General features: G+C 37.9%; 2 protein-coding genes across 3 annotated transcripts; one reads left to right on the top strand and one right to left on the bottom strand.

Annotated features, from left to right (window-relative positions):
* Positions 1-10,110: 10,110 nt before the first annotated feature.
* SEC24D (SEC24 homolog D, COPII coat complex component) lies at positions 10,111-125,706 on the top strand. Of its 2 annotated transcripts, none has more exons than XM_080796043.1 (23): positions 10,111-10,344; positions 12,515-12,673; positions 21,207-21,336; positions 27,833-27,981; positions 29,445-29,720; positions 30,230-30,357; positions 39,080-39,191; positions 44,736-44,863; positions 68,931-69,069; positions 72,566-72,681; positions 79,799-79,923; positions 84,877-85,068; positions 85,861-85,954; positions 99,713-99,829; positions 100,627-100,797; positions 101,788-101,884; positions 101,989-102,134; positions 103,170-103,308; positions 104,121-104,239; positions 108,860-109,039; positions 111,353-111,544; positions 113,862-113,951; positions 124,870-125,706. In XM_080796043.1, the coding sequence occupies exons 2-23, from the start codon at positions 12,556-12,558 to the stop codon at positions 125,008-125,010; spliced, it is 3,099 nt and encodes a 1,032-aa protein (XP_080652169.1). In that variant the 5' UTR covers positions 10,111-10,344; positions 12,515-12,555; the 3' UTR covers positions 125,011-125,706. The 2 variants fall into 2 exon arrangements, with proteins under 2 accessions (XP_080652169.1, XP_080652170.1); XM_080796044.1 differs by lacking the exon at positions 10,111-10,344 and adding an exon at positions 11,282-11,395.
* Positions 125,707-131,545: 5,839 nt separating this feature from the next.
* METTL14 (methyltransferase 14, N6-adenosine-methyltransferase non-catalytic subunit) lies at positions 131,546-160,507 on the bottom strand. Its single transcript, XM_080796042.1, has 11 exons — positions 160,284-160,507; positions 155,349-155,437; positions 154,182-154,269; positions 152,267-152,347; positions 151,807-151,894; positions 147,606-147,696; positions 146,247-146,388; positions 141,145-141,237; positions 138,256-138,372; positions 136,928-137,138; positions 131,546-133,913 (listed from the first exon to the last, which is right to left on the bottom strand). Exons 1-11 carry the CDS (start codon positions 160,347-160,349, stop codon positions 133,609-133,611), a joined length of 1,371 nt encoding a protein of 456 aa, XP_080652168.1. The 5' UTR covers positions 160,350-160,507; the 3' UTR covers positions 131,546-133,608.
* Between the last annotated feature and the right edge of the window lie 60,582 nt (positions 160,508-221,089).

The raw sequence follows: 221,089 nt of genomic DNA, 5'->3' as shown, positions 1-221,089 counted from the left end.
GATTTTCACTGATTTTATCAATTATTTTCTATTTTCCATCTCACCAGTTTCCCTACTCTGATATTTATTATTTCCTTTTTACAGTTTATTTTGGGTCTCATTTGTTCTTTTTTTCTATTACCTTATGATGTAAAGCTGGTGTCACTAATGCAGTGATCTTTCTTCTTTTTTTTTTTCTTCTTTTTTAATACAGCATTTTAGTGCTATAGATTTTTTCCCCTCTAAATAATGCTTTTGCCTCATCCCACAAAGTTTGACATGCCACATTTTCATTTGGCTTTCATTATTGGAAATAATTTTTAATTTCCCTTTTGAGTTTTTACTGACCCATGGGTATATAGAAATATAACATTTAGTTTTCAAATATCTGGGATTGTCCCAGATTGTAATTTATTTCTAATTAAATTAAATTAGGATCAGAGAATAAATTTTGTATGACAAAATCATTTTAAATTTATTGGGATTTGTTTCATGGCCCAGAATAATCTATCTTCATAAATTAACTTTAAATGGATCACAGACAAATGAAAAACCTAAAATTATAAGATTTCTAGAAGAAAAATGTAGGAGATGTCTTGGCAATCTTGAATTAGACAAAGATTTCTTAGATACAATGCCAAAACCTTGATTTATAAAAGAAAAGTTTTATGAATTTTTGAATTTTGAATTTTGAAATTTATGAATTTTATCAGCATTAAGAACTTCTCTTCAAAAGACACAAAGAATAAAAAATCCAAGTCATCGTCTGGGGAAAAATATTTGCAAATAGCATATCTAATAAAGGATTTGTGAAGAAATATGTGAAGAAATCCTCAAAACTCAGTAATAAGAAATAAAGCAACTCAATAAAGATGGGCATAATATTTGAACAGATAATTTATCAAGTAGGATGTATAGATAGATGACAAATAAACATATGAAAAGATGCTTCACGACCTTAGCCATTGGAGAAATGCAAATTAACACTACCTTGAAATACTACTACACAATTTTAGACTCTAAAATCAAAAACACTCACCATATCAAGTGCTGGAGAGGATATGGAGCAACTATAATTCTCATTCACTGTTGGTAACGTGAAACGGTACTCCATTTTGGAAAAGAATCTGGTAATATCTTAAAAAATTAAATATACATCAACCATGTGACCTAACCATTCCACTAATAGGTATTTTCTGAAACAAATGAAAGGATATGTCCATAGAAAGATGTGTACATAAATGGTTATATCAGCTTTATTTGTAAAAGCCTCAAATTGGATAATCCAAAGTCCATCAGCTGATGATTGATAACCAAATTCTGATATATTCATTCAATGGAAAACTACTCAACAATAAAGAGGAGTGAAATACCAGTGTGCACACACAAAATAGATGAATCTTTGAATAATTAAGAAAGCCAACCTCCTCCCCCCAAAACAGTACAGGCAATATGATTCCACTTCTTTTTTTTTTTTTTTTAAGATTTTATTTATTTATTTGACAGAGAGAGAGAGATCACAAGTAGGCAGAGAGACAGGCACAGAGAGAGGGGGAGGCAGGCTCCCTGCTGAGCAGAGAGCCCGATGCGGGGCTTGATCCCAGGACCCTAAGACCATGACCTGAGCTGAAGGCAGAGGCTTAACCCACTGAGCCACCCGGGCACCGCATTATGATTCCGCTTCTATAAAATTCTAGACAATGCAAGCAAATCTTTGACAGAAAGCAGATCAGTGATTTCTTGGGAGTGGAAGGGTAGGGAGAGGAAAGACAAAGTGACTACAAAGGAGCACAAGGAAACTTTTAGATGTGGTGGATTTATTTTAATTATGATGATCTCATGGGTGAATATATGTCAAAAACATCAAACCAAACACTTCAAGTATGTGCAGCTCATTGTATGCCAATTATATGTCAACAAAAATGTTAAAAATTAATACAGGTGCTATACCTAAAGTTCAATACTGGCAACGTGAATTTAATATTTATTATCTTATAAGTTATCTTTTAGGTGTTGTTTCAATTCCAGAAAACATTAATTTAGTCAAAACTTTATTCTCTGAACAATGGCATTTTTATATGAAAGCGTTAATTAAAATTGGCTTTCTGACATAAAATAAAAGACCCAAAATATTAAAAAATTATAAATTTGTTTTCATCCCTGATATTCATATAGTATATCTAAAATTACAACCAGTTAAAAAATGAACCATTGAATGAATTATTTCAACTTAGAACAATTCACTACTGTACTCTGAATTAAAGCCTAAACCTTTATTCAATCTAAGATGTATGCATTTTATTTCACCTCAAAATACTCTTCAAATAGTAACATTTTAATTAGCCAAATATTAATATCAATTTTTAATAAAAATTAAGTACAAGTGCACTTTAAAAGCCGAGAAGTAAAAAAAAAATGCAAAACAAATATAATTTTCTGCCTTCAGAAAACAACTTTTGCTTTTGCTTTACCGAGATGATATTGTCTTAGAACAACTTTTATGTATCTACTCAGCTGACTCTGCTTTGACATCACTCTTAAATGTTGGCATACCCAGGGCTGCATTCTTTACCAACTACTCAATTCTTTCCTGAACTCCAGATCTGTGTATCTAGTCACTTAAATGTGAAATAAACTAGTTATTCCATGATCCTAAACTAGATTTGTTAAATATTACAGGCAGAACTTCCTATTCAGATGATTATTCCCACATTTGGTATTTCCAGACCAGACTTCACCTCTGAAATATTGAAATATTGAAATATTGGAATATTCCAATTTATATCTATTTTTAACAATTGATAGCTCATATATACTCAAATATAACTTGTCCCAACCTAAACCCAATTCCCTACCCTCATCGCTCCCCACATAGTTTTCCCCATCTCAGTAAAGTGTACTATTGCTCAAATGAGTTACCTATAAATCTGCAGCAGATAGATAGAAGTTCCAAAGAAAGATTATAGGTAATTATTATGTTCCTTTATGATGTCTGTTAAAATAATGAACATAAAATAATGCCCTCACATTAGTTCTTCAGCAAAGACATTACTTCAGCATCTTTAGCCATTTAAAATCAATTCCACTTTTCCCAATTTCTGAGGCAATTCACAACCCCCATATCATTCTATAGTTATACCAGGTGAAAAAACTCTCAACTTATAAACAAGTCTTGAAAACCTTAGTCTTAAAAGACGGTGTTTTCCTAGGAGGCAATATCATTTGTTAGTGAAACAAACACATAAGTTGTTGGCTCATTCCTGGCAGAGTACACAGAGGGCAAGGAGAGACCGAAGAAAGAGTGGCCAGTCCAAATTGGGAAGTGGTGGGTTTAATAAGCAAGGGAACTTACTTACAAGGCTTATCTTCAGCGGCGGCTAGATGAGTAGATCTCCACACTGGCTGACAGAATCTTTAAAGGTTATATAGAGACCTTCATGGGGTTTAGTCACATATACCATCCAGATAGTTCAACAACAGTCTCTTACAAGGCTGCATTCCTGAAAATGGATCCCATGGTGGTAATGGTGGGCAGAACGTACATCTAAGGATGGGGGTGGGAATGGGGAGCTTCCCATTGCCCATATCCCAGCCCCAGGGTCAACTGGCGGTCACATCCTCTGGACGACCTTCTCCAACGTAATTATATATGTGTATATAAAAATCTTAGAAGCCTGTGATTACAATATAAAGTTACACTTTAAAAAAATAACCCAATTTATTATGGGACAAGACACCAGTTCACTAAATTCAGTCCCCATTCAGGGTGTTGCAGATGCTCCTGAAGTCTCCTCACAGTGATGATATTCCATGTGCTTCTGAACTCAGTCCTCAGAGTCTTCCACTCTGACTGGGTCTTGTCGCCATGCTCAGTCTCCTCCACTCTTCAGATCTAAAGTGAAAAAGAACCCTGCCCTCCTCACTTCTAAACAATGGCTCTTGGCTCATATTTGTGGAGATGGGACTCAGAAGTCCTCGTGGGAGGGTGAAGAGTGCTCCAGAGGAAACAGACTCACTCTCACTGTTGCTGTCAGCACAGAACCTTTGTGAGGTCAGGAGAAGCTCTCTAGACCTACTCCCAGATCAATTAGCATATTTGTAGAATTCTCTCTGTCTCTAAGTTTAGAAACGACTCTTAGATCTAGGAAGAAGGAGAAAGTCCAAAAAGTCACCTTAGTTCTTGGCCAGTGAAACACTATTCATTTTGGTGAACAATAGAAACACTGGTTCCTTTCAAAAGAAAATTCCACCCTACCCATGAGGGTAAGTTTTTAATGTGAAGTCCCATTAAAACAATAGAATTGCTAAATTATCTACCAACTTGCTCCTCAGTGGTTAAATTATTCTTATTTCTAGTCTTTTGTTATTCTAGTATATATGCTGTTCTTCTTGTTGGCTATGGTAGATTTACTCTGATAAGTAAAATTTACAAGTATTTTGGTAAAATAGTAAGCCAAGATTAGTAAACTTAGAATGTGTACTCATTGCAGAATTCCCTGGGGTTTCATCCTTTATCTCCTTAATTCCATTGTCACAGATAATGCTGTTAATAATGATAATTATGATGATGGTACCATAACAACATTGTTGAGCATTTATTATGTGCCAAACTGTACAAAGTACCTTACCTGCATTATTTCATTTAATCCCCACAAATTTTTGTGATTAGGATTTTAATTACTGCCATTTTTATTGGTGAGGATAACTGAAGGGTAGAGAGGGAACAAACAGCTTGTTAAGTGGCAGAAACAGAAATCATGACTTGGTCTGACTGCAGAGCCCTATCTCTGTCTGCCAGACTGATTTCTGGGGAAAAAAAAAAAATCAATTCAATCCTTTGCTTAACAGTTTTCATTGCCTCTCCAGTGCCTTTGAGGGACCCCAAGAGCTAGCTTAGCCACTTGCCTGATCTCATTCCTCTCCTCATTCCTCTGGAACTCCACCTTTGAGCTGTACGGGACCACCTCACATCTGAATGCCTCAGGTTCCTTGTCTTCCCTCTTCCACTCCTGCTAGTCCTGCTATCCCTCGCTCCTTTTTTTGCCCAACTTATTATCTTCGGGGACTCAGTTCGGATGCCCCCTCCACCAGGGATATCTCTCCCACTTTCCAAGTATGGGTCCAATGTCTCTTCTTAGATTTTCCCATGGCAACCTGGTCTTCTCACCAAATGCTAATCCACTGGACTGTACTTGAAGCTCCTACCAGACCAAGTGTTGGCAAACTTTTTCTGTAAAGGGCCAGGTAGTATATGTTTGAGGTTTTTTTGAGCCTCGTGGCCAATGTCACGACTACTCAACTGTGCTGCTGTAGTGCAGAAGCTACCACAGAGAGTATGATAATGAAGAGCATGGCTCTGTTGCAATAAAACTTTATTTATGGACATTGAAATTTGAATTTTATAGAATTTTTATGTGTCACGAAACATTATTCTTCTTTTGATTTTCCAACCATCCAAAAATATAAAAACCATTCTCAGCTTGCAGAATGTACAAAAACAGGCAGGTGAGTCACATTTTGCAGTTTGCCAATCCCTGTACTCTTCCATGAACTCTTAACAGCCACAGAAGTGTCTCCTCCAACTATATGTCCACAGTGCCTAGTACAGCACCCAGCTTATAGTGAGTGCTTAATAAACACTTGTTAAATAAGTAAAACTCACACAGCTAGTAGTGAGTGATAGTGCTAGGATTCCAACCTGAGTCAACTTCACCTGGCGTGTGATATCACACTGCTCAATCTGTGGCTAAAACCATAAATGATATACTAGAGTCAGAGCAAAATATTCAAAATATTTAAAAGTGTAATTTATTACTTTATTAATATTTTTATATTTAAAAATTTAAATATTTTCTATACTTATATATTTTTAATTTAAATATTAAAGCATGGTGCTGTAACTTTATATTTAACTTTAAAAAATTTCTTCTAGAATCGGTTTTGGTAAGTTACATTGTCACCAGAGATTTCAATTTTAATTAGTTTGTTGTTGTCTCTTGGGGGGGGTAACGTTGCCTATTTTATTTTAAAAATAAAATCTCATACAGAGTGGCAACATTGCCTAATTGCTAAGAGCACAGTCTTTGTAACCAGACTGGTTTTTTTTGACACCACATTGCTTATTTGAAGTTCCCAAGAAAAATAAAAACATATATCTAAACAAGAATTTGAACGAGAATGTTCATGGCAACATTGTTCATAACAGCCCAAAAGGGGAAGCAACCTAACTTCCCATCAAATGATGAATGGGTAATGAAATGTGCTATATCCCTACAATGGAGTATTATTTGGCAATAAGAAGTACTGATACATACTGCATCATGGGTGAACCTTGAAAATATTATGCTAAGTGAAAGGATACTCACAAAGGATTACATATTGTAGGATTCCATTTAAATGAAGTATCTAGAATAGGAAACCTGTACAGATAAAAAGTAGACCCATGGTTGCCTAGGGCTGTAGAATGGGAGAGTAGGGGAGAAAGGGGAGTGACTACTAACAGGCAGAATCTATTTGGGAGGGATGAAAATATTCTAAAATTGACTGTGGTGACGGCTATACAACTCTGCAAACATACTAAAAATCACTGGATCATATACTTTAAATGGATAAATTTATTAATCATGTCTCAATAAAGTTGTTATTAAAAAATAGAAAAAAGTAATTTCAGAAACACCTTGTGTAGGGCCTTGTACACCTTGGTGTAGAGCCTTGTTGAACACTTGAACTGTATTATTACTGGTATTGTTTTTTTCTCAACTTAGTCTACCATATACCCTTTTCCCCACCACCATTTAACTTGGCCTTATTTACTGTGCTTTCAGATATTTAACATAGTCCAAGTCTTGGTTATTTCAATTTTTTTAAAAGATTTTATTTATTTATTTGACAGACAGAGATCACAGGTAGGCAGAGAGGCAGGCAGAGAGAGAGGAAGGGAAGCAGGCTCCCCACTGAGCAGAGAGCCCGACTCAGGGCTTGATCCTGGGACCCTGGGATCATGACCTGAGCCGAAGGCAGAGGCTTTAACCCACTGAGCCACCCAGGCACCCCGGTTATTTCAATTTTTTAAAATATAAACCCTCTTCAAAATGTAGCTTTTGAACCAAACATAAGTTACATAAATAATCAGAGAGAGGGGTACCGGTTGGCTCAGTTGGTTGGGTGTCCAACTCCTGGTTTTGGCTCAGGTCTTGATCTCAGGGTTGATAGATCTAGCCCAGCATTGGGATCCACACTCAGTGGGAGTCTGTATGAGATTCTTTCTCTCCCCCTTCCTCTGTCGCCCCCACCACTCTGCTCTCTCACTCTCTCTCATACAAATTATTTAAAAAATTAAAAAATAAATGTTTAGAGCATCATTGTTCTTTTCTTCCAAAACATACATATCAGAAAGAACCCTGAGTATTGTCTGGAAATTCATTTTCTTTCTATATAGTCTTGTGCAGTTGTTCTCTTCTTTCATTTCCTTTCAAACTTAGAACAGAGCGGGGCCTGGCTGGCTCAGTCAGTGGAGTATGTGACTCTTAATCTCAGGGCTGTGAGTTCAAGCTCCACACTGGCCACAGAGATTACTTAAAAAATAAAATAAATATAAAGTTGGAACAGAAAGACCATAAAGAGCACAGAACCCCAGCACATGCACATTCCCTGTGACTTCACCTTTCAATTAGTATATGGTTACCAAGGTGACCACATAGTGTTAATTATACATGGAACATCAGAGGCTGGCATCAGGTGGCAGTGGGATAGGTCGGACCAAGGAAGGCTGGGAATCCAGGCTAACCTTCCTGTCTGCTGAGACTCAGCAACCCTACCACAAGAATAAGGTCAGAAATTAGTCACTAAAGGGTTTGTTACTTAAGGTCACAAGAAGGGAAGCAGGACTGAAACTAGAAGTCTATTTTATAAGACAAAGAAATTTGTGATTACTAACTCTAATTACTGGTGGAACTGTATGGTCTATTAATATTGTATTTATTTGAAAGCTTAAATATAAGGCAGATATAGGAGAGAAAGGCAAAACCATTTACTAGAGCTAATCAGAGTCATATTAAGAGGAAGAAAAATGAGGTAAAAATGCTTTGAAATTAAAATCAGAAGGCATGACTTCCAACTAAAAGACTAGTAAGTTATTTTCATTATTTTGAAATTCGGCTTTTTAATCTATAAAATTGAATTCCATCCTCACTGAATATTGAGTTATCTATAGTTCTAATCCCTTCCAACTTCAAGTATTTAGGAATTCAACACTGTCTTAGAACTGAAATCACAAATTGTTTGTCCTGGTGCCCCTGAACAAGAGGTAAGAAAGAATTTACAAACTCAAACTCAGTGGTTTTATAGAGACAACAAGCTAACTGGCTAATTGCATAGTGTTCCTATCTCCAAGTGAATACTCTCTCCTACATTGTGACATAACTGTGCTATAACAACTTTTTTTTTTTTTTTGCTCTTACAAGCTGTGCTGCTTTAATGCAGACCAGAGCTTCCTAAACTCCATCAAACATTTTCATTATACTGAGAATACGAGAAACAAATTTAAGACAATTTTTTCACTGTGGATTCTCAAATCTGACCAGTGTTGAAGCTGGATGTAGGCCAGGCACCACACCTTAAAACTGTAAAAAAGGAGAAGGGGGAAAGGTGACCATTAGGTTTTCACCATGCTGGAATAACTTAAAATACCTGCAAAACTACTGTAGCATTTCAGCCATAGTATCATCCCCATGCAATTTTTGCTCAGGGATTTTGTCAGTAAAGGGATTTGTCAAGTATTCTTTTAATCTTCTTGTACCCCAGAAGAAAGTGTATATATCTATATCTATATCTATATCTATATCTATAGATCTATAGATAGATCTATAGATCTATAGATAGATCTATAGATCTATCTATAGATCTATAGATCTATAGATCTATATCTCTATATATAGATATAGAGATATATCTATATATAGAGATATAGATATATCGATATATATACACACATATACATATATACATATATATTTTAATATTTTATTTGACACAGAGAGAGAGAGAGAGAGAGAGCACAAGCAGGGGGAGAAGCAGGCTGAGGGAGAGGGGAAAGCAGATTCTGTGCTGAGTAAGGAGAATGACTGATGTGGAACTTGATCCCAGCACCCTAGGATCATGACCTGAGCCGAAGGCAGACACTTGACTGAGCCACCCAGGAGTCCCAGAAGAAAGTATATTTTGGAAACAAAACACTGACCTGGTTTGCTTTTGTAAGTTGGAGCAAAGTGGTAGCTATGCCAAACCTAGAGTTGGTTGAAGGTCTATCTATCTAGGAGTGGGGCATTGTGAGAAACCAGCCAGATGGTCCTAGTTTTTAAGGCTAGATAGAGAAAAGATGTAAAGTTCCAGCTGTCACATATGTTGCCTTTCTCAGTGGTTCCTCACAATACAATGAGCTAAACACTGGGTCTCTCTCTATACACGTATTGACCCCCGTTTGGGATGGGTTCAGTCATCCTCCTTCACAATCAATCTGTAGGCATTCCTAAAAGGAATTCACAGACGTCTAGCAATTTCAGATTCAGTGAAGACATTCCTTCCCATACTTTTCAGTTGGGACATCTTTCCCTTCCTATTTTACACGTTGCTAGGCTGCCTTGGGCGTTCCTTCCTCTGTAGAGCATTGTACGAATACGTCATCAAATTGTTTGTGTACACGTGCCAGATTCGCCTTTAAGTTCCAGATTCGCCTCTAAATGCTAATCCCCTCGGGGTCTTGAATCGTGCACCTTCCCGTATCCGCAAGCAACACCTGGAATATCACAGTTATGTAATATGTAATGAATGAATAGCTGAAGCCGCAACCTGTTGAATGAAAGAATGAATGAACCCTCATTAAGCACTCCCGCCTTCCTGTGGGGATCCACTGTGAAAACGTTGCTCTGATTTAACAACAGCGTTAAGATTTTTTGACCTGTTGTAGGGAAACAAACAAAACAGACGGGAAGAAGCGAAGAGGGGGAAAAAGGGGAAGGATGGGCGGCCAATACGCTCGCCGCGCTCCGGGCCCGGCCCCGCCCCCGGCCCGGCCCCGCCCCGGCCCGGCCCCGCCCCGCCCGGTCTGGTCTGTGCGCGTGCGCCGGCGGGAGCGCGGCAGCTGGTCTGAGCCCCGGCGCTGGGGCGCGCGGCCGGGAGAGTGTTTGACGTGGCAGTTCCCAGCCCGGCTGCAACTCTGTGAGCGAGACCAGACTGTGGGGACACAGGGCCGGGGGAAAGGCGCGGCGGGACGAGCGGCCGCAGCGGGAGCTGGGTCACCGGGGGCACCCGGTGCTAGAAGCTGAGCGCAGGCTCTCGGAAGTCCAGCGGCGTGCGGGAGCCGACCAGGTAATGCCTCACCCTGCATGGCTCTGGCGGGACAGCCCCTCCCCAGCCACAGCTAGAGTGGGGTGCAGTGCCCGGCCTAGGATGGGCGAGAGGCTGGATGCTCACCTGTGGCAGGTCGGCGGAGGTGACCTCATACTTTGCTCCTTTAGCCTTTTCGTGCAGTTTAATAATGGGGGGTGGGGTGGGTGGGCGTGGGCATTCTTTTACCCGCCCCCGCCCCCATCTTTTTGTCTTGGGATGCAGGAACTGCGTGGTTAGGGTCCTCAGCAGCCACAATATTACAGTGGCACGGCCAGCGGTTTTCTTGTCTCTGTATCAACTTAATTTCCTCTTCGGAGGTAGGCAATATTGGAAATAGAGTAAAAATGGCAACTGTATCTTCAAGCTTCGGGACATCCTATCCGATAGCGAAACCAATTTGTCCAAATCCGAACTTGGTCCAGGGTGAGAAGCACACCTTGGCTCTCGTTGTCCAGTGACAGTGGCCTGGGGCTTGTTCTGTGATGGAAGCTCCCCAGATTTTGATCCTAGGCCTTCTCTTGCCAAGTGGCTTTGTGCCATGTCGCCGCTTGAAGCTGAGTCAGGTTTCTGTAACTTGGTGCTGTGTGAGGAAGTTTGACGTGGCAAACTGGGTTGCATGAGGAAGCAAATTCCTGTCAGGACCAGTTAAGAGGGACCCGACTGCTTGCTTCCTGCTGTTTGGAGTGAACATCCCTGCCTTTCCTCTCCGTCACTCAGCAACAGGCTGCTACGTAGGTGTGTGCTCCTGCTGACTTCCTAACTGTGCCTGCCTGGTTGGATGAGCTTGACCAAAGCTCAGGCTGCCACGTCTCTCTCTGTTAAAGTGGGAGGAGGGTAAAATTTGTTGTCAGGAACAAAGTGGACCGGCAGGCTTTTGCCTATCTCTCCTCTCTTCAGTTCTCTCCTTCCAAGAAGAAGATGATCTTGTAACATTTTCTTTTAATTTTGGAAACTTCAGGGTTTAATAGGAAAATGAAACCAAATGAAGAATGAGATTTCCTGAATATAGATCTATTTCAAGTCTTAGCAGGTATCACCCAACTTTTACCTTAAAAGGTAGCATCCTAAAACAACAAAAGGAAAAATTCCTATGCCGGATGAAGAAACTGGAGAGAAACTGTAGGATCAGTGTTTTATGTCTGCAAAGCCTTTAGAAGCTTCATTTTGTAAGAGAGAACTGAGGCCCAAAGAGGTTCTTCACCTTATTCCATGTCAGACAGCTAAGTGTTGGTAGATTTGTAGTGAAAAACTACTTCCTTTACCAGGATTCAGAGCTTTTTTTTTTTTTTTTCATTATAAAAATTCTTTGAGCATAGTTCTATGAAATGTGTCTTATTTTGTGAAACCTGGAGAAATGGTAAATTTAAAACAAATTGATGTTTGGCTTCTGAGTAGAATCAAGATGGGTATGTTGTACTGTGAGGTGTGTGCGCATGCCTGAACATATATGAAATTGCTTTTTTCCCCTTCTTTCCTTAAATATATGTGTATATGTTCTTAGAGGTGTGATATTTAAATTAGAGAGTCTGTCATCTTTGAATGAGAAACCACCGATAACTCTCAAATGTTTGCAGGCTGCAACCTGGCTTAGACATTTTATGACTCATAAAATAAGTCCATTACCAACTTCTTTATCTTCTGCTATATTTGTTGGACTTTTGATTTTCTCTTTATCCTAGCTGCCTGACTAAAATTACTAATTAGGATAGCACTGAAATGACTCAAGTCCTAAAACATCTGATTGAAGAGTACTGGCAGCTCTGCTGGTCAGTCAATTGAATGACTTGTGATTATTGCCATTGGCATGCTTGTTCTGAAACGGGGCCATGGAAACCAAAGGCACAAAAATAGTGGATACATTATGAAAGACTATCTGGGAAATAGCTCATTCTTTCAGTGAAAAAGTGATTGGCAGTTGTTTAGATTTTGTGCCTGAGAACTTGCCTATAGAAGTGAGTTACTGAGTTCCATAGAGCTATGATTAGAGCCTTTTTAGAAGATAATGTGGTATGTTGTATGATATGAAGATGTCTCTCACACCTGATATTTTCCTCAAACAATCATAGATATTTATTAGCAGTGTTCATATTTTGAATAGCATTAAGTAACTCAAACTCTCTTGTTGACATTTGTTTTCCTTCTGTTGCAGAGTCCTTTTGTAAAGCTATCCCTTGGAATGATATTTTCATAATGAGTCAACAAGGATATGTGGCTACACCTCCCTATTCTCAGTCCCAGCCTGGAATAGGCCTTTCTCCACCCCATTACGGACACTATGGGGACCCCTCTCATGCAGGTTCTCCACCAGGTAAAGTGCATTATTTTGACTTGCATGTGATTATTGATTCTCAGGCTCAGAGACATAAGATATTCTGAAAGAGCAGCTTTAGAAGTGTTGAATGGTCATTATGTGATGCTGTGGTTTGAGTGTATAGGCTTACTTGGAGAAGTCTCTTATGGAAGAAGCCTACATCATCAGTTTGGTTATTGCTTGGAATATGACTAGTTTGGTTTTTAAATAGATTTAAAAAATAATCAGTTTGGTTATTGCTTGGAATATGACTAGTTTGGTTTTTAAATAGATTAAAAAAAAAGAAGCTTCCTGAGTGTTTTGTTTTTACCGTTAGACTTGTTCTTGCTACTAGTCAGTATTGTAAGGTTATTTGAAAATGTAATAAAAAAACAAATTAAATGTATATCAATATATATACTATACATTATATATATATATATATACATATACATATATGTGTATTTTATATATTTTGGCAATAAGATAAAAAATCAGGTTTGAAATTGGAAAAATACGATTAGGTTCATATACCAAAGATTCCTCCATGATAATAACAAGAAAAACATGGCCTTACCTTGAAATCATTATTGAACGATATTGTAAGACTACCAGTCCTTTGCTTTGGCACCATAAGACCACATTTATCAAGGGGCTGCTTGGAGGGACCACATTTCAGGGTTGGAGGGAAGCAAATAAGAGCTTGTTTCAGGTCTAATGGTCCCAAATTTCCTAAAAATATTTGTGTAAGACAGTTCTTGGGAATTCTGAGAGAATGCTGAGGAATTCAACTCAATCATTGGTGGAAATTGGCTGTGTATAAATTAGTATCTCTTGGGGCTCATGAGGACTGACTCAGATATGTAGGATCTGGGCTCTGCTGGATAGCAAGTATGGGGTGCAGAGCCACTGAGGGGCGAGGAAAGCCCTGTGGTGAGGCTGTGTTGTAGCAACCACACACAGTTTGTTGCAGAAGATGCTTGAAGACTGGGGACTTCCTGTGGAAAGTCACCCTTGTGATTTAGTGTGCCCCTAATTTTAAAAAACCTTCAGATGAAGCATCCTCCTTTTGTCCAGACCCAGTCTTCCCCACAATACTTAAAGATCTGGATCCTATAAGAACCATCTTTTTCCAGTTTCTCTCTATCTGGTGGTTTATTCCTCCTCTGCATTTGTATATGGTGAAAATTATAACTTGTTCTTTTTGAGTGCTTCCCATGTATCAAAAACTGGTCCTGAAAGCTGTACAAGCATTATCTAATTTAATCTTCACACAATGCTATGCAGTGGATTATTAGCTCTATTTTGCAGCTAAGAAAACTGACTAGTGTTACTGTGACTTATTCGAGGTCCCAGGATTCATACCAAAGTCCCTTAAGAAAATAAACAACAAACTCTAATACACACCTAAGTAGAACATTCAGTATTCTTCGCTCGTCCTTCCTCTCTTCACAGCTGTCTTCTTAAGCAAGTACTCTCTTCCTTCAGTGACCCACCATCCTTGCCTCTCTGTCCCTCCATGGCTCAGTATAGTCTCTGCTCCATAGGTTGGTCCCCCTCCACCCTTCCCACACCAAGGTCACCAGTGGCCCTATTACCAGAGGCAGTAGACACTGTCCTGTCCTCTTTTGAATTTGCCACTGTTTACAGCTCTTGTTTGTACAAAATTCTCTTCTCCTTTGGTTCCAGTGACACTATCTTTTGTTATTTTTCTTGAGGGCTTTCTGTACATTTTTTTCTAAGGAGCCCCCTACCCATTCTCAATGACCCTAGGCATTGCTATTTCTCCTTCATTGTTCTATCATCACCCCTCTTTTCCTCTCTATAGATTTTTTCCCCTAGTCTGTAACATTCCATATGACATACTAGTCTCTCAAATCTATTTCTCTAGCCCATATGCCTCTCCTAAGCTCCAGAGCCATATTTTCAATTGCCCACCTGTTTACATGGGCACATTAAACTCATCATGTCCAAAATAATTCAGAATTTTTTTCATGAAACCTATTTTTTTCTGGCATTCCATATCTCACCCAGTGTTATCATCATTCACCCAGTTATTCAAGAGAAACTTACATATTAAAAACAATCTCTTCCTTTTACCTTCTTCAATGCAGTTGTCCTCCCAAATTCTTTCGAGGTGATTGTGAACCTCTTTCCTACCGGCTTCCTCCCCTCTATCCTCTTGTCACTCTTCTTGTTCAAGCCATTCATCTTTCACCTGGATTACTAAAGTGATCTCTTACCCATTCTCTCTCTCTCTAGTACTGCCATTCTCCAACCATCCAGTTCTGTGCTGGAGGGATTTTTATGGCATGCAAATCTAATTTTTTACTTCTTTTGCTTAAAATCTTTTATGGCTTCCCACAGCCACCAATTATATTTTAAGCTCATTAGACCTTCATTGATTTACTCATTTTCTTTTTTCAGCTTGTCTGCCATGTTACCATGCCTGTTCCAACAGTAGCACTAAGCCATTAGTCACTGGGAGGCTGGTTTGTGCTCTGATTTGCGCCCCACACTACTAGAAGGCCTGTCCATGCCTTCACATTGTCATCCCGGTAGGGTTTATCTCCACACTTCTCCTTCAGATTTATTTCAAGTGTTGTGCCTGCAGGCCTTTCTGACCACTGTTCTCTTTCAAGCCTGTCTATAAATACTTTCTTCTTTTTGTGTTCTCCTAACACCTGTGCAGGCCTCTCTGCTATTTACTACACTGTATTTTAATGGATGGGCCTAAAGCAGAGAAATTAGTCCATAAATGAGTGTGTGAATGACGAGCTGCTTCATTCATCAGCAACACTCTGGTATTTACTGATATTAAAACAACAACAAGGAAACTGTCTCTGTTGTACTAAATCCTTCACACTTTAATTTAAACCTCTTTCTCCTTATTTAATTCTTAAATGGATACCAGGCTATTAGACTCTGTAAATATACCTTTCTGTAAAATAAGGTGTTTTGTTTAATTATTTAAGGTTGTCACTACATTACCCTAGCGTTTATTTTTCTGTGCTGAGTGACCCTAGGTTTCCTAATCTTCTCTGTCTTCTTTTCTAGTCTTTTGACGATCCTTTTGTTGTTTCTGTGATGGACACAGGCAACCTGGCTGTGATTCCTTGAAGTATCTATTCTTACATAGATCTGGGCAGTGTTAACGCTTGTTTTGCGTTTCTCACAGACCATACCTCCGTTTGTGCCTATCATGTGGTGCTAATGCTATGTAGTAACAAATTTTACAGATTTATTGAGTGAGCAAATTTTTTTTTTCTGGCATTCCATATCTCACCCAGTGTTATCATCATTCACTCAGTATTCAAATTAGAAACTTACTTGTGCCAAATAACGATGAATGAAATAAATCTAATCTCAGCCCTTCTAAAACTTATCTAGTGGGACATGCATTAACTAAATTGACAGTGACAATACGGGGGTAGTACCAAGATAAAGGAGATAGAAGGTGCCATGGTAGCACATGGCAGGGCACATAACCAAGACTTACAGATCAAGGGAATCTTCCTGGAAGAAATGACCTGGAAGATGAGTAAAAGTTGGCCACGTAGGGAGGCAGCTTGCTGGGGTGGGGGATGGGGTGGCACTTTGGAGCCACCTGCAAGAGGTTCAGCCTGGCTAACACAGAGTGCCAGCACTGAGAGGTATGCCTGTAATGGAAAGTGGGATCATCTTAAGACTTTATTTAGGCTTTAAGGTCAGTAGGGCACCACTGAAGCATTTTAAACTGGGAAGGGTCATGATCCCATGTATATTTTAGAAAGAGTTACACTCAACATTAGAAAGTATAGAGAAGGCATCAGACCTGGACACACTGGTTTCTGGAACAGGGTGTCTCATCCTCAGCACTGGTGACATATGGGGCCAATTAATCCTTTTTGTGGGAGGCTGTGCTGTGTGGTATAGGGTGTTTAATAGCATTCTTCACCCCTACACAGTGGAGTACAAACCATACTATACCTACCAGGCCCATGCCCGCCATCCCTAGGCTGTGGCAACCAGAAACCTTAGACATTGCCAAATGTCCCTTCAGGGGCAAGATAAGCCCTGCTTGAGGACCACTGGTATGGAAGCTAAGAGGCAAGAACTGTTGATGTCCTTGATCTAGGGTAGGGCAGTGGAAGAGGTGAGGCTCATAATAAATAGCAGCTTATATATGTACACCACCAGGCACAGTGCCTTAGGAACAGTGATCATTATGATTATGTCCATATGTTAGGGAATTTGTCTTTATTTTATTTTATTTATGGAATCATGATAAGTGCATTTATTATCTCCATCACCTATTTCACCCATCCTCCCACCCACTTCCCCTCTGGTAATCATCTGTTTGTTTTCTATAGTTAAGAGTGTGTTTCTTGGTTTGCCTCTCTCTCCCCCACCCTTTGCTCATTTGTTTTCTTTCTTAAATTCCACATATGAAAAGATCATATGACATTTGTCTTTCCCTGACTGAGTTGTTTTGCTAGACTTAATACCTTCTTAAACTATACCAAAAAAATAGAAGAGGAAGGAAAACTTCCAAATTCATCCTGTGAGGCCAGCATTACCCTGATGCCAAAGCCAAATAAAGACAGCACAAAAAGGAGAACGGTAGGCCAATATTTCTCATGAATATAGATGCAAAAATCCTTAGCAACATATTAGGAAACTGAATTCAACAATACATTAAAAAAAATCATACATCCACAATCAAGTAGGATTTATTCCCGGGATGAAAATGTGGTTCAGTGTTCGCAGAACAATCAGTATGATACATCTCATCAACAGGAGAAAGGATAAAAACAGTATGATCATTTCAATAGATGCAGAAAAAGCATTTGACAAAGTACAACATCCATTCATGATTAAAAAAACTCTGCAAAGTAGTTCTAAAGAGAATATACCTCAACCTAATGAAGGCCTTCTATGAAAAACCCACAGCTAATATCATACTCAATGGTGAAAAACTGAGAGCTTTTCCCCTAAGGTGAGGAATAAGACAAAGATGTCCATTCTCACCGCTTTTATTCAATATAGGACTGGAAGTCCTAGCCACAATAATTAGACAACTTAAAGCAGTATAAGGCATCTTTATTCATTTTATAAACTTCTTTTTTCCACAAATGATTTTTAATTCTCGTTTTAGTTTGTCAGATCCAGGGCCAAATCCAAGATATGCTTTTCTGTGATGTTGTTTTCAGCAGGGTGTTTTTGTGGATCACAGAAACCAGGGTAGCAGAAAGCGATTTGTTAGAAGGTATCCAGAAGCCAAGAGAGTGCTAGAGAAAGCCAGAACCAAGCTTGGGACTCCGTGGTCCGTGGTAATGCACACGCCACACAGGACTATTCCTTCAGTAGCCAGTGCCTTTCTACCCCAGAACTACCATCTCTCCCTGCTATTCAGGGTCTCCCAGAGGAGTGTTGTTTTGCTGAATTTAGAGAACGTGGCAACCCTAATTTGTAAGAGAATTTATGCAGTGGAGATTCCATCTTTCCAGCTCAGAACCACACAGAAAGGTAACTCAGAAAGGAAATGGAATAACTATTGAGTAAGCTAGTCTATAATATCTGCCACTGTGTTGAAGACCAGTTTGTGATTTTAGAGATTTTTTTTTTTTTTTTGGCATAAGTATAGTTAGTTCTTTCTCATGCTCTGGTTTTCCTTTCCTATTAAAATCCTCATACTATAAAGAACCCAATTTCTTTTTATCTCTGATCACTTTTGAAAATACCTGTAATGAGGAGAAGACTATGACTTTGCAGATAACAATGATACTGATTTCTCTTTGCCCCGAGGATAGAGTCCAAATGGCACACAGGACTTTGCAGCCTGACCCGACCAACCATGATAACTTCTGTTCCAGCCCCTTTTCCCCATAACCTCTCTGCCCTGCACCTTCTACCAGTCTCTTATCATGTTATGCCCTCTTATATCTTTGTACAAGTTTTCCCTTCTGCCTGAAATCCTCTATCCTGTTTCTATACTAAGAATCCTGCTTGTCTGGCAAGATTCAGCTCAAGCAGTCCTTCCTCTTTGAACTTTTTATTGATTCCTCTAGGGAGAGAGAGCTTGTCCATCTGCGTATTGCAGTACTGATCACATATTGCAGTACTGATCACAAGGCACTGTCATTGTTTGTTTACATGGTTGTGACTTCCGTAAGAGCTCTCAGTGTCTCAAAGGCCCATTGAATGTACCTTGAACAAGAATGAGTTTGAAATGTTGCCATAGAGTTGATTTTCAAAAATAAAAGGTAAAGAACATTTTAGTGAAATTGGTGTATAACAGTTCTGCTTGAGTATGTATAAACTGGGTTTTTTTTCCCCAATTTTGTTTTTGAAAATAGGGAAATTTATAAACTTGCATCCCATGGATACACATGGGAATACCCAGACAAGAGTAATTCCAAAAACTGTTTTTTGATTCTCTGGACATATTTATGAGGGTTGTTGATGAAATTGGGATTTACTTATCTAAGAAATTAAAACATCTTTGGTTTCTTACAGTATGTGTAATTATTATTTTAGCACTCGTGTTGTGGATTTTCTATTCTTGTCCAAAATAATGTTTCAAAAATGAAAATACAAGTGTGCATATAATTATTGTGTATATATACTGTTAGGATATAAATCCTTGAAAAAAGGAGGGCAGGAGATATGGTCGAGAGGAAACCAAGATTTGTTGATTGATTGCCTTATATATCAGACATTTCGATATGCTCTCATATCTATTGCCTTAATTCTCAGAACTGTTCTTAGAGATAGGGGACATTACTTCTATGACACAGTGTTAAAAGTCAAGTTTTCAGAAGATAGAAGTATCCTTGTCAGGGTCATAGCTGTTAAATGGTGGAGAAAGAATTCAAGCCCAAGTCTGTGTGACTACAAGTCTCATGTTTTTCTAACTTGCTGGCTTTGGAGTTTAGAACATCATATAAAAATGTAGTGTTGTAAGAAAAATATTTTTTTCTTAGTATATGAAAAATTGCTAAATAAGACTGTGACTATAAAGTTAATATAAGATTTTTCTTAAGTTTTTAAGGAAAAAAAAACTTTGTGATCAGTTTCAGTATTATTCACGAATACAGCCATTTCCCTGGTTGTATTACATTCTGTATTACCCAAGCATCTGAAAGCATGCTCTTGGCCGTATGATGATGATGATAATGTAAGAAACTTTTCTTTGGCAACTGCAAGGTCATCCAGTCAATCTCTTGTTACCTGAGAGAATAAACTCTCTAGAGGAAGGCATAAAAAGAAAAGAGATATTGGGTGTGAAATATCACTATGAGGTCAAGTGGAGGAGTGCACACAAGGCACTAGGAGGTCATTGATGATGGTGCCAGAGAGGAAGGTGGGGTCAAAAGTAAGTTGAATGAGCTGGAACAAAATAAGCAGATTGGAAGTGGAGAGAGATCAAATAGAAGACTTTTTTTTTTTCTTTTAAAAGACTAGAAGGAGAGTCACAAGTGATCTAGTCCAAGCCTTTCCTTTTGCAACGAGGGGAAGGAAACAGGTATTTGAATGTAAACTTCCCTCCCAACACCATACTTCTATCTGCTAGTAAATGGCCAGGCGGGGCCTTGAACTCCTCTGACCCATGTTCAGTGACTTTTCTTCTATACCGCAGTTTCTCCAGAAGAGAAAGATGTCTGCAAACAGTTCTAAAGAGAGACCTTGAAATATCTTTTGAGAAGGAACTCTTTTAAAGGAAAACAGTTATTGCCAGGAGCATCTCCTAATCACATGATTCCACATTTTTTTAAAAGATTTTATTTATTTATTTGACAGACAGAGATCACAAGTAGGCAAAGAGCCAGGCAGAGAGAGAGAGGGGAAGCAGGCTCCCCGCTGAGCAGAGAGCCTGATGCGGGGCTCGATCCCAGGACCCTGAGATCATGGCCTGAGCCAAAAGCAGAGGCTTAACCCACTGAGCCACCCAGGCGCCCCATGATTCCACATTTTATATGAGTGAATATGATGGGTTTAGGAGTCCCTCGATTGTTTATCACCCAATTATTTGGAATCCTAGAAGAATTATTAACTCTGAAACTTGCTTTGCATTTGTTGGAAAAACAGATGCTACTTTCCACTTGTTTCCTCATGCTGTAACTCAAAAGACATTTTCAGAGGGTTGTTTTTTTTTCCCTCTCCATAGTTACAGTTAGGATCTTGATGATGCTTCATACTGTTTTTTTTTCCAGTTATTTTCTGATATCCAGAATGGCATTTTCCACTGTGTATTCTAGCATTCTTAGTGTGATAGTATGTTCTATCAGGTGCTTCTACCAAATGCAAGATAATTTCTTCTGTTTTTGTTCTGTTTGATATTGAAATGGTTCTTTCCTTTTCTGTTCTCCTATCAATATGATGATCAAATAACTGTGCTGGAGACTGGCATTGTTAGGTCTGTGGTGGTTAATGCAAGTTTAAAGGAGAACTTGTCTTAACCCTTTTTTCCCCCTCCCACTCCTCCTAGTTTTCATTTTCAACCTAATGGCATTGCATCCTCGCTCTTTGCACATTCATACTCTTCTAAATTCATGCCCTTCTATTGCAGGTATGATGAAGCCAGCAGGGCCTTTGGGGGCTGCTGCCCCTGGGGGCATGTTGCCTCAGGGTCCTTCACCTCCTGGACCCCATCAGTTTGGCCAGAATGGAGCTCATGCCCAAGGGCATCTTCCCCAAAGGTGAGCTAGGTAGATTCCAACCCACATTTTTGTATATTCTACTAAAATTGTCTCACAAGTGCTTTCTAAACTAGCATGTTTATTGATTGAAAGTTTGACCTCTTGATACTGCCCACACCCTTGAAAAAGGATTTGCTAGATTGTCCTAGGAAACAAACATTTAGAAAAGTTAAGAGGGAAAAAAACAAGACCAGTACATATTAAAAAATATATAAAAAATTACTTATGTCAATACCACACATTTTAATTTTAGATTATATTCATCTCATTTTAGAGTTCTGTATTAATCTCTGATTTCTTCAGATGTCTATGCCCTGTTTGCCCCAGTACATTTTAAATCATCTATCGTGTTGAATCCTTTGCAGGACTGAGCTCAGTGCCAGCAGGTGCTTAATAAATATTTTAAAATTAAATCAGATTGTGGCTAATGGTAAAAACTGGATTTGATGTGAAAGGTACACAGATGCCAGGGAGGGATTTTTGAAAGGTAGATCGATAGTAAAAACAACACAGGAAATAAATCCTCTGTTTGTGTTTATAATAAATTAAGAAAGGGAAAAGTTGGAGGCAGGCCTGAAGAAGCCAATGTATGAGCTATATGAGATGTGTAGGCTCTGTATCCCACTGGGGACTATCCCCTGGGAAGGAAGCCAACATCACACCTGCCCTGCTGGAAGTCCCATTATTGTTTTTCTGGTGAGCTACTGCCATTGAGAATCCCAGTGCCAAAGCTATTTATAGTGTTTACTTTGGAATTTCTCCAAGGAGTACCTGGAGGCTTCATTTCCTAGGTTCCTTTTCCAGGCTGTTAGGCTATAGGGTTGGTGAGGGGAGGATTTACCCCTCGGTGTGAAATCTGGACCTGCTGTTCTGAAGCCATTCAGTCACCCTTTCAAGGGACCTGTGAGTAGTCCCTGTTAGTGGGAAAACTCTCTGGACTTTTAAATGTCATCGAGTTAATGCTCCTATAGGACGTTTGTGAAGTTGACACTTCCTGGCTCTTATTTGTCAGGGTAACATTTACCATTGACATGGTTGCTGTGAGAGACAGAGTGAAGGAAACAGAGGATGAGTGAGTCTAAGTAATCTGGTTTACATGTGGTTGTGGTTTGAACAAGGAGCACAAAGTCAAAGAAAGGGCCTGACTGGGGACCTGACCTGATGACCCCTACCTAGTGTATTAGCCTGGTGGTGGGGTACAAGGATTAGAGTAGAAACACTGAAAACAAAGATGCCTCTTCTGGCTCAAAAATGAATTGTGTGGTGCTGGTGGAGTTCCTGGGCCTCTAGGCCTCCTCATTTTGCTCACTTGTAAAATGAGGAAATAGAACTCTCTGTCCAGAGCACAGGGGAGAAAATCTGGAAAAGTTCATTGTTGTAAACTGCCACGCATTTTAGATTTTTTTTTTTAAGAAGAAATGCTAAAATTAAACAGCTGGTTTGAAGTTAAGAAAGCTTTTGGTCTTAGCCTAGATTGTATTGATCTTTTTGCTTCTTTCCATTTCTTTCCCTTCACTTAGGTTCCTTAGAAATAAGTAAACCACGGACTTTATCATCAGATAGACCTTGGCTGTGTGGTTGTGAGTGAGCTCAGCGCAAAGTCTGAAGATTGTAGACCATAGAGTCAAGATGTGTTTACTATTCTTGGCTCAGGCAGCTGTGACTTCACTTCTGTGTTCCTTAGTTCCCTCATCACAGTTTTAACCATAGTGATGTGGTTGTGAGGATTTTGATGGCTAACACATGCCGAGAATTTTGCATACTGCAGAATGCCCATGAAAGACTCAATACGTGTTAGCAGTTGTCGGTACCATTTTCAGGGCATGTAGAGAGTCTACTGTCTGTAGCTTGTCCTCCTTACTGGTTCAGTCTAGCTACTCATGACAGCTCAATCTAGAAATCTACTTTCATTCTAATTACCAAGGAAACCCTGACAGATTCTGCCCCATCTCCCCTACTATTGACTTTCTTCAACTTGAACTGTGAATTAAAGGTTGGAAATGGATTTAAAAATTAAAACATCAAGGAGAAATCTAGTATTCATGCTAAGCATCCATGGTTACCACACTACTTTGCCCTCATGGGACATATTTCTGTGTATATAGTTCAGTGCCAGGGCAAAGGGCACAGTGATTGTGCAGGTGAATCACACAGTCTGATGACGGGTTGTCAGAGAGCATAAGTGGCTCATGAAATTTCTTTGATGATTATAGCACTTCATTGGTACTGTTTATCCTTAGAGAACCCATCAAAAAATTTCTTAACTTTTACAATATCTGAACTGTTGAATGAAAACAAGATATAATTCAGAGTCATTATGTTGAATGAAATTTTAAAATTTATCATTTTTATTTTTAAAATATTGCTCCTTCCCAGGCACCATTTCATAAAATTTAAAAATCGTACCTAGCCATTTTTCTCTTTCATCTTGGCTGAAGCAGAATGTCTTAAACTTATAAGTGGTTTTGAAGTTATCTACAAAGTGTTATTGCTGGATGGGATTAATTTAGTAAATAAAAGCTGTAACTATAAATTATATAAATTATCTGTTTTAATCAAGAAATGAATTGGAGGGAAAGAGGGTGGAAAGTGGAGATTCATCTTCCCAAATTGAAGTTGATGGGGTGAAATCTGCTGACTAAGAACTTGGTTGCAAAGAAAAAGAGGGAATAGGAAAAATAAGAGTTATTTAAAAAAAAGAAAGAAGAAAATAAGAGGAATAGTTGGAATAGTTGTTTTCTCTTTATTTTTTTAATTTTTATTATTTATTTATTTATTTTTGTGGAAAGCAATGATATTGGGTAGAGGTTTTGTTTTCTCTACTCCATGGATTGAGTATTTAAAATCCAGATTTTAGGGGCGCCTGGGTGTCTCAGTGAGTTAGGGCCGCTGCCTTCGGCTCAGGTCATGATCCCAGTGTCCTGGGATCCAGCCCCGCATCGGGCTCTCTGCTTGGCGAGGAGCCTGCTTCCTCCCTTCTCTCTCTGCCTGCCTCTCTGCCTACTTGTGATCTGTCTGTCAAATAAATAAATAAAATCTTAAAAAAAAAAAATCCAGATTTTACTTCAGTCCCATCTTGACAAATTTGGTACCATGTCTCCACACTCCAGCAAACTTCAGCATACAGCTCACTACTTGAGCAATTTGTTACAAACTTAGAAATAAGAAATATTTGAGGTTGAGCAGGCCACAGACAATTGAGTCAGCTCTCTAGAGGTTTAGGACTAAACAGAAGCTAAATTTTCATGTTTTATTAATCCTCTGGTATTAATTCTTTATTGACTGCTGTGTTTTATGGCAGATCTGCCCTTTTCTGACATTCAGTGAAACAGTAAATTAAAATATAAAATTGAATGTTTTCTCTGCCCAGAAACCTGTTAAGTGAAGGAATCAACATGGGAAATATTTAAATCATATGATTCTTAATTTTAACCGTTGTGTATATAGCACAGAAAGGGATTGTTCCATTCTGTCTGCTCATTTTTTCATTTGAAAGCTGAGAGCTATGGAGATTAAGTGGTTTGCCCATAGTCACATACCAGGGTCTCCAGACTGGGAGCCTTTAGACCTGGATTCATATCTAAACTCTACCTACATATACCTACATGCTGTGTAACCTCAGATTAACTAATTTAGTAGAGTAATGAAACTGAAAATTTTTATACAATATCTTCTTTTTTTTTTAAAGATTTTATTTATTTATTCGAGAGATAGACACTGAGAGAGAGCATGAGCAAGGAGAAGGTGAGAGGGAGAAGCAGACTCCCCATGGAGTTGGGAGCCCGATGCGGGACTGGATCCCAGGACTCCAGGATCATGACCTGAGCAGAAGGCAGTCACTTAACTGACTGAGCCACGCAGGCGCCCTGAAACTGAAAATTTTTAAGTCACTTTGCATGTTTAAAAATGTTCTGTTAATCTTTTATCTAAATGAAAGTTTTTGTGAGCTCTTTACTACTACTTCATTCTTAAATTAATAAAATTGCTTTTAAAATTCAAATCTGTTTAAGATCTGCAACATTTAAGTTGGTTAGGAAAAAAAATTGTGAATTTCTAAAGCCTAATTCCCAGGACATATATTAAGCAATGAAGGATAAGTAGGCATTTATGGGTCAAAAAGTAATGGCTTAATGGTTGTATATTTTCATATTCTGTATTTTAAATAATTAACCTTTTGTTAAGTTGAAAAAAATACTGGAGGCATCTTATGTCATAACTTCCATTTGAAACATATTTCATCCTATTTGTGGTATGTAATAAATTATTCATACAATTTCATATTTTAAAAGTGTTATTAACATTTGTGAAATATCTGTGAGAATGTTTTAGAGAATTTTTTTCTTAAACAATTGAATAATCTCCCTTTCCCCCAATTTAACTGCTGGTTCCCAATTCCTGCTTATTAGATCCAAACCCTATAACAATACCACATGCTACACCCACTAATGTATTCTTTTTTTTTTTTTTAAAGATTTTATTTATTTATTTGACAAACAGAGATCACAAGCAGGCAGAGAAGCAGGCAGAGAGAGAGGAGGAAGCAGGCTCCCCGCTGAGCAGAGAGCCCAATGCGGGACTCGATCCCAGGACCCTGGGATCATGACCTGAGCCGAAAGGAGAGACTTTAACCCACTGAGCCACCCAGGTTCCCCCCACTAATGTATTCTTATAGAGCATGTACCTTCTGCCTGTGTGCGATTATTGCATGTATCTATCTCTTGTGACTTTCTAAAAAGGCAAAAGCAGGGCGCCTGGGTGGCTCAGTTGGTTGGGCGACTGCTTTCCGCTCAGGTCGTGGTCTTGGAGTCCTGGGATCGAGTCCCACATCTTGCTCCCTGCTTGGGGAGGAGTCTGCTTTCCCCACTGACCTCTCCCCTCTCATGCTCATTCTCTCTCTCTCTCAAATAAATAAATAAAATCTTTTTTTTAAAAAGGCAAAAGTGTCATTTCTTAAAAAAAGAAATGCTTTTATGAAACAATGTATTGACAAAACATATCATTGACATAATTGTTGAACTCATTTCTAAGTGGGCAACAATATTTTAAATGTGTCAATTAAGGCTAGAGTTATATTTTGCCTTGCCTTTCTTTTTCCTAGTGTCATTAATAAATTAGAGATATAAACAAAACTTCTGTGAAAGTTAACTTTTATATTTTATATTTTCTCTCTTTATTCAGTTTGTTCCAAAAAGTATTCCAAAATACTTTTGGAATACTGAATATATTCAGTTTATTCCAAAAAGTATTCCAAAAATTATTTAAATCAAAAGATGTTTAGTGTGACTGTGTTGGTCTTGTTTCAGTTTTTGACAGGAGAGGAAATCAACAGCTTTGCTAAGCAGTATTCTTTGGGTTAAAATGTTATTCATTCTAACTTTAAAACCCTTTATAACCAAGTATCTGCTATAGGATAGCTTGTAATTTTACAAAGAAAAAGCATTTGATCATTCATCCATTTAACTTAAAGTGTGGGATATCATCATTCTGAAATATGCTTAAATACCATACAGCATAACAGTTCGAAGGTTAATTTTAAGTTTTGTTTACAGTAATCATTCAATTTAAGATACATGGAGAAAAATGACAAGAGAAAATGTTTTGGAAGGTGTGATCGGTTAAGACCTGGGAAGAGGATAGTCCCGATTTTGTCACACATAAGTTGTGGGACTTCAAGCAAGCCACTGGCCTTTCTCAGGCTCTGCTCCTAACCTCTCAAGTGGCAGTGAAAGATGGAAGGCAGGAGTGTGCGCCACTAGGGACATAGTTTCCAGTTCATGGAGAAATTGAATTCAGAGTATACCATCTTGGACAATTTCATTTTTTATTAGTAAGAAGTCATAATGTAACTAGAAGGCAAAGCTTTAACTTCATTCTGCAGATTAATTACAATAGGAACACTGTTTCTATCCTATTCTATGGTGGCCACTGTTTCATTCAAAATAAGGAAAAATAAATATACAATAAGTTCAAGCTAAATTAAAGGTAAAGCATGATGAAATTTTTAGATTAAAATGAATGAACGATTTCAAAACTTTTTACTGAGTTGTTCACCCTCAAGTACCATTTGCAGGGCACTGAAATTATAGTGCAGGTAATGTTTTATTTTAAAAGCTGGGTAAGAAAAAGGAGAATGATCATAAAGATAGAGCCACAAAGCATTTTATTTTTCTTGGTTCTGTTCTATTAATCATTAACCCTGGTATAGATAAGGCTGTGGTGGACTCCGCTTTTCAAACTTGATTTCCAAAGCTGGTTCTGTGCTTACATTAGGAATTTTTTACTAAGTATCTTGACATGTTGAGCTTGTGAGCATAGTTATGTGATGATGCTACATGGTTCATTTTGAGCTCACATTAATATTAAAGACAGGATAAAATATCAGTCATTTTCCTGGTGCCCACTAGATGGGATTAAATTTAGCAGGTTATTAACGTTTGTTGTATATCATTGGCACATGAAACTATGATATTGTTTAACAACCCTTTTTCCCTCTTAGATTTCCAGGTCCTCCACCTGTCAACAGTGCGGCACCCTCCTACGCACCATATTCACCATCTACACAATCATCTTATCCAAGTCCTGCATCCACTGCATCGGTCACCCAACTGGCCAGTCAGCTCAATGCTATGCACATTAACAGCTATGGTAACAGTTTCATTATTAGTGTTCACTGACTACGTGTTTCACGAGTATTTTTAATGAAGGTGGTTTTTTCCCATTTTTAAAATAGACATAGGGGCGCCTGGGTGGCTTAGTGGGTTAAAGCCTCTGCCTTCAGCTCAGGTCATGATCCCAGGTTCCTGGGATCAAGCCCCGCATCAGGCTGTCTGCTCGGCAGGGAACCTGCTTCCCTCTCTCTCTGCCTGCCTCTCTGCCTATCTCTATCTGTGAAATAAATAAATTAAATAAAATAAAATAGACATAAGTCAAAAAAAATAGGCATAATTCTGGCACACCATATTGAAGTGGTTTTTTAGACATTTTTATATAAATCATCTGTATTATGTATGGCTGTAATTAATTTTTTTCCTGATTATACTGCCATTTATTTCAGGATATTGAAAGACCCTCAGTATACCTAACATTCAATATTAGAATATTCTAATATTCAATATTAGAATGATAAAAAAAAAACAAAAAACAAAAAAATGCTGACTTCACAAATAAGCATTAGAACAGTGAAATTATTTTGAGAAATGTGGAGGGTAGTTTTAACGTTGTGTTGTTTATAATGGAGCCCTAAAATAGAAAATATAGTACTCATTGTTTCACAGTGTGCTTTGATTCTGTATTTACATCATGAAAAGAATGGAAGCTTAGATGTTTGAGGCAGAAAAGAGAATAATAGGAGAGAAAACAGTTACAGTACTGAGATTTGTATCAATAGAAATGCTGTATATTCTAAGGGTCAAAGGAACCTTCACTGTAATAACAGCATAGTCAGCCATTTATCTTGATGAAGAATGTTTCCATTACTTTAAGTGGTTTCTTAGATACATCTCTAAAAATAAACCAACCCTCTATTTTCTGTCTTTTACTGATTTCAAGATGGGTAAGTCTCCAGGAAGCAAATAAATTTCACATAATCAGAGTTAGAACAATCTGGTTTTATAACTATTTCCCATATGATTAGAAAGCACATTAGTGACCCTTGTTATTTCTACCTAGCTCTGAGATCTAGTTGATCAAGTTAAGCACAGGACACAAAATACTTATTTATTGAATGTGTAAGTTATGTGAATAATTCCTGTTACAGAACATTTTCCTCTATATGATTTTCTAGATTTTGTACCACATACAATTTCTTAACTAGTGACATGTATCATGTAAAGTTAATGCAACTGAGTTAAAATTTATCCTATTAATTTTCTCACCAAAATTATACATATTGCTTTTACCCTTTAAAAATTCTCCTGTTTTATAAAATGCCCCAAATAGCATTTGTATAACTTTCTGAATGAAGATTCATCTTGTGGGGAAAAAAAATTGATTTGTAGGGATGCCTTCTTGTTTTATGTCAGGGAAAAAAATGTCCCTGTGTGTACTTCGTAGAATTTAGAGAGTTGAGAAGTGCAACATTTATTGGTCTGGTCTTCTTTCTTGCACAGGTACAGGCATGGCTCCCCCTGGCCAGGGGCCCCCTGGCCCTCCATCAGCGCCTTTGTTCCAGGGTCTTCCCCGACCTCCGCAGCCATCCATTATGCAGCCTGGATCTCAGGTTCTCCCACCACCACCCACTGCACTAAACGGCCCTGGTGCCTCGCCCTTGCCTCCATCAACACACAGGCAGGATGCGCTCCCTGGGCCTGCTCCTCTGAATGCCCAGTACCAGCCCCCGCCTCTTCCAGGACAGACGCTGGGCACGGGATATTCACCACAGCAGGGTAAGGCAGGCCGGGCTAGGGGAAGGTCTTGGGTTACCTAGGAAATCAGCTTTGTTCTACTAGGCATCTAGTAGATGCCTAGTAGATGCCTTTGTTTTACTAGGCATCTATCACTTACTCTTAAGGAAAGCTAGTTTTAGAATAGCGTGGCAAGTGCAAAGAAAAGGGGAATCATAGATATTCACACTTAACTCTCTGCCTTACATAAATAAGATGAAAAAATGCAGCATACTTGACTGAACAGCATAATATTGTCAGTGAGCTCTACATCTAGGACCTTGGGTCCTAGTCATTTCTTTTTTTTTTTTTTAATTAAATTAAAAATTTTTTTCAACGTTCCAGGTTTCATTGTTTATGCACCACACCAGTGCTCCACATAATACGTGCCCTCCTTAATACCCACCACCAGGCTCACCCATCCCCCCATCTCCCTCTCCTCCAAAACCCTGTTTGTTTCTCAGAGTCCACAGTCTCTCATGGTTTTCTTTTTAAACTTTTTTCCCAAGCAGCCAGCTATGGTCCCCAGATGGCAGGTGGGCAGCTCTCCTACCCGGGAGGCTTCCCGGGAGGTCCTGCACAGATGGCTGGTCCACCACAACTCCAGAAGAAGCTGGATCCTGACTCGATCCCCAGCCCAGTAAGTGTTCTCTCTCACTCCCATCGTCCCCCTCACAAAGGACCATTCTTCATTCACTGTCTCAGAAACTTCAGTTTGTTAGCATTTTCCTGTCCTTTATTGTTGGAGCACTATATCCATCACATAGAGGCTCCTCCTTTCTATGTCTGGGGAAGGGAGGCTAGGTTATGGCATAGTAGGGGTCTCTATGACAGAAAGCCTATGGAGATTTTTTTTTAGGACATAAACTTGGCAGTACTATTGACATTTATATTCGCCTATATTAGCAGTATTTATTGATTGTTCAATGAGTAAGTAGTAGTCAGAGTATACAAACATACTAGTTTAGATAAATAAAGGACACTTTTCAATAAGGATAAGATACCCACTGAAAGTAAAAACAAGTATTTTACGTTTTGCCTGTGAAAAAAACTTTCATATAAATTAGAGCTATAACTTAATTCTCCATTCAGGTTATTTTCTTTGGAAGATTACTCTTTAGTAACTCTATCAGTCAGCTTTTATTAGGTTATTCTGCATAATGCACAATCCCCAGTTTGCTTACAACCATGAAGATTTATCTATCCCTTAGATTACAGGAAGGCTGTAGCAGCTGCCGCTTGTCTTTAGGTGCTGCTGTGTGTGCCCTTATCATTCCAGAAGCCAGTGTGAAGGGACAGCCTGTACTTGGGACATGTTGTTATCATGAGAAAGGGAGAAAAGAGAGCTGACCAAAAGGTGCGATAGCTCTTAAGGTTTTCACTCAGATGTGGTACATGTCACGACCACTCACATGCCCTCCGCCAAAGCAAGTCATGATAAAGCCCCGGGTTGTTCGGGCAGGGATATATACCCCTGCTTCAGGAGAAGCTGCAAGTCTTTAGCAATGAGCAGAGATCTATAGTCCTTTTGGAATAATAATGAAATTGATATAGTTAACCTAGGTCTTTGTCGTGGTTCTATGAACGTGAGTACAAGGAGTTAGAGATAGCCCAAAGAGCTACTGTATTTGCTAACTTTTGCTGTGTAACAAACTACCACCAACTTTAGTAATTTATAGCTACTATTTATTAATCCTCATTAGTCAGTGGGTTCTCTGCGCAGTTCTGCTAATCTGCGCCAGGCTCAATGGATTTGGTTTGGGTTTGCTTGTACATCTGGGGTTAGCTGGAAGTTTGCCTGGAGTCTGAATGGCCTAGGATGTTATATTAATTCTCTGTGGCTACCATGCCAAATTTACCACAAACTGGGTGACTTATAACAATAGGAGTTTATTCTCTTATGGTTCTGGGGGCCAGAAGTCTGAAGTCAATGTGTTGGCAGGGCTGTACTCCCTTGAAAGTCTCTCTAGTGGAATCCATTCCTTGTCTCTTCCAGCTTCTGGTGGCTACAGGCACTCTTTGGCTTGTGGCTGTATGACTAATCTCTGCCTGTGTCATCACATTGCCTCTTCTGCTTCTCTGTGTCTTCTCTTCTGGGCATCCATCTCAAAACTCCTTCTGTCTTTCTATTATGAAGTTATACGTGATTCCATTCAGGGCTCACCCAGATAATCCAGGCTGAGGGCCTTCTTTCAAGACTTTTAATTTAATTAGTTTTCTTACTTTGTAAGGTAATAGTCACAGATTGCAAGGATTAGAACATGGATATACCTTTGGTTTGGTGGGGGGGGGTACCACCAAGCCCACTACAGATGGTATAATTCATGTCTGCTATTTGGTTACCCATGTGTTAGGTGGGAATGATTGGGCCATGTCACTGAGCAGGCTAGCCTGGGTTTGTTCACTCGGCTGTGGCAGAGATCTAAAACAGAAAGTAGGAATCTCCAAGGCCTCTTGAGCCATGGCTTGGAACTAAAACGTTGCCGATTCTGTGACATTCTCTGAGCCAAGGCAAGTTACAAGATCTCCCCACAGTCCAGGAGTAGAAAGATAAGACTCTGGCTCTGGATGGGAGGAGCTGCAAAGTCCTTGAAAAAAGCACAGAGAGGGTAGAGGATTTTAGTTATTTTTGTGATCTACCCACTTATTCTATATTTATTTGAACATAAACTTGAAGGCTTCTCATAGAGCTTCCTATAACATGTTAGAAATTAAGTTTTAGTAACTCTTAGTGCCTTTATTGATAATTATATTACCAGCCATTACTTTTATAGCTTAATATTATGTCATTATTCTAGTTAAAGGAATATAATATTTTTACATTGAATCCATCATTTTCATTTCTTGTTTCTTTCCTCTCTGTAACATCTACAGACCCTCTGGGTCATTCCACTTCATTCTCTGAAGTTTTTAGCTCCAGGTTCACCATTAATTTCTCCAGTACTATTTTTGTACTATTTTAGAAGCTTTCATTTCCCTGCTTTTTCAGTTCTTGATCTTTTTGTCCTCAGTGTTCTTTTTATCCAACCCACCTCAGTTATCCGTAGTCTTACCATAGATCCTGAGATTACCCATTATTGAACACTTCAGAATCTCAGTTGAAAGCATCTCATTTTCCAACCACTGCCTCCTATCTTTTTAGCTCATTCCTTTTAGGACTCAAAGGTGAATATGATTCAGCCACCAGGACTTATAACTTAACTACTTTATCTCTTATATTGCCTTCATCTTCTCACTTCTCTTATGCAGCTTTGATTATTTGATCCATGATAATAAATCTGTCCCTTACATCCTCTATTCTCAATTCCTTTGCCCCACTCCCTCCACTGAATTCACTTAGAAAAATCCCATTTGGGGATGCCTGGGTGGCTCAGTGGGTTAAGCCTCTGCCTTTGGCTCAGATCATGATCCCAGGAGCCTGAGATTGAACCCCACATCAGGCTCTCTGCTCAGCCGGGAGCCTGCTTCCCCCTTTCTCTCTGCCTGCCTCTCTGCCTACTTGTGATCTCTCTCTGTCTCAGTCAAATAAATAAAAAAATCTTAAAAAAAAAAAAAGAAAAGAGAAGAAAAATCCCATTTGTTGTTAAACCAGCTCTCTAGCTGCTCCATGCCTATACCCCAGATGCCACCTGTGACTTGAGAACAATCACACCATGCATACTGGTCTCACTTTTAATTCATGACACTAAACTAAGGTGAACCTATAGTTGTGTGATTCTAAAACCCGTCTGCACAAAAGAATCACTGCTGAAGCTATACAGATATTGGTGCCTGCTCCCACCAGCCAGTTTGATTCAATTAGGCTGGGATGTGGACTGGACATTGGGATTTTTCAAAACTTCCCTGCTAAGTCTAATGTGTAGCAAGTTTGAAGGCCATCACCCAGCTCCACTGTCTCTCCCATTTTCCTGGTGACTATTATTTCTTCTCTCTTCAAACTCCTTGCACTGCCTTCCCCTTTCTGACTCTCTAATGATAATTGTGCTTCTTATTTCATGGAGAGAATAGAAGCAATCCAAAGAGAACCTCTGCATGCTGTACCATCACATCTCCCTGCATTTATGCCCATTCATCCCCCTTCCCTTCTGTTAACAGTGGATGAGCTGCTCCATACTCCCAACCAAGGCCATCACCTTGTAGATCCCTTATGGCCTCTCAAGGACAACCCTTCAGCAAATATCCCCTGTATTAAAGTATTCAAGTTCTGCAAACAAAAACAAAAACAAAAACAGAACCAACAGGATATATGTGTATATATCTCTATCATCTATCTTTCTTTTTTTAAAAAAATATTTTTATTAACATATAATGTATTATTTGCCCCAGGGGTACAGGTCTGTGAATCATCAGGCTTCCCCATTTCACAGCACTCACCATAGCATATACCCTCCCCAATGTCCATCATCCAACAACCCTATCCCTACCCCCCTACCCCCCCCCCCCAGCAACCCTGTTTGTTTTGTGAGATTAAGAGTCTCTTATAGTTTGTCTCCCTCCCAATCCCATCTTGTTTCATTTTTTCCTTCCCTACCCTCAATCTGTCTTTCTATCAAAAGAGTTATCTTACGGTGCCCGGCTGGCTCAGTGGGTTAAGCCTCTGCCTTCGGCTCAGGTCATGATCTCAGGGTCCTGGGATCAAGCCCTACATGGGGCTCTCTGCTCAGCAGGGTGCCTGTTTCCCCTCTCCCTCTGCTGCTCCCCCTGCTTGTGCTCTCTCACTCTCTCTGTCAAATAAATAAAATCTTAAAAAAAAAAAAAAAAAGAATTCACTCACTCTGTTGTGATGGTTGGCAAATCTGAAATCTGCAGGGCAGGCCAGCAAGCTGGAGACATAGAGAAGAGTTGATTTTGCAGCCCAAGTCTGAAGGCATCTGGACGCAGAATTCTCTCTTCCTCAGGATCCCTCAGTCTTTTTCTCTGAAAGGCTTCAAACAATTGGATGAGTTCCATTCACATTATGAAGGGTCTACTTTACTCAGAGTCTACTGATTAAATGTCAGACACTTAAGAAAATACTTTTCCAGCAACATCGAGACTGGTGTTTGACCAAAAACCGGGTACCACAGCCTAGCCACTTTGACATATTTTAATTGGCCATCACATCGCCTCTCTCCTGCATCATCTATACTTGCTTGAAGTTAACTTTTTCACTGTCGAGATCATTTTCAGCAGACTAGAAACATCCTGTAATAACTTTCCTCATGAATTTAAAAGAGGCCTCCTCTGGCCCTTCCCAAATTCTCTGTCCAGTTTCCTCTCATTTATTCGCTCTTTTATAGCAAAAAAAAAAAAAAAAAATCTCCAGCAGAGTTCCTTGTACTCGATGTCTTCAGTTTATCCCCTCCACTCCCCTGCTGTACCTATCCCAGTTTAGATCTCATCAGCACAATCCCACCAACACTATGTTTGTCGAGGTGGCCAGTGACCTCCCTTTACCAAATCTAATGGTCAGTTCTCAGATCTCATGTAGCTCAATAGATCAGCAGCAATTTGATACATCTGCTCCTTCCATCCTCCTCGAAACACTTTCATTTGGCTTCTGGGATGCCACCACTTATTTACATCTCTGGTTATCTTTTTCTTATTAACTTTGGTGGTTCCACCTCTTCTCTCTGACCTCCAGGTGTTAGAAGCGTCCCAAAGTGTAAGTCTTTGGATCTGTCCCTTTCTCTGTTGACATTTACTCTGTAGATCAACACTCCACAAAGTGCGCTGCTCCCAGGATGGTACCATCAGCATCAGCTGGAAGCTCCCTAGCAATTCGTGTTTGCAGGCTCCACCCAGACGTACAGACTCAGAATCTTTAGGGAAGGGGCCGTGGAATCTGTGTTTTAACAAGCTCTCCAGATGATTCATAGGCACACTAAGAGATGCTGCTATAGGTGATCCCATCCATTCTCATGGCTTTAAATGAAAATGCAGATATTCCTATTCAAGATGTTTCCCTGAAATCTAGATTCCAACCCCATCCTTCCAGTTCCTCAGGCCCTAAATCCTGGAGTCATCCTTGTTTCTTTCTTGCACAGTGTCCTTTAGCTAATTCTATTGGTTCTGGTCCTGCCTTCTGTGCTCATCCTGGTCCAAGCCGCAGCCATCTGTCTACCTTGATTATTGTAAGAGTCTCCTGTCTCCCTGGTCTTCCAGCCTGCACCCAGCAGCCAGGATGATCCATTCAAATTAGAAGTCAGCTCATACTACAACTCAGAACAAAACCCTCCAGTATTCCTCTAGTTAAACACCAGTTCTTACAGTGGCCTGTTAGAGCCTACATTATTTGTCACCCAGGCTCTGCCATGCCTCTCATCATTCACACACACACACACACACACACACACACACACACATACACACACACATACAAGCTCTCTGACTCGTTCTCCATCACTTTGCTTCAGCCACACCAGCCTCCTTATTATTCCTTAGTCATGCTCAGTGTACTCTTGCCCCAAGACCTTTGCACTTGATATTTCCTCTGCCTGATATATGCAGGGCATGGCTCATATCCTCATTTCCTTCCTGTCCTCATTCATCCCAGTCTCCCTGGTCCTTATACATATCACTCCGTATCCACAGTACTTAGTATTACTTGACATAGATGTGTCCTATTTATACATTTATTGATTGCCTGTCTTTCATACTATAATGTCAGCTTCTTGAGGTCAAGAATTTGGTTTTGTTCACTACTGTGTCTCCAACAGCTACAACACAGCCTGGTGCATAGTGTACATTCATATATTTGTTGAATGAATGAATGAGTGAGGGTTAACAACAAAACCAACAAGCAGTATTGCTGTGATTCATCCAAGACCCTTAAAATGCACACATACAGATTCAGTCCAGTGTTATTTTTGTAATAAAAGTAATTAAATAGCCATGCCAGATGGAGCCTGTTTATGTTCTATCAAAGTGACATGCTTTAACTGACTAAATAATTTCTTCCTTCTGGAAAGAAAGCTGTAAAATCATGTTTAGTGAACTCCTGTTACATGCCAGTCCTGAGTTAAGTGCTCGCTCCAACCCTTTCAGGTGGTGGTATTATCCATATTGTGAGAATGATAAAACTGGTATCACCATTGAAACTCTTCCTCACTCTCGTCCTGTATCTGCAGGAGGACCATTCAGAAATGGAGCTCTTCCTGTCCCCCCATTCTCACCACCTGAAGCTAGATAATTCTGCTTTAAGCAACCTGTCTTAAAGCAGATGTGTGCACACATCTCCTGACCTTGCTCCTCCCTTACTCTTCTTGTTCCTTTATCTCAAGAGAATCTTTTTTTCTTTCCTGATTTTATTTTATGGTTCCATAATACTCTTTTCATAGCAGAAAAGTACAAAAGTAAGTCTAGTTGCACGTCTTCTGAAGGAAAAATAATCTATATGTTTTGAGGTAGCTTTGGCATTATCAAGAGTCACTGCCATCAAATCGAAATCCCATGTGTACTGAGTCATTGTAAAAATCTCTTTTGAAATTTCTGTGTATTGTTAAATCTCCAAGCCTGTTTTTGAGAATATCCATTTGAGGTAAATTTTAAAAACTTAATAACCTATATTTTAAAAAATTACTGGAAGTGTTTTAATATTTCTTACTCCCTTTATAGTATTACAGCCAAAATGTGAACTAGTTTAGAAATATAATTACCACATACAACATTGTTTCTTTGGAGGCTGTGCTTTGTAAGTTGCAAACAAACTAATTTAAAAAATAAATTTTTAGGAAATATAGTCTATTTGAAGTCTGGAAACTATGTTCAATATGCAGATTATTACGGCTTTTAATTTGGTTTCATATTTGACACTTCATTGGTTGAAATGATTACCCTAAATGTTGATTATATAAAAAGTTCTCCAGGGCGCCTGGGTGGCTCAGTGGGTTAAGCCTCTGCCTTCGGCTCAGGTCATGATCTCAGGGTCCTGGGATCAAGTCCCGCATCGGGCTCTCTGCTCAGCAGGGAGCCTGCTTCCTCCTCTCTCTCTCTGCCTGCCTCTCTGCCTACTTGTGATCTCTCTCTGTCAAATAAACAAATAAATTCTAAAAAAAAAAAAAAAAAAAGTTCTCCAATTTTGAAGGAACCAGATTAAGCTTAGGATAAAAATATAGGATATAATAGTAGTGTTTTGATTTTTCTGTTTGTGTCTTGTCTGTGTCCATGGTAGCTTTTGGTCTCATCTGCATTTATAGTAGTTATGGTTGGAGCATATTCTGTATATTTTAATTTAATAAATTCAAATCCTATGAAATTAGAAATAACAGAAATGTGTGGATATAAAGGCAGGTTAAATCTACCTCTGATATGCCAAAAAACCAATGATATCAGTGCCCATTAGGCCTGGATTGGATGAGATGGGAGGGCAAAATGGAGAAGGTAACATTTCAGAGTTTGGGGGAAGACAATTTTCATATTACTAGTTTCTTTAGGAGTATAAAAAACGACATATCCTCCAAAGCTGGGTAGTGTATTCTGGGCACTTGCTCATTTATCTCTTTCTTTTTTCTCTTTTTACTTTCTTCTTCTTCTTTTTTTTTTTTTTTTAACCCCCTTGCCTCTGATCTCTTCTATTTGATGACAGAGAAATGAGAGCAAGGAGGAGATAAAGGGAAAGAGGAAGATAATTATTAGGATGCCTTCTTATTTTCTTCTTAACTCCATGCTACTAGATTTTATTACTTTCATCCCTAGGCAACTACAAAAAAAGATAAATTTTTATCTTTTTTTTTAAGACAAATTGTTATCTTTACATTATTTACCAATAGATATTTTAGTGGAGAAATACGAAGTGTTTCCAAATTAGATGACAAAACTCTTAGGGACTTTTTTCTTCTGATATCTATACAATAGACAACTTCCCCGTGGGAACACTGTATTGTTTGTTTTTTTACTGTCTCATGGAGCAGGGGTGAGGTAGAAGAACTTGAAAGGCAAATTGAGGGTCAAGAGGAATTTAAAGAGAAAAGTTAAGGTGTTTTAGGCTGTATTGTAAATCATTTCTTCTGAATTTAATGATTTTTAGCTTTGTATATTTTCCTTTAATTATAAAAGGTATTTTCTTTAAGAGCTATTTTTAATTTCTTTTTCTACCAGAATCTTTTTTTTAATGCTTATCTATGGTTCCAATAAAAAAAATGAATAAAAATGAAGTTCTCTGAAGGGTCAGAACTCAGAGTATGACAGAAGAGAATTTAGCAGCTGCTGCTCTAAAATTGTATGTTTCAAAAGTAGGTTCTCAGTGAGAATTTGGTCTGAAATGAACTAAAAGGATTTAGAAAATGCCTATTTGTGTGTATGTGAATAATGAAAGGGGGGAGAGAGGAGATGTTTGGAAGAGTCTTAACTTATTTTAACTTGTTCTTGATATCTTATATCAGATTCAGGTGATCGAGAATGACAGAGCCACCAGAGGAGGACAAGTCTATGCCACCAATTCCAGAGGCCAGGTCCCTCCCCTGGTCACTACAGATTGTGTGATACAAGACCAAGGTATTTATTGTCAATAGTATTTTTCATTGAGGTTTTAAAAGTCTTCACCATTTTTTAAAAAAATACACTGACACCCTTCAGTAATGCTGTCATTGATGGGGAACCTCTGTAAAGGTGATAATGGGGATCAATTTGCCATCGATCACTCAAGCACTGAGAATGTATTATCAACTGCATTCTATTTTCTGCTTGCAGCAGTCTAGAGGGTGTCTGGTTAGGTAGAGCTCAATATACCAGTTTAAGAAAATTATTTTAGTTTATGGGGTTAAATTAGCACATGCCCTACTTTGGTTTAACTTATTTACTACATTAGAAACCTAGCCAAGATAGCATGAATAGAGCAGTAGTGGATTGAACACTTGAGAAACTGGCATACCTGGTTCTAGCCCCAGTGATTTTTTTTTTTTCAGCAGATTCTTTAACATGTGGGTTCTGTTTTTCCAATTTTGAGCTGGGATGAGGAAAGGCTGAGCTTTATTTCTACTAGCGATCCTCTGTGTGCTGCTGGTTTAATATATCTGTCCTGGTACAGGTTTGCTCTTTCCAGGAATATATGATTATTCCATTCTTTATGGCAAGCTAAATCACACCTGATGAAATCATTATTACTTATTTCCTGAACTTTTTATCATCCTATACTGAAACTCTGTGCGCATTAAACGATAACTCCCTCTTCCTTCAGTCCCACAGCCCCTGTATCCTCTACCCTATTTTCTGTCTCTGAAGTTGCCTATTCTAGGTACCTCATGTGAGTGGAATCATACAATATTCATCTTTTTTTGTGTCTGGCTTATTTCACCTGGCATAATATTTTCAAGGTTCATCCATGGTATAGAATGTATCAGAATTTCATTCTTCCTTAAGGCTGAATAATATTCACTTTTACATATATAGACATTGTGTTTATCCATTCATCTGTTGAAGGATATTTTGCTATTATGAGTAGCCATAGCAGCCACGTGGCTGCTGTGAACACTGGTGTACATGCATCTGTTTGAGTCCCTGCTTTCAGTTCTTTTGGGTGTATCCCTAGAAGTGGAATTACTGGATCATCGGGCAGATGTAAAGAAAGAGCATGGAAGGCTCAGGAAGAGAAAGGAAGGACCAGTGAAGTGGCAAGGTCCAGATCATCATCATTTCTCCTGAAGTCCAGCCCTTGGCAAGGAGAGAGAGCTGCCTGCTGTTGAGCCCTGAAATTGGCCCTGTGCTGTGAAGCCCCTTTGTCTGGCCTGGCTAACCAGCTGATACTTACTAGTGAAATTTTCAGGATGTAGCCTAAATCTCATACATGTGCAGAAATTCACAGACATAAGTAGAACACAGAGGCAGAAGGTACCTTGGCCTTCATTGGTTTATCTCTCCCACTTTACAGATGTGAGGGCCCTAAGGCCCAAGGAGCTTAAGTGACTTGCCCAAAGCTACACAGCTAGTTAGGAGTGACTCCAATAAAGAAAAACACCTACTTAAAAAATAATGTTTTTGTTGCCTACAAAAATTATGTACATATTATTTCTTTGGCTACGGGATCTAATTTGAGACTCAGTTTGTCCCTTGATTCTGTACTTCTATCTATCCTGCAAGACCCTGTTCAAGTACCATATATTTTGTGTAGTCACCTCTGATCCACGTGGCTGACTCATTGCCTCCCTGGGCTACTTAGTGGATTTGCTCCTCTGTGATACTTACCATGCCATTTTCCAGTTATCTGCTTTTATTATCACTTTCTCCTACCAGACCTTGAAGCCTGAGGCTTCACTTGCCTCTGTCCCTAAGCCTCTAGCAGGGGCATAGCTTCCTAGATACTTGTTGGAAGATTAATTTATTGAATGTTTTCCAGTCAGATTTCCCATAATGCTCTTTATTAAGCATCGCAAAGAGTTTTGATTCTTAATTACTGAGATTGCTAAGTTATCTACTGTAGCCATATCTTTCATGCCCCATATTTGCATACCTGTTTATAAAAACAAATTCTCAGTGCCTTTTTAAAAAAAGATTTTATGTATCTATGCATTTATTTATTTGAGACAGAGGGAGAGAGAGAGCATGAGTGGGGGGAGGAAGAGGGACAAGCAGACTCCAAACTGAGCGTGGAACCCACTTGGGGCTTAATCCCAGGACCCTGAGATCAGGATCTGAGCGGAAAATCAAGAGTCAGATGCTTAACTAATTGAGCCAGTCGGGTGCCCCAAACAAATTCTCAATGGCTTTTAAAAAATCTTATCTTTGTGTGTATTATCTTCTTGAAACTGAAGTTTGTTTTGTCCCTTATGAGCTCATCCATATGCATATTTCACTGTCAAGAGCTAAAAACCCTTTAAAGAACAAACACTCAGTTTCAATATATTGTCAGTAATTTTGGCTAGTAAAAATTGAGTACAAAGAAAAATTAAAATACACTTTAAAATATTCAAAAATTCTTATTTCACAGTCTGTGTAAAGTTCTAATTTTATAGTCTTGTGTGATTTAATGAGGAAGAGCTTGTCTAAGCTTTTTTTGGTCTAAGTTATGTGAAATGTTTAACAATAACAGGGGTTCAAGCATATTTACATTTATTGCCTAATATTTGTTTTTCTTTTATTTCTGCTGCCAAGACTCTTGTTTTACCCCATGTTAGTATTTACCTGGACTCTAACTGTAATGACCAGTCTACCTGTCTCTAATGTTTTCCTGCCCCCAGATGCTGTCAGTGTCTGGTAGTTTAGTTTTTTCAAGTGTTTATGTGATTATATTGCCCTTGCTAAAAAAAAATGTCCTGTCATTGCCCATGGGCAAAAGGATTGATCTTAACTCCTCCTCCTTCAGAACCTGGACCCAACTTATCTGGGATATAGCAAAGAATTATAATGTGTTCTAATACCACTTTTGTCATTTACTCTAAACCCCTTAAGCTTTGGCATGTCACTTAACCTCCTGATGTCTCAGTTTTCTCCTCTGTAAAATGTGGTCTTAAGGGTATCAGTCTCATAGGGCAATTGTGAGACTAAAGTGAGTTCACATGTAACCTCTTAAAATGATGCCTAATACGCTGGCAATTACTGTCATAATTATGAATGCAGTTTTGGGCTCTGCTGCAGAGGCTCTGACAGACAACAGCAGAAACATGGTACCAACAACAACTGGATTCAGCCTGTATTCATGTCAATTTGTCGTGCACAATATTTTGTTTTGTTTCTATTTGAAGTAGTTGCCATTATATAAAATTGGAATATCTTATGTAAAAATGCAGATTTCTAGCTGGTCTTAAAAAGTAGAATCTGGCAGTAATAGGTTAAAGCTGAACAGAGGAAACTGAGCTTTCTGAGGTCCAACTTTCCACTCATTCTAGGCCCACCCATGCGGCAAAACCTGGCCAGAGGAAGGCTCCCAGCCCAGCCTGCTGCCCACCCTGTAAACTCAGGACCATGCGCTTCCCAGCACACTGTACTTCCCCGAGTCCTTTCACTTTTCCTCTCTCTTTAGTAACTGTTTCACATTCCTTCCTGAAACCTGCAACCTCTCCCAACTTTTCTTTTAACTGCTCATATGTCCTCCTTTCTAAGAAAATTGTGCAGTCGGAAGAGAGCTTCCACAGATTCTCACCCTCCTGTCAGCCCTGCCCTAATGTGCACCTGTGCTCTGTCTTTCTGCTTTTGGCCATAAAGGAATGATCTGTGCTCCAGTCAGAAGCCAGCCTCTCCTGCTGTGCACTGCTCTAGTATGTTGCTACAATAAGTCTTCCCTCTTTCTCTTATGTCATCATTATCTCTCTTTTTATACTCTCCTATCTTAAATAATAAAAAAAATTTTTGACCTGTTTTCCTTACCAGCTAGCCTTCTTTTCTTTGCTCCCCAATGCAACACAACTTGAAAGGCTTATTGCCAATTCTTTTTCTCTCAAACTCACTGTAGGCAGGCTTCCCACCCGAGGCCCTATTCCACCAAAACTCTGTCTTCTGGGTCTCTAGCAAACTCCATATTGTTAAATCCAGTGGGGGGGGGGGGTTTGTTTTTTTTTACATTTTTATTTAAAGCCCAGTTAGTTAACATACAGTGTAATATTAGTTTCAGGTGTACAGTATAGTGATTCAACACTTCCATTCAACACCCGGTGCTCATCATGACAAGTGCCCTCCTTAATCCCCATCACCTATTTCACCCGTTGTCTCTTCCCCCCCTCCTCTGGCAACCATCAGTTCGTTCTCTATAGTTAAGAATCTGTCTTGGTTTGCCCCTCTCTCTTTTTTCCCTTTGCTCATTTATTTTGTTTCTTAACTCTCACATTTTACTGAAATCATACAGTGTTTGTCTTTGTCTGATTGATTTGTTTTGCTTAGCGTAATGCTCTCTAGCTCCATCTTTGTCACTGCAAATGGCACGTACATCCCGTGGTCTTGCTGATCTAGCAGTACAGCACAGAGGGTCATGCTTTTCCTTGGTGTACTTTCTTCACCTCCCGGACACCAGATGCTCCTTGTTTTAACCTTCTCAGTCCTTTAACTGGTTTCTTCTTTTCCCCTGACTTCTTTATGTTAGAGGACCCAGGGCTTAGTTCTTGGTCATCCTCTCTGGTCACAGTTACTTCGTTGGTGGTTTCAAGGTAGTTTCATGGCTTTAGTTTGTTCTTTATAGAAAATTCCCAAATGTGTATCTTCAGCCCAGTGCCCAGACTAACGTATCTAGTTGTTTACAGAGTTCCCAAGGTGGACATGTCTGAAGCCAGATTCCTGATCTCTGCCCACAATCCCATTAACACACCCCTTCCCTTCTTGCAGCTTTTCTCTTGTCAATTAGTGGCAACTTCATGCTTCTGGTATCTCAGGCCAAAAACCTGGGAGCCATTCTCGATCTTCTCTTTCTTTCCCACCTCCCATTTTCACACCCCATACATCACTCCCATCAACAATCAGTGTACTTCCAAAATATGTCCAGGATATGGCCATTTGTCAGTAACTCCGGTTATTGGTCCCTGGTCCCTGCCACCACCATTTCTCCTCTGGTTACTGCACAACGTTTGTTACTTCTCTGAACTCTTCACCGGCTGCTGTACCCAGCATGTGCTCCATTCTAGCCACACAGGCCTCTCCTGACTCCTCCACCAGGTTGGACATGCCCTGCCCCCAGCCACCTGCCTGAGTAAATATGCCTTGCTTCCTGGGAGTCTACTCAAATGTTACCTTTTAAATAAAGCCTACTCTGTAACTGTTTAAAGTTGCAGTCAGCCTCCTCCTACCCCTTAACCAGATATGCTTTTTTCATAGCACTTTTCATCTTGTCATGACCTGTGCAATTTATTCATTTATTTGGTTTAATAGTTATTGTCTGTATCTTCTATAAGAACATAAACTCTACAAGGAAGCAACTAGGACAGTGTCTAAAACTTAGTAGACATTCAATAAATATAAATATAAACATAGATTGTAGCATTGCATAATACTGTTTTTAGAAATCATGAAGAAAGTTATACAAATAAGGGAATGTGTTATCTAGAATTATAAATATTTAAATATTATAGGGCAGATTTTCTTTCTCAGCAAATTTTAAGTGTGTTCCTTTAAACATTTCAGGCAATGCTAGTCCTCGATACATTCGTTGCACAACATACTGTTTCCCATGCACGTCAGATATGGCCAAGCAAGCTCAGATTCCATTAGCTGCTGTCATCAAACCCTTTGCCACAATTCCTTCAAATGAGGTAAGAATGATAAAAACAGCAATTCAAGGGGCACCTGGCTGGCTCAGTTGGTGGAACATGTGACTTGATCTCGGGGTTGTGAGTTCGAGTCCCACGCTGGGTGTAGGGATTACTTAAAATCTTAAAGAAAATAGCAACTCAGTAATTTAGCAGTTCTAAAATTCTTCTTTCATTATTGTTTTCTTATACATTATTATTATAAACAGAAAACTGGAGACTATTTATATAATGTAGAAACATCTAATCATTCAATTCACTAGGAAAACCCAAATCTGACAAGCTGTGTTTTTTGACAAACCATATAACAAACACTGAAGAAAAGGGTCACTTTGGGGTCTGTTTTAACAATCTGCAGATTCAGGAAATATGGAATGTCACATAGTGACAAATACTAAGACTTATCATGTGACCTTTATACCTAGTTTCAGGCTACAACATTCAGCATCCAGATGTTCTGGTGAAGGAAGCTAACAGAGCCTGAGGTGTGTGGTCTTACTAAGCTGCTTTAATAGGGGCAAAGGGTTAGCATTAACCCTAACCCTAAGTCTGTTTGATTAGAAAGCATTTGTTTTGACTTGGAAGGAGGTACTCAATATATGATTCATTGGGAAAAAATATAAGAAGTGGTGTTTATTTAAAATTTCTGATATTAGGATGGTGTTAATGGATGTTGTGATTGAGACATCCCCCCAACATGGCTGCCATTCCTTCTTTTCATGCCCTGAATGGTGGATACTCACATACATGCAGAGACACAAGGTACTATAGTAGAGCTAGTCAAATAGGTGAAGAAAAGCTTGAATTCTAGCTGGAACTTTGAGCATTATCCCATTGTAGTATTCCAGTAAACTGTACTGAACCCTGGATTCCTTTTGCTCCACCCAGATTCTCTTCCCAACTTCCCAACTTCCCAAGAACGTCAGCTTGGCTGTAATGACCCTTTGAGGTTGGCTGACCTAATGAATACCTAACAGCACCTGAACTGAAGGCAGAGTATCTGCACCAGAGAGCAGATTTGTCCCCTTTCATGGGCTGGCCATCAGCCAATACAGGCGGTACAATGGCCTGGGGGAGGGGACGAAGGGTTCCCACCTCAGGGAAGGAAGAAACAGAAGAGAGACAGTGTGCATATGGACAGTGGTTTTCATACCCTTTGAGATGTCCACTCATTCTCCTTATAGTGTGGCAGAATGCTGCCTTCTCTTTGAGGGTAGAGTGAACAGGGTAGAGTGGGGCAGAGAAGAGGCTGTTCCTAGAAGCCGGTCTTGTATGCAGTATAGTCTCATATTTGTAAGTCAAGAAGTACGCTCAGTATTTACTTATTTTAAGTATGGTCTCTTAGAGGATGGTCCCAGAAATTTAATATTAATGTCCATAAAATCCTCTTTAAAATCTCTGTGCTTAATAAGGATAAGGTGAACTGATGTGTAATGACAGAGATCCATGCTAAATATAATGTGTATGTGTGTTTTAAATAATAGCTAGAAGTAATTTTTAACTATTTTTCAACAATTTTATTATGAAAAATTTCAAGCATACAGAAAATTTAAAAGAATTTTATAGTGAACACCTAGATTCTATCATTAACATTTAACTATACTTGTTTTTATCACCTTTTATTTCATCTGTTCATCAATCCATCTTTTTCTTTATGCATTTCAAAGTACATTGCGGGCAATAATTAGTAATACTGCCCACTAAATATTCCAGCATGCATATCATTAATGAGAATTCACTATTTTCTTACAGATTATTTTTCCTTTTATGTCAAAATTGATTTACAATAAAGTGCATATATCCTAAGTAACCACTCACTGAATTTTGACAAATGGATACACCTGGGCAACCCTAATCTCTCTCAAGATGAAAAACATTACTGTCAGCCTTAGAAGTAGTTCATCCCTTTCTGTCAGCCTCCCACCCCTTCTAACATCCTTCTTTCCCTGGCAACCATTGTTCTGATTTTTTTTTCCACCATAGATTTGTTTTGCTTGTTGTAGGTCCGCATATAAATAGATTTCCAGAGTATGCAGTCCTCTGTGTAAGGTTTCTATCATCAGCGTCATGTTTTAGAGTGCTGTCAACATGGAATTGCATGTATTAGTAGTTTTCTCCCTTTTTTATTGCTGAATGGTATTTGATTATATGGATATACTAGTTTGTTTATCTGTTTTTTTACTGATAGACATCTGGGCTCTTTCCAGTTTTTGGCTCTTATGAATAAAGCTTCCATAAATATTCTTGTACAAGTCTTTCTGTGGACATATATTCATTTCTCTTGGATTAATAACTGTGAGTAATTTTCTGGCTCATGAAATACATGTTTCTTTTTAGTTTTATAAGAAACTGCCAGACCATTTTCTTAAATGGTTATACCGCTTCATTGTCCTTCTGATGTTGTATTTAGAGAGCCAGTTGCTCGTTATCTCCTCTGTTTGGTATTGTTGTTTTTTATAATTTTAGAAGTTTTTTTTTTTTTAAGATTTTATTTATTTATTTGAGATAGATTGCATGCATTAGTGGGGAGCCTAGGACTCCTGGGACTCTGGGATCATCACCTGAGCTGAAGGAAATGCTAGCTAAGTAAGCCACCCAGGCACCCATAATTTTAGAAGTTCTGATGGCTCTGGAGTAGTATCCATGAGATGTGTTTTTATTTCAATTTTTATACTTTGAACAAAATTTAAAGAAGTACCAGTGAATAGCATCACACTCACATACATACCACCCATCACTAACAAAATGTTAACATATTATCTTATTTGCTTAAAAAATTTTATGAGAATTAAAACTTCATAGCTACATATGATATCTCCTTTATCAGGCCATTCCTCTCCCTCCCTCCCTTTTAGGGGCAGACACTATAACGAATTTGGTATGCATCCTCCCTGTATGTGACTTTATATATTGACTTCATGCTCATGAATCCACAGTAATATGTAGTATCATTTTGCTTTTTGATGACTCAATTAATTTTAAACAAGTAAAATACAAACTTAGATAAAAGCGGTATACAATTTAAAAAAACGATCCCTTCCTACCCTTCTACCCTCTCCCTTATAGACAATCTTTACCTATTCTTTGTGATTCCTTCTAGAAATGAAAAATGCCTATACTAGCATATAAGCATACATCCTTTAAAAAATAAATATATAAATGGTAGTATAGCATACACTCTCTCCTTTCAACTAACTTGTCTGGGACTCCTACCATGTCACTACCTACAGAGCTGCCTTATTCTTTCCAACAGCTGTGTAGCATGATGTATTAGTAAGACAAACACTATTATAACTGATATATCCACTTTAAGATGTGTAAGATTCCAGAGATGTGGAAGTTTAAAATATGAATCCTAAAATTGAAGGAAATATAATAACAGTGTGCCTGAGAGAAGTTAAAGCAAACCCTTGACACATCTCGGAGGGGATGGGATTGCTGCAGATGTACACTCTCTACTTTACTCATTCCTATGCTATCTGAATCATTTTACAGTAATTTGTTACTTTTATAAGCAGAAGGTAACACTTCTACCTTGAAAGAAAGCCAGGTAGCAACTTTACTCTGTATCAATATGGGATACATGGGATTTCTGCCCCTAGACAGTGTTAGCTTGAGTGTACCTTGTTCACCTCAATGAATTTGCACAGTTTTCAACTGCACACTAGCAGAAACCTTTCCTCCCTGCTCCTCCCCATGAGACAGCTGCCTGGGGGGCCAACCACCAATGAACAGAACAAAATTCAGCAGTTATTCATACCCCAAACTAGAATCTATAACCACCTTCTTGTTATCACCATTTACTATTAACAGTGAAATTTTTCAGTAACGTGTTCCTGAAAATAAAAATATTGAGAAAAGCTTTCAGATGTTAGTGCAAGCCCACCCCCATCCCCATCTAAGCATATATACATTTCATACACAGACTAAATGTGTATATTTTCTATTTAACAAAGTTGTTTGATCTAACCAAACACCATCTCCCGACGAGCATGAAGTTTTTTTCCCTTTGGTGAAAACTTAGGCTGCGTTTTAGTCTTTGTGCTTCCCAAAGTCATAAATGTGTGAGTTCAGAGTGGTGGCTTATTTTTGGAATCTGACTTAGGGAGAAGCTCTACTTGAGAAAATAACATTCTTTATTCTTATTGTATTGCAAGAGACTCTGCATGCTGACCAGGTAAATGTATTTTGACAGTACTATTTTTTCCTATTGCCGCTCTCTCTACAGAAGAAGCTCTTCCTTTTTCCTTAGACCCTTAAGAACAGGATTACCCTAAATATAATATACATATATATTTTATTATATATACATTTATATTTATATATTATTATATATTATATATATTATATATATTATTTATATATGTATATTATATATATATAGAGAGAGAGAGGTATAATTGACAAATGAAATTGTAGGATATTTAATGAATATACTATATTTAAGAAGGATGAGTGTCTCTTACATAGCAGTGTCTTCTGAGTTGGATAGAGATATTCTCTGGGTAAAGAAATACATTTACTTTTGGGGTGCCTGGGCGGCTCAGTGGGTTAAGCCTCTGCCTTCAGCTCAGGTCATGATCTCAGGGTCCTGGGATTGAGCCCCGCATCAGGCTCTCTGCTCAGCAGGGAGCCTGCTTCCCTTTCTCTCTGCCTGCCTCTCTGCCTACTTGTGATCTCTGTCAAATAAATAAATAAAAATCTTAAAAAAAAAAAGAAATACATTTATTTGTTGAAATAGGCTTACAGGTTAAAAAAATAATAAATATGAAAGGGATGCTAAAGCATCAGGAAGAAATTCCTAAAGTTTGTGCTCTCAGAAGGCTTGTCTCCTCTTTGGGGATTAACTGGGCCTCAGTGAGGTGAGCCGCTGGCCCTGGGGACTGTCACTGCTACCCTGTGCTGGTGAGCTGGATGAGGCAGGATTTTTAAAAAGGATTTAATAGAGTTGGTTTTTTTCAGTTGGTTCTATTTGACAGAACCTTTTAAAGCATGCCACTGTGTTAGCAACGGCCTGTAAAAATAAACCTAATCCAAGCACTTATGATTAGAGAATGTTCCCTGTGAGCGTTTGCTTTGGAGTTGTATGCTATTCCCAAGGGCATATATATGTCATCATTGTTTAAGATTTGATGTTCCTTACTGTAAATTTTAATTTTGTGTGTGTGTTTCAAGTGAAACCCATTGCACATTCAGTGAAGTTAACTATGAGGAATTTATTCAGGAGAAGTAATTGGTTATCTTGCAAGCTCTTCTGTTGAGTAATTTGTGATTTTTTTTTTTGATGCTGTATTTTAAGAACGAAGGTAGACATGAAATAGACTTCCAATGCAAAAGGATTAAAGATTATATTTAATTTTGCATTTTCTTCAAAATAGAAATCTTTATATTTTTGACAAGTGCATACATCTGATTATACTTGACATTAAGTTATTTCACCTATAAACCAGATGGCAGAAGCTTTTCCTGCATCTGTGACTAGATTCAGAAATATGTGTTTGTATTTTTTTAGATTATAAATGGATATAATAGTCAAAGTAATTTCCTTTCTTGTTGAATTAATGTAGTGCACATAAAATTTTATCCAACCCTTTACATTTCGCTTGATTTATAATCCCCTAATTACTCTGTGCTAGGAACTAAGGTGAACTTTAGGGATATGGGGGAGAAACAAGACCAGTTACTCGTGTCTATGACTTACAGAAAATTTGCAAGTACCCAGTTAATTTTGGGGGCAGTGTGGAAAAAACTCTGATGGGGACATCTTTGTTCTATGGAGTTTAGGTTCAGGGAAGTTTTACCTTACTTATGACTAAAAGAAGTTTGTCCTATTATTAAACACTGTTTAAATTATTTTTTCTTATTGAGGAGTCCTATTCTGATAGATTCAGTGGATAAGAAGAAGCCATTGGAGAGAAAAAGGAATGGATGTCAAAAAACTGACAAAGGAGGTTAAGAAAAAAGAAAAAGACTGTCAGAAGTCAAACCCAACACGAACACATTATGTCAGGGGTAGATTTTATATGTATCACCTGCAGGAGTGATTGCTTGGTCGTCATGCATCTGACTTTTCAGCCAGTCTTGCTGGTGTGAATTGACAGTCTCTGGAGTTTACACTGTGGCTTAATGCATCAGAGGGAAAAATGGTCTCACTCTAGTATTATGTCTGTATGTTATCTTTCAGTAAGATAGCAGCTTGTGAAGTAGGTGTTATCCCAGTTTTGTAGATGTAGAAGCTATACAGGTTCTGAGGCTATTAAGTTGTAGAGCTAGGAGCAATGCTGCTGGAACTTGAGATTTCAAATTCCAGCTTCTTTGGCTACATCTGCCTATAAATGATCTTATTTAAGGTTTTATTTAATTAAACTCATAGAATAGCTTTTTCTTGCTGGCAGTGGTTTTAGCAATGGGCTTCTTGCTCCTTTAAGCTTGAGAGTTATCTTGAAGTGTCTGTCTTAACCTCTTTTCTTGAAGTCTTGTGACTTTAAGCTACAGCTTACTATTCCTTAAAGGTAAAGACCATCCAAAATCCGGCCTTGGGCTGGGCATGCAGTAAAGGTCCCAGTTGAAGAAATGCACTCTCAGGGTTGGATAGAGGTTTAGAAGACAAAGATAAATCAAACTACAGAAGAGTGATTGATTTTTAGATATTTAGGCTTCTAAATTAATATTTTTCTAGCACATTAAGACTTTTTTAAAAAGAGTTTATGTATTTGAGAGAGTGAGCAAGCATGAGCGGTGGGGGGTGGTGTTGGTCAGTGGGAGAGGAAACCTAGGATCATGACCTGAGCCTAAGGCAGACACTTAACCACTTGAGCCACCCAGGTGCCCCTAGCACAGTATGTCTTAATTATTAAGTTCCTTGTTGGCAAATATGTCACTTAATGAAGTAAAGTTTTTATCTTACTTTGGCTATCCTATTTTATTTTGTACTTTTGAATGACTACAGATTTCCCTTCTAAACCCGTTCACGCCTCTAGCAAACTCTGTAATGAAAAAAATCGTTTGAGAGATTGTAGATGTATTCTAGCACATACTAATGAATACACATTTCAGTGTATTCAATCATATATTAATTAGGGGTTATATTTCATCATAAAGAGCAGAACAGTGAAACAAGTAGGAAGAAATTTTGATCATAATAACGATATTTCAGGAACCAATAAAAATTGACTATTTTCTCCAAAGTACAATAGGTAGTAACCAAATGGTGGAACACTGGGTTTGAAGCCAGGAAATGACTTTAGGTCTCTGCTGTGTCTTGTATTGTGACCTTGGGCCTTTATTCCCAAGAAGGAGCAGTCTGGCTCTGATGTCCTGTAGGTCTAGAAAGCCGCTAGTGTCTACCCTTCTTTTCCACTCTATTGTGTGTTCAGCGTGGATTACCATGAATTTATTACACATCCTATATGTTATTAGAAATTCTTGTGAACAAATTGTACAACCCATCCCAAAGTGGTTTTATCTATATTTTTAATAAAAGAAATCTGGAGTATATTATTCATTTAAAAAGCACATGAAGATTGTAAGACTATGCATTTTTTACATAGATAAATTGTAAAAATTTATAAATTGTATTTTATATATGTATATATACTTTTATATATATAAATTGTATTTTACATAGGTAAAGCTGGCCCAATTATAGCCAGCTTTAGTGAAAAACATGTCCTGAAATGGAATTGATTATGACAATATTCTGTCCTTTAAAAAACTTTAAGAATACTTATAACTTAAATTATTCTGAAATGAAAGCTTCAAGAGCCTGATCTATTTTTAATATGTGCATTATAATCTGAGGTTGTCTGCTTTAATGCAATATTTTAGAGGGTATTAACATAAAAACTTGGAAAAATAAAATACATGTACTCAAATAGAAATAGAACTATGAATATAACATTTAAAATACTTTAATTTATAAAGTTACTTTAGAAATTGAATCTTATCCCTTAACAATTTTGGTCACTGTTTATATAGTGCTATGAAAAAGTTTGGCAGCTGAAGAACAGAATGTTGTCCCTTTTTAGAATGGTGTTACCGCAGACATACAGGGGGAGTCACATTTGTCAGGGCAAAGGTTATTAGAATTCTATTTTAACTTGCAGTGTAGACGATAAATGCACCAAGCTTATTTTCTCAATCACCGAATTATTCACGGAAATCTTCATTTTTTACTAAATGGAGAATACCTTCCAGAGAAATAAGAATAAAGAAGAAAACATTCTGCTTTGATTTAATTTTCAGGGACTGTGAGTTTTATGACTTTCCATGCCTGGTGACTGAGTGTGTGGCATCTGTAACGTAGGAGCCAGGACCAGTCTCACGGGACATACAACACCCACCCTGGAGAGGAAATATTTTAGAGCCTCTTGCTACCATTTTCATCAATTCTAAGGCCCACATTTTCTCACATTTCGACATTTCTGAAATAGGAATATCTCTTATTAACAGTGACTTCTTAGCATTGTGTCCTGTTCAGTTGGAAGTTCTTATATCTCTTAAAATTGATGAGATTTTAGAATCAGTGAAAATACACTATGCCTTGCTTCATGGTTCTAACTTTACTCCAGATTTATGGATAGTTAGATAATACAAGGGCTTATAATTTTTGCAGTTGATATCCTCTTAGTGATCAAGTATGAGAGAACAAAATATTTTAAAGTTTTATATTTGAAAGTTTACTAGGCATTCCACTGATAAAAAGCCAAAAAAATTTTTTTAAACAAAATCCTATTTTGAGAAGAAAGGAAGGAGAGCAGGAGGGAAGGAGAGGGAAAAGAAAACATCATACAAACCTTTCACGTCCAAACATGACACCCAAGTTTCTCTGAAGCACAAGTGATTTTTGAAGTGATTCTTTGTTGGGAGTTGGGCATAATTATGAGTAAAGTAAGCAAATGTTTTGGAGTCAGATGCAGTTGGGTGTACAGATTAACTCCACCACTTCTGGTAGTGTGACCTTGAAAGTATTTAACTTTTAGGGCCTCATTTCTTAAATAAAATTATGATAACTCTAGTTACCTGATATCTGCTTAAAAATAGTAAGCTGGTATAAGGAATGATAGTTACTCTTGTTATCATCTTTGTCATTATTAGTATGATTATTTGCTATACAGTGTTAAATTCCTCCATGGAAAGTTTTAACTCAGCAATCATTGATTTGGAGAATAGTGCTGTATACAACGAGGAGAACTATGAACTACAGTAACTTAAGTTTACTTGAAATGTATACATTTAAGAGGACTGTTATCATATACCTTCAGTGATTCTAGCTGTACGTGTTACCTAAGAAGTAGGAAATCGACATAGCCTTCACATTTATGTTCATATGTAAGTGGAAAGAGTTAGCTGCTCATTTACATTTTTAAAAAGAAATGTTACATGGTACCTGTTTTTTGGTAGTATATCATAATTTTCTATCTGTATTGTTCAAGTAGTAAGCACTCACCATTGCATAAACATTTATATATAGCTTTTGGTTTTTCATAAGCTGCTTCATGGACCTTTGTTGGAATAATTTCCCCTTAATCTCTGACACACTATCCTGTCTTTTTAGCCTTATTAATTTCTATTCAACTTTTAGATTTCATTTCGAAGTCACCTCCTCAGGGGAGCCTCCCAGGATATCCCACGTTTAAACTCCTTGTAGCTCCTCTCATATCATGTGTCACAGTTTGCAGTTTTGTATTCGTGTATTTGTTGGATGTCTTTCTTCCAGTTAAGTTCCATGAGAGTAGGGATCCCATCTGATTTTTTCTCACTATTGCACTCTCAAGACCTAAAACAGTCCCTGGAACATTTTTGTACTAAATAAATATTTAATATGATATTTTCATTACTCAGAATCATTTATATGTGGAAGTAATTTAGAATTTTGGAGACAAGTAGTTTGATGAAAGTTTCAGAATAGAGATCTATACGCTTTAACATTTATTGAGCATCTGCTTTGTGTGTAAATGTTGTTTTTGTAGCTGAATGAGTTACAAAGTAAATAAAAGAGGAACTGACTATCTAGGAACCAAGCTAAAGCTAGGACGGGCATTTTGGAGTCCCCTCTATCCAGGCATCTGACATTTACTTGCATCTCCATGTTCTATATCAAAGAAAATATTTTCTTTCTTACACATATGTTCTTATGAAAAATCACCATTTGGATACTTCCTGGAAATTATCCTTGCTTTTAGTATTGCTGGCAAACAAAAACACCTGTGCTGACTAGGATAACAGTTGCCTAAAGGATTTCCTGGACAGTTAAATTCTTCCTAAGTTTAGCTTAAGTTTCAGTTTTATTCACCCCCCCCACCCCAAATGTTTGTTTCTTTCAAAATTATCTCACTGTAAATATGAAGATATATACTGTGTTGGTGTGTGTATATATTTATGAGAGAGTGGAAAGAGGGGGGATATATGAGACATGTAAAGAGAAGATTACAATCTTTAAAATGTTATTCATTGTTTGAGAAAATAAGAGCATCATTGGCTTTCAGGAAAAATATTTCTGCAAAATGCAGGTAAAACAGAAGAGCCAAAATTGTAAAATCTGGTGTGTATAGCTATCATGGAGCTCACCCACCAGAAGTCACTTTTCTTAATCCAAAACTGAACTACTGAGGTAAATTGAAATATTTGAACATGGGAATGAGATCTAAGTTTCTTTGGTTTACTATGTTCCATACTCCCTTTCTGGTACAGTTTTAAAATTTTTGAAAAAGTCTTATCTAAATACTCCAAACATAATTTTGTCTACATTTCTCCTTTTTTTTTTTACATTTCTCCTTTCTTAAAGAAAAGTGATAGAAAATGCATATTAGCTCGTATTCATTAATTTTTTTGTTTATATGATAAATTAAGCCATGTTTCTTCTCCCTCCAGCTTATTAATGATGTATAATAAGTATATAGATGTATTTTTTCCTCCAGATGCTTTTGAATTGGTCACATGGATTTTTAAGTGAAAATCTTTTTCTCAACTTTTTTTTAACCCTATTTTCAAGTCTTTCCTCCAAATGGCTTTGGCTATTTGCCCAAATCAAGTTAACTCACAAATGGTGATTTGCCGTATCACATGGAAGTGGTTTAAGAAGTACAGGATTTCAGTTTTGCAAAATGAAAAGAGTTCTTTGGATGGATGGTGGTGATGTTTGCACAACAATGTGAAGGTGCTTAATGTCACTGAACTGTACATTTTAAAATGTTAATTTTGTCATATATATTTTATCACAATTAAAAGATAAATATATATTTTAAAAGCAACATACACACACAGTAGAGCCATTCAGTTTGTAATCCAGAGCCTTGGCTTCCTGGAGGGTGTTAGAAGATGTCCAAGGGTGTTAGAAGATGTCCTAGAAGAGTGGCAGTGGGTACTAGTGGGTGAGCTGTCTAGATACTCTTTCTGAGTTAAAGAGGGGGCTGGTTATTGTCGCATGGGAGAAACATTCCACTTTTAGCATTGTTTCATTGCTTCATTTTCCAGTCACTGATTAGGTCCTCTGCATTCCTTGGAGACTTTAGTGCCACTGTCTTAAAAACAATAAATTCTCCAAGGAGAAAGGTCCTGCAAGGAGCAGGACAGTCTCCAGGAACACTTATATGTGGGGTACCTAAACAATATTTACATTGACAGCAGATTGGACTGAATGGATGACTATTTATTTATTTATTCTAACTTATTCCAGTAAGGATTTAATTCAACAGGTATTTATTGTTTGCCCAAAATGTGCCACTTACTGTTCTTGGTACCTCAGATATGTCAGTGAACAAAACAGATAAAGATCTCTGCCTGGCTTCTTGGAGCTTACATTTTAATGGTGAGAGACGAGACAGTGGACCTCTTAGTGAGCAAATGATGTAACATGTGGAGGAAGGGAAAAACAGAGCAGTGTTAGGGAGGTGAAGGCTGCCTGGGAAGAGGGGTAGATGGCAGGTTTCAGATTAAGTAGGGTAGTCCGTTAAGCCTGATGGAAGGTGTCATTTAGATGAAGGCTTGACTCTCTCTCTTTTTTTTTTTTTTTTAACTTTTTGAGAAACCTCCAAACTCTTTTCCAGAGCGGCTATACCAGTTTGCATTCCCACTGACAGTGCAAAAGGGTTCCCTTTTCTCCACATTCTCACCAACATCTGTTGTTTCTCGTGTTGCTGATTTTAGCCATTCTGACACGTGTAAGGTGGTTATCTTATTGTGGTTTTGATTTACGTTTCCCTAATGATAAGTGATGTTGAGCATCTTTTCACGTGTCTGTTGGCCATCTGTCTGTCTTCTTTGGAAATGAAAAACTTTTTGAGGAACCTCCATACTGTTTTCCAGAATGACTACTCCAGTTTGCATTCCCATCAGTGGTGTAAGGGAGTTCCCCTTTCTCCATGCCTCGCCAACACCTCTTTTGTCCTGTGTTGTTAATTTTACCCATTCTGATAGGTATGAGGTGGTATCTCATTGTAGTTTTGATTTGTATTTCCCTGATGCTGAGTGATGTTGAGCCTCTTTTCATGTGTCTGTTATCCATCTGGATGTCTTTGGAAAAGTGTCTGTTCATATCTTCTGCCCATTTCTTAATTGGATTATTTGTTTTTTGGGGTGTTGAGTTTGATCAGTTCTTTATAGATTTTGGATGCCAACTCTTTATCTGATATATCATTTGCAAATATCTTCCACTCCATCAGCTGCCTTTTAGTTTTGTTGGTTGTTTCCTTCTCTGTGCGGAAGCTTTTTACCTTGATGAGGTCCCAATAGTTCATTTTTGCTTTTGTTTCCCTTGCCTCAGAAGACATGTCTAACAAGAAGTTGCTGTGGCCAAGGTCAAAGAGGTTGCTGCCTGTGCTCTTCACTAGGATTTTGATGGTTTCCTGTCTTATATTTAGGTTTTTTATCCATTTTGAATGTACTTTTGTGTATAGTGTAAGAAAGTGATCCAGTTTCATTCTTCTGCATGTCACCATCCAGTTTTCCCAACACCATTTCTTGAGACATTTTTCCCATTGGATATTCTTTCCTGCTTTGTCAAAGAAAAGTTAAAAATACAACTACCCTACGACCCAGCAATTGCACTACTAGGTATTTACCCAACGGATACAAAATGTTGATTCAAAGGGGCATATGTGGTATCAATAATAGCCAGATTATGGAAAGAGCCCAAATGTCGATTGATGAATGGATAAAGAAGATGAGGTATATATGTACAATGAGATATGAAATGAAATTTCATATAATGAAACTCGGGCGATCAAAAAGAATGAAATCTTGCCATTTGCAACAACGTGATTGGAACCAGAATATATTATGCTAAGTGAAATATGTCAGTCAGAGAAAGACAAATACATGATTTCACTCATATGTAAAATTTAAGAAACAAAACAGATAAACATAGGGGAAGGGAAGGAAGAATAAAATGAGATAAAAACAGAGAGGGAGGCAAACTGTAAGAGGCTCTTAACTATAGAGAACAAACTGAGGGTTACTGGAGGGAGGTTGGTGGGTGGATGAGTTAAATTGGTGGTGGGTATTAAGGAGAGCATTCGTTGGGATGAGCACTGGATGCTGAATGTACATGATCAATCACTAAATTCTACTCCTGAAACCAATACCACACTGTATGTTAACTAACTTGAATTAAAGAAAAATAAAGAAAGGAAGAATTGACTCATGCATAGAGGAAAATGTTTTGAGGGTGTTTTCATGGCCATATAAAGAAGTGAGATAAATGGAGGGAAGACTCTCGTTAACTTACAATTCTGCCAGAGAGACAAAGGGAGTGTGCCTCTAGGCTTATTATTTTTAACACTTTCATCTTTAAAGTGTAGTATTTTACAACTTTCCTTTGAGGAACAGAAAACTGCCAATTATTTTGTTATGGAAGAAAGAAATGATTCATATGGTTTTTAAGTCTAAAATATGTTTTCATTCTCTGTGCATTCTTAGAGCAAATATGTCTTCTGCAAGTGGCCTATAATTAGACAACAAAATATAATTCTCCCTTAGGGATAAAAGATAAACTATAATAGGTCAAGGTTTAAAAGAAATGTGGGAAAATATCTCTCAACTCTAGAATTTCTCCCCTTGGAAGAAGTGTCTTACTCAAAAGTTTCCAGTAACTGTTCCAGCAAGTAAAGTGATTCTCATCTTTGCAAGTATACCTGTACCTTGAAAGACTACATCAGCATGCCCAGTCTAAACTGACCTTTTTTGCTCTAGAACCATTACCTACCATTTATAATCTAGTCATGATCTAGGACTGCCATTCAGGAAAACTGATATTATGATGGGCTCTTCTCCGATATTTATTTTCTCTTTTGAAACTGTGGATGCCCTCTAACCAGAGGGAGCCCTTTCTTAGACTTTAGCATATGGTCCAACTTGACCTTTCCACTAAAAAGCCCTCCTGGCATTAGAGGCCATGGGTAGAAGGGTTACAGCTGTGTTTGCTTTAAGACACTTTTGGCCATCGCAGGAAAAGAGTCTCCTATTTGTGCATATTTTGGGATGAACTTAGCGTATTAGGGTTTATCACATCCAGACGTAATCTTTTGTGATAGAAGAACTGGCACATATCCTCAAGTTTAAACACGACTTCCTTCATTTTCTATTTTGTTGTTGTTCAGACTTCTTTCAAACCAGTTTTTCTCTTCTTCTGTCTCTCTCTCTTTGTCAGTCATGAAACAACTACTTTTTGAGAATTTACTCTGTAATTAAGGCCCTGGGGATCAGTGGTGAACCTAAAGCTTACATATAATAATAAGGAGTGAATTTTTTTTAAAGATTTTTTTATTTATTTGAGAGAGAGCACGAGTATGTGTGCATGAGAGAGAGAGAGAAAGAGAGAGAGAGAGAGAACTCGCAGGGGGAGGGGCAGAGGGAGAAGCAGGCTCCCTGCTGAGTGAGGAGCCTGACATGGGACTCAGTCCCAGGATCCCGGTGATCGTGACCTGAGCCAAAGACAGTTGCTTAACCGACTGAGCCACCCAGGTGTCCCATGAGTTGTTTTTTTTTTTAAGTTAGAAATCTACTTTGGGACTTCTGGGTGGCTCATTTAAGTGTCCAACTCTTGATTTTGGTTCAAGTCATGATCTCAGGGTCTTAAGACTGAGCTCCACATTGGGCTGTGTGTTGGGCGTGGAGCCTGCTTGATATTCTCTGTCTCGCCCTCTCACTCCTTCCCCCACCCTAAGAAATTTACTTTAAACATTAGAACTAAAATATTCAAACATCTTTTGAGTTTATTTTTTAGAGTTTTATGAACTGGATAAAATATAGGAGATGAAACAAATTCTAGAAATCTCTCATATTAATTGTAAAACATGATAGAATTCACTAATTTAGAAGTAGGTTTCAAAACCTATGCCAAATGTATTGTTTTTCTAAAGACATCATTTATTTACTGAATGGCGCAATCTCTTAACTATCTTCTGTCAGAATTGTTACCATGTAGTATAACAACTGATTTGAGGTGTGTGTGGTTGTGTGTTTGTGTGTGTGTGTGCATGTGCACACACGCACATGTGTGTGTTAAACATGGCCATTTGGGATGTACCTGGCTTTGAAGGCTCACCACAGAATCAGTCCAGCTTTCCTCTTTATCTCCCTTCATATCAGCTGATTTAGGCTGCTTGCCTACTAGCTACCAACATACCTAAGCTTTTCCTCCTTTGTTATACTATTCTTACTGATTAGAATTGTCTTTTTCTGTCAGTCAGTGAAAATATAACTCCTCATAATTGCTCATCTCTTCCTTGAAAATAGATTTTATTGATCACCTCACCCTGTTGACCATAAGTGATTTCTTCTTTTATTAGTGCCTTTTGCTTCAGCACCTATCATGAGCTGCCATGAGATTACGGTAGTGTATTTGTGAGTACCTGATAGATATTTCGTTCATTCATTCAAAAACTGTTGACTGCCCACTCTCTCAGACATTGTGCTCTAGGAAATACAACAATAAACATGTTAGACTTGTGAGTCATGGATATGAGAATCTACTAGTGATACTGAAAAGTAAAGCAGAATGGTGAGCGCTGTCAGGCACAAGATAATATGGGAACATACAGCTGACATCACAAGGCCAGTCCTCAGGGACCAGTTTGAGACTTGCTTCCAGTTTAGGCAAGGTCTCTGCCAAATCAGTGGAGAAAGAGACACCCCTTCCCTTGTGATAGGAGAGGGAAAGAAAGGAAAATATTAAGTAGATGCTGACAAATTAGTGGAAGAAAGTCAAGAAGTTCCTCTCTGAGGTCATCTAGTTTTGAACAGGAAGACAAAATGATCTGCTAAGGAAGTGGAAAGAGAGCTTATTTGGAGGTTGGAAAGTTATGAAGTAGCTCCTATAGAGAAAGGAAGAGAAATGACAGGAGACATTTAATAGTTACCAGGGAGCAGTGAGGGCTTGGTTCAAATCATAGGCCACGAATAATGATGCCTTTCTTTGAAACCATAGGCTTTTCTTAAATAATTTGCAGTGTGCCCGGTTACCTGGTTCTCACTGCAGATTTTTTTTTAAATTTTATTTATTTATTTGACAGACAGAGATCACAAGTAGGCAGAGAGGCAGGCAGAGAGAGAGAGAGGAGGAAGCAGGCTCCCCGCGGGACAGAGAGCCCGATGCGGGGCTTGATCCCAGGACCCTGGGATCATGACCTGAACCGAAGGCAGAGGCTTTAACCCACTGAGCCACCCAGGTGCCCCCAAATCATAGGCTTTTCTATAGGAGCAATCTGCAAAGTAGTTTTGGTACCTATAGTGTAGAGAAGGCCAATAGGTGGAGTAAATGAAGGAGAATTCAAGATGCAACCCTGCAGTTTACTGGAAAAGTCACTTTTCATCACTGACCTTCCATTCTTTCTGAACCCACGGATGATAATTCCCACTTCCAAGGTTGTTAGTATCTCAACATCAAAATGGTATTTTTACGTATTTAAAAGCATTTTAAACTACAAATAATACTAGGTAATAGTTATGATCTTACCTATACGTTTGAATCAGCAACATTTTTCAGAATTTTCCATGCTGGATGTATAAAATGATACAAAACACCCCCCCCCATGAAAAAAAACCCACACCCAAATCAAAAAGATCTTCAAATCCAATGTAAGCTCTAAGCCAGCTGTAGGAATAAATAGGCTACCAATGATGTTGAAGAGAAAAAAGCTGAAAATAATCTTTGAAGTGCACTCTAACAAGAGGATGCTTTTCTGGGAATATGAAAACACAAAGGTTTAGATTTACAAAGAACAACTAAAAACATCCTTAAAAAATATAAGTATATGCTTAGAATTATTATAGTGCATTGAATGTTTTTATTATCATGTTCTGTTTCTTTTCAGAAGATGCGTAAATCATTTTTTAAAGGCATTCAAAAAATATTCTTTCATGCTATTTTTGTTATTTTAAAAAGTCAAACACAACACTACTGCTGTTTAGAAAATCTGTGTACAGTAAGTAGCCTATTACCCTGTTCCCTTTCTTTCCATGGAGGCTGACTGAATGTCATATATGGCAAGGCTAAAGATAGAAAACACATACAAGCTGCTTCTTATTTCTCTTTCCTGTGGAAATGTCTTTAATAAGTGTACTTGATACAGACTCTCTTTTTCATTCTAGCTTCTGGGCATAATCCTCTGGAATCTAGCCCTGCTTGCCTTCCAGCATGCCTAATAGTCTGAATGTTTAACATTTTTAAAGGGTAGTTGTTCATCACAGGTTCTGGATTATCTTTTCACATACCATTTCTGTGCTTCTGCTTACATCCCCCCAATTAATCCAAGTTATCAACTGACCTCTTCTTGATATAGAACCAAAAAAATGAGCAGTACTCCAATCCCAAGAAGTAGCTGCATGACAAAATGCATTTGCAGTATGAAACTATTGCTGCTAGAGATACCTATTTATTAGTGATTTATTAGAGAATATAATTGATGTTGAATATGACCCTTTATCAAGCTGGAGGACCATATTTGTTACATTTCCACAGATCATCTTACTTTGAAACTTTTGATCTGATTTAGGACCCACATAAGCAAAAATTTCCTCTCCCCTTTCCAGTAACTATTTAGCTCAGGTATTTCCTTCAGGCACTAAGTGAAATAGACTGTTGGTCATGTTGGGACAACTGCCTAGTCCAGGAGACTGATTACTTAATTTGACCTTTCTATTGAAGGACATAAAGGGAGAAAAAAGGGAGGAGAGTTCTATTTTAAAAAGGAAAATACGGGGCACCTGGGTGGCTCAGTGAGTTAAGGCCTCTGCCTTCGGCTCGGGTCGTGGTCCCAGGGTCCTGGGATCGAGCCCCGCGTCGGGCTCCCTGCTCAGCGGGAAGCCTGCTTCCTCTTCTCTCTCTGCCTGCCTCTCTGCCTGTTTGTGATCTCTGTCTGTCAAATAAATAAATAAAAATTTTAAAAAATAAATAAATAAATAAATCATTAAAAAGGAAAATAAGTTTTTTTTTTCAAAATTAGTAAATAAATATTGAAAGACAGGGGAAAGTAGGTAGTTACAGAATTTGTGTGCATGTATTAGAACTTCTAGAAATCTTACATAGAATTCTGGTGCTGAAAAATAAGGAGGCAGGTATGGGGCAGTGTGAGACAGTTTTCACCCAGCAATATCCTGGATATGGGCCAGTGTAACCTTCCTAAGTCAAGGTGTTCCTGAAGTCTTGGATTTGGCCTCGCTGTTCTGTTCCTCCCTTCATCCACACCACAGTTTGTGATTTGATGTTCTAACAGGAAGGTAGATGTTTGCTTTGGAAAATAATTTCTTGGGGAGCCTGGGTAGTGCAGTTGGTTAAGTGTCCAACACTTGGTTTTGGCTCAGGTCGTGATCTCATGGTCAGGAGATCGAGCCCTGAGTTGGCCAAGTTGGCCATGCTTAGTGAGGAATCTGCTTAGGAATCTCTCTCTCCTTCTCCCTTCCACTGCCACACTCAGATGTGTGCACTCTCCCTTTCTCTCTCTCTTAAATAAATAAAAGTCTAAATTAAAAAAAAAAAAAAAGAATTTCTCCATCACAGTGTACTGCTGAGCACCATGAGGCAAGCTTCACTGACTTTGCTTTGTTATTTTGGCCTTTGATGCGAATGTGGCAAGTAGGAAGCGGACTCTGGCCCCTCTTACCAGGTCATCTTTAGGTTGCCAGCTGCACTTTGGGGTTACATATTTTCCCACGTCAAGGGAAAATTGGTAGGGATTAGAAACTTAGAGTAAGTTTTTCTTGGCTATCATATTAAGTAATTTTGACAAATTCTGTAATTTTTTTTTTTTTAAAGATTTTATTTATTTATTTGACAGACAGAGATCACAAGTAGGCAGAGAGGCAGGCAGAGAGAGAGAGAGAGGAGGAAGTAGTCTCCCTGCCAAGCAGAGAGCCCCATGTGGGGCTCAATCCCAGGACTCTGGGATCATGACCTGAGCTGAAGGCAGAGGCTTTGACCACTGAGCCACGCAGGCACCCCAAATTCTGTAATTTCTAAACAATTTATGCTTAAAGTAGCCTATATTTCATGTTGTTTAATTTTGTTTCATCCAGGATATTTTTAACCATTAATTTTTTTTCAAGCGAAGTATAGGTTTCTTAATTTCATGACAGTAATTGCTGACATAAGTTTAGTTAAATGTTAGTAGAGTTACAGAAAATGAATGTGACATAATTATTACCTGCTGAGTAAATTATATAGTTTTAATTTTTAGTTGCACAGTGCCATCTACTGGATCTGTGCTACAAAAACACCGTCGTTGTCCTGGTTTGGTTATAATCAACTTTTAATATTGAGGTGCTTTCTGATACTCATCTTTAATTTAAAAGAGAGACTATCTAGCAAGACCTGTGTATTCAAACTTTTCTTAGTTATACAGATGCCAAAACAAAGCACATACGCTACAAATCATAACAGTTCTTCACTAGGGATCGAATTTCTACATTGTACTTCATTTTCTTTGAGTATCTATTTTTGTTTTGGGGATACAATCCAAATAGTTTAACATTGCCTTTTATGCTAAAGAGAACTTTTATTAATGATTATTGCATAACTTTTCCTTCTATTCCTGCCTTACTCTTTTAATTGCATATTTGCATGCTTGTTTATTTAATGTCTTTTCTATCCTGACAGACTGAATGCCCCACCAAGGCACATAATATACTCAGCGCCTACTGTACAGGTGTTACAGTTACCCGAGAGAATGGCAGGAATACTTGGAAAACTGATAATATATTGATATAAGAAAATTTTAAAAATTGTAGTAGTAGTATGAAGGAGTTGATTGATACATCTTGTTGTCTACTCCTTTTACTTGAAAAAATAACCCAGAAGTTTTTTGTTTTGTTTTTAAATCACTGATATCATTTTAACACTGTACCTCATTTCTCAGTGAGTTATATTCTTTCCTGTGGTCCTGTGTGGAGCATGGTATTATACATGCACAAAAAAGAGACACATTTCATTCAGTTAAAACATCTTAATTAAAATTAGTACCAATAAAGGACAAGTATACCCCCGGTAATACAAAACTACAAGTAAAAGATTCAAATATTATCCTTTCTCTTCCTTGGTCAGCTTCCCCATCACTTCCATGTTGTATAAACTCATGCCACACAGGATCAGGACCAAGAATAGCCAGATGAGGCTTTTAGAGCCAGTCTCTCCACCCTGCGCTTTTTCCATTTAAGAAAAGAACAGAAAAGAAAGAGCAGGCAGGAATATACTAGAGGCAAAAAGATTAAAGCACATTTATAAACAAAATTATAAAATCCGAAAATGTTAGTGAAGTAAATATGATATAATATACTTGGTGAGGAAAAAAAAAAACTTTGAGTTTTGGGGGAAGTAATTTGATTTTTTTTAAAAAGCTGTATACACTAAAGTTGAACTCAGAAGGAAAGTGAGATTAGCTATTTATGAGCTCATGCAGACTACTGTAGAGCAGATAAGCAGACATCTGGAGAGAGCAAAGAAAATCTCGGATAGTTTTCAGCATGGCCTGAGAGAGATGAAATAAGGCAGTGTAATTTAGAAACCCTTGTCCTGTTGCCCCAAAAGAAATGTAAACAGTTAAAAAGCTTTTAACATTCTTTACTGTCACCTCAATTGTCTGAAGACCTTACTTACCTATCCATCATCCAGTTTCGAAAAGACTGAAAATAGAAAAAAATGTATTTAATAGCCTAGATACAGTCACTATTGGAGTCCAGTTTATTACTACACATCCATTTTTGGTTCTGCAAGTTTGAATCTGCCAGGACTGGAATGCTCAGGTGTTAGTTGCCGACAGTTTCATGGTAATTTTAGGCTGGGCCTGCCTTTGGGTAAGTCATATCAGTGAAAATAAGGTTAATTTTCCTCCTATTACCTCTGCTTTGTCCGGAAAATAATGGCATCATATTTCTAAAGTCTCTCAGGGAATTGATTCTAGTCTTTGAACTCTCAAAATAAAAGGATGAGAAAAGTAAAGTTGGCTGGAGTGCAGGCAAACTGAAGACTTTATTCCTGGTTTAATTCTTGAAACCATCTTCTGATCTCAGAGGTAAAGCTAGAGAACAGAACAGCAACAAAAGCATGATAGATAATTGGAGTTTTGATCTAGAAAAAGCCATCTTATTATTACATTTTTGTTATCTTTCACTTCTTACTCTAATTCTCCATTCTCCGTCCTGAGAATTTCTGATTGGGACCTGCATCTTTTTGTTTGCTTTCTTTTTGTCCCTTCAGATTAGTTATTATTATTACCAGCTAAAGAGGACAGTCAGTCACTTGTCATTTTTTGCCTCTCAAACACACAGTTCGTATTAAAAAGTATTGTGTGTGTCCATATTTCAGTATGTGTATATTTAAGTCAAACTCATGGGGAGGGTTTTTAAAATCTTCTGTGGCTCTCAGCTTTAACCATTAGATTATATCCGTTAGATTATATCAGAATTTCCTGGAAGGTAGATTTCCTTCCTTCTAGATCATTTTAACAGTGGTAGTTTATGGTAACGAGTCAGCTAATCAAAATGTTTATATAAACAAATGCCTTTAGAAACTCAAGCCTAGGGGCGCCTGGGTGGCTCAGTGGGTTAAGCCTCTGCCTTTGGCTCAGGTGATGATCTCAGGGTCCTGGGATCGAGCCCTGCATCGGGCTCTCTGCTCAGCGGGGAGCCTGCTTCCCTTCCTCTCTCTCTACCTGCCTCTCTGCCTACTTGTGATCTCTCTCTGTCAAATAAATAAAATCTTAAAAAAAAAAACAAACTCAAGCCTATCTTAAACTTATCAAACTATAACTCTGCCATTAAATACACTCTCTCCTGAGCTCAGTGATTTTGAGAGAGGAAAGGTGGTTCTGTATAGGTATGACAGCAACAGTTACCTTTTATTCAGTAGTTTTGTGCCAGGCACAGTGCTTTGTACCACACATGAATCTCTCATTTAATCCCTGTCACAATCCTACCAGTGGGGCACCAGAGCTATGCCTATGTTAGGAATCAGAAGAGACCCTATATGAGAAATGCAATCCATTTTCTGGCTTCCTTGAGGCAAGAGGAGGGGGAGAGGGCAGTGCAGAAATGGTGGGGAGTAGTCCTGAATTTTTGTTTTATGTTCCTCGATTCTTTTATACATTATACTAGACCTGTTTTCTGTTTTTAAGATCTTATTTATTTGACAGAGAGAGAGCACAAGCAGGAGGAGCACCAGACTGAGGGAGAGGGAGAAGCAGGCTCCCCGAGGAGCAGGGAGCCTGATGGGGCTGGATCCAGGGGTCCAAGGATCATGACCTGATCCAAAGGCAGATGCTTAACCAACTGAGCCATCTAGGTGCCCCTATACCAAACCTGTTGTTGTTGTTGTTCTTATTTTTTCTGCTATGAGACCTCACAACTCATTTCTGAAACTTCAGTGTGCATTAGTTTTCACATTGAACATCTGGACAGGGACAAACAGTAAATCTCAGTTTTCTAAGTTGAGTAGAAAATGGCCTTCTGACCCTGGCTCATCCACCACCTTCCTCCTCTGCAGGTCTCCATTAAAAAGCAGTCTGCTTCATTTACATCCTTTTTATTTTTTTTTTAAAGAAAAACTTTGTTAATGTGCCAAACCCTGTAATTCTCAAGCTTTTCTAGAAATGTTATCTTTAAGGGAGCTTTATATAAGCAAGAAGAATCTTTGTGGTTTTATTCTGAAAGCCAAAAGAGTTGAGAAACAAGGCAGACTAATGCTGAGCTTTTTCACTTTCAAGCTATAAAATGGTTTCTGTATATGTTTATGAGGAAGAAGCAATTGAAACATTTATTTTTTCAGTTCTGGCAAAGCATGACCAGTGACTTTGAGAGTACATCTTGTCATGGGATAAAGAACGAGAAAAGGCAGAAAAGTGAACATTATTGTATATTTCTTCATAGAGTTGCATTTTTGAAGAAACGTTTTGTATTTTTTGATGGGACTATCTAAATAAACTAGAGCTCTATCCAGACTAGAGCTTTTAAAATCAGACCCAATTCACTCTTTTTTTTTTTTTAAAGATTTTATTTATTTATTTTAGAGAGAATGAGGGAGAGAGAGAGAGAGAGAGCACGAGAAGGGGAGGGTCAGAGGGAGAAGCAGACTTCCTGCTGAGCATGGAGCCCCATGCGAAACTCGATCCCAGGACTCCAGGATCATGACCTGAGCCGAAGGCAGTCGCTTAACCAACTGAGCCACCCAGGCGCCCCACACTTTCTTTATTTTTTACCAATAATATTACAAACTTAGCAAAATATGTGATATAAGGTGTCCAGGACATTTTTAACATATGCTTTATTAAATATTATTGGCATTGTTATATTTTCCTCTCTGTCTTTACATACAAATAAATCTATATATGGACATATGGAAAAATATACATATATACTTATGTCCTTATTAATGAGATAAAAACTCAAATTTTTGTTTGGGTATTTCTTTGAATTCAGAAGGTACCAAGAGAGTCATCTTTACACTCCTGATGAACACCAAGAATTAGGAGTTCCTTAATGAATGCCATTAAAAGACTTTTCAGATTACAATTATTGCACAGTATTCTGAAGTACCTTGAAATCTTATACCCACCTATCTCTTCATTTTACTTGCTTCTTATAGACTCCCCTTTATTTGGTAAATCATGGAGAGAATGGACCAGTCAGATGCAACAGGTGCAAAGCCTACATGTGCCCATTTATGCAGTTCATTGAAGGAGGAAGGAGGTATCAGTGTGGATTTTGCAACTGTGTGAACGACGGTAAGTGGTGCCAATAAATGCTCTTAGTAAAGCTCTTTATTAGTTGAAATATATTGTATTTCTTAGCTTAGGGGAAAAATATATATGTTAAAGCTCTTAGTTATACCTTAGCTTTTCCTAAATACTGATGAGCTCACATTCAAGAATAACTCAAGAGGAATAGCACAAACAAAACAAAAACTCAGTTTTATCATCTGTAAACATGGGAGAAAAACATGGGAGATAAAACTTTATTTTGCCTCCAAATGAGCCTTTGTGGAAGGGGATTGAGAAATAAAACTACTTACCTACTTTGGAGTTTTATAAGAAACACAGCAACTTCTGTGTAGGAAGTGGTATGCGCCACTTTATATGAGGCTGAGAGGGGCGTGGAGGTCCCAAACAGAGAATGTTCTGGTTGGTTTCCTTCCACAGATTTTATAAAGAAGAACTTTTATTTTATCTGTGTTTACAGATGATAAGTTGGAGATGTGTTTTTTTTCTCTGTCTTTATTTCTCTGAGTTATTACTGAATGTGAGCTCATCAGTATTTAGGAAAAGCTCTAGTGTGACTAAGGGCTTTAACATATGTATATATCATTTTCCCCCTCAGGTATGAATGTTGGAAGGGCTTTTCCAGATTCTTTATATTTTCACTTTCGTTCCAGTGTGAATTGACTGATGCTGAAAAAAACTGTAAACTTGCTCAAAGCAACTTACATTCATTATATTCGTAACACGTTTGTGTTTTATCTTTTTGGTGCTCAATAAAGCACATACTCAGCCTGAAACATTCCCACATTCATTTATATTTCTAGAGTTTTTCTAGAACCATGTGATGATTATGAGAGCATGAACTTTCTACATGTTTTCCTCTGTTCCTTATCTTCATAGACACGCTTCTCTGCAGGTCATTAAATCTGAAGAATGTATAGCACTCTGTCTGCCCAGGAGCCTGGTTCCTATGGCTGCTGGCTACTCCCTACTGACAAGGGAGCTAAGGCACAGCTTTCTGCCTCTGTCATTGCATTCATGGCAGCTCAACTCTGTGAGTGTTCTCTGGTGGGAGAGCTCCTTGTTTCCCTACCTCCTTATTATAGTCCATGGTGTTGTCCAACGTAGAGTGCCAGACAGTGGTATTGTGAGTCTTTCTCACCAAAACTTTGGTCAGTTCTTAAAAATGCCTTGCTATGGAGTGGAATCATTGGTTTGTAGCCTCATCTCAAAAACTGTGGTCATCTTGGGATGTCTCTGTCCTTGTTCCAGCTGTGGCATCAACTCAGTGCAAATTGGGGGGTATTCCTGTGAGACCAGATTCTGTTGGTTCTCCACCCATACATGTCTTTCTAAGGAAGATCTTATTCCTTCTTTCACCCTGGATGAAATCTGCAACCAGGTCATTAGCCAGCACTCAGTCTTGGGACCTGGATTTTAGCAGCCCTGTGACAACTCATTTCCCTATACTTTAGTTTTGTGGGGCAGAGACCACCAAGGTCACCAGCTCCTCAGTGTCTTTAGTCAAGCTCTCACCTTTCTTAGGAAGATGATCAGGAATTTATGTAGCTTTTAGATCCAGGACCCTCAGGTTGGTGTGACATCCTGGCGTCACACCTAAGTGTCAGCTCAGAGCCCAGTTACTTCCTGGTAGGAAAAAACCATTCAGAATTCTTATATCTCTACACAATAAATTCCCTTCCCTTGGTTATTCACTCCTAGGAGGCTTCCATGTTCACTTTCCAATAGGGTTATTCATACTAGGCTCAAATATTTGTCCCCAAAAGGAGCCAGACTCCTATAGATTTACACTGATACCTGCATTCTTCTTTTAATTTTAAAGAAGACAGAGGTTTATTGAAGTCAGAACCCAGCAAGCTTGGTCACATGGTTTCACTCTCTTTCCCTTCACAGTGTCCAGAGATTGCACAGTGGGAAGCATGTGAGATCAAAAGGCATGCAAGAAGACAAGTGTCATTTGGCATTGCATAATTTACCATGTGCCTTGAATTTTGTTTTATAAACATGACAGATATTAAATGCTAATGAATGTGAAATTAATTTTATTTTTTTTTTTAAAGATTTTATTTATTTATTTGTCAGAGAGAGTGAACGCAGGCAGACAGAGAGGCAGGCAGAGGCAGAGGGAGAAGCAGGCTCCCCGCTGAGCAAGGAGCCCGACGTGGGACTCGATCCCAGGACGCTGGGATCATGACCCGAGCCGAAGGCAGCCGCCCAACCAACTGAGCCACCCAGGCGTCCCGAATGTGAAATTAATTTTAAAGGGAAAAATTTCACACGTTACGTGTACATATGTGAATGAAAATGAATTATAGTTGATCCTATGTAGAAATTACCACAGCATTATCCTAAATAACCAACATAACATCACCTGCCTTGACTAAAAGTAACAAAATTGCAGGTTTAGGCCCTCATAGTTTACTTATCTTTGCTGAGACTGTCAGTTTCCCACTTCCATGATCTTTAAAGACATTGAATTTTCCGAATTCAGAGATCCATATGTACATATGAATGTTATTAAACTTGTAAAAGACATGGCCATGTTATAGTAAGAAAACAGAAAAATCAATTCTTGGTGATTGTTTTTAAGTCCTACCTACAAAAAAACAGTCTTGTAATTCATGTTGGTTACCAATGAAAAAGAAAGAATACTGAGTTGTTGGTTTTAAAAGAGAACGCGTTACTTCTGTGGTTTTACGAATGAAGATGTTGCTCTTTATAAAATGCTGAAAACCAGAGCATTGCTGGTTATTCTAAGTGCTTCTATTGTCAGTGGTTTAATAGCCAGCCCTATTAATCTCAAGGCAACAGGAGTTTGTTTTCACAGAGATACCAGGCCATATTTGTCCAAGTGTTCAGTGTGTGACTCATAAGTGTTCCTGTGCTGTTGGATGACTTCCAGGTCGTTGCCAGAACTAACCTCCTTAGACATTTGAATCAAATTAAGAGTTCTCAGCTGAGATCTTAGTGGTATAGTCTTTCCCTAATACAGTAATCCTCTCCACTCTGAAGTCCAAACATTAAAAGATTACCATGCAAACTTTCCATGGCTGAAGACATCTCTTAATTAAAGGATAATAAATATTGTAGTTAATAGTAAAGTCCAAACAACCAATGTATATTTCTGTTAGGTATATTGAAAATTTAAGTAGTTAGTAAAGTCAGAATTCCTTTTAAAGGAGGTAATTAAATAGAATTGTATTTTCTTTGTGACAATTTAAAAACACGAGCACTTTTATCTTGTTTCTTCACAATGGTCTAAACCATAAATGTTATATGTCATCGGTAACTTGCAGGAGAGTCAAGAGGATTTTTAGAAAACCTTTGTACTTTCCACACATGCTTTTTAAATAGTGGATATTTAGAATATACTGCCTTCTAGCTTTAAAATACTTTTTCCTCCTCAACTATTTCTTTTCCTCCCATAATAAATTTTAAGAACTTATTAAGTTGTCTGTGTTATGAAAACAAAAGGTTTCCTTTCTTATTTTGTTTTTATTAGTTCCACCATTCTATTTCCAACATCTGGACCACATCGGGAGAAGGCTGGACCACTATGAGAAGCCGGAGCTATCTCTAGGATCTTATGAATATGTTGCTACTTTGGATTACTGCAGAGTAAGTGTTCCCAGGACTTCCACGTGTTTATACGTTGATGTCAAATTCAAGTGAATAACTTTCATATGTAAAGAACTGAATCTTGATTCACAAACAAAGCATTTTGGTTGTGTCATGGGGATGTAGAAATGTCTCAGACACAGATCAGGGCTTCTAGGCTGTTAACATGATTAAATTGCCAAACTATTCAGAGCAGTGATTATTTTTAAAAACTAAAAAGTGGTGCCAGAAATAGAAAACAATAATTTAATTTTTATCTCCCTATCAGATAAAATATTCAGAGTTCTTAAAGCAACAGTTCTATATAGTGCCTCAACCTTATTTGTTTTGTCAGCAATCTCAGGAAATTTTCTCTTCCAAGGCAGATGCTCAGCCAGTATGGTCAATAGGACCAGAACAGGTTTCTCTACCTCCTTTCTGCACACCAGTTGTCACCATAATGATTTAAAGCTCTTAGAATTCCCCTTGGACTATGTGGGAGCCTGGGGTTCTGGCCTGTGGTTTCCTTGCTTTAAAATGTAAGCATGAGACTACTCCCCATATCCTTAATCTAAAAAATTAAATTAAAAAGTATAGCTTTCCTTATAAGACCATTAACTGTTGGCCTCTATCCTGTCACCTCAGCCATCTTTTCCGTTGTACAAAACACTCACCACATACTCTGAACTCATCACTCCTTCTTAGAACTCCATGCTTTTAGGTAAGATGGTTTGACCAGACTATCTTTGCATTCTCCTGTTACATCTCTACGTAATATACATTCTGTAATACCTGGCTGAAATTTTATTTTATGCGAGTGTGTGTGCAAGTGTGCACATGAACAACTTTCTTTGGCTTCATCATAGTGAATATTTACTAAATCTTCTGTTTGTTTTTTTCACATAGAATTTGGTCTGTATATTTGTTTTAGCAATTATCCCCATGAAATTTACATCTTGTTAAGTGTTTTCCCTCTTCATAGATTTTGACATCCTTGGTGACAAGAATCTTGTCCTGGCTGTCTTTATGGCATCCATCACAGTGTCTAGTACAGGGAAGATAGTTAATCAGTAAATGAATGAATGAATGAATGAGTGAATTGTCAGGTCTGTTACTATTCCCAGGACTGGCTATGTCCTTTTTCCAATGTCACAGTGAGAGTGACATCATTATGGGCAACTCACAAGGCTTTAACATTCTTTGGTGATTTGGAAATGTTTTCTTGGGTATCAGTTCAGATTTCAGCTTATATCTGAAGTACCACATGTAGACCTGAAGAAATAGAGTCATTCTGACTGCTTTTCTTACTTCCTCTTCCAAATACAAATGCTTACTGATGCCCAGTTCTCAGAAAGCAGCCTCCGACCCACAGAATTCTATCACAGATGTTTGCAAGGGGACCAGTCCACATCATTGAGTATAAATTATAAAGAACATGTTTCCTAAATAGAAGTTTTTTTCAATTGATTGGATTTAATTTTTTTTTAGTTAATGTAACTTTTACTTTTATTTTAGTGTTTTGTATGATTTTTCTACCACATTACATAGAGTTAGGTATTAAAGAAAAGCTAATGCTTTATTAACTCAAAATGTTACATTTAAACATATTTTGAGAAACATAAGAACATTTTTGGTGTAAATGCTTTATATCAAATGAAAAATTCCTGAAGTACCAACTACTTTTAGGCAGTTTATTTGTTCTTTATTGCTCTTGGCTGAAGGTGAATTTGGAAATGAGGGTCTAAGTAGACCATAAATATTCAAGTTCTAATTAAATATAATAAAGCCATTATAACTAGTGATGGAAAATTTATTGATTGATCTTTGCAACCACAGTATAAATATAACTATGCTGTCAGTTTCTAGTTCTCTGCCAAAAAGGCTATATTATCTTGATCTTATGTTTTTTTAGTAGAAACTCAGGCAGAGAGTCAAGTCTATTTCTGGGAACAAAAGTTTCAGTATCCTCAAACTCTGTTATCTGGAAATGTTCCAGATGTCTAATTGATGGGAAATTTCACACAACAGGCAACGAACCAAATATACAAAGAAAAAAAGTACATTTTAAAGATTTTTTTGTAAGCTTAATCTGCCTTTTATTATTCCAAGTAAGATTTAAAATAAAAGATGGTTTAAGTATCTTCAAATTTAATTATAATTCAAAATGTAAATAAAGTTTAATAATGAGTTGCCTTAGGGATTTGGACAATGAAAAAGAGCTTATTTAATTTGTACATGTGTTTTTAACACCATGCAAATTTAGAAATACAAAATTACATTTTCTCCTATTCATTTTAGTTTGTCTCGATACCAATTTTATATAATAAAATTAACATTGATATTTACTATGTGTGATGCTCTATGCTAAGTGCTTTTTATGTGTTGTATCATTTAGTTCTCAAGTGAACCCATGTGGTCAATACCACCATTACATGGGGAAACTGAAGCCCAGAGAGCTTAAGTGCCACCCTCAAATCACACACCTAGGAAGTGCTGGAGCCAGACTGCGTTGGCGTGACCATAGAACCCCTATTCTTTATCAATATACTGTGGGTATGTAGGCAGTTATTTAGAAAATCACCATGGGGTTCCCCTGGAAAAAAATACCCCAACTCTGTCATATAACTGGGAGTTTTTCACTTAGAAGTTTACAGACTGTATCTACACACAAAGTGTAACTGAAATGTGAAACCCCATTCCAAGCCAGCCTTTTTTTTTTCTAAATAAAATTATCATCTCTCCACTTAATTTTAATTCACTGTGATATCTAATGGATACCTAAAATGCCCAAGACACTTGGTTATATGCTGTGAGGGATATCAAAACTAGCAAGATAATGAACCTGATTTCAAAGTACTTCCTATGTCCAGACCCAATAAGTATATAATTATGATATAAACCCAAATATGATAAATGCCATATAAGTCCAATAAACCTAGTGCCACAAGGAAATCGACAAATGATGATGTATGGTTTAGAGGATCAGGAAGGGCTTCAAAGAGTAAGTGACTTTTGAGGTGGTTATACCATGAACAGAGTTTGGACATGTGGAAAGGGAAGGGAAAACAAAACAGTGAGTAGAAGCAGAGGATTTGCAACTTTGCTTTCTTCAGGGACTAGGCGGGTATAGTAGATGAGCGACATGGATGGAGTAAGTATGGGAACTAGGATAATTGGAGAGGGTGTTCCCTTTCCCCCAAAACACATTCATATTCAAATATTTTTTAAAAAACACTGTGCCAAACAAAATACTTCTCTGGCCAAATTCTTGGCCCAGGGCCACTAAACTGTGACTTCTGGGGAGGAAATGTTTTGAAAATGGCAAACATTTAAATTAGTTGAAGGAATGTGTATTGGGGAATAATGGGAAGTAAAGCTGGGAAATTGTCCTGAGATGCAGACTAACCACTGGGTTTGGCATCATACCTTTGATCTCCTGGTTTTTATACATGTTTGTTAAATGAGTATTATGGGGAGTTGTAAATGCCAGGCCATTGAGGAATTTGTTAATTCAGTAGGTGATGAGGACCATTAAAGGTAAAGAGGGAGTTGTTTCCTTAATCTAGTCATCCATCCAACCACACATTTATTCACTCAGTCAGCAGAACTGAGCACTCTTTTGTGCTACACGCTGTGCTTGACTCTGAGGACTCTCAGTAAACATTCTGTTTTCAGAGGCATTAGCATTGTGATCTGTATTGTATCTTTGGACCGTTTATTCTGACAGCAGTCTGTGTAGTGAGAGGAAAGAATTGGAGGCAGGGGTATATTAGAAGAATGCAGTAGTCCAACAAGAGAAACTGAAGGGAGTATAGCAGTTCCTCAAAAATTTAGAAATAGAATGACTGGATATATACCCAAAATAATTGAAAGCAGTCTCAGAGAGGTATTTGCACACTCATGTTCATAGCAGCATTATTCAAAATAGCCCAAAGGTGGAAGTAACATAAGAGTCCACACATGGATAAATGGATAACCAAAATGTGGTATATACATACGTGGAATGTTATTCAGCCTTAAGAGGAAAGAAATTTAGACAATGTTAAACATGGATGAACTTATGCCAAGTGAAATAAGCCAGTCGCATAAAAGACAAATACTATGATTTTACTTTTCTGAAGTACCTAGAGTTGTCAAATTCATGGAGATAAGAATTTGAAATGGGGAATGGTGGAATGGGGAATGGTGGTTGCCAGGGTCGGGAGAGAGAGGGGAATGGCAAGTCATTGTTTAATAGTCACAAGGTTTCAGTCTTTTCTTTCTTTCTTTCTTTCTTTTTTTTTTTTTTTTTTAGATTTTATTTATTTATTTGACAGAGAGAGAGATCACAAGTAGGCAGAGAGGCAGGCAGAGAGAGAGGGGGAAGCAGGCTCCCTGCTGAGCAGAGAGCCTGATGCAGGGCTCAATCCCAGGACCCTGAGACCATGACCTGAGCCAAAGGCAGAGACTTAACCCACTGAGCCACCCAAGTGCCCCCGAAGTTTCAGTCTTAAAAGAGAAAGCATTCTGGAGATGGATACTGGTGATGGTTGACCAACAGTGTGAATGTACTTAATACCACTGAACTATGCACTTAAAAATGGTTAAGGTGTTAAGTTTTATGTATATTTTACCACAATTAGAAATGATTTTGGAAATGAGGGTCTAAATTTGGGTGCTGGAACCATAAGGGCTTCACAGTTAACTGGTGGTGGATGGTTAAGAAAGGTGGACAATTCCATGGAGAAAATGAGATTTGAAACTCAGATTCTTTTTGAGGATCATGTTTTCTCTTAAGTTCCTTATAGGGAAGGCCAGTACAGTGGGATAAATCTTGTCTTACCTGCTAAAATTTGGAGTGAAGATCCTGGCAGGCCCTTTATGTGGAGGTGTGCTATAGTTAAATAGAATGCTGGTCTGGAGCTCAGAAAAGACATCAGGATGAGAAAGAATGTGAGGAGTCACCTATAAAGAGGCACTGGTTAAAAATGTGTAAATGAGATTTCTGTGATGAACCATGTGGTAAGAAAAGAGAAGAGGATGTCCTTTGGAGAAAGATAAGAAAATGAAAAACAGAAGCAGCAGTCAGAAAAGTGGGAGAGGAAATGACACCACAGTGCCTTGACAGCTAAAAAAGTGAAGGTGGTCTGCCATGCCTAAAATTGGAAAGATAAAAAAGATTTAGGATGAGGGCTGGATTTTACTTAAAGTCCCTCATTTGCAGTCAGGAGGTCTGTGACCCTTAACAGAGTGGTTTTGGTAAGGTGTCATGGAAAACCAGGTTTTTGTAAAATTCATACCTGTTAGGTTTGGCTGGACAAAGCAAGTTGGGTTGAAAGAGTGGAGTAATTAATTCAAGCAGCCAGTGATGAAGTCATTAGAGTCTTCTAGGCATGAGATGACAAACTTCTGGATGGTTAAGAGTAGGAACCAGGTAAAACATGTGAAAGAATCATTTCGAAAAGATAATCAATGGGACTCAGTGATGGAAAGAAAAGGAATAGTGAGGTCTAATTTCATGTTTTTAAGCTTTTGAGTTGGTGTGTAGTGATGCTATTGATAGAGATGTTGGAAGAGAATGTCATTTAGAGGAATGAGGAATTGGTTTCCCATGCATAGGAAACTAGTTACAGTGAAGGAAGCATTCCATGGAGATGTGCGTGTTGGATTTATGGAAACTATTCACTGGGGGAACTGGTAATGCTGAACTTGAGAGAGAACACAAGAATAGTAAGGCACATTTGGGTTGGTCAAAAAGAGGCTTTGGCTTAACTAATGGAAATGATTGTTATTTTTATTTGCTATAAATCAATGCAAGTCTATGTTATAAATTAGGTGGGAATCAGGAATGATTTGCAAAAAAAAAAAAAATAGAAGAAGCTAAGAAGCTAGATGGACAGCAGTAAAGCTCTTTCTTTTCTTTGTTGGTCTGATTTTGAATGTAGCAAAGCAATGAAGCATTTACATTGAAGATTTTTAAGTCCTGCAGTTTTTTTATTTCAAATGATAGACTTTTTTAGAACAGTGTTATATCTAGCCTTATAGTGGATATAGAATGAATTAGTAAGATAATTTGGAGACATTATCATCTAATTTTATAAGTAAAATACAATTTTATTATAGAACATTTTTGTGATTAATCGTAAAGTTAAAAATTGAATTAACCTGAACTCTTGTTTTAGTTTGAGTCACTAAGTTTGCCTGTGGTTCTGTTTTCTAAATATTTTGTAAGACCCAACTGAAGGTTCACTTCCTAAGAGCTCTTTGAACCCCAGCCAGTGAAGGGACCAACAGATACAAAACATTTATATAACAGCTGCTTTATGTTATAGTGATTTTTTTAAACAGATAGAGAAAAGGCCCAATATTCCATTTTTAACCATAAATATATAAGGTATAGGTAAGTATTTGACAATATAGTATAATTTTAAGGTATACAATTATATTTTATTATTTTTTAAATATTTTATTTATTTATTTGAGAGAGAGAGAGCAAGAGAGCACATGAACAGGGGGAGGGGCAGAGGGACAAGCAGATTCCCTGCTGATCAGGGAGCTTGATCCTAGGTCCCTGAGAACCTGACCTGAGCCAAAGTCAGGCGTTTAACTGACTGAGCCACCCAGGCAACCCTACAATTATATTTTAGTATATAATTTCATATCTTTAAAACTGAAAGAACTTATAAAGGAAAAGATTTGAAAATAGTGTTATCAAGTTAATGCAGTTTTACTAGTTTCAAGACAAATGCTAATTATTGTATGTACTCCTTGGGGGCACAATTTGTCAAGGGTACCAGACACATTTCTTCCGAGAAGACAAGGTTATAAGCAAGGCTGGCCACCAGACCATACTCATGCCTGGATAATTGTAGTGATAAGGTCTTTGGAGTGCTACAAAAGTGCAGCTTTTCCAATAGATATCATAATCCTGTCTAACTCAATAGTGTGCCACAGGTCATACCCTGGAAAACAAACAGCTTTTATCTTTTTTAAAGCATTAGAGACTGTTCTAGGAAACGATTTAATTCCACAGATGTTACATCCTAAAATATTAAATGAAAAGTTTGATGATCTTCAGGAGTTTCTGAATGTTTTGACTTGATTATGCAGTGTATATACTTTATAATTACATTTGTGTGATCTGTTTGCTTCCCTGTAGAAGAATAAGCCTCCCAACCCACCAGCTTTTATCTTCATGATTGATGTTTCATATAGTAACATCAAGAACGGACTCGTGAAGCTCATATGTGAAGAACTGAAGACTGTGCTGGAAAAACTACCAAAGTAAGGGAATTCCCATTATTTCCAGAATTTGTACAATATTACTGACTTAGTTTATTGGCCAGAAAACAAGTGCTGAATGACCCATGGGTATCTTTTGTTAATGAGGACATGGAACAAATATTTATAAATCAAACAGCACTATTTTTTTCTTGCGTCCTTAAAAAGTCCACAGTTATCTTTTGTACAAAGCAAAAGAAACAAACTGATAAAAATTAATGCTATGGTAAACAATATTCAAAATGCATTATAAGTTATAAGGAGAATCCCAACAGTGCTATGGGAAAGACTGGTATTCACTTTCAAAGAGGTTGATTTTCCAGCGGAAACTGGTCGTTGTTCGTTGTGGTAGAGTTCTAAGCGATGCCAGGAGATGGAACTATTGTCTTAGGGCAGAGATGGTGCTTTTTAGCCACAGTCCCTTTGCTCTTCTACACTGTCAGACCCTTTTGCCGCTTTACTGCCTCCAGGTACTAGCACAAGGCAAATCACTTTCCTTGCCACTGCAGGGGGCAATGCACAAAAGGAAAGGTGGAAAGGTATTTTAGCAAACATGGCTACTTTTTATAGTGTGCAAAGTAGTTGCTTAGGGTGGGAAGTAACATCTAGTAAAGAGATCCTTTATGAGAGGAAACGTGGTTAAGAAAAAGGCTAAGGAGTAGTGTCTGAAACCTAGTGTCTGCACCAGGCTCAACATCTTCGACCCCTCCCTGTCTCCTGAACACAAGCGATCTCTGTTCTGGAAAGGGATGCTTTGAGGGATGGGTTGTCTGTAGCCCTTAGGGCTTCCTGAGTCTTCGGGTGCCCATTCCTCAATATTCGTTCTGCATGTGGCTGCTGCATTGGTGCATGTGAGCCTCAAAGAGTGAACTCTGGACCTCCCAGGAGTAGCTTTGTTTGTATCTACGAAGCCCAAGTCATAATATTCTCAAGGATGATTTGGAAAAGCCATGGGATGTTTAAAAAACATTGAGGTGATTTCAAACTGAATTCTAAAATGAAGAATGAAATGGGAGCAATTTGAAGATGGGGCATAAGAAAGGCGTGTGATGCCTGCTAACTGTGACTATAGTTTCTGTTACCTCATTCTTAGTGATACTTGAGAAGTGTGGACTTTCTGCTGAATATCGTGTATCTTTTTTTTCTTTCTTAAAGGAGCCATCTTCTTTTTTTTTTTTTTTTTAAGATTTTCTTTATTTGTCAGAGATGTAAGCATGGGTGGGGGATGGGGCAGAGGGAGAAGCAGGCTCCACTCTGAGCAAAGAGCCTGATGTGGGGCTCCATCCCAGCATCCTGGGACCATGGCCGAAGGCAGGGCCTTAACAGACTGAGCCACCCATGTGTCCCTGGATATCATATATCTTATAGACTTCTCTCACAGGGCTGTTTTAATTCTAAATCTGAACTTGGAGCTTGAATAATATGAAAGGAAACTACTCTAATTTCTGGAAGTGATGTCTCTCTCTTTTACCTTCTCTCAAACTGGTTAGATTAGGCTCTCCTCTTCTCATAGTTACCTCACCAACCCCTTGTTCCTTTCCAGCACAGTGGTGATACGAAGTATATAGCCTGTTGATATGTCATGAAACCATGCTCCTTCCTTAGATGTCATCATGACTTTTATATCCCATTGGAGCAGATTGTGACTTTAGCAAAAGATAGGAGAAAAAAAAAGGATACTGCTAGTTATTCCCTGCTACTATTTAAGTATCTCTCTCAAAAGTTTTAATTGAAGCCAAATGCCTTTTCTTCTTTTATCTTTTAAAATAAATCCAGTTGCTCTTTTTCTTCTTCCCTGAAGTTTGTTTTGGGCTCTGTATGTGTATAACTTTATATTTTTATTAAGATTGCCAACAGTCTGATTTAGTTCTTTGAACCAGGTAATATGCCAAATAGCCCCTTTTAAGCACAGAATATGTCGTCTTGATTAATGTCTAAGGTATGTTCATCTCTTAGCTAATCTTTTGAAAAGTAAAGGCCCCATTCTTTACCATTTAACTTTGAATTTACATCTTTGATTTTGCTAGATGACATTTCTGTCTGGTTTCTCTGGAACAGGAAAGAAAAGATTTGAAGTATTTCATCTGTTGTTCAGATCAAGCAGTTGAGTTTTTTCTGGTTGTTTTTAATGCTGCTATAGCTAAAATGTTCAAAATGCTTGATTTTTGAATACTCTGATTCACCAGTAACAAATACCTTCAGTTTTGCTCTGTCAGATTCATTCCATTAAAATAATAGGGACATGTGTTGAGGGAAGTGGTAATTGAAAAGCAGAAGAAGAAACACATGTTGTTCTGTTTGATATCCCTTATGTAACTTTATTAAATTTATATAGAACTAATATGAAGGAAAGGTTGAGATTGCATTTCCTTCTGGCTATGATTTAACAAAGCAGTTATACTGTTGAACAAGAAAATTTTAAGATACTTCTTTGTTTCTCAAACAAATTTTCAAAAAAAAATGTTCCTATGAAAACACACACTAATATTTTGCAATAATGTGAGATGTTCTGATTAGATGTTTTTTAAAATGTTAATTTAGATTTTAAGTGAACCCTGTGAATCCCAGGATATGCCTTTCCCATCACTTGAAAGTGTCCAAATCCAATGGGGAATAGCAATCTAGATTCTTCTCTGCAATTTTTCTTTTGTGTCTTTTTCCTTAATTGACTCTAAATTAACTCTTAAAAGAGAATAAATGCCCTCAGGATTTGCCAGACATTTATCACCTTATGTAATAAAAGGTTTACTCAGAAATGGGAGCTTAGCCAGTGGTGTGCTGGTAAACTGCATCTCAAATAAATAAAACCTTAATTGTAGTGTTTGCTCATTCCTGTGGTGTAAAATACTTCCAGCCAGGCTGATTTTAAACTAGGAAGGCGACATCGCTAAACAGGAGTTCAGAAGAGATGCATACAATCAGTTTATCAATTTGGGCTCTAACTTGCCATCCTAAGTACAGCCTTTCACCATCATGATAATCCTCCTGAACATACCTCTAACTCCCTATGTTAGATTGGACCCTGTCAAGAGCAGAGGGCATAAACTTTGGGTCTTTATTGGTTTATAGTCAATGATTCATGATATGTTAACTATAAGGCACTATATACTAAGAGCCTAATGAGAATGATTTATAGGAATTTATAAGAAATGATGTCTCGTTGGTAGCATCCAGGGGCTTTGAGAGAAGAAGAGTATCTGTGCTTGGTCTTAAAGAGTAAAATTCTAATAAATGGTGGGGGTGGGGGGGTGGGGGGGAGGGAGAACATGGGTACAGTATAGTATAATGGTTAGTTGCATGAAATCATACAGTTTAGGATATTGGGGGGGGTATGGGGGTGTTTAAGTCAGTGTATATGCAGTTAAAAAGAATAAGGATACCATTTCTAAAAATGTTTGCAAGAGTCCAGAATATAAACATTTACCAAGTGCTTTTGGAAGGGATTGTGAGGACCTATTTAAACTGCCGACCCATTTGTGAAGGCCACAGTGAAGAATAAATATCCTCAATTAGCAAAGGAAATAAAGAAGAAATAGAGTTTAAAGTCAGTAGTTTGTCAGCCTGTACTCTGCTGAAACATCAAAGAAATTGGGAAGTCTGCAGTGGGATCAACAATTTGAACTTAAGATACTTTCATCTATGTATTTTATTTTCCTTTCTTTTGTACTCAAGTAACTTGTTATGCTATGTGCAAAGTTTAGAAACTGAGCATACTAGGTTCCTTTTTTAAAAAGTTGTCCCTAAGCAAAATAAGTTTTACTGCTATCTAAGGATCAAAGAAAATGGCAAAAATCTTTTGTGGCTGCCATGTAACCATTGAGCACTGTTATATCCACTGATGAAAATTAGTAAGAGCTTCAGTAGTATTTTAGGAGGGAGAGGGAAGGGAAAGGGAGACCAAGAGAGAGAAACTTGGGTAAATATTAACTGGGGTTTAGACCATTCAACTCTGAGTATACTTCATATGGACTTGAATAAGAACATTTATGCCTTATACTCCTTTCAGGAAGATTAAGGCCTTATCTTGGATTTCTCAAAAAAAAATTATTTTTTGTTATGGTTTTAGAGGTTTTGTTACTTTTATTGTCTTGCTGTGACCTCACCAATGACTATCTAATAAGAATTACATCATCAATTCATATATATGATTTATTTTATATATGGCTTTTATATATATATATATATATTTTATATATGGCTTTCAAAAATCTCTCAATTTCTATTGAGATTCTCTAGAATCTGTAAGAAAAGAATGACACAGAAGGAGCAAGTCCTTTCTTGGTAAAAATAGCCATCTGTTTGTAATCTGAGTGTGCCTTTGTCTTGGTTCAGATGTTCCATTTGTTCTTCTGACCTTCTGGTGACTTCTGAGAGAGCTTTGTTTATAAAGAATGTAATATGCCTACCTTTTTTGGGAAAAGAAAAACCATACCTTGTAATTGCTGTGGACTGAGAATACATATATTAAAGAAATATATTTTTATATCTGTTTGACTTTTTTTACCTAGAATTTTGATAATTTTTTTATCAACTTACTTATTTTTGTAATACCCCTATCACTTACTGCGACTCAGTATTTTTTATACCAGTAAACAATAATTAAGAACAAAACTTTTAACATGTCTTTCATGTATTTATTTATTTATTTATTTATTTATTTATTTTTAAAGATTTTATTTATTTATTTGACAGAGAGAGAGATCACAAGTAGGCAGAGGCAGGCAGAGAGAGTGAGAGGGAAGCAGGCTCCCTGCCGAGCAGAGAGCCCGATGCGGAACTCGATCCCAGGACCCTGAGATCATGACCTGAGCCGAAGGCAGCGGCTTAAACCACTGAGCCACCCAGGCGCCCCAACATGTCTTTCATATATTTAATAGAAGGTGTACTTACTGAATTTCTGATAGAAACCTCTCATAAATATGTGAAAGAACTTCAAACACGGTGTTTTCCTCATAGGGAAGAGCAAGAAGAAACTTCTGCAATCCGAGTTGGTTTTATCACATATAACAAAGTGCTGCATTTCTTTAATGTAAAGAGTAACTTGGCCCAACCTCAGATGATGGTGGTAACCGACGTTGGAGAAGTCTTTGTTCCTCTATTGGATGGTTTCCTTGTCAACTATCAAGAATCCCAATCTGTGATTCACAAGTAAATATCAAGTGTTTTACAATTTAGATACGAATGAGGTATCTGTTTTTAATTGTTTTGACTCAATCACACATTGTTTTGTCATTGACAAGGGGGTTTTAACACATGGGTTATAAAACTCCATCGTTTATGTTCTATTTTAAATGTATACCAGTATCTAAAAGTAGGCGTTTTGTTCTGTTTTGTTCTGTTTTTTAGAGAGAGAGAGACAGCAGTGGGGGGGACAGAGGGGGAGAGAGAGAGTCTTAAGCAGGCTCCATGCCCAGCATGGAGCCCAGTGTGGGGCTTAATCTCATGATCCTGAGATCATGACTTGAGCTGAGATCAAGAGTCAGATACTTAACCAACTAAGACCCCCAGGTGCCCCAAGGAGGATTTTTTTTTATTATTATTTTTTTTAATATTCATGCTCAACCATAGTGGTTCCTTCTTTTTGCTGGAGAGAGATATTTCCTGCATATAGATGAGTGTATTCAATGATGATGGTAATAACTGAAGATATAGCCACTGTTCCAAGAATTTATAGTTTAAGAGATCAAAAATGTAAATGGTGAAAAAAAATATTTACAAAGGGTATGCTTTTGTAAATGTTCCAAACAAATCATAAACTTTGGTTCCAAAACATGCCAGGATATCATTCCCTATAGAATGACCTATGAAAGTCACCCATCGGTGTTTAGTGTGAAATAAATACCAGATGTGTTTAGGCTTGAAATGCTAGTGATTTATTTCTTGAAGTTTATTACAAATATGCCAAACATTTAAAAACTTTTACTCATTCATTTCTTATAGTTTATTGGACCAGATTCCAGAGATGTTTGCAGACTCTAATGAAAATGAGACTGTCTTTGCTCCTGTCATCCAGGCTGGCATGGAAGCACTAAAGGTGAGAAGTCTTCTTTAATTGCTAGTAAATAAATTTTAAAACACACAAACACGCATATGCACACACAGGAAGTTTCATCTATGAAAAAAAATACAGCCTTTTTTAAAACATGTAGTTTGCTAGAGGCTGTTCCAGGCTTCCCTACAAATCTTAGAAGGAAATGGCCTAAATCATGGATTGCTCCCAGCATTTACATTCCAGAACTATTAGCATCTGAGCAACTGATTTTGTCAGGGTTTCCAGTTTAACCCCTCCCTTTGGCTTTTATATGAACTTTATATGATCTATTTTAAAATTACTTCAACAATATCCAAACCAGATAGGGAGGGAAGAATACCCATATCACCCTCTCCTTCCTTGGGGTTTTCAAACATGCAAGGGCAAGGCCTGTGACAGGCAGTGACAGATGTGCATGCCACACAGGGCCTTGCTGAATGCCCAGAGCAGATGCAAGGTTGGCCGTGGCTTCAGTTGGGAAGCTGAGCCCTAATGACTCTGGTCATTTTCATAGTAAAAAAGACAGAACTCTGAAAAAGACAAAATGATTGAAAAGTTCCGACTGTTGATCATTGTTACCTTAGCACCAAGAGTCAAACCACTTTGACCTGCACAGCTTAGTGCCTAAAAAATTGATTTTCAAGTTTGATTATTAAAGTTAAATTGAAATTAACTTTTAAAATAAAATGACTGGTAATAATAACAATAACAGTAGCGATAATAACAAACAGCAAGAATATTGCTAAAGAACTGAATTTATGAAATATTCTACAGAAATTTTGTGTCTAAACATTGTAGTTTTGTTTTGTTTTAGGATTTCATTTATTTATTTGACAGAGGGAGGGCCAGAGGGAGAATCAGACTCCCCTGCTGAGGAGGGAGCCCAATGCTGGGCCTGATCCCAGGTACCTGGGATCATGACCTAAGCCAAAGGCAGATGCTTAACTGACTGAGCCACCCAGGTGCCCCTGTAGCTTGGTTTTAGTACAATGAGTCTTGCTTGGGTTTTCTGATCTTCAGAGTATTTACTCATTGAACAAAAAATTACAGATGTCCCTTAAAAGTCTTCAGAATACATGTCAATTTAACATAAAATTAAAAATAAATTTTACATCGGGGGAGGAGTCAAGATGGCGGAGAAGTAGCAGGCTGAGACGACATCGGGTAGCAGGAGATCAGCTAGATAGCTTATCTAACCATTGTGAACACCTATAAATCCAACGGGAAATCGAAGAGAAGAAGAGCAACAATCCCAGAAACAGAAAATCGATCACTTTCTGAAAGGTAGGACCTGCGGAGAAGTGAATCCAAAGCGACGGGAAGATAGACCCCGGGGGGAGGGGCCGGCACCCGGCAAGCGGCGGAGCGACGGAGCACAAAATCGGGACTTTTAAAAGTCGGCTCCACTGGGAGACATCGCTCCAGAGGCTAAACTGGGGGGAAACCCAGGCGGGGTCAGCATAACCCCAGGACCCGCGGGGTCACAGAAGGACTGGGGGTGTCTGAGTGCCGCAGAGCTCCCAGGTATTAGAGCGGGGAAGCCGGCTATAGCGACAAAGCCGAGGAGTGAGCTCTAAGCCCGGGGTTACCTTGTGCCGGTCGCAGGCTGGGTGGGCTCGGAGCGCGGCCGGAGGCCACGGAGACAAAAGCGACCCGGCGCTTTTCTCCAGCTCCAACAATTGACTGCTTTCCTCGAGGCGCGACCGCAAGCCAGGGAGGCGGGGCTATTGGGCGCTTTGCTCTGAGAGCGCACTGAGGAGCGGAACCCCAAGCTCTCGGCTCCTCTGGGCCGAGAGATTGGGAGGCCGCCATCTTCATTCCCGTCCTCCGGAACTCTACGGAAAGCGCTCAGGGAACAAAAGCTCCCGAAAGCGAACCCGAGCGGATTACTTAGCCCGGCCCCTGGCAAGGGCGGTGCAATTCCGCCTGCGGCAAAGACACTTGAGAATCACTACAACAGGCCCCTCCCCCAGAAGATCAACAAGAAACCATCCAAAACCAACTTCAGTCACCAAGAACAGCGGAATTCCACAGCAGGAGAAAGCAAATCCTACCTGGACAAAATGACAAGGCGGAAAAACTCACCTCAAAAAAAAGAACAAGAGGCCGTACCGAAGGCTGGAGACCTAATCAATACAGACATAGGTAGCATGACAGATCTAGAGTTCAGAATGACAATTCTCAAGGTTCTAGCCGGGCTCGAAAAAGGCATAGAAGATATTAGAGAAACCCTCTCCGGAGAGATAAAAGCCCTTTCTGGAGAAATAAAAGAACTAAAATCTAACCAAGTTGAAATCAAAAAAGCTATTCATGAGGTGCAATCAAAAATGGAAGCTCTCACTGCCAGGATAAATGAGGCAGAAGAAAGAATTAGTGACATAGAAGACCAAATGACAGAGAATAAAGAAGCTGAGCAAAAGAGAGACAAACAACTACTGGAACACGAGGAGAGGATTCGAGAGATAAGTGACACCATAAGACGACACAACATTAGAATAATTGGGATTCCAGAAGAAGAAGAAAGAGAGAGGGGAGCAGAAGGTATATTGGAGACAATTATTGGAGAGAATTTCCCTAATATGGCAAAGGGAACAAACATCAAAATCCAGGAGATGCTAAGAACGCCCCTCAAAATCAATAAAAATAGGTCCACACCTCGTCACCTGATAGTAAAATTTACAAGTCTTAGCGACAAAGAGAAAATCCTGAAAGCAGCCCGGGAAAAGAAGTCTGTAACATACAAGGGTAAAAACATTAGATTGGCAGCGGACCTATCCACAGAGACCTGGCAGGCCAGAAAGAACTGGCATGATATATTCAGAGCACTAAACGAGAAAAACATGCAGCCAAGAATACTATATCCGGCTAGGCTATCATTGAAAATAGAAGGAGAGATAAAGAGCTTCCAGGACAAACAAAAGCTGAAAGAATTTGCAAACACCAAACCAGCTCTACAGGAAATATTGAAAGGGGTCCTCTAAGCAAAGAGAGACCCTAAAAGTAGTAGATCAGAAAGAAACAGAAACAATATACAGTAACAATCATCTTACAGGCAATACAATGGCACTAAATTCATATCTCTCAATAGTTACCCTGAATGTTAATGGGCTAAATGCCCCAATCAAAAGACACAGGGTATCAGAATGGATAAAAAAACAAAACCCATCCATATGCTGCCTCCAAGAAACTCATTTTAGACCCGAAGACACCTCCAGATTTAAAGTGAGGGGGTGGAAAACAATGTACCATGCTAATGGACATCAGAAGAAAGCTGGGGTGGCAATCCTTATATCAGATCAATTAGATTTTAAGCCAAAGACTATAATAAGAGATGAGGAAGGACACTATATCATACTCAAAGGGTCTGTCCAACAAGAAGATCTAACAATCTTAAACATCTATGCCCCTAACATGGGAGCAGCCAACTATATAAACCAATTAATAACAAAATCAAAGAAATACATCGACAGTAATACAATAATAGCAGGGGACTTTAACACTCCCCTCACTGAAATGGACAGATCATCTAAGCAAAAGATCAACAAGGAAATAAAGGCCTTAAATGACACACTGGACCAGATGGACATCACAGATATATTCAGAACATTCCATCCCAAAGCAACAGAATATACATTCTTCTCTAGTGCACATGGAACATTCTCCAGAATAGACCACATCCTGGGTCATAAATCAGGTCTCAATCGGTACCAAAAGATCGAGATCATTCCCTGCATATTTTCAGACCACAATGCTCTGAAGCTCGAACTCAATCACAAGAGGAAATTTGGAAAGAACGCAAATACATGGAGACTAAACAGCATCCTTCTAAAGAATGAATGGGTCAACCAGGAAATTAAAGAAGAATTGAAAAAATTCATGGAAACAAATGATAATGAAAACACAACAGTTCAAAATCTGTGGGACACAACAAAGGCAGTCCTGAGAGGAAAATATATAGCAGTGCAAGCCTTTCTCAAGAAACAAGAAAGGTCTCAAATACACAACCTAACCCTACACCTAAAGGAGCTGGAGAGAGAACAACAAAGAAAGCCTAAACCCAGCAGGAGAAGAGAAATTATAAAGATCAGAGCAGAAATCAATGAAATAGAAACTAAAAAAACAATAGAACAAATCAACAAAACTAGGAGCTGGTTCTTTGAAAGAATTAATAAGATTGATAAGCCCCTGGCCAGACTTATCAAAAAGAAAAGAGAAAGGACGCAAATAAATAAAATCATGAATGAAAGAGGAGAGATCACAACCAACACCAAAGAAATACAAACAATTATAAGAACATACTACGAGCAACTCTATGGCAACAAATTTGACAACCTGGAAGAAATGGATACATTTCTAGAGATGTATAAACTACCACAACTGAACCAGGAAGAAATAGATAACCTGAACAGACCCATAACCAGTAAGGAGATTGAAACAGTCATCAAAAATCTCCAAACAAACAAAAGTCCAGGACCAGACGGCTTCCCAGGGGAATTCTACCAAACATTTAAAGAAGAATTAATTCCTATTCTCCTGAAACTGTTCCAAAAAATAGAAATGGAAGGAAAACTTCCAAACTCATTCTATGAGGCCAGCATCACCTTGATCCCAAAACCAGACAAGGATCCCACCAAAAAAGAGAATTACAGACCAATATCCTTGATGAACACAGATGCGAAAATTCTCACCAAAATACTGGCCAATAGGATCCAACAGTACATTAAAAGGATTATTCACCACGACCAAGTGGGATTTATTCCAGGGCTGCAAGGTTGGTTCAACATCCGCAAATCCATCAATGTGATACAATACATTAATAAAAGAAAGAGTAAGAACCATATGATACTCTCAATAGATGCTGAAAAAGCATTTGACAAAGTGCAGCATCCCTTCCTGATTAAAACTCTTCAAAGTGTAGGGATAGAAGGCACATACCTCAACATTATCAAAGCCATCTATGAAAAACCCACCGCAAATATCATTCTCAATGGAGAAAAACTGAAAGCTTTTCCGCTAAGGTCAGGAACACGGCAGGGATGTCCGTTATCACCACTGCTGTTCAATATAGTACTAGAAGTCCTAGCCTCAGCAATCAGACAACAAAAAGAAATTAAAGGCATCCAAATCGGCAAAGAAGAAGTCAAACTATCACTCTTTGCAGATGATATGATACTATATGTGGAAAACCCAAAAGGCTCCACTCCAAAACTGCTAGAACTTATACAGGAATTCAGTAAAGTGTCAGGATATAAAGTCAATGCACAGAAATCAGTCGCATTTCTTTACACTAACAACAAGACAGAAGAAAGAGAAATTGAGGAGTCAGTCCCATTTACAATCGTACCCAAAACCATAAGATACCTAGGAATAAATCTAACCAAAGAGGCAAAGAATCTATACTCAGAAAACTATAAAGTACTCATGAAAGAAATTGAGGAAGACACAAAGAAATGGAAAAATATTCCATGCTCATGGATTGGAAGAACAAATATTGTGAAAATGTCTATTTTACCTAAAGCAATCTACACATTTAATGCAATCCCTATCAAAATCCCATCCATTTTTTTTAAAGAAATAGAACAAATAATCCTAAAATTTATATGGAACCAGAAAAGACCTCGAATAGCCAAAGGAATATTGAAAAAGAAAGCCAAAGTCGGTGGTATCACAATTCCAGACTTCAAGCTCTATTACAAAGCTGTCATCATCAAGACAGTATGGTACTGGCACAAAAACAGACATATAGACCAATGGAACAGAATAGAGAGCCCAGAAATAGACCCTCAACTCTATGGTCAACTAATCTTCGACAAAGCAGGAAAGAATATCCAATGGAAAAAAGACAGCCTCTTCAACAAATGGTGCTGGGAAAATTGGACAGCCACATGCAGAAAAATGAAATTGGACTATTTCCTTACACCACACACGAAAATAGACTCAAAGTGGATGAAGGACCTCAATGTGCGAAAGGAATCTATCAAAATCCTTGAGGACAATGCAGGCAGCAACCTCTTTGACCTCCACCGCAGCAACTTCTTCCTAGGAACATCGCCAAAGGCAACAGAAGCAAGGGCAAAAATGAACTATTGGGATTTCATCAAGATCAAAAGCTTTTGCACAGCAAAGGAAACAGTTAACAAAACCAAAAGACAACTGACAGAATGGGAGAAGATATTTGCAAACGACATATCAGATAAAGGGCTCGTATCCAAAATCTATAAAGAGCTTATCAAACTCAATACCCAAAGAACAAATAATCCAGTCAAGAAATGGGCAGAGGACATGAACAGACATTTCTGCAAGGAAGACATCCAGATGGCCAACAGACACATGAAAAAATGCTCCACATCACTCGGCATCAGGGAAATACAAATCAAAACCACAATGAGATACCACCTCACACCAGTCAGAATGGCTAAAATTAACAAGTCAAGAAATGACAGATGCTGGCGAGGATGCGGAGAGAGGGGAACCCTCCTACACTGTTGGTGGGAATGCAAGCTGGTGCAACCACTCTGGAAAACAGTGTGGAGGTTCCTCAAAAAACTGAAAATAGAGCTACCCTACGACCCAGCAATTGCACTCCTGGGTATATATCCTAAAGATACAAACGTGGTGCTCCGAAGGGGCACGTGCACCCGAATGTTTATAGCAGCAATGTCCACAATAGCCAAACTGTGGAAAGCGCCTAGATGTCCATCAACAGATGAATGGATAAAGAAGATGTGGTATATATACACAATGGAATACTATGCAGCCATCAAAAGACATGAAATCTTGCCATTTGCGACGACGTGGATGGAACTAGAGGGTATCATGCTTAGCGAAATAAGTCAATCGGAGAAAGACAACTATCATATGATCTCTTTGATATGAGGAAGTGGAGATGCAAGGTGGGGGGGTTTGGGGGGAGGTAGGAAAAGAAAAAATGAAAAGATGGGATTGGGAGGGAGACAAACCATAAAAGACTCAATCTCAAGAAACAGACTGAGGGTTGCGGGGGGGAAGGGGGATGGGAGAGGGTGGTGGGGAAATGGACATTGGGGAGGGTATGTGCTATGATGAGTGCTGTGAAATGTGTAAACCAGACGATTCACAGACCTGTACCCCTGGGGATAAAAATACATTATATGTTTATTAAAATAAAAAAAATTAAAAAAAAAAAAAAAAAAAAAAAATAAATTTTACATCATAAAGTGATATGGACAAGTTAGGGTCCATTTAGTGGAAACCAATACTAATCATTGGTTGGGCTACAGAAAGACATGGAAATTCCTATTCTATTCCACACTGCAGAAAACAAATATTTTCCATTTCTATTTGGAAGAGTTATATTATTGTTCTCTCTTCCAGTAAGGTGTCTAGAAATGCTGGGTAAATTTCCTGATATATGATCATCAATACATGAACCTATGAGTCTTTCTACTCTAAGAAATTAGTATTAGGTATAGAACTGTATTCATGTGCTCTTGCCTGAGAAGAAAGATGAGTGGATATTCATAAGCCGGCACATCATCAGTTAAGACAATAGAGTGGAAAGAGGAGTGTGGGCATGGTTTCTACCAGCCCAACCCTAATTTCATTTCTGAAAGGGAGCAATGATGGGTTCCTACTGCCAGTCCACGAGAGGCCTAGAGGCTTTTTAGTAGCTTTGAAAGACAAAATCGATAAATGAGATTTGTCCACATGCATTCCATGAGTCTGAAATGTGGTGTTACCTAGGATACATTACTGGGAAACCACTGTGTTTGGTAATAACTGTCATAGTTACTCACGCACTAATAGCTGGAGCAGTCAACATTCTCTGTGCTCATTTACCAGAGGCCAGTTCATTTCATCCAGTGTATTTTTGTATCTTTTGCATATTATTTTTTGTTATATTTGCAATTTTATTTTTAGAGTAATTAATGTACTCTTTTACACTGAAGTTTAAAAATGAGAACCAATATCTAAATGTAACAACTCAGAATAACTTCACAAATATCAAATTTAATAAGTAGTGGAATTCTTACAAAGTATAAGAACTATTGAGGTGCCTGGCTGGCTTGGTCGGTGGAACATGTGACCCTTGATCTCAGGATTTTGAGTTTGAGCACCAAGTTGAGTGTGGAGATTCCTTAAAAATAAAATCTTTTTAAAATAAAAGAACTACCTTTATAGAAGGGGAAGAACTTTCTTTTAACAAAGATAGGGAACTGCCTTTTATCAAGTGACACTGCTAAACATAAGTTGGTGGCAGTTACTGTCCTGTACCTGCTGGCCCCTGTCTTCGTGCAGAGGTGGAATGGTGTTCCACACTGTGGAAGAAGAAGCAAGATAGTCACTCCTTGATTAAGGAGTCATGGGCTCATGTGTGAAAGGGCGCCTACTTTTTAAAAATGTAGATTTCTGGCCCCTCTCCCAGAGATGCTGATTCATCAGCTCCCCAATTTGTTCTACTGATCACCCACATTTGGGAACCACCAGCAAAAGGAATTATTATTCGTTGTGCAATCCCTGAGAACAGCCTTACATTATGGTAACTCACCAGGAAATCTGTACCTGACCTGTATGACTTCGCATGTTACTTTTGCACTAGGAATGCTTTCACTTAACCATGATTTAACATCTTGCCCTAAGCTTTTCTTTTTTTTTTTTTTTTTAAAGATTTTATTTATTTATTTGACAGAGAGAGAGAGAGATTACAAGTAGGCAGAGAGGCCGGCAGAGAGAGAGAGGGGGAAGCAGGCTCCCCGCTGAGCAGAGAGCCGATGCGGGGCTCGATCCCAGGACCCTGGGATCATGACCTGAACCGAAGGCAGAGGCTTTAACCCACTGAGCCATCCAGGCGCCCCACCCTAAGCTTTTCATTAGCGATTAGATTAAGAGAAAACACCATGAGGAAAGTTTCTTTCTTGTGTGCAACACTAAATGAAGATATTATTGCATATTAATCAATTTCTTACATGTAGAAAGATTCACTAGCTAGTTTCCTAGAGTCAGTTTTTACAAGCATTATAACTCCTAATATTCCTTCTAGCCTTAACTACCAAGAAAGATACCAATAATACTTGGGGTAGATTTTCCAATTTAATTACTTCCTTTCCATGACCTTCTTGCTGTTTTTGAGTTCTTTACATTTACCTTGGTGATTCTTTTGTATGTATATCTTTAGCCGTCAGTTTCTTCCAAACTTATTTATAAGTAGGTAGTTGATAAAAAAAAAAACAAACCAACTTAATGAGAAGTTTCTCCTTCATCTGCTAGAAAGATTCTGGGTGGTTATAATTCACTGTATAAGAGCAGAGACCACTGTAGTACGGTTGGAACTTGTGTGCAGTTCATGCTTTCTGCCTTAGAGAAACCTGATTAAGTTTGGATGAAGAAAACAATTTTTCCAAATAGGATAAAAATGTGTGTGTGTGTGTGTGTGTGTGTGTGTGGTTGTTCTCTGCCTCTCACAGTGAGAGGATCTCATCGTCTCTTCAGGCCCCCTGTGGCTAAAAAGCAGTCAGGCTTACTTGTGGGTAACTTGCATACAAGGGCCCTACGATGCTTGCCTGAAGTCCTTATTAGGCAAAGAGCTAACATTTTTGAGAATTTGCAGGATAGTATCTAAATACTGAGACCACATCATTCATTCTCTTGTTCTTTCAATCAAGAAAGATCTATTAAATATATTGTTAGGCAATGTGAAGACTACTGTTTCTAGTTCTAAGTTGCTTACAGTGTGGTAGAAAAAACGTAACTCTGTAATGCTTGTATTGCCCAAAAGAAGGGGAGGAGAGGAGAGCAAAGAGTAACTTTGGAAAGACCAGGACTGTGGCTGGCCAGCTGGTGTGCTCAGGGAATTATGCACAAGAGGCCAGAGATGAGAGTCTCATCTTCTGTGGACAGGGCATAGAAACTGAAAGAACATTGAAATGCAGTGTTTTTTGTGTATCCACGTGAAGACGTTTGAAAACTGGACTCCTCCATTTGAATTATAGCTTTATCAGCTGGACGCCAAGGAAAATCTGTGTATAATTATTTGTAATAAACCTCTTGAAGCACAGAGAGTCAACAAAAACTAACACATGCTAATTTGTCACAAAGATAAAGAAGGGAAGGTCTGGAAAGTTCTTATACATATTTTCTCAAAAGTCCCTGAACTATTCAACTGCAGGCTTCAGTACACTTTTCTTGTTCTCTTAGTGCCTTTTTTCCATGTAGTCTTTCAAAATCTGCATCTCTTCTCAAAATCTGACACTCATAACTCAACTGCATGTGAATTTCTGGTGTTATCTTTTAACTTGGCCAAACAATAGTTTTCTGAGTTAGCTATTAACTTCCACCAGAAAACTAGATAAGTAGAATTAGGCAACAAATTAGAAAGAAGTGGCCTTTAATGGTTATGCTTCAAATATGTCACAAGTTGGGGAAATTTATCTTTAAGTTATCTTAATGTATTTCTACATTTGATTTCAAGGTGTGATACATCACAACATTCCTTCCATTCCTTCTAAAATTTATGGAGCACCTATAGAGTGAAAGCACTATCTAGACCCAGTAGGACTTGGAGAAACACACTGTAGAGAAATCATGGTCCTTCTTTCTTCATAAGCCTGTGACCTGTAGAAGACCGTAGGATACATAAAGTTGTGATTCGTTGTCATTAAATTTTATCTGCAAAGTAGAGTGGGGATAGAGGGAGTTGGAGTCAACCAGCGCTGTCAAGGGTGATGTTAACATGTATCTCAGAGGAATGGACATTGGAATTAAATTTTGAATAATGGGTTCTCTAGGCCAGCCTTTCTCAACCTGTTTTCCGTCATAATAAAAATGACATATGCCATTGTCATTTATCAATTCTATATGGTACATTAATGTGGACACAGTCAGATTTTGGTAAAAACATCACAGATTTATCAGTATTTAAAGCATAGAATGCCCTAGGAGCTTTTTCTTTTATTGCTTCTTACAAAAGGTTTTATAAGTATATGACTAATGAAATTATAAATCTAAAATTGTGCCATTTTAATTGGCTAATGAATTAGAAAGAAATATGACTATTTTGTTTTTCTCAATAGTGAACTTTATTTTTCCAATAGGTCCTGATTTTTTCCTTTAGAGTTTTGCTCCATGGGTAATAGTAACAAGGAAATCATGTATGTTTGTTTATGATTAACACCATATACTGGTTCATTGAATTCTCTCAACAATACTTTCATGTAGCTGCTGTTTTTCCTGTGTCACGTATTAGGTAACTAAGGCTTAGAGAAGTTAAATAATTTACCCAGTATCACTCAGCTAATAAATGGCTTGGACTCTTATCCGTGCGGATAGGAATTAGGACCCACGCTCTTACATTCTCTGGTATGCAGTAACAGTACTTGAATGAGCAGAGAATATCTAGGTGGATGGAGGTGAATGAATATCTAGATGGGTTGACAGTGCATTATTTAGGGGAACTGGGTGGGCCAGGCAAGAAAAGTTGGGGAGAAGATGGACTTTTAAAAAAGGTTTCATATCTTTTCTGCTACTCAAATTAAAATAAATAGAAAGTACTTTTATAATGATGAAAGTGATAGAAATAAAAAGTCAGTCATAGAATTTCAAAATTATTAACATGTCATTATCAGTATTACTATAAATTTTACTCAGATTTAATCATAGAAACTCATGTGTCTTAATTGGCCCAAGTGTTGACAGTGTCTTTTTCCTGTGCAGTGTTTGTGTACCTGTGCTTCTTCACTCATCCTTGCCTTATTTCTTACTTATGCTGTATCAATAATTTTTGGTAGAAGGTTAGTGCAGCAATAAGATCACTGCTCACTGCTGACCACAACAAAGATGAGATAGGGCACAGGTTATGCGCCCCTCCCCAATGTCACTTAGGGAGACACATTAGGACAAGGCTAACCTGGAATTCTCTCCATTTGTTTGTTTTATTTTGTTTTTAAGATTTTATTTATTTATTTATTTGACAGAGAGATAATGAGAGAGGGAACACAAGCAGGGGGAGTGGGAGAGGTAGAAGCAGGGTTCCCGCTGAGCAGGGAGCCTGACACAGGGCTTAATCCCAGGACCCTGGGATCATGACCTAAGCCAAAGGGAGGCGCTTAAGGACTGAGCCACCCAGGCGCGCCTCTCCATTTGTTCTTTAATGTTATTCACAAACCCACGTACCTTAATAGTCGTAGCAGATAACTTTAAACGCCTCTTAACAGCTGACCCGGGCACACCAGAGTGTGCCACTAACCCAGTCTTTGCGAACAACAGCTCCAGACCAAGAAGAGGGAGAAACGGATTCCAGGGTAAAAGAACAAAATGTGTAAAGATATGGAGGTGTGTAAAATATGTGGTGTATTCCAGGAAAGCAAAGCTTGTAGGGTGGAAACTTCCAATGCAAAGGATGGCAGGGGTTCGGAAATGGAGATTCGACTGGAAAGATAGTCTTCGAACTCCAGAGGGCCTTGAAGGGCCAGAGGGTCACTGACTCTGTGACTTGAGGCAAACTGGATGAGCCTCAGTTTTCTGAGCCTTAAAATGCAGATAACATTATCTTCTCCATGAGGTTGTATTAAATAAGTAATGTGTGTGAAGGACCTGGCATGGAGTTGCACACAGCAACTGTTGGCACCAACTCATCTCATTGTTACCCTCCCTGCTCCCACAAGGTAAAGGAATACGGACTTTATCATGTAGTAGAAAGTCTCCAGGATTCTTAAGGAGAAATGCCCCATGCACGATCCAAGCAGTTACCTTTAGTGAAGGGAGTGCTCTGGCAGCAGTATGCTGGGATCATATGGAGAAAGGCGGGATTGCAGGGCTCAATATACTGAATCATTTAATTTCAGTAAATTTTGCTCAGTAGATTACTTCTTAGGTCCTTAAATATGATTTTAAATATTTTTAATGCTGAATAGACTTTTGTGGAGCCTAAGTCATCTTTTTATTGCTTCCTGGGGACTACAGATATATAATCTCGATCATGTATTTTTCCTTTTGTCATCTTGCCTGATAGCTGGCGTCTTGTGTCTATTGTCTCCACAACACTGCTACATCATTCTTTTCTTTTTTTTTTTTTAAAGATTTTATTTATTTATTTGACAGAGATCACAAGTAGGCAGAGAGACCGGCAGAGAGAGAGGGGGGAAGCAGGCTCCCCTCTGAGCAGGGAGCCCAAAGTGGGGCTTGATTCCAGGACCCTGAGATCATGACCCAAGCTGAAGGCAGAGGCTTAACCCACTGAGCCACCCAGGCACCCTAGCACTGCTACATTCTTGTTCATTCTTCCTTGAAATACCATGTTTGGTATAATCTATGTTTACTAAAGTTTTCAAAGAGGAGCTTCTCTTGCACCACGATCCTCAGACTTCTGTTTACTTCTGCATCATGGGATTCACTTGGTCCTGAAAGAGCGCTCTGTAGGCTAAACCAGAAAGTATTTTCCCTGTAATACATCCTCTTACTAGTTTTTCAAAGCATCATGGTATAGGGACCTACGTTCAAATATTGACTATTTAATTTACAACTTGTGTGACTTTGGGCAAATCACTATCTTATCTAATCCTCAGTTTCCCAGTCTATAAAATGGAGAGAATAGTACTTGCCCAAGGACACAAAAGTTATTAAGAGGATTAAATTATACTGCTTGGCTCATAGAAAATACCTATATCTTAATTTATTAAATATTAATATTTATAAAATTATAAAATTAATTTGATTTATTTTCTGATTCCCTTAAAGTAAAACTTCCCCACCCAAGATATTTTCTATCTTTTTTTTTTTTTCTTTCAGGCAGCAGACTGTCCCGGGAAGCTGTTCATCTTCCATTCCTCCTTGCCAACTGCAGAAGCACCAGGGAAGCTCAAAAACAGAGATGACAAAAAGCTGATTAATACAGACAAAGAGAAGGTATTTGTAAACAATGGCCCTTTGAAGTGTCTCTGTGTCAGTTTTTAAAGAGGAGTAAAGAAAGAGTGAAGGTGTCCTTTGTGTAAGAAAGGGAAAGTAGCTAAATGTAATGCATAAATCCAGGACATTGTATATTATAGGAATATTTTGAATCGCACATAATTTAAGAAAATTTATATTCTTAGAAAAGCTGATTTCTGAAATATTCCTAAAATAAAATAAGGCCTCAAACTTTTTTTCATGTGTAATCTGTGTAAGAGACTAGGTGATAAGACCATTATAGAAATGGGAGAAATGAGAGGAGATGTAGGAAGAAGATAAAGGTAGAGGGAAAATGTAGACTGCACCATATAACAACATTGCTGAGACAGGAAGTAGAGGTACCCAGTGCTCAAAGTGTGCTTTGTTCAGATCCTCTGAAATATAGCCGTTGCTGGGGGTTTGGGTCAGTGGGAAGGTTAAGACCATGATGTATGCATACTAACCACATGACACCAGACAAGTTGCCCCATGTAGGTCTGTAAAGGTAAGACAAGAGTGGCCATCTCATTAGCATTGTTGGAGTATCAGATAACATTGCCTGCACACACATGTTTCATACAGCAGGAGCCCAGCACACTGTGAGTGCTCAGTGAATGGCTGCTGCTCTAATGATGACCATAATTCATTCCTTCAGGGCAGTTCACTTAACTGGAAACAGTTTCTCTTTCATTTTAAAAGAATTCAACAGAAATTAAAAATTGAAACCAAAAGCATTTTGTGGTTTTCTTTTTCCCTTTGTGCATCTTTTTCTTCAGATACTTTTCCAGCCCCAAACCAATGTCTACGACTCTCTGGCCAAAGACTGTGTGGCTCACGGGTGCTGTGTGACCCTCTTCCTCTTTCCCAGCCAGTATGTGGATGTGGCCTCTTTGGGTCTCGTGCCTCAGCTCACCGGAGGAACCCTTTACAAATACAACAATTTCCAGGTAAAAGCCAGCAACTTGTTCACCTCAGGTTTTCTACTGCTATTCGACTTTAGGCGTTTCAATCATTGGTTAAGAAACCTATGCCCCCTTGTGGGCAACTGACAAATGTAAATGCCAGAACCAATGGAGATGATGATGTATATGTGATTAAGCAATTGCTTTCCCACTCCCTAAGTGTTTGACAACAGATTGAGCTCATTTATTCTCAGAGGTGAATTTCAGTGTAAGCTTCCTTGATGGGGAAAAGTATATTCTGTATAAAATTCTAGTATTTTAAATATATTTAAGATACTGTTTTTAAAAGTGACTATGTATTTGTTTTAAATTGTTGGGATTTGGGCGGTCAATTCATGATACCCCTCTCTTCCAAGCCCCAATTAAGAGACTGAGTCACGAGATAGTAAATTAAAGCAAGGCCCAGGGTAGGCACAGTTACAAGCTTCTCTTGTGGACAACTGTACCTTTAAAACTTAACATATTGAGGGGCAAGAAATGTGTGCCTCCTACAGGCAGGCTGCCTCCCCAGAAAGAAGGTCCAGAATAGAGTAAGCTAGGCCTACGCAATTCCTTTACTCAGACTTACTAATCAGATAAGTCACCTGCTCTCACCTGAGAAGGAGGCGTTAGGGGAGTGCCTCTGACTTACGTACCTATACATGGAAACATGGAGTGCGAATGAGTGTTCCCCCACATAAATGACAAATGTTAATCATCTATTTTTATTTAGTATCAGTAAAATTATTTTTAATCACCTAGCTACATATTTATATTGTAAACTATTTAAGGGATTTGGTAAGACCAAAGATAGCAAATGAAGTAAAATTGAAAAAGCTTTAAGAATCCTTTCTAAAAAAAAAAAAAAAAAAAAAAAGAATCCTTTCTAAGATGTCTGGATAAAATGGGTTTTAATCAAGATTTTAAAAAATAAGAATTATTATTTTAAGTATTTTACTGCCATCTGGTGGACACTGATCCTACTTTATTTTTTAGATGCACATGGATAGCCAACAATTTTTGAATGATCTCAGAAATGATATTGAAAAGAAAATAGGATTCGATGCTATTATGAGGATTCGTACCAGCACAGGTAATTTTCAGTTATACTGTTTTTCAGGTCTCTGCTGTGTGATTGTTTTCTCTTCAAATTAATAATGGACCAGGAACAAAATTTCCCTTTTCCCTCATCATTAGGTTTCAGAGCTACTGATTTCTTTGGTGGAATTTTTATGAACAACACCACTGATGTAGAAATGGCGGCCATTGATTGTGACAAGGCAGTAACTGTGGAGTTCAAGCATGATGACAAACTTGCTGAAGACAGTGGAGCCTTAATCCAGGTGATTCAAAACGTATTCCCATTTTTGGTGTTTTAGTTTGTTACTGACAGCAGTCAGTGGGGAGACTAAAATACCATCAACTGAGTCATTTCTCTGTAAAGAAATTCATCTCTGTTTTTCCCAAGGCAAAAGTCATTAGATTACAGCACTCAGTTATGTATTCTCTACACCCTCATTTACACATGCTATTTGTATGAAGTCACAATCGTATGTCATGACGTGAGAGCCCAGAAAACTGTGAGCAGTGTGGTAGGCATTAACAAACTGACTGCGAGCCATATTCAATTCTTTTAGGCTTTAGCACCCATTCATTCATTTGTTGCATTTCTACCATATGGTAGATACCATGTTAAGCGCATTATTATGTTACATGCAAATATAAATAGAATTTGGTTTTGTAGTAAATAAATTTACATAGATACCATGGAGGTCTTGAATTAAAATAAGAACAATTATATCTAATGGGCATAGTTTTCAGATACTAGCATCACCCTTAAAGAGTGGAGAGGGGTTGGCAGTAAGTTGAGGAAGAACTCTAACTAATGTTTATTTTTTGATCACAGATATTTGAAGAAGTGTATACTTGTTTGCATTTTTGAAATGCGTTTATCATCAGTGTGAGACTTAAGTACATCATCAAAGTTAGCTGCATGTTTTTAAGGGAAGTGAGGCTTGAATAGGGCTATAATCATCAACATGAAAGTCTTGTTTCTGGACCTGAATCCCTGGTACTGAAATCTGAGATATGTGAAAGTAGAGTAGCAGTAAATGCAAACAGGTACTTATGTGTGAAAGCCCAGATAAAATTTAAATTAAACCCAGTGGAGAGTTACATAGAAACCCAAAGTATGAATTGTCATTATACCTCCCTTATCTGTTACTGTTCAGCCATTAGCAATAATAAAAAAAAGATCTGTGGAAGAATTTAGAGGTCCCTGAGCTGTACACACTGTTCTCTAAGTATAAATAAGGTCAGTCTAGCTTAGGTGGACATGTTGATCAGAAAAACATGTGTCCTCGATATTGCCTCTGCAGTGTGCTGTGCTTTACACGACCATTGGAGGTCAGAGAAGACTTCGGATTCACAATCTGAGCTTGAACTGCAGCTCCCAGTTGGCTGATCTCTATAAGAGCTGCGAGACAGATGCTCTTATCAACTTCTTCGCCAAGTCAGGTAAGACTCTGCTAATCCTGTAGTGCTGTGTGTCTTGCCTAGTAAGTCAGTCAAGACTTGTTGGTTAATTGAATTACTAACTGACAACTACTGTGGTAGCACAGCCTTTTGGTGGGCAGATTCAGAATTTATAAAAGCAGAGTGCCAGGGACAATAGTCAGCATCTGTAATTCCAGATTAAGAATGAGATAACTCAATTCAGGCCCACTCTATGCAGTTTTATTCAAAGTTTCTTTCGTGGGGTGGGGGTGGGCTCTGAGTTGAAATTTAGGAAGGTAATACTTAGACCGTCATTATGGTATGCGAGGATGCCCACTAGCGCCTAGGGTTAATGGAAAGGGACTCTCCCTAATGTTGGGCTGAACTTGCCTATCCATACCATGATAATTATGAAATTGGAGGGGCCAGAGTTGGAATTTTCTTTGGTTCCTTCTCCCCTCCACAACCCCCATTTGAGATTCTACCGAGGTTTAGAGGAAAGAGTAATCCAGCCCATAGGAATTCAGAACACCAGAAGATGGCAAATTGGTCTTTCCTTTCTCTGTGTGTAGAGTCTGTTTATAATATTCTGTGGAAAAATCTGGACCAATTACCTGCCTTTTGCTAGAGGTAGGCCATTGTTTCCATTGGGTATGTCGGCATACTTAGTAAAATGGAGAACATTAAAAAATGACTGTAACATTTTAACACTGTTACTCTTTGCTGGGTGGTCTGAAGATAATAGCAATTTGTTGTTTATTACTATTATCATTTGAAGGGATTGATTTCTGAGCTAAGGCTTTGATGCCATTTTCATTGTTTTGTGCAACTAGCATTTAAAGCAGTTCTCCACCAGCCCTTGAAGGTCATCCGGGAAATCCTGGTTAATCAGACTGCCCATATGTTGGCATGTTACCGAAAGAATTGTGCAAGTCCATCTGCAGCAAGCCAGGTGAGCCACCTATTCTACTTAGATCCTAAAGCATTACAAGTGATACTAAATGTGCATTCTTTCAGCATTTGGCTATGGAAGGCTCATGATGTTCCAATCACTTAGATGCTGTGCATAATAAGCTATACAACCAAGATTTGAGAATGCCATTTGGGGAAGCTATGGTCTTTTTACAGCCGACATTAAAAAACTTAGTGGCTTTACAAGATGCTTGAACCAAAAAAATGTGTGTGCACATTGGGTTGGCAGTCACTACATTATGTATAAATAACAGAATGTTATATGTAAGAAATGTCATAATATAAGTGGGATTCTCTTTTGCTTATAAAGATGAGTATATGGTTGAAAATTGTGTGTGCTTAAATATCTTTTCAGGCACGTTAATAATCACAGTTGATAAGAGCACCAATGGCAAGAATGATTTCTTTATATTTTATAAACCTAAATATAATTTCTAAATATTGGAATTCTTTATATTTAGAAGTTAATAGGTATATGGGGTTTTGAAGGAAATGTTTCTGTGTATCATCTACTAAGTTGAAAATTTTAGATCCTTCTTTAAATAAATCTCATTTAGACTCTCTTGGGTAAAAGAAAAAGTAGAACCTCATGTTCACATTTATTTTTATATCTGTTCTCTTATTCACATTTTTCCCTATGTCAGTCAAAGCTAGATGCGACTTTCCGTAGTTTTGTGTTGAATATCTGAATATAGAATTTGGATTGAAAGGGAAAACAGCAACAGATGGGAAATTTTTCTGGTTAATTCATTGTCAAAAGTAGTGGGTGCTGTGAGGATGTCTGAAACCCCACTCAGAAATAAGCCTTGGGTGCCTGGGTGGTTCACTTGGTTGAGCGCCTGCCTTTGGCTCAAGTCATGATCTCAGGGTCCTGGATCAAGCCCTGCATTGGACTCCCTGCTCAGCAGGGAGTTTGCTTCTTCTCCCTCTCCCTCTGCCTCCCCACCCTGCACATACAATTGCTTGAGCTTTCTGTCTCAAATAAATAAATAAAATCTTTTTTAAAAAAGCCTTTAGCAGCAGAGATAATGCAGATAAAATCAGGGGACCAAATTTCATCATCTGGGTAAAAGAAAATGAAATGCAGTTATTAGCTTGGACTTTTCACAAAAATTCCTTTCTCTGCTGTTCTGATTAAATTAGCCACTGATTCTTCTGTCTCCTGTATTGACAATCACATAAGCAGCTCTTGAATCTCTGTATAAGTGTCTGTCCTCTTTATTAGCCAGAAGATGTGACACTTCAGTAACTGAATTCCAATAGAAGTACGATTTCACAGTGTATTTGTTTAATTTATACAAAGCCCATCAGGTGCACCTGGATCAAGTCCAACCACGAGCATTTTATACCCCAGTTTTACTGTTAGTTTTAGAGCTCTGGATACATTATTCTGTCTCTGGACTATCTCATACTTCAGAAGGAGGTTGAAGGAGAACAGGTACAGTTAGTGTCCTCTCAGAAAGTTCATTTGCTAACGTTAAAGCAATTGGATTCAAAGACCTTAAGTTAAAAACAAATCTGTTGCCTATTTAAGGAAAGAAATCAAATCTGTTCGTTCCTTCTGGTTTAAAAATTAAAAGCTTTGTCTCTACTACTAGATCATCTTGTTATGCAGTTTAATTATTTCTGGAGGAAAAACATGATGATGCCACATTTTCTCTGAAAAAGTTTAGATAGAGATGATTCCTGTTCTTATGATGAGATTTTACTTTCTCCATGAACACATTTCAAGTGTGCATTTCAACCACTGATGCGCTTTAAGAAATGACATAATTTAGATACCTTGTGATTATCCAGCATGGAGTGGGGAAAATGTAGGGCTCATAAGACTTAGTGACAGTAGTATATTAAAATATACCATTACTTAGACACATGAAATGGCTGAACCTGGGGTTGTCTTCAGAGAATGTAACTTCAGATGTGCTGCCCTCTCATCGTTCACTTTTTTTTAAAAAAGATTTTATTTATTTATTTGACAGACAGAGATCACAAGTAGGCAGAGAGGCAGGCAGAGACAGGGAGAAGCAGGCTCCCCGTCAAGCAGAGAGCCCGATGCAGGGCTCGATCCCAGGACCGTGAAATCATGACCTGAGCCGAAGGCAGATGCTTTAACCTACTGAGCCACCCAGGCGCCCCTCATCATTCACTTACCTATAAACAATACCTATAATTCCTAAAGGAACTCACTCTTTTACTGTAGAGCTCAAAGTTTCCTTGATCTAAGTAGGACTTAAGTTGCTGTATACTTGGATTATATGACACTGGACCTCAGAAGATCTGCTTTTACTGACTCCCAGGGCCAGGACTAGCTTGAAGCAAGTGAGGCATTTAGGGTGCAAAATTTAAGGAGGCATCTATTGTGGAGGTCATATTTTGATGCTGGGTTAAGACTAAAACTGCAAACAACATGAAATCAATTCGTTAGGCTTACATGAGCAAGGTAGATTCTTTTTTATTGAATCTAGTAACTCACTCTTCTGAACTTACATGTATTACATCGTATGGGAGTACAGTGACTTCAAAAGGCAAGTCAAATGCACTTAACTGCAAAGTAATTGTTTTTTTAAGTTATTGCCATTCTGTCATTTCAAAACTCAAAGAAAAATTCTCTAAATTCAATCAAACTGGACTTGTGTGAATTTATACACCTTCCTCACCTGTACCTTTTATCCCCAAGAATGATTGTTACTCATGGAGGAGATCCAAGGAGGTGGGGAAAGGTTTATAGGGTCCATCTGTTGCCATATTTTCTTCCCCACCACAAAAACATGGGCAAAGAATGTCTCCTTGGTTTTTTTCACCCTAACTCCATTTTTCTTCCGTCTGTCGCCTCTCATCCAATCTCCTCTGATTGGACTTTTAGTCTTGTAGGGTCATTGCAGGTCAGGAGGCTCACCCCTTGGTGGCATTTAAGACAACATATTTCTAAACTGTCTTAATGTAACCTGATTAATGAGAAGCAACCGATGAAATTACAAGATAATATTTGAAAAACTGTGTGTACATGCTTCAGTATGAGAATCTAAGAATATTCTTAATTCATAATATGTAAGACGCCTAACTGGTAACTGGCCCAGAAACAGCATTAAGACCACATGGCTCTGGAATCGGATTATGATTTGGTTCCTACATCTTTTGATCATATTTTTCCTTGGTTGAAAAAGTAATGCAGTAGCATATGTTGTCAAATAAAAAGGTTTTATGCTAGAGGAAAAAAAGAAGAGTATTCTACTCTGATGAGGATACATGCATTTGACTGTCTTTGATTCTCTGAAAGGGGATTAGGAGGAGAGAGGAAATAAACCACAAAATAGAATTGTCCTGAAATATGTTTGCCTGAACCAGTTAGAAAACTGTCTTACACATTCTTTACTTAGTAGACCATGAGAAGAAACTTGCAATACGAAAGGATTTAAATGGAGGAATAAATCCTAAAGATCCTTGAGGGAAAGTTTCTTTTCAGTGTGGATTCTGATAAGCATATATTCTTTTTCCTCATTAAGTGAGAACACTAAGAAAGCAATCATGAATTTGTAGACCAGATATCCAGAAGTGCTACACTGTGTTGTTATTTGCAGCATGATAATACAGTATGTTTTTGGAACTGTAGGAGTTTGATTTTGCCTGTTACCATTCAGTAGTGACACACCTAAATCCAGGAAGTGTTTCCTTTTTTAGTTTATATCTATAGTGTTACAACCTCCTTATTATGTTTTATTGATTCACATGTCTGCCATCTCTGATGGACTTTGGCATCTTGGGACATCGACTGTCCCTTATTCCCCTGACCTATCATTGACACTTTGCACAGAACCCATGACCCGGTGGCATTTAATACGTGTTTGATGAGTTTATGGCTAACTGTGTGAGTTTGAGGTACATGAAGCACGTAAAGGAAGAGATACCTCATGGGCAGTTGAAAAAGACACTCTTCTTGAACTCAAGAGGTAGAGGTTGGTAACACAGATTAGGATCTTTTTAAAGATTAAAAATCTTGTGAAAGATTTTATTTATTTATTTATTTGACAAGACAGTGAGAGAGGGAACACAAACAGGGGGAGTGTGAAAGAGAGAAGCTGGCCTTCCGCTGAGCAGGGAGGCTGATGTGGGGCTTGATCCTAGGACCCTGGGATCATGACCTGAGCCAAAGGCAGATGCTTAACAACCGAGCCACCCAGGTGCCCCAGGAAATTATTTATTAATAAACATGTGTAATACTGTGTGCTAGGTACCCTTATAAGTGCTTCACAGATTAATAATCATTTAATCCTCCTAACAATTCCATGATCATGCAGGAGATGGGCTGTTCCAGTTTTAATTGAGAAAACGTAGGACAAGAGAGAATGGTTTGCCCAGGGTCACACACCTGTTAAGAGGCAGAGACAGAATTGGGTTCTGCCAAAGCACCTAGAGAAAACTAACTGCCGTTGTTTGAATACCTCATGGGTGTCAATTTCTGTGCTCTGTGTGCTTGTACGTGTTATCATTTAATCCTCACAATTACCTCAAAAACAAATGATGTTTTTGTCTTACAGGTAAAGCTCAGGGGTTCTTTCTCATAAAGGTCAACCGTATGAAACAAATGTCTTTCTTCTTTCAGCTTATTTTACCAGATTCCATGAAAGTATTACCAGTGTACATGAATTGTTTGTTAAAAAACTGTGTGCTGCTTAGCAGACCAGAGATCTCAACAGATGAGCGGGCGTACCAGAGACAGCTGGTCATGACCATGGGTGTGGCCGACTCTCAGCTTTTCTTCTACCCACAGCTTCTGCCAATAGTGAGTACAAGGCAGTGGTGCATTTTCTAGAGGAGTCTGGAAGGGAATCATATTTTGTCCTTTTCCATATGTTCTATCTGGAACATTTTGTTCTTAAGAAATTTAAAGTCACCAATGACTTTAGAATGTGTCATGTGGGACCGAGAGCAGAGGCTCTTTAAGCAAGTATTTTGCATCAACAAGTGTTCAGTGTGGTAATGTTGATGGTGGGAGTTTGGGGTGTTCCTACTCCAGTGAATTGCTCAGATAATTGCTTTTCTTTCCTCATGCCCAAATTGGCAGTTTGAAGAGTTAGTAACCAAGTTGGAGCCAGCCAACCTTCAGTTGCTCAAGAAATCTACCTTATAGCATCAAAGGCAACTGATACATGTGTGTATGGGATCTTATGTGCATACATGTATTTGTTTCTGTACAATGTATGAATGTCTAAAAGTCACCGCATTTAACCAGAATGGCTATGATTCGCCTTGACTAAATACAATCAAGGATTTACAAATCAGATATATTTGAGGCCGTCTACACTGTACAAGAGGCCAACTTCACTTGCCCTTGCCTTAGAGAATTTACTTCACATGTATTTCATTTATTTAAAGTCAGTCCTTAATGTCTTGTATGCCCCTGTGCTCTGCAACTAAGCTCTTTTCCCCTGAGACCTATCAAGTTCAAGTTACATATGAGGGATAAAAGAGGGGAAAGCTGGTGACTTATTTCTAATCCCTATATTGAAAGTCATACTCTGGCTCTCAGGAACAGTTCAGTCAGTATTAGAGTTAAATTAGGTTGGAAATTAAAAGCTATTAATTCTTTTGATCACTATGAACACTAGAATGCTTATAAAATGATTGGTTTTCAGATAAAAATGAATTAGCAAGAATCTATATGCCAGACAAACTAGAACTCTAAGGGATAAGAGCATCACCACTCCACTAAAATCCTCTTGCCAAGGTCACCAGTGGCCAGCATGCTGCTAAATCCAAAGGGCAGTTCTCGGGCCTCCTCTTACCATCAACAGCATCTGACACAGTTTATTTCTCCCTCTAGGAGCACCTTCTTCACTTGACTTCTGGTTTCTCTGCTTCCCTGGCCACTTCTCCTGCTGCCTTTGCTAGGTTATCCTCTTCTTCCTATCAGAGTACCCCTGGGACTCAGTCCTTGGGAAGCTTCTCTTGTCTATCTGCGCTCAACCCTGTTAGGGGCTTATCTCTCCTTTCAGATCCATTTATATACTGATTCCCACATTTGTATCTCCAGCCGGACCACTGTCCGGAACTCTAGATGTGCCTATCCTGTAGCCTACTGAGCATCTCTCTGTGGACGTGTAATGGGCACCTTAAACCAAGCCCTGAGCTCCTCTCCACACCTGCTCTCCTGCAATCTTCTCTATCCCCATTTACCTCTACTCTCTCTTGCCAGTTCTTTAGGCCAAAGCTTGTTCTCTTATCTATCACATCTCATCCACCAGTAAACATGCCAGCTCTCCTTTCCAAGAATATCTGGGTTCTGACCACTTTCTCTCCTCCTCATTTGTCACAGCTCAGATTTAAGCATAATCATCTCTCCCGTGGACTATGGCAGGACCCTCTTAACAACGCTTGAGGCTTGCACATTTGCCTCTCTGGTCTATGTTCGGCATAAAAGTTGGAGTGGTCCTGTTAAAATAATTATGAGTTCATGTCCCTACACTACTCAGAACACTCTAGAATTTCCCATTTCAGGAAACACCAAATTTCCTACTGCCTTGGCCCGGTGCCATCTATACTAACTTCTCTCCTTTTCTGTCTGACCTCGTCTTCCGTTACTGTCCACTTCCTCACTCTACTCCAGGCACCCTGGCCTCCTTGCTGATCTTGAAACATCTGAGACAGACTCTTGCCTTAGGATCTTTGCACCAACTATTCCCTCCATCCTGAATGCTCTTCCACAGATATACCCATGGCCCTGTCTCTCATCTCTTTGGGCAAAATTACCTTCCCAACTAGCCTTCTTAGACTACCCTATTTGAAGTTTTACTACCAGCACTGACATGCCCTATCCCACTTTCCTACTTCTTTTCTTCATAGCACTTGACACCATTAAAATTCAATGTATTTTACTTATTTTATTTGTTGCCTCTTATTCCTTCCAAAAAATGATTAGTGTGCTTGAATAGTTACTGTCTAATGACTAGAATAATGCCTGGCACATAGTAGCCATTCATTAAATATTCATTAGAAGGAAAGAAGGGAGGAGGGAGGTGATAGGAAAAGGGGGAGAGAGGAAGAAGGGACAGGAAGGATGGCAAACTTTCTAACTCTCCTGCCTTTGCCTGCACAGCACACATTAGATGTCAAAAGTACAGCCCTACCCACCGCTATTCGTTGCTCTGAGTCCCGTCTTTCAGAAGAAGGAATATTCTTATTGGCTAATGGTCTCAACATGTTCTTATGGTTAGGAGTTAGTAGCCCACCAGAACTGATCCAAGGAATATTTAATGTGCCATCTTTTGCACATATCAACACAGATATGGTGAGTGTTTTTTTTCATTGTTTTTGTGGTAATGTACAAATTCTTAAATGTTTTGTGTTCATGTGCAACCACATATTACAAAGTAGAGAAAACAATAAAGGATGTAGTTCTTTATAAGAAAGAGAATTTTATGTGTTAATGAATAACAATTAGCTGGTATAAAGTTATTTGTATAAAGTATTATGAGACAACCAAAACATAGACTTTAAAAAGAGATTGCTCAGCACTTCCAAAGCATTTACTGTGTGTTAATCACTGTGCTCTAAATACTTTAAACACATCATCCCATTTAATTGTCACAACAAATCAATGAGATGGATATTGTTGTCAACATTGTATAGATGAGTCAATTGAGGTTTTGGAGACAAGTTCTTTCGGGTAGTCAGTAGCAGAGATGGAAAGTGAATCCAGTTCTCATACTCTGTACTGCTCTTCCTGGTGTGGAACTGCATATTCAAAGGAATGCAGAAATCTTCCATACATGTTCAGCTGTAGTCCAAGACTGTGTCAGATTAATGGGTTGCAAAATAATAATCTTATGAAAACAGGTTATATACCCCTTTGTTATAAATAAGTTATATACTCTCCTCATTACAAAAGAGATTGTAGATTTGATATAAAATGAATACAAATGACTTTATTTTTAAAGTACTTTAGGAAAAACCAGCAATTATCATTTGTTTACAAATCAACATTAATTGCAAATTAATTATAGACCATTTTTGCATGAGCATCGTTACTATGATGGTTATTGTCTTACTCTGCTTGGTGGTGGATTTCTTATGAACGTAGATGTAGAACTCAGCAGATAGTTTGTTCCCCACGGCCTCACTTGTATGATGGTAAGATGAATTCCCCAATTTCTGTTATGAAGGTAGAGACATAATATCTTGGAAGAAGGGACAGGGTCAAAATTCCAGGCTAGGTAGGTGGTCAGTTTAGAGAGATGCATATCCATTATGAATGTTAAAAAAATATTTTTAAAAGAATTAAAGGTGTCCATATCCCATTAAGAAAATAGTTTTAAGATGAAGATTCAGAAATAGTAAGATGTTTGCATGGGTTAAAATTAAGGAATGTTTAGAAAATTAAAATTAAAATTAAAAAATTAGAAATAAAAAAATATTTAAATTAGAATTAATTTTTAAAAAATAAAAAAAAGAAAATTCAGTAGGGAAGAGCTATGAATCTGAAGAATGTTTATATAAAATTTAAGGAAGCCTCCTCATCTGTCACAGTGTATTGTTGGAGTAAATGTTAAATGCATATTTGCTGAATTGAATGTTACATATGAAATCGCCACAAAGCAGCAGATTGGTAGGTTTGTGCTTATATCATGTGCCTCCTCTCAGCCTTCTTCAAAAAAGAAAAAGAAAAAACCAAATGTCACTTTCATTTTAGAGGCAGTTGGCACTTCAAAACATGTATGTGAAGTGTATATGTTATTTGTTACAGAAAAGGATCTGCCTTAGTGTCAAAAAATACCCACCAAAAACATGAATATAAATAGTGAATTTTCTGCCCTTTTTTTTTTCTCCCAAAACTTCTGTGAAAAATATTGGCCATGATCTTTTCCTGAGACTTGTGACTTTGTGGTAAAATGTTCTACCTCGCCTTTTCAGTGGCTAAGTCACAGATAATATATTAGCTCTTGATATCTTTTTTTTTTTTTTTTGAGAAGTAATCATAAGCATTTTACTCTTGTCTTATTGGAAGAAATGAAGTCCAGATCCTTCATGTCCCCCAGAGGCCAGGGGCAGCGGGATGGTTATCTCTTATAAACCATTAGCCAAATTTCAGAGGTATCTCAGGGGCCATACCTCTTGAGAAATCAGCATTTGATGGTTTGTCTTAATTTTGAAACAGTGGTATTTGGATGGCATTTTCTAAATATGGTAACGATTCATGGTCCTGCAGTGGAGCCACTGAAGGAATAAAGTACATCTTTTCTCCCATGACAAAGCCTTGAAGTAGCCATCTTACAAAGGGATTAAACATCATGGTGAATGATCCAAAGATATCCTTTGCATAAAACATATACCTGTTGTGTCATTTCAGTGGTGTACATGTGTCAAATTCTAGAGAAGGATGTTTCTTTTCAAAAGAGAGTTAGTTGGTGGAAATGTATCCCAATAAGAATGAATAATTTTTAGTGCATTTTTTTCACACTTTTGGTTTTTAGGTAAACGAACTAAGCCAATAATCAAATATATGGTGTAGAAGGGTGTTTTCTAATATCAACATTCTAATAATTTCATTGCTGCTTCTATCTAAATGCTATCAATTACATTGAAACTTTAACTCTTCTTAAATTTAGACAACACTGCCTGAAGTTGGAAACCCATACTCTCAAACACTCAGAATGATAATGAGTATTATCCAACAAAAGAGGCCATATTCAATGAAGGTAAGAATGAGATTTTTTTTCCCTTCCTTTAAGTGTTTATTTGTATTTCATTACAGACTTTGTAAATGCATGTCCTGTATTTTTATAACATGATCTTTGGTAGAAAACTCACACTAACCTCTAATATATCTACCTACTCAACAGACGCAAACATAAAAAAAAAAAAATAAGTAAATAGGTGTCACCACAGGTTGCCCATGGGTTATATTAGTAATTATTAACTTAGTAATCCAGAACTTTATGGCTTAGTAGCAGTTGATATCATTAACAGACTATGAAATGACTGCCTTCAGGGCTTAAAATTACTTAGTTATATAGAACTATCATTCAGAACACCTTTAAAATTTTATTTTTACAACTTTAGATTTGTGATCTCTGAGAAGTTTGTTATCCTAGTCCTTTTAAGCCTTCTGAGCCTTCAAGTTTAATAAAAGAATATAAACTGTCTATAACTCGGGAAGATTATGCCTTGTTACTAAGTCTCAGCTACTCACCTATCTTCCTTCTCAAGCTCAAGGTGAGAGTCTCCTGGAGTTTGAGATGTACAAATGGTGATGGTTTATTACTGTACTACTCCCTGCAGTGGTATAGGACACTCACCTGGAGGCAGGCCTCTGCAACAGTCAGGGAATTAGGGGTCATTTTCCCCTGAAATATACACATGATATTAATGCAAGTCAACATCCTTAGCCGTGAAAGATACTCATGCATGCACACATCAACTTTAGGCAGTGCTGAGGTAAACCGAACTAATGTAGAGCTTTGTAATCTCGAGGATGACTGGGTGAACACAGAACATTTCTAGAACTGTTCTCATACCACATGGCATCTACGTGGGTTCAATTTTAGGGTAGGACTTAGAGATGGCAGAGAAGGCTCACAGTAAAATGAGAACCATTGGTATTGAGTGCAGAGCAGTGATGATCCATCTACCTTCATCCCGGCTGCGGGAGTGGCATCCCCACCACCTGCCCCGTTTACAGAGAAGAGGCTAAACATGGAGACCATCCCTGTGCTCAGGAGCCTCTCCTTCCAGGGAAAATAAAACCTGTCTCTCCTCTGCTTTCTCCCACCTGCTCTAATAGTGCATGTTAGCTTTAATAAGTCATGTTGGCTTTAATTATAAAAATATCTGGGATAAGCTCTGAACACATGTGAATAAGATACAAGCAGTTCCATGTTAAATAATTTTGGCTTGACTACTTAAACCAAATTTTCTTATGTGCCACTTGGAAATGTATCTGTTGCTAATAAGACTTCTTTGGCCTTTTCAAGGTACTATCTGTATTACAAATTTGAAAATCTAAAATCTATAGAGGTTAGAGTTGAAAGGACTCTAGAAGACACCTGGTCTAACTGCTGCCTTTCAGCACCCTCCAGCACCATCTAACAGATATGGAAGTTTCTGGGTTTCTGTCTCACAGCTGGATCGGGACAGATAAAGTCTAGTCCCCGGTGCTTAGTCCAATGCACGTAGCATTATACCTTTGGTTCTCACTTTTGGAAAATAGACCACACAGAGGAAATAAAAACACATTTATAGAGTCTTTAGATCTCTTTTAAAGAGTCAAGATCGAAGAGGAGAATAAAAAACTGGAACGGAAGGGTCAAGAACAGCAAAATCAAATCCAGAAGGCCCTGCTGCCTTCTGGGTTATGCTCATTAGCTTTTTAAACAATCCCCTTATCATTGTCTGCATGGTCTTGCATTTGTGGGGGACAAAAAGAAAGATTGGTATCACAGGATATCTGGGAAGACTACCGAAATCAGACGTCTCACTGATAAATTCTAGTCCTGCCCTGCTCCAAGTTCTCTGTGTTCCCAGTGTTTGCCATTCTCTTCTTCCCCATGTGTTTTCTAGATTAGTCCCTTCCCATTGGCTCCTTTCAGTTTATAAGCCGTTCGAATCTACCTTTTATGAAGCTCCTGATTCTCCAAGATTCTGCTTCCCTTTTCTTTGATTTCATTCTACAAATTTGTATGAAGTACTAGCAAGGTACTAGGCATTTTATCACCATGCTTCTTGAAAAAGCTATCTGTTAACTGCTTATATTCCCTTATTCCCATGTCTCCAGCTACCTGAAATGGCCAAACAGCTAAAGAAATTGATTCTCAATCCCTTTGCAACAATTGCAAAATTGAATATTACCTTTTTCCTCAAATTTTCTCTTCTGTCAGTTTTCAAAATGTCATATTCTCATGATGCTTCTTTCTCAACTGACCTTTTCTTTAGATTCTTTTCGTTTATCTGCCCCTTAAGAAGAGTTGGCATTTCCCTAAGTTGTGTCTGCTGCTCTCTTCTCATTCAGCTCATTCTTTGGGGTGATCCTAATCACTCTCATTATTTATCTGTTTCTTATGAGGCAGGCCATGAGAAACGAGAATGGCTCTTGAAGTGCAATGATTCTTTAAGGTGACTGGTACCATGACCTAGAGAATATAAACTGGGACTACTCGAGATAGTCGGTTCTTCCGTAAAGGGTACACATGAGGCTGGGAGGGACACCAGCAATGATCATTTTAATATTCTCTTCCCACTGTACAAGGCTATTTCCCTCCCTATAGAAAGGTAAAGGAAGGGGGCTGATAAAATATGGATTCCCCAGTCCATCCCACTATTTTTTCCTCTTAGTTGTATGGTTTACTCCTTAAGATCACCAGCATGTCAAGACAACTAAGATGGCTTCCCACCACTCCCATTAATCTGCTTCCTGAGACATTCCACCATACTTTCTGTGTCATTCTGGAACTAGTAGTGGGAGGTTCAACTTTGTCTGTAGAAACACAAATGGTAGAGCCAGAATTTTTTTTTTTTAAAGAATTTATTGATTTAGATCGGGACTTTTAAAAGTCTGCTCCACTGGGAGACATCGCTCCAGGGGCTAAACCGGGGGGAAACCCAGGCGGGGTCAGCATAACCCCAGGTCCCGCGGGGTCATGGAAGGACCAGGGGTGTCTGAGGGCTGCGGAGCTCGCAGGTATTGGAGCAGGGAAGCCAGTTACAGAGACAGAGGCAAGGACTGAGCTCTCAGCCCGGGGTTACCTTGTGCCCGTTGCAGCTGGGTGGGCTCGGAGGGCGGCCGGAGGCCATGGAGACGGAAGCGACCGGGCGCTTTTCTCCAGCTCCAGCAATTGACTGCTTTCCTCAAGGCGCGACCGCAGGCCAGGGAGGCAGGGCGGTTGGGCGCTTTGCTCTGAGAGCGCACTGAGGAGCGGAACCCCAAGCTCTCGGCTCCTCCGGGCCGAGAGATTGGGAGGCCGCCATCTTCATTCCCGTCCTCCGGAACTCTACGGAAAGCGCTCAGGGAACAAAAGCTCCCGAAAGCAAACCCGAGCGGATTACTTAGCCTGGCCCCTGGCAAGGGCCGTGCAATTCCGCCTGCGGCAAAGACACTTGAGAATCACTACAACAGGCCCCTCCCCCAGAAGATCAACAAGAAACCCATCCAAAACCAACTTCAGTCACCAAGAACAGCGGAATTCCACAGCAGGAGAAAGCAAATACTACCTGGACAAAATGACAAGGCGGAAAAACTCACCTCAAAAAAAAAGAACAAGAGGCCGTACCGAAGACTGGAGACCTAATCAATACGGACATTGGTAACATGACAGATCTAGAGTTCAGAATGACAATTCTCAAGGTTCTAGCCGGGCTCGAAAAAGGCATAGAAGATATTAGAGAAACCCTCTCCGGAGAGATAAAAGCCCTTTCTGGAGAAATAAAAGAACTAAAATCTAACCAAGTTGAAATCAAAAAAGCTATTGATGAGGTGCAATCAAAAATGGAAGCTCTCACTGCTAGGATAAATGAGGCAGAAGAAAGAATTAGTGACATAGAAGACCAAATGACAGAGAATAAAGAAGCTGAGCAAAAGAGAGACAAACAAATACTGGACCACGAGGAGAGAATTCGAGAGATAAGCGACACCATAAGATGACACAACATTAGAATAATTGGGATTCCAGAAGAAGAAGAGAGAGGGGAGCAGAAGGTATATTGGAGACAATTATTGGAGAGAATTTCCCTAATATGGCAAAGGGAACAAACATCAAAATCCAGGAGATGCTAAGAATGCCCCTCAAAATCAATAAAAATAGGTCCACACCTCGTCACCTGATAGTAAAATTTACAAGTCTTAGTGACAAAGAGAAAATCCTGAAAGCAGCCCGGGAAAAGAAGTCTGTAACATACAAGGGTAAAAACATTAGATTGGCAGCAGACCTATCCACAGAGACCTGGCAGGCCAGAAAGAAGTGGCATGATATATTCAGAGCACTAAACGAGAAAAACATGCAGCCAAGAATACTATATCCAGCTAGGTTATCATTGAAAATAGAAGGAGAGATAAAGAACTTCCAGGACAAACAAAAGCTGAAAGAATTTGCAAACACCAAACCAGCTCTACAGGAAATATTGAAAGGGGTCCTCTAAGCAAAGAGAGACCCTAAGAGTAGTAGATCAGAAAGAAACCGAGACAATATACAGTAACAGTCACCTTACAGGCAATACAATGGCACTCAATTCATATCTCTCAATAGTTACCCTGAATGTTAATGGGCTCAATGCCCCAATCAAAAGACACAGGGTATCAGAATGGATAAAAAAACAAAACCCATCCATATGCTGCCTACAAGAAACTCATTTTAGATCCGAAGACACCTCCAGATTTAAAGTGAGGGGGTGGAAAACAATGTACCATGCTAATGGACATCAGAAGAAAGCTGGGGTGGCCATGCTTATATCAGATCAATTAGATTTTAAGCCAAAGACTATAATAAGAGATGAGGAAGGACACTATATCATACTCAAAGGGTCTGTCCAACAAGAAGACCTAACAATCTTAAATATCTATGCCCCGAACATGGGAGCAGCCAACTATATAAACCAATTAATAACAAAATCAAAGAAATACATCGACAGTAATACAATAATAGCAGGGGACTTTAACACCCCCCTCACTGAAATGGACAGATCATCCAAGCAAAAGATCAACAAGGAAATAAAGGCCCTAAATGACACACTGGACCAGATGGACATCACAGATATATTCAGAACATTCCATCCCAAAGCAACAGAATATACATTCTTCTCTAGTGCACATGGAACATTCTCCAGAATAGGCCACATCCTGGGTCATAAATCAGGTCTCAATCGGTACCAAAAGATTGAGATCATTCCCTGCATATTTTCAGACCACAATGCTCTGAAGCTAGAACTCAATCACAAGAGGAAATTTGGAAAAAATGCAAATACATGGAGACTAAACAGCATCCTTCTAAAAAATGAATGGGTCAACCAGGAAATTAAAGAAGAATTGAAAAAATTCATGGAAACAAATGATAATGAAAACACAACGGTTCAAAATCTGTGGGACACAACAAAGGCAGTCCCGAGAGGAAAATATATAGCGGTGCAAGCCTTTCTCAAGAAACAAGAAAGGTCTCAAATACACAACCTAACCCTATACCTAAAGGAGCTGGAGAGAGAACAACAAAGAAAGCCTAAACCCAGCAGGAGAAGAGAAATCATAAAGATCAGAGCAGAAATCAATGAAATAGAAACTAAAAAAACAATAGAACAAATCAACAAAACTAGGAGCTGGTTCTTTGAAAGAATTAATAAGATTGATAAGCCCCTGGCCAGACTTATCAAAAAGAAAAGAGAAAGGACGCAAATAAATAAAATCATGAATGAAAGAGGAGAGATCACAACCAACACCAAAGAAATACAAACAATTATAAGAACATACTACGAGCAACTCTACACCAACAAATTTGACAATCTGAAAGAAATGGATACATTTCTAGAGATGTATAAACTACCACAACTGAACCAGGAAGAAATAGATAACCTGAACAGACCCATAACCAGTAAGGAGATTGAAACAGTCATCAAAAATCTCCAAACAAACAAAAGTCCAGGACCAGACGGCTTCCCAGGGGAATTCTACCAAACATTTAAAGAAGAATTAATTCCTATTCTCCTGAAACTGTTCCAAAAAATAGAAATGGAAGGAAAACTTCCAAACTCATTCTATGAGGCCAGCATCACCTTGATCCCAAAACCAGACAAGGATCCCACCAAAAAAGAGAATTACAGACCAATATCTTTGATGAACACAGATGCGAAAATTCTCACCAAAATACTGGCCAATAGCATCCAACAGTACATTAAAAGGATTATTCACCACGAACAAGTGGGATTTATTCCAGGGCTGCAAGGTTGGTTCAACATCCGCAAATCCATCAATGTGATACAATACATTAATAAAAGAAAGAGTAAGAACCATATGATACTCTCAATAGATGCTGAAAAAGCATTTGACAAAGTGCAGCATCCCTTCCTGATTAAAACTCTTCAAAGTGTAGGGATAGAAGACACATACCTCAATATTATCAAAGCCATCTATGAAAAACCCACCGCAAATATCATTCTCAATCGAGAAAAACTGAAAGCTTTTCCGCTAAGGTCAGGAACACGGCAGGGATGTCCGTTATCACCACTGCTGTTCAACATAGTACTAGAAGTCCTAGCCTCAGCAATCAGACAACAAAAAGAAATTAAAGGCATCCAAATTGGCAAAGAAGAAGTCAAACTATCACTCTTTGCAGATGATATGATACTATATGTGGAAAACCCAAAAGGCTCCACTCCAAAACTGCTAGAACTTATACAGGAATTCAGTAAAGTGTCAGGATATAAAGTCAATGCACAGAAATCAGTTGCATTTCTTTACACTAACAACAAGACAGAAGAAAGAGAAATTGAGGAGTCAGTCCCATTTACAGTCGCACCCAAAACCATAAGATACCTAGGAATAAATCTAACCAAAGAGGCAAAGAATCTATACTCAGGAAACTATAAAGTACTCATGAAAGAAATTGAGGAAGACACAAAGAAATGGAAAAATATTCCATGCTCATGGTTTGGAAGAACAAATATTGTGAAAATGTCTATTCTACCGAAAGCAATCTATACATTTAATGCAATCCCTATCAAAATCCCATCCATTTTTTTAAAGAAATAGAACAAATAATCCTAAAATTTATATGGAACCAGAAAAGACCTCGAATAGCCAAAGGAATATTGAAAAAGAAAGCCAAAGTCGGTGGCATCACAATTCCAGACTTCAAGCTCTATTACAAAGCTGTCATCATCAAGACAGTATAGTACTGGCACAAAAACAGACATATAGACCAATGGAACAGAATAGAGAGCCCAGAAATAGACCCTCAACTCTATGGTCAACTAATCTTCGACAAAGCAGGAAAAAATATCCAATGGAAAAAAGACAGCCTCTTCAACAAATGGTGCTGGGAAAATTGGACAGCCACATGCAGAAAAATGAAATTGGACTATTTCCTTACACCACACATGAAAATAGACTCAAAATGGATGAAGGACCTCAATGTGAGAAAGGAATCCATCAAAATCCTTGAGGAGAATGCAGGCAGCAACCTCTTTGACCTCAACCGCAGCAACTTCTTCCTAGGAACATCGCCAAAGGCAACAGAAGCAAGGGCAAAAATGAACTATTGGGATTTCATCAAGATCAAAAGCTTTTGCACAGCAAAGGAAACAGTGAACAAAACCAAAAGACAACTGACAGAATGGGAGAAGATATTTGCAAAGGACATATCAGATAAAGGGCTAATATCCAAAATCTATAAAGAGCTTATCAAACTCAATACCCAAAGAACAAATAATCCAGTCAAGAAATGGGCAGAGGACACGAACAGACATTTCTCCAAAGAAGACATCCAAATGGCCAACAGACACATGAAAAAATGCTCCACATCACTCGGCATCAGGGAAATACAAATCAAAACCACAATGAGATACCACCTCACACCAGTCAGAATGGCTAAAATTAACAAGTCAAGAAATGAGAGATGCTGGCGAGGATGCGGAGAGAGGGGAACCCTCCTACACTGCTGGTGGGAATGCAAACTGGTGCAACCACTCTGGAAAACAGTGTGGAGGTTCCTCAAAAAACTGAAAATAGAGCTACCCTATGACCCAGCAATTGCACTACTGGGTATATATCCTAAAGATACAAACGTGGTGCTCCGAAGGGGCACGTGCACCTGAATGTTTATAGCAGCAATGTCCACAATAGCCAAACTGTGGAAAGAGCCTAGATGTCCATCAACAGATGAATGGATAAAGAAGATGTGGTATATATACACAATGGAATACTATGCAGCCATCAAAAGACATGAAATCTTGCCATTTGCGACGACGTGGCTGGAACCAGAGGGTATCGTGCTTAGCGAAATAAGTCAATCAGAGAAAGACAACTATCATATGATCTCTTTAATATGAGGAAGTAGAGATGCAAGGTTGGGGGGGGGGGGTTGGGGAGAGGTACGAAAAGAAAAAATGAAAAGATGGGATTGGGAGGGAGACAAACCATAAAAGACTCAATCTCAAAAAACAGACTGAGGGTTGCTGGGGGAGGGGGGACGGGAGAGGGTGGTGGGGAAATGGACATTGGGGAGAGTATGTGCTATGATGAGTGCTGTGAAATGTGTAAATCTGGTGATTCACAGACCTGTACCCCTGGGGATAAAAATACATTATATGTTTATTAAAATAAAAAAATTTAAAAATTAAAAAAAATTGTAGGTAAAAAAAAAAGAATTTATTGATTTATTTGAGAGACAGAAACAGCATGAGCAGAAGGAAGGGTAGAGGGGGAGGGAGAAGCAGACTCCCTGCTGAGCAGGGGAGCCTAATGTGGGGCTCCATCCCGGGACCCCGAGATCATGACTTGAGTTGAAGTCATATGTTTAAGCGACAGAACAACCCAGGTGTCCTGAATCAGGGTATTTGTTTTTTTACCTTAAAGCTAAGTTTCTCCCTAAGGTGAAATTCATTTCCTATTCTATTTCCACCTCAGATCATAACCAGACACCCTTCATCGAAGGAGGTTTTACAGTGAGCTCCATAGAAAAATAAATAACCCAAGTGAATGGCAGCAACAGCATATGTATAATATGGACTTCCTCCCATTAATTCCCATAGACAAATTAAATTCTAAAGAAATTAGAGTCTCAAATCCTTCCCTTCACAATGTCTCATTCTGCCCAGTGTCAGCCTGGGCTGTTTCACTGAGGCCAGATGCACATTGCTCTTGCCTGTCAGGGACAGTAATAACCAGTAAAAAGAAAATGGCCTTGGCTTCAGGCTCACCAGGATGCAAGTTTTAATCTCCTTTGGAGAAGTTTTCATTGAAGGTTAGTTGTGCTTCCCTTTGTTGGGGTGGAGGTGTGCCCGTCCACACTGCTGTTCCGGTGCAGCGTCCCCGTGCCTGGCAATGACACCCAAAAAGCCAAGACACCACACCTGTCCATATCCACATAGGTTCACTGAGCTGTAGTGGTGGCAGCAGCTGTTGTATTTTTATCAGGCCAGGGGTGGTTTAAAGCTTATCAGCCTAGGGGCCAGGCCAAAATAGCATAAAGGAAAGAAAGCAAATTGTGTTGACAGTATCATTCTACTTGATAACTAAAGCAAAAGTAGGGAGGGCCAGTCCCTCCTGGCCAAAATGCAATGTACCTTCCTCCCTGCAGCCAGTAACTGCAGACCTTTCTGGTGGTTTCACTAGGTGAGAGGAAGTGAGGGGATGCCATGAAGCAGGCAGGGAGACCTTGTTTTGTGTGTGTGCTCCGTTAACTCCACTCATAGCTCAGTAGATAACAAATTCTGACCATCCATATTGTCATCTCTGACTACCTGAAAATAGGAGTGAGTGAGCGAGTAAGGACCAGGAAGGGCTCCAAGTGTTCATGCCAAGGCTTCCCCCTTCTGGGCCTTTTTCCCATGTACCTCTTCCCCAAGTCAGCATTGTCCAATAATGCAAGCTGCATATGTAATTCTGCATTTCCTAGTAGTCATGTTAGAAATGTAGAAGAGTCATTTTAGTAATATATTATTAACCCAGTGTATCCAAAATAGTATTTCCACATGGATATGCAGTTAGTGAGTTTTACGTTTTCTTTTTCTCAAAGTCATAGAAATCCATTGTGTATTTTACATTTACAGCACAACCCAATTCAGACTAGCCATGTTTCAAGTGTTTGATAATCATGTGTTGCTGGTGGCTAGACTGCACAGCCCTAGATCATTGTTATGAGCAGGGAACAAGGGTCCCCTGTGCAGTCCACCTCTGTAGCGCCTCTCAATTGTTTCTTTCTTTTTCTTCCTTTTTTTTTTTTTTCAGTAGGTTCCATGCCTAATGTGGGGTTTGAACTCATGACACTGAAATCAAGGGTCACATGCTCTACCCATGTAGCACCTCTCAAATCTCTTCCATCTTCACTGCCCTGTAGTTCAAATCCCGATCGCCTCCCACCTTGATGCCTCCAATTGCTTCCTTTTGAGTTTCCCTCATCTCATAGTGCTACCAGTTAACTCATTTTGTCCTGAAGCACTTTCACTAGATCACAATTCCTACAAAAGCTCACTCATTTAGGTAGTTTTCCCTAACCTTGAGGTGGTTTGTCCCTAACTTTTTGCTGACTTTAAGACTATTAATTCATTTTGCTAACCATGTCTGTCTTTGGTACATGGTGCATGGCACCCCATTATGGAATGCTCTCTAAGCCCACCCCACCCCCATCCTTAAGGAAATCCTACATTATCCTTTAAGGCTCCAGTGATCATTATTACCATTGTGAAGCCTTTCCCATGGTGCTTTGCTTATGTTTCATCGTTGCCACTTAGTGTTGTATGTCAGGTTTTTATGGTTTTGGGGTCAGTGCCTCCCTCCACTCTGGATAATGGGCACTTTCCCATCATCCTCCAAGGCCTCACACACAATGGACGTTAAATAATTTTGGTGAAATATAGGCATTTAAATTGAGCCACATTCAGAGAATGTTTATAACCACCGGCCTTATTATTTTTTCCTAGCTGACAATAGTAAAGCAGCGGGAGCAGCCAGAAATGGTTTTCCGACAGTTCCTGGTAGAAGACAAAGGACTTTATGGAGGATCATCTTATGTGGATTTCCTTTGTTGCGTTCACAAAGAGATCTGCCAGCTGCTTAATTAATTGAATCTTCTCTATTGTTGATGTTGCATTTCTAAGGAGATAATCTCCTTCTTGGTGCCTAATTCTCCAGATGGTAACAGGCTAGTTTTGATTTCTTGCTCATTTTCAAAATAGCTTTCCAGGACGACATTTAGGACTTAAGCTTTGGTGCTCAGGTATAAAGTCAATGAAGGTACAATTGTACCTTTATAAAGGGAACAGTCTATTTCTGATTGCACAATTTCTAACTGTTAAAAGTGATACAGTTTGCATTTCATGAAAGGCTTAGTTTACAGAACTGTAAACATTCTCAATTTTCTTTCTTTGTGCTAGACATATAAATTATTTTTCAAAATGTATAGATTTGAGGTAAAAAGTTGTCTTGGCTCTCCCATTTGCAGTGAGGGGAAAAAATACAATTTTTACATTATACCTAATTTTTTTAAACCATGTAACACCCACTGAACATGTTTTTCAACTTAAGGTTTGCATAGCAGACTTTTAATAACCTTGGAATCTATTTGGTAGAACAATTTGTGTTCTACTTTTTTTTTCATAATTATATGTTGTGTATGTTAAAACTGTTTTCCAGTTGTTGTTTTGTCTATAAAACTGTCTTTATCTATATTCTTAATGGTTCTCTGTACAATTTTGAGGGTTTCTACCTGTATATAATGGATATTAACCGGTACCAATAAATCACTTCATATGCTCTTACTCAACAGGTAGAAATTTTTTTAGGTATTTTGAGATTTTAAAAAGAAATAAGGGTGGTATTCATGTCTTGGGGAAAAGATGTTTAAATGGTTTACTAAGAAAAAATTTGGAAAACTAAAAATTTTTTTTGAGGGTTGGGAAGTGTTAGGTGAATAAATCAACCTAGGAAATATCAGAGACAGTGTACTTGAGAAATGCACTTTTAAAAATTCTCTGATCTGTCCTTGTGGGCAGAATAATAGAAATGGCCTATATGAGACCATTATTAATGAATATATATAAACCTAGGAGAGTGGTTTTGAGTGGTCTGACACAGGCATCTGACCTGTATCTGCCCTGTTCAACTTTGGTATCAGTGATATGAATAAATAAGAAGAGTTAAGTATATTGAGTACATACAATGTCCTAAGAACCGCACTGGGTGTTTTGCGAACATTTATTCCTCATGGTAACTCCAATTTTATTACCAGCCCCATTCACAGGTGAAAAATAGACTTGAAGTGATTAAATCAGGACCTGTCTACGATTACACAGCTAGTAAGGTTTATTCATAAATTAATAGATGTCATGAAATTGAGTAGAACAGCAAATACACTAATAAGATTAAACTCTATTCCCATGTTAGCCAACTGGCATGATGTTTCAGATTGACTTGGATGAGTTTAAGAAGAAATGTATGATCCTGAACCAGTGTCCAAAAAAAATGCACATGCAGATGCTCCTTGTAAACAACAGTACTTAAAAAAGAACTGAGGGAGTTTGTCAGCATGAATCTATAGTGGGAGAAAAGCAGATGTAATCAAGTTACTCTCTTACAGGGATAGGCTGTCAGATGACTATAGCAATGGCCCTACTCTGAGGTGAGACCAGACCACACCTACATGAGTGTTCAGTTCAAGGCACCATGCTCTATGTAAACTAGAAGGCCAGAGCAGCACATTTCTTTATTCACTTGAAGATAGTCTAAGGATTGTTCTGTATTTGCCTACAGTATAAAATCAGAACCAATACAAAGAAGTGACAAGGTGCAACTCAATTGAAAGAAGAACCTTCTAAGTAATTAGGTGTTCAAAGATGTGCCGTTCTGTGAAGTATTATGTTCTAACTTAAATATCGCACCTCTTCTATATGCCAAGCACTCTGCCCTTTACTGGACAGACAAACAGTGAGCAGCACAAACAAAAACCCTGCCATCTTTACAATTACAGCAGTTTTCATAAATGGTGTAACATGCCATTACATTTTATTTTTTGTATATATAAATTTTATATGTATACATTTATATATATTTATGTATAATATATGTACATTTATATATGATATGTAAATGAAATCAGGGATATGTGACCTAGTCTAGCTAGGGGGCAAGGTCTAGTCCATAAAGATTTCCCATTAATTATACTGAAGCTGAGACCTGAAAGAATTAGTAGACATGAGCCAGGTAATTGAGAGAATTCGCAAGGTAGCTTGCAAACTATCCAAGTGAGATATACTATAGCGCCTAAAAATATGGGCCTGAGGCTCAGGAGAGAGCTCTGGGCTGGAAATTTGCAAGTCATCTACATACAGAGAAAAAGAACTAGTACAAAATAGATGAAAAAACCCAGGGCAATTCTGTAGTGAGAGGGCAGCAAATCCCTGAGACAGATAATTAAGTGGAAACCTGAGGAGACTGGGAGAAGGGCCAGAGAGGTTAAGAAGGAAAACCTGGCCAGAGGACATCACAAAACCAAGGTAAGGGGGGGGCATGGAAAGAGTGGGCAGCCAAGTTACAGCCTTTCCCTCTGGGAAAAGGAAGTTAAAGACTAAAAGGTATGCTGGAATTAGTAAAAAGGTCATGGGTGAGTTTGGTGACACTTTTACAGGCTCAATGAACTTGAATGCTAGATTGGAATACGTTGAGCAACAGGAGTCAGAGGGGAGGCAACTCAAGAAGGGGATCAGAGAGTCACAGAGGAAGGACAGGCTTTATTTTAAGACAGTCAGGGATTTGACATTTAAACGCTGATGGAAAGAAGCCAGTATTATATTGGAAAAATAAATGGTAGCAGTACTGTTACATCAACTCCAAAAAAAAAAAAAAATGCTGAAGACTGGACAGAGAAAAAATATTTGGAAGAGTAAGATTCTTGGAAGACAGAAGGTAATATAATGCGGAATACAAATGGAGGTTAGCTTTCAATGGGAAAAGAAATCCAATACATAATGGAAATGCTCCAATGAATCCTGAAGGACCACTTGCCAAAAATGGTGAGTGCTATTCCACGGTATTTGGAAATAGTACATTCCCTTTCCCAAACCTTGAGAAGCAGTAGATCCTCATGGGCTATGGAACCACTGAGATGGGTTTCTATACCAGCTCCATGTGAAATGGAACTTTGGGGGCAAGTTAGAAACCTTTCTGTGCCTCGGTTTCCTACTCATTTGAAGCATTAGGTTAGTAAGTGTAAAGGGCTTAGACTAGTCCCTGACACATAGTGCTATTTAAGTGTTCATTGCTGTTATTTTATTGTTTTTTTTTTATTAAACATGCTAAAGATCATGAAAACTAGGACCAATCTGACTCCTAGTTGTATTTGCTTTTATGCCATGAGTATCTTAACCAATAGCCCCAAAACCAAGCTATCTTTAAATGCTATAGAAATGTCCAATTAAAAGATGGTTTCAGAGATTAAAATAAATGTATCAATATGAGGAAACTATAGCCTAAACTGCTTTAAAGTGTTAAAAACCAAAACTCCAGTAAAATATAAGCCAAAGACAAGAATTTATATTTTGCATTTGGAGGAGCCATTATGAAGAAGTAAGAGTTTACTCAAAAGAAGACACGTCTTTGAGGAAGTTACTAAATGGCTCTACCTTCACTTCTACAAATCTAACCTAATGACAGGAGACTGAGAATAATTAGGAATGGTATGTTAATTTTTTTTAAATGTTCAGTCAGATGGGAACATGCTTCTTAATAAAACAGTAAGAGTAAGGACCAAATTTTCAGATCATGTTTTGGAATATGGAAAGATACATGAAATTGAACTTCGGCTCCACTAGGAGGCATTACACTCTAAAGTGTCTGAAACCTTTCAGAATGGTTGGTCAATAATCTTTCAGAAAAGGCAATTCTCTGGGGAGAACTGACTGTAAATTTTAACTGCTGAAAACACAGGTGTAATCCTGACTAAACTGGGTAAAAAGAAAAACAATCTCAGTGGAAAAAGGCAATAAAAATCCCTTAGTCATCATCATCTCTTATGGCTATTTCTTGGCCTCTTCTTGAGACACGGATAAGAAGCTTGCTCCTTCCCTAAGCAGCCACTTAAGAACAGTTCCGTCTGTGAGAAAATTGTATTTAGCACATTGTTTTCCTGAAATGTTTCCCTTTTGGTGCCGGCTGACTCTCTCTCTTGAGGCCATAGGTGAAGTCTTCGTTCACTAGATAGCAGTTTTCAGACTTTAAAGCTACCACATACTCCTATTGTCCCTTCCAATTCCCAAAGCATGTCCTTGTAAACGTGATTTCCAGAGCCACTGTTATCCAGACTTAATACATGAAAATCCAGGGGGTTTTGTAAGATTTTGTTTATTTGAGAGAGAGAGAGAGAGAAAGAGCGCACAAGCAAGGGAAGGGGCAGACGGAGAGGGAGAAGCAGACTCCCCTCTGAGTAGAGAGCCCAACACGGGAATCAATCCCAGGACCCTGAGATCACGACATGAGCCGAAGGCAGACTCTTAATGGACGGAGCCACCTAGGTGCCCCTGAAAATCCAGTTTTAACTCACATAAAGAACAAAATCAATTTAGGGAAGCAAAATGACTAGTGTCTAGTTAAGGAAATAATCATTACAACAATAGTGACTATAGGTGGTTTCAAGAGTACATGAGTTTTACAAAATCTTTCAGGGTGTACTTTTTAAATAACATTAAAAAATTGTTACCTATCCAACATCTAAAACTCTTTTGCAATAAGGATTTTCAATTTTAAGATATTTTATAGAAGACTAGTTTCCTAAGTCCCTATTTTTCGAACAGGTATTTCTTGAGGCCAACGAGGTGGAGCTGAGTAGTGATGTCCACCTTACCCGGGGTGGGAGCTCTCCTGTCCCCCTACGTTTCTCTCTAGTCTCTATGGGCCTGAGATTAAGTGCTCTGTGCTGCTCTGCTTTTCTTAGGACTTGAAAAAAACTGGGAAAACAGGCGAGATAAATGAAAGTAAATATTCCCATGTTTAATATGCAAACAAAATATGTCAAAAAAGATAATTATTCCACTATAAAACAAATTCATGGCTTGTTTCACCAATTTGTATTATATACTTGGTTCCTGTATGCATTTTATAATGTTGACCTCTAGATTCTCCATTAGTTAGAATTATTTTTGGAAAAAACCTACCTTAACCAATTTCACTATTTATTAGCACCTCCAGTCACAGAGACAAGAAGTGTAACACACACACACACACACACTGATCATTTTAACATTTTGCCCAATACTGGAAAGAGGGTTTGCTGGAAAATAATTTTCTAGATTAAATGAGGTACTTTTCTCTGTGACTACAGCTAGCACTATTTCTATCTGAGTAGAGGCCTTGTGAGCAGGAACAATGTGGCTTTTCCAGAAATGGAGTCTTCCATGGCTGCGAAATGCTAGATTTACAGCTTTAGAACTGACTGACTCCATATGAGCCCCAAGTCAAAGTTCAGTCCCTATCGCCAAATATCAAAGACAGAATAATGCTAAAAATCTTATGGGGACCACAAGGATTGTTCTAAGAAAGGCCCTTCTTACAAGCAAAAATTTGTTTTTAATAGTTCACAAAAATATAAGACACTTTTAGATCAAAAACTACTATTTTGAAAGAGTCCCACTAGGCCATAATTCTGTCAAGGTAATAAAGATTAAACAAATCAGAAAAAAATTTGGAACTATACTTCAAAGACCAAATCTTCTATAGTTAAATTCAGGATGAAAGCAGTACAGGTTTTAAAATAAGCTGCTGAAACTAATCAGAAAGTTGTAATTGAACAATTAAAATGAGTAGGAAGTATTCTGTAAGACATAAAAAGGAATCATTCCTAGTTAACAGCCATGACACAGGATCTCAGCTTTGGACAACACACTAACACGCAGGCATCTTGCCACTAAAACTCCATCAACTTAAAATCAAACTATGGCATGACTCTTACGCAGCTTCAGAACAGAGACAGACACATAGTTTAAGCTTCCAGATTTATGGGCTAAGGACTCAGGTGGCTCTTTGACTTAACTGATCATCAGAACAGTATACTGCTGCTGCATGCTGATCCATTCCAACTTTGGACATGTGACCGGCTGCCATAACCAGACTCTCCACACTTGATCCCCACTTCCCAGTTTGACATCTCTCACATTGTGCTGTGTCATGGTGCCATTTTAATCTTGGACTGATATCTCCATAATCCCTTGGTCTAATCTAGTTCAGTAGTATTTGGGTATGATATTCCCCACCACCAAATTTGTTCTACATGACATCATCAACTCCTCCACAAAAAAACTGTAGTCCTTTAGGCCTCCTAATCTCCATCCTTTGAAGGGAAATATGTAACAGGGAAAGAACAATTACCAATGAAAATAAACATCAACATGTGGACTAGAATACTTAGGACTGTAATTATGTATAACAGATATGCTGATCTTACAACTTTTAAACTGAAAAATGTAAGGTTATTTCACAATTACTAGCTTTGACCCAGTAAGGAATCTGTAAGTGAAACAACTATTACTTATTTTGGGTAATTCCTAGATAATTTTTTAAAAATGTAAGGCATGTAAATGAATATAAAGATGATCAAAAGCCAGAAGAGGTCAGATTATTGAGTTTTCATTGGAAATGTTTCCTCAATGAATACAGATTCTGTCATAAAAATAACCCCAACCTTTATTGAAAGTGAAGGGTAGCAAAACTAGTGAGTCAATGCCATCCTGTGCTATAAAAATTCCACATTCCATTGTCAAAGAGATAATTCTAGGCCTTGCATCCCCCCCACGACCTCCTCCTTTCTTATCTGCTGTATTCTAAATATGGTGGGCATATTTAACTTTCAACCTACAAAAACGCCATTCCTAATTCTCTATAAGATGACATTATGATGTACATCTCACAGGTAACTAGGCCAGGTAAGCACTAAGAATGCTGCCTTCTCTTGGCTAGGCCCAGGTATGGACCACACTCGAGTCTTGTTTATAAGATGGGGTCACTTCCTAACTAGAATTTCTAAAGACCCACACTGGGCAATTAGAACATCCATCTTCTTTATTCTCATGTCAACTTTGACAAATGCAGTTCTACCCAGATACTTTATAATCATTGAAGTTGAAAATAAAGGATCATTTCAGTAAAAATTCTAACCAACTGTGATTCATATCTATGTATCTACATCAAAAAAGGCATTAGTCAAATAAAAGTACCAACAGGTTGAGTACATTAAATTCACCAGGCTTTTAAGGATCTCAACCCTATTTCTATAATTCAGCCCTTATCTCAAACTGAGTCTTCAGTGTGTGTAATATAACCACACTTTAGGTATAACATGAGCCAATGAAAAGCTGAGAATGGCTACTAAAATGCATCACAGACCAAAACAAAAGTCTGATCTTAAGTCAGTCCTTTTTCATTTGGTAACAAAGGCAATTCCACTTACAGAAAACAGACTCCCACATTTCAAGGGTTTAAAGTTTCATTAGAAAAATCATACACAAAATAAAAAATATATTTTTCAAGAACAGTAATTGTTATTTCATTCATCAAATTCATTTAAAACATGAGTTACAGTATAGGAAGATAAATGACAGAAGAAAGCTTTATACAACCAACCGATCTGCAAAACCAGGCTCTTAAAAACAACACACCATATGGTTTTAATAAAAGGCAACTGCAATTCCACTTTCTAAGCTGTCTTAAGTTGAGGGTCTTCTGTAATTGGTTTTTAATACTGTTTTCTCCATAACAAGTTTTAAGAAGTCATTTCCTCATCACCAAATACTTTATTCTCAAAACACCTGATAACCAGTTCTCTCTGTTGTTGCCTCGTTTCTTTTACTTTGCTTAGGAATATATGAAGCTGCTTTGAAGGTCAATTCAAGTCTACACCAAAGTTCTAGCACTTGGATATTTGTCCTCCTTCGCCTCTTAAGAAGTGTGATTAACAGTCACCTGTAGCTACGCAAATGAAATTATGATGAACTTTTTCTCTCTTTTTAAGTCTGCCTGCTAAATTCTACCTCTTCCTCTGCCCACCGCTGGGAGCACCAACCTCCCCTATCAGATTTGGATTTGGGAGGAGCTGATGATTTTGTTCAAATTCTCTCAATTTTTCAGTAGTAGTCAAATTATATCTGAGTAAAAGATTTTTTAAAAAGAAAAAAAAAAGAGTCTTTGTTTCATCAAGAAAATGTTAGAACTTTGACAGAAGTTAAACATCTGTCCCAAGTCCGTTCTATCAAGGCTCCCAAACAGCTTTCCATTTGCTATGACAGCAGTGGCAGGATGCCTATTATCAACTGCTCTTGGCGCTAGTATGACACTACAGATTGGGTCTTTTTCACTCTTCACTTAAACTATTTCTAAAAGGCAAAAGCCTTTGTAATTAGTTGGAATCTGTCAGAATAAATTAGTCTCTGAAAGGAAGGTGTTTGTTCCACTGTTAAGTTACATGCACGTGACCGAAGGCAGGATGACCTGTTTTTCCTGGATAAAACTACACAATGTGTGTAACAACTGCGAGGGAGATTGGCTAAAATATTCCTGCAGCTCAGAAAAATTAAAGCAAAGTGCAAGCCGGAACTGAATGCTAAACAAAGGCCCCCAGTTGGAAATCAAACTATAGTGAAGAAGATATAGAGGCATTAACAGATCAGTGTCTTAAAAAGTTACCGAGGTGGAAAGCCACCTCTGTGTGCTCCTCCACGGCCCCCCCTAAAACCACCTCTTTCGCCTCGGAAGTTAGATCGATTCCTTTCTCGGCCGCGGCCAGCAGAAGTTCCACCTCTTCCTCCGCCTCTGGGAGCTCCGCCTCCCCGATCAGACTTAGATTTGGGAGGAGGTGATTTTGGTCGAAGTCTCTCAATTTCCTCTGTACATCCAGTCAAGTAGGAATTAGGAGCACTAAAGTAGGATGCATAGGTTTCTGCATTATAGTTGCTGTTTGTAAGAGTTGGTCCAACTGTAAGCCAGCCTGAAATTGAGGGAAAGAAAGATCATCTTTTTTTTTTTCCCATTTCTCTTACTAATTCTTTAGGAGCTACTTCAAATCTTCAAATGCATTTTTAAAGATGCATTAAAATTAAAAATAAAGATGCTCCTATTGGGACGCCTGGGTGGCTCAGTTGGTTAAGCGGCTGCCTTCAGCTCAGGTCATGATCCCAGCGTCCTGGGATCGAGTCCCACATCGGGCTCCTTGCTCGGCGGGGAGCCTGCTTCTCCCTCTGCCTCTGCCTACCACTCTGTCTGCCTGTGCTTGCTCGCTCTCTCTCTCTAACAAATAAATAAATTTAAAAAAAAAATTTAAAAAAAAAAGATGCTCCTATCACTCATCCAGAATTTTTTTTTATCAGAACACACAGCATTTAGTCATTATGCAGATTTCATCTTATTTCATCTTCATGACTGTTAACTTTTGTAAAATATCTTCCTTACTGTCTCCATCCACATTTCACATTCTGTGAGAGTAGCACTTAGAAAAAAAATTACACACTACACACTGAAAAAAATTACACACTACACTTAGAAAAAAAATTACAATTACACCGTGGGTTCAGTGAAAATTTAATAAATTTTATTAATCTTCCTACTTGTAGAAATGATACCATTGTTTTCTGATTAAAATCCTGGAATCAACTTTTGCCTCTACTCTTCCCAACCACAACACTAATCCAGCTAACAGGTACCCGAAACGCAACCATTACCATGTTGCTCCTGTTCATATCCATTTTCCATGTCTACTGTCACCCTCAAACGTTAGCCTTTATTTTTCTATTAGGCCAGCCCCCTACACGTCACAAACACACATATATATAGTAATGCTCTCCTAGCCTCTGAAAGCAGAAAGCCTAAAACAAACTAAAATATGTCACTTCTCTGCCTAATCTTCTAGGACTCTCCACAAAGCACAGATTCGTATATATGGTATCTAATGTCTTTTAGGATGAAACCTGAACTAAATTTCCAATCACATTTTTCATTAATGCTTTTCATGACTTCATTTGAGTAAAAAAATCACTATAGATATAACTGTTTCCATACAAATCTCCACCTCTGAAAATAAAAATAAAAACACATCATAATGTGGGGTGCCTGGATAGCTCAGCTGGTTGAGTGACTGACGGCCTTCGGCTCGGGTCATGATCCTGGAGTCCCAAGACTGAGTCTCGCATCGGGCTCCCTGCTCTGCAGGGAGTCTGCTTCTCCCTCGGACCCTCTCCCTCTCTCGTGCTTTCTCTCATTCTCTCTCTCTCAAATAATAAATAAATAAAATCTTAAAAAATAACAAAACACATCATAATGTAAAAGAAAACAAAACACAAAACCCCATCTCTGTGCCCATTCTATCCTTTCAACCTGCTGAAAATTACATCCTTCAACATCCAATTCAAATATACATCTTAAATGAAATAAATAAAAACAATTTCTCAGAATTTGCATTACATTTTGTACTTCTATACGTATTCCAAAGGTAATTTTGTCAGCTACATTGCTATACAACTTAGCTTATAAGAAGGATGATTTCTGATTAAATTGTATCTGGAATGGGAAAAACCACATATTAACTGTAAATGTTCAATAAAGACTGATCTTTCAACTATTTACTTTGTTTACTCTTTTACATAGTTTCATGAAAGTTGAGGCCATGAGTTTCTACAACTGAAATATTTTCAAGTTACTCTGCTCATCAAAGCACACAGAGGTAGCTGATGGGCAGGGAGAGAAATGAGGGGTGGATTATGTCATACACATAATTTAAGGCAACTTTAAGGATTTTTTTTTAACTTTTTTTTTAAAGGATATACCTTTTTTAAAAAAAAAAAGATTTTATTTATTTATTTAATAGAGAGAGACACAGCAAGAGAGGGAACACAAACAGGGGGAGTGGGAGAGGAAGAAGCAGGCTTCCTGCTGAGCAGGGAGCCCGATGTGGGACTTGATATGGGGCTTGATCCCAGGACCCTGGAATCAAGACCTGAGCCGAAGACAGACGCTTAACAACTGAGCCACCCAGGTGCCACAAGGATTACTTTTTTTAGAATGAAAATCAGAGTTTCTTCTAAATTCTTAGGTACTTTTATGGCCAATTATTCTATTATAAGTTCTTTAACTTTTTACTTTTTATAAAATGTAGGCTGTTCAAAATAAGATTCTGGCTCTTTTTACCTTTAAACTGGATTTCTAACATGCTAAGGCAAAGAGACTGATTTTATGTATTATGAATAAAGCGATGCTACTTTTATATTTTCTGAGAAACCAATAAAACAGAATATACTGATATTTCAATGATACTCGATACATAAAAATTGTGCCCTTTAAGAAAAAAATTTGTCCATAACAGTCTAATTATTTTCTACTCTTTTTTTTTCAAAGTAGTAAATTCACATTTTATTGATTTTATAAAAAGTTAAAACTTTGAAAAGACAACACCACTATACGTGTAAGTAAGCAAGCTTAGGTATTTTAGTTTCTAATTAAGCCAAGATCTGTACTTCACAAATGTATGGTTATTTTCTACAGGATTATTTAACCATTCACTTCGCATTTCTTCAACATTTACTGAATCATCTGAATGTTGGGTAGAAATAAGTAAATAAGACAGTATTTGCCTTCCATGAGACTGTATGCTGAAGAAACTGACTAAAACATACGCCCAAATGAACTTGCAGTTCATCTAATGATAAGTGTTATGAAGAAAAAGAAAACAGAGTGAGGGGAAAGAGCATGTTGGAAGGAAGAAAGGGGTAGGGGGAGGCGTATAAGGGGAAGGTGGCCAGTTTAGACAAGAGTTGTAAGAAAAGGCTGTCAGGTATTTGAATGAAAGTAGAGGACGATGAAGAGACAAGAATGAGCTTGGCATATCTGAAGTACAGCAAGAGGAATCAAACACATCACAAGAATTTTATTTAACACAGCATTGTGTACTATTTCTTGACACCTATATCCCCAGGGGTGATAAAGTTTTTTAAAGATTTTCTAAGGTCCTACCTGGTCGAATTGTACTATCTCTTCCAAATAGATGAAGGCGTCTTCTACCAAGGCAAAAATGTTCAATTATATGAAAAATTTCAACAGGCTTTTCTATATTGCCAATTTCAGGTTCTTCTGTGATAATCAAGTCAATGTCAACATTAGCATGAATGAAGTCCCCATCTGTGCTACGCTTAACAGTTCCTTTGATCCCCATAAGGCAGTGTTCCTAAATAACAGTAAGAGCAGACCAATTATTCTCTTCATCAGCAGTCTTATTTCCTAACATTTTACATTTCCAATGTCCCCAATTCCAAAACAAATTTCATTTCTCCAAATCTGTGGGAAAGAGTTCTATCGGCAAAAACACAATAGGAAAACCTGGACCTCCAGATGTGGGAAGACTGCCAGGGAAGCTAGACACGACAGTATTAAATTTGGGGCCATGATGTTTTAGAACTGTGTCAATGACCAGAGTCTTTTCCTCTGCAACACTAGATAACAACTTGTTTTCTCCAGTTACAGAAGCATGACACCTGACCTTAGAATCTTAAAATGATGTTATACTGGGCTTCATATATGATCCAAGATCAAAATGATATACAAGATACAAGTCTTTTTATATGGAAAGGGGACTTTAATTATTAATACAGACTTCTAATGACTCAACATAAAAAAATGAGAAAATCGATTTACTTTTTTGTTTTTTTGACTCTCTAATCTAAATGGCAGGCATATGGGTTAAATAAATTTAATCTCTCACTTGACTCCATGAACTATGGCAAGGGTAACTTAGGTTCCTTGAAAAGAACTTTCCAGTCTAGGAAAGATTTAATAAGAAAGACTCTCCCACCAGGTGCTCCCTAAAGAGTGAAAGAACGGAGGACAAACTTTTAAAGCCTGAGAGTAACAGGGCAGTTTTATGGAGCAGAGGTTCTCAGGGGTTCTTGTGTAGGTTCTTAGGATTCTTTTGTAGAAAAAAGAAAAGGAAAAAAATATCCCTCTAAGCCAACCAGCTGTGAGAGTCTTGCTGCCATCTCTTTTTTCTGGGCCCAGGGAAAGGGAAAAAATCTGGAGGGGTCAGAGGTACCAAAAGTCCCTACTGAGTCAGAATTACAGCAGTTGGGGACACACAAGAATACATATTACCTTCTCTAACACATTGAAGGTTGAGCTAACAAGGTGAATATTTTAAAATTAAACTGGATGTACTACTATCACGTTCAATGCCATTTGTACAAATCTAAGAAAAGAACCTTTCTACCAAAATTAAATAGTATACAGTCATTTGGAAAAGCCTGAGGGAAAATAATGAAAATAAAGATAATAAAACATAAAGGCAATACCTTTGTTCTCTGGAAGACAGCCTTTGGATCTAAAGTCTTAGTTTTTCCAGGATTGTTTTTATTGGTTTTAATCCAACAAATATCTTCACATCTTCTGTAACCCCATTTGCGTAAACACTAGAAAGAATTAAAAAAAAGAAATCCTTAGCTAAAAGAAATAAACGGAAGTTAAAATAACCAACCAGCACTAAAAAACTTCCTAGAGGTTTGAGACATTAAATTGAAGATGTGACAGTAATTTTTAGTTCAGAAATAGAAAAAAAGAAAAACCAGTCTTTAAGCAGCCAATATACAGAATGCATAGACATATTCTGGATATTAGTATAATATATAAAGTTAAATATGAAAACACAGAATTTTACTAATATTCCAATTCTTTAATACTACCTTCCACTGTCATCAATAGAAAGGGTTTTGTTGGTTTTTTTTTTTAAGATTTTATTTATTTATTTCACAGACAGAGATCACAAGTAGGCAGAGAGGCAGGCAGAGAGAGAGGGGGAAGCAGGCTCCCTGCTGAGCAGAGAGCCCGATGCGGGGCTCAATCCCAGGATCCCGGGATCATGACCTGAACCAAAGGCAGAGGCTTTAACCTATTGAACCACCCAGGTGCCCCGAAAGGGGGTTTTAAATCATAAAACACTTAGCCCCTCTTTAATCATAAAATTCAACAGATAATTTGATGCCTAGCACCTCAATTTTCTATCCTCTGACAAAGCTAAAAACTATGGAAAGTATTTTAATTGATAGCTTCTTTTCAAATGAGAGTCTTGTGTTATCTTTATATATTTAATACTAACAACTTCAAAAGATTTAAAGCCTTAAAATTGTTGTGTATAGCTCATTACTGGATAAAACTGTACTTTCATCTTTATACAATCTAGAAAATAGACATCTGACCCTTAGTGTCCTAGAATCTATTATATAAGAACATGTAACAAATACTTGCTAATACACTGCTTAGAGTGGTATAATGAGGGCCCACTACCCAATGTAGGTGCTGCATAGCTGGTGGGAATAAAAACATAAGATATACTGCCTCCCCAAATGATCTAAGTGGAAAGTAGGGGGAAAATAACTAAATTGTGTAGTTCAATATTGTTGGTACTGTTCATTTCAGGAATGCCCTTACTGTGTAAAGTGAGAAACGCCTCAAAATGAAACTTGGATTTTTATTTTAAAATCTCAAAAATCGGGGTGCCTGGGTGGCTCAGTGGGTTAAAGCCTCTGCTTTCGGCTCAGGTCATGATCCCAGGGTCCTGGGATCGAGCCCCGCATCGGGCTCTCTGCTCAGCAGGGAGCCTGCTTCCTCCTCTCTCTCTCTGCCTGCCTCTCTACCTACTTGTGATCTCTGTCTGTGAAATAAATAAATAAAATCTTTTTTAAAAAAAACTCAAAAATCAAGATCAGTATCTGTTTCTGTTGTCAATTATTTGTTTTGCACTGGATATTCATTATAAACCACAAGAGTCTAAATCCTCATGCCCTAATCAATTTAACAAAAAGCCTGTAAGTATTTCTAATGCTAAATTATTTTTGCAATAATTTTTGGCCAAAATCTGCTTTCACCAATATGACAGACTACTACATAAACAAATACAATAAAACCTCCTAATCGTTTTCAACCTAATTTGGGAGGTGGAAGGCAAGCCCAAAGCCAGACATTAGCAGCTATAAAAGGTAAATACCAACATACCTATAAAAACATATAGTATATTTCTATTTTTGTAGTTTTTCCAGAGCTTCTTGGAGAGGTGCCAGCAAAAAAGAGATACCCGATTGGAATGCAGTTATAGTCTTACATTGGAATTAATAAATGACACAAGCAAGGATGTATCTAACAGTCTCAAACTTGCTATTTATATAAAGAATACAAAGTAACTGCAAAATTTCAGGATTTTAGCATAAATTTATCTCAAAATAATCCTACTTAAATTCTTCACCTGTCAAATGGACACTTCCTAAAATTATGAGGCTTAAATGAGATTATCTGCTGTATAACAAGTAATATATCCTAAAAATGGAAGGTGTCATCTAGTAACAAGTGAAGAAACTGAAACCCACCAGAGTAAAAATCTCTTTGCCCAAAGTTTCATTGCTAGACAGCAGAACTGAGACCAAAACTGAATGAAGCCTTCTAATACTTAGCCACACGCTCCCATGATTCTTAGATAAAAAGGCATATGCAACTTTATTTCCATTTAGAAATCCAAAGTAAGTGTAATAAGAAAAATAAAGTCCTGAAATACAGGAAATACAAGATGCTTAAAATAAATACAGGTGTTACATAACGTCTTTTTTTTTTTTAATTATTTAATTTTTTATTTGACAGAGAGAGAAATCACAAGTAGGCAGAGAGGCAGGCAGATAGGAAGGGAGAAGCAGGCTCCCCGCTGAGCAGAGAGCCCGATGCGGGGCTCGACCCCAGGACCCTGGGATCATGACCCGAGCCGAAGGCAGAGGCCTAACCCACTGAGCCACCCAGGCGCCCCATTCACTCTCATTTGATCATTCAAACCATGTGTTCCAGATGCCATGTTATTTTTCCAATTTGTTTTGGTTTCCATTTGGAATTCAGAAGTTAATATTATTCAGAAGAGTACCTTCTAGCTACTTATAATGAGTAGTAAATGAGACTAAGCAGCCTGTTTTTGAGCTGCAGTTTCAAATGTCTAAACTATTCTGAAGTTGTAAGAAATTATATTGGGACTTATTTGAACCCTAGTGCTGGTTAACTGAAGAGTACTGCCTTTCATGCATTCTTTTCTGAACATATTTTTTCCTTCAGAGTTTCAGCAACTGCTCAAGAAACAAAGGACAGAATAACATCTATCTTCAAACTTTATATTTTTTCTTATGAATTAAAAATCCAATTAAAAACCATCTTACCACTCTTCCAAGGTCCAATCCCTCCCCGGAACCACACCAGAGAAAGATAAATGATCGAGGGGCTGCAATCTCATCAATTTCTAACTTCATAATCTGTAGGAAACCAAAACAATACTGCATTTTCCCAATCATCCTAAATCCAAAAGAACAACCATTGAGATTTATCAGGACTTTCAGCAGATGTGTTCTTTAAATGTACTAATTTTCATTAGCAAATAAATTTTACCCTTACAAATTATTCTGTTTTCTTTCTACATTAAGAAAACAAACACACACACACACAAATATATATACACTTGATTTCATACAGAAAAAGGTTACGGGGGGACCATATTCATAGAATAATGGAATTCTATAAGATGTAGCTTCAGAGCAGCCCTTCATGATTTATAGAAAAAGAAACTGAAATAGGAAGAGGTTAAATTACCCCCAAATTAGGAGCAAAATTAAAATGAAATATAACAAATGTTTGGGGAAGATTTGGTTTCCAGTATCTACAGAAGTTCTATATAAAATAAATCAATATGCACATTTCACTATAATGACCACTTTAAGTCTGAAATGCCAAAAAATAGTCTAATTTTTCTAAGGAAGACATACAGATGGCCAACAGCCACATGAAAAGATGCTCAAAGTCACTCATCATCAGGGAAATACAAATCAAAACTACAATGAGATATCACCTCACACCTGTCAGAATGGCTAAAATTAACAACACAAGAAACAACAGGTGTTGGCAAGGATGCAGGGAAAGGGGAACACTTATTAACTGTTGGTGAGAGTGCAAACTGGTGCAGACACTCTGGAAAACAGTACGGAGTTTCCTTAAAAAGTTAAACCTAGAACTACCCTACCCTATGATCCAGCAATTGCACTACTGGGTATCTACCCACAGGATATTAAAATACTGATTTGAAGGGACACAGGCACCCGAAGTTTATAGCATCATTATCAGCAATAGCCAAACTATGTAAAGAGCCCAAATGTCCATCAACTGATGAAAAGATAAAGATGTGAGATATATTTACAATGGAATATTACTCAGCCATAAAAAAGAATGAAATCTTACCATTTGCAATAACACGGATGGAGCTACAGAATATGCTAAGCAAAATGAGTCAGTCAGAGAAAGACAAATATATGATTTTACTCATGTGGAATTTAGGAAACAAAACAACACAGGAGGGGAAAAACAGAGAAAGGCAAACATAGGCAAAAATAAAAGACTCAGCTATAGAGAACAAACAGGGTTGATGAAGGGAGGTGGGAGGGGACAAGCTAAATGGATGATGAGCATTAAGGAGGGCACTGGTTGTGATGAGCACTGAGTACTGTATGTAAATGATGAATCACTAAATTCTACACTTGAAACTAATATTACACTATATGTTCACTAAGTGGAATTTAAATAAAAACTTGCAACAAACAAAAATTAATGTATAATTTTGTTTCCTTTGTATGTGTTGTTCCCTTATATGTGTTCCCTTGTATGTGTATGTGTTTCCCTTGTGTGTCACATTAAAAAAAGTTCAAATAATTAAATCTGTAAATTGCCACAGTCACATAAAAAACTGTAAAACCAACCATTTTATATGATATTCTTTTTCTTCTAGTTTTCCACCACAGTTAAGTTTCAGAGACCATAGTTTAAGCAAATATTTATGTTTCATTTATTTAAAAAATCTTAACTTTTTTTTTTTAAGATTTATTTATTTATTTGGCAGGCAGTGATCACAAGTAGGCAGAGAGGCAGGCAGAGAGAGAGGGGGAAGCAGGCTCCCTACCAAGCAGAGAGCCTGATGCGGGCCTTAATCTCAGGACCCTGAGATCGTGACCTGAGTTGATGGCAGAGGCTTTACCCCACTGAGCCACCCAGGTGCCCCTAAAAAATATTAACTTTAGTAACAGATCCATTTAAGTTATAAGCTTACCATCTCTAACTTAATCTAAAAAGAAAAATATTATTTGACAGTAATAACGGACATAAGTGACAATATGTATAAACCTAATGAATTTTATATTCTGACTTTTTAAAATCTTGAAATCTCTAATACTCTCATAAGAATATGAATAAGTAATTATATAACACACACAGATATTCCTACATGTTTATAGATGAAATAGATAAAAATAAGTGATGCCACACATTAGTGAAGAACATTAAGCAAATTATTCTCTTGACACTGCAGTTCTAAATGCTAATTGTTGGTATTTTAAGTAAGTCCTTATGTTCTTTGCCAAAATGTGTTGACCACTACTGACTCTCTAATGTAAAGGAGAATACCTGTAAAATCCTCTTTCTTATTTACATTTTATATATTGGTTTAACTATTGGCACTTTCTTTAGGATATTATCACATAAAGGTTAAGAACTTAGGGCTCAAGGGCCAGACAAAACATTTCAACTATGCCAGCCAGAGTTGTTCAGTAAAATTAAACTGAAATCAAGAATATACATATAAAAGAGTTCCTTTATTTCAAAAACTCTATTAGTCTGTCCATATAATTGAAGTTCTTGTGCCTTTACTGACCAAACCTTAGAGACTGGCCAGAGAAAATAAAGTTCAGCCTAGTTTCAGTTGACCCATGAACAATGCAGGGGTTAGTGGCACCAACTCATACCCCCCATAAAAATGCGAGTATAACTTCTGACTCCCCAAAGCTTAACTACTTATACCTACTGTTGAATAGAAGCCCTACCGATAACATAAACAGTCAATTAACACATTTTATATGTTATATGTATTTACACTCTATACTTAAAGTAAGCTAGAGAAAAGAAAATGTTACTAAGAAAATCCTAAGGAAGAAAAAATATATTTACACTACTTTTCTGTAAAAAATCCATGTATAACTGAAATCGTGCAGTTCAAATCCACATTGTTCAAGGATCAACTACAATAATCAATGACATAATGAGATGTTTTTTCAATTTTCTTTTTTTTGACTAAGGTCACAAAGATTGTTTTTATATGACTAGTCAATTTTGATGAAGATATGGCTACATAGATGTTTCTTAAACACAACTGGAAAGAACGTAAATTTGTGCAACCTATCTGGAAAATTCCCAGCAATAAATATCAAGAGTATTATGTCTTTTGTGTCGCCTTTAGAATACTACATACTGTTACCTTTCTAAATTTCTTTTGCGTCGCCTTTAGAATACTATATACTGTTACCTTTCTAAATTTCAGTAAGTACAAATTACATTTATTATCAGAGGATGGGAAAAACCTTTTCAAAGTGGTAATATCCATAAATATGTAAATAAAAATGTCTGAGGGATTGAGATGAAAGGAAAAGCTTCAAGGAGGAAAAACCACAGGTATATCCTGAAGATTAAATAATAGAAGTTAACTATCATTAACACAGGAGGACATGCAAGGATTCAGCACCATTTCCTATGAAATACCAGTCTTGACAGATGTCAGTCCTTTCCTTTCCCAATCTCCCTTCTGTGCTCAACACTCCTGCCTACTCTCTCCTTGAAATTCCCTATTCCCTTGGCCCCTATGACATTTATACTCTTGGTTTTCCTTATTTATCTCTGACCCATTCTTTCGACCTCTCTTTTACATGTGCCTCTTAAATGTAAAAGTTTCCTGGGGCTTTGCCGTCAATCCACATGTTATCTTAATTAAGACACTATCTTAGGACAAATTCGGCTACTCTCATAGGCTTGATGCACTCATCTTCTGCATCTGTATTTTGAGACACAGATCTGTCCTTTGAATGACATATTCCTATTACAACCCCCACATCGATGTCTCACATATACCTCAAAATCAACATGTTCAATATGATCTAATCCCTCCAATCCAGCTCTTTTTAAATTCACTCTTTCTCAACTGGTGAAAAATCAACCCACCCATCCCAAGACTTAAACCTTCAAATCATCCTTAACTCTCCCCCCTCATTCCAATCACTAGAGCTCACCACAGTACCTATTACACATTACTGAACTGATCACCTTTCTATTCTTACTACCATACCCCTATTTATGGTCCCTTCATCTCCTAACTAGGCTACCGCAACAGTCTTCTAACTGCTCTCCCCTTTCCAGACTTTTCCTCTAGTCCATACTCCACACACTAATCTGACCATTGAACTAAACTGGTTAAAGCCCTTCAAAGACTCCTTAATGTCTTCAGGATAAAAGTTTAAGCTTCTAAGAAGACATCATCTCAAGAAAGGACCAATCTATGTTCTAACATCAACCCACAAACCAGATATTCTTTGTCTCCATCCCTTCTGCTCTTATTATTCTTTCCATCTGGAGTCACCATCCTATCCCTTTCTTTATCTGGCCAATTACAACTAGTGTATTTATACTGTTAATGTGTCACCTCCTCTTTGTTCATGTACCCCATCCTCCAAGGCTTGGTCAATTTTTCTCCAATCATCTTATGCAGTCCTCTGTTATAGAACTAACAAAAGAATAATGCAATTATCTGTTTAGGTCAATATTTATCCCATTAAACTACATGATCCTGAAGTCCAAGTACCAGGGTTTATTCACCTTTGAATCTCCAGTACCTACCACATTGCCTAGCACAGAGTAGTGCTCAGTAAGTATTTATTTTTGTTATTGATCAGTAAAAACAGGTAACTTTAGGTAACTGACTGTGAAGTTACCAGCTTGCCTAATTTTATTTAGGAAAATGTGATTTTATCACAATTATATTATACTGAAATTATGTATCTTTTTTATCCATTATACTGTAAGTTCCTTAAGAAGAAATCATGTTTTACATATATATACATATATGTATTATACTCTAATGTTTACTAAAACTAAGCAAATGCTGAAAGAATTACCAGTCATTCTGGCTTTAGACTTTCCTAGTTATACATCCAAGGACTCTTAAGACTGGAACTGTAAGTTTTCCACAGACTATTTACTCACTACCTCTTCAACTTCTGCCCCAAAAAGAAGAATCAGACCAAAGATAGTGTAAAACTGTCAATGTACCCTGGATCTTCTGCCACATTATATATTATATATTTATGATTCCTAAAAATATGGGAATATTTATAATCTTCTCATCAAATAAATATTCATTGAAAAAGAAATAATTACAATGTAAAAAGTTTCATCATACATCATCCCAAGTCCAGCATTTTTCATTAGCAGTGATGCCAGTTTCTCTGTAATATTCTTCTAAAGGGGGTTCCAGAAGAATCACATCAAATTTAGGTGTCAGTTCTCTGATGTCAAAGGCTTCTATATCTGCTTGTAAGTACCTATTTGATTAAGGCATAAAAAGTGACTAAGAGATTTTCAAATACCTTACAGATAATAATGAAAGGAATTTCTTAAATATTACTAAACACTATTTACAAAGTAATCATAAACTAATTACTGAATACCTTTTTTATGCAGGAGTATCTTTCCTCAGTATAGACAGTAAACCATCTACCAACACTCTTCTCTACAAGATGGCTATAATCACACTACAAAATAAAATCAAATTCCCCTATGTACATCAAGAATGTACTTCTCTCATTTTTATACTAAATTCCATATGAGTGTGAGTAAGTCTCTGAGCCCCACTTCATCATTGTCTGAATCTCCTAAGGACTACCACATTATGTTTTCTTAATTGTTAAGTTAGAAAAACTATTTGTTAGCTTTAAAATCCTCCTTCTAAAAAATTGTTTCTAAAGATGGGTGTAATTTTCTTTTATCAATTTGTTTGTTAGTAGAATTGTTTACATTAACAGCCTTTTCTGGCCACCTAGTATAAATTACGACTAGCCTTTACTGAAAGGTTTTTTTTATACCTAGTATTAAAATAATTTAAATACAAAATACTTTAACAGGTTTTTAAATTGGATGAATGTTAGAATCTGCTGATATTTTTCTCCACACTCGGACTTCTTTGTGGTTCTTCGAATCACTAAAAGAATATATTTTAGCAAACTGTTAAGTGTATAAAATGTTCAAAGTAAGCTAAATGTGAATTAAGTAGATTTTCCAATTTCAAAGACTTTTTACACATTTTTGAGGAAAACATTATTCTGTTTAGCAAAGGTTAAAATGAACTTTCATAATCCAGTATGTTAAGACTAGTATCCCTGAATGCTGAGTTATAACTAACCTTTATTTTTTCTTTTCCTTCATCTAAGTTTTCTAAACTTCCTTCAACAAATAAGCTGCTTTTTGAAAGAAAAAGTCATTCAAAAACATTTTAAGAAACTCAAGATACAACAAACATAAATTATTTTTCTAAGAAAACACTTAGAGACACTTTAAAGAAATTATCTAGAAAACTAAAAAAATAAAATAAAATGAGAGCACTCAGCACTGGAATGTCAAATGAATCTATTTTACCATACACAGGAAAAGTTTGTTAACATTATATAGGTGCTGAATTTTTTTCAAACAGAAAGACTACAGGATAAAAAAAACTGCTATTTTAAGCCCGAGTTGGGAATAAAAACTGAAAAAACACACTTACATAGGAGGAGTGTTCGATTTAGCTATTAACTCATCCTTCAGCCTGATGAGCTCCCTCAGTTTGGGGTATTCCTCAAATCTGTCAGCCAAACCTGAGGACAAAAAATAGTAAATACTAAATTTCAATACAATGGAAATTAGTATCAGTGAATTCAAAGGTTATGAGCCCTCTCAAGAAAACACAATACATAATCACCATTTTATTCTTGTGTCCTTTTAAAAAAGTTAATTTTGAGTATTTTTTAAATATTTCACACATATATATCATATCTAATGACCCTAATCCCACGTGGAGGCAAAAACCCAGATGTTCTAAAGCCCAGTCCAAATTAATAAGCCATTTAATCTCTCATATTTAAGTTAAATCTGCTCACAGCATTAAGTTAAGTCATTCTGTTCTGAGGGAAAGAAAAGAACAACTGCTTTCTTCTACCATGTCTTCCCCCTTTCTATTAGCTAAAAGAATTCTTTCTCCTTAAGAAGCTAGTGATCACTGAGGTTTGTATTTAGCTTCTTAAATAGTTAGCAAAGGCAGAGAAAATGAGTATTTCTTTTCTTTCTTACACATAGGAAGAAACAAAGAATAGTTAAGAGATGAGAGAAACACAGCTGATGACCTTAAATTAATTGCCTATGGCTCATGGACACAACCCTAGAACAATCTAGTAAAGAAGATAATGAGTCCCTAATAGTAGACTACCTCTCACCTCCAAGACAAGTTGTTTTCTCTATAAGTATTTCTTATATCAATATTTATAATTTTAAAGATTTCACATCTCCTCGTCATTATGAACCAAATCCCCATATATATTTTGAGGCTTAAGATCTTAAAAAACATATATAAGTCCTACAAAGCGTACTTAAAAACACAAGACTCCCTGTTCCCATGTCCTCAAAAATGTTTTAGATCTTTGAGCTCAGAAGACATTTTAGGTAAAGCAGCATAATGCCTGTTTAAGCAACTATAGGGATAAGTAAGGTTTTGAATATCAAAGATTCCTAAAATCTTTTATTTGGTTTTTCTCCCCCCTCATCCCAAGAAACATATTCCTAACAATATAAATCATAAAAGCATCTCAATTTAAAAACCAAGGTACAGACATTAATAACCTTAATATCAAAGAGTAAAAGTGAAAGATTTTGTAAAGCCTCTTCAATCAGTGCTTATAAAACAAACTGCAAATAAAACAAGTTTAAAGATTTTATTATAATCAGGTTTTAATCACAGTAGAATCGGCTCTCACTCTTCTATAGCAGAAAAGGTAAGTTCTTCTCAATCCGTAATAGTTTCCTAAGTACTTTATCTTTGCTGTGGGGAAATATGTATCTTAAAAGCATAAAGGTGGATCCTGAAATTCAGTTATACAGCTATCATAAAAAACAGCTTTACTGAAGTATAACCAACATATAAAAACACACATATTTAATATATACAATTTGATGAATTTAGACATATGCATCCATCCGTGAAATCATCACAACCAAGGCAACAGACACATCCATCACCTCTAGAAGTTTTCTTGTGTTCCTCTGGGTGTGTGTGTGTGTGTGTGTCTGAGCATGTGTGATAAGAACACTTAAGATGTGATCTACCCTTAACAAATTTTTAGTTTTATTGTACAGTCAACAGCACTGCTAACTATAAGCACAATGCTACACAGTAGATCTCTAGAATTAATTCATCTTGCATAACCGAAACTTTTTATCAATTCAGTAAAAACTCATTATTTTCCCCTTCTTCTAGCCCCTGATAACCACTGCTCTCTGATTCCATGAGTTTGACTATTTTAGTGTATTTATATTACATATACCCTATTAGGTACTTAAGTATTTGCATATTTGTTCCGTGACTGGCTTATTTCACTTCACATTATCATAACTTTTTATGCTACAGCTAAATTTTGCTCATGAAAACACTAATATCAGTTTCTACTTCAAGAGTAACTTCAAGAGTTGCTTGTGAGCAACACAGAAATAATAAATCAGATGGTATCAAAATTAAATTTTTTGTGTGTGGCAAATGATGCCATCAAGAAAATAAAAAGGCAACCCACGGAATGGGAGAAAATACTTGCAAATCATGTCTAATAGGAGACTTGGATTGAGAATATAAGCTCTTATAATGTAATAATAAAAAGGCAAATAACCACTTAAAAAGTAGGCAAAGAGCTTGGATATTTTTCCAAAGTATTTAAATAGCCAACAAATATGAAAAGATGTCGAACATCATTAGTCATCACTAGGAAAATGCAAGTCAAAATCCCAGCGTGGGGGGGGGAAATTCCCACGAAATTATCACTTCATACCCACTAGGATGGCTATAATTTAAAAGACAGATAACAGTAAATGGGAAGAAACTGGAACCCTGACATACTATTGGGAGGAATGTCAAATGGTACAGCTGCTTTGAAAAGTAATTGTGCAGTTCCCCCAAAAGCTACACAGAGAATTAACACATGACCCAACAATTCTACTCTTAGCTATATGCCTAGGAGAAATGAAAGCATATGTTTACACAAGAATTTTACATGAATATTCATGCAGCAATTTGTAACAGTCAAAAAGTGGAAACAACCCAAATGAATGGATAAACAAAATGTGGTATATACATACAATGGACTATTATTTGGCAGTCTAAATAAATGAAGTACTGGTTTATGCCACAACATCAACAACCCGTGAAAACATTGTGCCAAGTGAAAGAAGTCAGTCACAAAATATCACATATTGTACAATTCCACTTATGTGAAATGTTTAGAATAGGCAAATTGCTAGAAATAGAAAGTTAATTAATGGTTACTTAAGGTTAGGGGGCAGATGAGGAGGAGGTAATGGGAACTAACTAGTAATGGGTACTGAGTTTCTTTAGTGGAGATGAAAATTAGATTGTGGTAATGACTGCACAAACAGGATTTACTAAAAACAAAACAAAACAAAACAAACCAGAATTATACCCTTTAAAATGGGTGACCTATATGGTACATGAATTATGTCAATAAAGCCGTTTTTTAAAATGCAGGGGTAATACATTTGAGGGACTTAGTAAACTGGACAGGGGCTGAGGAAAGAACCTCTGAGCTTGAGGATATCTCAAAAATTGAAAAGCAAAGAGAACAAAATCTGAAAAAACAAAAAAACAACAAAAAAAGCTAGAAAATCCAAGAACCATGGGACAATTACAAAAGATGTAACGTGTGTAAGGGAAATACCAGAAGAACGAGAGAGAGAAAGAGAAGAAATATCTAAAATAAAAATGACTGAGAATTTCTCCAAATCAATATCCGACAACAAACCAGATCCAGAAAGCAGAGAGAATACCAAACAGTATGATGCCAAAAACCCCTAAACTTATGGCATATCATTTTCAAACTACAGAATGTTAAAGATAAAGAAAAAATCCTAAAGAAACCAGAGGGAAAAAACACCATGCCTACAGAAGAACAAATAGATAAACAAAAAGATAACAGTTATATCCCATATCTTAGAAACATGCAAGCAAGAAAAGATTAGAGTGAAATATTTAAAGTGTTGAAAGGAATAAAACACCAGCCAAGAATCCTATACTCTGTGAAATTATTCTTCAAAAGTGAAAGAGAGGGACGCCTGGGTGGCTCAGTTGGTTAAGCAGCTGCCTTCGGCTCAGGTCATGATCCCAGCGTCCTGGGATCGAGTCCCACATTGGGCTCCTTGCTCCGCAGGGAGCCTGCTTCTCCCTCTGCCACTCTGTCTGCCTGTGCTCGCTCGCTCTCTCTCTCTCTCTCTCTGACAAATAAAAAAAAAGTGAAAGAGAAATACTTTCTTAGAAAAAAAAATTGAGGAAATTTGTTGCCAACAGAGTCGGCTTGCATGAAATGTTAAATTCTTTAGAGACAAGGGAAAAAATAATATAGGTGAGTAAATCGGGCCTACAAACAAAAGGCAAAGCACCAAAGAGGGAATAAATGAAGGTAAAATAAAAATGCAAGGATAGTCACAGAATCAAACTGAAGAAGGAAGGAAGGGAGTGAGTAACACTGCTGGAAGGAAAGGAGGGTATACTAGAAGTATGGAGAATGAAAATAGGAAGCCAGGAAAAATAATTCTGGAATTAGAAAAGCCAAGCCAGGAAAAATGATTTTGTTAGAAATAATCCACAAAATGGATAAAGTACATGCATGTAATCAAGAGTTAGCAATAGCATATTCCCAACAAATCTAACATACCTACATCCCTGATGAAATTTTGAGGTCTATGTCCAGTGTCTACAAAATGTTGGCAGTAATCATTATGGGGATTTAAACTCTGCGTTCCCTAAAGAAAAAGTCAAAATTAAATTAAGAGCATTTACTCTAATGGCAGATACACTAACTCTGTACTTTATTTTTTATTATGAGGCCATACAAAATAGAAGTTGATACATAGATTAAAAAAAAAATTAGTAATATTTGGAAACACAACTAAAATGACAGTAATACTCTTTAGTGGCTACAGACATTGATATAGCATTATCTCATCCTAAATAGCTAAGTATCACAAGATTATTTCAAGGATAATTTTAAATCATTTTTATTTTATAATGATGATTTCTCAAAAACTTAAAAAATATTGAAAATAGTAAGTATTTAAAATTTTTTCATGCATAGAGCTGAAATGTGAAGACTTATAATATGAAAATTTATTTACCTTAAGAAAAGTACTAGAATCTTTATAAATCTCTTCTTCATAAGGCAAATTCTCTTCTTCCTGTTGCATTTCTAATTCATCCTTGGAAAAGGAAGATTAAACAGACATTTTATGTATAGAAGGAATATTTTATGTATTTATGATATCTTGAGTAGTAACACTCAATTTAACTTTTTTTTTAAGATTTTATTTATTTGATAGAGAACATCAGCAGGAGGAGCAGCAGGCTCCCTGCTGAGCAAGGAGCCTGATGTGGGGCTCAATCCCAGGACCCTGGGATCATGACCTGAGCCGAAGGCAGAGGCTTAACCAAGTGAGTCACGAAGCACCCCAAGACTCAATATAAAGATTTCATTTCCCTAAGATATAATTTTTTAAATTATTATTATAAAGTCAAACGCTGAAGTCTTTGCATGCTTTTCATTACCTAGTTATTTTTATAATAAATAAAAATTTCCTTTTCATTCTCATCAATAATACCTGTCTATAACTACTGATTTTGTTGACTGAATTGTCTAATATTATTTATTTCATCATACTGTAAATACTGGGATTTAGCTCAAATCATGAAAGACATAACCACCAAAGGGACAATTTTATTTCTCTTAAAAACCGTATGAAACTACTGTTTTTATCAGATGGTAAGAAAGTAAACAGCCTTATTTCTGATCCGGAAAAAGCTTATTGAGAGAGAAAACAAACCAGCCACAGCACTGCCTTTGGCCAAAACCTAATCTAGAGCAAGGCCCTCACTCTCTTCAATTCTATGAGGCCCGAGAGAGGTAAGGACGCCACAGAAGGAAAGCTGGAAGCTAATAAAGGTCAGTTCATGAGGTTTAAGGAAAGAAACCATCTCCATAACATAACATGAAGCAGCAAGCACTGATGTGGAAGCTGTAGCAACTCTGAGGCAAGACCCTCCACCAGCAAAAAAAAAAAAAGATTAAAACTCGCTGAAAAGCTCAAAAGATGGCTAGCATTTTTAGCAATAAAGCTTTTTTTTTTTTTTTTAAGATTTTATTTGACAGAGAGAGATCAGAAGTAGGCAGAGCAGCAGGGAGAGAGAGAGGGGGAAGCAGGCTCCCCGCGGAGCAGAGAGCCTGACGCGGGACTTGATCCCAGGACCCTGAGATCACGACCTGAGCCAAAGGCAGAGGCTCAACCCACCGAGCCACCCAGGTGCCCCGATAAAGCATTTTTTAAAAAGATTTTTTTATTTATTTGTCAGAGAGAGAGAGAACACAAGCAGGGGGAGCAGCACGCAGAAGGAGAAGCAGGCTCCTAGCTGAGCAAGAAACCTGACGTGGGACTCGACCCCAGGACCCTGGGATCACAAACAGAGCTGAAGGCAGATCCTTAACTGACTAAGCCACCCAGGCATCCCAGCAATAAAGTATTCTTAAATTAAGGTATATATCTTGCTTTATTAGATATTAATGCTACTGCACATTTAACAGACTATAAGATAGTGTAGACATAACTTTTATATGCAACGGGAGACCAAAAATTTCACTTGACTTGCTTTACTGCAATATTCACTTCTTTGTGATGGTCTGGAACCAAACCTGCAGTATCTCTAAGGTATGCCTGTATACACAGGCTACTGACATTTATTTTAGAAAGCTTAAAATTGAGCTTTCATTAAATTTATTTTCCTGGATAAGAATCTACTGTGGGGCACCTGGGTGGCTCAGTGTCTCCCTTCAGCTTGGGTCATGATCCCCTGGGATTGAGCCCTATGTTGGGCTCCCTGCACAGCGGGGAGTCTGCACTCTCCCTCTGTGCACTTTCTCTCTTTCAAATAAATAAATAAAATCTAAAAAAAATAATAAAAATAAATTTAAAAGAAAAAGAATCTATTATTGTAAGGATTTATATTTTTCTTGACCAGAAAATTGCCCTGTTCTCTACTTGCCTTATATTCTTCCATTTTGTCTTCATCTGTCTCTCCTTCATCCTGATACTTACGTTTTGCATTTGGAGCAGAGGTATCGTAGGAAGCCCTGAAAATTAAAACTGAAGGGTCACACACAGATACAGAAAGATGTATACATGGCAGCTATTAGTAATATTAAATAACATTTTTTTAAAAGATTTTATTTATTTATTTGACAGAGAGAGATCACAAGTAAGCAGAGAGACAGGCAGAGAGAGAGGGCGGGGGAAGCAGGCTCCTGCTGAGCAGAGAGCTTGATACGGAACTCAATCCTGGGACCCTGAGATCATGACCTGAGCCAAAGGCAGAGGCTTAACCCACTGAGCCACCCAGGTGCCCCAGTAATATTAAATAACATTTTACAAAAACAGAACAAGGCACATTTTTTCCGATTAAACAGTATTTATTCATTCATCTAGTTTATAAATTAAAAAAAAAAATCACATAACCTGATTGTCAATTCTGTATTTTACTTTTATGAGAAAGCAACCAAATCAGAAATTAAGCTTTTATAATGGATGTATGGCAAAAAGAAACTTCTATATTATATATCATTCTGAATTGCCTTAAGCAAAATTGATATTCAAATTAATAACCAGAATACTGAAAAATTCTGAAGTGCTTTATGAACTACTAAATAAATACCACTTTTAGGGTAAAGTATGGTTTTCTTTCTAAGAATCTGCAAATGTAACTATTTAATTCATGGTGTATAAGCTAATTCTTAGTCTAAAATTCCATTCTAACTACTTTATGAATGAGAACTTACTATATTCAGAGAGTGTTTCATAGTTCATGAATACTAAAAACCAAAAATCAGTATTTCTGAAATCTTTACTGTGATGCCTGTCATAACACACTTCATACCTAGGATTATTTGTTTCTCAAAACAATAACCAGGGGCGCCTTGGTGGCTCAACCAGTTAAGCGTCTGCCTTCGGCTCAGGTCATGATCTGGGGTCTTGGGATTAAGCCCCCTAATGGGGCTTAATTCCCCCCTACTCAGGGGGGAATCTGCTTGTCCCTTTCCCTCTGCCCCCAGCCCACTAATGCTCGCTCTCTAATAAAATTTTTTTAAAAAGCAAACAATAACCCTTTCACAATATTAACATGTTGCTAAAAAAAAAAAAAAAGGATTCGACTGACCTGCAAGTTTCTCTTGTTTCAGCAATTTCTCTCTGCTCATCTTTGCTATTTAACACAGCACCAATGCTATCGGCACTTTCGGCTCCCAACTGAGAAAAGACAAGAACCAAAAATTAGATCATAATGCACTGGATAGCCTTTCCTGCCTGGGTAGCAACACTGAATATATCAGGTATTTGAAAACAAACAAACAAACAAACTCTAACTCCTTCAGCAGGCAAGTGGATTAATTACCTTGCAGAAAAAACAGGAAATACCTTGGAACAAAACCATGTTAATTAGGAACAAATCTGAGAGCTAGCAAGCATTTTATACCTTCAGTTGTATTTGAAATTAAGACAATTTTAGCCATCCTCTACTTTTCAAGTAAATAATAAAACATAATTTAGTAGTAGTAGCAAAAACAAAAAAAGCAGCTCACATATAGTGTTTATAGAGTGGTAGGCATTAACACTTTGTATCCACCAGCTCCTGTATCATACCTTATTTATCTTGTGCTGTAATAAATATTTATCCAGTTTTATTCAAGCCAAGTCTTTATACAATGATTTATAGGCACAACACTGAATTTTAATAATACCTAAAAAATGGTAATGCAAATTCTGTTTGGCAGTTGGGGAAATTCTGCAAAATACAACAAATAACTAGTGGAGATAAGCTGGCTACACAAAATGGGATCAGTTCATGGACATCTTCTTTTTTTTTTAAGATTTTATTTATTTATTTGAGAGTGAGAGAAAGAGCACAAGGAGGGGGAGATAGATGGGGGAGGAAGCAGGCTCCCCACTGAGCAGGGAGCCCGATGTGGTACTCAATCCCAGGACCCCAGGATCATGAACTGAGCCAAAGGCAGATGCTTAACCATCGGAGCCACCCAGGCACCCAGTTCAGGGACATCTTTAAAAGCCAAATGAAGGGGCGCCTGGGTGGCTCAGTGGGTTAAGCCACTGCCTTTGGCTTGGGTCATGGTCTCAGGGTCCTGGGATCCAGCCCCATATCGGGTTCTCTGCTCAGCAGGGAGCCTGCTTTCGCCTCTTTCTCTGCCTATCTTTCTGCCTACTTGTGATCTCTGTCAAATAAATAAATAAAATCTTTAAAAAATAAATAAATAAAAGCCAAATGAACAACTGCAGAATGCAACTCAGAGGCCATGAGGGACAATTTTATATTTTTAAGCAGGGCACAAGGAAATCTGCATTAAATAGTCCCTTTAGCTCAGGAAAGGGAATATACTAAAATATCAGAGCTACAAGTCCCTAGCCTTGATCTTAAGCAATCACCACTGCCTTTTTAGTCTGCCTACTTCATGACTCCCCTAAGGTTTCTCAATGACAGATCTCTTACTATATATCAAATGTTCCTGACATTTTAACTCTCCCATAAAATCTTCCTGAACCCTATTCTCATTAGTTAAAAGACACATCTACTTCCCATAGTTAAAATGATTTCTAATCTTCCCATGACTGACTCCTCTCTCTTCAGGTCTCAGATGAGGACAAGTGATTTCCTTAAGGAGTACATAGAATAGGTAGCCTCCTTCCACTTCTCTCCTTTTTATTTCCTAATTTGGATCATAGTACTTAACACAACTTTCAATTATTTTAGGTCTTACTTTTGTTTACTTCCTGTTTATATTGTTTCAAGGTCTTTATCACGACTTCTGATTATTTTACACTTAAATTATTTTATCTTTACTTTTGTTTACTGCTCCGCAAGTTACATGTAAGTTCTCTAAGCAGATGAACTCTGTCCTCTTGGTATCTGTATGTTGCGCAGCTTGTATAATGCCTGACTCAGAGTAGATGCTCAATATGTGAATGAACTGATTAGATTTCCTACATTAGAATACAATGTATTACAATAGAAATGCTTTAAGTTAAAATTCTGCTCACATATATAATTGTCTTCACATGCTCCAAAAACAAAAAACAAAACTGTGGAATGACTGGAATAAGTAAATCATAGATTTTCTGTTATGGAAGCACTAAATATGTTATCTTAATAATTTTGACAATTTGGTATCATTTAAAAGCATATACGATTTTTTTGAGAACAAAGCTATAGCTAAGTAAAAAGCAGGTGTAAGTTGCTGACATTTATATTCTGTATAACAATAAGTAATGTAAGTCGTGTACTCAACAGTAAAGACAACAAAAACCAGCTGGAAGAAGACCCTTAGCCAGAGAGATCAAGACAGTTTTCATTACAATGTTCTGACCTGAGCTGTGCTACAGTAGATGCACAGAAATCAGAAAGGAAGGAGGACAGAATGCAAGTTGGTGCAGCCACTTTGGAAAACAGTGTGGAGATTTCTTAAGAAATTAAAAATAGAGCTACCCTATGACCCTGCAATTGCACTACTGGGTATTTACCCCAAAGATACAGATGTAGTAAAAAGAAGAGCCATATGTATCCCAATGTTCATAGCAGCAATGGCCACAGTAGCCAAACTGTGGAAAGAATCAAGATGCCCTTCAACAGACGAATGGATAAAGAAGATATGGTCCATATATACAACGAAGTATTATGGCTCCATCAGAAAGGATGAATACCTAACTTTTGTATCAACATGGAAGGGACTGGAAGAGATTATGCTGAGTGAAATAAGTCAAACAGACAGAGTCAATTATCATATGTTTTCACTTACTTGTGGAGCATAAGGAATAACATGGAGGACATTGGGAGATGGAGAGAAGTGAGTTGGATGAAATCGGAGGGGGAGACAAACCATGAGAGACTGTGGACTCTGAGAAACAAACTGAGGGTTTTAGAGGGGAGGGGTGGGGGTTGGGTAAGCCTGGTGGTGGGTATTATGAAGGGCACATATTGCATGGAGCACTGAGTGTGGAGCATAAACAATGAATTTCGGAACACTGAAAAAAAAATAAATTTTCTTTAAAAAAATAAAGGGGCGCCTGGGTGGGTCAGTGGGTTAAAGCCTCTACCTTCGGCTCAGGTCATGATCCCAGGGTCCTGGGATCGAGCCCCACATCAGGCTCTCTGCTCAGCAGGGAGCCTGCTTCCCCCTCTTTCTCTGCCTGCCTCTCTGCCTACTTGTGTTCTCTGTCTGTCAAATAAATAAATAAAATCTTAAAAAATAAAAAATAAATAAATGAATGAATGATAAAAGCAAAAAAAAGGAAGAAGTACAATTAAAAAAAATCGTAAAGTATAAATTGCACAAACCACATTCTGGAGAGTAATCTGTGTTGTTCAAATAGAGAAAACAATTGAAAGAAAGGCTGAAATTAGTTGCTAAAGTGGAGGTCTGTCATTGATTATATCAGACATTCTTACTTAAGTGGAAATAGTTCCTAACCAACTAGAAGACTAGGGAGCAGCTAGTGTACTGGAAAGAGCATGGAAAAGCCTAAAACTACAAGCTTGCAACTTAAAAACTTTGTGGACTTCAGCATGTAACTTAAACTCTTTGAGCTCTATTTTCTTCATCTATAAGATGCAAATAGCATCTGACTTGTAGAACTGAAGATAATGTATGAAAAAAGCTAGCTGAGTCTTGATTCATTAAAGGTACTTAATAAAGGCACCCATCATTAAATTTTTCGCACTATGCAAGCTCTTTTAGGGTAAGGACCATTTTTTATTCATAGTTGGAATTGCCAGGGGCTTACCAGATCCCCTCGTGTATAGTAAGACACAAAAGTAACTATTTATGAATGCATTTTGAGTCAAAGAAAACTAAACTAAAACTAAAATCTAAAAAAACTAAAAAATAAGAACCTTACTTGGTGGTAACAAAGCTACTGAATATTCTGAAGCCAACACAATAAAAGAAGATACAAGAAAAAAGGCTTGGAAAAGATACCTGATTTGTCCCAGATCATAATGCTAGAGGGACAGAACAGGTCTGATTCCAAATTCCCACATTTTTAACACTATATATACCATAACCATATATGGTTATACATACTATAACCATATATATTTAATATATATATACACACCATAAACCTTTTCATCAGATCATAAGAGTATGGGTTTCAAATTTTCATTTACTAAAACCAAGATTCATTACTGAAAAATAACAGTAAGATGCCTCATTAAAACTTCGTAGTATTTCCTCCATCACTTTTAGTGATATGAATGGTAGGATGGGAAACACAAACTCTGACTCTAAGTAGAGGTGTACATTTGCATTTTCTGCATGTGTACTCTCCTGATCAAGTGTTAATTTACACACGAGCTTTGGAGAGACTCATCTGGGTTCAATTTTCTGGCCTAGCAGTGAGTGACACGGGGCAAAAACTACCTAACCTCTCTAGCCTGTTTCATTATTGGTAAGTGAAGTCAATGATAGCTATTCCAACTGTTTACTGTGGCTTAAACAGAGTGAGAATTCAAATATTAGCGGTGGGTGATGACGAAGATACAATACTTAGCAACACACAAGATGTACAAACTAAAATTTACACTCAGGCTACTTCTAATGCAGTCTTTAGATATGACCCCAAAGAAAACACTATAAATCTATTTCACAGGGAAGCCACAATCTCAAGAACTAGGTACTAAGAAGAAAGGCCTGACACAGACGTCCATTTAAATAGTTTAGAGAAACTTAAGGGATAACCAATCACTTTTCCTGGCGCGAACTACGGTAATTTATTTACAAAGACCAAAGCTTTGTATCCCCATCATTGAGCCCTGCGCCAGACGCTTGGCGCGCACTCCATAATGGTTGCTGAGGACCAATCGTGGCGTTCGGTTTAGCAACATAATGACCGCGGCACAGATGAGGAATATTCAGGGTACTGCGGCAGTTAAGAGCAAGAAAGGCAGGTAGGCCTAGGGATCAGGGTTGCGGAACCAGGAAAGTAAGCACCGCAATGCGTAGGCAAAGACAGAAAAGAAAGAGGGGGAGGAGGAAGAGAAGGGAACCGCGCACGCGCATTCTCGATTCCTCCCTGGGCCGCGGACCTGCTGTGCAAGGAGCTGTCGCCGTAACTTCTGCCGCTCCCGGATCTCCTGCAAGCGGCTGTCCATGTCCCAACTCCTGCTTCCCACTGCCCCCAAAACCTGACAATTAGCGGATGAAAAACCACCCGATTTTTCTTCTGAGTCTGCGGAACACAAGATTCACCGGGATCTTCAAGCACCGGGTATCCCTCACCCGTTCCTCAATAGGTACTTCCGGCGCGGCCGGCATTGGCTCCACCGATCCCGGAAGTCCCACCTCCTTCTGGACGCCCGCGACTGACGCTGGCAGGAAGGGACCCAATGAGGGATGTTGTGGCGGCGGATCGGTCTCGGAAGCACTTCCGCCGCCTGCGACTACGTCTGTCAGAGCCGCTCCAGAGCGGGTCCACCTCCGGCCTTCTCTTTTGCCCTCCCTTGGGACATCAGGCTTCTTTGGTGTATCAGCACTGTTTACGAGGTGTGGACCGTTTTGTTGATTCCCTTTTCCATTAGTTCCCCAGTTGCCAGTACTAACGGTTTAAAATTTGCCAGATAGCAGTTCTTCACTGAAAGCACAAACTCGAACCAGAGTGTCAGGTTTGAACCCTGGACTCTCCTTCAAAAATGAGTAGTCTTGGCTAGTTAATCACCTCCGTGAGCCCCGGGTTTCTCATTTGTAAAATGGGAGTTATAGAAGTGCCTACCTCACAGAACTGTGACAAAGACAAAGAATAAACGGAGCCTGGCACATAGTGTCATGGAGGTGCTTATTAAGATTCTTACTATTAATTACGTTTCCCTTCAGGCAGGGAACAACCATTGCATCTGCCTGTGCTCCACACTTCACTAGCCCTTGAGAAGTTTCCTGTTTTACCAGAATGCTGTATGGATATGGCAAGTGGAAAAGTATATGGATTCTTCCCTTTAGGGAAGTGGTTGATAGTAAAACGTGGTCTTGGTTCATGTCCCAGACGTCAGAGCCTAGCGGCACTTTTTGTTTTTATACATTTGTGCTTATACATTTGTCTTAGCTGGAAATAACCCTGGGATACGGAAAGAGCTTACTGAAATTAGGGAGGGTGTGGGTGAGCAGGGCACAATGATGATTCTCCTCTCTTCGTAGAAAGGCAATAAAGACCAATTTTAAGTTACTACTATTATTATCCACCACATTTGTTGTCTTATTCCAAATTCAAAGTAGCAGAAGTAGGCTAAGACATCATGTTGCCTCAAGTTTAATTGGGAATTGTGGCAAGTACTTACTAACATTAGTAACAAGTCTTTATTCTTTGAGAGTGGATTTCATTTTTGAAACCAAATAAATCTTCCAGATCAAAACCAGGTGACTCAGACTAGGCCAAAAGTGGGCAGGGATACATTCTACTAATTATCATGTATTTCTCAAGAACTAGCTCTGAAAGGCAATTTCAAAGGAGTTCTAAATATCCCTTGAGTAATGACAGCACTGTTTGAAAGTATGCTAACTTTCAAAGGGCCAATATTTTAAAAGATAATACTAACTTGCACATATGAATTCAGGTGTTTCATTAAAAATCAGTTGCATCTCCTGCCAATCATGTAAGTTGAGTACTGAGCTGAACTATTTATCAGGATAGGGATAGGCATTTGTTCATTCAAATATTTATGGATATATATTGAGCATTTTAAATGACAGTTACTGTGATAGAACCTTAGAGTTTATCAAGTCTGTCAAAAACTAGAAACCAAATAAGTAAGGTTTTGTTTTTGTTTTTGTTTTTGTTTTTTGTAGTTTACTCTTTTTTTTTTTCCTTCTGGTAAAGCGTGGTGTAGGTTATTTGCCTGTGGTCTTTGAGCCCCACACTCTCCTAAACTCTGCTCTGTGATGATAGTTGGCCTGAGAGTCTATAGACTACATTTCTCAGCCTTCCTTGGCAAATGGCTTTCTGTATGATTCTTCCAGGAAGAAACACAGGCAGAAAATCGTAAGGTGGAACATGGGAAAGCTGTTGTTCTTTTCTCTTACTCTCTGCATCTGGTATCCAGGGAGACACCTGTGCCCTTTAAAAGTCCCAGAGCCAATTGCAGCAGCCCCTCCAGTGGTCCTGCCTTCTCTTTGCCTATCCTCATGTAGCATCCCTAGCAGTGAGTTTGCTCTCAGACTTTGATAATACCACCCCCACCCTCTGTTCTACCAGCTCTAGGACTGGTAGCCACTTCCAGCAATTTCTCAGTTAATCTCACCTTCCTGTTTTGCTCTTCTAGCCTTCAACACCTATGTCAACATTTCCCCATAGCAAATGCTGTTTAGAACTTTTTAAGTGATTTCTGTTTTCTTGCCTGGCAACCAAACTAATAAAGATGCAAATATGTTCTACTTTATAGTATTTACAAAATCATTGAAATCTGGAGGAAGGTTGTTGTTTTTACAAAGAAAGTGTTATAACTCTGAAATCTGTCTCCCAACCAATGCATTATAAAACACCAGACCCCATCAGTTCATCTGTAGAGTACTGTACATGCCTGTGCATAACATCTGTTCATCATGGCAATGTAAGAGTCACCAGGGAGTGTGTGTTGTGGGGATAGGAGGAAGAAGAAATCTGGAAAGTCTCCACATATAATTCATACTGTTCGAAAAAAATTTCACTTCTAGATACTGGTTTTAAGGAAGTAATGAGAAATCCATGTAACGTTTTATGTATCTCCTCCTAAGCTCCTTGAGAATGACTTCAAAATTTATATATCTAACTGCCTATTGTATATCTTAAACTAAAATGCCCCTCACAATCTCAAACTTAACAGGGATATAATCTAGATTTATCATCCACCCCTGTCCTCTCAAATATATATATTCCACTCCTTTACAGTTTCCTATTTCAGAGAATAGGATTAATACCCACCCATTTTCCTAAATAAGAAGCACTCTGTCTTCCCTTCACTCTCCATATCTACTTTGTTACTATAGTTCTGTCCCTGACCCCAACCATAACACAAACACACATACTAGTCTTCATTTCTGCAACCCAGTCTGAGTATGATGTGCATTCTGGTTCATATCCTAATTGTGCTACCATTTTCCAGTTTATTAATTTCTTCCTAGGGATCCTTGGAAAATTATAATTTTATCATTTCCAACTCTGCTGAAAATTTTTACATGTTTCCTCAAAGTCTATAGGGCAGCACTGTCCAACAGAACTTTCTAGAATAATGGAAATGTACTCCTTCACTAACCAATATAGTTGCCACTGGCCATTATGCATCCACTGAGGATTTGAAACCTGGCTGATATACCCAAGAAACTGAATTTTTATTTGATTTAGTTAATTAAATTTAATTAATCATATTTGGCTAGTGTCTACCATACTGGATAGCACTAGGTTCAAGAGGATAAAAATCTACACCACTTAGCATTATATGCTGAGCAATACTCTGCCACCCTGCCCAGCTTCATTCTGCTCTCCTTTATAAACCCAGTTGTCCAGGAGTATTGATGTTTTTATCTCTTTTCTCCAAAATGCCTTCTTTCTTATACATTTTATGAATTTATGAATTTATAATTGAGTAAGAGAAAAATTCTCCTAAGATGAAGAGGCTCCAAATGACTTTTTAAAAAATACAACATTTGGTTAGTAGAACTTTTTAGGGAAGCTCTAAAGGTAAAATGAATGTCAGAATCTGCTGATAACTTCTGCTGTCTGCCAGTGCCTTGTAAAGAACACACTCAATAGATGTTTATTGGTGAACCTATTGATTAGGGCTTACTCTCTCTAACTTATCTGAGCTTTCTTGGAAAGATTGGTTGTGGGTAGCTGTGTTGGGGAGAAATAGACTGCCAGTTAGAATTCTGCATCTACATTGTTGTTAGAAATTCATTTGTGGTTATTAGGTGCAGAAAGTTTCCCAGTCTGTATTTTGTGTGTGTGTGTGTGTGTGTGTGTGTGTGTGCTCAGTTGCTAAGATGTGGTATAGCTATGGCACAAGAGAATATTTAATAAGGCTGTGTGTCAAATACATGGACTACATAATAAACAGAGATGAAGATTGTTTTTCTTATCACTTGTCAATAGCTTTTTTAAAGGGTATTGTGATTACATTAAAATATCTTAAAGCATTGGTTTCCTAGAATATAAAGTAAGAAGAGATATATTTCATAGCCTATATGTCATTATCAAATGGAAATGCATAGAAAATTGAATATGTGTGATTTATTTGGGGAATTTGCACAAACATCCCTTTTGTCTTCAAAATGATCAAAACTGAGAGGAAAGTAAGAAAAGGCAAAGTGAAAAGAGTAAAATAATACAGACTTCCTAATACCAATACATTTCACTGAATAGATGAAGAAAACTATTTAAATGTTGGTTAAAGTAATGCTAATTTGCTGTGTTCTTACAGAAAATCAGTTCTGCTAGAGAGCAGAGAATGGGATGGATGAATCCCATAGGATATGGTAAAGTACGAATAATGAGAAAGCAAGTAGATTGTGAGAAGTAGGCAGAGCTCATAAGATGTGCTAAAAATAGATACTAAGTAACCTGAAAGATGTAAAGCAAGATAGACTAAGTGAAATTAATGATGGAGCAAGCAAGAATGTTGTTTATAGATAGAATGTGATGGGAACACCAAACCATGATCATACCACGTCTAGGCTGAGAACCATGTTGTTATGAAATTGTTGAACACAACAATCCAGAAAGAAGTCTTGAGACATCTTCGGTCTCTTATTTAAGTAGCACTGGGACAGGACCTGTGGGCAGAAGGAGCTGTGCTTTTGCTGTATAAAGCTGGTGGTTATATGCTTAGTGTTCAACAGGGAGGGGATGTGCAGGGCATATTAGATCATGAATGTCTTCTTCGAATTTCTACTGGTAAAATTACATCTCAAGATTTCCCTAGTACTTATCATTCAGTTCAGTGTTAACTATTGGCAAGATTTACAGACAGTCATGAGACCCTTAAATAATGTAGCAACCAGCATGTATTTGATCCTTATTGAAACTGTGCAGGCTGTAGGTCAGCCTTCTGGGCCAAAGGTGAAGATTTTTCTGCTTCTGTCCCTCATCAGTGTCACCCTTACATGGGCCACCATGGTCATGTTCTGGACCCAAATGTACTCTACGTAAGACTTGCTGATAATAACTATAGGTATTGGCTATTGTCTAATTGGCAAACTAAAGCTATAGCCAAGAATATTTGACACTGGGGGCGCCTATGTGGCTCAGTGGGTTAAGCCTCTGCCTTCAGCCTAGGTCATGATCTCAGGGTCCTGGGATCAAGCCCCACATCGGGCTCTCTGCTTGGCAGGGAGCCTGCTTCCCTCCGCCCCTCTGCCTGCCTCTCTGCCTACTTGTAATCTCTCTCTCTCTCTCTCAAATAAATAAATAAACTTAAAAAAAAATGAAAGAAAATTTGACACTGCTTCTCTTTAACAGTGTGTCTATCATTGACCCCAGGTACCTTCTCTCTGTTCACCTCCCTGCCTGAATGTCAGTCTGTCCCCAGGTCATCAGTTAGGAAGACTAATGCAGCAGACACACACAGAATAATAAAGAGAGTGCACACATATGAACACTGCATAACTTGGGATTCATGGAGTGTGGTCCTTCCCACTTGTACCCTATCCTAAGTGTAGTAACTTACCCCACCTCTTTCTTCTTGCTTTTAAGGGATGTGTGATTTGAGAATCTCTGGTCTGTGAGCCTTCTATTCCATGACCCCTGGGATAGCTTGGCTTGTAGTGTACTTGGAAGCTACAATTGCATCAAGGAAATGTCCCATGACATCTAGAGGAAACTTAGAAAATAACAATGTGGAGTTATAGAGCGTAAACTAAAGTAGTATAATAAGGGGAAAGGAAGGCAGTCACGAATTGTATCCATTATATATGAAAAGACAAAAATAGGCAAGTAAAAGGCAAATCAAAAGATAAAATGTGGGAATGATTTCTTTTTTCTGAATCGATTAGTGGAAAAGAGATGACAAGAAAAAGAAAAACTCAAGGTTTTGACAGCATTGTATATAGACCATTGATAACCAATTATACTTTATCACTGTGACCAAAATAACTGCCCAAGTAAATGCAACAAAGGTCAAATGGAGGGAAATGAACTTTCTTTTGATTTTATTTATTTATTTGCCAGAGAGAGAGAGCACAAGTAGGTGGAGCAGCAGGCAGAGGTAGAGGGAGAAGCAGGCTCCTCACTGAGCTGAGAGCCCAATGTGGGACTCAATCCCAGGACCCTCGGATCATCACCTGAGCTGAAGGCAGACGTTTAAATGACTGAGCCACCCAGATGCCCCAGGAAATGAACTTTCAACAAGTGGACTAATCCCAGAAATTCTTTTTGTTTGTTTTTTAAGTGGGCTCCAAACCCACTGTGGGACTTGAACTCATGACCCTGAGATCAAGACCTGGGCTGAGATCAAGAGTCTGATGCTTAACTGACTGAGCCCCTTCTGGTGCCCCAGAAATTCTTTTTAATTTACTCTACATGGTATTGCAGTAGTTTTTTTTTTTTTTAAATGCTTGTTACATTTTAAAGCACTTAAACTTTTAAACATTTTAAAGCATTAAAGAAAGAGGCTTTATAAATACTTATAATTAGGAGGAAATGCATATGTTGTACTGCTTTCTAGAAAAGGTTTTATAATTTCTGCACAATTTCTCACATATTTCCAGTAAATCAACTCCCATTTAAAAACACTAAAATTACAACTATTATAAAGATCTGTGAGATAGAAGACTTACTAAGTGAAATATCCCTTTGAAAGGAAAGTAATTTATCCCTAATTTATCTCTTTTATAATTTATTTTCTTTAACAAGTCACTATGTCTATATGTATTACAGAAAATGTTGAGTTAAAAACTTACCTAAGTGAAATATATATAAGAGAAGAGTATGTAGGATTGTCTCTAAGAAGATTACCATAAAATTACTTACACAGATGAAATTGTTTATGAAGCAAACATTTCATGGAACTTATTCTGTGGTTTTTAAAAGAATATGAAATTTTGGGATGTAGCTTATTCAAACTAATAGCCTCAATGCTTTATACTGTTTTTTTCATTTGTTTGTTTTTATAACTTAATTCTTCCTTTGTAGTTGGATATTCTCTCCTTCCAGAATTTGAAATGGTAAAAATAATTAGGGAAGGAAAGTGGATTCTGTGATGAATATAAAATAAAACCTACATTTAAAGAGAGACTGATGGTATAATATCATCATTAAGTCATGATTTTTTTAAATGATCTATTTGGGATTTTAAATATATCATTTTATAACCAAAAAATAAAAGGTAGAAGATCTGTTCTCAGAATTTACAAAGTACTACTGAACTTTATACCATTTAAAAAAATTATTATCATAAAGAAAGATACTATTGTAGAATTTGGATAAGAAAAATACTAAAAATTATTTTTCTAACTTTATACCCAACTACCATGAAGATTGATTTAGCTGTACACATTCCTTAAAGCGTGTGACATTTTTGCTGCCAATGCAAGTGTTGTAATTTTTACAATATTTGGAATTAAATTTCTGAATTCCTTTTTTTTTTTTTTTTTTTGGTAAGAGAGAGAGAGCATACAAGCACGGGGAAGGAGCAGAGAGGGAGAAGCAGGCTCCCCCACCAAGCATGGAGCCTAATGCAGGGCTCCATCCCAAGACCCTGAGATCATGACCTGAGCCGAAGGCAGACACTTAACCAACTGAGCTACCCAGATGCCCCTAAATTTCTGAATTCTGAAAAATCAATTTCAAATGAATATGAAAAGGCAATCCTAATAAAGATATTAAAATCAAATTATGGTTAACATGCTAAATCTGCTTCATATTATAAATGAGTGCATCCAAAAGAAATCACTGGAGTTGCCCTTTATTCTCCATTCCCAACATTCTCCTCTGGGCATTTATGTCAGATGACTTAGGATTGTACAGAATTAGTAGTTCCTCACCAGTCATTGGTTATTCAGAACTCTTTCTGATTTGAATTAGCTCTATTGCTTTTTTCTTCTGTCCATTTATGGGTCTTATATACAATAAATCAAAGCACATTGATCCCAGTGAAATTTAGCAGAGAAAACAGCTGTGGCCATTGGCCACACAAATTTGAAAATCTTTACTCAGGGGAAAAAATTGGACACTTTCTCATCCTGGATAGGAGCTAGATTCTAACTGAAATTTCCAACTGTAATGGTTTTGCTATTCTACTAAAGACTCAATGTTGCATATGACAAAACATTTCTCTCAAGCCAAACTGTGTAATTTCACATTTGTAGTACTATATTCCTGCTCAGTAAGTAAAATAATTCAGAAAAACTGGAAATCATATTATGAAGAAGCAACTGTCCCACATCTATAGCTAAGTCTAGATTGGTTTTTGCTGAAAGCAGATATTCATAGTAGGAGGGAAAAGTACATAGTTTTGTACACATGTGTATATACATATATGCACATATGTATATATGCAATAGTATAGTTTGGAGAAGTTTGCTTAAAATATACAGGAAGATTACCTTATATTTAGCATACTGAATAAATAGGATTTGTAGTGTACATTCATCAAATAAATTATTTTTTTCCATTATCCTTTCTGTGAGGCTGCTCCTTCCCTGATCCCTTGATGAAAATTCAAGCAGTCTTCATGTTTTTTCTGGTCATTGTTAGATATCAGAAATAGTTATGTGTTTAAACTTCAGCCTCAGTTTAACCATCACAACATAAGGTCAAAATTTAAATCTGGCTTTCGAGTTTAAAGGCTTGTCTTCTTGACCATAGCAGACAAAGCTACCAGTCCAGAAGAGGAGGTAGAGAAAGGAGACTGCAGTCTGCTGCTTCTCTCTTTCTCCACAAGGATACTCCAACTCTGTCTTGGTTAGGCCTATGGTCCCTCCCTAGGTTAGAATGTGGGGACAGAGGGGTTTAATGGAAGTGGCTTACAAGAAAATTGACGGCTAACTAGTACTATCTTCATGATCTAGCATTGGCACTTTCTGGACTTGGTAGATGTTTTGGTAGATGGTTTTCTAAGACCACTCCACTCTCCACGTGGGTTCCAATACAAGAGCTAATGCATCTCATCCTGCTGGTCCTTGGCTTTATTTAGTTAGTTAGCTTCTTTTCTGCAGAGGACTGTTCACCAGTCTTGGTCATGCTTTTGGGGATAACCTAAAAAAATACCCCATGCTGGCTTTCTTAAGTGAGTGGTCCACATTTGGTTCGTGGGAAAACCATTTTGTTTGCCCCCAAGAGACTTGGGGAGCAGTGTTTTACTGCCAGAATTCAGGAAAAGCAGAAATCCTATTACAGAGTGACCACTCTACACAGCCATGTTACCCCTTCTTATCTCTGCCCTCTGAGCAACTAGTGAGCAATTCTCTAGCTTTTTAGATTTTCCAAAGGGAAAGTAAACACTCCCATGTTCCCTAGACCTTAAGTTCTCCCAATGGTCTTCTTAAAGTCTCCTCTTGTGACGTAGGGTGAAGAGGGCCTACTGTCTACTTCTGTTCCTCAAGGGGAAGGGTGCTATTACAACATAACAATGATTCCCATAAACTTTCTCCTCCAATCTCTAATTCTCAATGGTTTGAGACTATTAAAGTGGTTAAAGTTGTTCAGAGCATTACAGCCAATTACCCTCAACTTTTTCATACAAGTCCTTACAGGATGGTTATGATCTTCACTTTGGAATGTTGAATTTACTCTTTTGGGGTCCTAGCCAAAATTTCACAAGTCCTGTTTTACATTAACATGTCATTTAAATGTCATTTTATGTATGTAAATTAAATTTTCTATATATAGTAAACATTTTATTTTGAGATAATTATAGATTCTCATGCAGTTGGAGGAAATAATACAGAGAGATCCAGTGATCCTTTAACGATTTCCCCCCAGTGGTAATATTTTGCAAAACTACAATACAACATCACTACCAAGGTATTGACATTGATAGAGCATTTCCATCACCATGGGGTCCCTCTTTGTATTTTTATATATTTCTATTAATTTATTATTATGATGATTATTAAATTATATTAGATTAATAATTTATATTTATAGCAATACCCACTTCTCTCCCATTCCCACCTCCTCCTCAACCCCTGGAAACCACTAATCTGTTCTCCATTTCTATAATTTTGTCATGTCAAGAATATTATTTAAATGGAATAGCACAGTATGTGACCTTTTGAGATTATCTTTTTATATTCAGCATAATTCTCTGGAGATTCATCCAGATTGTTGTATCAGTAGTTTATTCCATTTTTATTGCTGAGCAGTATTCCATGATGTGGATGTACCATAATTTATATAATCATTCCTGTACAGTAACATGTCTGATGATATGATTGTTGAAGGACATGTAGTTTGTTTCCAGTTTTTGTTGCTATGCATTAAACCTGCTGCAAACATTCATATGAGGTTTTTGTGTGAGTGTAAGTCTCATTCCTTTGGGATAAATGCCTAGAGTGCAATTACTGTGTTGTATGATAGTTGCATATTTAGTTTTTACAGAAACTGCCATCTATATCATTTTATATTCCCACCAGAAGTGTATGAGTAATTCACTTTCTCCACATCCTTGCTGGCATTTGACAGTGTCACTATTTATTATTTTATCCATTCTGATATATATTGTGTATGCAGTTTATATAGCATCCTGATGAGTTATAGAACATTGCAGACACATTCTTTATTTTGAAATGAAGAAGCTTTCTAATATTACTAAAACCATCTCATTGTAGTTTTTATTTGCATTTCCTTAGTAATGATGTTGAACATCATTTCATGAGTTTATTTGCCATCTCTGTATCTTTTTTGGTGAAATGTCTCTTCATGACTCTTGCTCATGTATTAACTGGATTGTTTGTTTTACATTATTGGGTTTTGAGAGTTCTTTATATATTCTAGGCATTAGTCTTTTGTTAGATATGTGATTTTCAAATATTTTTTCCCAATCTGTACTTGCCTTTTTTTCCCCTCTTACCAGAATCTTTTACAGAATGAAGGTTTTAATTTTGATGAAGTCTAAGTTTTATTTTTATGGATTATACTTTTGGTATAAGTAGTAGCTAACATTTTCTGTGTAGAGATAAATGCATCCTCTCTTTCCTTTACCTCCCACATCCAAACCATCAGTAGTTCCTATAAGAAACACTTTCAAAACAGGTTCTAAAAATTTCTACTTTTCTCCATTTTTACAGCTATCTCCCAGGTTCAAATTACCATCATCATTCACTTAACTGGTTTCCCTCCTCCTTCCTCCCCTTAATTTAAAACTGTAAGGTATATTACCTGTCTCTAACTTAAGATCCTGCAGTTTTCCATTAGGCTTAGAACAAAATCTAAACTCTACAACAACCTGTGAGAACCTGCCACGTCTGGCTTGCCTAGCTTCTCTGACCTCACCCTGGTGCACTAACCCCTGACCTCCCTTCATCTCATGTTGCTGCACTAAACTATAGCCATGCCCCCTTCTGTTTGTCCCTCAAACACAGCAAGCTTCTTCACACTTTTGGCCCTTGTGTTTGCCCCCTACTCTTTGTACGCCTAACTTCTCCTCATTCAGGTCACTCCACAGTTCAGAGGTTCACTGCTACAAGATGCCTTCACCGATGGCCCTGTTTAAGGAAGCTTGCTTTTCTCGTGTCATTTTATGTCATCACTCTGTTGTATTATCTGTTTGTTACACTTCACTGGCTGGAGTTATGTGTTTAATTTGCTCCCACACAAAGTTAATCTACCAGAGCAGTGTCCTTGCCTATTCATCACATCTCAAATACCTAGTACATGGGGTCACTCAGTTAATATTTATTAACTATTGAATACTTCCATTTCTTTTTCAAAAAGTACACTTCTTTTTGAGTTTTCAACTGCTGGTAAATTCAAAATGTCCTCAAAAGGGACTGTATATACTATTGCTAATTACTTAGGAGAACAAAGAAGAGTGAGTTCTGATTTCTGATCAATCCACCTCACAGTATGTCCTTTATTCAAGTTGCATAAAATGCTCAGACATAATGTTGAACAAAACAAATCTCACATATATCTTGATCCTAACCATAAGAGAGGATACCTGGTATTGTGTTATCATAAGCTTCAAAAACTAGAAATTCCTATCCTTGGGCTTTACCAGTAATTCTGTGATTAACCCTAGGCAAGTCTGAACAGGACTTTACAGCTTAGTTTCTTGTTCTATTAAAATAATAGAACACAAGCTTACCTCATCAAGATGTTATGTTAAACAGTTTCTATTTATTATAAGTACTGTGTGATTTTTGTGTCTATATTAGTGTGGAGCACACATTTATTATATTATGGTATCAAAAGACTTCATGCCATGAAGGATGCCACATTCTTGGAGATACTAGAGGGATTATACTGCATGTGACAAATTAATTTTGGGGATTGTGTCAGAGTTAAAATAAAGATAAATTTGGAATTTAGCTAGACTGAAAAAATTGTCTCAGATAATTTATAATTGTGTTTCTAGAATAAAACTCTTAGATATCTCAGGATAGCCTCAGAACTTTAGTAGAAAATCAATGAACTATACCTTATAAACTTATAAAGTTTATGTGTGTATAGTAATATATAAATAGAACTTTGCAGACACATTCCTTATTTGAAAGGAAAAAGCTTTGTGATATTATTAGTGCTCATTTACTTGAGATCCTGTGGAACTCAACAGAATAATAGAACTGGGAAAAGAATTGTCAACTTATGTAAGGTGTAACTCTGATTCTGAAAGGATGATACTATTAATCTTTCTCAAAGAAATTAGAACTTGAAATATATGGTTTCATAAGGTGCAGCATATGGGTTTTTTGAAAGGATTTTAAAATATCAAAAAATCCTTATACTCATCTTAAATAAATGTAATTTATTTTATGAAAGAGTTATAAAAATATCAAAATAAAAATAGGGCGCCTGGGTGCTCAGTGGGTTAAAGCCTCTGCCTTCGGCTCAGGTCATGATCCCAGGGTTCTGGGATCGAGCCCCACATCGGGCTCTCTGCTCAGCAGGGAGCCTGCTTCCTCCTCTCTCTCTGCCTGCTTCTCTGCCTATTTGTGATCTCTCTCTGTCAAATAAATAAATAAAATCTTAAAAATAAAAAAAAATTAAAAAAATAAAAATAAAAAATAAAAAATATTTAAAATTCCCAAACCATGAAATGACTAGCTCTGTTATTTGGATCAGGTCGTCTACCTGTTTTGTATCACAGGTTCCTTAATTGCAATTCAAAAGCAATGAAATAATTAAGTCATTTTCAAACATTTTGGTCAAGGACCCCTTTACACTCTTAAAACTGGGAACCTCAAAGAGCTCAATTTGTGTTTGTGAGGATTATGTCAATCATTATTAAGAAGGTTAGAAAAATTTATCTATTCTTCAAAAATAACTATCCCATTTTTTTGTTAGCATAAATAATATATTTTATTAAAAATGTTTTCCACAACAAAATATTTTCCACAACAAAAAAAAATTTTTGGAAAGAGTGACATTGTTTACATTTAAAATCTGCTTAATGTCTGGCATAAAGGTTGACTGGATTCTCATATTTTTTTTCTGTATTCATTTTGCTGTGATAATGTTTGTTTTGGTTGAATTATATGAAGAAAATCTGGCCTCATGCAGATATTTAGAAAGGGATTTAAGCCTTTGAAACCTTAATGTTCTTTTGAGATAATTATAGATGTTCTTCTTTATATTACATGGAAACTTGACATGCTGTAATTTCTTAAAGCTTAGCTGCTATTTGAAATCCAAAACCATGGTAATGAATTTTTCACATTAAAGAAAAGGGGGAGTGGCTTAAAAAAACTTAGAAAGATTGTGCCACCTTCAATATTCCACTGCAGAGTTTTGTGATAAGATTTTTTTCCTTTATCTTTATTTTGCTATTTTTTATCAATGAATATTCTTTTATTTTTTAAAAAATATTTATATTTGGGGCAGTTGGGTGGCTCAGTTGGTTAAGTGTCCACCTCTTGGTTTTGGCTCAGGTCATGATCTCAGGGTCATGACATTAAGCCCCAAGTCAAGCTCCATGCTCAGAAGGGAGTTTGCTTGAAATTCTCTCTCTCCCTTTCCCTCTGTCCCTCCCCAATGTGCATACATGCACACTTGGTCTCTTTCCCTCTCACTTTCTCTCAAATAAATAAATCTTTAAAAATATTTATTTTTGGTGAGTTTTCACAAGAGTAGAAAAATAATAAGATGATTTCTATGTAGATAGTTGGATAGATAGATATCACAGTAAAATGATGAATACCTAATATAATTAATTTAGTCTGAAATTCTGTAAGTATCTCCAAACTAAAATACATAAGTAGATTGGTGGAGGAGAGGAGAGGGTAGAGCAATGATAGTGGTTAGATGCAGCCACAGTAATAGTAATAATAGAATAATGTTCCGATTCAATTCTATGAGCATAATTATGGGAACCCAGCTTCCAAATCTTTCTTTCAAGATCAAGAAATACCCAAGACGTCTTGTAGATCTGTTAACCATCTAAGTCTTCTTAGCCTCCTTTTAGCAGTCGCCCTCCTCTGCTGAAAATAATGGCCTCCTAGATCCTGTATCACCAGACCTCTCATTGTCTTTTCTTTCCAGAATTAAAGACACACCTTGCTCCTCATCTTTCTATGCCATTAGGGCAGACATACTCCTCAAAATGGCCTCTGTTCCATTCTCCATTTTATTTTGAGATTTTCTTTTCAATCTGACACTCTGGTTTAAAGGTTAAAGATTGGATCTTGTACTCTGATGATTTAGGGACCTTACAGTTGAGCTGGGAACAGCTATCAAAAGTAGCTAGACCTTCCAATTAACTTTATAGTTCTTCATAGAAATAGACCCAGCAAGTCCACCTACTTTCATAATAAAGGTAAATGGTGAATACATAACAGATACATGCTTTGGACCTCATTCTGGGAAACTTCCTACTCAGATTTTTGGTCTGCCTTGCTCTCTCTTGATTTTATTCTTCCTCAACTTCAGATACCCCTATACCTGCTTTCCTTCATTTTCTCTTATCCAATTATTGCCTACTCAATCATGAGCAAATAAATTGGATCTATGTTCCAAGGATTTAAATACCTTTCAGTGTCTCAGAATCATCTGAGAATATTTACGAAAGTTTTATTCTAAGTCTGTATATACCTATTTTGACATACAAAAGCTATGTGTACGTCTAGGAGAAGGGAGAAGGGAGTGAAAGGAAGAAATGACAGGGAATGAGGGAAGGAAGGCAGGTAATGACAGCCTACAGATGAAGAGCACTAAGCATCAGGAATTTAGGTTTGGTTGGAGGAAGAGTTTCCCTCTTCTCTCTCCCACGTTGTTCTGGCCCATCATTTCCCATCCCATTGCCTCTACAGCACAGAAAAACAATGGCATCAGCTCAGTGCCAGTCATGGTAATGACGTGGTAGCATATGCAAATGCAGGCAAGATGGCCATGCTCTGAGCATTCATTCTTCCCCTCCATTCCCTTCACCCATCTTTTTGGCCAGATAGTTAAAGCTGAAAGAAACAGCTACAGAAAAGAGTAGTGCCCAGGGCCTTGGAGCAAGGAGTACTAATTTCAAAGGATTTTAGCAAATAACCTGTAACCTAGATTTTTACATCTAAATAAACTACATTTACATGTGAGAACTTGACAGTAATAGGATACAAAAAGTTCATCACTCTAAAACCTTTTATGAAAGTACACTTGAGAGAAGTATTCAACCAAGAGAGAAACCCTAGAAAAAACAACAAACTATTTTTTGAAAAGGTGAGCAATTAATTAAGCATTGACTCAAGGAAAAGAACAGGAAAGAAAAATTAAAAATATATTTATATCAGTTCTGAAGAAAAATGCTAGATGACACCAACATGGCCAGGTGAAGGGCTGAGGCAGAACAGAAAGAAATAGGCAGATTCTGATTAAGGCCTTTATCTTGTTTGGGACAAGACATATTTATTGGTAGGCTTAATTAATTGATGGAGAAAATTGAGTCTAACCATATGGGTTTTAGGAAGAGATAAAAAAACAAAAATAACATAATATGTAACTTTCAGATCAGCAGAAGATAATTTGCATTATCTTATGGGAAGTAGAAAAGGAAGAATATGGCAATTGTAAAACTCAAAATAAAGTGTGTCCGAAAAGATTCCAAATACTACAATAATTTCAGTTAGTGGTTTAATCCAATTAGTGGTTAATTTCACAGCTTATAAGACAGGAATTTTCAGATTGGATTAATTTCCGAAATATATTTCCTGAAAGAGATTTTTTTTTTCCTCAGAGAGATACATGGTAAGCTCTGTATCCCCAAGGGAGTGTGTAGCACTGCTCTGCACCTTTACTGAGCATCCAGAACCTACACCCTGTCACTTTATCTGTTGTCAAGGCTTTCTAGAAACCTCAGTATTGAGGTTGAGTTCTGTCAGAAAAGTCCTCTTCAGAGCTCCTACTCCTAGTAGCATTTCAGTCCTTTTATATAAGGCCCTCAAACCCTGGGAAACAATGATTTACGTGGGGAAAAGTGCCTTAAGGTCTGTTGAACATATCAGTAAAGCTACCGGGACTGCCTGATTAACAAGAGACAGTGTTATGAATAGGAGATTAACAAACTGATGGCAAATTGGCACTGGAAGGGAATTTAAACAGAATAATTGTCAGATAAGGTATGCCCATGACTGTCAAAGCTGAAAGTGCTAAAAAGGGAGCTAGCACCTTCTCCCATCTCATAACTGACTAATCTGGCCATTCAGATGTTACCTAGCCAGTTTCAGTTTTCCCTATGATCAAGGATCAGCCTCACCAGCAACAAGCTCACTATGTAGCATTTCATAATTTTTCCCTATCAGTGCTGCAAACTTCAAGGAAGCTACATGCACTGGAGCCAAGGTATAACAAAATTAAAAGAATGTCATCAAGAGGAATAAGGAAAGATGCTACCAATATGGGGCATAAAGGGTTTCCCTCTGAACATCCTAGGGAATAATGAATCCCTGGAGCTGCTGAAGAGAATCATTAGAAAGACTGTGTACATGGGTAGCATTACTGACATAGATGAAAGTACTTCTACCTAATTCTTCCCATGTTGGACATATGACCTGGATTTCAAGTCTCCTATTAACTCCAGTTGATATATGACATCTGACTAGCTTTCTGACCTGCTTAAGTTTTCCATTAAGGATGACTCAGTGGTCTAGTGGTGTTGTCTGTTTAACATTCTTTTGATGAAGGTGACTGGGAAATTTGAAAGAAATTCCCCAGGATATAGTTTTCCAGGTGGTGGGAATTGATTTCACAGGGACCAACCCTAAGCAAGTTTCCAAAACTGTGATTAGAAATCATTGCCATCACCGTCTGCTCACAGTGAACCAGATCAGTAACTGAGTGATTTTATTTTTTGTTGTTAATATGTTCATATCATTATAGTTTATTGGTATATTACTATTTACAAATTATTTTTAACTTTAAATTCTACTTTGATACCATGGAATTTTTTTTTTAAGATTTTATTTATTTACTTGACAGAGCGATCACAAATAGGCAGAGAGAGAGGGGGAAGCAGGCTCCTCGCTGAGCAGAGAGCCCGATGCGGGGCTCGATCCTGGGACCCTGGGATCATGATCTGAGCCGAAGGCAGAGGCTTTAACCCACTGAGCCACCCAGGCGCCCCTAGATATGAGTTTTCAACTCCTTTGGATAAACATCAAGGAAAATGAATGCTAGATTGTTTGGTAAGAATACAAATCAAAACCACAATGAGATACCACCTCACACCAGTCAGAATGGCTAAAATTAACAAGTCGGGAAATGACAGGTGTTGGCAAGGATGTGGAGAAAGGGGAACCCTCCTACACTGTTGGTGGGAATGCAAGCTGGTGCAACCACTCTGGAAAACAGCAGGGAGGTTCCTCAAAAAGTTGAAAATAGAGCTACCCTATGACCCAGCAATTGCACTACTGGGTATTTACTCTAAAGATACAAACATAGTGATCCGAAGGGGCACGTGCACCGGAATGTTTATAGCAGCAATGTCCACAATAGCCAAACTATGGAAAGAACCTAGATGTCCATCAACAGATGAATGGATAAAGAAGATGTGGTATATATATGTGGTATATATACATTCATTTGTTTCATGTAAGTGTCCAGACGTTCTTCAATGTCAGCAGTAACCACCTAGAAATTAGTATGGAAAATGTGATTTCACTCACAATAGCAACAAGAACTGCCAAGTACATAGGATATAACCCAATGTACCTTTGCAAAGAACTTTTCAGATTGTGTTAAATGTCATAAAACAAAATCTAGGCAAAAAGAGAAAAGTACCAAGTTCAAGGATGGGAAAAATTGACACTAAAAATATAATTTTCCATTAATCTATAAATTCAGCAGAGTTTTCTGTTTTTGAGGAACTAGACAGATAGTTTTAAAAATGTGCATGGAAGAATAATGTACCAAAGAGAGAGAATTTGTCTTACTGGATATATTAAGACATTGTATAAAACCACAGCAATAAAAAGAGTATGCTACTGGTGTAGGAACAGATAAAAAATTGATGCAACAATAGCAAAAAAAAAATAAATAAATAAAGCCCATGTTGTATATGAGCAGGTAGAATGTAGTAGAAATTAGCATCACAAATCACAGGGTGAAAGAGTGATTATTTAGTATATGGTTCAGTAGATAGGGAAAGTAAATGTATATTCTTACATCACTCCAAATACAAAATAAACCCCAAATGGATTAAAAAACCTAACTATAAAAGGCAACATATAAACTTAATAAAATATATGAGGCTATCTTTGTGAACTTGGAGTGGGAAAAGATGTTTAAACAAGATTTTAAAAGTACAATTGGGGTGCCTGGGTGGCTCACTGTGTTAAAGCCTCTGCCTTCAGCTCAGGTCATGATCCCAGGGTCCTGGGATTGAGCCCCACATCGAGCTCTCTGCTTAGCAGGGAGCCTGCTTCCTTCTCTCTGCCTGCCTCTCTGCCTACTTGTGATCTCTGTCAAATTAAAAAAAAAATACAAAATTGAATGGTAGGTGGTGGAGATCAACGGATGTAAACATATTCAAATTAAGTTCCTCTATACAAAAAATACGTGAAATACAGATAGACTTAACAGACTGGTGGCAAATTAGAAGATGTCTTCAAAATGTGAAACTAAAAAGTGATTAACATGTAGAATATACTAGGAGCTATTAAAATCTGCAAGGAAACAAACAAAAATTGGACAAGGGAAAGAAATAGACAATTCATGGAAGAGGAATCTTAAATAGCCAGTATGTATGTAAAGAGATGCTTAACTTCACTTGAAATCAGAGGAATTCAAATTAAATCAACATAGAATTAGTAAAAATTAAAAAGCTAATGCCAGGTGCTTAGTAGAATGAGTAGAAATGAGAAACCTCATGTACATTGGTGAGAGAACAAACTCTTAATTTTAATGAATTTAATTACCTGTATATTCTATATATGTGTTATTCCCACATCTGGGTTTATACTATGTACAAGTAGTTAATGGGGTATTTATGAGAATAATATCAGAACATTATTTGTATTAGCGAGAGGTTACAGGAAGCCTTGCTTTCTGTCCCTAGAGAAATGGATAATCAGAATGTATTGTGTGGACAAGCAATGTGATACAATAAGGCAATTAAAAGTAATTAACCATTTTTATATATAGCAAAGTGGGTAGATCTTAGAAATACAGAATGAATTCTATCAGGAAAAACAATTTATGTACATTCAAAGCACACACAGAAAACAATCTATTATTTCTCATGACTGTATTTTCAGATGCCTAAGGACATATATTGAATATGCTAGTGTGAACATCTTTGATGGGAAGGACAATGTAAATGAGAATGGGTGAGACAGAGGGGAAATACTAAAAGAAAATGAAAGGGACATTGCATGGGCTTATAATGATAGTAGAATATGAAATCTGTCTATCTGAGAGCCATATGACTCCTGGATAATTAGCATGTGTGTCCTAATTCGGAGGAAGAATAATTAATGTTCCCAGCAAAAGGATGCACATGTTTTAAAACAGATTCTGCAGGATTTGGATGGCCTTATAGAAGACAGATGGATATTTGGTTAATATAAATTCTTGCTTTAAATATATTCCTCTACCAGAAGTGTTAGAAATTAATCTGAAATTTGCCTCCAGTAATCAGTCTAAGAATGGAGCGGAGGGGCGCCTGGGTGGCTCAGTGGGTTAAGCCGCTGCCTTCGGCTCAGGTCATGGTCTCAGGGTCCTGGGATCGAGCCCCGCATCGGGCTCCTTGCTCAGCGGGGAGCCTGCTTCTCTCTCTGCCTCTGCCTGCCTCTCTACCTGCTTGTGCTCTCTGTCTCTCCCTCTGTCAAATAAATAAATAAAATCTTTGAAAAGTCCACCTCCCAAAGTTACAGGGGGAATTATTATTAAAAAAAAAAAAATGGAGCGGAAATTTGAAAATGTGGTCATTTAGGGGCGCCTGGGTGGCTCAGTGGGTTAAGACTCTGCCTTCAGCTCAGGTCATGATCTCAGGGTCCTGGGATCGAGCCCCACATTGGGCTCTGCTCAGCAGGGAGCCTGCTTCCCTCCCCCCACCTCACTGCCTGTCTCTGTCTACTTGTGATCTCTCTCTCTCTCTCAAATAAATAAATAAAATCTTTTTTTAAAATGTGGTTATTTAATATTCAAAGAGAAGTGCTCTGTAAATCTGGAAAATACAAAGATATTCTGTCAAAATTTGCCTCTTGTTGAGTTTTCATGTAATCTGTCAGGCAGTAGTTTAAAATCAGTTTGTTTTGTTCTTACAGTATGACCTCATTGCACATGCCCTCTGACTAAACCTTTTATTCATCAATAAAATTTTCCCCATCATTAATTCTTGTATGAACAATATACTACAAATTATAGCTTGTAGATGCTCCTCTGTCATGCTTAACATACTGCATTATTCAATAGCTTTGGTGTTCTTGGTATTAATCTTAGGCTCTTTAATAATGTCTCCTAGGTATTATGTAATTCCCATCCATCCTGTACTTAATAAATCATAGCAATGTGAACTTCAGAGTCAATTGGAGATTGAATTCTATGGACTATAATATTCAAAGGGCATTACTTTTCAATAGCCCAATCTCATTTAGAAGTTTTCATGGAAGGTTATCTTGGTTTAAAAACAAAGTGTTCAATCACCTTTTTCTATGACCCATTAATATTTTAGGAATAATATGATTTTTCAATATGAATATTTTAAACAATATCCTTTAATCATAGTTAAATAGTTCTACTAAAGTGTCTTAGAGCTTGTCAAAAATGTTTCTAAAAATGTTATTTAGATATGTTTCTTATTGTTTCTGAATTTTGTGATTTCTTTACTCAATGTTCATGTTCTTTGCTATCTCATGGAAAAGTGGGTCAGTATACAAATATTTTGAGAATATTAATATTCTTCTTTCCAACATTTTTCATGTCCTAGCAATATAAAATATAGTAATATTGTTGTTGTTGTTGTTTAAAGATTTTATGTATTTATTTGACAGAGAGAGACACAGCAAGAGAGGGAACACAAGCAGGGGGAGTAGGAGAGGGAGAAGCAGCCCTCCTGCTGAACAGGGAGCCCAATGTGGGGCTCGATCCCAGGACCCCAGGATCACAACCTGAGCCAAAGGTAACCAACCGCTCAACAACTGAGCCACCCAGGTGCCCCCAAATGTGATAATATTGTAAGGCACCCAGGGAAAACACTGTGAAAATGCTGTAGCAAAGGCAGCTGGCCCAGCACTCTGCAGCTGAAAAGGGTGCTACCTCCTACACACTTTTGACAACTAAATGTCCAGCAACCCAGTTGGGAAACTCTGAATTAATGCTTGGGAATTTTTTGAAAGACAGAACTTTTCTAGCCTCTAGAGTAAGATTGGTTCTAGAACATAGTGCAATCTTCTCTTTTATAAAGGATACAGAAGGAATAAAAGATGGTAAAGTAGGGGGCACCTGGGTGGCTCAGTCAGTTAAGCAACCAACTCTTGATTTCAGGTTAGTTCATGATCTCAGGGTTGTGGGATGGAGCCCTGAGTCAGGCTCTGTGCTGGGTATGAAACTAGCTTGAGATTCTCTCTCACACACTCTCTCTCTGTCCCCTTCCCCATTTATGTGTATGCTCCTTTCCCTCTCAAAAAAATTCTTTTAAAAATTGTTAAAGTAGAATGGCTGTTCAAAGAGTAGGGATGACTCAGGGAAGATCTCTGGGGACTTTTGCATAACTTACTAGTACCAGTGACAGTAGCAGCAGCAGCGGCGGCAGCGTGTGTGATTTATATTTGAAATCATGAAATCTGGCCCATCTGGATAATATAAGGTAATCAGTCAGCTGATTGCAAACCTAATTCGGTCTGCAGCCTTAATTACCACTTGCCATGCAACATATACCAGCAGGTTCCAGAGATTAAGATGTGGACCTATTTGAGGGGGGCCTTGTTATACATAGCATACCACCCTTCAGTGCAGTGCCCATTCTGACCAGTCAAACCTAGCTAGGGGGCAAAGTTATGTGGTAGCACCAGAATAATTTAGGGGAAAGAAATCACTTAGAAGGATATTACAAACACAGCAGGCATGCTGAGTCTTGCTTATCCAGTAAACTTAGTAATTGCATTGTGATTTTAAAAAATACCACCAAATTGGGGCGCCTGGGTGGCTCAGTGGGTTAAAGCCTCTGCCTTCAGCTCAGGTCATGATCCCAGGATCCTGGGATGGAGCCCCACATCAGGCTCTCTGCTCAGCAGGGAGCCTGTTTCCTCCTCTCTCTCTGCCTGCTTGTGATCTCTGTCAAACAAATAAATAAAATCTTTAAAAAAATAAAAAAATAAATACCACTAAACTGAAAGATGCATGAATATATTACTATGATTATCCCTTGTGGTAGGACTGTGAATTATTTAAATTGTCTTCTTCACATTGTACTAACTTCCTAAGTTACACTTACTTGATAAGCAGATTTTGCTTTTGTAATAAAAATAATTAATTTTTCAGAATTTCCAAAGAATCTCCATAGACTGTGAAAGTTACAGACAGAAAAGAAATAAGTGAAATGACACATATAAAGTTCATATAAACAACAAAGGCTATAAACATATATAATGCACAACCTCAACAGAAGTTAACTAATGAATACACTAACAACACTTAACTCTGGATCACATTTTAAAATATGGAAAATTAACAAGTCATCCTATTATACTTGGCACAAATTATTAGTACAATCCTACTTCTTTTCTGAATTTCTAGTACAGGTTACTGTGTCATAAAGAGACATCAAAATAGGTTTAAAAAAATAGACCAAGTAAATAAGACTTATTTCTTCTGATGAAGAAATTGATGAAAAGAATGGCTTAGAATACATTCAGAGGACAGGGATAAACTCAGCAAATACCAAGCTTCCTTGTGTCCTCTCTCTGTACCAGGTTGAGATGGGAGCCAAGCAAAGCTTCTCAAGATTCCCCACTCCGATTCTGCCTATGGGCTAGGGTCACTGAAAGCCCCCACTTACAAGTCCTGAGTCATTCCTAACCAAGCAAGAAATGTACCTCACTGGCTGATGAGACTTGGATTAGTTCTTTTGAGGACTGGTCCAGTGCTTGGCATGCCTGGCACCTGGACAACTGCTTTTCTGCCTCAGTTTTTCCTGTTTAGCCCTTCTTGTCCAACTATAATCAGTTCTAACCAGAATCTCAACCTGTTATAGATGGGCTGCATCAACAACACTATGCCAGCATCAACCTTAGAACACTAATTCAGATATGTCCTGGACAGCCGAAGCTATGCAATCGAGGGTATGATTTTCTTTCCTTTTTTTCTTAAGATTTTATTTATTTATTTGTCAGAGAGAGAGAGAGAGAGAGCAAGCGAGCACAGACAGGAGAAGCAGAAGGCAAAGGGAGAAGCAAGTTCCCCACTGAGCAGGGAGCCCAGTGCAAGACTTGATCCCAGCACCCTGGGATCATGACCCAAGCCGAAGACAGTCACTTAACGGATTGAGCCACCCAGGTACCCTGAGAGTATGATTTTTTTAGAACCATCATGCCTTTTCTCAGTATAGCTCTATGTTTTCCCCCCTGTTATAAAAGCTATATAATTACATGGTGGACCATTAGAAAATTTTGGAAATAATGACATTTTATACACAATACCAGTACCCCAATTTAATCTTCTTAGGGAGTGTGGTATAATTATTCCTATAAAGTTTTGTTTGTGTAGTTGTTTTTATAAGCATGTAGAGCAAAATTTCCAATTTCAGAGTAAACTGTGCTTACAACAGAACTCAGACATGTCAGGGCACATCTCTAGGTCCTGCAGAAGCTACCAGGAAGAGAATCACAAAGTGGGACTCTAAGGTGGGATTCCCTCCAGCCCCACTGACCCACAGATGAGTTTTAGGGAGCAAGGACAGTAAACAGATATCAAAAACCTTTCTTGCCAACCAACCAACAAAAAAAGCACATAAAAATCCAGTTTCATTACTGTTTTAGACCTAGGTATCAGAGTGATTCTCAACACCTTCAGCAGTGAATGCAGTGGGATCCCTACATTTGGCTTGGGGACAGCCTCCTAGGGCTGTAATACAGGGAAGAAATAACAGTAGAAGGCATGAAATGATCAGTGTGATGATTAAATTTTTTTCATGAAATGGAAGCATTTTTGCTTTTTACTTTAATTTACATTCAATTAATTAACATAGAGTATATTTAATTAATTAACATATAGTGTATTATTAGTTTCAAGGTATGTGATGATTAAGTTCTTGAGCACACGCAAGATGACCTCTGGGAATGTGCAGAAGTGTTTAGGGGCTTCTGAAAAGGGAATGGCAGTCCCCACATTCAAGAACAGAAAAATATTGTGAACCTGCCATTTTACCTCCAGACTGGAATGGCTTGAAGGAATTTAGGTCCATTTTGGAGGCTCATTAAGGAACATAATACCCTAGTGCATTGTTATGTGCTCCAAAAACAACTTCCAACCTAGAATTAATTGTTAAATTTAAGACAGTGTTGGGGACATGATTAGAAGACTGCACTGCAAGCTTCTGGAAGGCTAGGGCAATGCCTGTCTCATTTTCTATCCCCAATATTAGCATATGCTGCATACAGGAGGTGCTTAGTAAGCACATGCTAAATAAATGCCAAATGAAGCCTGGAATATGCTTTCACATGTGGATCATTCAGAAGGCATTGCTGATTTGGGGAAATCAGTGAATTATCTGTGATAAGGCTAAAACTAAAGAGATTCTGGACTGCTTTGAGCTGTCTTCTGAGGGTGGGAACTGATCCAAAGCTTGCAAATCATTTTTCCTTCATACAAACAATCTGTACAATTATAGTAGAATGTTTTGGTGGGGGGGGCACTTGGATGGCTCAGTTGATTGGGCATCTAAATGATGAGTTTGGCTCTGGTCCTCATCTTGGGTCATGGGGTAGAACCCCCATTGGGATCTGAGCTCAGCTGAGTCCGCTTGTCTCTTTCCCTTCCCCTGCTTAAGCTCTCTCTCTCTCTCTCTCTTCGGTTTTCTCTCTCTTTCTCCCTCTCTCTCTCTCTCTAAGATAAATGAATAAAATCTTAAAAAAAAAATGCTGTGGTGAAGGTGGCAGTTTTGGAAAGGTGGGTGGTGATTTGCTCTGAAAACATTAAAAGGAGGGGGCTCTTTGGGACAATTAGAAATTTGAGAACCAGAAATGGGTAAGGAATTGGGTATACACCCATGAAGTTATATATAAGTCAGGGAACTAAATTCAAACCCAAAGGTTTAGGGGCTTTAATATGATAAAAATACTTGCTGCTAAGGAGAGTTAATTCCTATACACAGTTTCAAGAGTAATTTGGTAATGTGCTAATAACAAACAATGTGCCAAGATTTAAATGAATTAATTCCTTTGCTTCTCTCATGGTCCTGAACTAGGTACTAATTTTAGCTTATCATGCAGATGGGGACTATTGAGATGAAGTAGCTTATCTAAGTACATACGGCCAGTGAATCTTTAAATGCAGGTAGCTAAGCTTTGGAAGTCAAGCTTTCAACCCCTACACTGATCTGTCTCTGTGTATAGTAAGAGCTCTCTGATGAAATTGGGCCTATTCAGGGTAGTATGGCTGTACACAGAGAGTCCTCTGAATCATACTTGTGTTTTTAAGATTTTTTTTTTTTGAAGAGTATACTTATTTACTTGAGAGAGAGTGTGAGAGCGTGTGAGAGAGAACAGAGGGAAAGAGAATGCATGGAGGGAGAGGGAGAAGCAAACTCTTTGCTAAGCAGAGAGCCTGATGTGGCGCTTAACCCCAGGACCCTAAGAGGATGACCTGTGCTGAAGGCAGACCCAACTGAGCCACCTAGGTGCCCCTAAAAAGATTTTTATTAAAATCTGGATTATATTGTGAAAAATTGTAAGCATCTAGAGTGAGGCAGCAAATTATAGATTCCAAAGGTCCTGGAGTCATTTCTAGGCCAGATCCTGTCTTTGTCACCTCACCATGGGATATGAATACTAGCCTACTCCAAACTTCTGTAAAATTAGAATAGGAATGTGCCTACATCACAGGAATTTAAAATAGGGAAAGGCTGCTTTCTGGGTGGCTATTTCAAAATGTGACTTTCTACACAAAAACTAAAGTTCTTTGAAAACTTCCAAAATTATGATAATGTAATTATACAAATAAAGCAGTGACACAACTGATCAATCTTCAGTGAGTGAAAGTTTGGGAAAGTTCAAGAGAAGTTTAAAGAGTGAAAATCCTAATAATCTGTAGCAGCTCTGGTGAAATGATGGATGTCCAGTCTCTTTCTAAAGTCTGTCTGCATTTGACATAGATCAATAGTCTATGATGGTGGAGGTTCTACTGTTTGTGTCCACAAAGACAAGGCCTACAGTTGTCCCACTTCAGTTCAATGATGCAAGCCCACCAAGCATGCTTCTTTTTTGGTTTGGTTCTAGGAATCATTCTTTCTGGTTCTACACCATTTTAATGTTGGTGTAATTGTTCAAATTCCACTACCAGTGGCATGAAAGGAAGTCTATAGCCTTGAGGCAGCAATATTTTAATGCAAGAGTGGCTTTTGATCCCCCCTTTCTTACACTAGTCCACCAAATGAAACATTTAGTCCTCTGTGTACTGGTGGAACAAAATGAAGGAGAATGCTGTAAAACTTTTATCTTTAATGTAACTAATTTTTACTATTGTATTGTCTTTCTTTTCAGTGTAGAAAGATAATGAGAAAAAGAATTACGGAGGAAACTATTCTTATTTCATTGTTCTGAACAAAGCAATCTATTGAGTCTTTTGACATGTTTTAGAAACCACCCACATGAATTTAAAAAAAAAAGCTTGTTGCTTCTTAAGGCTCATTTTTAAAAAGTTCAGAATACAAATAAATATATGAAAATCATCTTCTGATGATTAAATTTGGGGGAACTCATTTAAGGTGAGAGTGACAGAAAAAAATTCGCTGCCAAACATAAACATGAGCCTAGGTGAGATGGTCCTGATGACCTATTACATTGGCAGCAGAACGTAGGCACAAGCACTGCGTTCTGGAAACTGCTCCTATTTTCAATTTTTGGACAATTTTTAAGTGAGGGTTTTCCTATGTAATCTTCTTTCTGTGATAGAGTCAAACCCCTTTTGATCCCACTCCAGATTTCACTGGAGTGGCCCGGGGCCGCTGATTGCTGGCTACAGATAGCTGCTGGCCGGTGTGGGAGACACATTGCACAAAGCAGATGATGGGGTGTGTTTGGGTACATAGGTAGAGAGAGACATACAAATGCTCAATATACAGTTATGAAATTTATATATCTGAGTTTTGTTATTTGGGGAGCACTGCTTCTTTTTTTTTTTTTTAAGATTTTATTTATATATTTGACAGACAGATCACAAGCAGGCAGAGAGGCAGGTGGAGAGAGAGTGGGGAGGAAGCAGGTTCTCTGCTGAGCAGAGAGCCTGATTTGGGGCTCAATCCCAGGACCCTGAGATCATGACCTGAGCTGAAGGCAGAGGCTTAACCCACTGAACCGCCCAGGCACCCCGGGAGCACTGCTTCTTAGAAAAAAAGTAATGCTATTAAGATCTAGTCAGGAAAATAGGGCCAATACCTCACTTTATTTTTTTTTTAGAGGGAATTTAATATAGGAAAGTGTTGGGGCTTCAGCTCAGGTCATGATCCCGTGGTCCTGGGATCGAGTCCTGAACCTGTGGGGTTCTCTGTTCAGCAGGGAACCTGCTTCTTCCTCTGCCCTTCCCCCACTGTGCTCTCTCTCCCTGGCTCTCTCTCAATAAATAAAATTTTAAAAACTGTTTCAAAGGTCCTGAAATCTGGGGCCACCACCAGTTCCTGTCCATAGTGTATTTATCATCAAGCTGTTGCTGTTTCTTTCATTTAAGGAATAATGAAATAAATAGGTATTTTGCAGTTGCTTCTTTCTTAAGAATCTTATTTGCCACCTACATTCTTTAGGATATGTGTCCGACAAAGCCATTCTAAAACCCTTTTCTTACTTACTTTTCTTATTATGCACGGTGCATTTTTAAAGAAAAACCTTTAAAGTGGTAAAATCAACAATGCACCTTCTAGAAATTAAAAAAAATTAGAAAATTAAAAAATATAAAGAAAAAACTTTAAAATACCACTTATTTTCCCACCCAGAGATAATACTTCTTAATTTTTAGTTGAGAAGCTTATAGAAAAACCTGTATAGGATCATACAGTCTTGTCACTGGCTTTTTTTTTTTTTCTTGTCTTGTCTTTAAACATATTTTAAACATATTTTGTTTTCTTCCTAGTTCATTAAATATTCCTCAGAAACTGTCCTTTGGTGACTTCAGTTTATTCCATTTACCTACTACTGGACACTGAGTTTTCAATGCTATTCAATTCAGCAACTTCAAATAAAGCTATAACGTAAAAGTCTTACAAATAAGCTTTTTTCCTGCTTCTTTAATTATTTCCAAACTTAAGCAAAGAATTAGCCCCTGTTTGCCTCTTCTTATTCTTCTTTTTTTTAAAGATTTTATTTATTTATTTCAGAGAGCGAGAGCATGAGAGGGGTGAGGTCAGAGGGAGAAGCAGACTCCCTGTAGAGCAGGGAGTCGGATGTGGGACTTGATCTTAGGACTCCAGGATCATGACCCGAGCCAAAAGCAGCTGCTTAACCAACTGAGCTGCCCAGGTGCCCGTTTGCCTCTTCTTAATTAGAGTGGTGAGAGGGGGGAAAAATCAGTTCTAATCATGACTTAATAGGTATGAGTAGTGCTAAATGACCTGACATCTTAAAAATAAAGGAAAATTAGAATTTTTAAATAATTACTTGAAATGAGTCAAATCTTGCCATTTGCAGTGACAAAGATGGAGCATTATGCTAAGTGCAGTAAGTCATAGAAGGACAAATACCATATGATTTCACTCATGTGTGGAGTTTAAGAAACAAATGAATAAACAAAGAAGGAAAGACAAATACAGAGAACAAAACCAGAAGGGAGGTGTGTGGGAGGATGGTTGAAAGAGATAAAGAGAATTAAGAGTACATTTATCTTGGTGAGCACTGAGAAATAAATAGAATTGTTAAATAACTATATGTACACCTGAAACTAATATAACACTGTTAATTATACTTGAATTTAAAAGAATAAATAAAATACACACACATATATAATTGAAAAAAATTCACAGACCTGTTTTACCTAAACTACATGATGTTTTCTTTTGTATTCCATTAAGAAACCCTTTTTATAACCCCCGAAATATAATCATTTTATAATATTAAAATACAATCAATTCTGGGGCACCTGGTTGGCTCAGTGGGTTGAGCCTCTGCCTTCGGTTCGGGTCATGGTTTCGGGGTCCTGGGATTGAGTCCCGCATCGGGCTCTGCTCAGCGGAGAGCCTGCTTCCTCCTCTCTCTCTCTCTGTCTGCCTCTCTGCCTACTTGTGATCTCTCTCTGTCAAATAAATAAATAAAATCTTAAAAAAAAAATACAATCAATTCTAAAAACCTTGAAAATGTCCCTTAGGTCCCTCAGTATTCTCTTCAATTTCTGTTTTCATATCAGTGAACCAAGTTTTCTTGACTATCATCCATCAAGAAAAAAAGATATGATTCTCTTGTATAGATTTTCCACTTTATTTAATACTGTGTCATAGACAATATTATGCCCTATTATTTCTTCAATTTTAAAAAATTGCATTTCAGCTAAATAATAAACTTGAATATATATCCTTATACTTGATATTATTTCTGTGGGACACTGTTCAAAGATCTAAATGCTTATTTACAAATGGATATTTGTATCCATTTGTATCAAATTGTATCCATTTGTATCCATAAATATTTAGCAATACAATTTGCTTATAAGTAAAGGACTTCCAATATCTAAAAGAGTAAACTATATTTATTTAACCTCATATGTCATAATTCATGTATGACCAGAAAACATTGTGCTTAGATATATTGTTCATAGTCAGGTCAAACATAAATACTATCTTTCTAAGAGGGGTGTGTGTGTGTGTGTGTGTGTGTGTGTGTGTGTACATTAAATATTAGGACAGATTCTTTGATGGGCCTGAGATTTTAACCTGGAATCATTAGCACAGCCCTAAAATTGTGTTGATTTCCAAAAGGAGATTATAAGTCCTAACAATGAAGATTGTGAGCAAAGTATATAAAATAGAGTCATTTCTGTTGTTACTGTCTCTTAATTTTTCATAACATATCACCATCTGGCTTATAAAAATTTATGTTTCTGTATTTATTGTATGCCATTCTTTACTAGACTTTAAATACCTTGAGAATGGGACATTTCATTCATTCTCTGCTTGATTTACTACTTAGTACATAGCAGATGCTCAATGAATGTTTTACTTGAATAAATAAAAATTGAGTGAATAAACAGTGAAGATTCTTTGTTTTTATATTTGATATAATAGAAATAACATATAGTAAAATATTGAAAATTCTGTAAATAAACCCAACTTTTAAAAAACTTGCAGGTGTCATATTTTTGATAGCCCTTTAAAATTGAATGTGCCAAATCTTTGGCTAAATCCGTACAAGAAAGAAATGTTAATCTCAAAGCCTCATATGAGATATCTTTTTTCCTTCTAAGTAAATTAAAGAGTTTTGTCTTAAAAATATGACAGAGAGGGGCGCCTGGCTGGTTCAGTCGGTAGAGCATGCGACTCTTGATGTTGGGGTCATAAGTTTAAGGCCCCATGTTGGGCATAGAGCTTACCTAAAAAAAAAATATATATATATATATATACACGACAGGGACATAACTCTTTAAACCAAGCAGGATGGTAATGGTTTTAGAATGTGGTTTCCTTGACTTTCATGGAAAGTCACAAATATGGTTTTCATTTAATACAGACTTCATTTGCTATATTCTTAATAAATAAGTTAAGCCTCCAACACCATAAAAAATTACCCTTGTGAATGAGTAATATGTAACTTAAATCTTCTGAAAGTGAGAATTCTCAACAATTCAAAGATAAACTCTTTAGTGTTTTTTGGAGAGGCAAAGCTACAAAGATTTAAGATAGCCAGGATCAAACCTAGTCTGGCTTTGTTTCCCAGCAACTGTTAGGCATAGGAATGCATTGGTCACAGTGTTTAACAGAAGTTCCTGGAGTTAAGTGAGGGAGTGGAATTAAAATAGATTTTAAACAAATGTTTATTAAAATCCACAGCTGTATTCATTGTTGGTAACTGGACCTCCTAAGCAAAGTAATGAGTTTAAATACACAGCAACAGGAATAACTTTCCATTTTAATTTACAAAAGGAACTACAAATTAGGTTGGAAATAATAGAAAAAGAATCATCAACATCAATCAGTCTTATAACCAAAGCCTTTGATTTTATGCATCCTTCAGCGGTAAACCAGTTAATACACCAGTGCCCTGCACATTTCTATTACATCTCTTTTCTCTCTCTCTTTTGCACTCTAGCCTTCCCTTTCTAGATCCCTTCTTACCTCTCCAACACAGCCACATCATGTACTCATGCGCACGCACAGTTATGTTTTTGGTATAAAGCTATTGTCTTCAGTTTCTTCTTGGCAAGTTATTTTTACTAAAGGATCTAGTCAAAATTATTTCATTAGAACAATTGCAATAACTGATCATTACCACAGAAAGGCATATGAATAAAAAATAATTATTTTTTTCTTGTTATAAGTACCTACCTTGTATAGAGAGCAAGTGCTTTTGCCATTTTCTGCAGGTATCATACCATTCATATTACTGAAGGAGTAGAAGAATTTTTCTGTTCAGTCTGGCCTCTGGAATCACATGGAAAGTTATTTATATCAAAGGCCAGAAAACCACCAAGAACTTTTTACTCAATGATCCTAGTGCTAACAAATCTATCCTAAAATATATTTCCAAATATGGAAAAGTATGGATGCAAGTATTGCTGCAAATAACAAAATAAATATTAGTGAAATTAAGCAAATAGAATTTATTTTATTTTATTATTATTTTTTATTTTTTAAATTTACTTGAGAGAGAGAGAGTGAGTAGGGGGAGGAGCAGAGGGAGAGGAACAAGCAGATTCTGTGCTGAACGCATGGGGTTCTACGCCAGGACCCCGAGATCATGACTTACGCTGGAACTGAGAGACAATTGCTTATCCGACTGAGCCACCCAGGCGCCCCATCTTTACTTTTTCTGTTTTAGGAGAATTTGTTTTAAAGGTAACAGTTAAGTCACAAAATTAATGAGACATTTGTAAAATTGGCTCAGGAATGGACAGGGACTAAAAAACAGCTCTAGAGCAGGTGATCTAAGCTATAAGAATTTCTAGAATCTCTTGTCAGTGGGCTACTGCTAGAATTAGCCAGTTCCACCTGCTTTTCCTGTCTTGGTTTCAGGGGACTTAAGATTCAAAATCCATGGTGGGGGGAGTTGGAGGGGGTACCTCATGGGAATTTTTCTACTAGAACAACCAACACGCCGAAATATAGTAGGTTGAGAATTAAATCTATTTGTCATAGAACACTTCAAGGCAGATTAGCAGTCTGTTCCATGTCAGTCAAGGACTCCGGTCCCTTTTGTTTCGATGTTCCACCATCCCCTAGGAAGTATTGACATGTTACCCACAGGATTATAGCTGGGTCACACCCTCCTCGCATCCAAGCCTGCAGGAAGGTGGATAGAGAGGCTAGGGAACAAGCAACTTCCTTTTATAAAAGATATGACCCAGAAATTATATATAATATTTCTGTTCACTTCCCGTTTACTGGAATTTAGCCACAAACACATGGAGTCGGAAGTGAGGTCAGGAAATGTGGTCTCCTGTGCCACACTGAAACTTGGAAATACTCTATAACTAGAAGAAGGAGAAGAGAATGGATGCTGGGGACCAGAGTACAGACTAGGATGAGTCAAGTAAGTTGCCATAGGTGCAAAATAAAAGAGACACTCACTCTTGGGATTGTGCAGATGTGGGTGTTCCTTACATCTTGTAGCCTAAGTGCCTCATTGCCTGGTTCTGGTCCTGCTGGGGACAAGAGTAGTCTCTGTCATAACTAGTTAGATCACATGGGAGCACAGGACTCCTTAATTTACAGTCCTACAGGAGTATACACATTGGGTAAGAAATATCTACCTTAAGAGAAAGTAGAATGTTATTGGTGAAAGTAGAATGAATATGGTGGCTGACTGAAAAAAAAATGTTCCTTACAAACATGAGGATGGCTGTAGTATATTGACAAATTCCCACAGCTTTTCATGCCCCTGTATCCTTACGCTTTGTCATGTGAATTTGCAGCTCCCTCTGGTAAGAGGTGGAGCCTGTTTTAACCTCTGTTTGAATCAGGGTTGTATTTATGATAAGCTTTTTCTTTTTTTTTTTTTTAAAGATTTTATTTATTTATTTGACAGATAGAGATCACAAGTAGGCAGAGAGGCAGGCAGAGAGACAGGAGGAAGCGGGCTCCCTGCTGAGCAGAGAGCCCGACGTGGGGGCTTGATCCCAGGACCCTGGGATCATGACCAGAGCTGAAGGCAGAGGCTTTAACCCACTGAGCCACCCAGGCGCCCCAAGCTTTTTCTTTTTTTAAAGATTTTTTTTTTTACTTATTCATTTGAGAGAGAGAGAGCACAAGCGGAGGGGAGAAGCAGAGGGAGAAGGAGAAGCAGATTCCCCGCCGAGCAGGGAGCCTGACACGGGTCTAGATCCAGAGATGATGACCTGAGCCGAAAGTTGCCGCTCAACCAATTGTGCCACCCAGGTGCCCCTATGATGAGCTTTAAACAAAAAAATGCAAGGTAAGTAAGGTTGGGCTAGCCAGTTCTGAGCCTAGGTCTGAAGAGGGTTTGCAGGCTTCTTTGCTGGCTGTTGAAACCCTGCCTAGGTACCATATAATCAACTGGTCTGGCCTGCGACAAAGTGAATGACCACATGGACCAGAGGCAAGATTGCTCGAGTGATATGAGAGAGATCAGCAAAGCTGTCTGCCCAACCTGCTGCTGAGTATGGATTCATGAATATGCCCGGCTAAGATCAGCTGAATCTGGTCCAGGCCAGAAGAGCGACCCAGCTGATGAACAGATTGTGTTAAGTGGTTTTTTAACCAATTTACTTGGGTGTGGTTTATTAGGCAGCAATAGCTAGTCGATATTTGCTGTATCATTTATCCTAATAAGAAAGCAAAAACAATCTGAGTAGTGATAATAAGTTGTTTAAATGAGTTACCCCACATTTCCTAGGAGGAAGATTTAGGACCCTGAAGCTGTTCTCATGAAGTAAGCCTATAATCATGCTGACCATTATCAAGGCAAAGAGGGGTAGTTGCTTCCATTTCTCTGCTTTTTTCACACAACCTCAGATGCCCTTTTCCTGCGTTTTGATGAATTCTCAGGGCAGATTTTGTTCTGAGCCGGCGGGGTGGCTTTTCCTAACTTATCCTTTTATTGAGATGAAGCCTCAGCTTTGGACAGGAATTGCCATACCTACCTAAAATCTTGTCTTACAATCCTAGTTGTGTATTAAAACCCAAGCCCCTTCATTACTAAATCCAGCAAAACTTTCAGAACAGCAGTTTCAAAAATTCAGGTGTTTATTTCTCTGGTTTGCAATTTCTTCTTTAATTTTTGATCCTTGGAGATTTTTTTCCTTCTGAGCTCATCCATGTATTAAAATGGACATTTGTTCTATTTTATCCAGAATGTCTCAATGTCTTGTAATATGAAGACTTTATGTTTTTAGTGCGACGCATTACCAGATACAGAAATTTCCCTCCATAATCTTTACTCATTGACTCCACGATGACACTTGAGGCTCCGCTGTAGGTGGGAGATAAAATTCTCTCTGCTCTCTAAGAGCTTGCAATACAAATGCCTCTCCTTCCTTTTCTAGCCTGATCCACCAAATCCTCTATCCTAAGGGCACACTAGACTATTCACTGCTCCAAACATGCCATGCATAAAAGATTGTGATACTTTTCATGCTGAACCCTCTGCCTACAATGTCTTTTCTCTTTTCTAACTATTACTATCTTACACATTTTTAATTTATCCAGTTTCTTGCATATGTACAATGTACCAGTCACTCAGTAGGGTTCCAGAGATGTAAGGATAAAATAAAACCTCTTTCAATAAATTTACAGCTTTTCAAGCCCCAGTAATGCTATATTTCTACCTAACTTTCCTTAATTGCCCAGCCAGGATTTAAATATTTCTTCTCTGCATTTTCACAGTATATTTTTATGTCTTTATTTTGCACTTAACTCATTCTGTATTCCATTGTTATATGTTTTATGGAGCAATATTGGAAAAATCTTATCTGCTTTAACATGCCATGAGTCCCCATTTAAGAAGTTACCCACTGATAGCTGAATGCTTTATAAACCTCACCTGAGATGACATCTCCCAGACCTGTGAGTCCTCTGAGATTTAAGTTTTAAGCATGCTTGGATGATTCTAAATTGCTCTGCATAAGAAAAGCATGATAATTAGGATTTAGAAACTGTATAAGGCAAGGGGACAAAGAGGTTATCTTTATTTTTTATTATTTTTTTAAAGATTTATTTATTTGAGAGAGAGAGTGTGAGAGAGAGCATGAGAGGGCAGAAGGTCAGAGGGAGAAGCAGACTCCCCGCAGAGCTGGGAGCCCAGTGCAGGACTCGATCCCAGAACTCCAGGATCATGACCTGAGCCGAAGGCAGTCACTTAACCAACTGAGCAACCCAGACGCCCAGAGGTTATCTTTAGACTGACCTTAAGGAGAATAGGAAACAAATGTTTAATAATAGAAGCCAAGTATATCTATCTTATGCACCTGCCTCCTCCAACCAAACTAAATTAAAAGCTCCATGAAGGTAGGAACCCATTTGTATTCACCTTTGTATCTCCTGTTTACCTACTACTGTGTTTTCTCCACAGTACCTTCTCAATAATTACTTCTTGAACTCGAAAATGAAAATGAACCAGAGAATCATATCATACACCTAGGGTCAGAATTAGACAAATTTCAGGGTCTTATAGATAATTCAGTCTAACTCCCCATTTTACATGTGAGGAAATGGAAAGTGAGTAAATAACATGCACAAAGTTATCAGGCTTGGGTTTTTTTTTGTTTTTTTTTTTTTTTTTTAAAAAGATTTTATTTATTTATTTGACAGAGAGAGGGACACTGAGAGAAGGAACACAAGCAGGGGGAGAGGGAGAAGCAGGCTCCCCTCTGAGCAGGGACCCTGATGTGGGGCTCGATCTCAGGACTCTGGAATCATGACCTGAGCTGAAGGCAGATGCCTAACGACTGAGCCACCCAGGCACCCTATCAGGCTTGTTAATAACAACAAATAATTAAAAAAATTTATCTAGTGTCTCTTTTTTAAAAAAGTATTTTTAAAAAAGCCTTAAAAAAAAAAAAGCCTTTAAAAAAAAAGTTGGGGGCCCCTGGGTGGCTCAGAGGGTTAAAGCCTCTGCCTTCGGCCCAGGTCATGATCCCAAGGTCCTGGGATCAAGCCCTGCATTGGGCTCTCTCCTTGGCGGGGAGCCTGCTTCCTTCTCTCTCTCTCTCTGTCTGCTTCTCTGCCTACTTGTGATCTCTCTGTTGAAAAAATAAATAAAATCTTAAAAAAAAAAAAAAGAATGGATTTATCTCAAAATGCTATTTCAGGTTTAAAAAAAAAAAGTTGGTGGGGTGACTGGCTGGCTCAGTTGCTTGAGCATGTGATTCTTGATCTCAGGGTCATGAGTTTGAGCCCCGCCTTGGGCATAGGGATTAATTAAGAAAAACTTAAAAATTTTTTTTAAATTTGGTAAATACAAGGTGCCTGCGTGGCTCAGTCTGTTAAGTGTCTGCCTTTGGCTCAGGTTATGATCCTGGAGTTCTGGAATTGAGTCCTACACTGGGCTCCCTGCTCAATGGGGAGTCTGCTTCTCCCTCTGCCCCTCACCCTGCTCTTGTGCTCTCTCTCAAATAAATAAATAAAACCTTTTAAAAAATTCGTAAATACATATCACATAATGTTATATCTTAACCATTTTTAAGTGTACAGTTCTGTGGCATTATGTACATTCACATTTTATGCACCCAATCTCTAAAACTGTTTTCATCTTATAGAATTAAAACCCTATACCCATTAAACAACAGTTCCCTATTCACCTCTCCCCATGTAGCCCCTGGCAACCATCATTTTACTTTCTGTCTCAATGAATTTGACTACTCTAGGTACCTCAGATAATTGGAATCATACATTAGTTGTCTTTTTTGCCACTAGCTTATTTCACTTAGCATAATGTCGTCGGGGCTCATCAGTATTGTAGCAGGTGTCATTTTTTTCCATTTCAGGGCTGAATAATATTCCATTTTATCTATATATCACATTTTGTTTATTCCTTCATTCATTGATGGACACATGGGTTACTTCCATCTGTTGACTGTTGTGAATAATACTGCTTTGATCATGGGTATACAGATACCTATTTAAGACCCTGTCTTCCATTATTTTCAGCGTATATCCAGAAGTGGAATTGCTGGATCATATAGTAATTCTATTTTTAATTTTTGGGGAAACCACCACACTCTTTCATGGCAGCTGCACCACATAACCCCAGCTATGCACAAGGGTTCCAGTTTTTCCACATCCCCATCAGCACTTGTATTTTTTGTTTTTCTGATAGTGACCATCCTAATGGGCCTGAAATGGTATCTCATTGTGGTTTTGATTTGCATTTCTTTTATGATTAGTAACATTGTGTATCTTTTCATGTGATTATTGGCCATTTGTATATCTTCTTTGAGAAATATCTATTCTAGTTCTTTACCCATTTAAAAATTTTTTTCTGTTGAATTTTAGGAATTCTCTATATATTCTGGCTATTAATCTTTCACCAGGTAATGTGATTTCCAAATATTTTCCCCCATTCTGTGGGTTGCTTTTTTACTCTGTTGATAGTGTCCTTTGGTGCATGAAAGTTTTTGATTTTGATGAAATCTAACTTGTCCATTTTTTCTGTTGTTGCCTGTGTTTTTGGTGTTGTATACAATAAATCACTGCCAAATCTAAGGTGATCAAGATTTCCCCCTAAATTTTCTTCTAACAGTTTATAGTTTTAGCTTTCATATTTGGGTCTCTGATCTACTGTGAATTAATTTTTGTATATAGTGTTAAGTAAGGTTCCAATTTCATTCTTTTGCATGTGGATATCCAGTTTTCCGAATAGCATTTGTTGAAGAGACTATGCTGTCCCTATTGTATGGTCTTGGCATCCTTATTGAAAATCATTTGAGAGGCACCTGGGTGGCTCAATCAGTTAAGCATCTGCCTTCAGCTCAGGTCATGATCTCAGGGTTGGGATTGAGGCCCATGTCAGGCTCTCTGCTCAGGGGAGAGCCTGCTTCTCCCTTTTCCTCTGTCTGCTGCTCCCCCTGCTTGTGCTCTCACTCTCTCTCGCGCGCGCGCTCTCTGTCAAATAAATTTTAAAAATCCAAAAAAAAAAAAAAAAGAAAGAAAGAAAAAATCATTTGTACATACATATGAGGATTTATATCCAGGATTTTCATTCTGTTTTGATCACTGTAGCATTGTAGTAAGTTGAAATCAGGAAATGTGAGTCTTCCAACTTAGTTTGTATCTGTTAAAATTGTTTTGACTATTTGGACTCCCTTGAGATTCCATATGAATTTTAGGATGGATTTTTCTGTTTCTGCAAAGAATGTCCTTGGGATTTTGATAAAGATTGCTTTGAATCTATAGATAAGTTTGGGTAATAGCAACATCAATATTAAGTCCTCCAATAGATGGAAATGGGATATCTTTCCATTTATGTCTTCTTTAATTTCTTTCAGCAGTGTTTTGTAGTTTTCTTTAACTAAATTAACCTCTGTGGTTAATTTTTTTTTTAAGATTTTATTTATTTATTAGATGGAGAGAGAAATCACAAGTAGGCAGAGAAGCAGGCAGAGAGAGAGAGGAGGAAGCAGGCTCCCTGCGGAGCAGAGAGCCCGATGCAGGGCTCAATCCCAGGACCCTGAGATCACGACCTGAGCCGAAGGCAGAGGCTTAACCCACTGAGCCACCCAGGCGCCGTGGTTAATTTTTAAATATTCTTTTTAAAAATTTTTCATTTTTAAGTAATCTCTACATGCAACGTGGGGCTCAAACTCAACCCTGGGATCAATAATTGCATACTGTACCAACTGAGTCAACCAGGCACCCCTTAAGTATTTCTTGATGCTATTGTAAATGGAATTGCTTTCTTTTTCAATTGTTCATTGTTAATATAAATGCAAATAATTTTTGCATGTGATTTTGTATCCTACTATTTTGTTGAATTCCTAATTATTGGTTCTAACAGGTTTTGTGTGGAATTTGTAGGGAGACTGCTTCTCCCTCTTCCTCTGCCTACTGTTCTCTCTGCTTGTGCTCTCTCTCTGTGTCCAATAAACAAGTTAAAAAAAAAAAAAAGAAAAATTGGTTTATCCTGCACCTGGAAGATTATTAAGAAATGAGGAATGCAAGATGTAGTAAATTTTAAGTGAGCCATAACTAGTTACTACCTAAAATACTTTATTAACATATTTGGTTTGACTAAATATTTATGTTTGCACATGCTATCTTTATAATATATCAGCATCTACTTATTATTCAATTGTTTTTGAGACTAATTGATTTTGATATACAAATATACACTGTACATATCACGGGAGTCAGTATGTGGCACTAAAATGAACATTAAACTGAGAGTCTGGTGTCTTGCTTTCTAGCCCCACTGTCACTACAATGTAATTAGATAGCTTTGGAAAGAATCGCAACTTATTTGCACCTCAGTTTCTTTATTTGTAAAATGTGGGGATTTCATTAAATAGGTTAACTCAATTCCTTCCACCAATCAAATCTATAATACCATAATTTAGAGCCCAATATTACTGGTTTTAGATGTTTTTTAATTATTAGATATTCATAATACATTTTTCTACACTTAAAATGACAAGTTCTTTAATTCATTTGTAATATTGTATGTCTCAAAAGAGATGTGACAGTCCAGAGATGTGTCAGAAGCTGCAGATTCCTTTATAGATTTCCACTGAGCTGAGACCAAAAGTCATGTAACCAACTGAGCCACCTAGGCACCCCAAGATTTATATTTTATAATGGAGTTTCCAGAACTGAACCACGTGGAGTTTTTCCTATCCTAGGCAAGTTGAGTTGAGTAGGTGACTCATTAAATGTTTACTTAATTTGTAATGTATTGGCTTATGAGGAAGGAAATTAATATAACAATGGCCAATTACTAAGGGGAAAAAAAGCTAGATCTAGTAGAGTAAAAGGAAATTATTTTCAAAGGTAAATAATTTGGGGGGCATCTGGGTGTCTCAGTCGGTTGGATATCTATCTGCCTTCTGCTCAGGTCATGATCCCAGGGTCCTAGAATCAAGCCCCATGCCGGGCTCTCTGCTCAGCAGGGAGCCTGCTTCTCTCTCTCTCTCTCTCTGCCTGCCTCTCTGCCTACTTGTGATCTCTGTCTGTCAAATAAACAAATAAATAAAATCTTTTTAAAAAAGTAAATAATATGGTAGATTTAAAACTGCTATATCCAATTAAGAGAAAACCAAATGTCTAAAGCTGTTAATCAGCCTCATTGTGTTGAATATTGTCAATAATTCTGTTCCTGCTCACAGTTTGGATGTAATTGATACATTCCAAAAATATATAACACTTTAAATCAAAGAGTTTCAAATTAAAAGAACAACTAATATCGTAATTTAAAATTCATAATAGCTGGCCCCCGGGTAGCTCAGTGGGTTAAGCCTCTGCCTTCGGCTCAGGTCATGATCTCAGGGTCCTGGAATCGAGTCCCACATTGGGCTCTCTGCTCAGCAGGGAGCCTGCTTCCTCCTCCTCTCTCTCTCTCTCTCTGCCTGCCTCTCTGCCTACTTGTGATCTCTATCTGCCAAATAAGTAAATAAATAATTTTAAAAATAAAATAAAATCAAATCCATAATAGCTTAAGAAGAAAATATTTGCAGACCCTATGATATTTATAAAATAAATTTTATTTAAACTGGTAATTCCATTTAAACATACAAGACAAGGATCCACATATAAAAAGCAACATCAAAAGGTCAATATTGACTTCTTCTCATAAACTTGTGGGATCATGAATGTAAACTGTCACATCATAGGAAATGGATCTTAGAAGATAATTTTATCTTCTCAGCTTCTGACCCATCTCTGGACTGTCACATCTCTTTTGAGACATACACACATACACACACAAACACACACAAGTAAAAAAATTTTTTTAAAGATTTTATTTATTTAACAGAGAGATCACAAGTAGGCAGAGAAGCAGGCAGAGAGAGAGAGGGTGAAGCAGGCTCCCAGCTGGGCAGAGAGCCTGAAACGGGGCTCAATCCCCGGACCCTGAATCATGACCCGAGGTAAAGGCAGAGGCTTAACCCACTGAGCCACCCAGATGCCCCCAAATACTTTGAATTTATTTATTTATTTGTTGATTTTTTTTTAGAGAGTATGCATACAAGTGAGTGGGGGAGGACAGAGGGAGAGAGAGAATCTCCACCAGACTCCCCACTGAACGTGGAGCCTGGCTCGGAGCTTGATCCCATGACCCTGAGATCATGACCTGAGCTGAAACCAAGAGTCGGTTGCTTAACTGACTGAACTGCCCAGGCACTCCTGGATGTATTAAAAGTAAAAATTTTGGGAAATGTATTGGGAAATTGTTACGGGGCTAACAATACACATTCATGTCTTCAGAGATTCAAATTGGGAAGACTAGCTATAAAGACCCAATAAGCAGTTCTGCTCATTAAGAAAACTGTGGGTTGTGATTCTCTGTGATAAAAAGCTTTGATTTATTTCACTTAAGTTGCCTTTTAGGGACACTTGTGCAATTGTAAAATACCTTCTGTGGATGCAATTAATCCGTTTGATTTGTTATCATTTCCTTACAGGAATGATGTTAACATAATGGGGACCTCTGAAGAGGTATTAGAGATCTCAGTACTGGTGAACCATTTCACACATTTCAAATTATCTTTTTTCTCTTATCTGTAGTTAGGCTATTTAATTCATTTAGAATCCCCATTGAAACCCTAGCATGTCCTCAACTGTGAAACATTTGTGGGAAGACTTGCTCTATACCATGCATTTTGCATGTTATAGTGATAGGGCTGAGCAGAAGGGATTTTTTAGACATAATTCACATCTATTACATAGTCAAACCTTAATTATTTAGTCGTTGATTGTCCTGTTTGGGAGTTATACAAGCATTTTGTTTCTACTCTGTCTTACTTCTGCTGGCTGTTCAGCCATTTCACTAATCATCAGCATGTCTGCCAAGAGTGTTTTGGGCATAGTACAGCAGAGGACCTCATTGTCCATCATTTTGCTATTTCTTAGAAGACTTAATAAAATCCTCAATGAGTGAGGGGATTGGAGCTTGTTAATCAGTGGACCTTAATATTTTCATTATCCATGTTATTCTGTGTCTCCCAAGGACAGTTAAAAGTTTCCTCCCTCCCTTCCTTCCCTTCTTCCTTCCTTCCTTCCTCCTTCCTTCTTTCCTTCCTCAAATTCCCTATGTATGTTCTGAAAACTGTAAGATAAGAATAAGAAAATGTGTTTTAGGGATGCCTGGGTGGCTTAGTCAGTTGAGCATCTGCCTTTAGGTCAGGTCATGATCCCAGTGTTGTGGGATCAAGTCCCACAGCTGGCTCCTTCTTCTGCAGGGAGCCTGTTTCTCCCTCTGCTTGTGCTCTCTTTGACAAACTAATTAATTAATTAATTAATTAATTATATACTCTGTGTGTGTGTGTGTATCTCCATTCATCTATCTAGGGACACTTGGTTTCTTCCATATCTTGGCTATTGTAAATAATGCTACAGTAAACATAGGAATGCATATATTTTTTCAAATTAGTGTTTTCATATTCTTTGGGTAAATACCCAGTAGTGGAATTACTAGTTCATATGGTATTTCTATTTTTAATTACTGATTTCCACCATGGCTGCAATGATTTACATTCCCACCAAGAGTGCACAAGGGCTCCTTTCTCTCTACTTCCTGGCCAACAATTGTTATTTCTTGACTTTTTGATGCTAGCCATTCTGACCAGTGTGAAGTGATATCTCATTGCGGTTTTGATTTTTGTTTCCTTAATGATTAGTGATGTTGAGCTTCTTTTTATGTGTCTCCTTGCCACCTGTATGTTGCACATTTAAAAATTTTTTTCTTTTTCTTTTTTTCATCTTCCCCTACCCCTCGCACATTTAGAATTTTAACAGGTATTGCTCTATTGTCCTACAAGAAAGTTCTATTATGACACTCCCCATAAATAGTATACAAGAGTGACTTTCCTTTCTTTAATGTTTTCATTATCTATATTTAATATCTTTCTAATTATCTTCTTTCTCTTCTCTGTATTTAAACCATTTAATTCACTTAGAATTCCCATTGAAACTGCAGCACAAGGGCGCTTGAGCGGCTCAGTCAGTTAAGCATCTGCCTTCAGCTCAGCTCTTGATTCCGGGGTCCTGGGATGGAGCGCCACATCAGGCTCCTTGCTCAGCAGGGAGTCTGCTTCTACCTCTGCCCCTTCCCCCCTGCTCATGCATTTGTGCTGCCTCTCTCAAAGAAATAAATAAATAAAATCTTTAAAAAAACATTTTTGAAAAGAAACTGCAGCACATCCTCTACTATGAAACATTTGTGAAAGACTTCTATACAATCCATTTTGCTTGATATTATGAAACAAACAACATTGTTATTTTTTGCCCCAACATGGTTGGTGAAATTGTCTTTAACTGTTAAGTCTCTTGAGTGATTTATTTTTTGGATATACTTATATAGATGTCCAAAGACATTTTCATTTAGAGGGATAGAATCTATAGTAGAGAAATTTGGGGGGGGAGGTTAGAGGAAGAAGGATATTCAATAAGGTAAATTATTTTTAGTGCAATAAAATGTTTTCTCTGAAATGCCTTTTACATTAAAATTTATTTTCAGAGCCAGGGCAGCCCTTCAAGAGCTCCTTAGTAAAGGACTTACTCAACTGGTTTCAAAGCACAGAGCTCAAGTAATATACACCAGAAACACCAAGGGTGGAGATGGTCTAGTGGCTGGTGGAGATACTGTACATTTTGGAAATTAAAACTTTGTTAAATAAAAAAATATATCTTTCCAGAGATTGAAAAATCACGTAAAGAACTATAATTTCATATTGTTACAAATAAAATGTTAATAATTTTCTGGGACCATAGAATATAAGAATTTTAATTTTCTTAGTTTTTTTTAATTTTTATATTTTCTATAATGATAGTAATTTTTTAAAGATTTTATTCATTTATTAGAGAGAGTGAGCACCAGCAGTGGGGAGAGGGAGAGGGAGAAGCAGACTCCTGACTGAGCATGGAGCTTGGTGAGGGGCTCCATCCCAAGTCCCTGAGATCATGACTTGAGCTGAAGGCAGACACTTAATCAACTGAGCTGCCCAGGTGTCCCGATAATAATTTTTATTAACTAAATTCCCTCCCTATTTACTGCATAATTTTCTTATACTTGTATGCATGCACCTATCAGCATATACTACAGCAGTTCCATCATGCCATCTTTTCTGCAAACCTAGGATTTTTCTGGGCAAGAGAGCCTCGTTTATTTTCGTATTCCCAGCACATAGTGCTTAACAAATGTTTCTTAAATTTCAAACCTCCAGAAACAATGAAAAAAATAACAAAACAATGAACACCCAACTATCAGAGTACTCATCCTTTAATCCAATGGCCACTTTTGTTATATCTGTCATATCTCTATCTCTATCATTGCTGATATCATGATGCATCACCCCCACAGTGCAAAATACTCTTCTACACAAACATTATACCATTATCACAATCAAGAAATTTAATTCTACACAGCAATATTGTTATTTGTAAATTTCCCCAGTTGTCTAAATAATAACTTTTTTTTTAAAGATTTTATTTATTTATTTGACAGACAGAGATCACAGGTAGGCAGAGAAGCAGGCAGAGAGAGAGGAGGAAGCAGGCTCCCCTCGGAGCAGAGAGCCTGATGTGGGGCTTGATCCCAGAGTCCTGGGATCGTGACCTGAGCCAAAGGCAGAGGCTTTAACCCACTGAGCCACTCAGGTGCCCCTAAATACTAACATTTATAGCTTTTTTTTTTTTTTTTTAAATATAGTACCCAAACCAGGATCAGGCATTACATTTTGATGATGGGTTTCTCTAGCCTCTTTTACTCTAGGAGTGTTCTGGTATTCTCTTTGATGTTCATGACTGACATTTTTGAAGCATCCAGGCCAGATGTTTTGTAGAATATCCCACAATTTCAATTTGTCTGATTGTTTCCTCATGATTAGAGTCATTTGAAATATTTTTGATAAAAATATTGAAAAGATGTTATGTCTCCCTCAAATGCATTACATTAGGAAGCACATAATGTCACTTTGTCCCGTTATATTTGTTACTTTCTAATATATGTATTCAAAGTTTTATAATTCCTTCCAACTGCCATCACAGTTGTATCCCACAAATATGGATAAGTAAATTCATTTTCATACAGTTCTAAATATCAACTTCCATTGTGGTTATACTTTTTTTTTAAGATTTTAAAATTACTTATTTTGGGGGCACCTGGGGGGCTCAGTTGTTAAAGCGTTTGCCTTTGGCTCAGGTCATGATCTCAGGGTCCTGGAATCGAGCCCCATGTTGGGCTCCCTGCTCAATGGGAAGCCTGCTTCTCCCTTTCCCACTCCCCCTGCTTGTGTTTCCTCTCTCACTGTGTCTCTCTCTGTCAAATAAGTAAATAAAATCTTTTTAAAAATTACTTATTTTTAAATTTTTAGGTAATTTCTACCCAGAATGTGGGGCCCGAACTCACAACCTTTACATCAAGAGTTGCATGCTCTACTGACTGAGCCAGACAGCCACCCTCTAGTTTTACTTCTTTAACCCTTAAATTACATAGATACATGATTTGACATTCTAAATATTTGTGTACTTTTTAACTTAATAATTTGAAATAATTAGAATTGTAGGAAATTTATCTTAAAGTTTCAGAAATCTACGTAAAACTCCCATATGCCCTCAATTTTTAAGCATTTCCTTATTGTCTGGCATATCAAAGTATTTCAGGTTTGCACTTTACTGATCCAGACCTGGAAATAGTTAGTTTTCCAAAGTGCCTGGTTTCTTTTGTAGGGGAATGGAATTTAAAAGCAAGATCTGGGAACTGTGCTTACTGTTTTTTTTAAATGAACATAATAAGGCAGCATAAGATAGAGATGAGTGCATGAATTTCGAAGTCAAAGCATAAGATTCCAATTTTGACCATGTTACTAACGTGTAACGTAGAGGCATTATTCTCTCTGAGATCTGGTGTCCTCATTTTTAAAAAAATAGTTAACACAAAAACAGTACTGCTAAGAAAGAAGAGAAGGATGATGATATATAGTTCTTGTAATCTGATAGCTACTGTTCTAAGTTTTTAGTTATATGAATATATTTAATCTTCACAAAAATATTGTCATACCCAGTTTATACACGAAGTAAATCAGGGTGATAATAAAATATCTATATTCAAGGTTATGAAAACCAAATAAAAGTATGTGAAACTCCTGTGTGAAAAAACACTATATATGTATATGGATTGGTATGTATATATTTATACAGGTATACATATAATCATTCAATTGTTTACTGACTCAATCAATAAACATCTATTAGGTATCTACCAAGTATCATATGTTATGTTTATGTTAAGTATAAAATAGAACAATGTATATAAAAGTACTAAGTTGAATGATATTAAATACACATATTTATATGTTTATAACCCAAAGAAAATTTCTCCAAAAGTGTGCTTTACAATAGAAATATAATGAGAGTCATATATGTAACTTTAAATTTCTTAGTAGCCACAGTAAAACTGTTTTTTTTTTTTTAAGATTTTATTTATTTATTTGACAGACAGAGATCACAAGCAGGCAGAGAGGCAGGCAGAGAGAGAGGGAGAAGCAGGCTCCCTGCTGAGCAGAGAGCCCGATGCGGGGCTCGATCCCAGGACCCTGGGATCATGACCTGAGCCGAAGGCAGAGGCTTTAAGCCACTGAGCCACCCAGGAGCCCCAAAACTGCTTTTTTAAAGTGAGATTAGGGATGCTTGGGTGGCTCAGTGGGTTAATTATCTGCCTTTGGCTCAGGTCGTGATCCCAGGATCCTGGGATGGAGTCCTGCATCCGGCTCCTTGCTCTGCAGGGAGCCTGCTTCTCCCTCTGCCTGCCGCTCCCCTTGCTTGTGCTCTCTCTCCGACAAATACATAAAATCTTTTAAAATAAATAATAAATAAATAGATAATAAAAGTGAGATTAATTTTGATTGTATATTTTATCTAGCATATCCAAAATATTAACAAAAATCATTCTTTCATGTAAATGTAAAACAATTATTAATGACATATTTTACACTCTTTTTTTCGTTTAAATCATTTAAATCTTCAAAATTCATTGTGTATTTTACACTTAGCGCATCTCAGAACAAAGTGCATCTCAAGTGCACAATAGCCACAGGTATATCTGGTGGCATCTGTGTTGAACATCTCAGGTCTAGAATAAAATACAAATACAAGAAACTATTGGGGAGACAACGGAGGGAAAGAGACTTACCTTTTACTATGTATTCTTTTTTGTTTTTTAGTTTTATTTATTTATTTTTAGAGAGAGAGTGGGGGGAGAGGGTACAGAAGGAGAGAATCTTGAGCAGACTTCCTGCTCAATCCCACGTGGGATTCAATCCCAGGACCCTGAGATCATGACCTGAGCTAAAATAGTCAGTTCCTTAACCAACAGAGTCATCCAGGCGCCCCTTATTGTATATCCTTTTGTACTTTTGGTTTTTGTATTCCATGTACTTGTTACCTATTCAAAGAAGTTTGGAAAAATATATTAATAAATTAGAGGCATCGTGTTTTTATTTGTATGTGTACACATCCTTCTATGTCAATGGTTTGCAACTAGAGGTGGTTTGCCCCCCAGGAAACATTTTGGCAATGTCTAGAGAGATTTTGAATGGAATGGGTGGTAACTACTGGTGACTAGTGGGTAAATGTCAGGGATACTGTTACATACTTACCACCTACATATATTACAGCACCCCTGGTCCTCCACCCCCCAATTGTCTGGCCCAAAATGTCAATAGAGCTGAGGTTGTGAAACTCTGTTCTTTGTATATATTCCAACAAGTAAAAATTTAAGTGTCTACTAGTTACTAGGCATTGTCAAGGCCATGGCTTTACAAAGAGGAATTGCACACATAATAGCTCCTGAACCCCAAAGGCTCAGTTTCATGAGGGAGTGATATAGAAGCGAACAACTGCAGGACTGTGATAAATTCTAGAACAGAATACAAACAAGGCATTAAGCAAGAACTAAAGTATCTATAAACATATTCATTAACTAGAAAGCCACTTGTTCGAAACATCAATTTGAATGGAATAATTGAAACTAAAACATCAATTATTTCCCACTGAATCCTCTAGGTTGAGAACGCAGCACTTTATTCAAAGGCTTTAATGTTCCTGTGTACCAGCATAATGTCAATAAAAGACATCTGAGGGGAGCCCCGAATTTGGTTATAACAACTGTTACTCTATTTCTGTGCTGAGTAACACATTTTGGAACTGTAAATGGACTCAGTGATATATTTTAAAAAGAATGTGTAAGTCATGACTAATGTTGCTGTCTGAAAGAGATAGCTATATTTTATAAGAACAGCAGTCCAAGGATTATCATGTTTTGCATATCTTCTCCCTTGAATGCCTCCATTTTTCCAAGAGGCTCCCAAGTTCAACTATATTTCATCAGCAAAGAAACCAGACAAAGCTCAGACTCTGAAATCCATTGGCTTTGTTTAGCTTTTTTTATTTTTTTTATTATTTTTTTTTGTTTGTTTAGCTTTTTTTGAAAAACTTGGTGCTTTATACTTTTGGTTTAGTTTTTTACTGGTGAGCTCACAGAGTCCTGCAGACATCTGCTTGAAAAAAGAAAGCTTGTGCCCTTCTTACTGCCTGTAAGCTGCTTGCATTCAGGGCAAGGCAGCACAGGGTCTTGGTGAAGGGCAAGTGCCCCGATAAGGCCTGACTTTGAGTCCCAGTTTCACCTTGTAAGGTCTAACACATTATTTATCTCACCAAACCTCAGTATCCTCGTGCAAAGTGTCTGTCTTAAAGGGGTTTCTGGGTTGATTAAATGAGATAATATATAGTCAATGTATTTATCATTGCCAGGAATTAATCAAGCGACGAGGACTATTACTATTGAAATAACACAAAACATAAAGCAGACTTATTTGTCAAAGTAGTGCTGTTAGGGGCTCCTGGCTGGCTCAGTCAGTAGAGCATATGACTTTCGATCTTGGGGTTGTAAGTTCAAGGCCCATGTTGGGTGTAGCGATTACTTGAAAACGAGATATTTTTTTAAAAAATAGTCCTATTAGTCAGAATAGTGCTTGTGTGATTTCTCCACTAGAATTTATTTTTTACTGCATTTTATCATCAGTATTTTTCTGAAAACCAAGTGATTTCCTATCTTTTTGTTTGACACCATTCTTAATCAGATGGAGAATCTTGAGTACTGTTTTGGCACTCTGGGTTTTATTTGTTCACATTTGTGTTCATTATTCATTTGCTACTACCTTTGACCACTGTGCTGTTAGAATATGGTACTCGCTCTTGTCTTTTGATGTTTGCAGTCTATACCTCTTCCCAGCTAAATTCACATTGTCTATTTAAGACCAACTGTGTTTTGAAATTTCCCTTGTGCCCTCATTATCGCACTGACTAAGCCGCACTAGATAGTAACCTAAATCTCTTTGGTAATGAGCCCATCCTCAACAGCTTGAAGAACTATACTGCTCTGTAAATACAGAGCTCATTTTAGACAGAGACAAAAGGCTCTTCTTGATTATAATTTCAGCAGACCAAGTGATTGTAATGTCACTATGGTAAAAATGCAGTTGCATTTTTCATGCTTTCTAGAAAAGTTGAGATAAAATCTCACAGTCACTCCACACATATTTTACAAATTAAGTCTCCAAGTGGTTTTACTTCATTTAAAAATGCTGAAATTGTAAATTTCATTTTAAGTTTGTGTGAAAAGTTATAATAATAAATAATTTTCTTCGATACTCTTTTATTTCTTCCTACTATGTTAAAATATTCACAGCAGGCCTCACTAAAAGAGGCAATAGTTTTCTTATTCTTTTAATATGTTGTTGATATTTTATACTACCCTGTTTTAATGATAGCAAAAAAATGAAGACCAGATTAAAGAAGGTAAATAACAAAGAATATAGGTAATTTCACTGTTTTTTGTTATTGTGATCAGTATTAGTAATGTTAATAGTAATAGAGTAGAGCATAAATAAAAGGCAAGCTATTTCTCTAACAGCCTAATGACTTGAGACAGATAATTAAGGTTCCATTCCATCAAGAGGGATGAGAGAAAGCTAGTAGGTTTTTCATAGTGAGGGAGGGCCTGTTCCCATCTTTCCCTTAGCCCCACAGAGGAAGATGAGAAACAGACCCACTGCTTCTTTCATCTTTAGTTCTCCTGTTTTTCTCTTTATTTCATTCCTGAGGGGAAAATTTCAGAGCTGGTATGCCCAGAATACAAGTAACAGATTTCAAAAGAGGGATTTTTATAAATGAAGGGCATATATGTGAAAGGAGAAAATACAAACGGTGCAGAGAACAGTTCCTGGCCGAGTAGGCTCTGTAGAAAAAATATCACTGAAATGGGCGTGGGAAGAGACAAAGAGAGCATTCAGGGGGAAAATGGCTGAAGAAATGAGGGGAGAACAATTGGCAATATAGATGTTCCGAAATCACCATAAAAATCAAAACCCTCAAGTGGATAATTTTGTTTTTTCCCCAGAGGACATGTTGATTCTTTATCAAGTTCTGGAGATCTGTGGAAGTTGTTGGCCACACACCCAGAAGAATTTGAGCTCCTCAACAAGCTACTCCCCAAAAGCATCTGTCTCAACCTGTTATTCGCCTTCACCTCTTACCTGGTCTAGAATTTTAACCTCCTTTCTCATTCCTCTGGGTGACACACCAAAGTGGATGGTTATCTTAAAAAGCTACAATTAAGACTGTTGGAGATGGAGTAGAGGCCCTGAGGGTTCTTTTAGTCTAGCACAAAGGAATTTATCCAATTAACCACTTGAGAACACTAACAGCTCAATATTGTCCACCAGAAAGTGTTTGAGATTAGGGAATTGCAGGAAGAGGAAAGCTTGTAGCCCCAGGGTTGTACTCCTGGGGCTACCTTTTAAGTAACGGGAAAGCACCAGACCTAGCAAAGCAGGCCTGGGGTTCAGAGGGCACCCAAAGTGAAAAGTGTAGAAAAGCAAGAAGTACAGAGTTTTAAAAAGACTGACCTGTTTTATATAGGGCTTACCTTGGTTTGATGCCTGTTGATAGCCAAGAGGAGAATGGGCCTGGATGGGGTTCTTGCTGGTCTTGAGAAGGCTGGTATGAAAAGTTAGAGATTAGGAGTGCCTGATTGGCTCCGTCAGTTGAGGAGTGTGTCTGACACTTGGTTTTGGCTCAGGTCATGATCTCATCAGTCATGAGATCCAGCCCCACACTGGGCTTCCCAGTCAGTAGGGAGTCTGCTTACGATTCTCCCTCTTTGCACCCCCACCTCAATCATGCATGTGTATACATGCTCTTTCTCTCTCTCAAATACACAAATAAATCTTTTTTAAAAAGAAAAGAAAAGGGGAGCCTGGGTAGCTCAGTGGGTTAAAGCCTCTGCCTTCGGCTCGGGTCACGATCCCGGACTCTTGGGATCAAGCCCCGCATCGGGCTCTCTGCTCCGCAGAGAGTCGGCTTCCTCCTCTCTCTCTCTGCCTGCCTCTCTGCCTATTTGTGATCTTTGTCAAATAAATAAATAAAATCTTAAAAAAAAAAAAAAAGAAAAAGAAAAGAAAAATTAGAGACTAGGGGCTCCTGGCTGGCTCAGTTGCTCAGTTGGTAAAGCATGCAACTCTTGTTCTCAGGGTGGTGAGCTCAAGTCCCATCTTGGATATAGAGATTACTAAAGGAAAAAAAAAACAAAAAACAAAACAAAACTAGAGATTATACTGCTTTTCTTCCTAAGAGTCATTGAGTCATTGTGCATGATAGGCTGGGGCCCTCCTGAGAGTCCTGAACTAAGTTTTAGCACAAATGCCTTAAGGGATTTCACACTTGCTAAATAGTCTCTGAGAACAGATTGGGATCATAATTTATTGGTTCCAGCCCAAAATCAAGGGGATAATTTGAGTCAGAGATGACTAGCAACTAAAACTTATGGTAGAACAGTGAGGAATTCTAATATGTAGTCTAGTACTTTTAAAAATGAGAGCCACACATTGGGGAGGGTATGTGCTATGGTGAGTGCTGTGAAGTGTGTAAACCTGGCGATTCACAGACTTGTACCCCTGGGGCTAATAATACATTATATGTTAATAAAAAAATTAAAAAATTTAAAAAAAATGAGAGCCACCATTTCAATCAATGTTGTGGGTTAGAGTCCTCTGGAAGGATATTTATGGGGGAAAATAGACTTTGATTAACTGGTAAGATTTAGATAGGTGGAGAAGAGGGTGAAGACAGTTATTCATTCATTCATTCATTTCCTCAAAAAAATATTTGTGAAATATCTATGGGCCTGTGCCAAACACCAGGAATTCTGTAAAGAACAAAAGTGACAAGATCCCTGCCCTAATGGGAGTGTGGAGTCAGACATTACACATAGTAAAAGACAGAGATTATTTCAGACAGTGGTAAGTGCTATGAAGGAAAAAGGAAAAGTCTGGTGGGACAGAGTGACTTGGCAGGGAGGTTTGATGATGAGTCTTTTAGGTAAAGAACGGAGAGACCTATCTGAAGAGGTGAGAGTTGATTAAGGTCTAAGAGATGAAGCGCCGACCCTGTGAAGGGGCATTCTTAGAAGAGGGAGCAGCAAATATAAGAGGCTTGAAATGGCAATGAACTGGATGCGTTTGAGGGACAAAAATCATCAAAAACAGTAACAAGAATAAAAACACAGCATAGCCAATGAAAGTAAACAAAAGACAAAGTGTCTAAGACAAAGTCTTCACTAGAAACAGTTTCTTTTAATTGCAAAGAGAATTTATTTATTTATTTATTTATTTTAATATATTTTTTTAAAGATTTATTTATTTATTTGACAGAGAGAGATCACAGTAGACAGAGGCAGGCAGAGAGAAAGAGAGGGAAGCAGGCTCCCTGCTGAGCAGAGAGCCCGATGCGGGACTCGATCCCAGGACCCTGAGATCATGACCCGAGCCGAAGGCAGCGGCTTAACCCACTGAGCCACCCAGATGCCCGAGAATTTATTTATTTTTTAAAAAGTTATTAGAGACAGAGAGAAAGAGAGAACAGGCATGCACATACATGTGTGCTCAGCGGGAGGGGCAGAGAGAGAGGGAGAGAGAATCCTCAAGTGGATCCTCGCTGAGCTCGGGAGCCCAAAGCCGGGCTTAATCCTAGGATCCTGAGATCATGACCTGAGCCGAAATCAAGAGTCAGATGCCTGACCAACTGAGCCACCCAGGTGCCTCTTAATTACAAAGAGAATTTAAATTTTATTTATTTATTTGAGAGAGAGAGAGATCACAAGTAGGCAGAGAGGCAGGCAGAGAGAGAGGGGGAAGCAGGCTTCCTGACGAGCAGAGAGCCTGATGTGGGGCTTGATCCCAGGACCCTGAGATTATGACCTGGGCGGAAGGCAGAGGCTTAACCCACTGAGTGACCCAGGCGCCCCCACAAAAAGAATTTAAAGGGAAGATTCAAGTGGAGGACAACTGTGACCTGGAGAAGACTCAGAAAAAGCCTGAGTCCCTTACAATAGAATTGTTCTATGCAGGTGTGGAGAAAAGAGGGCTGGATATAGAGCCCTTATAATAGTGAAAACAAGAGCTAAAACCCAGGTGACACCCTGTGTCAGCAAGCTTTGGTTTAGAAATTCCTGCCCCAGAAAAAAGGCAAAACCTTCAGGGCTACTGTTGCCAGTCAGTACGTAAGCCCAAGGGTCAGTGCCATCTCTAACATTTTAGTTGCCACAGTTGGCACTTGAAATCCAGAGGAAAATGGAGATGATGGTCACCGATTTCTCAGTAAAAAAAAAAGAACAGAAACGCTACATGACATAAGATTCGATGGCCTAAGTATTTTATATTTTTATTTATTTTTTAAAAAGATTTTATTTATTTGGAGAGAGAGAAAGAGAGAGAGAACGAGTGGGGGTGCAGCAGAGGGAGAGGGAGAAGGAGAAGCAGATTCCCCGATGAACAGGAAACCCCACTATGCACTCCATCCCGGGAGCCGGGGATCATGACCTGAGCTAGAGGCAGACACTGAACCAACTGAGCTACACAGGCATCCCCAATATATTTTTAATAAGGTTAAAAAAATATAAAATTCTTGCGTGGGAACCCAAAATATACGAATGCATAATTTAGTCCTTAGAGGTAATATTTTATTTGTTTTGTGTTTCAAAGGCTTTGCAACATTTTTAATTTGGTCTAAATTCCTTTGTCTACCAATTTAAAAGACAAAGTTCACTTCTTTCCCAAAGAAGCTAAGATTTTAATTAAGTACACATTATTTACTAGACTTCGGGACTTCAAAAACACATTGGGTGAAGTTGGTTTTTGTTTTATTTTGTTTTGTTTTGTTTTTAGGCTAGCATGTTCTCAAGGGGCTGCAACAACTTTTCCTTAACAGTTCTACTTCAGTCTAGATTATGAAACTGCTTCTTAATGCATACTTTGGTGAGGAAAAAAAACCATTAGCCATCTAATAATATTGAACAAACAATGAGCTAATACAAAGGGGGAAAATGGGGCATAAAACCTACAATTTGTAGAGTGCCAATGAAGTAGTCAACACAGGGCTGCCTGGGTGGCTCAGTCAGTTAAGCGTCTGCCTTTGGCTCAGGTTATGATTCTGGGGTCCTGGAATTGAGTCCCACATCGCATTGGGCTTCCTGCTCAGCAGGGAGCCTGTTTCTCCCTCTGTTCTCCACCCCCAGCTCCTGCTCTCACTCACTCTTTCTCTCTCAAATAAATAACAAATCTTCAAAAAAATTAAACTGTGAAGTAGTCAACAGAGCCCCTTTCACATCTCTGCACAGTATCACTCTGAGATGGCTTTGTCACCCAGAGATGCAACTCAGAGAGGAGCCAGCAAAGTTCTGAGCTGTCACTAGCAAAGTTCTGAGCTGTCACATGGCTGAGTAGAATTTTTTTTTTTAAGATTTTATTTTTTTTACAGATCACAAGTAGGCAGAGAGGCAGGCAGAGAGAGAGGGGGAAGCAGGCTCCCCACTGAGCAGAGAGCCTGATGCGGGGCTTGATCCCAGGACCCTGGGATCATGACCTGAGCCGAAGGCAGAGGCCTAACCCACTGAGACACCCAGGCACCCCGGCTGAGTAGAATTTGACATGATGACCATTGGCCATCAGTCTGTGTTCTGTCTGCCAGACATTATAGTATCCCCTAATTTATATGGGACAGTGACAGTACAAAGAATAAGTTTAATTACTAACGTTAAGAAAAATTTAGTAAATTCAGCTTATTAATGGTCACATTAATTGGTAACACTCCCTGCTTCTGGTGGAAAAGTTAACTGCTAGGAACCTGCCAAGGTTACTTTTCAGATAATGTTTGTGATGGAGGAGGCCTGGGGATAGGAGGGGGAATTAAAATAGTTTGCTGCTGACTATAGCTTGCAAGGAAGCATTGGAAACATTATCCATCCAGGGTTGAGCAAAGCGAATTTCTTCTCATTCCTTTGGCCTGTTAACACTCAGGAATTCATGCAAAAGTATAGAGTGAGTATCTTAGAATGTTTAGAAACAAGCAATCTTTGTTTTTCCTTTCTTAAAAAAGCCCAGGTATATAGGAGGTCTTTCAGGTGACATAGATGTTAATGGATCAGTATTTTCTGGTGGCAGAAGATTGTTAGGCTCACTCTTAAGCATTAGTGAGTTAAGACTAGCGAGCCTCCTATTTATCCAGCTCCTAGGCAGGCCAAGCTTGATACAGAACTTGCAGTTTCATAAACCACATCCAGAACTTACGTCACCTGCCCCTTTCTCAAGACAGCCTAGTGACCCAGTGTGTGCCATATTCAATTAAAAGTGGTTAAAAAAAAAAAAAGCCAATATTCTTTTCAGAACTTTAGATTTCTTATGCTGTACGTGTTTTTTTAGTAATAATAATAATATTAATAGCCATCATTTATCCAGAACTGACTGCATGCCAGGCACTATATGCTGTTATTGTGTTATTTTATTTAATCATCAAACAAGGATCACCTCTGAGATAGGTATTAGAATTATCCTCGTTTTATAAATGAGTAAGCCGAGCTAAGAGTTACAAGTAAGCAATTTGTCTGATGTCACTTGAGTAACAAGAAACAGAGTCGGGGTTTGAATAGCTTAATCCTTAATAATTACATTGCATAATATGACATAATAAATAGAGAATTTCTTTGGAAATGTTTCTGTTATTGGCCAGAAGTTTTCAAAGACATTTGTTATTTTCAATAATAGCAATTTATGAATTAAACCCTGTTCAATTTCTCTTTAGTTAATACTCTTTTGATCCCCCTTCAAACAAACAAACATATAAGCAGGGTACCAAGTAAGTGTTTTACAAAAATTATCCCACTTAATTCTCATAACAATTTTAGGATGCTTAGGGAGGTTACATAATTTGCCCAAATGGTCAAATTGATAGCAGGCTGCTGAGATGAATTTGAACAATGTTACTCTTCAGGTTTTTTTTGTTGGTTTTCAGTGTTTAAACATTTTAAACTCTTCACTTTAAAAGGTCTCTTTCTTACAGGTTTCTTCCTTCTGCTTTAATCATTATATGCCCTGTTGAGCTGGTTATGTTCCAAAGGTTAATGTCATCCGAAGTTATTTTTGATTCTTTGAAATAATTTACTTTAAATATTTCTGAAGACAAGCATTCCAAAGACGTATGCATTGCATTAACGGCCATTCTTTCACAGTACAAAACCTTCCTAGTTAATTTTTCTTATTTTAGGCTCATAGATGGAACCCAACATCTTCCATAAAGTTGTCTTTGCTTTTTACTCAGCTGTGAGCGCCAACATAAGTGGTGCCACATGCCAGCTATTGTTTTCCTTGTTGAGTGATGGGCCAAGTCCAGCTTTCTAATGACCATTTGATAGCAAAGAACACTGAATCATATCTAGAGCCTTTTTATATTGGGTAGAGGTTTCTAAGCCTTCTAAAAATAAAGGCAAGTCTAGAGTAACGTTATATTTTTAATGCCCTGAGTTTGTTTTATTACATAACTTAGCTATAAATACTGCCATTGAGTCTCTGTTTCAAAACTGTATCTATCTTTCAGTACCCAAATGAGAGCCTATGTCCCTCACAATGTAACTGTTTCATGAAAGGGGAGAAAAAAAAGAAATTCCTTCTGATTTTAGCTCTACCAGCAAATTTTGTTTCTTATTGATATAGCAGTATTATGCACAAATGTAAGCCTTTTGATACTTCACGGTCTTTGTTCAGATGAGGATATGTAGAAAGCAACAGAAATGTGTGTAACTTGATTTCTTGAAGAGACTTTGTTGCATTACAAAGTGCTGGGATTTGTTTGTTTTATAGATAGTGAATACAATTTAACAGCAAAAGGTTGTAGTCTTCTCATCAAATTAAATCATGGCTATTTAAAAAAAAAAGATTTTATTTATTCATTTGACGGAGAGTGAGAGAGAGAGAGCATAAACAGGGGGAGTGGTAGGCAGACGGAGAGAGACAAGCAGGATCCCCTCCGAGCAGAGAGCCCAATGTGGGACCAGATCCCAGGGCCCTGAAATCATGACCTGAGCCAAAGGCAGATGCTTAACTGACTGAGCCACCCAAGCACCACTAAACCATGGCTATTTTTGTTTTGCTTTATGCTTCTTTATATGTATTCTAATTAGCGGTATTCTGATATGGACAGCCTTATAAATGACACAATTTCAAGAGGCATCTTCCTTATCCAAATCACTGCTCCCCTGGACTCAGTTCAGGCCATATCTGAAATCCCATAATTCCTTTGTCCATTCCATGCATTCTTTTGCCCGGTTAAAATGTTAATAATGCCAGACTGGTTGACACATTAAGTCTTATCGGGTAGCTGGTACACTTGGGAGTCTTTTACTAGGAGTCTGGATACCTGAATTCATTGATAAAATCTTTTATTTTCTTGCAACCAGACAAAGAATGAGTCTGCTCATAAAGTAGAGTGGGAGATTCAATTGTTGGGTAACTCAGACACTTTTGTTTAGAGCTGACCCTGTGTTTTATATAAAACAATTGTTTAATTGACAATATACTCCTTAAGATATTTGGTATTTGGAAAATACATAAAGCCACCCTACAAATACAGTATCCATTTAAATTTTATGTTATAGAGTGATTTTGCAGAATATAACTATGGTAGCCAGCCTTAGAGAGGGTCCCCAATGACCCCCACCTCCTGGAATTCACACTCTGGTGTAGTCCCTCCTCCACTGTACTAGGGGTAGTTTACTATGTGATAGAGTGATAGGATGGTAGAGCGATAGAATATGTGTCACTTCTGAGATTAGGTTATCAAAGTCTTTGCAGCTTCTGTCTGGGTCATTTTCTTGCTCTCTTGCATCACTGGCACTGGGAAGCCAATGCCATGTTGTGAGTGGCCCTATGGTGAAGTGCACCTGGTGGGGCACCGAGGCCTCCAGCCACCGGCTCCACAAGTGAGCTCAGAAGCAGATCCTTCAGCAGCGTTCAAGCCTTCAGATGACTACGGTCCCATCTACATCTTGACTGCAGCTTCATGAGAGACCTTGTGCCAGAAACACCCGGCTTACCCAACCACAGACTCCTGATTTTCACGAACTCTATGAGATAACCAGTGCTTGTTGCTTTTAAGCAGCTAAATTGGGGGTCAACATATTTGTTACCTTGCTAGAGATACTGAAAAACCACCTATTCATTAGCCACCAGAATTTGTAAGCTGAAATGCCAGTGAAACATCATAGTTTAGCAAGAAATTCCTGCCAGATAAAAAAGTATAAATTAAATGTGATAAACTTACATGCTTAGAAAGTCCAGGCAGGGGGTGGCCATGATGAACTGAAATCTGTTCCCTAGGTCTGAGGATGGAAACAGCTAGAGATGCATGTTGCCATGTGGGTATTGGGTTGCGATGTTGCCAGATCTGTTCATTTTTCGAGGTGAAGTATATGTAGGTCAGTGTCTTCTCAAGCACACATTACACTCCTGATAATTAGCCCAAGCTAACCATAGTAAGTCTATCCTTTCTGCAGTGAAATTGTTCAGGAATGGGCATGTGACCCAGTAATGACAAAGTAAGTGTGAGGAGAAATCCCTGAGGAAGTTTCTGGGAAGATTCTTAGACACAGAGGGAATAGCCTCTTCTTTTACTATCTAGTTGTAATGCCTTGCTATTTGCTGAGAGTCTAAGATGAAGCTAGCACTAAGATGACCAAGCAGAGAGATAAACATGGCTAGGCACTGAAGCAGTCAACCTCAGAGGAATTGGCATTTCCCATTGTATGAGGTCATAAAGTCTGTTAAAATACCTTATTTTAAGGCAGGCAGAGTTGAGGTGTCTTTTACGTGTAGCCAAAAGCATTCTAACGGATACACAAGGGAGCCTGGGAATCCATAATTTTGTGGATAAACTGATTTTAAAAATGCATGAAAATCAACCTTAAAATGGTTCTGTATCAAATAAAATATATCTGGATGGCATGTCCATCCTGCTGGCTGCTAATTTGTGATCTCTTTTGTAGTCACCATACTACCATATTATAAAAAAATTTTTTTAAAGCTCATTTACATTTTATTTGAAGATCTCATTTGTTCAATGACTGTTTATCAGCTGCCGTTTTGGCTGCTAGAAGAAGCAGAAAAGTCCTGATAATTGTCTTCACATAGTCAAATGATAGTTATTTTCTCAGTGCAGTACTTAACATAGTATTTCTAATTCTTACAACTTTGTTACGTGGAACTGTTCTCTCTATATTACAGGCAGGCAAACTATATTTAGAGAGGGTAGCAGTGATTGATGGATGACTAGGAAGCCAGGATCCGTATATCCTACCTCCACCCCTACCTGCGTGCCATACTCGCCACCCCCCACTCCCATTCCCAGGCAATGAATTCCCCAGAGGACATTTATGCATTGAGGACAAGCCCAGA

This window comes from Martes martes (assembly GCF_963455335.1).
Source record: "Martes martes genome assembly, chromosome: 2".
NCBI lineage: Eukaryota > Metazoa > Chordata > Mammalia > Carnivora > Mustelidae > Martes > Martes martes.
Note: the sequence above shows the minus strand (reverse complement) of the source record. Positions and strands in the feature narration are given on the sequence as shown.

Excerpts from the sequence above, each read along its gene's own strand:
- SEC24D (XM_080796043.1), top strand. The coding sequence starts at position 12,556 with ATGAGTCAACAAGGATATGTGGCTACACCTCCCTATTCTCAGTCCCAG. Across the intron at positions 39,192-44,735 it reads TTGTGTGATACAAGACCAAG|GCAATGCTAGTCCTCGATAC; the intron begins GTATTTATTGTC and ends TAAACATTTCAG. Across the intron at positions 85,955-99,712 it reads CTGGCATGGAAGCACTAAAG|GCAGCAGACTGTCCCGGGAA; the intron begins GTGAGAAGTCTT and ends TTTTTCTTTCAG.
- METTL14 (XM_080796042.1), bottom strand. The coding sequence starts at position 160,349 with ATGGACAGCCGCTTGCAGGAGATCCGGGAGCGGCAGAAGTTACGGCGA. Across the intron at positions 141,238-146,246 it reads AATGCTGGACTTGGGATGAT|ATTATGAAGTTAGAAATTGA; the intron begins GTATGATGAAAC and ends GGTTTCCTACAG. Across the intron at positions 133,914-136,927 it reads AGATAGTACAATTCGACCAG|GCTGGCTTACAGTTGGACCA; the intron begins GTAGGACCTTAG and ends CCTCAATTTCAG.